Source organism: Bactrocera tryoni, chromosome 1 (genome assembly GCF_016617805.1).
Source record: "Bactrocera tryoni isolate S06 chromosome 1, CSIRO_BtryS06_freeze2, whole genome shotgun sequence".
NCBI lineage: Eukaryota > Metazoa > Arthropoda > Insecta > Diptera > Tephritidae > Bactrocera > Bactrocera tryoni.
Window position 1 is genome coordinate 89,399,680 of NC_052499.1, and position 288,358 is coordinate 89,688,037.

At 36.8% G+C, this 288,358-nt stretch overlaps 22 protein-coding genes and 3 long non-coding RNA genes across 37 annotated transcripts in view; 12 read left to right on the plus strand and 13 right to left on the minus strand.

Annotated features, from left to right (window-relative positions):
* LOC120782565 (meiosis-specific nuclear structural protein 1) overlaps positions 1-1,302 on the minus strand; it is a 1,939-nt gene extending 637 nt beyond the window's left edge. The window contains exons 1-3 of one of the 2 annotated variants that reach the window (XM_040114902.1): positions 1,177-1,302; positions 187-944; positions 1-114 (exon numbers count right to left, since the gene is read on the minus strand). The exon at positions 1-114 is cut by the window's left edge and continues 278 nt beyond it. In XM_040114902.1, the coding sequence (XP_039970836.1) occupies positions 1-114; positions 187-936 (864 nt within the window). In that variant the 5' untranslated portion in view covers positions 937-944; positions 1,177-1,302. The other variant, XM_040114901.1, reaches the window with a different exon arrangement.
* Positions 1,303-2,251: 949 nt separating this feature from the next.
* On the plus strand, positions 2,252-5,712 carry LOC120777781 (autophagy-related protein 13 homolog). Its single transcript, XM_040109305.1, has one exon. The coding sequence runs from the start codon at positions 2,698-2,700 to the stop codon at positions 4,261-4,263; it is 1,566 nt and encodes a 521-aa protein (XP_039965239.1). The 5' UTR covers positions 2,252-2,697; the 3' UTR covers positions 4,264-5,712.
* Positions 5,713-10,640: 4,928 nt separating this feature from the next.
* On the plus strand, positions 10,641-23,302 carry LOC120767750 (choline transporter-like 2). 4 transcript variants are annotated; one of them, XM_040093968.1, is made up of 2 exons: positions 10,641-10,871; positions 19,522-23,302. In XM_040093968.1, exon 2 carries the CDS (start codon positions 19,568-19,570, stop codon positions 21,977-21,979), a length of 2,412 nt encoding a protein of 803 aa, XP_039949902.1. In that variant the 5' UTR covers positions 10,641-10,871; positions 19,522-19,567; the 3' UTR covers positions 21,980-23,302. The 4 variants fall into 4 exon arrangements, with proteins under 4 accessions (XP_039949902.1, XP_039949921.1, XP_039949911.1 ...); XM_040093987.1 differs by lacking the exon at positions 10,641-10,871 and adding an exon at positions 12,139-12,162; XM_040093977.1 differs by lacking the exon at positions 10,641-10,871 and adding an exon at positions 12,176-12,361.
* A 95-nt stretch (positions 23,303-23,397) lies between these two features.
* Positions 23,398-23,900, plus strand: LOC120767775 (DNA-directed RNA polymerases I, II, and III subunit RPABC5). 2 transcript variants are annotated; one of them, XM_040094019.1, is made up of 3 exons: positions 23,398-23,473; positions 23,532-23,649; positions 23,705-23,900. In XM_040094019.1, the coding sequence occupies exons 2-3, from the start codon at positions 23,555-23,557 to the stop codon at positions 23,811-23,813; spliced, it is 204 nt and encodes a 67-aa protein (XP_039949953.1). In that variant the 5' UTR covers positions 23,398-23,473; positions 23,532-23,554; the 3' UTR covers positions 23,814-23,900. The 2 variants fall into 2 exon arrangements, with proteins under 2 accessions (XP_039949953.1, XP_039949961.1); XM_040094027.1 differs by having other exon boundaries at positions 23,433-23,455.
* Positions 23,874-25,480, minus strand: LOC120767765 (methionine aminopeptidase 1). Its single transcript, XM_040094007.1, has 4 exons — positions 25,241-25,480; positions 24,577-25,183; positions 24,380-24,519; positions 23,874-24,313 (listed from the first exon to the last, which is right to left on the minus strand). The coding sequence occupies exons 1-4, from the start codon at positions 25,392-25,394 to the stop codon at positions 24,081-24,083; spliced, it is 1,134 nt and encodes a 377-aa protein (XP_039949941.1). The 5' UTR covers positions 25,395-25,480; the 3' UTR covers positions 23,874-24,080.
* A 1,847-nt stretch (positions 25,481-27,327) lies between these two features.
* On the plus strand, positions 27,328-57,031 carry LOC120772118 (dorsal-ventral patterning protein tolloid). 3 transcript variants are annotated; one of them, XM_040100533.1, is made up of 14 exons: positions 27,328-27,662; positions 35,402-36,518; positions 49,611-49,996; positions 50,804-51,495; positions 51,558-51,971; positions 52,148-52,384; positions 52,455-53,013; positions 53,653-53,851; positions 54,107-54,371; positions 54,649-54,854; positions 55,024-55,667; positions 55,806-55,986; positions 56,087-56,340; positions 56,403-56,672. In XM_040100533.1, exons 2-14 carry the CDS (start codon positions 35,687-35,689, stop codon positions 56,670-56,672), a joined length of 5,139 nt encoding a protein of 1,712 aa, XP_039956467.1. In that variant the 5' UTR covers positions 27,328-27,662; positions 35,402-35,686. The 3 variants fall into 3 exon arrangements, with proteins under 3 accessions (XP_039956467.1, XP_039956475.1, XP_039956483.1); XM_040100541.1 differs by having other exon boundaries at positions 27,328-27,528; XM_040100549.1 differs by having other exon boundaries at positions 27,329-27,805; positions 56,403-57,031.
* A 7,754-nt stretch (positions 57,032-64,785) lies between these two features.
* LOC120780110 (dorsal-ventral patterning protein tolloid) lies at positions 64,786-72,424 on the plus strand. Its single transcript, XM_040112425.1, has 12 exons — positions 64,786-65,034; positions 65,141-65,520; positions 67,689-67,793; positions 67,863-68,784; positions 68,929-69,127; positions 70,033-70,294; positions 70,387-70,592; positions 70,731-71,093; positions 71,169-71,455; positions 71,569-71,749; positions 71,848-72,110; positions 72,212-72,424. Exons 1-12 carry the CDS (start codon positions 64,786-64,788, stop codon positions 72,422-72,424), a joined length of 3,630 nt encoding a protein of 1,209 aa, XP_039968359.1.
* Positions 72,425-75,036: 2,612 nt separating this feature from the next.
* On the plus strand, positions 75,037-82,448 carry LOC120773471 (protein abnormal spindle). Its single transcript, XM_040102390.1, has 6 exons — positions 75,037-75,168; positions 75,237-75,413; positions 75,595-75,807; positions 76,314-81,390; positions 81,539-81,840; positions 81,912-82,448. Exons 1-6 carry the CDS (start codon positions 75,154-75,156, stop codon positions 82,176-82,178), a joined length of 6,051 nt encoding a protein of 2,016 aa, XP_039958324.1. The 5' UTR covers positions 75,037-75,153; the 3' UTR covers positions 82,179-82,448.
* Positions 82,449-86,076: 3,628 nt separating this feature from the next.
* On the minus strand, positions 86,077-86,772 carry LOC120772259. Its single transcript, XR_005705050.1, has 2 exons — positions 86,629-86,772; positions 86,077-86,572 (listed from the first exon to the last, which is right to left on the minus strand). It is a non-coding gene; the product is annotated as an uncharacterized LOC120772259 (long non-coding RNA).
* Positions 86,773-86,965: 193 nt separating this feature from the next.
* On the plus strand, positions 86,966-89,689 carry LOC120772242 (retinol-binding protein pinta). Its single transcript, XM_040100741.1, has 4 exons — positions 86,966-87,442; positions 88,026-88,218; positions 88,271-88,500; positions 88,560-89,689. Exons 1-4 carry the CDS (start codon positions 87,249-87,251, stop codon positions 88,759-88,761), a joined length of 819 nt encoding a protein of 272 aa, XP_039956675.1. The 5' UTR covers positions 86,966-87,248; the 3' UTR covers positions 88,762-89,689.
* Positions 89,690-90,259: 570 nt separating this feature from the next.
* LOC120772249 (MOB kinase activator-like 1) lies at positions 90,260-92,676 on the minus strand. Its single transcript, XM_040100754.1, has 3 exons — positions 92,111-92,676; positions 91,361-91,527; positions 90,260-91,300 (listed from the first exon to the last, which is right to left on the minus strand). The coding sequence occupies exons 1-3, from the start codon at positions 92,122-92,124 to the stop codon at positions 90,822-90,824; spliced, it is 660 nt and encodes a 219-aa protein (XP_039956688.1). The 5' UTR covers positions 92,125-92,676; the 3' UTR covers positions 90,260-90,821.
* A 484-nt stretch (positions 92,677-93,160) lies between these two features.
* LOC120782524 (nucleolar protein 56) lies at positions 93,161-95,164 on the plus strand. The gene is made up of 3 exons (XM_040114833.1): positions 93,161-93,270; positions 93,333-93,735; positions 93,802-95,164. Exons 1-3 carry the CDS (start codon positions 93,268-93,270, stop codon positions 94,917-94,919), a joined length of 1,524 nt encoding a protein of 507 aa, XP_039970767.1. The 5' UTR covers positions 93,161-93,267; the 3' UTR covers positions 94,920-95,164.
* A 2,387-nt stretch (positions 95,165-97,551) lies between these two features.
* On the minus strand, positions 97,552-109,189 carry LOC120766563 (clathrin interactor 1). Of its 2 annotated transcripts, none has more exons than XM_040092166.1 (7): positions 108,846-109,186; positions 106,050-106,251; positions 105,841-105,990; positions 105,589-105,775; positions 105,426-105,519; positions 104,567-105,363; positions 97,552-99,743 (listed from the first exon to the last, which is right to left on the minus strand). In XM_040092166.1, the coding sequence occupies exons 1-7, from the start codon at positions 108,896-108,898 to the stop codon at positions 99,106-99,108; spliced, it is 2,121 nt and encodes a 706-aa protein (XP_039948100.1). In that variant the 5' UTR covers positions 108,899-109,186; the 3' UTR covers positions 97,552-99,105. The 2 variants fall into 2 exon arrangements, with proteins under 2 accessions (XP_039948100.1, XP_039948091.1); XM_040092157.1 differs by lacking the exon at positions 97,552-99,743 and adding an exon at positions 101,360-104,259 and having other exon boundaries at positions 108,846-109,189.
* A 1,133-nt stretch (positions 109,190-110,322) lies between these two features.
* Positions 110,323-112,951, plus strand: LOC120781629 (FAST kinase domain-containing protein 4). Of its 2 annotated transcripts, none has more exons than XM_040113863.1 (7): positions 110,323-110,420; positions 110,604-110,867; positions 110,926-111,648; positions 111,710-111,959; positions 112,043-112,317; positions 112,383-112,452; positions 112,643-112,951. In XM_040113863.1, exons 2-7 carry the CDS (start codon positions 110,654-110,656, stop codon positions 112,854-112,856), a joined length of 1,746 nt encoding a protein of 581 aa, XP_039969797.1. In that variant the 5' UTR covers positions 110,323-110,420; positions 110,604-110,653; the 3' UTR covers positions 112,857-112,951. The 2 variants fall into 2 exon arrangements, with proteins under 2 accessions (XP_039969797.1, XP_039969803.1); XM_040113869.1 differs by lacking the exon at positions 110,323-110,420 and adding an exon at positions 110,458-110,479.
* A 289-nt stretch (positions 112,952-113,240) lies between these two features.
* LOC120781623 (IQ and ubiquitin-like domain-containing protein) lies at positions 113,241-117,196 on the minus strand. Its single transcript, XM_040113857.1, has 10 exons — positions 116,724-117,196; positions 116,532-116,662; positions 116,361-116,473; positions 116,058-116,275; positions 115,611-115,957; positions 114,978-115,141; positions 114,780-114,912; positions 114,481-114,593; positions 113,701-113,885; positions 113,241-113,574 (listed from the first exon to the last, which is right to left on the minus strand). Exons 1-10 carry the CDS (start codon positions 117,194-117,196, stop codon positions 113,244-113,246), a joined length of 2,208 nt encoding a protein of 735 aa, XP_039969791.1. The 3' UTR covers positions 113,241-113,243.
* A 2,732-nt stretch (positions 117,197-119,928) lies between these two features.
* LOC120780722 lies at positions 119,929-125,527 on the minus strand. The gene is made up of 2 exons (XM_040112985.1): positions 125,486-125,527; positions 119,929-120,692 (listed from the first exon to the last, which is right to left on the minus strand). Exon 2 carries the CDS (start codon positions 120,689-120,691, stop codon positions 119,939-119,941), a length of 753 nt encoding a protein of 250 aa, XP_039968919.1. The 5' UTR covers position 120,692; positions 125,486-125,527; the 3' UTR covers positions 119,929-119,938.
* Positions 125,528-133,924: 8,397 nt separating this feature from the next.
* On the plus strand, positions 133,925-134,957 carry LOC120766580. Its single transcript, XM_040092175.1, has 4 exons — positions 133,925-134,156; positions 134,218-134,467; positions 134,528-134,674; positions 134,748-134,957. Exons 1-4 carry the CDS (start codon positions 134,004-134,006, stop codon positions 134,816-134,818), a joined length of 621 nt encoding a protein of 206 aa, XP_039948109.1. The 5' UTR covers positions 133,925-134,003; the 3' UTR covers positions 134,819-134,957.
* On the minus strand, positions 134,935-139,987 carry LOC120766577 (glutamyl-tRNA(Gln) amidotransferase subunit A, mitochondrial). Its single transcript, XM_040092170.1, has 4 exons — positions 139,895-139,987; positions 139,589-139,836; positions 139,294-139,533; positions 134,935-136,099 (listed from the first exon to the last, which is right to left on the minus strand). The coding sequence occupies exons 1-4, from the start codon at positions 139,925-139,927 to the stop codon at positions 135,094-135,096; spliced, it is 1,527 nt and encodes a 508-aa protein (XP_039948104.1). The 5' UTR covers positions 139,928-139,987; the 3' UTR covers positions 134,935-135,093.
* On the plus strand, positions 138,353-139,029 carry LOC120766581 (NADH dehydrogenase [ubiquinone] 1 beta subcomplex subunit 11, mitochondrial). The gene has a single exon (XM_040092177.1). It carries the CDS (start codon positions 138,454-138,456, stop codon positions 138,892-138,894), a length of 441 nt encoding a protein of 146 aa, XP_039948111.1. The 5' UTR covers positions 138,353-138,453; the 3' UTR covers positions 138,895-139,029.
* A 2-nt stretch (positions 139,988-139,989) lies between the features above and the next one.
* Positions 139,990-144,427, plus strand: LOC120766576. The gene is made up of 9 exons (XM_040092169.1): positions 139,990-140,491; positions 140,555-141,157; positions 141,215-141,556; positions 141,685-141,891; positions 141,965-142,103; positions 142,169-142,426; positions 142,498-142,702; positions 142,776-142,851; positions 142,913-144,427. Exons 1-9 carry the CDS (start codon positions 140,243-140,245, stop codon positions 143,888-143,890), a joined length of 3,057 nt encoding a protein of 1,018 aa, XP_039948103.1. The 5' UTR covers positions 139,990-140,242; the 3' UTR covers positions 143,891-144,427.
* A 161-nt stretch (positions 144,428-144,588) lies between these two features.
* LOC120766578 (ras-related protein rab7) lies at positions 144,589-147,664 on the minus strand. 4 transcript variants are annotated; one of them, XM_040092172.1, is made up of 5 exons: positions 147,564-147,664; positions 145,658-145,913; positions 145,368-145,586; positions 145,156-145,293; positions 144,589-145,100 (listed from the first exon to the last, which is right to left on the minus strand). In XM_040092172.1, the coding sequence occupies exons 2-5, from the start codon at positions 145,835-145,837 to the stop codon at positions 145,011-145,013; spliced, it is 627 nt and encodes a 208-aa protein (XP_039948106.1). In that variant the 5' UTR covers positions 145,838-145,913; positions 147,564-147,664; the 3' UTR covers positions 144,589-145,010. The 4 variants fall into 4 exon arrangements, with proteins under 4 accessions (XP_039948106.1, XP_039948107.1, XP_039948105.1 ...); XM_040092173.1 differs by lacking the exon at positions 147,564-147,664 and adding an exon at positions 147,297-147,384; XM_040092171.1 differs by lacking the exon at positions 147,564-147,664 and adding an exon at positions 146,690-146,824.
* A 22,666-nt stretch (positions 147,665-170,330) lies between these two features.
* On the minus strand, positions 170,331-170,771 carry LOC120782273. The gene is made up of 2 exons (XR_005706239.1): positions 170,677-170,771; positions 170,331-170,605 (listed from the first exon to the last, which is right to left on the minus strand). It is a non-coding gene; the product is annotated as an uncharacterized LOC120782273 (long non-coding RNA).
* Positions 170,772-182,836: 12,065 nt separating this feature from the next.
* On the minus strand, positions 182,837-183,181 carry LOC120767006. Its single transcript, XR_005704637.1, has 2 exons — positions 183,130-183,181; positions 182,837-183,046 (listed from the first exon to the last, which is right to left on the minus strand). It is a non-coding gene; the product is annotated as an uncharacterized LOC120767006 (long non-coding RNA).
* An 11,008-nt stretch (positions 183,182-194,189) lies between these two features.
* LOC120780195 lies at positions 194,190-196,003 on the minus strand. Its single transcript, XM_040112477.1, has 2 exons — positions 195,348-196,003; positions 194,190-194,484 (listed from the first exon to the last, which is right to left on the minus strand). The coding sequence occupies exons 1-2, from the start codon at positions 196,001-196,003 to the stop codon at positions 194,190-194,192; spliced, it is 951 nt and encodes a 316-aa protein (XP_039968411.1).
* Positions 196,004-234,258: 38,255 nt separating this feature from the next.
* LOC120782890 (homeotic protein empty spiracles) lies at positions 234,259-249,596 on the minus strand. Its single transcript, XM_040115438.1, has 3 exons — positions 247,328-249,596; positions 236,841-236,998; positions 234,259-235,139 (listed from the first exon to the last, which is right to left on the minus strand). The coding sequence occupies exons 1-3, from the start codon at positions 248,640-248,642 to the stop codon at positions 234,624-234,626; spliced, it is 1,989 nt and encodes a 662-aa protein (XP_039971372.1). The 5' UTR covers positions 248,643-249,596; the 3' UTR covers positions 234,259-234,623.
* Between the last annotated feature and the right edge of the window lie 38,762 nt (positions 249,597-288,358).

The window sequence follows — 288,358 nt, forward strand, 5'->3', positions numbered from 1 at the left end:
TAAGCGATCGTTCCATTGTTTTTCTAGATTTTGTTTATATCTGATGTCTTCGTTTGTATTTCGTTCCTCAACCAATAAATCCAACAAAAGATTTTCGCGTTTTCGTTTTTCGCTCTATAAAATTAAAAAAATTATATCGTATAAAAACAAACAACATTGCAGAAATTTAAATAGTTAAATACATACTTCAACATTATACAATTGTTGTCCAATTCGATCACTTAATTCTGCCCTCCTTTGGGTTTCAGCTTCTCTTTCCAATTTGGTTTGTAAATTCTTCTCCTCCCGTTCTTTCATCATTGCCTGGAATCGTTCCACTTCATCCATCTTTTGAGCCATATTTTCTAATTTAAGAGCGTCTTGCAGTCTTTTGAACTCGTCCATTTCCTTTTTCGCATTTTCCTTTCTTCGCTCAATTTCCATTAACTCAGCTTCGTGCTCTGCTTTGTACTTTTGCAATAATTTTTGCATCTCATCCCTTTCTTTTAGAACTTCAGTATATTCAATTTTTCGTCGTTGTTGGGATTCTTCCATTTGACTTAGGAGGACGTTGCGGAATTCTTGTTTCTTTTTTAATTCTTTTTTTTCTATTTCCACTAGTGCCTCTTTGCAACGCTTTTGCTCCGCATCAAACTCAACGTCCTCTAAACGTTTCTTTTTCATTTGCTCCAGCTTTAATTTGTCGGTTGCGACCTTTTGCTCTGCTAGTTGTTTAGAAATAAATGCAGCTTTCAACTGTTTTTCTAACTGCCGCAGATCCAAGTTATTTTGACGAAGCTGCTGTCGCCGTTTTTTATCTAGGAAATCTTCAACTTTTTGTGCTTTTAGTTCTATTGAAATATCTGTTGTTTCTTGCTGAGTGCGTATACGTGGGTTCTCGGCTGTCATTTGTATTTCCTGAGCTTTTAAATCCTTTACACGCCGCTCCTGCTCCATAACAGTCTCTATAAAAAGGTTATTGGATGTATCTACTTTACGATCGGCATCCGCCGGGACCGTGCATCGAAAACCACCAAACATTTTGCGTTTTTCAATTCAAAATATTCTCCTATCTAATTTAATTCCGAAAATCAATAAAACTCATATTTTTATTAATGCTATGACAACAATCTCATTGGTAAGTTTCTTAAATAATTTTCGTCGATATCTGCAACCATTTTATAAAGAAAAACTTACCTCTTTAAAAATATGTGTATATAGAAACTTAAAAATAACAGAATACAAAATTGCGAAAACCTATGTTAAAACAAATTATTTAACATTGACAGTAATGTGTAAAGATTTCAGTTTCTTTTCTTTCGACAGCCGGCTTACTCTCAATTTCACTGAAAAAATGTATGTGTAATCTTTGACTTTTCTCTGTTGAATATTATTCGTTTTTTAATGTTGGTTCTAGTTTTTAAAACGGCGCTATTGAAATTTGTTAGTTTTTCTTCTTTGCTCTATTTTTATGGCATTCATCTGTTTTTCTTAGATTTTAAAACAATAAACTTGACGTTCTCAGGGTTTCAAGTTCGCGTATTTAGAGTTACCTTTTCCAGTTATAAAAAAAATATCTATTATAACACTAATCCAACGATGATGCAGAGAAGGTTTTTGGAGGGGTCTTCGTGCACATTGATAGGATTTTACCAAAGTTCAAAATCAGGAGACTCGAAAATAGAAGAGTTCAAATTCTTCTCCTACATACATACATGTCGTAACATTTATCTCTAGTGAAGAATTCAAACAAAGTACAGCTAATTGTTGTAATCCCAAATTCCATTATAATCGTTTTTATTAACCTATATACCTACATTCTATTAGTTCATTATTAGAATGTATTTTTTTATGAGTACGTTCTCATCGAAGCCAAACGTAGGAGGGCGAAGATAAATGTTGGGCGAAAATTGCCATTTTTATTAAAGAGGAGCACTGAAAGCAAAGCGTTCATTCTGGCATACCTCGCTTCGTTGTCAAAACGTGAATTGTCAACCAAAGCGTGAAAAGTTGTATGAAAGGGCCATAAGTTTAGGATTAATGGATGTTTAAATATATATCTTTATATATATTGCATGTATAATTTTATTTATTACTATTGTTTTATTGAATTCCATTGAATTTCTTGAATAGGATTCATTCATGCTTTAGATGAAAACAATCGATTCATAAATTTTTGTTTGAGCACAGCAGCGGTAACACTGTTGCCATCTCTCCGTTTTAAAACACTTTAGCCCGAATGTTTCTGCGCTCGTAAATATGGTGTCGTCAATTCACATCGTTTACGTGTTTGATTGAAAATAGATGTTATGAAAATTGTCACATTTAAAATAAAGGAATGTCTTTGTAAAACAAAAAATGTTCTTAAATTGACCCTGAAATAATGTGAAGTGATTTGAAATTCATAAAAATAATATGTAAAATTTTAAAGAGTTTTAAAAGTACAAATGAAATTTTGTGTTTAATAAAGTGAAAACGCAATTGCTACGAATGAACCTCAAAGCAAATGAAAAAAATTCGATAGAAAATATTTTGAACAAACTAAATATCTGATAGCTAAATAATTATAGTGTGCGGTAAATAGAAAACGTTAACAAACAACGTACTTTGAACTGTGTAAATAACAGAGTCCAAATAAAACTAAAATTTGGTTCTGGTGGAAATTGGTAAAAACACGCCCACTATCGAAAACATTTGAAGTGTATATGAAAGAAAAAGATGTCTGGCCAACGTGTCAATTTAAATGCTGCCGAAAAGGATGTGGAGAAGTTTATAAAATTTTTAGCGCTGAAGTCTACTCAAGTTGTAGTGCAGTCGCGCTTGGGTGAGAAGATACAGACCCCATGTAATCCTTTGGCTACTGGTAGTGATTGGTTTAATATAGTTATTCAAGACCATCCTGATATATATGCCGAGACAAAGCGTGCATTATCGTTGGAGCCCGGCCAAAGTATACTAAAGCGACTGCCTTTGTGTGTAGAAATTTCCTTACGCACAGTAGAGGGAGATCAAATGGTATTAGAAGTATGGTCATTGGACATTCAATTACCTGGATGTCACAAAAATTGTAAAGATGATATATGTGAAGTTCTCATAAAAAACGTTGAAAACGGAAAAGGCGTTGTTATGAATGGGACTGGTGCGCCTATGTCAGAGCAGCAGACATTAAAAGCGGCACATGCCATTTATAATCGTATGGGCATTCTACTAAAGTCACTAATCTCTTTGACACGAGCCACTCCTGGTTATAAATTGTCACGACGTCAATGCCCAGAAGCATATGGAATTTACTATCGTATTTACGTCGATCGGCCACAGTTACATACTTTGGGTGAAGGTCATAAAAATGTTAAAATCGGCCAACTAAATACTATTGTTGGTACGTTAAGTATGTCCGTTTCTTATCGAACTAAAATGACCATTACCCCTACCACCTCAGAGGGTCACAATGGAGAATCAAATCAAATTATGCTAAAATCTGACCATTTTCGACGTGGCGATTCTTCTCCTACTCAAAATTTGTCTATCGCAGGACTGAAAAGAGGCACAGGAGTTAATGGCGAAAAGAAAATAATTGATATTGAGAAGCCTCTGCGGCCAGGAGCCTTTACCGATGTTGGTAAATTGCGGCAGTGGACTGAAAAAGACTATATTTTGCCAGAAACTCCTCCATTCGAATGGTTATTGCGACGCCCACGACAGGAAAGCGGAGGTTCTGTTGGTTCGGTAGAGTCCTTAAATAAAAAGAGCGATGGTAGCATTTCTGCACCTACTTCTGGTAATGGGCCAGAACAGACTGTTCAAAATAATAATGCTGTAATTGGAAATAAAACTAACAATAGTTCCCAGGCAAATAATAACAACAACGTTATTGCTTTTAAGAGCTTAGAGAATGGGCAAAATGGCTTACAAGCGAAGTCATCTGCCGCTAATTCAGCACTCTCGCAGTCGCCTATGAAAAGTCTGCTTATACCCGCCCCTACGTCTTCCCGCAATAACGCAATGAAAAATCGGCCCGAAGATGATAACCTTCTCAAAGAATTAAATTTTCCTTTTGCGTTACCAAATTCACATGTCAATGATTTGGCGAAGTTTTACCGTGATTGTTATCACGCACCACCACTTCTTGGACTGAACGAAACTCAAACGGATGTAGCGGTAGAACAATTAGAGGAATTTGAAACATCCTTAGAAGACTACGATGAACTAGTTTTACAGCTTGGACTAAGCACATCAACATCGACGGGTAGCCGGAGTAGTGGGGGTTTGCAAATGAGTAACTAATATCTACGAATATTTACGATTATTCCATGGATACTATTGTAAGCGTATAAGTAGGTAGATAGGTAAAGTTTACAGTCAAGGATATACATATTCAACATGATCAATTGTCTAGGCTTGAATTTCTTTTATTTGCTTAATTTGCTTTTATGTTATTCAACAAAGAGTTTACAGTTATATAACGTATGTAAATATATGATAATATTTATTAAGCATAATAATTTGGTAACTGTAAAAATCTACAAATTTGGAAATAATCATATGCATAAAGCATTATTAGAATGTTTTTAATATTAAAATTTTGATAGTTTTGATAGTTTAATAATTAAATAAATATTAGGTTTCCTAATAAGAATGTCGCATTAAATAAAGTAACTAGAAGTAAGAAACGTTACTAACAATTATCAAACAGGTACCAATATTTATGGTATTATTTGTAAAGAAATTTTAATTTATAACAAAATTTGTAATCTATGCAGTAAAGTAATCTGCAGTATTGTTTAGTGCCTTTTTAACTAGTATTTGTCTTACGAATATTCCATTACTTTGAAATTGGAGTCAAAAATTGTATTCTTAATATAAGTACATTTTATATGTGACAGTTTTAAAATCCTTGTAATCGAAAGCGTCAGAGTGCATCCAATAGACTGGTGTTTGCATAATTATTGGGAGTTTCGTTTAAGTAATGACAGTTCAAAGTTATTTCGGCAAGCATACATATGTACATACACTCATCTATGCATATATATATATATACATACAAATATACAAAATCGAAAAAATGCATTTGACGGCAGACTGTTTTTTTTATTTGTGCTTTGGACGTTTCAATGGGCCACCACCTAAGGCAAGTAGCACAAACTAATATGGGATGCAGCGGAGATTAAGCAGACTACTTGGAAATTATTCAAATCCTTCAACGAATTAATATTATATATAATTATCAATTGAATGGTTCTCTAATAATTGAATGTTATTATCAGTATTTTGAATATTATCAATTTGGAGGAATATGTGGTTTTAAGATTCTTTGAAAATCCGGAGTGCTTCATTTAGATTTCGAAGGTGTAGTAAAAAATATAGGTGTAATTTATTGGTGAATTTAATGGACTATTATCACATTGTTTCAAAACTTAAGAATGTTTTTATTATTTTGTAAGATTTTTCTCTTTTATACTATGAATATTATGATCTATTATAATTTTGTTCACATTTGCATATGCTGTATGCATTTGTATGTGTGGTCACACAAACTATAAAATGTGGTCACAAATACATACATAAGTACATGCATAGGTTGATATGCGCCCCGCTGCAGTCGCCTAGGAATATGTTGGCAGTAAAAAACATTATTTATTTTTATACACAAAGAAGCGTATATTTTGTTCCATAAAATTTGTCAAAAATATCTCATCGTGAAGTGACAATAAAACACTGTAAATATTAATTAAAGAAAGACGTTGTTCGGTATTTCTGCATTCCTTGTTCAGCAACAGGTGAAGTTTCTTTATGTTAGATATTACAAAATATATGTATGTTCAATTATCGTATTTACTACTGGGTATTATATATTTACATGTATACGCATACATACAGGAACTTATACTCATATGCCGTTTAAACGCGACGAACGACACGTAGCAACAAACTCGACGGTTTGGAAATCAAAACAAAACAAAGAATAAAAACATCAACGCACGATACATAAAAACATGTGTATATAAATACATACATATGTATGTATGAACAATGTGGTGTCAGGTAAAAATGAAAAAAATAATGAAACTCTCCGTTTACAGTCGGAATTGAAGGTGAAGATGTCGGAATTGAAGTGTCGTCCTTAGATTGTTTAAGCAGCAGTTTGCAACAGAGTAAGTTTCAGCTAATTTAGGCCCCTATTATAGTTTTCAATCCAACTGTATTTGATTGAAGTTTTGAAATTCGTATTATGGTTATCAATTCAATCCATAAAAAAAAATCGGTTGACATTTTTTTTTTTGGTTACAGTTTTCAACTCTGTGTCAGTGCGATTGGTTGGAGTATCAAAAAATTTTAAATTGCTACCAAACAGTTGTAATTTAACATTATCGAATTTATTTAGGGAAATTGCTTCAACTTCAATTCAACTGACTGAAGTTAATAATTGTAATAAAATTCGTGCATGTGTGTATGTACATACATATGTCAATGATGAAGGTTAGCTTTTACATAACCTCAGTTGTAAAGGATATAATTTAAAAATTTCACTGGATAAATAGAATGAACTCCCATCGGTTTTGCTTTATGATCGAATTAATTCATTTTGTTTTCAGTGGCGATTGAATGGCGTTTTTGTTTGTAATCTCCATGCGTCACAATGCTCTTGACGCGGAAGTAGAATCTAGGAAGCGGTTATGTTTATATTGTATGTGTGCATCAATACTAATTAACGTTTATAGATAGTATTACAATTTTTTACATGTACAAATATGTATAGCATAAGTTATAAAGTGATTTCGCAGCAATATTTTTCTAACGGTTAATTGTAACATTTGAAACGAATCGAGATAGACTGGATAGATTGGACTTCATCCATTTTTGTATATTATAATTTAAATTTCATATTGTAACTTTAAATTATAAACAAATATTAAAATATTTTAGAACAATCTTGCGATGATACTATACCCTTGTACATTAGTTTTGTGTATTAGCATGTTGTACGGATGTATACATGTGTGTTACATATTTACGTACGTATGTAGGTTGCCTTTTATATTTCGGTATTTGGCAACAGTTTGAATTTGTTGATGGTATGCATTAGGGCTCTTAAAATCATTCGAATAACCTAAAAACCTATTTGTAAGCGTTCGTATGATTATTAACCGATTAATACTATTCGAACGGTTGCAATATTACGACTATTTAAATAGTTGATCCGTTGCAAGCGGAAAATTTCTGAAAATGCCCAATTAGCGCTTATATACTGCAAAGTTGCAATAAATTTATGTATATACGTTAATCGAATAGTCGACGACTTACAGGAAACCGGATATTATTATTCAAATAATGCGTTATCTGGTTAGTCGAATACCAGAAGCTATTGTATTCATACTCAGAACGTTTTGATTAACTCATCAAGATTGCTTCAATTCGGTTTTTGACGATGAAGCTCCATCCAGAACCATTGTAGATCACTCCAAGATGAATTTCGGGAAGGTCGTCCAAAATCAATTGTTAGTCCGGAAACTGTTGACATCCGAAAGTAAACAGCAGTTGACTGTATGGGTGTTTCCAAATGCGCCGAAATCAACAAAAGTTGTTGGCGCACGAAGCTCTTGGTTGCCTGTTTCCTTCCATACTACTGGAACAACGCAGAACAATAACTTCTGAGTGGTATACAACCATTTGATTGTCAGTTGTCTTTCCCAAAATCAAGAAACCCAACCACCGAAGTTGGATCACTCTTCACCACGACAATGCAAGCTCTCACACATCGACTAATTAAAAGTATTTAAAGATACTAATCCGAGGGTTAAATGGCTTTGTATACAAATATTTTATTATTAATAAATCTCCTTTGAACACTGGATGATTATAATATAAATATGTATATAATTAATTAAAAATGTGTTGATCTTTTTTCAGAGCAAATCAGAGAAATTTGGGGTCTTGAACTGTCGGCGGTGTGAATTGGTTCGAATTACTTCAATTTCACTGTATTGGAACTGTATGAAAACATAGTAGGGGAATGTTTTCAAAACGGATAGCAGCTGTGTACTTATCAGCGTTATTTTGAAAAGTTTGAACTGTTTATTAAATTTCAGCTAATCGACCGAGATAATAACAGATGCATCTAAAAACATAAGCATGTACATATACATATGTATATAACTAGAATTAGATTAAATTTAAAGTGAAATAATAAGATTTGAATAGCTCTTACATACATACATATGTACATATGTACGTTCACAATTAGAGCGAACATATGCAAAGTAATTGGTAAAGCGACGTCATCAAAACAGCTGTTATTTTTTCAAAAAAACTAAAATGCCTTTCCCGTGGCTCCGACCACTTCTCTTCTGTACAATCAACTGATATTTCAAGGAATTGCTGTCTTGCGGGAAGTTATTTATCAGAAATATAAAACGAATGACCAAATTTGTGAGTTGAAGTGAACTTAATTTTATTAAAATGTCAGATTTCGTTTAGAAACCTGACCAGGTGTAACAAAAAAAAAAACAAAAACAGCATCAGAGCCCATCCATTTAAGACAAAGCTAATTTACGCGCCAAATAAGCAAGAACAGTGATGTGCGATCAAAAATTCAGATTGAAATTATTTATGTAGATCGATACAACGCATGAAAATCCATATTTTTATGATTCCTTTTAAAAAATAAGAAAAAACTTTAAATTTAATGCATACGCTTGAGAAAAAAATAGTTTTCTTTGTTTGGTCTGGTTTGTTTCAACCTAGACCCCCACACTACTGGACACAAGTTCGAAGCTGGTGAAATAAGCGCTCACCAGATCTCCTCTACTTACTTTACTACCCCTAAGCAATTGGTTTTTTATTTCCGTTTTTGTATGAAATGTCCGCAAATAGGGTCAATTGCCACCAGTTCGTTTACTCGGTAACATTATATAACAGTAACAAAATCTTAATTTCCAATTTGATTTGATTTGGATTGATTTTCGAGCGACTTGATTTTATTGCACATCACTGTAGGCTTGTACATATGTATGTACAAGCGCACATAATGTTATTCATTGTTTTGTTGTTGTTTTGAATTGTCAATTCGTTCAGGGACTCACTAGCTAGCTAACTACATACTTGTTTTGCACTTTGGGTGACGATATGTAGATATTTTGTATATTATCATCAAGAGATTTTTATAATTAGGGTTTTCACAAGTCACATAAAGTTATAAGTTATAACGATTCGAATACATAGCATTGAGAATTGTAAGTGTGTAAAATCATTTTTGTATGAAATCCAACAACAATTTTTTTAAACAAGTGTAAAAAATTATAATTTTACGATGCTTTACGACGGGTTGTGAGTACCCCAAATGTATTTGTCTTTATATGCTTACATATGTATGTATGTAAGTGTTTACGTATGCATACATAGATACATATGTACATGTTCATAAATTCAATTGTGAGATTGCGCCAAAAAATGTTCATGGTTCATGACTGTGCATAAGAGGCTTTCCAGTTATTCCACGCACGCATCAGTATATACGATACGCACAACGTGAGCGTCATTCTTGAGCAAACTTTTCATATTGACCAAATTATTCATATTCATATATTCCCCCTCGGAATAATGCGCGTACATATTTTCGAGTATATATTAAGAATTATTTTAATCTTTGAAGTGTTTTAATAAAGTGTTTTTTTAACCATATTTATTACTTAGTCACACGTGGTGTCTTCACTTTCTTTAAGGATAAGTTTTAGTAAATTTATTACTAAAATGACAGTATGGATACTTTTAGCTGCATAGTTATAGGTGCATTTTTTTCAAAGCCTGTCAAACTGTTGAATTATTTGTAAAAAAAAAGCCTAATAAAATAATCAATAAAGTCTTCAATTTATGTGCCTTGCGTGAATAAAATCTCAATGATCAAAGGAAAATAATAAAATAGTGACTAAAGTGCATTTTCGTTCGAATCCCGATACTCACGAAATTGAATTTTTATGTTATGTGTGCGGTCATAGGAGCGTTTTTATGCCCAGTAATAGGAAATGATTTTGTATGAAATTGTTAAGGGAAATGTTGTGTTTATGAAATTTGTCCAGTTATGGGAGATGTCCGGCTATGAGGCCTTTTCGTAACAGGGAATTACACTGTATATAAATGAGAAAAGAATGTATAGATGAAATCCACTTAACTCTCGTAATGGGATAAGGTTAATAACAATCTAATACTATGTTCAGATCGACACTTAATCACAAGATTTCCGTTGTTGAGTAGTTTATCCCACTAATCTTATAAATTTAACAAATTTTCGCCATTTTGGTGGGCGCATAGTATAACAACTCCCATTCACTTTCTGAGGGTTAAATTTACCAAACTGACATCTAGGTGGCGCTTTACAAGAGTGATGCGTATTTTTATAACAATTTAGAAATTTTATTTAATTTGATGTTTGAACATATATATAATTTTCATATTTATTTTAGCTTTTAATTCTTTAATTTAGAGACACAGCCGATCAAAATAAGCCTGTAAGTACCTGTGCGATGTATGTACATATGTACATATATGTAACTTAAACTTTGCATCTGAGCGTAAGCAACACTTTTACTCAGCTGATGGCATTTTTAATATATGTATGAATGTAGGAATGTGTGTTTTCTTTTTACTTAGTTAAAAATATAAAAGACAACACTAATCGAAGTACCTGTAAAGAGTGTTTTGTGTATGTGGTGAGAATGGAAATTAAAATAGTTTTGGGTCTGAGCGTGAAAATTTTATAAAATATACTCAAATTTAAAATTTTTGTAAATTTTAACAATTTTTGGACTTGGCGTGAATTTGTTTCATATGAATCCAATAATTTTCTTCCTGACACGTTGTGTAATTTACTTTTACTTGTTTAACTGCTGAGCTGCCGGGTAAGTTACAGGTTCATGGTTACATATATTTTAAGATATTAAAATTAGTGAGACGAATTTTTGTCATATTGGGGATAAATTCTGTAACCATCCATTTTTCGTCGTCACTATTGGGTACGTACGGTTTCTAAAGCAAGCAATGAAAATGTACACAGTAATCAGTAATTCAATATTTACATACTTACATAAAAGATGGAGCGCACTGATTGTATGCTCTAGACGTTATGCATAGTAATTAGGTATTATGGTATTTCATACTTCATTTATAAAAAAATGATATCATTAATTATGGAAAAACAAACAAAAAATTTAGATTTGTCAAATATTCATATGTATGTATATAGAGAATTCATAATACAGGACGGTTTGAACAGGTTGTGTTTTATTTAAAATAATAAATATGCTTATTTTCCTTATTTGCAAAAATAATGCTTTTAAAATAAGCCTTCTTAAATCTAAAAATTGTCGAAATCAAGGACTAGTTTACTTGGGTACGTCTATGATAAGGAGTTTCGAATTTCCGGTTGACCTTGAGGTTGAATATGATTCTGCATGTAGCTATGCTTATCTTCAGAGCGAGATAATATTTTATACATATGTATATACATATGTATGTATGTATGTATCAAGAAAAAGTAATAAGCAAAAAGACTCTTAAACAAAACATTTCAAAATAAAGTATTGTAAAAGATAAGAGGACACCTGCGCATACAACAACAATTACATTTACTGTTTCCTCAGAACAAAGGAAGTTGTCATTCCCTGTACGGAATGTGTAGCAAAGGACTATATGGTAAGGCGGAACGTAGCGACAATGGCTAATGCAGAAACATATGTAAATATACTTATAAGTATGTAGAAAAATAGCAGGTGTGTGCCCCTTATTTTGCTCTCGCATTTGCGATTTATTTCTTTGTTGTTATTCAAAATTTACAGCTATTGTTGTTCTTATTCGGAAACCAGCATTATAATATACATATGTATGTATGTGGAATTTAATTTTTTATCATTCTTAATAAAACAGAGTAACAAAGACATACACGTGAGCAATTGCTGCTGGTAGTTATTTATACATATATGTATGTAGTAGCTCTGAAATTAGGAGAGAGATATACACATAAACTTCAATTCAACTTAGAGTTTAAGCGTCAATTACAACAATAAAGCCGAACAAAGAGCAGTTGGGATTGGTTTAACAAAAGTGAAACTGGTCAGTTATTCGCGGAGCGCTCAGTTGAGTGTATCATAAAAACTGCTTGTGTGAAAAATAAACGAGGTTTCAGCTATTTACGTGAGCACTAAAAATAAAAAGTGAACAGTGGAAGTTATTACATATATTAGTTTTAAATTTTGGAAATGGAAAGAACAAAATAAATTCCGTTTCTAGGGTATCTGTTTGCCAATCAAGCTATTTGCTATACATACATACAATATTATCTGCTAACTGAAGCTTTGCTTAGGGAATCGTGCATACAACACCGCTTTCATAAGTAAGTTTGACCATGCAAGCTCTTTCTCAGTCATATGTACATACGCTTGATATGGAATACCCCTAATTAAAAGATGCTTTAATATAAGTATATAAGTATGTACATATGTATGTATGTATGAATATGTTTTTTATTATCAATCAGGAAAAGTTGAAGACTTCAATTATTATACTTTTAATTTTCAAAAGATAATATATTCTTTCTTATACATACATATACATATGTATATGTGTGTGCATGTAGTCCATATCTTCCGTTCGCAATCACAATATCCAAAATCAATTTTCGCATGTTTTCTGATGGAACAATGGAGACTACTTGCTGATAATGAACCGCAGACAATCATGCACCAGTTCATTGGAATAGGTTGTCTTGTTTACTAAAAATTTAAATTGACTCACTTCATAAACATATGCATATTGCTACGTAGGTTGCCTTTTACATTTCGGAATTAGAGAACAAAAACAAATTGTAATCATCGAAATCGATTAAGCTCTGTTCTGATTACTTCATTTAACATTCATTCTGAACGCTTAAACCGCATGATTAGCTATCTTTTAGGTACGAAAAGAAAAAGAAGTAATTCGGAGGACTCATCAAATTGAAAGTTCGAGTGTTCAATAATGAAATTGTTTCAGTCGATGTTTGAGAGCTCGTATTATGAGGAAGAATGATTTGTCTTCGGCGATTGGTTTTCCTAATTTCTTGAAAGATAACTGGCAAACAAATGATTGTGTAACATTAAAAATTTACTGTTCTGCGTTGTTCTAGTGGTATGGTTTAGATATGTCTAGTTGTCCCAAAAAACAGGCAACCGTTTGCTTGGAAATGCTTCGAACAACTTTGGTTAGCTTCGGCTCATCTTGAAACACCCATACAGTCGATTTTGGTTTACTTTCGGGCGCATTCACGGAAATCCAAGTTTCATCATCTGTCGCGATTTCATGGACGTGTTTCGAAGCACCGCTATCGTACTTTTTAACACTTCTCCCGACCAGTCGACACGAGCATATTTGTGAGCGATCGACAAATTGCAAATTGCGACAGCGTCAATAGTTTATGGAACAACAGTAGATTTTGAACAACCTTCACGAAGTTCCTCTTGGAATGACCTGCGACCTCCATTGATTTCACTGTACCATCGATAAATACTGGTGTTTAATAAAACTTCTTCGCCAAAAATTGAATTAAGTTCATCGATGCACTGTTACTGAGATAATCCACGTTGAAAGTTGTGAAAAATAGCCGCGCGAAGGAGTTCGCGATTTAATTTCATTTGGCCGATATGAATATTTCAAGTTACTGTAAACAACACAGGTAGCATCTGTAAGTCAAGACATTTTGTATAATATCAAAAATGTCAGACTTTACGATGAAGTTGTCAGTTGCCAGATTGAAACACTATGGTTGCCAAATCCCGAAATATAAAAACCAACCTACTCAAAAAAATGGTAAAGTGTAATATACATACATACATACATACACACTTGTGAGTGTTGGCGTACTTTATTGTACATGAGCGTATTAACGATTAAAATAATTTAATCATTCTCTCAAACCTCTGGAGATAAATGTCACTTCATTAAATAAAAATGCATATGAGCATTTGTTGTAAAGGGTGTTTTTTAAGGTTCAGAGTTTTTATTGAAAACAAAAGACACAGAAAAAATGAGTGAATTGAACAATCCCACACCACAGTCAGTAATGATCTATTGTACGCTGAAATGTGTGCGAAGTGCCCTGCAAGTGCATAAACATTTGCATGGTCACTTGAGAAAGTATTCGGTGTGCTTTCATTAATTTCAAGTACATGTACCTTGTATATCCTTCTAACCAAGCACCCTTTATTCATAGAGAGTTAGTAAATATATCATGTATTTCCAAAATTGATTATACTTTGAAATTAAAAGATTGCTTAACTAGATCCAGCTGGGTGTGTTCAAGCATAAACATACATACATATGTACATACAGTATGTAGTGACATGGTTGGAAATTGTCGTATCAACAGAATGTACTTGCTTGAACCAGAGAACATTTTACATTCTTTACTTGAACTCAGTTGAACACGATCACCGGAAAAGATCAAACGCGCTGAAATACAAAAAATAAAAGTAAATTCATATAAGATTATTTAACTCAATAATGGCATAAAAAGTCTTTAATTAATATTATGTATAAAAATACATTATTTCAATTTTCTTGTGGTGAGCAATTCAAAAATACAGACAAACTTTAAGCTAGCATAAGTGAATCGTGGCTGAAATCGAACCTACATTTTCGAGCACCCACATATTTAATATGAGGCTCTTCGTGATGGTTGATTTTATACAGAAATGTCCTTAAAATAATTTGGGATGATATTATAACCCTGTAAAACTTTTCTAAGCTCTGATTGTTCATGTGCCTGAGTTTAATATACATACATATGTACATATGGTATATTGGTAACAAATGGATGAGATATTTTAATATTGTCTCTTACTAGTAGTGAATTCCATATTTACATGGTTGTATGTACATATGGTTTGTTTGTTTGGCGGTTGTAAGTTCCTTACGGTAATATTTAATGATCCGCTGTTCTAGAAAACACACATCATTAAAAAAATATATATTTTTTAAATGTTAAAATTATTATATTCAGTTTTTATAAAAATTTTTACAACTTCGGATTAATTTTTCCTAAAATCAACTACAGTTTGCATAATAAACTGCTTTCCTTCTTATTTTTTGGAGAATACTTAAATAAGTGGAAGTATTTCAGAAAAATTCAATACCGATATGTTCATATCCACGAATACATATTTATAGTTTTGGAGTCAAGGCACACGGAAATACGAGTATATAATTTATATACAAATACCTAATGTAATACATTAGTAACATTGCGAGCACATTTTCTCATAGATTCCATATCCATATACATATGTGTATGTATAAGTACATATGTATATGGTATACCTGAAAATTTTAAGGTGAACGTGTAGCTAAAAATTTAGTTGATACCTTTATTGTGTGATGCGATTTTGAAATTAGAGGACTACTCGTATTCTAAATTAAGTGAACCGCTATAGTTGCAAGTTCACATGCATCTGAAAAATTGTAATAATTCAGTGTTATTCTTAAAAGAGGTAATATTATCGGTTTTAAATCAATTTATGTTCAAATAAATAGAGTAATTTAAGCATATATAAAATGAATGTACATCGACTGCTTAACTTATCCAATGATATTTATTAAGGCTCACTAAGTTTTATTACTAAATTTTGCGACGTGTCCATATCATTATGGGGTAATTCACTAAATATTGTAAAGATATCAAAATATTGACCGATGTGTGTTATAAAGCCAACCGGAAGTTTGAAACTCTTAACTTTGGTATTTTAGATACAAAAAAACACTGTTGGAAGGAAGATATTCGAATTCGATTAATTTTTAAACATGAGATTTGTATATGTAACGTTTTATTTCGATAACGTCATTGACTCTCGATTTATATACTCTAACCAATTTTAACACTGTAGTAAAACAAAGTGCAATTCGTCAAAATTTCGTTGGCCCAGCAGTTACTGGGATATAGGATTTCACCTAAAGGTAGGCGTTCTTTATCTAATATTTTTATATAATCTTTATATATGGAGTGGGCGGGATATCACTTTTATTTTGGAATTGAAAATAATTTTAAATTTTTAATTACCGAGCTTCTTATGATGCTAAGGAACATGTGTACAACGTTTCATCACAAAATCTTACGTTTTAGCCATATTACGGTTTGGACATACACTCACCCGGAATTCAACTCGTCTCATCATATATATTTATATATGTATGTATGTATATACAGCAGTATATCTATCTCGATTAGCGTTAGGTATTACAAGCAACCATTAGGTCAACAAAACTTTTATATTCTGTAGCAAAATTTTGCGAGAATATAAAAACGCTCTGCTAATATCTATGTATATAAATAAAAATGAATACCAAAAATGTATGTACGCGCATAACTCAATAACGCCTGGACCAATTTGGCCAATTCTTTTTCTTAAATGTTTGTTGAAGTTCAAGGATGGTTTTTACGGCGAGAAAAATTCGAATAGTTTCCGGAAAACCCCTAAAAACAGCCCTTTTCTTTTCCCCATACAAACGTTACAATAAATATGAATGTTTGTTTGTTAGTAACACTAAGAGAACGGTTGAACCAATCTTAATGAAATTTTTAAAGGTTGTTTGTTGTGGATCGGGAAAGGTTTAGAAACAAAATACCTTATACTTTTCATGAGGAGAAGTCGGAAAATTGGACAATTCCAAAAAGTAACATTTTCCATACACATTTTTTTCAATTTTTGTTTGTTTTGTTTTTCAATATTTTGATTTGTAAATTATTTGAATCGTTCAATTGCGATCGCTTACTATTTTATTCCCGCTATCCAAAGGAAAAATTATTGAAAATTATTCAGTGAAAACTTTATGTATGTTTGAGACGATGTGATCAATTACAGATTGAAATTTGTTACGAAGCCACGAAGAGGTGGCGCTAATATTGGTCGGCGTTCTTTTTGCCATCAACGTATGTCAACCCAAAGAAAGGCAAGAAGTACTCCCAAAATGCGATGACATACGTGCGGAATTATGGATCGAGAATTATACGAAGTGGTGAAAACCAATATGATTCATGTACCTTGCGAACCTTACAATCCCACTTTGGTTTGTATGTTTGACAATAAATGCACGAAACACTACTCATGTGCTTTTCTTTCGGAAACGGGAATGGGAAATGATGGATATTAACTGTATCGGCGTCACTCAGCAGACGACAATGGCAGAACATTTAGCATTTAGAGGCGTGAATATCGACGTTAATAACACATCGAAGTTGACAACACATGGGTCGTACCATATTCGCCCCTTTTGTTTAATTCACATTCAAAACTCATGTCAATGTTGAATATTGCAGATTGGTGTAATCGATCAAATACGTTTGCAAGTACGTCACCAAAGAAAGCAACATAGCGGTTATTGGCCTTGAACGATATGAGATCAGCAGTATCAAATGGGTCGATATGTGAACTGCAATAAAGCGCTTTGTAGGATATTTACTTTTGCAATTCATGAAAGTTTTCCGACTGTTTTGCGTCTCGCGGTTCAACTTCATTTAAGTCATCGCGTATTATGAATGGTACAGTGTGTGCAACTTTTTGCGAAGCATGCCAGTAGTAGCATTTGCTGGAACATGATAATCACTGGAAACAGACGAAAGACAATGCGATAGTACTTCGCATGCCACTGAAGTTCGCATACTTTTCGCGAAGATCATTTCGACATATCCGCCTTTAAATTCGCGTTAATTATGGGATACGAAAAAATGACATTGCCGATGACATTTTACATTGTATTCGCTAAGAATTGAAATGGGCAAATTTCGGTTGATACTTCCAGTGGTTTGATATCAATTTCACCTCCCTTTTGTCAATTCACTTCAACGGAAGATGAACTCATCACGAATGTTTATCCGAACATTGGCCAAATTATCGTAACTGCGATAGCTTGAGTGCACGAGCAATTTTAGCTGCCAAAATTACCGATGTTAGTGATTTAAACTGGAAGATTCAAAGTCAAGTTCCGGGAGGTTTGCGCTCATATAAATCGATCGATCGTCTTGACAAGGAAGACGAAACCGTAAATTATCCAGTGGAATTTCCAAATACCATACCAAGCCTGCCCCAGCATCATTTGCGTCTTAAAGTTGGATCTGTCATTATTATGTTTAACAATCTTCATGCGCCGAAACTGTGTAATGGAACCTGAATGATTATGACGTAGTTATCGAATACAAGGGACAGCCATTTCAGTTCAAACGTATTCAATTTCCAGGGAAAATTGCCCTTGCGTTGACAATCAACAGGACACAAGGAAATCGGGAAATGCTATGTTTTTCACACGGCCAGATATATGTGGTGTGTTGACGAGTTGGAAACCCATCTTCTCTATATATTTACGCACCAGAACAGAAATCAAAAAGTTACGCTACATAAAAAAAATGTAGAAAAATCGTAAATAAATCATTTTCGACAGAATATAATTTCAGCTTTTTTTCATTTCAAAACACATAATTTCACGCAGGGCAACGGCTGCGGGGTCAGCTAGTAGATTATATTTTATCGTCTTCAGAAATACTTCCGGAACTTTGATATTGTCTGCCGAGAGGCGAGCACTTTAGAAAAACTTTTTGATGATAACCGTAAAGAAGTTTTATGTAGTGGTGTTCTGTGTAGTGATGTTGTCCACCCCTAATCACTACATGCATGAAATAGTGTAATTATAACTCCTTGGCTAGCAAGTTGAAACAAACCCAAGTGTGAGCAGTCATAGGAAATGATTTTTAGTTTAGAAATAATGCACCCTTTTCCATTGATTTCAGTCATATGTATAATTTGAATATTTGGGGACATATATTGTGACAAAAAAGTGTCCAGAAATTGTACATAAAACGCAAAATAATTAATTAATCATCAATCTTGAAGAATCAATCAAGAAGAAACCACACGGAGCCAAATCTGGTGTTTACGGTGGTTGATCGATAGTATTCATTGTGATTTTCGCTTTAAATGCGGTCAAAATCGTACTCTTTTTGAAAAAAAATTCAGCTTTATCGGGACGATTCGAGCAAGAACGCGTTTAATTTCCAAAATAACCTCCAAAATCTCTCGCGAGAGATGTCAAGCTCTCTTGCCATCTCTTTATGGCTTACCTGACGATTTTCAAGCAGGGGTTTCGTATAGTCTCATAACAAATTTGTAATTGCGAAAACTTGAAGAGGTCGAAACTAATCTAGAACGAGGCATGTATTCAACGATCTGAAAATATCATTTACCCGCGGAATTTAATTACAATTTCCGGGTGCTTTTTGGTCTCAATGTCTACATATAAATATATATATGTATGTTGTATAACTATGAGTAAGTGCGTGTTACTTTTTGCCGGTAAACAAGCAAAGCATCGTGGATTACGTTATCGTTATAATTAAGTTAGTTTTGTATCGCTGCTACTGTCACATAACCCTCAAGTAATTAGTCTATTTGACCAGAATAAATACTTTATTAAATGCAAATAAAAGTCTATGCTTGCAAACTTACAAACAAGTTGAGTTTTTTCTCTTTTCAGTTCTTCCAGGGACAGCTGTACCTTTTTTCTTCTCTCAACTAGTGACATGGCCGAAGATCGTGAATTGATTGCAAAGTATGGTAAGCCGATGCCGTATGATAGGAATTTCCGCGGACCGGAATGGCGAAATCGAAGTTGCACAGATGTACCGTGTCTGCTGATTTTTATCCTATTTTTAGGCGGATGGGGTTTTATTGCACAATATGCAGTGCGCAATGGAGATCTCAATAAATTGGTTGTGCCAACGGATTCATTCAATCGTAAATGCGGAATCGATTCATCGGTATTGGATAAAAAGTATTTATTTTTTTTTGATTTGGGAAAATGCATCGATCCAGTTGTACCTCTTACGGGCTGCCCTACACAACAAGTTTGTGTAGAAAGCTGTCCCACACAGACTTTTATTTGGGATAGAATGAAGAATAATCTGCCACTTGCTGAATTAAGGAAGCGTTTGATATGTCTGAGTGACGTAGACAAAGACAACCTTCGAACCTTAGACAACATGCAAGCAGCCATTGACCAAGAACGATGTGCGCGTGGATATATGAAGAGTGCACCATTTTTGAATCGTTGTATGTGGGAGCTTTCTCCTGAGTTGTGTGAACTAATACCCTCCTTCCTCCTGCCTCGTAATAGACGCGAGGTAAATGGGTCACAAAATGCTAGTTGGGTGGTTGGTGAAACAGGAAAACTTCTCGATACATTGGTGGATGATAACTCAAATTTGATGGAAATGAGATTGGAAGCGCTCGCCTTGACGACAATACCTGAATCTAGTGATAAATCGAAGCAACAGCTCGCTGAAGAACCCATGATACAATGCCGCCGTCGTACCGAGCAAGCCGAAACTATCAAGCAAAAAGTACGTCAAGCTGACACGCGCCTTGCTAAGTTGGTAGGTAATATGGTTGCACACTTCTACAATGGAACACATGATGCACAGCAGCTTGGGGAAGAGATAGTGGAAGATATTATGAACTCTTGGTTAATTGTGCTGATGGCTTTAATGTGCACTTTGGTTGCTTCTTTGATTCTAATCGCCTTGATGCGATGGTTCGCTGCCCCGATTCTGTGGTTATCTGTTCTTGGTGTTTTGGTCGGACTTGGATTGGGAATTTATTACAGCGTTAAGCAGTATCGTTTTTGGCGCGAAACCGCATCTGTACCCAACCATTCGATTAACTTGGAGGCAGCGGTAAAGAATATATTTCAAGACGCTAACACTTGGCTGTATTTAAGCATATTTTTAAGCATCAGTTTTGTAATTATTCTACTCCTGGTAATTATTCTACGTACCCGCATCAATATAGCAATTGCGTTGACAAAGGAAGGTAGTAAAGCGGTGTCAAGCATTATATCAACTGTTTTTTTCCCAATCTTTTCGTGGATTCTTTTTATTTTGGCTGTTAGTTTTGCGGTTGCAGTTGGTCTTTATCTAGGCACAATTGGTAACCCATCTTTCCGTATGATACGTCAATTGGACCCTAACAGCGTGACAGGTGTTTCAAGTGAGATTTGTGAATGTATAGGTCCGGCAAGCGAATATAAAGTAGGGGGACATTGTGACCCTAAAATTTTTGAACAGAATTGCTTCACTAATATCGATCAGCACATCCCTTGTAGACAAACCACTTGTAGCTTCGCTGAAATTGAGCATCCGCCGTTTGTGACATGGTCCATATGCTATAATGTGTTCGGTTTCTTTTGGTTGACATTCTTCATTGCGGCCTTTAGTGATATGGTGTTGGCTCTTACTTTCGCAACTTGGTACTGGACCTTCAGGAAGCGGGAGGTGCCCTTCTTTACACTAGGACGAGCTTTCCGTCAAACCATCTTCTATCATCTCGGCACTTTGGCGTTTGGCTCGTTAATTCTTGCCGTGTGTCGCATGATACGCGTGGCTTTGGAATATATCGATTCTAAACTGAAGAAGTACGACAATTCAGTCACACGAGCCATACTGTGCTGCATGAAATGCTTTTTTTGGTTACTTGAAACTTTCTTACGCTTTCTGAACCGCAACGCGTACATCATGTGTGCTATACACGGCAAGAATTTTTGTGCCAGCGCCAAAGATGCTTTCAATTTGATTATGCGTAACTTTTTGCGAGTAATTGCCGTTGATAAAGTCACTGATTTCTTGTTCTTTTTATCGAAAGTATTATTAACGGCTGCTGCTGGCGTTGGTACCTACTTCTTTGTGGTACGTAGTCCACATTTAATACAACTGCACTATAATGCGGTGCCAGTAACGATTGTTGTGTTAGCGGCTTTTATTATGACAACCGTCTTTTTTGGCGTCTACTCTATGGCGGTGGATACGCTCTTCCTGTGCTTTCTGGAGGACTGTGAACGCAATGACGGCTCGACAGAAAAGCCTTTCTATATGTCGAAACAGTTAAGGCGAATATTAGGCAAAAGAAACCAGTTACCACGTCCAATGAGTAGTAGTTAAGAAACAACCTTTACAATAGGAGTGCACAAAGGAGCTGGAAGTTGACCAACCATATTATTGGTTAGTGGGCAAATCTATAGCGTAGACATTTTATGAAAATTATATACATATATTTTTATAAATGTACCGGCTTTGTTAATATTCGTGTGAGTGAACATTAAAGTTGGAAAGTTTTTGAAAAACTGGAAAAAGGTTGTGTGAATACCAATGGCAATATAATCTAATTACGTAAATATATACATATGTATACATACTCAAAAGAATTTGTTAAGAAAAATGCAATATGAAATATAATGTTGTGCATTAAGTATATACATATATAGACACATACACATACATAAATAGTTTCGATATGTACCATTATTCATACTTCTAATAATAAGCTAAGAAAAAAATGCAATATGAAATGTTAAGTATATACATTAAATATATACCTTATATTTACCGGGTACACCTACATAATAACGTTACAAATAGTTACAAACAAAAATATTTTCGTTTATAATATTATAAGAAAAAAGACAGAATGAAAAAACAGTAATGAGTAAGTTTTTAAATTAACGTGGTAGTCTTACCTACCATCTTTCCTGGGTGCTTGTTTCAAGTGATTTTTTTATGCGATTTTGCTCATAGTGATTTATTGAAAATATGTATATACATTTACAATCCATCAATGTATGCCAAAATATTTATTAAAGCGAACTTATTGTTACATATAAGATTAAACATTTACAAATCACCTTATTTATATTATATTTATTATGAAAGTAAATAAATGATACATTTCTACACATACATACATATGTACTTATGTATATAAAAGGATGTGGTAGAGGCAAAGTTTGATTTATTTTGTTCATATTATTGAATACGTGCCGGAGATTATTAAACGCATTAACCTTGGAAATTATTTAAAAGAAATTAAAACGTTGCATGCAATCGCATTTCTCAAAAATTTTTGCTCAACAATTTCAAATGAATATACTGAAATCACTATTTACATACTTAGTGACTAGACTGAGTAGAGAGTGTAAACTAAAGAAGTCTGAAAATTTTGCTTATTACAGGTTAAATAAGTAATTAACACACGTGTACATGAATAATCATATAATTTTTAACGTATTCACTTTATGTACTAATTTCGCACAAGATATTTAGTATGCTCTGAATTCATAACAAATAAACCAGAAGAAAATGATATTTTTTGTGTACTTAATAAATAAAAATTAAGGAATTGATTTAAGAAAGCTTCTCTGCGAAAAGAGCCATATGAGTAATATATAACATGTATTTGTAATAAATAAATTTACTAATTATAATTAACGATTGAATAATTTTAATAACCGATACTATATGAATACCAAATACTCGTACCATCTGGTGGGTACCGCGTTCTTTAAAATTCTACAAACTATTGTGAATAGGTAAATTTTTATTGTTACTGGTGGAACTGGCATGTTGATTTTGCTAATTTCCGTGAGAATACAAAACATTGTAAAGAGTTGATTGATATAAATTTGGAAAATCCTATATTTTATTTCTTTGTTTTTAGTGTAATTAAAATAAAAGGTAAACATGATTATTCCAATTCGTTGCTTCACATGTGGTAAAGTAATTGGCAACAAGTGGGAGTCTTATTTAGGACTTTTACAAGCCGAATACACGGAAGGGTAAGTGCGGTGAAAGTAATTGGAAATTTGTGATCTCAAAATATATTATTTCTAGTGATGCTTTGGATGCTCTCGGTCTTAAACGATATTGTTGCAGACGTATGTTATTGGGACATGTTGACTTAATTGAAAAATTACTAAATTATGCGCCTTTGGAAAAGTAGTTTTGTTTGGATGGAGCACATTTTTTCACATCTTACCTTTTTGAATTAGAATAAAATATGTATAGCAAGTAGCAACGATTTATTAAATATATATGTCTTATCAATTTGTAAAAACGCTATTTTAAAGTTAAAGACTTTTAACGAACGAGAAAGGCATAGAAGTAATGCTTGACACTTGGACTCAATATCGAAGGAGTGTCTTTCGTGGTAGTGTCTTCGTCAGCATTTGGTATTGGCATCTTCTTTTGATGCTTGATGGTTTCTTATCTATATTTTATCCATGAACCATGGTTGACCATTGTGTTCTCGACGACGCGTTAAAATTTCACAACCATTATCTGTTACTAACAGGGTTTGTTCAAATTGTGCAGAATAGAGCCCATCTCCAGTCACGGCTGTCCAGTTATCGGGCCACTGTTCATTTTTGGATACGCCTTCTGATATCATTGGTTCAATTGTAAAGCAGTGCCCAGCTTTCATAACACCAACCGCGGAGTTCTCTGAAATAATATGTAATCATAAGATAGTTACATCATGGAGGAGAAAAATACGTTTGTTTAACATACTGGCATAGTGAGGTACATTAGGCGCAGTATGGAATAGCCGATGGATACCATGGCCACAGTAGCTCTTCACAACGCTGAAACCATGGGGCGCCACATGTTTTTGTATTACGTTGCCGATTTCCCTATATTTTACGCCAGGCCTGATATAAAAACATAATTTTTAAGCACTGTTAACAAGAATTTTTTTGCATTTGTACCTCACCAATTCGATGGCTTTGCATAGCGATTCATACGTGACTCGTACTAACTTCTTGTGTTTTTCGGAAACATTACCAACAAAGAAGGTTTCGTTAAGATCACCATGAAAACCGTGATGGTAGACGGTAACATCAATGTTACAAATATCACCATCTTGTAATGGACGCAAATCTGGTATTCCATGACATATTACCTCATTAACTGAGGTACAACAAGACTTAGGAAAATTGTAATAGTTCAGTGGTGATGGATAACAATCGCGTTCAATTGCGGCCTCGTGTACGAGTCGGTCTAACTCGTCCGTGGTAACTCCGACTTCTACAGCTTTTCCTGCCTCATCCAAACATTCGCGACCAAGTCTACCAGCTACGCGCATAGCTTCAATTTCATCGTCATCCAGTACTTTAATTGAAGTGTTTCCTCGCATGGCTTCTTCCGATGCAGCCCGACCAGATGGATGATCTGCATAGTCGGGCCGCTCTATATTCTCGGGTACGTTGCGTTTAGTTGTCTGCGGATATGGACGTAACTTACCAGTAAAACGGTAATGTGGCCATGGATTGTAACCAGCTTCAGTGTTATCTACTTTTGGTTTTCCTGCGCCCTCTAAAATTTTATAATTGTCGGTCAAATATTGGTCGTAATGAAATGTTGTATATTTACCGGCCAGAGCATGGATAACTTTATGCTCTTTCCAGAATCCTTTAAAACAAACTTGCGAACAAAAATAGGATCCAGGTATGCCCAACTTTAAGCACGTTGGACATTGCAGGGTAGCTTCTTTGCCACAATGTAATGTTTCACATTTATGAGCCATTGTATAGCGCTATTTAGTTGTGCAAAAACTACCTTGTGAACTTAACCAATATAACTAAGATATTTTTGTTGTAGCAAACCAAATTCCTATTGAGGTTGAGATTTGACATTTGTGCCCACTGTCAAAAGTAAATAGTGCTGGTCTTGGATAGAAAATGCATTATATTGTCGAATCAGCTCTGTGTGGATGCTAACTTTGAGGAAAATGAAATTCACGTTCCAAAACTCAAAAGCTGTCGTACATATAAATTGATGACATCAAAAAAGACTGGTCCATATTAATAGCAAAGTGACATTTTTCCCTTTACCATTAATGATTACCTTTTTGAGATAAGAAAATAATATTTTGGGGGTAATTACTGTGGGTAAATAGGAAAGTTTTTAAAATTAAAAATTATTTGTTAAGATGATTTACTTAATTCCTGGCAAGCTACTTATCGGCTAAATACTCAACAGGGCAGCGCTTAGGAGATTTCTGTTGAAGTTTCTTAAAACGCAACTTACAATTCTAATCGCAACTCTTGTGAACGTGTGATCGTTTATTCCTCGGTTTCTGAGCTAATCCATTGAATGTATTGGAGTTTCGGTAGCTTTGATTTGCTGGGTTGTTATATTGTTATTTAAGTAAAATACATATTTGTATGTATGTACATAATCAAATTTTAATGAAGTAAACCAAATGATAAAAGATAGGGTTAGAAATACTTGATTATATTATTATATATTTATAAAATTTTCTATTGGAAACGAAAATTGTGTTTTCTTTTGTGTCTCACTTTTTGAAATTTGAGAAAATAAATGTATGTATGTTTAGCTAGGACCTATTAATATTTGAATTACTTGCAAAAAATTTCAGTGTGTATTTTCATCTTAAATGAATACAATTTAAATGCGGCAACTAATACAAAAAATTGTATTTATATATAAAAAAGTTTGCATTTTACGTCTTAGAGAGAGTTTGCGGATCACTCTTCACTGCAGAATATCAATCCAATTGTAACCCATGCAGCAAAATACACAATTTTTTCAAAACAAATTTCAAAACTTTGAGCGATTTGCCTTCTGATTAGAAGTCCAATTAAACTGACATTTCAGTCTTTTTATACGTATGTATGTATGTATGTTGAGCATGTATATGTATGTACATATGTACATATGTACCTGTATGTATGTATGTACATACATACATTAATATTATATGAACGAAAATGCAATTTTTTAGATCCCCCTCTCTGTCTGATCAATATTTAGTTTTTCTTGATAAAATGAGATTAGAATATAATTACTACGTATTATATGTAAAACAAGAATTATCAACAAATTTACTTACTCACTCATGCCTCCATACATGTCTGTATATGTAAACGTATATTTACCGGCGAATTCATTGATAATAAACCAGTTACCTGCGAATTCCTGTACACCTCATATATCTTCGTACCCCACCATGGTACATACATGGACATGAATAAATATTTCTATATACCTATATACTTATGTATGTAAGTAGTTACTTCTGTACAAAATCCTTTCAAAGCAAACTTACACTTGCGCTTTCAAGTTTTTATCATTTGCAGCACTCGCCAAAAAACTATGAAACTCCACATCAGCTGGGCTTGACCGACGTCTCACTGCTCCCTCCAAATTGGGCCACTAACGGTATTGTCAATAATCGTGCTTCTTTTTCCTGAAATCAGGGGGCGCTTTATCAGTATTGGCATCGCTGAGAAACAATAAGCGTATTTGAACATCCGTGTATACATATGTATGCATACAAATGCGCCACCTTCGCCAATCGCTTGCCTCGCATGGTGAGCAGAAGTTAAATCGTTGAAATACAAAGACCGATGTCAACAACAAAAGCGCCGACGAGGAGGAAAACGAACCAGTCAACGCTCGCTCGGATTTTGCAGCATCTTCTGAACAAATTTCAGTCGAGTTTCAGCAGCCGAGTGCGACGGATGATAAAACGTAGAAACGGAAACGGAAAACGGGCCAATAATTGAATATAGTAACTATGCTAATACCCATTTAGTGTGGCGAAAATCGTTCAAGTGAGGCTACATACATACATATGTATGTGTTGAAGTGGATATGTAGCACGAGAGTTTTAGTGAAGTATCATTCATACCTAGGTGAGCATTCATGCGGATGCTTTCAAATTGTGAGTGTGTGCAAGCATGTAACGGAAATGCTTATGGCGCCATTTTAATATCTCCTGGTGCATCAGTTGAATTTGAAAAGTGAAAATTTAAAAGTGCCTGATATTGTGAGTGAAATTGGAGACTTATCCAGCATAATTATTTGATTTCTGTAAACAATCGATTGCAGCTACATATATACACTTGTGTACAGCGAATTGTTGCTATTTACTGTGCATACTAATGTATATAACTGTATACATGTAAATAGGTATGTGCATACATGTGTGTTTACAATGTTTTCATTTGAAACATACTATATGTAGTTATGTTATACAATAATATGTATGTATATGCATATAGCTAAATACATATAAACTTATGTACGTAAGTGTGTATTCATTTGTAATTTAATATATTTTAAGTGATAATATTAATTGCGGCGGCATGACATTTGCTGATACGCGAGCATGGCAGGCGAGTGGCCATAGCGACAGTTAGACATTTGGACGGACGGCAGTTCGACCGGTAGAATGTTTATGCGTATATTGTTGAGGTTCCGTTATTTGGTTGTATTACATACATATTAACTCATACGTAGCTTGGGTGAATGTGATGTCTGTTGTCAGCAGCTTATCAGTAGCTCACCGCCATTACCGCTTCTGCCTCTGATATGTTGGATTTTCTACATCTCTCTGTTGTTGTTCTCCTTATTATTGTTTCGTTTTGATTTACTGCGAATGCAGTCGAGAGGTGCATCTAAAAATAGTTTGAAAAGTGACACGCGGCCATTTTATTTCCCCATTTTTTACATTTCTTTTCTAATGTGCGTACATGTTTACATAAACTGCTTCTGTTAAATTGTTCGGATTTTTTTATCTTTAAAGAGAATGCAATTGCAATGTATGATTATGTACATACTTATGTACTACATACATTCTGAGATAGATGTGAATTTATTTTCTTTTGTTTATGATGAAAGTGCAATTCAAAGGCGTGTGGCCAAGCACTTAGCAAAAAGGATTAATTGTAATACAAAAGAGGAACAATAAAAGCACAATAGAGTCAGTAGCAAATTGAATTTAAGTCATAGAACGACACGATACTGAAGATCTCTTCAACTATTATAACTCTAAGTGCAATTGTCCCTGACAGTCTGTTCATTTTCGGCAATATTTATTTGAATACTGCTCAGGGCTGAAATACATACTTAGATCTATATTTATGTATATCGATTGTTTTATATTAGCAAAGAACGATATCCTTGGTCTTATAACAAATTTGTATAAAAAATTGAATTGACATATTTTTTTCAGAGCCTGAGACAAGAATTCGTCTTAATTAATACCTATGTTTAAAATCTGAACTAAAATGCTTTAAATGGCATTAAAATGATGATGCACTGGGTGTCAACAGAGACCACACCGCTTCCATACTTCGCCATGGGTATGAACAACCCTTCTCGAAGCTTCACTTCATTTTGATAGAAATGTGCCGGTGCATATCGCAGATTTGCTCGTATATTCAGATATGGCATGCGTTCAAGTACTTGTATATACTATATATAGAGTTTGTATTATCGCAACATCGTATATCCAATATATCACCCCGTCTTCACATTTCAGTAAATTAACTTAACGCGGCGTCTTTGGTGCACCATAAATGCATCGAGTATGACGAACTGAAGCAATGAAGCATTGAATGCCTTTCAGTTCTTTGTTTCTTGAGTTTTGTTTCACTTTTTCCATTCTATTTGTTGTTTCCTTCCTCTTAGACTTCTTGTTATTGCACATGGACTCCTATAGTAGCGCGCATTCGTCATCATGATCATCATCATATTCATTGTCGTCATCGTTGTCGTAGTCTTATTTGTTGTGCACCACGCTTGCCTTATGAGCCGTGACGGCAGTTCATCGACAAGTGTTTACCGTATTGCAGAGGAGGCCACTTCAGAAAAAACATGAGTATGGAGAGAAGAAATTAAAAAATAGGAAATACACATTATGCAAGTCGTAGTTGCAAAAAGTGTGTACTTGGGTACAAAAATCTTGAAAATCCTTCGAATCAAAATTATTATCAAAAAAAAACAAGAAAAAACGTTAACTTCGGTTGCACCGAAGCTAAATACCCTTCACAGGTGCATTTCTGTTAGTAACTGTGTTCAGTTTGTATGGAAGCTATGTATATGCTATAGTTAACCGATCTGATCAATTTCTCGGAGATTACATTGTTGCCTTAGAAAATAACATATACCAAATTTCGTTAATATATCTTGTCAAATGTGAAAGTTGTCCATACAAGAACTTGATTCCGATCGTTCAGTTTGTATGGCAGCTATATGTTATAGTGGTCCGATATCGGCGGAAAATGACGTTTGCAAAATTTCAAAACGATATCTTAAAAACTGAGGGACTAGTTCGTATATATACAGACAGACAGACGGACAGACAGACGGACATGGCTAAATCGACTCAGCTCGACATACTGATCATTTATATATATACTTTATAGGGTCTCCGACGATTCCTTCTGGGTGTTACAAACTTCGTGACAAACTTAATATACCCTGTTCAGGGTATAAAAATATCAAAATTATTTCTAAAGCTTAACTGCTAAATTCAGAAATTTCAATGTCCATCAGAAAACTGAATAAGCTCACGTGAGTGCGAGAAGTTTTAAAATAAATATTATGTACAATAAAACTAAATCTGATTCAATAGCGATCTGTTCGGAAATCTCATTCCCGTTCCCAACAACTCGTATAAAAAGATATACAGAAAGTTATTATTGCACTTAGATCACTATGGCAAATGCGTTATAAAACTATTCATTGGGATATTGGAGTTTCTTTAGTAAAGAGAGAAGAAGTGGACAGGAGAATGAAATACATATATATGTACATACTCGTACATATGTAAATACTTAAACTCCGTAATCGTTCAAACGCATTTAGATAAACCTCTACTAAAGAGCGTACTAGTAAAAGGGCTCAACAACATAATTAAATAAGTTAGTTGTTTATAGTCTGGTCAAAGTGTCATGATCCTAGGAGATAGGGTTGCACATTTAATAAAGATGCATCAAACTTGATGCCTGAGAATTTTTGGTTTCTTGTATGTATAGTATGTATTGTATATGCAATCATGACAGCGAGTTATTGCTTAGAACTCTTAACTTTAACGCTTCTGCAATTTATGGTATGGGATCGAGGAGTCAATTCAACTGTATCACATGCCCCGTTGTACAAGTTCAACAAACGTGCCTTTAACACAGCATGTCCATTACAATTCATTTCATTTCACTTGTTTCTCTCTGCTTCTGAATGCATAAATTCATACGTCAAGTACCGATTCTATACAACACTCGACTTTAAGGGTATCTTTAAGAGTGTAGATAATTGTGTACATATTTAGTTATGGTATGCATGTACATATATACTCGGGTCGCCATCATTACCAATGGCCTTCACCCTCTTTCGGATATTATTATTTTGTATATTTGGTTTCGCTTTTGCTTCCCATTCATTTCCCATAAAATAATCCAAATTTGGCCGAGTATGCAATTCTGATGACAATTCGTGTTGTTGCGCGGTTTGGCTCTTTGTTTTGCTGGAAATATTTGTGTGGGGCAAAGTAATTTATTGATATACGCACTTAAAACTTTGTTAACTAAAGAAACTACAATTCTAACTAGTGTTTTACGATTTTTCCATATTTTTTAATATAATGGGTGGTCGAAAAAGTCTTTTCGTATTTCTAATCAAACTTCAACTTATTTTTTTTATATATTTAATATATAATATAATAAACAAATATGTACCAATTTGGTCGACCACTCTTTGCAATTTTTCCGCTAAAGACATTATTTCATCAGTGTAACACGAACTGATACAGCATCGTCTCCATAAACTTCACAAATTTCATTGGTGGCTTTCAAAATAAAGCGAATATCTTCATTATTTTCACTCATTTCAACTTCCCCCCATTTAAATTTTTTTGGTGAAATGAAGCTTAAAATCTCACTTTTCCAACACTATATGGTATGACACAATGTGACTGATAGCACTGGAGATATACGACTGCAACGACATCTATCTTTTTCGACTATCCAATATATATTTGAATTTAAGTTAACAAAAAAAAAATATATGTATACATAAAATGGGTCATCAGGTTAGTACATATCAACTTAAGTGCCTTAATAATTTTATTCGAGAGTTATTTTTAAACTTATGTATTAATTGATTTAAACATTTGTATGTCCCTCCTTGCTGAGAATAATCTCTAAGATTCGTTAAATAGCATTTCATACACTTTCCAATAGAATTTAAGGAAATTTATGACCAAATATTTTTAATGCTTTTAACTAGTTTTTAGTGGAGTGAAAAAATCACAAAACTATAAAAGAGCTAAAAGTTAATAACAAAACAAGTAAGACCTAAGTTCGGGTGTAAGCGAACATTTTATATTTTAAGGTGTAATACGTCGACCAGATGATCGAAATCCAAGCAATTTTATATATACACATAACTCATGCCTGTACACTTACATTTTGTGGGCGATTACGCCCATCTACGAACTCGTAAAATTTTTTCTACTAAGGAATCCGCATACCAAGTTTCATCAAGATATCTCAATTTTTACTTCAGTTAGCTTGCATGGATGTACGGACGGACAGACAGACAATCACCCGGATTTCTACTTTTCTCACCATCCAGATCATTTATATATATTCTACCCAAGATCTATCTCGCTAAGTTTTAGGTGATACATACCACCGTTAGGTGAACAAAACTATTATACTATGTTGCGACAGTTTATAAGAACAAAACAAGTATGGAGGGTACAAGTTCGGATGTAACCGAATATCTGCAACAAATGCAAATTACAATAATTAAAGCTTGGGAAATACCTTTAAGCACATAAGGGTTGTTAGTTACAAGGGTTTTAAGGCAAGTTTTCACACGATTTTATCTATTTTAGGCACAAAGATGATCCGTTATTAGAAAAACATACTATCTAGATTTTATTAAGATAATTCCTATATATACCAACATATACATATACGGTATTTATGCCAATATATACGGTATAAAGTCAAAGGAAGTATTGGACCGATTGAAAATATTTTTGACACGCAGACATACTGTTATTAAGAAAGGATTTTTTTTAATTTTTAAAATATATCTCATATATTAACCGACGGATTGCGTAGAGTTTTTGTTTTGGATTAATAGGCTGTATATACGTATTTATGTGTGTACTTAGAATAACAACATTGATGGGAATTACTACAAAAATAATTCGACAGCGAAATGCACATGTTATGCATATTCGTAAAGTGGTTTACAACTATGGCAGAATGAACCACAATCTCAACTAGTGGGCCGACTAGGGGTTTCTATATAAGAGACAGAAGTATATCATTTTCGTACTAGTACTAGTCGGCCAAACTGTCTACAAGGAATATTATTTGATAGCGAACCCTCCGAGGAAACCGTTTTAAGTCAATTGAATATATTAATTGTGAATCGCTATTCGATTTTGAAGAATAAATTAAGAATTTTAAAATTATGAACAAAGTCTTACTATTTTTTGCTCAGCGAGTAGTTCTAAATTAGTTCGTTCAACAAATCTCTACTACCCTTTATACTATGTTATATACAGATGCAGACCGCAAGCGTTTTACCAAGTTTAATTACATTCACATTACAGCTTTGTATGGTCCGAAGAAATTGGGCAAAACCCAGACAAAAGTACCTACAAACTCGCTTTCATATCTGCATATAAATAGTTTGAAGCTGGTGGATTTGTATTTACGAACAATGAGGCTCTGGAGCATAGTTACACATGTTGATCATTGCGCCCGCGATGCGTTACGAGGTAATGTTGTTTTACCCAAATACTGACACATACAAAGTTGGCAATTAACATTCTTGTTATTGTTTATTTTCACAACACGCTATGCAGAAGATAATAATTTTGGTCGCTTAGAGGTTGGTTGTAAAGTTTTCCTTATACCTATACACACTATATGAGTTTAGAATAACGAGCAATGTGTCATATAATTTTTAGGGAGGCCTATATTTAGCATTCGATATAATTTTCTACTATATTTTTAATTTCTCAAGGAAAACCATGATATGTTTCAATGTCTAATGGGATTTCCGAATTAATGCTCACATTTAGCTAAATATACTTGTATATCGACACAAAATATTATTGGGGACCAGGCGACATTATATTAGGTGCAAAAATTTTACTAAATTTGAATTTCTGGAAGTTGTCACCTATGTATGTACATATATTCGTTTCATAGTGCATATGTGAGGTACGCCCACCTTATTATTAGCGGATTTTGAATATTTTGCATCAATTTATGAGGGATTTTTAATGACTTTAATTTGGTTAATTGCATGGGAAAACTGTACATTCCAAAATACCCCTAAGATATCTCGGCTTTGACTCAAATTATCGATGACACTGGCGGATGAAAAGGAAGATCGCAAAAAATTGGGTTTGATATTCTGATCAATTTGAAAAAACTCTACACAATTGATATACTGTAGACAGATTAAAGTGAAGCCGAAATCTTTCGACAAAGCCATTAACGGATTCGGTTATTGTATTGCGAAAGTTTTTATACTCTCGCAACAATGTTGCTAACGAGAGTATTATAGTTTTGTTCACATAACGGTTGTTTGTAAGTCCTAAAACTAAAAGAGTCAGATATAGGGTTATATATACCAAAGTGATCAAGGCGACGAGTAGAGTCGAAATCCGAATGTCTGTCTGTCCGTCCGTCCGTCTGTCCGTCCGTCCGTGCAAGCTGTAACTTGAGTAAAAATTGAGATATCATGATGAAACTTGGTACACGTATTCCTTGGCTCCATAAGAAGGTTAAGTTCGAAGATGGGCAAAATCGGCCCACTGCCACGCCCACAAAATGGCGGAAACCGAAACCTATAAAGTGTCATAACTAAGCCATAAATAAAGATATTAAAGTGAAATTTGGCACAAAGGATCGCATTAGGAGGGGCATATTTGGACGCAATTGTTTTGGAAAAGAGGGCGTGGCCCCGCCCCCTACTAATTTTTTTGTACATATCTCGGAAACTACTATAGCTATGTCAACCAAAGTCTACAGAGTCGTTTTCTTCAGGTATTTCCATATACAGTTCAAAAATGGAAGAAATCGGATAATAACCACGCCCACCTCCCATACAAAGGTTATGTTGAAAATCACTAAAAGTGCGTTAACCGACTAACAAAAAACGTCAGAAACACTAAATTTTATGGAAGAAGTGGCAGGAGGAAGCTGCACCCAGGCTTTTTTTAAAAATTGAAAATGGGCATGGCCTCGCCCACTTATGGACCAAAAACCATATCTCGGGAACTACTAAACCGATTTCAATGAAATTCGGTGTGTAACATTTTCTTAACACCCTGATGACATGTACAAAATATGGGTGAAATCGGTTAAGAACCACGCCTTTTTTCAATATAACGCTATTTTGTATTCCATCTGATGCCTTCTCTGTATAATACGAGTATATACATTAGGAACGAATGATGATAGCGGAATAAAACTTTACACAAATACGGTATTTGAAAAATATGTAAATGACGGATAATGAAATCTCGATTATCATTTTATCGTGCGAGAGTATAAAATGTTCGGTGACACCCGAACTTAGCCCTTCCTTACTTGTTCTACTTTTCCGTTGAGAAATCAAAATATATATACAGATATTTTTGAGACCCACATTTGAAATCTCATCAGTAAGACCTCCTTACTGGTGTTTGTATGTAGATATGTATGTGGTATATGTTTTAATATTTTTTTATTTTCTTCTATTCAATTACAGCAATACCTTTCTATGAGAGTCAACTAGCAATAAATAACGGCAATTAAGCGAATATTGACGCAAGCAACATTTCAAATTGCTGCAATGAAAGATTGAAAGGCGACCAAGATGGCTGATTATGTAAAATAATACAAAATTGTCATTCGTAGTAAAACAAATATTGTAAAAAGTTAAATGCGGTAACTTTAAGCGAATTTGCTCAAACAAATATAAGCCACAAGTGAATAATCAAAATTTGTAAATTCGGTTTCGGAAAGAAGACATTAATTCGGAAGGGTGTGTAAGATGTTAAACATGCCGCGAAAACCGGTGCACACAAATGAAGCCAAAAGTAGATTACCATTGCGAATAAGTGCATTTAATGGCGGAAGCGGATATGGCCGAGGGAGCCTGTTGAGCTGCTCCCACTATACGCTGTTGCTGGCCACCGCAATTTTAGTCTTAATCAGTGCCCATGCCAAGAGCGCTCTACTATATGACAATAATGATAACAATAGCAACGATAATAACAACAACAATGCTAACAGCAATTTCAACAATATTTTTTCAACAAAGGATGCCACCGAGCTGCCGCCACAGAAGGCTGTCCAACCAGTGTCGCCATCTCCAGCATTTTCGCCATTGTCTGGGAATGTGAATGTGGATGGTATAGAAAGACCGTTACAATTGAGGGAAAATGTTATAATTCCTGTGGACACCGTGGTCGGAGTGCAATTTATGGAAGAACATCCGCACAATGCAAATATACAGAATCATAAACAACGAGAGGAACAGCACAAGCATTCCATTCAGGAGGAGCGAAATGGGGCGGAACAACTGTCGCAGATAGAATCACAATCACCGCACCATCAGCACCATAGCCGTACTCATCGCCAACATTATCGTGAGCACCCCCACCGCACCATTCAGCAAAAACGTGGAATGTTCGAGGCACAATCACCATCACAGTTACCAGAGGATATTCTGTACGAACCGGAAGTTGCCCACATACATCATTATGCGCACAACATACTAAACAATCATCATTACCGAAGCAAATACACTATTGAGGAATTGATGAACATGAAAATACAAAATCGACTCTCTGATGATATCGACATGGATCCGTGCAAAGCCGGTAAGTTCCACGTCACTACTGAAAGAAATTAAACAGCGATTGACATTTATCATTTACATATATGTCGAGTAGTGAATTATTTACTAATAACGAGATACATCGAATCCAACTACCGTTTTGTTGTTGCTCTAATATGCGTACATAAAGTTTTCGAAGCTTTTTACTTCCATTTATAGTTTAAAATCATTTGAATTTCTGTTTCAATGTGTATCAAGAATCAAATACCTGTTTGATGGAACAATAATTCTCCCATACATCTTTTTCTCAACCCTTAAGGCAAATGGATTGGAGTCGGGTTTGGTAGATTGCCTGCAACGATTCGTCGAGGTTTTTGTAAATTCTATGTATAAAGATCTATAATTACCAGCGAATGCATATGCGGGCTTATGTAAATGAATGAATACCCTTTATTATGTACATTTATTTGAAAATGTGACACTGTTCCGTCACTTTTTATTCTGCTTTGCTCTTCAACATACAACTACTATGGGTTAGTGAATCACGCGCCATTGAAACTATTGCTGCTACTTGTGGTCTTAAAAGCGCGAGCGCCTGCAAATATGCATTCATCACGATTGTCTTTGCTGTGAGCATTGTATCTACTCCGTTGACTTCCGCTTTCAAATTGAATACCTTTTTGTCAGTCATTTGCACGAGCTGAATTGCTCTTTATATGCAAATGTATGTATGTGGGTATGTGTATTTGCTTGTCTATAAGGCAGCAATTTACATTTCACTTTCACGCTCGTTCGTGGGAAATGCATGAGTGGCCTTGTGTTTGTGTGCGCAAGAGGGCTCTTTGACACCAACAAATTAACATGAAGCAAATGGCAAAAAAAATTCAACTAATTTCCAATAGAGTTCCAGATAACGGTATTAGTACGTATCATGTAAAATGTATTAGTTTGGAGACAAATAAGACCTTAAATATCGGCACTAGTTCGATAAGCCTTTTTCTCAAGCACGCAGTGACGATAACAACGGCGAGTCCGCCTTGTACTGGGAACAGTGCCAGCACCACAATATTGCCATAGGCTACGATAAGTGATCGACATTACGAGTCTGTCCCCCATTATACGTTCCCAAATCACCTGTTGTTCGGATACCTCCTGCTCCATTTTTACATTTTATCCACGTTTGTTGGTTCATCTTCAAAGAACATACCGACAATGCGAAGATGGATGATATCGGATTATAAATCCGCTTCTACTCATATATCGGCGTTGTTAAAAATCACTAAAAGTGCGATAAATCTATAAATAAATGTTTCAGAGACATACAATTTTATGCCCGACATGCTACAGAGGACTTTTTAGGACCGATTTCAACCATATTGATATGTAATATTATCCTAATATTCGCATCATACTGTGCGAAATTAGATAAAAACCAAGCCTAACTTCTCTACAACTCAGATGCCAAATATTTGGACCCCAGTGCTTATGGTTGACTTTTTGTCGAAAATATCGGTCAATCTAAGAGATATTTTATTGAAATTCGGGAACAATTTTTCTTTGATAATAAATAAATAAAAATATATTTCTAAACATTACCTTGTTTTCTAAATACAAAAAAAAAAAAAATAATAATAATAACAATAAAATAAAATATTTAGTAAAATGCCGAATTGAAAATTTGTTACTTTTTTCGTTCACAAATTTTTGTATGAATCCCTTGGACTCTTATACCGGCAATTACGTTTTGCCTTTATTCTTAAATAATATTTTAACTGTATTGAATAGTTCATTACGTAAACAATAATACATATTTTAAGTATATCAAAGCCATAACATCGCATGACCGAATCTACTATATGTACGTATATAGATTAAATATATTGATTTTTGTAATGACCGGTACGACTACGTGTTCAATCCCTAGGATTCTTATACCAGAATGATATTTTTATGCATTAAGGACCTCACGAGGCCTATTATTCTACACAGACCAACTTATTAAATGCATAAGTACATGGGTTGTTATAATACTATTTAACATTTGAAGGGAGTGAGTATAGGGTGCGGCCCTTCTGGTCCATCACTTTACTGATATTATATTTTACTTATATTAAGAAAAACTAATTTAATTTTACCATATGAATATTTTTTGTTGGTGTTGCAAGTGCCCGAGTACACATGCACTTATATGTATGACAACCCAGTTAAAACATTCTGAAGAAACATTGATGCTGATACCAAAAAAAATTTATTTTTCAATTAATGGCGACCGCTGAGAAGCAGTTGCAAAGCACAGGGCACCCCTCTCCTGTACTCTTTAGCATATTTATAAAATTGTTTGAAAATGAGTTCTCAAGTACACCTGAGCGATGTTAAAAATGAATGCAAACAACTCTTTCATTTCTCTGACCACAATGATTTTAGGCATGAATGAATTTATGCATAGTATTATATATTTTGTAGAGCAAAGTAATAAGTTAATAATATTTAACGTATATATTGTAGTCATTTTGGGAGTTATGGTCTACATTGCGTATGAGTGACGTCTGTTATTAAAGTACTAGCTTGTGTCGATATAAATCAATGGAGTCAATTAGAGTTGTTTGAAATTCACAAATTCACTCGTATATAACACGTTTTATTTTAAAGTTTCAAACATTTACATTACTTTCCAATTTACATTAGCAATTACCACAGAGTTGCACTTTAATTTGTGTTACAAAATGACTAGTAACTCCTTTCTAGTGGAGGCACCAGAGCACATAAAACTGCATTTTTAAGTATACCAAAGTGAAAACAAGATATACATATGTATACTCGACTTAATGCAAACTCTTCAGGATGCATAATGTAAATTTGTATGATACACTGATATCCAGAAGTATGTAATTTCTATGATAAAGTGTCCAGAAATCTGTAAGAGTATTAGCAGAGATGCCCAGTCTATACGAATATATAATGGGTGATCCAAAAAGAGGTACTTTTTTCAATAGCATTTTTTGACTGGTCACTTGTGAGTCCTGTCAAGCTAACATGATATTTTTGTTCAGTATTGTTTGGCATTATATTATGGAAAGACTTACACCTGAGCAATGTTTACAAATTGTTCAACTTTATTTCGAAATATCACTCTCTGTAAAGAATGTGTTTCGCGCGCTCCACTCAACTTATATACTATACTATATTCTATTCGCAGCACCAACACCAATCTCGAGACCCACACATCGCATCAATCAATGTATTTATTGAGAGAATACTTCGGTGAGCAGAAAATTTCACGTTTTGGGCCGGTCGATTGGCCATCAAGATCGTCTGATATCACACCGTTAGATTTTTTCCTGTGGGGATACGTCTAAAGTCTATGCGGACAATCCCGCTACGATTCTGGCCTTGTCGAAAATTGGACTCAATGGATGGACCACTGAGACATAGCCGCGGCCAACATTTGATAGATATAATCTTAAAAAAAAGGCCAAAGTATGTTCTTTCGAAAAATCTGAAATTCCTGTGTTTTTCTATAAAAAGGTAGGAAATCTCCAAATGGATCACCCTTTAGTATACTAGGTATACGCGCACGTTCCAATAAAGGCACCGAATGCCAATGGCCGATGACTGACGGCTGCAAGCTACACTCTCAGGCGCTAAAAGTGCGCATCAAGTGTATGTATGTAAGAGACGCGATTACATACTTAAGTGGATGAGAAAGCATATGCCTTGTCTCTTGGTGTGTGGTCCATTTATAAATAAACGCCGCCGGAGGCACAATTTAATTCACACTGGCGCGTGCCACGTGTCGCGTGTCGCATAATGTTTATATTTCTTGATGTTTTTTTTTTTTATTTTAATTTCATTTACATTTTTTTAAGTTTTCTTCCAACCCCTTAAAGACTTGACTACTGCTGCCTGGCTTCTGGACGCCAACATTATTACATATGCACTATATATGTATATGTATATATACATATTTGAGAAGTCAAAGACTTTTGGATTGCTAATGTGCGTGTGTTTCTTCCTGGGTTGTAGTTATGCACTGCCGTTGTTGTTAGCAGCGAAAATCTTGGCACTCATATACCATATATAAGGCATATTGGCGGTATGCATTTGCACATGGCTCTTCAGAAAGATATGCATCTATGAAGTGACAGTAAGAGAGCATTTCCCATCCCACTGCAGCCACATAAAGAGCAATATTCGATGCAAGCGCACTCGAGCTCAATGAATAAAAGTTTATTGAACTCTACTCGGCCATGCAAAAAACGCAGACCTATCCAGATGCGTAGAAAGCAATGTTTAGGCCATTTACCTTTATATGCACATATATATTTATGGATAAAAAAGCTTTTGGCCCATTAATACAAGCAATTTTCTGATAATATAAATCAGCTGTGCTATTCATGCCACCTTTTGTAGAATTCTCAACAAATGTACTACGGGAACGATTTTAATGATAATATTTCTAGGCATGGACCAGCAGGACGGAAAATGTTTCCACATCCGTTTATTTTACAATATTTAGGATTCGTAGAATTCTAGGACATGTATACTATGGTGTACGTATGTATGTATGTACATACATATGCGCGGAATAGTTAGTACGTGTAATCTATGCCACTTGGAACAAACCTTGTGTTGGTTAAGCGATGATTTTAATTTAACTTTGTTCACAAATAGTGATGTACTGAAAGAACTTGCCAGCATTTTGTTGCGGCTACTACATTATATTTGCCATCCAGGATACCGCGCCAACAAACTGCAACTAAATATTTCAAAAGTCCTCCTTAAAACAGGGGAGAGTTTCCACAAACTGTTGTAGTTAACAAAAAAATTGGCTTTAGCAGTTTATGCATACGCATATGTATCTATCCTGTACTCATGCTTTGTTTGCAGAGCTTTCTGTCCACCATAAATTTATTTAACCGCAGCTAACGCAATTTGTTGTCCAACCAGCCCTCTCCTGCCTGTCTGAATCAGGTGATGGTTTTGACACAAGACACAAGACAACAGCAATGGGCGGAAGTGTTGTGCTATGCCTCAAGCAGCAGACATTTCCACTAATGGTGATAGTATGTATTTGTTTGAACTCAAATTCATGGATGTCTTTCCTTTTCCCGTCTCACCACATATTTGCTGTAAGTGTTTCCTAAACAAACAGTACACAACAATAAATTAAGCATAAATCGGATAAAATCATAAGACTTTTGTTGCCGTAGCTCCACTACATCTGAAAGGTTCGTGGATGGCCATTGTTATTTTGGCTGCCTTTTGTTGTTGGCATTTATATGCTAATTTATTAAATTGCCTCTGCAATGCATGTGTGAATTAAACAATTGAACTATAATAACTCGGCATCCAAAAATATCTTTGGGAAAAATAAAGACAATAACCTTAATTATGTTTTCCTTGTCTAAGACATCCTTAATTCAAGATTTTTTTTCTTATTTTTGAGGCATGAATAATTCAAAACTACTCTAAATAGTATACTAGTATCACAACAATTCACATAAAAAATAAGAGGTGTGTAAAACGTATTAAAAAGATCATGAGATTATATATTAGATCTGTATTCTCAAACCCTCATATGAATACAAATTTACAAATGTACATTCCTAAATAAATAAAAAAACTGAGGAAGGGCAATCACATTCGGTTTTTCTATAGGCACTGGGGTCCTCATATTCGGTACCTAGAGGTCGAACAGATTCGGTTCGATTTGGACAAGAATGAATGACATATGAATGACTTTTTATGGAAAGGGGCTAATATACAGGCCGATTTCGTACAGAAAGTGAGAGTTCCGAAATGAAAATCATAAAAAAAATCAGTCGTTCAGCATAGTGCCTTGATCAGTGTCTTGATGAGGTTTCACTTATTGGATATTTGAATACCAAACCGGTGCGGCAGATTACCTTTACTTCACCAATTTCTTACTTTAACAGAACAATAAAAATCTTTGCTTCTCTATAAACGAACGTTTGCATATTAACTTCATTTAAACTTATACAAATTTTAAATCTCAGCATTTTAATTCTGTAAACATGTGGAAAAGGTATATTAAACATATTCGAGAATACTTCGCTAAAACAAATTTGTATTCCTTTATCTCTTCTTTCATAATTTATAGTATTTAATAATTTAAATATTCGTTTTCATATCCTGCCGATTGCAATAAGTATTTTTGTCAAACGAATGGAAAATTATAATCAAACAAAAAAAATGATCGTTTTTTGAATAAAAAGGAAACTTAAATATCAAAGTAAATCTGAGGGAATGTTGCCGATAAGCTTTCTGCATATGAAAGTTTAGATGCATATTGTCTACAATTGTATCAATGTAGCGGAAATTTATTTTTAGGATTTTAACTTTTTCACAATGCATGAAGGGACGTCACGCGCACTCCTTCCTCTGCCTTCCAAAAAGTTTAGCGGAGTATTCGTACAGCACTTTTCTCTCCCATTGCTTGCAATTGCGGTCAAATCATTGCAGTGCATTGCTTCATTTGTTTGCAAGCGGTAGACTAAAAAAAGAGCATGTCAGCTGTTATGAATAGGTTGGAAATTTTATTTCATACTTATTCAAAACACGATATTCAACAAATGCAGTGTGGGCTTTGGCCAGCATAACTTTTTGCGTATATATATATTTCTTCCACTTTTGGGTGCAATGACTGGCCACCCATCGACCAAGAATCAAAGCATTTTTTTACTTTTTTTAATTGTTGACCTATAAGTAGATATAGATAGTTTAGAATAGCCAAAGCCAAAAGCAACATCGTTGCGGAGCAACTTTACAATAATAGGGCGAAATGTTGCCAACCTCCGTTCTGGAATAGACCTGGGGATTGTAGACGGCAATAAAGAAGAGAGCAGTACAGTTTAGTTAACGGTGTTTTAACATCAAAGTGGTCATCGAGTTAATACAAGAAGCACGAACGTGGATGAAGTTGGTTGTTTATAAACATATGTATATATGCCAGAAAATATTCTATTCTTCTATTTAGATGGAATGCTCCTTACCCATTAAAATGCTTTTCACTTATATAGTTAAATACTCTTGTGTGTATGCAAATAGGTAAATTGCTTTCAGATCGTGATAACATTTACTGAACTGAACCATATTGTGGTCTATCGCTTTAAAAAAGTGTTAGAAGACTGTTAATATTATAGATAGTCACGATTTATATTTTCTTAAAATGCTATGAATCGCTATTTTATATTATCAAAAAACACTCTAAATTATATTAAATAATTTCGAAGCATTTCCCATTTATAAAAAAAGGTTGTTTCAAAATATTAGTCTATCGAACGAGGATGTAATGCTCGTTTTCGCTTAATCAAACATGGTTTGTTCGTCCCGCTCATTTAACAGCGCCCAAGTTTCTGTCGATAACCTTATATCCCCGTTTGAATTGTGCGATACTGCTTTACAAGCAGATGTTTGACGAAATACAACACTGGGAAATTTCATTTTATGTATGTATATATGTATACGAGTTGGTAAAGCAAATAAGCTGCAATCAATTGATTAAAACGTTTTAGCCTCACAGTCATTGGCTGAGTAAATGTCCACATTAGTGCTGTAAAGCAGAACGAACGCTCGTGTGCAATATATTAATTAATTAGTAATATCCGCGATAATGAAATGTCAGCACAAATCCTCATATGCACATACATTTATAACACACATTAGTTCACAGTCGGTAAATAACTGAATATAGCGGATGTTGAGTAGATGTTTTGCGAAATATCAGTGGCGGATCCACGGGGGGGGGGGGGGGAGATTTAGGGAAACGCCTGGAAATCAGGCAAGGAAATTTTCCCGGCTCTGTCGGGAAATGTTACCGATTTTTATTCATATTTTGTAAAAAAAAAAATATTCGGCCGAATATGCTGTCATGATTCCGTGTTTCTCGCACAAACTCAATCACATATCACATGCGAGTAGTCGACAAATTCTTCTAGAACTCATTTCCAAAACCTGTGACTGTATTACCAAGGATACTTGGTGAAAAAATTGTCCAGTTGTGTGAAACAAGATGGATCGAGAGGCACGATGCTGTCCTTCAATTTGTTGCTAAGTTACCGTTGATCATCGAAGCTCTGACAAAAATCAGTGAGTGGAAGAACAGAGAAACAGCAGGCAAAGCAACAATTCTCATATCGGCTTTGTGCAAGTTCGAACTTATCGTCGGGCTCTTCTGTCTCAGCGACATTCTATCGCTCACCCATTCGCTCAGCGTAGTTCTTCAAAAGGAAGCAATTGATTTGGCGAAAAATGATTGAAACGTTGCTTGCCACGTTGGATAAAAAGAGGGAAAAAGTTGATGAAATATTCCGATTGATTTATTCAGAAGCCAAGAAAATGGCGGAAAAACTCGATGTTGACGAACCGAAACCGAGAACATGTGGTCGAGAAACGAAACGCGAAAATTACGACGTGAAAACTTGCGAAGATTACTACAGGGTCTCTGTCTACATACCTTTGCTGGATACCATCAAAGAAGATTTGGAAGCTCGTTTTTCACAAGAAGTTTTGGATGGTTACCAATTGAGTGTGTTGCTCCCAGAAAAAGCAAGTCTTTTAAAAGAAAACGAAATCGATGATCTAATCGGATGCTTGATAGAAAGATTCGGGAATTTTCTGGATGATGAAAAAAGCGTACAAAAATTGAAATTCAAAGGTGAATTAAGCTACTGGCAATGTCACTGGTAGCAGCAACAAAAAATTGAAGGCAGCGAAATTCCAACTTCTGCACTGGAAACATTAAGAAAATGTGATGTCGACATATTCCCAATAATCCACACCTATCTCCGAGTATTCTGTACACTTCCCGTAACAAACGCGAGCTCTGAACGTTCCTTCTCTTATCTGCGCCGCATCAAAACATGGCTTAGGACGACCATGCTTCAAGAAAGACTAGTTGGATTAGCGTTGCTTCATACGCATCATGACATCAAAATCACCGCCGAAGAAGTCATCGAAAGATTCGCAAATCTTGGCAGTCATCGTTTTACGTTATGAAACACGCAATGTAAAAGGATTTTTCTGTTTGAATTTTTAATAAAATGAGCCACTATGTAAAGCATGCATGTGGTTGACTTTTCGATTATAACCACTTTGTTTACCAAAAAATTGGAATTGATAATTTTTGTTTCATAATTTGTACTGTATTTCTTTCGCAATAATAAGTTTGAAACCCAAATCGAAGGATAAATTCAATTCCAGCACCCCCGCCCAAACAATCGTCTCTGGATCCGCCACTGGAAATATGTATGTACATTCATTCCCTGCATTAAAATCAATTAGTTATAAACTACTCTATGACTAGTATAAATCAGGCGCATGTCGTTCAGTAAATGTAAAAAAGTTCTAATTTAATTATGTTCAACGTAATTCATTAAAATGTCGCTCTTTAGCTGGTAAGTTTGATGTTTTTATACTCTTGCAACCTGTTGTTCACTTAACGGTTGTACGTATCACCTAAAACTTAGCGAGATAGAAATAGGGTTAAATACAAGGTGTATTCCAAAGTAAACAGGACTACTTTTTGAATCTAGCGCCCCTGGTGGCGCCATCTATGTATATGTCGACTGGTGCGTTAGAATCTGCTATCTTTATCGATTGTCCAGTGAGTTTATGTTATCGGTGTGAAAATGAGCTTCGAACAAAGAGCCAACATTAAATTTTGTTTTAAAGTTGGTAAAACTTTTACCGAAACGTTTCAATTAATGAAACAAGTTTATGGCGATGACTGTCTATCCCGTAGCAGAGTGCAAATTGGTCGTGAGGACATAAATGACGATCAACATGTGATCACCGGAAATTCCATCGAAACTGTGCTTGAATTCATCAAAAATCAGCCGAAATCATCGTTGAAATTCATGGAAATGGAGTTGAACATCATCGATTTATCGCATTTTGATCGAACATTTGGGTTTATGAAAGGGGTGTGCACGGTTTGTTCCGCACAAATTGACTGACGACCGAAAATTGCTCTTATCGATCGATGCTTGTGACCGAATATTTGACCAAAAATCACATTTTAACCATTAACCACTCCCCTTATTCCTTTTCGGAAAAATGCATTTGTCTATGAAAGGAAAGCGTTATGGAGACGTAGAGGTCATTCAAAACGCTTGCACCGGCATACTGGCGGCCATACCGGCCAACGAGCTAAAACACTCGTTCGACATGCTTTTGGACCGTGCAAAAAGCTATATTAAAGCAGAAGGAGACTATTTTGAAAATAAAATGATTTTGCTGAAAAAACCATTTGTTCTGTTTTTATACCCTGAACGGGGTATATTAAGTTTGTCACGAAGTTTGTAACACCCAGAAGGAAGCGTCGGAGACCCTATAATTATATATATAAATGATTAGTATGTTGAGCTGAGTCGATTTAGCCATTTCCGACTTTCTGTCTGTCCGTCCGTCTGTCTGTATATATACGAACTAGTCCCTCAGTTTTTAAGATATCGTTCTGAAATTTTGTAAACGTCATTTTCTCTTCAAGAAGCTGCTCATTTGTCGGAACTGCCGATATCGGACCACTATAAATAAATAAATGCTCCAGAAACTTTAAATTTTACCCCCGAGATGGTATGAGAGGGCTTTGTAGAAGCAGGGGTAAAAAGTGGCACATATCTCGGGACCTGTTTTATGGATTTCAAGCAAATGGTACGTGACATTCCTCTGATATTCTTTAGTCACAGTGTGAAAATGGACAAAATCAGACTACAGCCACGCCTACTTCCTATGTAACACATTTTTAAATTCTATTTATAACTTTAAAATTCCAGCATATTAATCAAGAATGAATTAATATACCAGGATAAAACATTGCAGAATAGTGCATTTGTGATGTGCCATTTTATGATCAAAAATTGCGTAATTCGTAACAAAATTATTCAAGCCCCTAAGTATTCAATATGTGGACCCAGTGCTTATAGTTGACTTTTTACAGAAAATTTCAGCCAATATGTTGGATATATAATTGAAAATTCGAGTTAATCCTTTCCTGATAATAGTAGGTATGTGTGTAACAAATGGGTTGAATCGGGTCAATACATCCCCTATATGCTTAATATAAAATATTCAAACTTTCGTCAAAATAAACTGATCATATAAAATTGGATATATGTATGTATGTATGTGTTATAGTTTAATGCCAATTACATATAATTATTTTCCTTACTCTAACCTTATGTCAAATATGACGGTCAGTGTATGAGTTATACTGTATATACATAGTGTAAGTACAGCCATGGTCACGCAAATGGCACACTTAGTCACAAGAAGCACTAAGCACTCATACAATTTACAAAAATTTTTAGAAGAGGAAAAAGAGCTTAAAATACGATTACTTGTTTATTAATTTATCAATAAAGAAATAATTAGTATTAATTATAAAACTTGAGCTCCCTCTAAAATGCCTTGGTCATCCAAATAGCACAGTTTACCAAACCTGCAAAAATCATGTGAAATCAATGAAATTTAATCAACGATTTGGTGCCATAATATGCTTACGGTTTTAATACCAAGCTACCTTAATACCTTCCCGAAAATCCTCAAAATTTGAGAAATTTTTAGCAGCAATTTTAAGGTTAGCATATGGTGATATTTCGTTCCTTAATATGTCTAAATATTGATACCGATCTATTTTCCCGTTAATGGAAATAATTGGGCCGACGCAACCCATTTCATCATATTTCCGCCTGGGATACAACGATTGATCTTTAGGACGATGAACATTACTTTTCCCATTAAGACCATTATATTAATTTGCGTTTCATCTTCATTACCAATTTTCCCAAATATAAAGTCTGTCCCTATGTGTTTCCGCGAAACGTAGCCTATTTTGAATGGTTTTTTTCGACTCAGGCGTCATTCAAACGTGTTCCAACAGTCTCGATATATTTAATCCATATTCATCAATGATTACCTGCATTATATGAAGACTTAAAAGAGTCGACCTTGCTTTTCCAGACTACGGCTCTACCTTCAGTAATCAATGTCTTTCGCGGTGGATATAGTTTTTTTTTGTTTTTGGTCAAATAGATCTCGTTAGCTTTTATGACCATTATAAACCATTTTCCGGAAACAATTCAATAAATCAGCAATTTCTGCAACAGTTTTCTCGGATTTCTGCATATTGTGCATAATGTATCTTTTTTCAGGACTACAGTGCTTGCCCCATTTTCATTCGAATTAAATCACTTTAATTAATAATTAGTAATAAAAAGTCACTTCTGATAATTTGCGAGAGTATATATTGTAGCAGTGCCCAAAAACAAAATTGTTATGGTCAAACATGAAGATTTTATCAGCGTTATTTGGTATATTATATTCCTGTCTATGTTTACGTATGTACATACATATGAACATATTACAAAGCTAAATTACCACATTATTCGTTTCACATAATTAGCACGAAAGTATTACTACACACTCGTATAAGCAATGAAATACATACTGATTGATAAGAGAAACAAAGTTTAAACTATTTCCCTTATTGCTACGCTGTTCCTACTTACAACCAATTACAAACATACATATATGTGTATAGAGCACGCAAGTAAAATGTAATCAAGTTCGGAGATTAACCCAACCTCAATTCAATGATTGACAGTGAACGTCAAGGACCGGAGATAAGCGCAAAAATGCAAAAATATACAATGTCATCTCCGAATCACGATTTGATTACAAGAAAATTCTAGGATTTTTATTGAATACTAATTAACATTAGGTTTAGTCTTCTAGTTTAAGAATGAATGAAACAAAAATAAACTGAATAAAACTGATAATAGTTCAGATGTAGAGCGAATTTATTCAAATACTTATCACTAACATATTTTCGTAACTGTGAACATCAAATACTTCAGCGCAATGGATAATGAAATTCGATAAACTTAAGAAAAGCATGAATACAATTGCTAAGGCCAGTTTTTAGGCGATTACGAAATACGTGTTTATCATCTTAAATTAATTATTCTTCCAAAGTATGTACATATGTATGTCAAAACTTCAAGGTCGTTTTTGTTGGATTTGAATTCGGTGGTCGATTCTTCTTATTATTTCACCTACAGTTTACAATAAAAATTTAACTAAATGCGAATTGATTGTTATTCTTATCTTCAAGGTGGTTTCATGGGTGATATCGCCTTACCCGACATTAATTATGATGGTGACCCTATTGTTGCACATACATTAGTTATTCCATTGGAAAAAAGACATAATGGCGGCGGCAATGAAAGTTCAGCCAAACAAGATAAATATGAAGACGATGACGTTCACGCCGGACAATGGCAATCAGATTCTGCCGCAAACAAACCAATCACCTCCATTAAATTCAACGCATCTTTTCAGCAAGAATTGGAAATTCTAAAGCAAGAGGTGTACCACGAAGGATTGCAAGTGGAAGAGGAGGGCCTAACTCATATAATCCGGAAGAAAACTAAACTGCCGAGCACGCGATTTGACTTCAAGGACAGTAAAAACGAGCGTAGTAGCAATGATCCGGCTTTGGTAAGTTTAAATACATCTATGTATGTTTATACTTAAAGTATTATGTCGCAAAGAATTCCAAAATATGAGATTTTAAATGGATGTGCTTTTCTTGAAAATCGGAAAAGTGTATACATATTTTTTTTTTATTGAAATAGTTAAATTTCTTCACGTGTGTATTTAATATTTATATCACTTACTCTAGACACAGGTTGACCATATCATACACTAATTAGTGTAGGTTCCTACTTTTTTTTTACAAATACTAACTTATTTTTTTGAATGTAGTACTATTTCAGGCTTCAGTAGCCGTAAATAACGTAGGGGTTTAAAAGAAGGTTTACGAATATCAAAAACGACGTTGCACACTAATGATTAAACTATTCAAAAAATCTGAAGAAAAAATATGCGACGGATGTGCTAAGAGGTCTGTGGGGTGTTTAAGGAGTTATAATTACGAAGTTGAGATCAAATATTTTCCATTAAGTATAGCTATTTGATCATTTTAGTAAATGGTGGTGGATAGACCCCACATCCCTTGACTATAACACGAAACATCCTACGTGTTATGAAGTTTTTACTATCATTTTCGGTTTTAGCAACCCAAAATTAGCAAGAAACAGCCGTTATTTATCTATAGTTAGTCATTTATATTTCTGTTTTATTTTTTCGAATGAATCAGTTAGATTTTATTTTTTCTTTTAAAAGAGGAATTCCTTTGTTTAAACTCACGAATCACATAGTAGATTTTATCACTTTCGAAAACCTAATGTAAGAGTTTTGCTTATTCTTCCATTTCACTGTCTCAATTTTATTGATTTGCGCAAGTCGGCCAATGAACCGGTAAAGCCCAGAAGCTTTTCTTCGAATACAAATTATTTGATGAAGAACTTAAAAAATGAAGTTATCACCAACAACAAGGATAATAGTAATGGAAACGGTAACCATTATAAACATAACCCAGCTTATCAACCGGTGGATGGATCCTTCTTTGATGCGAAGCCAGGAAGTAGTGACAAATCAACAGATACTGACACGAACAAAACACATCCACAAGCTGTAAGCCAGCAACAAAAATTGCGTCAACGGGCTCTCAGCAGCGGGAATGGAGGAACTGGTGGATTATATACGCAACCCGGAAAGGCAACAACTTTCGACGCAAATGGTAAAGTAGAGTCGATTGCGCTTCATCGAAGTGGCGAGTATTTCGGACCATCAGTAAGTAACGAGAGATCGATCGATGCAGAAAAACTGCGCAAAAGTTTATTTGGAATTAGTAATCGTAATGTCGATCAACGCAAAATTCAGTCGAATACAAAAGATATTGATGTGGATGCGGGTAATAATTTTGTCGCTGAACGTCGTATGGTTATACTGCCGACGTCGTTGCCTACGCAGCGTTCGACATTGCCAAATGTTTATAGTAATGCTGGAGGTAATGGCATGAAACTGGACGATGTAGATTTTTTGCATCCTGAAGGCCCCGTGCGACGACGACATAGGCGTGGACGCAAGCATCGGTGAGTTGAAATTCTAATGGCCTTAAAATAGGCAATTACCAACCAACCAATTTTTATTTCAGACGAAGTTCAGACTTTCGGCACACTGACTTCAATATAAAGCTCCAACGCCTAAAGGAGGAACTCAATCGTCCAATTCATATGGCTCACGAATATCAAACACAAGTGCACCGTGAGATGCACTTAATTACCAAACACCACACAAAAAATAACAAAAAAGTTGCTCAAATTAAAGCTGAAAACACAGATGCTGCCAATGCTCGGCTACTGGAACTGGAGTACGAACGACAGAAGCAACAGCTGATGCCAGAATGGCAACAACAACATAACCTGGGCAAAAATTTCAATTATACTTCACATCAAAACGATGGAAAGGGAGATATGGCTCGAAGCGTTGTCGAAGTAAACTCAAATACGGCTGGGAAGAGTGGCAACAAAGTGGAAGCATCATTGGAAATGGAACTGCAAAATGCTGAGTGAGTTTTTTGGAAAAATTATTTTTGTGGGGATATTAATAGTTTGAAGAGTTTTATGAAAGTTTTGGGGAATGCCACTTACATACTTATATAAAACTTAGATATGAATAGCAATGTTTTCGATTTATACATGCATATTTATTTGGAACTAGCTTCTAAGCATATCATGTTCGTAGAAATTCAAGGCTATCAAGAAGTCGGAATCGCATGGTCCGTGCTGTGACAGCCAAGAAGGAGCGCATCTGGGATTATGGCGTCATCCCGTATGAGATCGATGGTAACTTTAGTGGTCTACACAAGGCTCTCTTCAAGCAGGCAATGAGACATTGGGAAAACTCCACTTGCATCAAATTCATCGAACGCGATCCGGAAATACATCCCAATTATATTGTATTCACCGTGCGCAGTTGTGGGTGAGCTATGCAAACAATATTTGCTACTAAATAGCTTTATTTTTATTTATTGTTTAAACATTTTCCACAGGTGCTGTTCATTTGTTGGTAAACGCGGCAATGGAGCACAAGCTATATCCATCGGTCGCAATTGCGACAAATTTGGCATTGTAGTGCACGAACTAGGCCATGTCGTTGGTTTTTGGCACGAGCACACACGGCCGGACCGCGAAAAGCACGTCGTCATTGAGCACAACAACATTATGAAGGGCCAAGACTATAACTTTAACAAACTGACCCCGGAAGAAGTTGACTCGCTGGGGCTACCGTACGACTACGACTCCATTATGCATTATGCGCGGAATACGTTCTCCAAAGGTACCTATCTGGATACGATACTTCCTATTGAAGTAAAGGGTAAGAAGCGTCCCGAAATCGGTCAACGTTTACGCTTAAGTGCCGGTGATATTGCACAAGCAAATTTACTATACAAGTGTCCCAAGTGTGGTCGAACATTTCAAGAAAATACCGGTATATTCGCCAGTCCATCATACTACACAGCTGGCGCATTAACGAACGAGACTGAGCTCTGTGAATGGCGTATCACAGCTACACATGGCGAACGAGTGGTATTGAAACTGGAGAACATGGTAGGTCCACTAACAATTATTACTTAACAAATGGGTTATTTAAAGCTCCCGATTCATTAACATATGTAGCTGCACGTAAATATTAAAAAAATCTGTTTTTATACTCTCGCAACCTGTTGTTACAGAGTATAATAGCTTTGTTCACCTAACGGTTGTTTGTTTACCTAAAATGAATCGATATGGATATAGTATATAAAAATGATCAATGATTTTGATCAGTTTCTCCATTTTTAAGGATACATTTCGTATATTTGATGACGAACATTGATTTTATATTCAATATACCCTGAACACGGTATATTAAGTTTGCCAGGAAGTTTGTAACTAATCCTTGTATGGAAAAACTTTTTTATTAGATCGGACCACAATAGCATGCAGCGGCCACAAATTGACCGACCAAAATCAAGTTTTTGTGTGGAATCTTTTGTATTTGTGAATGGTGTTATAGTTTCGAACCGAAGTTAACTTTATTTCTTGTTTTTATAATAAACATTTTCAGAGATATCGAAATATTTCACTTCTATTCATGAAAACTGCGTCAGCACCTAAAGTTTCTAAATTTGCTTTAACTATCTAGACGATAGCCATTTAATGAAGTACTTTACTATAAAAGTGCCTTTAATTTTTGTGTCTTTTCAGAATATTTTTAAATCAAACAATTGTCAAACCGATTACTTGGAAGTACGTGATGGCTATTACATAAAATCTCCTCTGATTAAACGCTTCTGTGGTAAAGTAAATGGAGAGATTCTAAAAACAGAGTCGAGTCGTATGCTCCTGACATATGTTAATACGCATCGGATGGAGGGCTATCGCGGTTTCAAAGCTGAATTCGATGGTAAGTATCCAGAGACTTAAAGTGATATTACTTATCACTTATCCATAAGAAATATAGGTTAAAAATAAGTTCTCACACATTCAAATAAATGTACGGCCACGCGGTTTAATTAACTGATTTGATTACACTATGACATGTAACATTTTTGTTGTGAGTTCATTTACCGTTCTCTATAAAAAACCACCAAGGGCCATTAACACCTCACATGTATGCCTCTCTCAATATGGTTATGCTTTCATATTCTTGCACTTACAGTAATCTGTGGTGGTGAAATGTCTGTTGACGATTCCGAGGGACGCCTAGAATCGCCCAATTATCCATTGGATTACCTGCCAAGCAAAGAATGTGTGTGGAAAATCACCGTTCCGAGAGGTTATCAAGTGGCACTCAAATTCCAATCGTTCGAAGTGGAGAATCATGACAGTTGTGTATACGATTACGTCGAGGTGCGAGACGGTGCAACGGAGGACGCTCAGCTGATTGGAGTCTTTTGCGGCTACAAACCTCCACCAAATATGAAGTAAGTATACTATACAAGAATGGAGGTAAGTGCATATATGTCTATGAACGTAAAGACGCATCAAAATAACAGAGATTTAAGCGGAACACTTTGGCTAAAAAAAATTCTGCTGCAGTTCGAATCGTTTCGCTAACCTTTACTTAGCGGTCCGTGAATGTAGGACGTACGTATAAATTGTATTTCTGACCGAAATTGAAAGTGAAACTGAAACTGAAAGTTTTTTACTCAACATTATTCTCTATCATCTTGTTTCTTTTTGTTTCTTGTCGCTTTGTAGGTCTAGCGGCAATGCTATGTATGTGAAGTTCCTATCAGATTCATCCGTACAAAAAGCCGGCTTCTCAGCTATTTTCATGAAGGAGGTGGATGAATGCGAGACCCAGAATCATGGCTGCGAACATGACTGCATTAATACCCTAGGCGGTTACGAGTGTAGCTGTCATATTGGCTATGAGCTACACAGTGATAAGAAACATTGTGAAGGTACTACCCATCCACTATATACATACATGTATACTCACGTATATACGATAAATATACACAATACACACGAACATATGCAAATACGGTGCTTTTGAGCTATTGCCATGATGACTAGCACCTTTCTTAATTATTAATACTTCATTCACTACTAGTATTGCATTAATTGTAGATGCATGCGGTGGTGTGATCGAATATCCGAATGGCACAATCAGTTCACCATCGTTTCCAGACACATACCCGGTGTTGAAGGAATGCATTTGGGAAATAATAGCTCCACCGAAACACAAGATATCATTGAACTTCACACATTTCGATCTCGAGGGCAATACTCAACAGCAAACTGATTGTGGATATGACTCGGTGACCGTGTATTCAAAACTGAGCGAGAATCGATTGAAGCGCATAGGTACATATTGTGGCACCGCCATCCCACCCACCGCCACATCCGAGGGCAATGCGCTGCGTATTGAATTCCATTCGGATAAGACTATACAAGGCACCGGATTCGCTGCGGTGTTTTTCACTGATATCGACGAATGTTCTACCAACAATGGCGGCTGTCAGCATGAATGCCGCAATACTATCGGCTCGTACATGTGCTTCTGTCACAATGGCTATTCGCTGCATGAGAATGGACACGACTGCAAGGAGGGTGAATGCAAGCACGAAATATCCGCTCCTTTTGGCACTATTTACAGTCCGAATTTCCCGGACCTCTACCCGCCGAATGCTGATTGCGTATGGCACTTTTCAACGACGCCAGGCCATCGCATCAAGTTAATATTCAATGAATTTAATGTGGAATCCCATCAGGTGAGCGAAGAGTTTGTTTTTCAACAGCATAATTACTTGAACAAACAAAAATGTCTATGGGGACTTCCTCATTGTGCATTTGAACGTTGTATGTGAATGGAGTATTATAGTAAGAAATTCTTTACCAAACATCCACAGGAATGCGCGTACGACAATGTCGCAGTGTACGATGGTGAATCAGAGAGCAGTTCTCTGTTGGGCCACTTTTGTGGCGACAAAATACCTTATCCAATCTCGTCTACAACAAATCAGCTGTATATGGTATTCAAAACGGATAAAAATAAACAAATGGCTGGATTTACGGCAATACACTCAACATGTGAGTCTTAACCAAAGAGAGATTCGAAAAATTGAGTATATCAGTAATTTTTTTTAATTCATCTTCAATTTCTACCGCTTACTACAATGGCATGGTGTAGCTTGTGGCGGTTATTTGCGTGCCACAAATCAAATACAGCAATTCTACTCGCATGCTCTCTTCGGCAACCGCAATTACAACGAGAATATGGATTGCGAGTGGACGATTCAAGCGCCGGCCAGCAGCAATGTACAGTTACTATTCCTTACATTCGATATTGAGGCCAGCGAAAACTGCACTTACGATTATGTGCAGGTGTATTCGGGTATGGAGGACACCAGCGGCCCTATGTACGGACAATATTGTGGCAATACGGTGTGTTAATTTTTATTTAGGCTTCTCTATATAACATTCCATATGACAAATGTATTTTTCAGCTTCCACAAGACATTATTTCACTGACGGATTCGCTACTGGTACGCTTTAAAACAGATGACACAGTCACAATGAAGGGCTTCTCCGCGTCCTATGTAGCCGTTGATCCATTCGAGAATAGTGAAGAGGATTTCAATTCGTACAGCGCAGAACGTGCCACTCCTTTCCCGGGTTCACTGAAGAGTATCTACGAAGATTCGGATGAGTATGGTGACTTCAGCGAGAATCAATTAATTGCACGCCCTCGGGGTCGATATTACAATAATTTCTAAAACGCGGCCGTTCCGGCCAGTCGGTGGCATCCTCCCATATTCTATGTAACTCCTTGAGTTTGGCCAAACCAAATAAGGGGTGTACTGAAGAATAAGAGAAATAAATTGAAACTGGGTGGGATAAAAGGTAGACGCAATAAAACTATTATGTGGAAACCTGCATGATTGAAAATAATGACAATAGCGAAAAATACTCGTATCAAAAAAAATTTAGACTTTTCATCTTCTAAAGCATATCACAGGCAAATCTCATCATCAAGTAAAAAATAGTACGAATAAAGGAGCCAAAAATAATAATATTTTTAGACTTTAGGCAAAAATAAACATTAGGGTGTGCAATTTTCTTAATTAAATTTAAATCAAAAATTTAGAATTAGTGAAACTGATAGTATATTAAAAACATTAAACAATCTAAATTGTGGATTTTCAAAAGAAAATTACAATTGAATTGAACACGTTTGAAATATTTCAAAATTATAAGTGAATTTAAAAGGTGGGAATTGTAGACGGATGTAATTACGTTGCAAAGACTCGCATCGTAACTTTACTTTAAGTATAAACATATTTTTAATAAGTATTTAGAACGCCCGAATATATAGAATGTATTTATGAAAAAAGTATATTTTAGAAATATAAAGTATATCTACAAATTGTCGGCAACTTTTACAAAAATACATGGTATTGTCATATTAACGAGTTATGTAGGATTATCTAAGATAATTGCATTTATAAATAGCGTACAATCGATCCTAAATTATATATATATTTTCCTTGTTCTTTGTAGATGTTATCGTTATATTACATAACCAATCATATCTACTTTATATCGTTCATGTAATGAAATATAATATTTATACAAACAAATACAATTATATCGAAATATTATGTATACATACATACATACATATACATATATGTAGGCATAAAACCTCTTCCGAAAACTTATTTGTGTTAAATAGAATAAATTGCAATCCAATTGATTGCCAAATAAATTCATAGAAACCAGAACAAAACGAATTTTATTTTTAAATTTAAAGATTTGCCATTTTCTAAATAAGGCGGGGTTTGGTGAATATAATGAGTAGGAATAAAAATTTTCAACACGCTCACTCGTCAAAAGGTTTGTAGCTTAATATGGGATTTACTTATGGTTCCCTATCATCTCGATTAAAGTTATTTTAACCGCCTCAGAATCTCATGTAGTACTTTTACCAGATTACGAGGACAGATTTCTATTCGTCTCATCATCGTGACAACACCAATATATCAAACCCTATATCTTTCACAATTAGTTTCAGGCTGTACAAAAAATCCTTAGATGTTGGGAAATTATAAAAATGTACTTCGTTATTAGACGGAAATTTCAACAAAAAAGACTTCGTCCAAACCAATCGATGTGTACGGGTACGGGCATAGACAAATGCATTCATTTTCGGTGATGAATCGCAAAAGGCTTAGCACAATATTGCCTCCAAAGTTAATTGAAATTTTGCAGACGTTTTTTTTCCCAGCAGCTTATTGCTTATTTATCGGAACCGCCGACATCGGACCACTACAGATCTGTTTATACCTTTTTATGTTATAAGCTCTATATTATATCTTCGGTGCAGTCGAATTTAAGGTTTTTTTTTTTGGTTCTAAACGTGTTAATTTTTTTGTTGTGAATTCATACGTTATATACCATCATATACATACATATGTATGATTGTTTCAAATCCAAATTTTAACGATATACATAATTATGATTTTGCTGGTATTTGCACCTTTGATAATAATTGAGCGTAAAAAAGCTTGAGCTTTGTAATTGTGTATGTTATGAGTACTGCGTACAAATTTACAAATTGAAACAGGCAGGTAGACTAAGATTTCATAAGTAGAGATGCCGCAAATCGGCATTTGCCCTTGCTTCTTCGATTGTAACGAGACGCTGCGAATGATCAGATTTATGATACCTTTGTGGCTGTATGCATATACATTTATATACAAATATTCGTAACTGTGCAATCAAAAATTAAATGTAATAAGTAAGAAAGTGTTAAGTTCGGGTGCAACCGAACATTTTAAACACATTAAGGTTGCATAATTTAAAGGAATTATTACTTCACAGTTTTAGCCCGGGAAATCAATTGCTTCCTAATTTGTGTACTGGAAAGTGAAAGAATCAAATGGAATTTTAAATTGTGTTCCTACTTCACATGGTAGGCGTTCGCCCATTTTCACACTGTCTCATAGGAATATGAGAGAAATGACACATACTAAGTTTAGTCGAAATCGATCGGTCGGGTACCGAGATATGTGATTTCGCCTAAAAGTGGGCGGTGTCTCGCCCGGTTCCCATAAAGCTTCTTGTACCATCTTTGAGGTGAAATTTAATGTCTAATTAGTTATTGCTTTATTGCACTTTTAGTAGCTTTGAACAGTACCGTTATGAGGGAAGTGAGAAACCCGCATACCAAGTTTATTAAGATATCTCAATTTGTTCTCAAGTTACAGTTTCGATGGGCGTACGGACCCCGAATTTCAACTTTTCTCGACATCCTGGTTATTTATATATGTATGTATAAACCTATATCTATCTCGCTTAGTTTTAGGAGATACATACAACCGTTAGATAAACAAAACCACAAGCAAAACTACAAGTAAATTTTGTGTCAAAACAGCTGATTCAATTATATTAAATACTTACTTTTGAAAAATTTTTCAGAAACTAATTTGTAATAGACAGCAAATGTATTTTTTTGCCATGAATTAAGTTGACTTTTGAGGCAACAACGCAAACAAAACAGCTGAGTGATGTTACCAAGTAATGAAAAAACTATCATGCTTGCTAGTCTGGTACTTCGTTACTCGGTAAAACGATAATCTGTTAAATTTACAAAAACAAAACCCACGAAAAAACTACCGAGTAACGACTAACGAATTAACAAAGATGTATAAAATGTATAATGTATAAAAAGCCAAGGAAGATCCGGAGATTCGTGAGCTTACGATGGATGAAGCATTCAAAGTCGAACAAAGCATATAAAAGATCTTGGCTGGCTTTTGCAAAAATATGCCACAATTTCCCCAATATTACTAAAGCTGAAAATAAATCATAAACCAATCTGCTTATAACGCTAAATGATGCGATATGTCACTTAAAATGAATGTTTTGGACTCGAGTGTAGATTATTTTGCTGAAAATCTTGAGGAAGTATCAAAACTGCACCCAGTAGCCATGCTAAAACTAAACTTAAAAGTAACTTTAGTCTTACATCATGATGAGATATTTTACTGATAGTTTTAGAACTTGTAACTGTAAATTATAATTTTTCACAGTAAGTCTTGGACCAATGAAGACAATTTATATTTTCTCGTTACTTTAATGCGAGTAATAATGATTTTGAATTAATGGACTTTAAATTAAAAATCCGTGTGCTGTACTTATTTCCATTATACCCAGTAACTTTTCTTTTTGGCAGATCAATGTAATGGAAGTGCTATAACGTTGTGTTAGCAGCTGATTCAATTTGAAATAAAATATTGGATACCTCAAATCTTATTTTTTTCTATTCCTTAAAGTAGTCGTAAGACATCCAACTTTAGTACATACACCCAGTGGCGGATTTGCCCTAAGGCCCAGTAGGCCCGGCCTAGGGCGGCCAGATATTTAGGGCGGCAAATCGTGCCAAAAAAATCACTGATAACAACAAGATTAACAAGAAATAACTCAAATGCAAAGTATCTTAACCGTATGCTTATGTAATCTTCCTAAATCACTATTTTTGCGTATAAAAGTATAAATAATTTCGTCTACAGATATTCAAGATCCTATTATTGACCCAACACTCGACGTTCTAAGTAGTAGTGGCGTTCCGTCAACTGATAATTCTGCAGTGTCTAAAGTGTCTTCAAGTGAAAATACTTTGATCAATGTGGCAAGTATATCAAAAGAACAAGCCGAAGATATCCCACTCGTACCAGGAGTGGCAGGAGTAGGGGTGCAGCCCAATCCTCCGGACCAGAAGCTCTACGAAATCAACGACGATCCAGCTAAATGGAAAATATACGAGTTCACGCGTGATCCCATTTGTAAGAACGGAGCCAATCAAAACATCCAAAATGATTTTCTCAAGAGTGGGCGCATTTACAAAGATAAAGCGCGACAGTTGTCGAGACATTTATACGAACGTCAGCTTCTAAATTTGTGAAAAAGTTCCGCGAAAGTGGTTAATTTATTCCAAAAGTACTGGATGTGTTTTTTGTGGTCCTTGTTTGCTTTTTAATGGCGGGGATAAAAATTTGGATCAATCCACAATGGAAATTATTTAATGTCCTTAGAGCTTATCGCCGAGTTCGATCAGTTCTTAGCTAAACACATTACACGTTATGGAAATACAAGGTCAGGATTTACGAGTTATCTTTCTTCAACAACATGCGAAGAGTTCATTCGACTTATGGGGAACAAAGTTTTGGAAACAATTGTAATGGAAATATTAACAGCAAAATGTTTTTCTCTGTTGGTAATCAGATATGTCCTGCCTAATGGATCACCTGTAGAACGGTTTATCAAGTTTATTCCAAACACAGGCCACAAATCACAACAAATGACAGATGCTGTTACTTCATCTTTAGCTGAATTGGGAGTTGACATTTCAAACTGCCGCGGGCAATCATATGACAACGCAGCTAACATGTCAGGCAATTATAACGGCCTGCAAGCTAAAATAAAGGAAATTTCACTCCTTGCCGACTATGTTCCCTGTTCAGCACACTCGCTGAATTTAGTAGGTGAATGTGCAGCTGAAAACAGCCAAGAGGCTTGTTCGTTCTTTTCTCTACTCCAAGAGTTATACAATTTCTTTGCAGCGACAACTCAGCGTTGGGAACTCCTTCAAACCCATTTCACCGTCAAAAGTCTGTCGCTGTTTTTTGGGGATGTTTACTAGATCGCATTAACGCCGCAAGTAAAAAACTTCAAAGTGTGGAAAATGACATTACCATTGTCATAAAACTGTACGAGGCTTTAATGCATTTTCTTGGCGAAACAAGAGAGAATTTCGATGATTTCGAAAAAAGCGAAAAAACTGTCCTTCGTACAGGAATACGAAAAAGATTTTCGACGCAATCGAAAGCGTAAGCTGCTTCCTGGCGGAAAAAAAAATGGCCGTGAATTTTAGAATAAATACTTTTAGTAGTAATTGATACATTGTCGGAAGAAATGAAAAGACGTCGGGATGCTTATAAATTACTCTACAATAAATTTTACTTTATTACCAACCTGACGAATCTAAACATCTTAGAAGTCGAAGATAAGGCCAAGGCATTGCAAATGATTTATTCTACTGACTTACAAGACGATTTTACAGAAGAATGTCTTCATTTTCGTTCTCACTGCAGCATAAAAAATGAGGAGCGAAAGAGGGCAGTCAGTTTGTTGCAATGGTTACGAACCGAAGGTCTTCAAACCATTTACCCAAACGTGGATATTGCTCTTCGTATGTGTGTGTGTACACCTGCCAGTAACTGTACTGGAGAAAGATCGTTTTCTTGTTTGCGGAGAGTGATAAACTATTTACGAACAACAATGACGGAGCAGAGGTTAAACGATCGTGCTTTGCTTAACATAGAAGCTGATTTTTTTAAGCAAATTAGATTGCGAAGATTTGATTAATGGTTTTGCTGCGCTTAAGTGCAGACGAGTTTTGTAACACATTGTACGAGTAAAACATTTATTTTATTAAAAACAAAACCTAAAACCATTTTTAAATATTTTATTTAAATGTCCAATCATCCCTGAAATCTCGGAAAATATTATAAACTAGCTTTATCCGTTAGCTTTTAGTTAAACAATTTTCTGAATCAATTAAAAGTGGGAATAAAGTAAATTCATGAATTATGTCTTTAGTCTATAATGATGGGTGCTGAGAAAGGGGCGGCACTTGGCCTGGGGCCTAGAGCGGCTTGGACTGCAAATCCGCCACTGCATACACCCAGACGTTTTTAATTGATACAAAAGTAAAACTACCTTGAAATAAAATAATTCAAAACTCTAGAATTTTTTGGTATTCACCTTTTCAATCGATCAATTTTTTTAAACCCTGATCCTGTTAGCAACGAAGTTTCAAGACTTGTAAAATTAATCTCATTTTACATAGTACTAGATATATACGTATGGAAATCTATCTATTCGTACAGTGAGAAGTTACAAAATTCAAACACTGTAGATTTTCATAGTATTATACTAAATATATGTATTACCGTTAAAAGAAACAAATAAAAAAGGTAGTGGTAAAAATAATAATAGGTTTCAACGTATTAAATTCTAAGTTACGTTAATGATTAAACAAAAATCGTTATTAATCACTGTGTCTTATTACCACTTATGTACTTCTTCATACAGCTCACGGTAGCATTCTATTACTACATTCTATTGGTGCTGAAATCTTGCAGATCATTCTATGTTTGGGTCCAAGTTGAGGAAATGATTTTCTTGTTCCGTCGTCATTTTCAAACTCATTTTATGTTAACATGTTCTAAAATTAATCTGTATTTGCATATGGAATTTCTATTTTGTTGCAAAAACAGTACATAATTAAAATGAAAACACGTGCAGAATAACGTAAAACCTTGTAAAAAAAGATAACTAGGTAGTGTACAAAAACCCGTGCAAAAAAATCATGTGAAAAGGAAATCAAGTGTATATATAATTGATCAGCGCGACGAGACTGTAGATATGGGAACTGGTCCTTTTGAGATATCGACCAGAAATTTTGCACATAATTTAACATATAGTATATCTGTCATATAAACTGAATGATCGGAATTAAGTGATTGTATGCTAAACTTTTTTATTTGAAAAGATAAATCCAAAGTAACACTACAGTCTCGAACCACTACAGCATACAGCTGGCATTCCAACTGGCCCCTTAAAATTAAAAAGAGAAAGATCATCATGAACTGTGTTGTTTCCTTATTATGTGACTTTAACTCAAATAAAGAGAGCACAAACAAAATATTTTCCTTTGAATAGGAAACGCTGTCCGATTAGGTTTTCAGATATAGTTATAACCAACAACTGCTATAAAAAACGTACTTGTGAAGTGTGTTATAACTTCGTGGCAGCCGAAGTTGTGCAATCCTACATAACACTCGTAGCTCGTTTCTGGTTATGATAACTGTTGCCAAGCACCACGGCGTCAAATTTCAGGGCAAGCCTCTAACTGCCTCGACGCCTTCTCATCACGTGCTTTCATATTCACAAGATACTATAAGTATTTAAGCGAAAGATAATCTTGGATGTGAGTGATTGCCGTTTAAGAATTATTTATCAGGATATTGATTCTGCGATGTCCCGACCAGTTTTTTTCTTTAAAAAGCTTCACCTAGTTTGCTTTGCATTATTATTGATACAGTCGTTTTATTTCTTGTATTTATGTATAGGGTACAGATTTGTCTGACTTCACCATTAAAAATTTAAATATTTTTAACTAAAATTGCCTTAAAAATAATTCGAAGTTTGTTTCTTAGAGTATTAAGAAAGAATCATATAGTATAAGGATTTTAAGTTTTACTGGACATAAAAAATAAAATATTTGTCACTGTGTAAAATTCTAAACTGATTCAGGCACACGCGAACGTTTGCACATACATATATGCGTGTGTGTGCATTGAATATTGTGTTAGTACGATCGCCTGTGGCATTTGTTACTGACACTACGCGCTGCTGGCAAACAATTCCACTGGCTCTCGTTCCCTTTTAGCTGTTTGATCTTCACTTCGTTTCAGAATATTTGGTACCAATGATGTCCATGGCTACATGCGTGAGTCTGTATGTGCGTGTGTATCTAAGCTGTGAGACAGAGAATACACACACAGTTAAATTTGATCGCGGATCCCTAAAAGTGCTCAGTGAGACATTATTTGCTGTGCAGTACGGTACTCGGTTACTCGACGCGATTGCATTCGAACATTTGCGCATGCGCAAAGGAGCATAAGCACGGATACGTGTTCAATTAATTATACAGTGATCAATTTGTGGACTAAATTATATTTTCAATGTATTGTGAAAAGTGATAAATAAATTTAACGAGGCTTAGTGTGAAAATTTACGTAAAAAAATAAAACCGCCAAAATGGTTTGGTTGCATGTACGACAATATCTATCATTGTTGTTTTTGCTATCGCTAACTGCAGTTCCCAGTAGCGCCAAAAATACACATTTACATCAGCGCAAACGTAATCATCCTCGCTATTTAAGTCGTCAACAAAAAAGCGAGCTAGCCCGCCAATTGCTTCTCGTTGATGGATTGCAGGTGGAATCAGAAGGTTATTTCGACGTAGTAGAACAACCAGAGCAATTTATTGAAATCGATACGCAAATCGTAAGTAAAATACTTATATTACCGACATAATATTACAGCACATATTCGTATATGAAATCGCCCTTTACCTTCCATACGGCATTCCACGACATTTAAATATTTTTAGGCGCCAGAAACCAAAGGCAAACACGGCGCCATTGAACCGACTCATCTAAAACATTTGCTTGATATTGCCGCCGCTGAGTCGGAGATGTCAGCGGCCATTGCAGGCGGCGACGAGGAGGCGAAAAACGTCTGGAGTCGCGCCAACGCAAATCGGCCGGCCTTCCTTTTCGACAGCGGCGCTTTGTCGAAAATACAATCGAATACAAAAAGTATAAACACCGATGATGGAGGAAATTTTTTCTACGAACGCAACATTATTACCGAAGAGCCGGGAGTATCGCTGGCAAAGCTTAAAACAGGCCGCCAACAAAAGAACACAATGAAGGGAGACGACACAAGCGGCATCCCACGCCAGCGGCTACAGAGCTTGGCATTTCGAAGGTAAGTTCAAAAGGAAACCAAAATTGATGCGAACGTACACACAACTATGTGTATGTATGTATATTTTTTGGATTGTAGTCGTTAATGTTATCTTCTCGGCGCATCTGCGTTCTTTAGTAGACTGAATGTGATTTGACCGTTGCGTACTTTAGTAGCAATATGGTCACGTGCCTTCGATACAAATATTCCGATATAAAACTACGCAAAATATTGATTAAAAAGCTGGCAAGACCTTAATAACTTTTCACTTCCGTTATATGCATCTGAATTTAATAGCAATATTTATTATGTTGTTGTTCGAAGAGTGGTACCCGTTTCTGTTAAACGAAACTGGCCCCTGCTTTGCGATGCGCAATCACTTTCATTATTATTAATTCACCTACCTGTCGCACTATGTCAACCTAAACACATGTAATACACCTGCATCCTTTCGGTCTAGTAATCTTACAGTCCAGCGTAGTAGAGCAAACAGGTAGAAAACTAGTAGGCAGTCTAGAAATCCCTTTTGCAACTATACGTGCATTAACTGTCGTTCCCTCTTTTCTCTGTCTTTGTCTCCTCTTCAAACACCTGCGCCCAAGCACATTTGGGAATTTCCAAAGAATTTCCTCAATTGCCGCTGCAGCCACTTGTCTTGGACAAAGCAAGGTGAAATTTTAATATTCCATTGTATTAAAATAGCCGCGGCCACACCTCCAAGTCTATTGCAAATTCTTTCAGCATTGACACGCAAAATAAGAAATTCAGGTAGGCTGTAGAAAACACTCAAGTGGCCGCACGTGTTAAAGGTTGACACTTATAATAACATCCTCTTGTGTTTAAGCGTTTCGGGGAAAAATCGGAGAACTATCGGAGTATTTCAGTACTTCATAGAAGTAGCAGACATTTTTGAAAAATGTAAAATGAGATTTACATATACTTGTATGGTTAAATGCTCCCTTCGGCCGGTCCGATAATATACATATGTATATAATATGTAGCTTACAAAGTGGAAGCGAATATTTTACCGATTTATTTTCCAACATAGCTAGATACACTTGGCTTACCGATGCTGTGGTCTATTGGGAATTTAGTCTGCAAGGACAAGTTTAACTAGATCTTTAGAGAGATTTATTACTCACTTGATTCTTTACAGATTATACTCCCTCAGCAATGGTTTTGTCTGCAATATTCCAGGTCGTGACTGTCAATTCATTGGATATTTTCATTCGCTTGCATTAATCAGAATGATTTTGACCAAAAACACCATCTGGTTCCTTCTCAGCACAGCTAGTTTTACGTTTTCCGTATGACATAATTTTGCTATTTATGGGAGTAACTTCTCAATTTAGGCCTTTCCTTTTATAACTAAACGAAATCAAAGTTAATTTAACAAAGTACCTAATCCTTAATTCTTTTTTTTTTTAAGTAAAACTTTTGGTCGAAGATCTGTTGATTGGAGACGCTGGCTTAGTATACCAACGGGGTGAAGAAGAGTGAAAGAATTTACTCTCAGTAATACATTTTCTAAAAACTATTTTCCTGTATTCAAGTAAAATTTCTTTACGACCAGTAATAGCAATTTGGAAATTAAGAAAACTCAGATATTGACCTATGTATATATGAGGTATGAATTCAAGCAGATGTTTTAAAATCCGAATATTATGTGTGTGAGTATTGCCCCGATTCCATCCGTTTAATGCAAGAACATACGCTGTTATCAGAAAGAGATTATTTCTGAATTTCATACGTATTGACCGCTAGATGTGGTATTGTGAAATCCACCAAAAGCGTGCAAATATTGTATATTTTTATTAGGTGCAGATTTCACTAGGGTCCTAATATTTGGTGTCTGGGCCCTTGAAATGTTATATTCCAATTTTTATTCTTGTTCCTATAAAGCCTTTTCATACCATCGTGGTTATGAAATTTCGCACCTTTAACCGTTATATGGAGAGTGAGCGTAGTTATTAACTGATTTTGCCCAGTTTCACAGCGTTTGAAGAAGCGCTGAATTGACTTCTTCTTTGCAAGTTTGGTTGAGTTGGCTTCTACAGTTTGGAATATATAATATACATTATAATTTATATTGAACCATAAAGGGGGCGGGACCATCGATATACATATATACATATATGTGTAGAATATATATTCCGATTTAATATACTTGTCACTCAAATTTATTATAGGCGATTATTTAAACAGCTAAAAGGCAGAAAGATACCGGTCTATCAAAAGAAGCTTCACAAGCGACGTACTCGTATTTTTCAATCTCCCAATGAAGCGAAAAGCAGGTAAACAAGTTCTGTAAGCCTCTTCAATCGTTGATTGTAACAAATTACTCAATATTACCTTTTTCACAGGCACTACAAGGTCAAATCTAATGTTAAGCATAACACAAATTTATACTCACTCAACCAGATCAGAAACACTCCATTTTTAAATATAGAGTCCCGATCGCGGCGTGCAGTTACCGCTAAAAAGGAACGCATATGGGATTATGGTGTCATACCATATACCATCGATGAGATATTCAACGGGGTGCACAAAGCGCTCTTCATGAGAGCCATGCGCCATTGGGAGAATTCTACATGCATTAAATTTGTAGAGCGCGATCCGAAAATACATCCCAATTACATACATTTTACGGTTAAGAATTGTGGTTGTTGCTCGTTCGTGGGCAAGCGTGGTTCCGGACGACAGGCCATTTCGATCGGTCGCAACTGTGAGAAATTTGGAATTGTCGTGCATGAATTGGGACATGTTATAGGTTTTTGGCATGAACACACGCGTACCGACCGAGATAAGCATATAACTATCAATAAAGAGAATATCATGAAGGGGCAGGAATATAATTTTGATGTACTCTCACCGGAAGATGTTGACTCCCTCGGTCTGCCATATGACTATAATTCAATCATGCATTACGCAAAAAATACTTTTGCCAAGAATGTTTATTTGGAAACAATACAGCCGATAGGCTTATCGAAGACCCAACACATTGAGATCGGTCAAAGATTACGTCTGAGTCCAGGAGATATAACTAAGGCGAATAGATTGTATAAATGCAGCACTTGCGGACGAACATTTCAAGAAAATTCTGGAGAGATAATTTCACCACATTATGAATACTCACAATTTTCGGCCATACAGGTCAGTAATGTGATTGAAGATAGTGGCAGCGGTGATTACGAGGTCAGTGATTTTGAGAAATCTCTTGAGAAATGCGAATGGCGTATTACAGCAACAAATGGGGAGCGAATCATTTTGCAAATTCACCAAGTGGTAAGCAATAGCTTCAGTAATACTGACTTCAGAACTCGGTTAACAGCTAAGGTGTTAATTATGAGCACGTACCTAAATACATACATATACATATGTAGATATGTACACTTTACTTTATATTACAATAAGTTTTATTTTTTGTAGCATCTACTGCAGTCCACTGACTGTTCTGTGGATTACTTAGAAATACGCGATGGCTACTGGTATAAGTCTCCTGTTATTAAGCGACTATGCGGCAATGTAACGGAGGAAACGGTTAAGAGCAGCTCCAGTCGAATGCTCATCAATTATGTCAATCAACATGCGGTTAGAGGATTTCGTGGATTTTCTGCTGATTTTGAGGGTAAGTCCTGAATAAAAATTGTATTATACAATTTTACTATCAATGCAAGCATATGTCACAACAACCATAACCATATTTGATTCACCCTTTTACTATATCTATAAGTACATACATACATATGAATGTTTGTTAATGGGGCTATTGTAATAGTCGAAGCGATTGTTTACACGTGCTGCATTTTCATGTTCCATTTGGCCTTTGAGGCCATAATTATGCTTTTTTCCCATTGCAAAAAGGTCGAAAATGAAAGATATATTTTCCGCTTATTCAGCTAAAGCGTTATGTGCACCGAAATTTACTCTTGTGGTATTCCACAGATGTCGCATAGACCTTGGCCTGCTCTATTGAGTGTGCCCGTGTATGCACCGCATTCCTGTTTACACACCTACAAATACCATTGTGCTGACTATTAGCAATTAATTTTTTTATTGATTTCTACTTTTCACCGATTTAGTCATCTTTAAAGTTAGAAAAATAGTAAATTTCATATTTTGATAAAACATTTTTTCCTTATGGGGAAAAACTCCCTTGCTGCAAAGTAATGACTCGACAAGTTACAGCTAAGCTGTACCAACTTATTCAACGGTCAAATGTTGTACTCGTGCTAGCTCAAATGATACGCCCTATTCAAGACTACAAGTGAAATTACTAAAACGAAATTTAGTGATTTTGGACCCGATCAAAAAACAAACGCTCAAAGGCCGGATACTTACTTATTATTTTCCACATTACACTCTAGTAAATTCATATCTTTTATTAATTAAATTAATGAAAATAATTAATTAATTGAATCTGTGATCAAGCATTTGCGCTTCGATTTTAAAAGGAAAAGTCTCCCTAGACAATATAAAAGAATTTTAGAATGTAGGCATAGAACTAATGAGGGTTTTATTTCGGTTACTCAGTCACATGCGGAGGCGATATTTTTCTCACCGAAAATAGACGTATCGACTCCCCCAACTACCCACTGGAGTATCTCGCGGACCGAGAATGCATTTGGCGTATATCAGTACCGGAGAACCGCCAAGTCGCGCTGAAATTTCAGTCATTCGAATTGGAAAATCATGATAACTGTGCTTACGATTATGTGGAAATACGCGATGGCAAAGACGTTGATTCTCAATTAATTGGCATTTACTGTGGATATATTTTGCCACCAAATATCAAGTGAGTACAATTGTTGGCCAATATGTATGGTAAATATAATCCGCACTGTTAATCATTACCCGCTTTAATACGAGTTTTTATTATTCTCCCAGGTCCAATTCAAACCACATGTACATAAAGTTTGTATCCGATGGTTCGGTACAAAAGGTTGGCTTCTCTGCAGTGTTCCTACAAGAGTTGGATGAATGCAAATTTACCAACCATGGATGTCAACACGAATGCATCAATACTTTGGGGAGCTATCAGTGCGCTTGCTTTGCTGGCTATGAGCTGCAAGCCGATGGACGTACTTGCGAAGGTTTGTTTGCTTTCGGATTATACACAGCATTTAACATAACGAATACTATGTACACATATTGAAAAATTCTTTGCACACCTCATATCTTTACTCCTAATTATTTGTTCTGTATAGCAAAATTAAATTTTATTATTTCAGATGCGTGCGGCGGCATTATCAATGCCTCCACTCCCAATAGCAGAGTTCATTCACCATCGTTTCCGGATGTGTATCCCATATCGAAAGAGTGTGTTTGGGAGGTGGTAGCACCTCCCAACCACGCAGTGTTCATTAATTTTACACACTTCGATTTGGAAGGCACGAAATATCAATACACTGAATGCAACTATGATTACCTATTGGCATACTCTAAGTTACGTGATAGTCGTCTGAAGAAAATCGGTATTTACTGCGGTCAAGAGCTGCCTCCAGTTTTGAAATCCGAACATAACATAATGCGATTAGAATTCTATTCAGACAAAAACATTCAACGGACCGGCTTTTCGGCAAATATATTAATTGGTTTGTAAACTTTAATATTATATATAAACCCAACAATATTGTTCTTGGTAAAAATTAAAGCTTTTCGCTAAACAGATTTTGACGAGTGCAGCATTGACAATGGAGGCTGCCAACATCATTGTCTGAATACATTTGGTTCATACAAGTGCAGCTGCCGCAATGGATACACTGTCCACGAAAACCGACATAATTGTACCGAGACAAAATGCAAATTTGAAATCACCAGCCCCAAGGGGACCATTTACAGCCCCAACTTCCCAGACGAATATCCACGTAACACATACTGCTTTTGGCACTTCCGCACCGTTTTAGGCCACCGTGTGCAGTTGACATTTCACGAATTCGAAATGGAAAATCATCAGGTGAGTAGAGCCAACGAAATACTGAACCAGTTAGTCCATCTACCAACATCTCAAGATCAATTATTCTTATTTTTTCATTTTGTTTTATGCTCTGATTGTATGCTGGTCCGTAGGAATGCTTTTACGATTATGTCGCCTTATATGACGGCAAATCAGAGAACAGCTCGACATTAGGCATATACTGTGGAGGACATGAGCCATATGCAGTGGTGGCATCCACAAATGAAATGTTCATGGTCCTATGGACTGATGCGTCCCTGCAGCGTAAAGGATTTCGAGCGACATATTCAACAGGTGAGAAGTGATGCTCTGTGAAAGTCACCATTTAGTTAACATTACTGTTACAGTTATACTATTTTAGATCATTTTAAAGTTTTTGTTTTCACTTTTAGAATGCGGCGGTTATTTACGAGCAACAAATGAAACGCAAGTCTTTTATTCACATCCGCGCTATGGCAGTCGAGTCTACAATCGTCACATGTATTGTAATTGGCGTATACAAGCTGATTCTGAGAGTAGTGTTCAAATAAAGTTTTTGCACTTTGAAGTTGAATATTCGGATCGTTGCGAATACGATGCGGTGGAAATAAGAGAAGAAATTTTTGAAGAGAAGTATATGCGGAACAGCAATCATGGACGTTATTGTGGCAATAGGGTAAGACTAAATTACGATTAGGATAACTAATACAAACATACAAATGTATATCCTCTTTCAATTACTCTCTCTCCTGCTTTTGCTTTCTCTTTCATTTCCAGAAACCGCCCACAATAACATCTTATACCGATACCTTACTGATGAGATTTCAAACGGATGGCAGCACCTCTTTGCGTGGTTTCGCTGTTTCTTTTGTTGCCGTGGAACCGCCGGATGAGGACCTCATAGACGATTTAGGTGCAGTTACACCCTTTCCTGGTTACATGCGCAGTGTGTACTATGCTTCAGATACAGGCAGCGATTTCGATAATTAACTTCTGGGATTACCGAGTGCCTATGTTTTATGATTTGGTTCTTTGTTACAATTAAAGATTAATTTATACTACATTTATTAAAAATCAATAAATTTGACTTAGTAATTATGTATATTTATTAAGACGTATACATATACTTATAAGTACGTCATATACATACATACACATATAAGAACATATATGTAAATACATATATGTGACCTGGTCTACGGAAAGGGGGCTTAGGTGTCAAAAAAAAAGGAGAACAATTAATGAGATAACGAGAAACTGACGATTATTTTTAACAGCTTTTCCCAGAAAACTAGTTTTCGCACGTTAGCTCCCTTTTCGTAGACCAGGTCACATATATACAATATTGCTATATTGCATGAACCATAATCATATCAGTATACATATGTAATAATAAGATAAGAGAGCCTCAAAAGATCATATTTCCATCTGTAATAACGTAAATTGGATTGTTGGTTAAAGAGGTATACGTTTTTTTATCTGATTAGCTGTCCTCAGTACTTCTACTTAAGTTTTGTCTTTATGATAACTAAGATGAGACGTATACTTGGTTCTCGACGATAATCTACAGAAGACGAACGAATGGCGATTTTTGAAAAAATTTGTTCTAGATTAGCTGATTTCAAGATGTATGAAATTTAAAGTAATGATTGTCAACAATGACATGTGAGCTAAGACGCGAGTTCGATTGTACATTGAGACGGTAGCTAATGTAAAATTAAAATGAGAATATCTCATAACCGATCTTCGTGTATTCATTTAATTGGGTCCACGTAATATTAGGCTCCATTGCTAAATATAATTATTCTGTCCCTTTATGTACATACATACATATGTTTATGTATAATGTCTTACCCGAGCTCACATATACTTGTACTTTAATTTATATTAAATTTATGATTAAGAGTATTTAGCTGTAAATGTATGTATATAACAGTGATTTGAAATAAGAATGGAAGAACAGTGTTCACTTCTTTTCCTAACTCTCGATTCCGAATATATTGATATCGATCAAGTTAATTGTGGTCTAAAAATGGCACAAAGGTCACAGGAGCCACGACTTAACTTTTGACTAGAACAAAATCAATTAGATGCATTAACAAATAAAACTCAAAAGTTGTTTTTTTTTTGCGAAATTATCAAATAGGAAATATGTATCCTAAATTTAGAATTAACATAATTTGGTTTTAAATATTATGAATTGGAATAAGGTCACTTCTTTTCATGTGAAGTTCAGATGTAGCAGATGTGTTTTTTAACCGATCTCCGGGCGATATGAAAGTTAATTTGCATGGAAGTAAATACGTGGAAGTGCAAATGTTGGATTAACCGCAATAAAATCCGATGCCAAAGACATTTTCAACCCGTTGACATCTTACTTTATTTCTTTTTTGCAACTGCACATAGATTTTGCCACAGTGTTTTTCAAGTGTTGATGTGATGTGATTACTAAAACCATTTTCATTTTCTCATTTTTCCGTTCTTTACTTTTTTTAATATTTCGCTCGTTGGGAAATAAGTTGCATTCTTGTTCTACCTGATAGCTAGCAACATTAACAGTAATAAAACAAACCTGTTTATACTAAAATAACACTGTGGAACATTTTTGGGATTATTGTCTGGGGGTGAGAAATTCCAAGTCAGGGTGATGGTACTAGGTCAGTATAGTAAAACTCTCAAAGGGTTTGGCGTTCGTATGTGTCAGATTTTTTTATGACCTTTTAAATTTTTTCCTTATCTTGATGTTTTTTCGCTTAGTTGTAACATTTTGGCAAAAACGTTGTTTAACATAACTAGCGAACCACTATTATCTATTTTTCCAATCCATTAGACGGTTGTAGGAGCTTTTACACACTATATTTGGTACCCAATTTTCGTTCACTATAACATAAGAAAACATTTAAAAGGTCATAAAAAAACTGACACATACGAACGCCAAACCCTTTGAGGGTTTTACTATACTGACCTAGTACCATCACCCTGACTTGGAATTTCTCACCCCCCAGATTAGCTGTTGTACTGTGAAATTTAAAAGGTCATAAAAAAAACTGACACATACGAAAGCCAAACCCTTTTTTTCATTAAAAGAATAGCGAAGAAGAATCAAAATTATAGAGATTATTTAAATTTTTTTTGGCTCGCGATAAAGTGTTTTTGCAGTAGGCAACAGGCTCTGACCAGTCTAGCCGCTCAGTAGTTAGTGAATATGTTACATGTTTGTACAAAGCTCATCAACAATTTTGGAGCCTTCTATTGTACAAAATGCGTTTTTTTAAATAATAATTATCAACCGAGGAAAGAAATTACATTATCCATTCATAAAGTTTGTAATAGCGAAGTTTAGAGTATTTTTACCCTTTTCATGTTTTCTCTCCTTTGATAAGGATGTCATTTTGCCATGTAACGCATTTTACGCTAATAAATTAAAAATTATTGTCCTTGATATTGGCAAGCCACTGGAATTTTATCATTTGTGATTGTACTGTTTTAAAGTGTCACACGAATACAACACTGAAATATGCCAGCTGCGCAACCCTTCAAACATTTTTCAATTTGGCGGTTGTAAATTGAGTTAATTCGTCTAGTATTGGTTTGTGAAATAGTTTTGTAATTGTATATTTTAATGTTTGTCTCTTTTAAATTTGTTAAAATTCAGTGGGAAGTTTATACTAACAAAAATCTCAAAGTTTACGAATATTTGTAAAAGTTAATAAAATAATATGAGTGCATTTGAGGTTCGTCAACATCCTGGCCAAAAGAATCGAAATGATCTATTAAATATTTTTTGATTTCTTTTATAAAGGTTGTAGTTACTCCAACACGATCGAAATGCAAAAAGCGCGTGGAATCTCGTGAGCCGACTGATGTTGTGATGGCTCCATTTTCTGCCAAATCAATTGTGCAATTTGAGGATGTGCCCATTGGGAAAACGGCGCGTCGTATTCTCCGCATTGTTAACCCTTCAACAGAGGATATAGAGGTAAACAATACAATATTATATATGAATATTCTCCTTACCAAACTATCGTACACTATGAAAATAAATACAAATTTATTTAGAGATTTATTTTTTTTATTGGAACGTTTTATTTAAAAAAGTGTTTATTTTAACGAGATTATTCTGCGATTAATTTGAATCAATGTTTTCATTATTGTTTTAGGTAAGAGTCATTAGGGCTATAGATGCTGAATATAACATATCAATAAATTGGACTGAAACAACTGTTCCGCGTTCGAAAACTGTCGAGATGGAGATGGTGTGGAGCCCTTTGGTGGACGTTGCTTGTAAAGAAATAATGCAACTTCTCGATAATAGAAATTTCCGTAAAGATGTAATGGTTATAATGAAAACTCGCATAGCCAATCCTGTTAAGGTACGTTTGAAAAAAATATTTTTGTAATTGTGGCGCTTAAAAAGAAATGAATGCTCATATTTACTCAGGCATATGAATGTGATATGTTCATATAAAAAGGTGGTTGAATATGCACCTAAAAGGGGTTGATTTAATAGTATGCTCTCATGTGAAAGTTGATTCTTAAATGCATCAAGCATTAACCAACGTTTCGTTCGTAAAGTTGCTAAAACAGCCATGTTTAATTGATCTATTAAATTGTATCCCGAAAACAGAACTTATTGGACAGTCAATGTTAGTTGTCATTCGTTAGTAGTCGCTAAGAAAACAGATTTTTTATTTGGATATAAACAATAGTTAAAAAAAAAATAAACAAATTTTTTTAATTTAATATTAACTTATTCTTTAATTTTTTTTTTTTTTTCATATAGTATGATTATCATACAAATGGAATTTGTTTTTCATAAAGCTAAAGCAAATTTAAAAAACTGTTACAAGTAAAATAACTTGTTCATATTTATTTTTAGACTGTGCGTAAATTTCCAACAATCTCCACCAGTAATAACGGCTATGTAAGGACACTGCGGCTTAAATCTCCCACAGGTACTTCAAAATCTCATAAAACAAATTCAACACATACGCAATTACGCAAATCAGTTCCAACGATTATTCAAAAGCCCGTTAAGCCTCAAACAGCTCCATCCACATCACACACACGCGCTCCCGCTCCCAGATCAGCATGGGTGGATTCGAATAGGAAGTTGCGTAAAGAACAGAAACGAGAAGCTTTTGATGAAATAACTATTAACTTTACTCATACATCGCCTCTCACTGAACAAAATATATACGCACGTAGCAAAACTATGAATGCAACTATAACTTCCATTTCGTCAACGAAATCGCCAGTACTCATTACTCACAAAGAGAACGTCAGTCCTTTAACTCCTAATAATGTTATTGAAATGTTCGATAATATTCAATTCACACCAATAAACAGCGATGCTGTTAAAAGTGGTGTTGGAAGAGATCCCGATATGGATAATCTAGCAAATTGGCCTACCCCAGTAAATATAGATACTGTGAAAGTAAATTTATCAACATTGCGGCCTCGGCGTTTAACATCGGTAAGTGACACAACAGATGTGGTTGAAGATTCAAATACTACTCGGATGACAGTTGAGTTTCATGTGGATCCAAACACTCCAGGAAATGCAATTTTAACAAATAAAACTTTTGAAGTTAAACATGAAAATATGAATGTGTCAGCGGATGCTCTTGATGCTTCCGTTAGTTATGGTTTGACACTTAATAAAACAAGTACGATCAGTACAACACCCAAGTCTCGACCATTAGCAATGATAGAAGAAGAAGACGTTATCAATTGCGGTAATGTTGAAGCTGAAAAAACATACGTTAAAAATAGGGAAGAAAAAATTGCAGAATCAAGTCCTGCCCGGGGAGAAGAAGATTTGCTGCGAGATATAAAATTAGTTGGTACGCCACTTAGGAAATACTCGGAATCAATGAAGGATCTTTCTTTACGCTCTCCAAATAAACGATACTCTGCTAGTCAAGGTTCAATGCCGAACCTTAACGAAATGGAGACTATACGTTCCATCGAGCAAAATCGATATTTTTATAATCGTGTTCAATCACAAGATGCTCTAAAAATGTCCGTTATTCAGGAACAAAGCGTTAACAAAGGAACGACACAATATAGGAATGAAGTAACCGTTTCAGAATCCACAGATTTCGGTCTAACATCTCACGTAGATTTAGCCTTCAATCAAAGTGAAATTTTAGCGCAATCAAGTCGTTTTAATTTAAATGAAGTTGGCTTGAAATCGCGAAAGAGCAGTCCAGTCACTGTTTCTGGCAAATGGCGAGATTTACGAGGTGTATCACCAAAATCATCAAGAACTAAACTAATTGAAAATTCTCCCTCAAAATCAAATGGTCAGAAAAGAAATTCTCAGAACTTATCTAGTTCTGATGCACAAAGCAACGAATCGTTGACCACAACAGCAAGCGAAAAGTCAATAGCAAAAACTTGTTTTACTTCTGCCCCGTACGTAAGATGTTCTCCTAATAAAAACATGAGCCTAATTAGGGTTTCTCCTCCAAAGCGTCAACGCGTGGAAAAAGAATTTGCTTTTGAGCGACCATTGGTGCCTTATTTGTCTCGTTCGAAGAATTGGACACACACCCAGGTGAAAAAAGTAAGAATTATGAAATCCACCACACCACAAAAAATAATGCCGCCAAATATTCAATCTACAATCATATCGCGCGAAACTGAAAAATTATATGATCCAGAATTATATCTACAGTTTTGCATCAATCCCGATCCTTTTGCTGCTAGTACAACTTGTGACCCTTTTCTCGCTTGCACAATGTACTTAGACGAAGCGGCTGTTCAGAGGCATCAACATGATTTTAAAAAGTGGTTGAATGCATTGGTTACAATACCGGCCGATATGGATGCCAATAGCGATGCTAAAATCGATGTTGGTAAACTTTTTAATGAGGTGCGTCACAAGGAATTGACGTTAGCACCCACCAAAGAAGAGCAGTCTATGGATTATCTTGTGCAACACAGACTTGAGGTAGTTCGACGTGCTGCTGTCTACTTGTACCTAAGCGATGAAGTTCGTGAACCTTGTTCTAAAGTGGCAGTATATGTAAATAAAAATGCTATACGCATACGGAACGATAGAAATTTACACCTTGATGTAGTGATGCAACGCTACATATTAGAACTGTTGCTATGCTTTAATCCGATGTGGCTGCGTATAGGATTAGAGGTTGTTTATGGTGAAAAAATTCATTTGCGGTCAAATAGCGACATAATTGGACTGAGCACCTTTATATTGAATCGGTTGTTTCGGGACAAACTTTTAGAAGAGAAATATTCACGTGCATATTCACTATCTGAGGAATATGCCCAGTATATAAAAAAGTATACGTTGACTAAAATGCTTTGTTTGCTCCTATTTCTTGATAAAGCGAAGCAAAAGCGCATTATCAAATACAATCCATGTCTCTTTGTCAAAAAATCACCTCATAAGGAAACAAAAGAAATTCTATTAAAGTTCTCATCTGAGCTACTTGCAAATATGGGTGACATAACACGCGATTTGAAGCGTCTGGGTTATGTCTTAGAGCATAAACAATGTTTTTTAGACGAATTTAATTACGCATTTCAAAATCTTGCGGTAGACCTAAGAGATGGTATAAGGCTGACACGTGTAATGGAGATCATATTGCTGCGCGAAGATCTGACTAAGCTATTGCGCGTACCTGCCATATCCCGCTTACAACGTATTTACAATGTAAACTTGGGATTGCGGGCACTGAGTGAAGCTGACTTCAAATTGGGCGGCGATATTACTGCAGCAGATATTGTGGATGGGCACCGAGAAAAGACGCTGTCACTGCTCTGGCAAGTCATCTACAAATTCCGTTCACCGAAGTTCCATGCGGCAGCGCGCGTTCTTCAAAAATGGTGGCGTAGCAAATGGTTGGCTGTTTGGGTAAACCGCCGTATACGTGATAAAGAGGAACACCGTCGACAAACCGCGGCAATGACCATACAAGCATACTACCATGGTTATATAGTTCGCAGGTGGGTAAAGTTATATCGTCAGCAACGGGCAGCAGCAGCTGTGGTGTTACAGAAATATATCAGACGTTACTTGGCGCAAATGAATTTTAAACGTTCAATAGTTGCAGTTCGCAAAATTCAACATTGGTATCGCGGTTGTGTGCTCGGCGTTCGCTACCGTCGATACTACACAATTCTCCGCTGTTGTACGATATTCATTCAACGCTGTTACCGCCGTCGTTTGTTGTCAAAAAAATTATTACTAGTAGCCAACGAATATCAGAGATTTATCGAAGAAAAACATTTCAATGCAGCTACTTGTATACAGAGATTTTGGCGATCTTTCTGTGTTACAAAGCTGCATCGCAACGCATTCCTGAACCTGAAGCGGAGTGCACTCATAATTCAACGGAAATGGCGAGCAATAATTGCTATGCGACAGCAACGTAAGAAATTTTCATTTATACGTGCCGCTGTTTTATATATACAGCGATATTTTCGTGCAAAACACTGTATGTTGCGGCAGCGCGCCGAATTCATACACTTGCGCACTTGTGTTGTACAGCTTCAACGACGGCGCCGTTCCATTTTACATATGCGCGCAGTGCGCGAAGAATATAAACTGAAGCTAAAAGCTGTGCATATCATTCAAACTTACTTGCGCGCCACTTTAACTATGCACCGAGATCGCATGGCTTACCAAGTGTTGCGTAAAACTGTCTGCAAAATGCAAGAGAGATATCGGGCTGCTCAAAGGATGAGATTGGAAAAAAGAAATTATCAGCGCTTACGGAACAGTTGCATTATCATACAGCGCAAATGGCGAGCCACAATTCTGGCGCGTCAGACTCGTGTCCACTTCTTGACGATACAATACTTTGCTACCGTGATGCAACAACGCTTCCGTGCTACACGCCTCATGAAACAACAGCGCACGGAGTTTGCACAACTGAAGGCAGCCGTAGTCAAAGTGCAACACAGATACCGTAGCCTTCAAATTATGCGCCATGTGCGTTCAAAGTACCAAAGTGATCGTAACAAAATTATACAGATACAGCGACGTTTCCGTGCAACAATTGAAATGCGATTGACACGAATATCGTACCAGCAAAAAAGAAACGCCGTTATATGTATTCAGAACTGGTACCGCTCCATTGAGCAGACTCGACAACAACAGCTATCTTATATCCGTTTGCGAAATTGTTGCATTTGTGTGCAGCGCAGATGGCGGGCACTGCAGCAAGGTCGTCGAGTCCGTCAACAATATCAACAACAAATACAATGTATTATTTCCATACAGCGTCGTTGGCGAGCCACTTTAGTGATGCGGAAACAAAACGCTGACTACCGATGTAAACGTGCCGCTGCATGTTACATACAGCGGTTCTACCGATCTTATCGCGAATCCTTAGCAGTACGTGCACAGTATCTACTCCTGCGTCGGTTAGTTGTTTGTATACAGCGAAGATACCGCGCACAGCGCAATATGCGTGTTGCAAAACACGATTTCTTGTTGCTGCGTCGCACAACAATTTATTTACAGCAAAAGTATCGTGGTCTTCGTATAATGCACCAACAGCGATCCGAATTCCTTTTTGTCCGCCGAATAGTCCTACATTTGCAGCAGAAGTTCCGTGGGAAACAAAAAACGCAACAGCAACGCTTAGAATACTTGCAATTACGTAACATTGTTATTGGATTGCAATCCCAAGCGCGTGGACTATTGGCGCGTCGCCGCTTACAAAATATGATGACACCTGAAATGGTAGAGGAACGCCGTCGGAGAAAAGCGGCTAGTTCGATTCAGCGGTTCTGGCGCGGTTATCGTGTACGTAAGTGCTTCCAGAGCATGCAAATGCGTTTGATTCGTCGAAACATGGCACTGTGGAAGAAAACCACTCAAGCAGCCAACACACTCAGTTACAAAATTTCGCATGCAGTATGTGTTCTTCGCGATCATTCAAGCGCATCGGAAATACTACATGTTCTCATATGTTTGGGTAAGTTTGGGTGCACGAAATTCAAAATAGTATTCTTTCTCCACAACATTCTAATTACTATTACATTATATAAAAATAATTCTCTTCGAACAAGAAAACGATATTTTAATAATTACAATAAATGCATACCTACATACTTATATTTTAGATCGTATTTCCCGTACTGTACCGCACATTCTTATGAACCAGTCTGACTTCGTATCGACTTTCTGCTACGGCGTCATGGCACAGACAATTCGAAGTGAGGTCGATAAACAACTAATCCGTTACTGTAGTCGAATTATTTTGAACTTGGCGCGTTATAACAGCACTACAGCTAATACTTTCCAGGAGAGCGGGCTTGTTACCATAGCTCAAATGCTGTTGCGTTGGTGTGACAAGGATAGTGAAATTTTCAACACTTTGTGTACCCTAATTTGGCTTTTTGCTCACTGTCCATATAAGCGCCACGTAAGTTCAGCACAAAATTGTTAAAAAATTTAACTACTTCCCAATTAACCCTTTATATTTACGCCTTTTAGATTATTCGCGAGTACATGACCACTCCAGAAGCTATATATGTGGTACGTGAGACTAAAAAGCTGGTGGCGCGCAAAGAGAGGATGAATCAAAACCTACGTAAACCTGTAGCATCAGCACGTGTACAAAAAACTCAACAATTTCCCAACCGTGCATTACCTAGCCTCGAGCCTGACTACGGGGTCATACACTCCAAACCTTACACATTCGTATCATCCGTATTCGCATTCGACATGCTGCTGGCTGAGCTGGAAATCGAAGTTTCATAATCTTGTCTAATACCTGTATTTATGTAGTCTGGACTTTGCTTATGTTTACTGTGGGCGTAAACCCACATTATTTTTAGGTCTTTGTTTGTATGAATTTGTCACATCAATATTTGTTCTTTGTTTATTATCTGTTTAGATATTCGTACAATCGCCTAGACTATGCTTTCGTATGCATTCGCTAAACTACTGCATTGATATTCGTAATTTATTTATAAAATCTGAATATGTTAATTTAAGGTTTTGTCAATGAATAAATTTACATACTGAAACTATTTTTAGTTTAATATTGTAAAGGATAGCTTTCAAAACTGTTACAACATTTGGAAATGTCTCGCGTTCGAGCAATTAAAATTTTGATATTTTTTTAGCGCATTACTGATAAAAACGTCATAAGCAAAAATTATGATGGAATAAAAAAGTTAAGCGAACTTGGTGTTTATTTTAGTTTATAATTAATTTTTTATATTTAAAATGATTTTTCGATCCAAAATTCCTTATTAGATTACCACTTGTCAAATGATTGCCGCGATATAAATGTGTACTGATTAAATTAAGTATCAACTGAATATCTGCAGAAGAATAGCAGTTATGTACTTTCTGTTACATCCCCGTATTTATAAACAAAATTTAGAATTTCGGAAGAAGTTTTTATACTTAAATGGAACAAGGAACACTAGCTTTGTAGAAGTACGTGAAAACATGCTTATATCTAAACATGCCTATCCCTATCACATTTAAATCTAGTTAAAGTAATTTTTAGAACTAAATTTTTTAAGACCAATCGAATGTACACATGCGTACTAAAGCTTAGCGATTGCTTAAGGAAAAAATTAAATATTATCGATGAACACTTTCTATGTATTTCTACTAAAGTGTAATTGCGAAAAGAGGATTTGCGAACGAACTTAATTGACCACTACATTGCGAAGGTATTAGCTAATTTTCAGTTACCTGTTACTAATTTTTTACTGCAAATGAAATTATGTAATTACCTTTTACCCAATTAGATAAACGTTTTCTCTAAACGCTTGTATTACTAACGAATTGAATAATGTATGCATATGTGTGCAACAAAAGCAGTCACATACGAAAAAGTATATCAATTAAAAGGTTCTTTAAAACAATTTGCTGACTTTACAACGTAATAAATTTCTTACAGGAAAATGAAATAAATACGAATAAGGTTCCACAAATTAGATGGGTATTATGAGATCTCGGAGGATCTCAGATTCATAAAGATTTCAATAAAAGTAACCATTCATATTTTACCTAAACGGGGGTAGCAAACTATTAGGTTTCGGTCTGAATGTCAAACATAAAAAAATTTTTATTACAAATTAAATGAGTGAAAAAATTCAAATTAATAGCTCACAAAATTTAATGTTTTATATGAAGGACACAACTGTTTTCGAAAATCTAATTTAAAGGAACATGCATATGTATGTACATATATATGAAAATCGTATTTTCTTATTTAATGATATAAAACATAATATATATGTACATACATAAAACTTGAAAATATTTTGAATCCTTTTATGCATCTTGATTTATGATCAAGTAATATATATTAATTCTGATACTGAACGTTCTTTACATGACCAACCTTACTTTAATATGCCTAATATGATTCTGACATATATGAGTGAAATTTTTATTAATTTGCAAAAATGCAAAAAAATATATATATATTAGTATATATACATATATAGTATATACTATATGTTTATGCGAACACTATGTGAATACTGAAATTTTGGTGAAGATGCGTATCAACCTTTTCGGCGTTACTTTTAAATAGGTCTGAACTTTGACTCCTTTATACATATAAAAGTTAGAACTAGAATTTAACTGATTTTTAGTCGTTTAAGTAGATATGAAGACGAATAACTGTCATATTATATTGAAAATTGGTCGAAATGAACTCGAAATGAACCATTCAATTTTTATAAAAGATGGTTAAAGAGTAGACAAAAGCGACTTTCTTTGAGGAAAAGCATTCACGGCCGTCAGAAAAATAATCATTAGGTGAAATAAATTTCACAAATAAAAATAAGGTTTTAATCGAACTTTTGTTGCGCACTCTTTGGTAATATCACTGTACAAGGCAAACACGGATAATCCAATTGATTTACTATTTCGGTGTTACAGACATCATATAAGGGCAACACTATAAACATACATTTATAGCACATATCAATTATCGCTGATTACATGCTTACAACTTGTAAATTAGCTAATTCAGTCAATGTTTCTGCCAGCGTACCTTTTTACGAGTATCTGCATGTATGTCGGCAGATTTCAATGCAATCGATAGTACATTGATCCAGGCTGCCATTGACTTTCTGCTCATTGTCAAGTTCGATGTCGATACGAACAATTTAAATATACATACATATATTACCAATGTTGTGTACATATGTATATTCTTATCAATGGGTTAATCAATTTTGATTTGAAATCGGGTACTCTATACATTCTTGGGATTGTTAGTATTTTAATAAATATTACTCTGATCATAATTTAAATATTTATGAAATTTACTATCTGCCAATCATGTCTTCATTGTCTTGTATCCCACCATTTGCAAATAGTAAACAATTCCAAAAAAATTCTGATTTGAATGTTATCACATTCATGCAATATTTGTCTCCGAAAAATTTGAATTTAGAAGTTTTAAGAACTTACAATATCTTTTTCCTAAGCATATACATATCGCTCATTTGCTGCAAGACCGGCATAAATCAAAAAACGTGATTTTTGAGTTAATGATGCAGAATTGTTCGTTATATCATGCTTCATGTTGAGTGAAAAATTCATATGAATACCTCTAATATGCTCCGCTTGAGAAGAGAATATGATTCCTGTTTTCCGTGTAAGGTTGGAGTCAGTTGAAAACTTTTAACGCGTTTTCTGGCAAATCGATTTTTTTGACTTATGCCGGTCTTGCAGCAAATGAGCGATATGTACATATGTATGTACATACATATGTATGTATATAGTCGTTACAAAACATTGCAGTACCGGATCCAGGTTATAAAAATTAAATTCCCTATTGTGGGCGTGCATGTAACTTTGAAGGAACTCTTAAATATAATAATTTTCAACGACAAATTGAGCAAGTAATCAAGTTTTCCGATTTGGGTTTGGTCTTTCCGGTTGCCTGACGAAATTGTATATTAAAAAACAAAACCACGTCCAAATTGGTATATTCATTCGCAGACATACTATGTAATGTATGTATGTACATATGTCCAATTTGAGCGATATGAAAAAAAATCGCCCTATCTTTTTAATTAATTGAATTTTTTTAATGAAATTTATATTTTAAGTAGCAATATTTAAATTGTCTTAACTTTTGACGTAAGGAAAAGTCTACATTTCAAGAAGAGAGACAATTTAAGAAATATTTTAAAGAAACACTAAAGAAAAATCAATTTAAGTGACTTAAACTTTTTAAATTTTAAAGTACTACAGATTTTTATCATTTAAAGGAACAAATAATTTCAGCTTAAAACTTTCAATTTTAAAGTATTATAGTTTTTATTACCTGAACTTATAATAAATAAAGAAAAAATTTAATTGTATTTATTTTGGATGTGGATTAATTGTATAAAAACACCCAGCCTCATTACAGGTCTAATTGGGTGTCAAAAGTGACTAGTTCGTAAAAGGTTGAAAAGGGTTAGTGTCTTTTTGTAGGGATTCGGGTGCAAAAGGCTACAATTAGTCTCTTAATGGGACATGCTCAAACAAAGGAAACAGCTCGTACAAATACATACTTACATATCATTACATATATGTACATATACTTACACAAGTGTATTCGGTTTCCCAATACTGATAAGTGACAATTTGCGCGTTTTAAAAATACTGGCTACTTTAAGTAATAAAACTCTTTCGACCGTTGGATTAGCTGAATCCATAATCTCTATTGCGGTTCAATATATCTACATACTCAGGTATACATATGTATGTAGATACACATACACATGTATGCATTTGCTTATCGCAAAGCGTAGCAACGAAATGTAGAAACAGCAAATGCAGCTTTAAATAAAATTAGCAATAAAAACCTAATCTACTTATTTAACAATGTTGACATAAACATGTATGTACGTATACAGGGTAGTTCACATAGTATTTTCTATTTATGTATATATTTATAAAAACTATTGTGCCGATATCTTCACTGGTGCTTCATGTATATGTATCTGAAGTAAAGTGAAATAATCGGTTGGAATTTAAAATGATGGTATTCCACTTGTGTAGTTGAATTCGAACTTAGACCAGAGTAACAAAAGGATATCAGGTGAATGGTATATACCATTTGGTTAATATTGGCTCAGTAGTTTCTGAGATATTCACTTCACCTACCACTGATTCAAGAATTGCTAAAAGGAAAATTGGGTTTAAGTTGAATTTGAATAACTTTATTTGCAGTACCAACCTTCTCGGAGTGCCAAGGAATACTTTCGTTAACGTTATTTCTTTGCATTCAAGTTATTTTGAGCTTTCTAGGGGAAAGGAGCTGCTCTTTTAAAAATAATACGCGATTAAAAATCCATTTATTGCCCACCTTTTACACTGTCAAGGTAAGAATATGATATATGTACATAAGTACATGTATGTACGCCGTCGAGTACGCCACCTATCCAACGTTGGCGTTTCGATGTTTGTGCGCCAGCGATTACTGCTCTGCCCTGCCATTAGTATTGTATCTGCTGCCAATTTCATGCATTAGTTCTAAGAATCGCAGCGACTACGTAAACAACATCGACACCGGCATGCGAGGCGTAAACAGAGCTGCGTGCACTGCAATTGCAATTCGACTGGCACAGTTTCACGCGATCGTTTGTGTCGTGAAGAGCGTTTGTTTCTACCGCCACTTTTTCCACATTTGGGTGTGCCGATTCCACAGCTCTCCCCGTCTTTGTGCGTTGCTTGTGTGTATTTGACTTCGTATATGTGTTAGAAAAAGAGAAAAAGCAAAGTTCACAGCACAAAATTTAAACGAAAAACTGCAAAACTGCTTCGGTTATTGTTTACAATCAAAAAGTCGCAACAAAGATGTTGCTACACGATTCAAGGAAAGTGGGCACCTATGACACGGAACTTGAAAGGACACGCCTACAAATACAACATATTTCGCAATGGTTGAAGGAGAACCCTAATGTAAATGCCAATAGCGACTTTGGGAATTTGCTGTTCTTTTTACGAAGTTGCAAATATGATTTGGAACGAACAAAGAAAAAAATAAAACAGTGAGTCCGGAGCTAATATTAATAATAGAGGGGAAGGGTTTGCATGCCATTGTCTTATTTATATTTTTATTATATTGATTAAGTCATTAGAATCATCAGTATTACTATCATGATGATTGCTAGATTTTGAAAAAATTAGCCGTTATACTCGTACATATGTACATATACTTACATCTGTATGTACATAAGTAAAGTGTTTTCACGCCGAACTGTTGTGAAGTTTCTGAAATTCAGAATTTTATTGTGATATAATAAACCACAAATATGTTTAAGAGGAAATATTTAATATTCAACCAAAGATCAGAGTCTTGTAATATATTAGCAAGAAATCAAGTCGTTTTACATTTACTCATACGAAATTTCATTATTTATGTACTTATGTATGATCTGCTTGCATACTGTATCATTAGTCGAAAATTAATTTGTTTCATCAAGAAATCGAAATGAGTTTTTTTGTATATAATATATATAATTTGTACAATATTTAAGCTTTTTACGAATTTGAAACTAAAATTCAAATTTGAATGAATGTTTTTATGACTGTTATTTAATGCGATTTTGCGATACTCTTTTGTTTTTATAGCTTCTATCAAATGCGTGCGGAGCGTGTAGAGTGGTTCGCCAACAGAGATCCCTTTTTACCAGAAATACAAGAACTTTTGAACCTGGGTGTATTTCTACCAGTCGATGGTGTTGATTCAAAAAATCGGAAGGTGGTTATAATACGTGCTGCTGCGCACGATCCAAAACTGCATTCTCAAAATAACGTTTTCAAGGTGAAATAAAGTAAAACTTTATGAACAAATTTAATATAAATTTATTTTCTAGGTCAGTAAAATGGTCTTAGACTTACTACTAAAATTCGAGCCAGATAATTGTGGGCAAGGAATTGTGGGAATTTTTGATATGACGGGCGTTCAGTTGGGTCATGCTCTGCAATTGAATCCGAGATTAATAAAGCGTTCTGTTGAAAGTTGGCAAGCTTATCCATGCCAACCAAAGCTTTTGGAGTTTATAAATGCGCCTACTCACGTGAATATCTTTCTGAATACTTTCAGGTAACTATTATACATTTATAATTGGTAAACCAGTTGTTATACTATATTCTCCTCCATAGATTATTTATGACACAGAAAATGCGTTCTCGCGTTGTTGTACAAAAACGTTCAACTACAGTTGTGTGTGCTAAATTACCGAGAGATATCGGAGGAAACGGACCCAGTTACAAGGAACTTGCTGCTAAATGGAAACAACTAGTGGAGGAAAACGTCAACTTCTATCAGGAGTATGAAAAATACAAAAGTATGTTGCCAACTTGAACCAATTTCGTAAACCATCGAGAGAAGTAATTACAAATATCACTCGTTCGCATTCATTCCTCTTAAAACAAATACTTTTTGTTTTGTTTAGTGTTTAGCAGTTAGCAAAATAATATTGATTAAGGTTAAGAGTACTAAAAATGGTAATGAAATATAAAATGGTAGTGTATATATGCTTTCACACAAAAAGTAAGATATGATTAAGTTTAGATTGTTTAATTTATTGTAGCTGTAATTTACATATCCGCATACATATGTAGGTATATGGGTAGTATTTAATACTTTTAATTCATATAAATATGGTATATATATTATTTCTAAGCTGTACGATTACATTGTTAATATAGGTATTTTTAGATAAATGCTGTATATACTTGTATGTGTATAAATTAAGTATGAAAATATATATATGATATTTCTTAATTTTTATTAGTATTAGCTTATGTGATAATATTTCCAAAATATATGTTTCTAATTTACATACTTATGTATGTGTACCCCTTTAAAATACACATCTTTGTATATACTATATTGTGATATACTAAATTAAGTATGAAAATAAATGTAACCTTGCTGGTTCTGAACTTTTCGCACATTAATATTCGAAAATAAAAGTATGTTTTCACGAATCTACAGGGGAGTTTTAGACAAAAATTAAACTACCAAAATATCCTGCACTCATGCTTTAGCTAAACTCTTGACCGAGTTTACCCTCTTACTAGTTTTCTCTTCAATAATATTGGAAATCGTAAATATACTTATATATAGTATATATGTATATATATAAGTACATTTAAATGTATCTGTTTAACCGTCATTAGTTAAATTAAATGTAAGTTTCCTGTCAATAAATGTTTCTAATTTACAGAAAGGACTTTATAGATAACGCAGATTTGCAATACAAAATTTAATCGCTTATATTTAGCGTTAGAGGTTATATTTATTTATATTCTAAAGTTTTATACATTTAGCATTATGATATTTATAATTATACCTTACTAAAATATATTGAGATGGGGTTTATGCATATTCATATTGATTATTTTACTTTACACTCATGCATGTAAGTACACAACAGTATTACGGGTCTAAGACTTTATTCATGCAACTATTGTTTTTTTTTCACTTGTAGTTGCTGAAAATAAAATTGGGAGTCATGTCTTAAAGGTCTCTTTTATTCTTTATTATTTCAATATCAATGTTTTCGTTCCTCTTGTATAAGACAAATGCTTACATATAATTTTAAATAGAAAAAGTTATATCTACATGTATATGTATACGAATGGCCATTAAACCTTACTATTTTTTATATATATAGTCAGTTTTTGATTTGTTGAAATTTTTCGCTCTTTTTCATAATTCAACTTTTTTAACTCATTTAACCATAAATTGATAAATATTCGATAATATGGCGCTAGTGAGTAGTTTTAATTTCGGCATGTACACCACATACACCTATGATAAATTCTTTCTCCTCCAATGAATTAACAAGTAATTATTCATGCTTGTTTGCATCTTTTATATGCGAAATGTTGGCATTAGCTCTAAATGAGTACATTTCTAAGTGTTCTTTTAAGAGGACCTTGAAATTAGCATTTTCAAAAAAACCTTAAAACAGCAACTAACATTAATTACAAATAAAATAGAATTGTTTATTGCATTTGTCGCTGTAAAGCTACTTCAAAAAAAATTATTATAATATAAATATTTATATTTAGAGAATAAATTAAAAATTCTAGCTTTCAATTTTAGTAGTAGTAACAATGTAGGCTGCAATATACATATACTTGTTGCACACTTGCGCTTACATTATTCTAATTGTAAAAATTAAATTTTAAATCGTACGAGGATATTAATAGTTTTGAGGTTATTGAAATATAATATTCAACGAAAAAATGTACGAAACCTTCAACATATGTTTCTATTTTCAAGGTCTTCCAACTATTTCTTAATGTATGTGTACGTATGTATGTATGTTAGTGTTGATTTTCGAAGAGTGTGTTCCTTAATAAGATCGTTCACACTCAAAACTCCAATTGCATCCCGACTTGCAATGAATCCTATATTTGCCGCTCATCTTTAGCTGTCAACTTATCAATAAGTTCCTGCAGTGGAGCTAGTTCGCGCCGATCAATTAAGTTAAACTCTTGAACGAAGAATATAAAGTGCTTAAAGGATGTATTCAAATGTGCCTCTTCACCTAGAGTAACGACTTCCGAGAAATGTTGATGGTATATATGTGCGTAAACTCGAAATAAACGTTTCAGAATAGTTTTCGCTATGCTGAGAAAATTCTTTGGAAACGGTATGCCTATTTTCGATGGGAACAGCGTCTCATCGTCTAGTTGGTCTTGCACCCACGTCATTAGGTAATCAATATACTTAGGTGCACTGCATTTAATAGGCTTCTTCACAGTAAGTCCATCCGCCCAATGATATTCATACTTCGGTCCTGCAGACATAATAACACAACTCTCTTCGGTACAAAACTCAGTAATAGTACCATATAACATATTTATTTGGTTGAAGAAATCGACAGCTAAAATAGTAATAGATCCGTAAATGCATGATAAGCTATAGCAATTTAAAGTCAACTTACTATTAACAGCGACCCATTCATTAAGGTCTTCTCCATCCGGCAATGCGACAGCATTACGTAAATTACCAGAACCCAAAGTAGCAGCCGCATGTTTCATTAAATCATATTGGTGAGTACCTTCTGGTATATTTTTTTTTGGCTTAAAAGTTTTGCTTGAACGTGACCCACTAAATAAAATTAAAAATATTATTATTATAATGATTACCATAATATATAAGTAACACGTATTGAAATGATTGGTTGATTTCTTATTGAAAGGTTTAACTCATTGCAATGTTACAACATAGAAGATATTTGTTCCATTCGTTGATTCCCAGTTTAAGTGGACAAAGTTTCGGTTCGGTTTCATTCGAACAAACCTCGAAGCGAATATTGAAAGTTTGAACTTAATTATGGCTTAGTATTAATTCCTCAATTTAAGAGATTACTAGCTTAGCTTGGCAAGGCTATTGGAGCTCTACGATTGCAACGCTGGGCGCTGGTTCAGAACGGTCTGTGTGTTTTGTAGAGTTAAGAAGTCCAGAATGTCAATGTTAATACTGAGTATACCTTTGTCATTTACTACAGTCCATTGATATTATTTTCGCCCTTGACTACAGAATTAAATTTATGGACAAGAATGAAAAAGTAGTTGGGTACTTATTTCTATTTACTACATATGATTAATAGATTGTAGAGATTAGTATAAGGCTGCACAATTTATATAAAGGGAAATAATATAAAAAGGTTTATCATAGGAGCAATACTTACAATAGAAATTCCATGACTTTATCGTTTTCGTTTAAGCGATTTGTGTGTTAATTAATATTGAATACAAATACCGTTATGTCGTGTATAGAGATCGATCGATGTTGGTTTTTGAATTTTTAAACTTTCTTGCCTTATATGCCTGCTATTTTTATTCACCGATTTTAGATTATATTAAGCAATTTCACACGAGTATTAGAAAATATTAAAGTGGCTTTCAGGTAATACACTTGAGGTGTTGCTGTTACTTGAACAGAAGACAGTGGGCCCGACCACAAAGATTTACATTTATGTATATTTGTGTGATTTACGTAAAGTGAGTCTAACATATATATATGGCTTAAAAACGTATCGTCTGCCAATCGGCTCTGCTGTTCCGTCGCAGCTGATGTCGTCTTCTACAACTTTATTCAGCGAAATCTATAAAATTAGTTATACTCGAAATTCAATCAAATATTGTATATAACTTGCAACAATTTAAATTCATTTGAATATTGCTATATTATTAGACTGTAGATGATTTATTTGCAAAATATTTGTAACACGAAGTCAAAATACACCTCACTATTCACTCAAAATCACAGTTGCCACACTTTTTGTATATACTCAAAACAATAAACTATTAAAAAATTAGTCAAATTTGCCACACTTACAAAATTTAACCTCACATTTATACTTAAATCGAAAAGAAGAAAAATTTATTTTCGTAGATACGGTTTTTGTAGTTTTCCGCTTTAGATATTATAAAATAATATACACAACAAGTTATTCAGGTTCTCCTTCATCGAATCTATGATACATGTTGTTTCTTCTTCAACAACATACAAAAATTCACCTCATATACCGTCATTTCAAAATAATCTAATATCAAATACAAAAATCTTTTATGTTGAATTAAACACTTTTATAAAATCTATGCCTTAGGAATTTCTTAAAGTTTCAAACATATAGAAAAACTGTTCGGAAACTTCGAAAATTTCGCGTGCCCTTAAATGTCTCAATTAAAATCTTCACAAATTTTTATAGGTGACGTTTTGGATTACAAATGTCAAATCCTCAAACTATTGTGCAAATGCAAAACACGTGGAAAATTGTATAGCGTGCTATTTGTGGTCTAAAATACTTTGTAATTGTAAATTGTGACATATTTTGCTGTAAATATGGTTTGTAGCAGTTTTTTTTTTATTTTTGTAATACTTTATTAATATAACATTTGTATGTTTAGTCGCAACTATACGTCCTCTACGAACATGCTGCGGGATACTCCCTATTTTCAGTCAAGGAATTTGAAGAAGTATCTATGTTTCTTCCTCAAGTTGAGGCATCCGTAACTGATATAGCAAAATTCCATTCGATTGTAAAATTAGTTGGATTTTCTCCTTTCAAAACAGCAATAGCGGCATTGGAAAACATTAACGCTATATCTGAAGGTATTGCACCTCAAGATTTGTTGGTATTTTTAGATGATTTCTTCTCAAAGTTAAAGAAGAAGAAATGTACCTTAGGCATTGCGGATGCTAAGTTGGGAGCAGCTATTACTGAATCGATTGGTGTGCAATGTAGCCATTTTGGAGCTGTACCAGAAATATTACGTGGTATACGTTTTCATTTCCATCGGCTAGTTAAAGGTAAGCTTTTTTAATTGATATCTAATATAAATTTAGCATAAATTGACATAAGCAATATATTTTAAGGATTTACCGACAAGTCTGCGGGAATAGCGCAACTGGGTTTGGGTCACAGTTATTCTCGTGCCAAAGTAAAGTTTAACGTTCACCGTTCGGACAATATGATAATACAATCCATTGCGCTCTTAGATCAATTGGATAAGGACGTAAATACTTTTTCAATGCGTATACGGGAATGGTATTCGTACCATTTCCCAGAGTTGGTCAAAATTGTTCCTGATAATTACTTGTTTGCCAAAACTGCTAAATATATTAAAGACCGTAAAAGTCTTTCCCAAGACAAATTAGAAGAATTGGAGGAAATTGTAATGGATTCGGCAAAGGCGCAAGCTATTATAGACGCCGCAAAAATGTCTATGGGAATGGATATTTCAATAGTAGATTTAATAAATATCGAACTATTTGCAGAACGAGTGGTTCGTTTGTCTGAATATCGAAAGAAAATGGCAACGTATTTGCACAATAAAATGGAGGCAGTGGCACCAAATTTGCAATCTCTGATTGGTGATCAAGTTGGGGCACGTTTGATTTCGCACGCAGGTAGTTTGACTAATTTAGCTAAATACCCAGCCTCAACAGTACAAATATTGGGAGCGGAAAAAGCACTTTTCCGTGCATTGAAAACACGTTCAAACACACCAAAATATGGATTGCTTTACCATTCATCGTTCATTGGACGTGCTGGATTAAAGAACAAAGGCCGCATATCTCGTTTTTTGGCTAACAAGTGTTCGATTGCATCCCGTATTGACTGCTTTTTGGAGAAACCGACGAGCGTTTTTGGTGAAACACTAAAGCAACAGGTGGAAGATCGTCTGAAATTCTACGAATCTGGTGAAGTACCACGTAAAAATATAGAAGTTATGAAAGAAGCCATTGAAGCAGCAGAAAAAGAAGACAAAAAGAGTGTTACCGAGACACAAGCACTAAAAAAGAAAAATAAGAAAAAGAAACGCAAAGCCGGGGATGTGGAAAACGGCGAAGTTACTGAAAGCAAAAGCAATGGAAAGGCTGAAGAAGCAAATAACACAGTCGTAGAAGAGAATGGCGGTGAAGCTGGTGAAGGAGAACCTAAGAAGAAGAAGAAGAAAAAGAAGAACAAGAATAAGGACGCTGAGGCTTAATTGTAAACAAGTAACCCCTCGTTAGGTAATACAAAGTACATAGTTAAGGGAAGATTACATTTATTTGCCTCATAAATGTATAATATAAACTTTATAACATTTAGGTTATTATTATCTGCTATTGTCTTTACATTACGTGGTTGGGAAACTACTTTTGAGGGACTAAATTTTTTTGCAAACCTAAACAAGTTTTGATATAATAGCTGAACATTTTGAATAAAGTACGGAAATATTATTAATCACAATTCCTTTTCCTTTTAATTTTGTAGAGAAAAATTAGTAACCGGATATATTAAGTTTGTTACGAAATTTGTAACACCCAGAAGGAAGCGTCGCAGACCCTATAAAGTATATACACTCAGTCCTTTTTTTACGCGATTTTTGGTTCTGCCACTAATCGCGTAAAAAAAAATCGCGTAAAAATGGTTAGTTTTCCAATATTAACTGACGAATTGGTTCCGAATATAAAAAATATCGCGTATAACAAAATATACGCGAAAAAAAATATTCAAAAACAATACAATAAGTTTCAAATTTCAGACTTATGACTTATTCATTCATATCAAAATAAAAAATACAAAACAAAAACCATATATAAAAGAGAAGAAAATAGAAAATAGGTACATTTATTGAAAAAAAAAACCGTTGAATGCTGTTTAATCACTGTCATTATCCGTAGTGGAAATTATTCTTAGCCGCTTATTTTGATGGCCGGCACTGATATCACTAGAATTTGTATCAGAATCAATAGTAAGAACTATGGATTGATGTTCTGATTGACTTAGCATCTCCGATTGAGTTTGCACCATAAATTCAGTTAATTTTGTTTGAATGCTTCTTTTTGGACCCAATAAATTCCGATGTAGTACTTTATATCTTAACATGCAGAGACTCAATTCTTTTTGAAAAATTCGTTCACGTTCGGCATCAGTATCATTTGCTACAAAATAATTTTCCAATTCTGCTGCAAGTTTAAGACCAAGCAAAAAACGAAAAAGAAAAAGCAATCGCGTTAAAGTGAGAAATTCGCGTAAAAAAAGGACTGAGTGTACATATATAAATGATCAGTATGTTGAGCTGAGTCGATTTAGCCATGTCCGTTTGTCTGTCTGACCATCCCTCCGTCTGTCTGTATATATACGAACTAGTCCCTCAGTTTTTAAGATATCGTTTTGAAATTTTGGAAACGTCATTTTCTCTTCAAGAGGCTGCTCATTTGTCGGAACTGCCGATATGGACCACTGTAACATACAAACTGAGCGATCGGAATCAAGTTCTTTTATGGAAAACTTTCACATTTTACAATGTATCTTCACAAAAGTTGGCACAGGTTATTTTCTAAGATAATAATGTAATATACGGAAGAAATTGCTCAAATCGGCTTACTGTAGCATATAGCTGCTATACAAACTGAATGATCGGAATCTAGTTCTTGTATGGTACACTTTCACATTTGACAATGTATTTTCACAAAGTTAGCACAGGTTATTTTCTAAGGCAGAAATGTAATCTCCGAAAAAATTGTTCAGATCGGTTAACTATAGCATATAGCTGCCATACAAAATGAATAATCGGAATCAAAGGCTTGTATGGAAAACTTTCGCATTTGAAGTGGCATCTTCACGTGGACTACTGCTTAAGGTAACAATATAAACTACGAAAAAATTGTTCAGATCGGATTCCTATAGCTTATAGCTTCCATACAAACTGAACACATAGTTAACGTTTTTTCTTGTTTTTTATATAAACTTGCGATAAAATAGTTCCTATATTTCCTCTTATAATGACTGAGTATTTTGAAATTCATTCATTCAATGAAAATTCATTTGAAATGAAATCATACTTAGGCAGAGATATAAATATAAAGAATATAATTTTGGAGAGCAATGTATCTAATCGAATTTCGAAGATGCCATCTCAGCGATAGTTTAGATCTACGTATGTATATATTTTTTTTGTTTCTCAAAATATAATAAAGTAGTTTCTGTAGCGTATGAATAAAAAAAAATATATTAAAAATAGAAATATTCTAAAAATAAGTGAATTAGTAATTAGTTCTACCACATAAATAAATTTCAAAACTTTAATATCTTGATGAACCTTGGTACCTAAGTTACTTGGCTTGGGTTTAGCGAAATCGGACCAATGGTCGGTTACAGACGAACTTAGCCGTTTCATTCTGGTTACACACTACCATTGATTTTGATGTTTCCTCAGACCAAGTTCACAAAAAAAAATATTAAAACTTTAGCTCAAAAGAGTAACAAATAAATATTACCTATTTCTGAATATCTTTAGCTTATAATAACGAACTAAAGATATGTAGTTTCTTAGAGCAACTAAGTTGTCCTACGATATTAAATTTAAAAAAACGCAAGCTCAAAACGAATTTTAAGCAGCAGCCTTTGAATCTATTTTGCCTAGTGTCAGTGTACATATGTACTTATATTTAACTTATTTCTTAATTTTCCCAAATACAAATACTACGTAAAGGTAGAGCAATGCCACCTACAGTATCAAGGCTTCCACGACAGGCGGATCTAGAATTATTATCTAGCCAAGGACTGTCAACCCGGCAGCAATCCCCTAAATTACTTCAGAACGGTTTTCTGCCGCTATAAAAACAACAATATCATCATCATTAAGGTCTTATATTTTCACATACAGTATCTAGCTGCACCAACAATGAACGTTTTCATTCAAAATCGTTGTGAGGCATGAGTTTCGGTGGTGGTTTCGCTCTGGAAATTTCTACGAATAGGTAATGCGTATACCACTGACAAACAAAATTTGCACATGATTTGATTTATTTGTTACATGCATACATATGTATATGTACGTTGTTTATATAACAACGCAAAATTTTATTTTAATATTCCACCACCATATAATGTTTGCGATGGTTTATTGCAATTATTTTACTTTTGGAAAATTACGAACAGTTTTTATACGTATACATATTACATAACGAAATTATATATTTATTCTAATTAAACTGTTTCTAATTTATGTTCATATCTAATTAATATACATACGTACATACAAATTTATGTTAATTAAAGTGATGTACACATTGATTGACCCAGAAAATCATAAAATAATACTACGGATTTACAAAAATATTAATTCATATACATATTTTTACACAACCTTGTTCCATTATTAATTTAACTTCTAATTGTTGCTTGTTAATGAAGTGACGATATGCACAGACTTAATCCAAACGGGAATAAGGACGGAGTGGATACCTAATATAACGGTACGTATTTTTTTGTGAAATAATATTTAAAATATGTATTTGAAAAGAGAATTATTAACACAACACAAATAATAACAATCAGTAAGATGAATAACTGTCGTCGGTTATTCTTTTGCATGTAAGAACGGAAGTCAATATGTTCAAGCAATAATGTAGTATAAGTGGAAGTGATATTTTGAAAATAAAAATGGTGGCATATATTTTTCGTTGGGGGAACAATATTTTCAATGGGAGTTTAAAATACTTCTGCGGAACGATTCGTTAATCTGTTAATCATTACCTTCATTTACATATGTAAATATATATGTAAGTATATTATGATCGTCTTGGAACATACCCGACGCAGTAAGTATACGCTTTGATTAACTCTCTTTTGTATATTCAATTAACTCATTTTATTCACTAATACAAATGTAATGTTTAATAATATTTAACGTTTTCAATGTATTACATTTCATTGCAAATCTGTATAAGTATTGTATACTTTTCTATTGTATGTAACACGCATATTCACTGTAATAATTACACAACATATAAAACTCAAAAATGGAGGCAGCAACGCACTCCTTGAATACAGTATATTTTACTTACATATGTATATAAATGTAAAGGTATGTATGTACATATATCGAATGCACTCATTTATATTACAGACATTATTGTAATATTTGTGCATATCGATTTAAGCACATATTTAATTTTAATTGCTTACGAATTTCTTGAGTCAAAAATTGCAATACTTTTTCTCATTCAAATAATCAGCGCACACGGATATTCTTAATAATTAACATTGCAGTTAGATTGTAGGACTGAATCAAAACAAAGAATAAAAAAAAAAATCAAGAACAAGAAAGTAATTGTTTTCAGAACTAGGTATACAGTACATAATAGGTATGTCGGTGTGTGATTTATTTATGCTATTAAATATCATTGGAATATATCAAAACCATGCGCTTGTACTTGATTATTGTTGCTATTGCCTCCGCTTTTTTGATGTTGTGGTTGTTCCAAATTCATTGCACTAAAATTAGCAAACATTTGTGATGTTACTGCTGGTGTTGATGTTGTTTGCTGTGATTGAGGTGGAATGTTTTGTGATGTTGGGGCAAAGAAAGTGCCTGGAATGCCGATTGTGGCAGATGGGAGTACTGCGGAATTCTGTACAACGTTCGGCGTACCAAAGCCGGAGCCGGTCAAAGGAGAAATGCCGCCGCCGCCAAACGCATTGAAACTAGTAGTTTGCATTGTCGATGGCACGTTGTTATTACCAACACTACCACCACTGCCTATGTGTTTCGTGGGACTCTGTGTTTTTAACGCATTCATCGATGGTGCTGGCACATTGGACTTGTTTGATTTGCTGTTCAACAAGTTGTCTAGATCAATTTTCAGATCACCTGTGTTTAAGTTTTCGGACCAAGTGGCACCAACATTTTGCGCGCCAACTTGTCTAGATCTATTTATTGATTCGCCCAAAGCCTGTTGTTGCTGTTGTATGTTGCTAGCACTAATGGGTTGGAGTAGGTCGCTGTTATTGTTGCTTGAAATGGGCGGTAAGATATTGTCTGAAAAATTAGAAATTCGTTGGTGAAATTAATACTTCACAATAACGCTGCAGAAAAAGAAGTAAGAGTTTCTCAAAATGAGGTGATATACTCATTATCATACATACATATACATTTGTGGATTTCAAGTACATATAAACAAAAAATAGGAATGATTGAAATGCTGTTTTCTAATGTAATGAAGCACAATATTAAAGAAAAAACATTACATTAAACATTAATTCAAGTCTGAAGAAAAGTTCTACTAAATGGGGTGTGGATTCCGTGTATTTATACTTAAACATACACATTGTTTCAATACACGTTTTTGTGTATTTTATTTAAGCAATGTGAAAAGCAAATAAGTTGGCTGCAATTAAATAAGGCACTGAAAATTTTATTTATAAAGAAATATATGCTAATTTTTTCAAAACAATAATAATTCAACAAAAATGAAAAGATGTCGCATTTCTGCAAAACCGAAACATTGCAAAATTAGTTAATAAAGTTTTGAGAAAATAATTACATATTTTATCTTAGGGTACATTATGCTTTTTGTGCAGTTGCGTATAAATGTAGTGTATGTATGTAAGCATACATATGTAAAAAATGGTTGAAAGAAGTGATTTAGTCCTAAGTACTGTGTTTGTTGTAAATATTTTAGGGAACACAAGCTAAGCGTTTAACATCCAAAATAATTTTGTTTACTCTTCTTTTGCTTTACCTAATGCGTCCGTGGTGGTACGATGCCGGGTATGTTGAGAAACGCTTTCATTTATACATACATGCAAAATATTTTAATTTTTTTTGTTAAAACAAAGAATTTTCAATTATAAGGTGTTGTTAGGAAATCCCAAAATATTATCGTTAAGCGCAAAAGAATGACAAAAACAAATAAGAAATACAATCAAAACGAATTTACAAAATACTTTAAAATGTATGCGTATAAGTAAAATGGAATTTGAAAAGTTTTCTGTTTCTAATAAATATAAAGATCTAAAGGAAACTATCTGCATGAATCCCATTATATAAGTGAACATTTACATACATATAGTTAATTATTAAATTATATAAAATACATATTTTCACATGATTTATTCAAAATATTTAATATTTTTTTAACTGCGATAAACACTTGAAATTATATTAATGCTCACATAGTTGATTCCTAATACGTTTTATAATAGCGAACTGTCAGGGTCACACCGTTATTGTTAATAATGACCTTTTTCTTTCTTTTTTCCTTTTACTACGATTTTTGGGATTATCCAGGTAAGCAAGATTTGAAAGTTCGTGACTATTTCAGGTAATATTACTTAAAAATCAAGATTTCTGGTGTAGTGACGCCTAAACACATTTAAATATAAGGTTCCCAGTATTTGATATCGGTATCGAACATCTATAATATGAGTGTGTAAGCAATATCACAAAGCTGCCTATGAAAGTCAGTGATAAGCCTTTATCATACATATTGGAATATGCAATCAAGATGTTACCTGTTTAATGCTGGATGGCACCATTGTGCAATAACAAAAATTTTTGATATAATTTGGAAATTGTCTGATTGCGAAAAGCGGGATTTCGGCGATTAATCTTAAAATTTATATTTTACGAAATATTACATGTGCTCATTTAAATTCCTGTTAGTATATAAAATCCCTTTTATTGATGAAGAAAAATACAATTATTTACATAGAGTTTCACGAAATTTATTCGTGCCATGTATGCTATTTTGATTTCGACAGTTAAAATGGTTTTTACTCAGTTTGTGCTGTGGAGTATAATTTATAGCAAGTACTCAGAATTTGATTAGCGATATCACGACATTCTTCTGAAGTTTCGCCTCCAAATAGTGGTGATTTAACTAAACCTTCCAGCCATTGTTGTATTTCCGCAACGCGCTCCCCAAACTGTGTCATAAGAACATATACCGGTGTGGTCACCAAAGTGGCACCGATAAGTTCCAACGTGGCCAGTCGAATGCGTGTCTCTACGCTGAACCGCACAAATGTACATAAATCAAAAACTTCTCGAGTGATGACGGGGAGAAGGGGGCAATTCGTGGCACTTAACACAAATACAGTTAGTGTATGTAGAAAATTAACCAGCAATAATGTATCAATGTCATGCGCTATATGATCGGGCTTCACGTACAACATCTGTCGAGTGCGTGGACCACGAACAAGTGAAAAGAAAAATGTGCCTGCTACAGTGTGGAAACGATTTGGTTTTACGGGCTTTGTGTCCAACGCTTTGTGACGGCCGTGAAATCGCTTAGTTTTCTCTTTTAGGCGTTGTCGTATTATTCGTTGAGCTGTCAGTAAACGAGATTCGTGTTCATTTTCGAAGTGAAATTTGCGCGGGTGTTTCGCTGGAGTTGGTAGCAATGCTGCTTCGGTGGAAATTTCCGTTTCTCCTGTTATACCGGAAAGTTCTTTGGCAGCGGCAGCCAAAATTTGTAGCATTAGAATTCGCAAATTGGCATTATAGCATGTATTCTCGGTGTGAAATTCCCGGCATAGATACTTTGCAGAGGGCCCTGGTGCAGAAGCACAAACTGCCACGCCACATTTGAATTTCGTCCGTTCGAAGTCCTCATAATAATAATGCATTTCAAGTGATACCAAGATACGTAAAATGTCAATGGCAAGACTGGAGTCTTGTTGCGATAACTGTGAACGTATCAACGGTTCTGCTGCAGATATGGCAGCCTCAAAGACTTCATAGTTATCTGGTTTTGTGCTCAAAGTGTGTATCAAGTCCAGTAGAAACTTGGGGCGTTTTTCTGCTACGATTGACGTGTCGTTAGACATATCGTAAGGTTTATGTTCTTCCTCGTCATCATCAGAATCTAGTTCCATTAGTTTCGTTGATTTTTCAACACTATTCAAAGAAACATAATGAGGGTTTGAATGAGAGTTCGGTGTAACAAATTTCGATATTTCAATCGTTTCGCTTGTGAAACTTTCTAATAAATTTGTTAATCTATTTAAATTAATTTCTGCGCCCATTACATCGTCTTTCGTAGGTATTTTGTAGTTATTTGCTATACTATCAAGTTCCGTTATCAATCTGCCACGTGACAACTTTAATACATCTTCATAATCAAAATGCAAACGATCCTCCTTTTTTGTGTGTGGATCTTCCATGTAATTGAATATTACCTCCACCACCTTCATGCCAATATGCCTTTGAATCACGTCCGCGCATTCCAAATGAAAACGTAAAATATCATGGAGATAACGTTTGTAGTCGTTGTCATTTAACAGATGTAACTTTCTGTCTTTCTGTTCGGCAAATAATTGTTTAGCAGTAGCTATAAGTAATTTGCCAAACGTTAAATGCTCCTTATCTGTTAGTCTCTGTAGGGTAGAACGTTTCGACCAAACACTAAGCAGTTGTTTAAAGACTACCTGTACCAGCTTCGGATCGCTCAATGCTAAATAGCGGACTAAGGCGCAAAGAGCATGCTCGGAACTCGGCGTGCGTTGTATCGTCAATGTATGTGTGAAACAAAATTGCCAGTTGTCTGAATTGGCTACAGCATTACCAAGCAAGCGATACGCATCAACGTCTGGCGCTGTAAGCAGTACAGCCAAGCCCGCTTTATATATAGCATTCGAGTCCAATGAATTAAAAATTTTCTGTATTACAACACGCGGTCCTGGTAACTTAGCGAACTCGTCGACAATTTTCAAAAACTCATTTAGCTTGCTGTCAGCTTCTTCGGCATTACATAAATTCGTTATTACACGACTTAGTAGCCGGCTGCAAAATGCCAAGTTAAAATACGAAATGTCTTCGCACTTGAAGATGAAATTCAAAGCACAAAGTAAATGTCTGAGCAGTTTATAAGCATACTTTTTGGGTATAAATGCATCTGGCAGGTTTTGACCCAATTTATTGCCTACTCTATTCGGTAGGGAAATAATAATTTGCAAAAATTCTGTGACATTCGCATTAATTTCTTCAAATTTCAGCGTAGGCAATGCCTTTAATTCCGATTTGAACTCTTGTGTCATTGATTGAGCCCGGCAGATATGCAGAAAAGCTAAAGGTAATAGCTGAGTATCATTCACGAGCTCCGTCAATACAGATACTAGGGTTGTGGAGCCATCTACGTCCAGGATAGTCAGATATTTGTTGAGCGAATAAAAAGTTTCATAAATATAAGCAAAGTTGCAATCAACTCTAAAAAGATTAAATATCTGCACATCACTATCTGATGATCGAATATCCGGCCATTCGCGGGTAAATAGTTTTATAAGGCTATTCAGGATTTCCGCATACTCATACGCGGCTATTTCTGACCAGTCCAAGGCATCCTTGTCGAGACCGATAATTTTCTCTGCAGTGCAATATCCAGGAAGAGCGCCACCACTGAACAAATGCTGGATTGTTTTTGAAATTTTCGTTGCATCTGCTGCGCAGGTGACTTTCGGTACAGACTTGAATGTACTAATTGCATGTTTAAGTGTATTTTTAATGCTGACAGGTATTGGCTTAATTCTGAGACTCTCTTCTATGCCATCATCGACTGAAAATGGAGAAGAACGTGTGCATCCAATTGGAATATGTAACCGCAAAAATTACAAATGTATGTACGTGTAGATACAAAATGTATGCGATTATCTTTACTTTACATTTCTACTTTTTAACTTCAATTTTGGTTGGTTAATAGTTAATTACTCTAAAGTATATAACATATTTAATTTCTGAATTATACACATTAAAGAATGTCAATCATCATGCGCATTCGATATAAATAACTTGGAAAAATATTTTCGACCCTACGCAATGGTGTTTACTTACTGTATAGATTATATAAAAGAAAATAAACTTACCCATTGGCATACTTTGATGAATAGATAAGTCTCCTAAACCAGCTAAAAGATCAGTAGTTGTTGAAGCGCCAGTCGTCGCTGATTCTGCAGAAGTGGCCGAGGTGCCACTAAATAAATCAAATGAATCGTTAGCTGGAGTTGCCGTCGTCAACGAACTATTGTCCAACACTCTGTGTGTGTTGGAAGCCGAACTTCCTTGAAATGAGGAGAAGTCTGCAAATTCATCGGAAGCTCCCACAATGTTCGTCGTAGGCAATTCAGGCAATGCTCCACTATCAAAGGCTGAGGTGAAATCACCAAATTCTTGTGACTGCTTCGACTCGATTGCACGAGGATTAAAATCGTCCAAATCATCGGTTGTAATGGCAGCACTAGTCAAAGTTTTGTCGTTCGGCGCTGGGCAGGTTTTAAATATATCATCAAGTAAGTTATTATTATTATTGCCGCTAATAACTTTTTGCTGTACACCTAAAATATTATTGTTGTCTATTGATCCAACGCCACCCTCCTCATTACCATTGCTACCAATTAAATCATCCCCACCACTGATGGGCGTATCTCGATGAGTAGGCGAATGTATACCCGCCGCACTTGGTGACATTTTACCAAAGTTTGCTGCAGCTCCCATGTCAATTTTTTTACTTCCAACAACTGGCTTTGCAGCTGGCTGCCTTGCATTACTAGATGGAGTGTTGTTGAGAGCGGATTTGGGACGTATATTCATGTTAATAGAATTCGGCTTGGCCTCTATGCCAAAATCAGCGGGACTCGAACGATCATTGTAGCGATTTGCTCTCCTGCATGGTGTACAAAAACTGTTAAGCAAAAAAATTATACTACCATTCCTTTCACCACGTACCTAGGGCTCGGCGAATCACTATCGGAATACTCCCGCTCGCCTTCATACTGTGCATCCTCATCTTCGTATCGGTCACCACCGCGTGCATCGGAATCTAAGAATAACACAACAATTTTATTAAGCATACATTTGCTTATAAAAGTAGATAATCTCATTCACTTACACCAATTGTCACCAAAATCACTGCGCTGTGCACGCCAATCGTTATAACCACCACTTTGTGCACTCATACTTCGCATGCCCATTGCATCGCTACTCATACCTATGTATTTATCCTTATTCTTTTTTGCTTTTTTTCGCTCTTCGCGCAAACGTTCGTCGTCCTGTATAAAGTCTATTAATTCTCTAACCTGTAATAGAGACAAACACAACATTTAGCTTGAATAAATAAAAGCATCTCAAATTAACACTTTACCTTATGTCTAACGTTAATACCCTGATCCTTGCCACCTTCATCGGTGAATGTGTAGTTTTCCAACGATCGTAAGTCGTAAATATGTTCGCGAGATGATGTCACCACACGCTCTGAACCATTACGTACCAAATAATTCAACAGTAGTAAGCTCTGTTTTTGTAGGACAGTTGAGAAGTTGCCGAATTATAGTTAAAGGAAAATGTGCCTACCTTATAAGTTCGTCGCCAGTTAGATTTATTGTCTTGTAGCATGCGTTTCCATAGCATGGACATGACTTCCGGAAAACTTTCATATGAAAAAGTTGCATGAGCCAATTCCTGCATTAAAGGTCCTGTGGGTCCCCAGGGATCATCATTTGTTGCTTCACGCACCTTTCCTTCGATTTCCGTATAATTCATAACGACATTGGTTCTGTGATTGGTAGGAGGAAAATCCGTTTAGACATAAATATATAGCTTAGTACATACCTATTTACATAACTTTATATATACATAAATATTATATATTATATAGCCTATATTTAATTTTGCAACTTGCACCTACATACATACATATGTATTATCAAACAAGTGAATATTCGTTGTAACCAAAAGTATTTTATAGGTTAAGTAGACCATGTTACACACCATTGTGTTTCTGAACTCCAGCATTTCATTCACCAATTAAATCGATCTTCGCGCAAACCGCCCCATTCGCTCCTATTCATCCCACCCATTCCCCTCCTATTTTCTTTTACAATGAAACATGACTACATTATAACAGGAACCAAATGTTGTTATTTGCAACAGGAGGTTTCCCGGAATTCTAAGCTCGAAATTGTTAATTTTTAATTTTGGTCATTAGATCTACTCTAATCTACATTCTTTGCCACATGCATTTTTATACTCTCGCAACAATGTTGCTAAGGAGAGTATTATAGTTTTGATCACATAACGGTTGTTTGTAAGTCCTAAAACTAAAAGAGTCAGATATAGGGTTATATATACCAAAGTGATCAGGGTGAGGAGTAGAGTCGAAATCCGGATGTCTGTCTGTCCGTCCGTCCGTCTGTCCGTCCGTCCGTGCAAGCTGTAACTTGAGTAAAAATTGAGATATCATGATGAAACTTGGTACACGTATTCCTTGGCTCCATAAGAAGGTTAAGTTCGAAGATGGGCAAAATTGGCCTACTGCCACGCCCACAAAATGGCGGAAACCGAAAACCTATAAAGTGTCATAACTAAGCCATAAATAAAGATATTAAAGTGAAATTTAGCACAAAGGATCGCATTAGGGAGGGGCATATTTGGACGCAATTTTTTTGGAAAAGTGGGCGTGGCCCCGCCCCCTACTAAGTTTTTTGTACATATCTCGAAAACTACTATAGCTATGTCAACCAAACTCTACACAGTCGTTTTCTTCAGGTATTTCCATATACAGTTCAAAAATGGAAGAAATCGGATAATAACCACGCCCACCTCCCATACAAAGGTTATGTTGAAAATCACTAAAAGTGCGTTAACCGACTAACAAAAAATGTCAGAAACACTAAATTTTACGGAAGAAATTGCAGAAGGAAGCTGCACCCAGGCTTTTTTTAAAAATTGAAAATGGGCGTGGCCTCGCCCACTTATGGACCAAAAACCATATCTCAGGAACTACTAGACCGATTTCAATGAAATTCGGTAAATAATATTTTCTTAACACCCTGATGACATGTACGAAATATGGGTGAAATCGGTTCACAAGCACGCCTTCTTCCAATATAACGCTATTTTGAATTCCATCTGATGCCTTCTCTGTATAATATATGTATACATTAGGAACCAATGATGATAGCGGAATAAAACTTTACACAATTATCATGCGAGAGTATAAAATGTTCGGTGACACCCGAACTTAGCTCTTCCTTACTTGTTCTAAAATCTATTTAATATTTTCTTTTCCTATGACCTAATAAAATCCAACCAAAACAGTGCTTCTCCTCCATTGGTAAAGAATGCCACTAAGCAGTATACGCATGCTGCTTTAATAGATGTGTTGCTAAGTTAATGAGTATGTTAAGCGCATTCATACACTGCTTTTCTTTAATAATGTAATATTTTTACAACTCAATTGTCTTGAAATTTCAAAAAATAGTTTTTTGATTTCTATGCTATGTCTAGAATATTTTCCCAGATTTTTGAGGTAATCGCAATAAAGGATCTTATTGAAATTTTTCACACTTCTTCTAAATAGGAAGATCTCATAATTGATTTAAGGACTTTCGATTGCAACTAATTTTTTTTAACATAAAAACAGATAAGATAAAAACATTTTCAACAAGTCATGTTGTTAATTCAGTGGTCTTATAGCCAACTTATGTTATAAGCTGAGGGTTTTGTAACTTTTTTAGAAAAATATAATTTATAATTCGAAATTAAAAATTGAAATAAGCGAAAAACTCTACATATATAGTATGGCCATCCAAAAACATTACTAAATTATATGCACATTTATACTTGTTTGTACCAATACTGAACAGGTGGTAGTTGCGTGTTTGAAGTAAAAAAATATAATTAAATACGGATGTGGTATATAGAAATACAGAAATGGAAATTAAAACCTAAACTTAAATTTGAAAGCATTTTTGATTGTTAGCTGGCACACATGAACATAGCAGTGCTGTGTCGAATACCTACTTTATAAATTTATCTTTATACAAAAATAATTGCTCAAGAATTATAAATTTTATCCAATCAAAAACCACCTGCCTTATACAAAGCGAAAGTAGTTATATACAGAAATACATATGTACATATGAGCGCAATTGAAAATATGACTTAAATATAATATGAGAGTAAATGAGGCTGTTCGTCAATTGTCTTTAGATCTTGCTAACCAATATAGAGTTTAGTTTAATTACGAAATTTCAATATAGAATTGGTAAGAGTTATAAAGTGCCTTTAGCAATATGCGTGCACACAAGGTCTTTTGGTCACTAGTATATTATCTTTAAGCATTTTTCTGATTGATTCCATACTTACACTTTATCAGCCAATTCGCGTACCTTCCACATGCTAATGAATTTATCAACCATTTTGCTGCAGTTCAAATATTTTCACTATCTTTACACAATATCGAGTTCGGGTTCACACAACTGCAAATTCCAAACCTTGTCTATGCCTACCCTTTCAAGTTTCGCTCTTCCTAAAGTGTTTATTAAATTTTACTTTATACACCGCAAAATTGATGTTCATGAACTCTACAATTTTGCACCAAATTAAAGGAAAAATTGAAAACCAAATGAAATCCGTGGAATTTAAGAAATTAATTTGTGGCAAAATTTGTTGAAAAGAACACAAAAAGTTTTGGTGATTTGTCACCAGAGTTTACGGGTTTCAATAAATTAGAAAAGGGTTGTACCTTTGCATAAAATTTGGGGATGTGTTGAAAAAGTAAGTATTTACTAAAATTTTTGATTTGGGAAATACTATCAATTTATTAAATACTTCTAAGATTGTAAATATTAGTATAAATTGAATACAGACCTTTGTTTTGACAGGAAAGTACGTACGTTTTCTATGATCACGTTTACAAAAAAAAGGAAAGCAAAGCCTTAATTGTGGCATACCAATTGTTTTCCGCGCTTTGTTGTTCAGTATGAACTGTCAAGCAAACCGAGGAAAGTTGTATGTGAACAAGGCTTTAGAGAGCAATCAGCGAATTCCGCAAAACCGCAGCCCGAATCAGCTGATACGACTTATCTTATGAGAGCGCAATGTAAATGATCAGCCAACACCGCTTTTCCGCTTGCTTTACCGTAGGATACCGTAGATTTCCACGGTATTTGAAATTTTCCCCGTAGAAACGTGTCAGCTGATTGCTCTCTCACAACGCAGGGTTGCCAGTCTCGATATACTATAGTAATTATAAAAATTGTTTTCAATATGTTTGAAATTTTCATAAGCTAACTCAAAATCAGAGTCGAATGCTATTATTTATAAATATATAAACTATTTTTAATAGTTTGTTTTCAGTTTTTGTATATTATATTATGAAAAATTGTAATTGAAAATTAAATGTGTACAAAACTATATATGCGTATTGAGCAATGGCAACATTGTTCAAATGAAAACAACCAAAGGGCTGATTTCTACGGGCTCAACTTTTGACACATTCCCCAACATAATCCGATTGAACGCACATGCATGTCGTATATGGGTACTTTTACTCTTTAGCATACGCATTTGTGAGTTATGTAGTTACAGCTTTAGTAGGCTGTACATACACTCAACTCGGCTATAATCGCGTAAGCAGTGTCTGCACTGATAAAGAAGAAGATATAACATACAAAACACCTAAAGCTAAATTGTTACATATATTCACATTGATATTATTTTGGAAAATAAATTATCATCCATGGTTACTGTATTTTTAGATAACGCAAAGTCAACAAGGAATTCTGAACAAAGATTTGTTCGGTACAATTTATTCGTAAATTTACGATTTATCGTTTGACAATCAAATTAGAGATATATGCTTCCATTCCTAGGAACATATTTTTACTTTTGACGTTTGTCTTGCGGTGTTCGTTGATTTTCATACACATTTTGGAAAATGTAAATTTTGTAAAATAAAAGTATAATGTCAACGATTTAATATTCGAATATTCATTTAAGTATACACTTATAATTTAAAAAAATTGCAACACTCATTAATTTTTTGTAAAATTTTATATTTTTCATATTGCAATTGATCATCAGTATTCAAAAGGTTATATAAAAGATTTGATCTATATACAGCAGGTTCTATCGGGTAATTACACCACAATTATTAATAAGAAGTGTGAACAATGTTGGTGTTACAACGCTTTACAGGCGGTGGTTCCGCCCAGCTTTTCCGGCGTATACAATATGCAACATATAGTACATCTGTAAGGAGTGCTGGCTTAACCGCAACTTCGGCAACACAAAAACCGGGTGATATTTCCACCCAAAATCCAGTAGAAAAGGAGACGAGTACGTCCGGTGATGACCACACCGACTTGAATGCAAAAAGACCAAAAAGTATATTAATTGAATAAGCAGTATCAAAACTATAAAATATAAATACCGATTTTGACAGGTTCTTTGGTTGCTGCAGCGTTTGAGTCCCTCAAAGAAGATAGCTACACTAAGGAAAAATCGAAAACTACTGACAGTAAAGGGAGGAACAGCCTTGACGAGCGCATCCTTAACGCGAAAACTGTAAACGGCCTTTTATCTGTGTCAGAATCCAGCGGACCGCTCTCGCGTAAACATGCTCTGAAAATCGTCTCGACGCTAGCTGAATGGAGCTCTATAAATCGTGCTAAGATTGCGGAATTTGAAAATGATGCTCGCTTTTTGCGTGTCTGTCGCGTGCTAGGGCGCACCATGGGTAAAGACGGCAATGCGAGTGGTGGCTCCGGAAACGAAAACAACGGTCCCAAACGTATATCCGGGTTTCGAACTGACGACCTTAACACTGTTTTAGGAGTTGCTGGTGATGACGAGGCTGCCAAACTAATTGCCAGCATAAGTTTACCACAAATGGTGAAGGTGATGAGCACATTGGCTCAACGTAAACGACGAAGTACGCCTCTATTGCGATCCCTTGCCTTCAATATAAGTAGCACAACTGAACAACTAGATCTTAAACAGTCTGCTGATGTGTTGTATGCTATGGCAACCCTAAACTTTCAAGATTCAGTGCTAGCGGCGAAAATTTGCTCCGATATACAGACTGCGTTGCCAAAAAATACCGAAAAATCAGCAGTTGTTGGGTCCATTTTAACGAGCTTGGGAATATTAAAGTACCGCGATTTAGGTAGGAATCCATATATTCAAACTAAATTCACAAAAATTTCAAATGAAAAATTTATTTGCAGACATTATGGAGGCTCTAACACTATGGACACTGAAAAATTCCGAAATTTGTCGGCCGCAAGATATAAGTGCCTTGTTCATTACATCGGCAATATTAAATTTCAAAAGTTCCTTTATTGATGATGTTAGTAAAAAGTTATCTACATCTATTGTATGTGCTGATTTTCAGAAATGCAATGATTGGCTGAATCACGTGTGGTCGCTTGCAATGTTAGGACTTGTGAGCCACGAACAGCTGACCTCTGTTTTGAGGTGGGTATCCCTTTGCTTAAGCTCCTAAATTTATACTATATATTAAACTTCTAACATCTCGTGTTTCATTTCATATTTCATAGTGCAAATTTCGTTGAGAAACTGGAAGCGGATCGAAATGGTCTCTCACCTACCTCTAAAATGAAGTTATTAAATTTGAATGCATATGCGCAGCATTTGGCATGCGACTACAAAGGAACACTTCTGCCAGAAGATAGTGCAGTTTTCCGAGTGCCACTTGCGCATTCAAAATCTAAACAAATTTTAATTAACGGGATGTTGGATGCATTGAAGAGTTTGCTGCCTACCAGCAATCATCTGAAAAGTTTGCATGACAGCAAAATGGGATTTTTAATTGGTTAGTTGTTGTTTTCGAATTGTACACAAATTACCATATTATCTTTTGTACATATAACCATTCAGACGCACTTTGCTTATTCGACCATAAAAGGAATCCATTACCCGTAGATAAAGAGAACCCAAATGCAATAAAGTACGTATTCAACTTATTATTACGATTTTAAAATACAATTAACAAATAAATACTCGGTCAAAAAGTAATCTAGGCATAACAGTAATTTTTTACCAATACTTATCTTCAAATATTTGACTTACTTAATTACGTATGTGCATAGATATTTTTAGTGCTGTTACATGTTCAAAACTGACGATTTTTCTTTAAGAATTGCGTTGATGGTGGTCGATTTCCACGATGTCTGCCATGGAACTCATCGCTCGGCTAGCGGCATAACGAACCTAAGCTTTGATTTGTTGGAAAAAAGTGGATACAAAGTCATACCTGTGCCCTACAACGAGTTCAACACCAGTGACAAGCTGCTGAAACGGGTGCAGTATTTGGAAGCGAAATTTAAAGCGATAATCAGTAGTAATGTTTAAGCTTTATACTTGTTAGCCTTATTTAACGCAATAAGAAAGATTATTGTTAATTTTGTCAATGACTTGTCATTAATTAAAGAGTTAGACAATTTTTATTTGAGCGCTGTATCATTTCATTTAAGTTTGTAATTTATTATGTAAAAATATGGAGATAACAATTTCATTGTTTAATTATTTATCTTTCCCAATTTAAGGCGACAAATTGTAATATAGAATATGCTGCGTCGCCCGACCATGGGAATACAATTAAACATTAGTGAATGTTGGATAAATTAAAAACATTAGGAATGCTAATAAAAAACAAATTTGTCAACATACTCTTCAATTTGCGCAAAAGTGATATTTTATTTACTCTTCTACATACATACATACATATGTACTTATATTTCAATCGCATTTTTTCTTTTCCTTGAATATCGGGTTGGCTGATTTGTTGGGAAAACCGGAGCGTGGATATTCGTTTGGTGGATAGACAGTGCGTTGCTTATTTAATCCAACATGAAACCATTGTCCCGTCTCAACGAATTCGGTGGCGATTTCAGTCATCTTGTGGAATGCAGCGCGAGCTAACATATGTCTATTGCCTACCTCCAACACCATTTTAGGGTCGTACACTTTTGTCGGATCGTCAAGTCTATAATGGTTGCGTGCCTCTGACTCAGTAAGGCAAATACAATTCCATGGTGACCAATCCTCACCTTTCAACCATCGTGGCAAACTATTTAGAAGGTAAATACAAATGCGTAAAGTTATAGAAAAGGCAAATGAAATGTATGCGAAATGTAGCAATTTTTTTTCGTTTTTTGTTTAAATATTTCGTTCTTATTGTAGCACTCATAATTACCGCAAATTGCTCAATACCGCATTCTTGCTAAGTATTGAGTGACTGTGCCAAATTTGGTCAATTATGTAACGAATGTCGTCCATTTGAAGCACAAATGCGAATGACGCGTTGCAGCGGCGCTTGCGCTCATCTCGCTGTATAGCGCGTAATATTGCAGCGTACGTTTTGTTGTCCGTAGAAGCGATCTAAAAAAAGGCAAGAAGACGGACGGAAGTTACTTCGTTTGTTTTAAGCACTTCTTTGCAATGCCACAGGCACTTTAAATATATGTATGTATGTACATGCAGATATACATACATAAGTATGTATGTGTGTATATACACCGCATAGGTGTAGAGTGTGTGCAGTTCACAGTCCATGAGCTATAATGGACAAGACTATAGGATGAGTGAAGACACCTCTGAACTAATGGAAAATTATATGTAATTTGAAAATTGGAGGAATTTCCTTTGCAGATTTGATTGTTTGTCGAAAAATTGGAGAAACTGCCAAACCCAAAAAGGTAAATTCGATTTTTTGTTATTTTCATCATATTACAAATGTAAATTTGTTTGTTGCTCATCTACTCCTAATTTCATTGAAAGGACATAAAATATCAATCAGTCTTCGTTACATTTATATAAATTGGGCAAAATCGGGTTACATCAACATGAAGATGATCCGCGTGGTATAGTATAGTACATACAATGCATTTGGTTATTTATTTTTGCTAACGATATTTGGTATTTATTATTTTAATGCAAGCGGGTAACGTTTGTAAATTAATAAAGCTGGATTTACCTTGATGTAATAGCAACGCTTGCAAGTGTCTACATTATTCTGACGCGTTCTAAGCGCAAACTGGCTGTACGGCTTCACCTTCTTACACACCTCGCACATACGTTTTTCTCCATCTGAAATAGGAAAGCGGTGCAGATTTCAAAAAAATCTATCGAATGTGGGCATTGTGGCCTTAAAGTAAGAATCAAACAATTTAACATTTGACATGAATGCAACAATAATTTGTTTATTTTTGTTTGGTTTTGATGCATATTTTTGGTTTTTACTTTAAGCCTCCGAGGAAAGTTAACAATTCGTACGATCGGGAGGCTTATCCTTGGAGAATTTGATCATTTCCATCCAGAGTATATTCTGACGTTTACGTAAGATCTCGACGTCACAATATTTTGTGTGTATGAGCAAATTAATTTCCCTTTGAATTAGATCAAATATCTGCAATTCAGATTATTCGCCATAGTTACTATTATTTACAAAGACAATTTTGCAAACGAACAAACCTCGACAAAATCCGGAAACTCACGTTCGTCCAATAATATGCGTTTCACTTTCGATAACAGCTCAAGGCGTTCCTCTCGGCTCGTCTTCTTTTGCATATCCTTATAGACTTCAGTTAGGAAACGGACCCTTTGAGTGCGTAATAAATCCAAGTGAATTATGTTATCTTAAAGAAATGACAAATATTCAAGTTTAATGCATGGCTAAAAGCAATAAATAAAACGCATTGCAAAAATTCATTTTCTATACTCTTACTCTTCACTTCAGTCTAATTCTACATATTTTCCTGGATTTAAGATAACATACGTACATATGTACATACATTCATATGTATGTTCGACATGTTTAAGAGAGTTTTTTCCAATGTCTGCTAAGATATGCGTGATAAACTAGTATCGTTCTAAAATGTTTACATAAAATAAAATTCAAAAATTTATAAACCTATTCTCTAGACTTTGGGTTCGATAAAGTCTAAAATTTAGCAGTTATTAGTCTATAGTAATAAATTACATACCCACATACTTATATGTAAAAGTAAAAAGTACTTACTTACTTTTCTTTATACTTTTCCTCTGCCATAACTTTTCAAATTTACTGTAGGAAAAGGCAGAAAAGAACTGTAGATATAAGCTTACCTTTATAGCCAACCCATTTGATTGGTTCACCCAATTTGGTGAGCATTTTCTCATTGCGAAAATCCTCCATTGCTTTCTTGACTATACAGCGTTGCTTTTCGATGCCATTTCGGAGCTGAATCTCCTTGTCGAGCAGCACATTGACCTCGGCAATTCGTGCAGGTCCTTCATACAATCGTGCTATTCGTTTCAGCTCGGCGATCTTCCATTTCTGTACTTCGCCATACAACATTTCAAAGTCGTCCTTTGTTTGTGGAAATTGTTTCGCCAACTCAATACGTTTGATGCGCTTCTCTGCTTCCACCTGCAGCCGCTCCTCCTCGGCTTTGCGGTTAGCCACCAGCCGACTACCACACGCAAAGTGTAAAGAGCAGTAAAAAAGAAATCGAACGAAACAATTTTATTTGCAGCCCACCGAAACGGTGCTCATTGTTTCTTCCAGCTTACCGATACTTTGCAGCTGCATTCCGCATGAAACGCACAATCAAGAACCGACGAAAATTACGTTGTATCAAAATGATTTTGGCCAGTTTATTCTCGCGGCGCATTTTTTGGGCATAAGTTTGGTATTTGCCGGGAGTTATGGTGTAATCTGTGGCTGCGGAAACATACAACACATTGTTGCCGTCCTGAAAGCACTGCGTAGACTGTTCATGCGCAGTGTCCTGGAAAGTGAGTAAGAGCACTTCTTGTAAAAATTCGAATCCAAAAAATTATATTATTGTCATGTTATTATTAGTTAATACTCACAATTTCCTTTCCTTTGAACTCATAAGTTTGTGTATCTCTGCTGATATAACGATTGAATTTCATTTTATCAAAGTATGGTCCAGTTTGAGTGAATGCATCTAAATACTCAATACCTAGAGAGAGAGTGGTCAACTTCAGAATCGATTTGAAAAAATCGTATATAGAACTTACCTGTTGCTTTATCCCGGTAACCACACAAAAATGGCTTTACAATTGCTTTATTCAATATCTCCACAATAACCGTTCTAAATCCGTTCTCATCTTCAATGTTAACAGTTATAAAATCGGGCATGTGATATTTGCTGCAGCAGTAAAAGTTCTTATCATTCTCTACTATACTTTATTTCGTTGAAATGTACTCACTTATAATATATGTTCAGATCTAACTTTGGTGGATCCATACCATCGCCAAGATTCATTTCTGAAATATGCAGCAAATCTAAATCGAATTCAAATATTCCAAATTGGTTTGAATCCGTTTGTGCCAACAAACAACGATTTGATATTTCCCGTTCGTTTTGCGTAAGTCTTATATACTTTGGATCGACTTCAAACTTGCTACCGATATCAGTTTTAATATCGGCAATGCTCGATCGATTCGAATATACTTGAGCCACAATGCGAGAGCCATTTACGCGAAATTTAACGGTTACATTTTCCACTGCCAATACTTCATCGATGAACTCTGATGGAATCTCTTTGAGCTCTTCCGAACAATCATCCTTCTTATTGGTCTCTGGTTTTTCAATGAGTAATGGATCTCCACGCGAAGGCGGAGGCGGTATAAATTGCATATATTTCATATTCGGAAGTTCTCGCAACTCTTCACAATTCATTTTGATAATTGCACAACAGTTAGAACATTAGCAAAATAATAATTACGTACACATATTTGAATGTGTAAAAAGTTTTTAAGATTTTGTGACACTCTAGTAGAACATTGCTTTAATTCAAATCACTTTTGGAAGTCTTCCAAAGTGTCAAGCCTAGTTTCTGACAGCCTTTTCAAATGCTCACTAAACTTTGGAGTAAAGTTGGTTCAATAACTGCATAGAGGCTTCTCCCACAAATTCTTAAATAACAACCGTTGCCATATACATACACTCTCATGTATAACCGAAACACATTCAAACAAAAAATCAATATTAGTCGTAACATATTTCAGTAGCGCCACTTACCCGTTTCTATTCAAGAATATCGTATTTGCACCGCTATTATGGAATAAATTACTTCATCCACACAGGTAATATCGGAATCACCATCGCAATGTCTTGTATTTGTTGTTTAAAGCTGTGACTCTTGCGTTAAAATCGCTCTAGTTCGTCCATCTTTCTCCAATAGTGAACTCTGGAGGTGCAATGCCCCGAGCGTATCACCAGCTTGATGGATTCATAAAATCCATTAGAAGGTCAAATGTGAGAAGAAACTAGTCGAAAATTACATATAAAAGGAAATGCTACGTTGATGCCGAAAAAACATTAGATTCAAAGAAATTCACTCCGCGGAGACTTCTCTGTAACAAAGTTAAGGCGAACTCTGCTATAACGGTCGAATCTATTTTAATTCGCACATATTTTTCAAAAATAATAATTGTTCTATGCAGCATATTTTCAAAGACATCGGAATTCTATAAATAATAAACTTTTTTTTAATGTTTGCTCCCAGAACTTCGAGTATTGCAACAATAAATCGAGACCAAAAGTGGCCGGTTAGTGGCCAGTGTCTTAAAAATTTAATATACTGATTGAGGACTGCAAGTTGCGGAATCACGTTCCGATGTTATTATGAACTGGATGAAAGTGTTCGTTCATGAGGAACAAGTATCACCGCACTTACAAACAATTTAACGTTTTCTTCAAACAAATTATTTAGATTTATCCTTATGTACACTGACATTATATTTATACCCTTGCAACATGTTGATATAGAGATAATGGTTTTGTTCACCAAACGGTTTGCTTTAGGTGATACAGTATGCCAGTACGTACAATGAGACGAGTTGCCTGTTCGTGCAGGTTGTAATTTGAGTAAATATTAAGATATCTAGAAGAAAGTAGATAGGCGTATTCAGATCACGACCAAGTGTACGAAACGCCATAACTAAACCGGAAATAAAGATATAAAATTCCAACGGAGCAGGTTTGATGTATTATTATCTTCCTAACCATTCAAGCTATATCACCCAGATTTGCACAGAATTCAAATCAAATAATAAATGCGTCAGAAAAATTAAACTTTACGTCCATCCATTCATTTTTACCTTAAGGTGAAATCACACATCTCCGGTTCTACTTCACCTTCAACCTAGTTCGGTCTGTAATATAGGAATGTAAAGATAATGTTGCAATCTTGACATTCCTATATTACAGTGCGAATGCGCGAAAACAGACTACAACCACGCCTCCTATCCATGCAACACTATTTTAAATTCTATCTATCCTTCACTGTTCAGTAAACAAATTAAGCACCAATTAATATATCGGGATAAAACTTTGCATAAGTAGTGCCCTTAAGGTATTTAATCGTATGCTCAAAAATTGTCTAAATTGGCCTATAACTTTTCAAGGACCCATACATCAAATATGCGGATCCCAGTGTATTTTGTATAAATATAGTATAAATGAAATTGGAGAGAATCCTTTTCTGATAATAGTATATCTATATGCCAAAAAGGCGTTCAATCAGGTCCATACTTACTTTGCCACCACATATCTAATAGAAAGATTTTCGAGCTGCCGGCGGACTTTACACCACATACATATTTTGGCCAATATGTTATATGAGTTGTCTTAATAAAATTGAGTGAGCGTGAGGATAAGTTTTCTTAAAAGTTAAAATATTTTATCAATGGTTTAGCGCTTAAATAGAATGGAGTTGGTCTAGACCTTGGTCTAAACCTCATAGCCCCAATAATAATTTCGTCGAATAATATACACCTGAAGGTATTTCCTTGTAAGTTGCAAGAGTATATAGCAAAATATTAGATTACACCCGAACTTAGCCCTTCCCTACTTGTTAAATATATTTTTATTACTAAAACTACATTCAACAAACACACACCTAAAACATAAAATTGAAAAGCTAATCACAATTTCACATTTATTTTTACGCTCATTAAATAAATCATTGATGAGCAAATCTAGCAAACCGCCTTTCGATTAACTGATAAATTGCCACTTATGCAACAGTATTTTTCATCATTGATTAAGACATAACACTTGCTTACTGCTTGGTTGTTGTTATATATCTGCGATAACTTCAACGTTCACGAACGCTTTCTCAGTCCATAATTGTATCTTATGTTGCTGTATTTTAGCGTCTACCTATATTATTAATTTGTTAAGAAAAGAAAAATCATCGGCGTTGACTTTCACAAATTTTATGTCTAAGGCAAAGGAAAAGGAAGCGAGCGCGTTGGTTAGGTTAGTAAGTATATTTGCTATATGTATGTTTGTATGGACTCACAAGCTCGATGGATTTAAAAATGCTTTACTGTAAACAACGAAATTGTTTGAAGAGAAAATTTTCTTCTCCGACATAAGAAATTAAAACAGATCTATTGGTCGTATCTAATATCTTTAATAAATAATTTTTTTATTAAAAAATAGTTTTGATTTAAGATTAAGTGACGTTAGTTGATTCTTTGGTTGCGCATGCGCCACCTGCAGTCTAAATGGCCGCCCACTGAAGTAATAATTTCCGCGATCCATGAGATAGAGTTTACTGTCGGCGCCTGTAAAGTCTAGCGGTCTATTTGCCACTATGTCAATTTCCTTTTTATTCGAAATTTTGTAGTTTGTGCTCCCATTATCTACTGGCCTATACCAGTTATTTTTGGTCTTCTGGTTCGTTGCGGTATGCTGATCTACGTTGGTGGTTACTTTTCCTGCATTCGAAGAACTCGTTTGAGCTGCGCCATTTAAAGGTTTCATTCCACTTGACGGCTCCTTTACTATAGGTTTAATTTTCATGGGCTGGTAATCGAAGCCCACTCCCGGAATAAAGCGGTATGGCATTGGAGGTATTGGTATGTAATAGATTTTAGAATCCTTTTTTGTTTTTTTCACCTTGGAACCATTGCCGTATTTGCGAAGGCTTAGTGGTTTCGACGATACAATCATTTCTTTGTAAATATTTGCCAACGACGGGCTGTGAAATAGTACTTTGGAGGCCATCGCTGAGGTGGGCTTTGAGAGCCTATCTGAATTGATTTTATACCCACCGGCGAGGGTGCTTGGCAGTGTGAAGAGCAGAGCATAGATTATGGCGGGCATCGCGATGATGACAGCATAGCGATTATTTGGTGTAACTTGTTGATGCGTGGATAGCATGCTGAAATTAATAAAAATATGTAAGGATGTTTATCATGTCATATACTTGTGGCATCACATGTGTTACACGGGAGATCAAGGCAATTTTGAGGGTTAATTTCACTAAATAAAGTATGATTATTTGGCAAAAAAGATACTTTATTCGCGTTGGTTAAGAGATAAGCTGATATTATGAACGAGAAAAGTACTTAGAAATCATTTCGGTATATGTGGAACATTTGAAGAATAGAATATAAAGAAATAATGAATTTTATGCAGTTTTAATGTATAGAACCATAGCTTTAAAGCAAGGGAATTTTAAGTGCAATTGAAATATAATGTTTGGCATAAAATTGTGGTAAACGTGGCTATGGAAAATGTACAAAAATATATATGTTTTCTAATCCGATATTTTTAGCCGATTTCATTCTCCCTGTCCTTTGTAGAGTATATCTCATTTGAATTTAAAACTAGAAGTGTATGTACTTGTATGTATGTCTTTACAATAAAACTTATTCAAAGCTTGAGTTATATAAGCTCGCACCAAAACTATTTACTACCGGCTTTTACTTTTTGATCCTTCTTATTTAGCCATATTTGATTAATTTTTGGAGATTCAATTGAACGACGTGATTTTGGAAAGCTTTGAATTCTCCTAAACTCAGAATAACTGTTAGCTCTGCCGCATTTATAGCTCCACAGTCTCTTATATTATTTATGAGCTGCATTCCGAACAGCATTTTTGACACGATCAACTTAAAATATGTGGAAATAATAATAAAATATCCAATTTATCAAAAGGTATTTTTTCCATTGGCAATATAGTTGCTGCGAATTAGGTTTTTGCAATTGTTATTTATTTAATTTATCCGATGAGCTTACAAATGCAGATCGCCAGAGCCTGAGCAATTCTTCTTACTTTTATCATCTTATTTTATAATCTGCAGAGATTAGATCATTAATTCAGAGTAAAAGACGTTTACGAAAAAAGTGACAAATCAGTAGAAATCCAATTGACAAAGCTACTCTCAATAAAGCCACAAAAGAGCTAAAAGAAAAATTAAACAAATTCAAAAATAAATCGATTTCTGATTATATTCAGAGTTTAAATTATAGAAATAATGAAGATCATAAGATTTGGAATGCTACAAAATATCTAAAAAGACCTAAAAACAGAAATGTACCTATCAAAGACGGTAATAACGTTTGGTGTAGATCAGACAAAAGCAAAGCAAATGGGTACAGTAAATACCTTGAAGCAACGTTCACTGCTTTTGGTTGTAGTGGTAGCAACAATGATGCTGCAATATTAAAATTTCTTGATATACCCTGTCAACTATCCCTACCAATGAAACATATTACGCCCGCCGAAATACGTTCTGAAACCGACAAACTGAACAATAAGAAATATCCAGGATATGACAAAATTGATGCCAGAGTAGCTAAGTGCTTACCTAAAAAGGAATTATGTTTCTTACACTTATCTATAATTTAATATTAAGGCTGAACCAATTCCCTACTCAGTGGAAGTGTGCAGAAATTGTGAAGGTGCTCAAACCAGGTAAAGGCGAGAACGAAACACTTCATATAGATCAATCAGTTTGTTGTCTTTATTCTCCAAAATATTTGAAAAAATATTTTTGCGTAGAGTATTGCCACTACTAAAGGAGAATAAGGTGATACCTGAACATCAATTTGGGTTTCGCCGTTGTCACGGTACACCCGAACAATGTCACCGTGTAGTTAACTACATTACTGACACTTTGGAACGTAAGGAATACTGTTCAGCAGCATTTTTGGATATTCTGCAAGCATTTGATAAAGTTTGTCATCATGGTGTACTATGTAAATTAAAAAACATATTCTCTTCTCAGGCATATCTAATTCTTAAGTCTTATTTAACTGGTAGATAATTTTATGTAAAAATAAATGACGAAACGTCTGACATAAGATTTATAAATGCTGGAGTACCACAGGGTAGTGTGCTTGGTCCTGTACTTTACACCATTTTTACCTCTGACATACCCGAAACTGAAAATGTATTAATTGCTACATATGCTGACGACACTGCTCTATTGTCGTCAAGCCAGTCTCCTGTTGAAGCAACTAATTTGGTGCAAGAAGAATTGAATAAGATACAATCTTGGTTAGATTGCTGGAGAATGAAATTAACGTGCATAAATCAGTGCATGTTTTATTTACATTAAGACGAAGTGATAGCCCTTCCTTGCTTCTAAATGGCAATGCTATACCTAAAAGTGATAGCGTTAAATACCTCGGCATGCACTTGGACAAACGGTTAACATGGAAACAGCACATACAAGCTAAAAATAAGCAATTAAAAATAAAAACCAAACAACTGTTTTGGCTACTCGGATATAAATCGCCGTTACAACTTGAAAATAAATTGCTATTATATAAAGCCATACTAAAACCTAGCACTAGCACTGCTAGGAATTCAAAAATTGAAATTTTACAAAGATTTCAGTCAAAAACCCTAAGACTAATTACAAACGTTCCTTGGCTTATAACAAATAAAGCCATTCATACAGATCTTAATATGCCTTTTGTTAAAGCTAAGATTAAAAGATTTAGTACAGCATATTTACACATAATCAGTTATCATGACAATCCTTTGGCAATCATGTTATTAGATGACAGCAATGAAATTACTAGACTCAAAAGACAACATATTCTAGATCTCCCATTTAGGGACATATGTATATTACTACGGTATTAAATATTTGTATTAAGTTTGTTAATATAACCTCTAGACATAAGAACATTTGATATTGAAAAAAAAAAATCTTATATTTCATTTAACGACATACATGCATATGTACATCGATCCCAGATCTAGTTGGCTATAAAACCTTGTTGTTATTAGTTGTGCCGGGGTATAATAAAAAGTAACATATATGGACATATATTTATACATTTCGCCTGTCAGAGTACAATGCTGAATGATCACTCAAAGCAATTAACCGAATTTGGTAACGATGATGAAGTGTCAACCAAAGTGTAATCGCCGAAAGAGTGCAGACCGTCGGCAGCAGAGTTGCTGATCTTTCGTTGATTCGACCTGACCCGTAGCCCACAAATGGTGGAATAGAGTAGACAAGGGTTTGAGCACACACATGCATACAAATATATAATAATCAAATGAAATGACTAATGATTTGCAAAAAACACAGAAAAACTTTCAATTATTTACATGTGCTCACGTGTAAATACCCTCATTATACATATACATACATATGTAAGTTCATGAATGGGTGTATACGTTTCGTTTGTGAACTTACGAGTTTATTATATGGAAATAATAGAAAACCAATGTCTTAAGTACTTCGGGTGATTACAATAATTGCGTTGTGAGAATTAAATGTTAATTGTCCGCAAATTTGGAAGAAATTCACGAGAAAAGAAAATGAAAGAGATTTTATAATTTCTTTCAAATACTTTTGCACTAAATCTCATGATTACATAATTACACGTTTAAAGAAGTAATAGATTTTGAATGAGTTTAATTTGTCTAATTAATGCGCGCGTTGAGGCGTAGCGACAGTTCGTCACGCAGAAATCACCACCAACCGTCATTTCTTCTGCCCAGAGGCTAATCACTCGGCTAACAGTCAACGCTCGAACATCTTCTCATGTATTTGCTCAAAGCAAAATAACAGTAATGTCAGCTTGCATGCTCCCCACCCATTTAATGGCTAAAGAAACTGTCGGAGTTTCTCACTCGGATCCCCAGTGATCTAAGGCCATCAGTATTGGTATCAGTGTAGGTATCGAATTTCATCGCTTACGGCTGTACTCATATTTTGTGATTAATGAACAGCACCTGAACGATTGATCACAAGCTGCTTTATTTGGCTACCATATTCGCTGCTAAAATTACATTTGCATATACCTACATACTATATGTGAGTACTTATGCGTATTTGTTCTTTTATTTTTGGTGGTGGTTATAATATTAACCTGCTTTTTTAATTAAATCTTATTTTGGTTAAAAAAAGCAATCGTTATGGTCACTTGTGTTTGCTGGTTCGGCCTTTTTGGACTATGGACCACACACCTGACTCTGTGTGGAGTCTTTACTTAAATTTTTATTCAAATTAAATCATTGGTAGATATACATATGTCCAATGTGTGCACATAGTCCACTTTGTCGCAATTCGTGCTCTGCTTTCACGTGCGTGTGTTTCAAATGATATTTACACGTGTGCATAAATGTTTTTGAGATTTGGTTGTATGCAATATTCTTCATCTAACTGTTGGTAGTTAAAACGCGGTCGAATACCCGACCTTATTTTAGAACCCATTGAGCTATGTGAACCAGGAAAATACTGAAATATTTTCAAAACACACCTAACTGTAAAAGATACATCTGTACTTAGAGTAAGCTGAAGAACACAAAAGACTTAAGAGACAAACTTGGATGTACAACCAATATATGTACATATTTTGAAAGCATTTTACAGCAACTTGTCAATTAGAGCCAGTTTCTATTTACTCAGTCCGCATTAATTTTTTTCAATATCATTACATAAAATTTTGCAATTAGTTAAAAATCGATTTCCTTAAAATCCACAAAAATATTGTTTTTTTGATCTATTTAATGAATGATTTTTTAATTTAGAAACTGTAGAACTCGTTATTTGCACTTCTCCGCGGTTGACCAGATCACACAAATTTTAAAATATTTTACTCGGCGACAGGCCAAAGTAAGCTCTAAACGTCTCGAGAAATCTTTTTCGAAATATTCACATCTTATAGATCATCCGTGAATAAATTTTGGTTATTTTCACTCACTTTTTGATTATTTTTGAATCGAACTCTTTTGGTACAATATCTAATGGGTAACTTTATTTATTTTATTTTTATTCTTGTAAATCCGTGTAGAGGAAACTCGTGATGATCGCGTCAATATCGATATGAGTGCAACTACCCGGGCTGATCAATTTAAATACTGTTTTTGTTTTGTATTTTTAATAGTTAAGCAATGTGAGGACACAAGACAGACAGCTTAAAACTCGAGAATGAACCGCAGTTTGCCTTCCGAAGAGTCTCAATAACGCAGATCGCTTAAGGTTAAATATTTGGTGCGAACGCCTCGAGTTGCGGCAAATAAATGAGATTTGCGTTGTAATTTGTTTTTCTTAAAAGTAGAAATTCATGGCAAACGCAAGAAGGCTTGCCTAGCCATGCCACAAGCGGCCGACATCTTCACACCGCACACGGATCAGCTGTAAACAGACAAGCAGTGGCAGGTGACGGTCGGTAGGAGACATTCGGCGTTCGGTCTGTGACGACAATAGTCGAACAGAGTATGAAAAACATTTCAAATATTTACTGGTGGTGTTGGAGGTGGCTTCGGCAATTCATGAACGCTTACATACATACTCATATGCGTACTTATGACCACGACACTCCGAAATAATGTAGTAGCAACGTCAGAGACATCAACAGTAGCAACAAAATGCCGAATGCCGTGCTTCAATTGTAGCCAGCGGCTGATATTTATACACGCGTACATACTGTTTAACTAGACGCATTAGGGCTAACGTCTTAGTGCTGAACATTTTTGGTGGTCAAAATTTTACTGAATATATTTTGGTTTGGCTGACGATGCATAATAGAATTTTCTGAGTACTGGACGCAATAAAAAATATTACCAGATTAAGCTTTCAATTATTATAAAAGGCTAGATAAATTAAAACCTTCAAGATCTGAAGATTACAAGTGCGATTAACATCCACAAAAGTCGGTAGTGGGAGTTACTAGAGTTATTTGCAGTTTGGTCCACACGGCTAGGGTGGCTACTCCAGGGTTGGTCGGGGATTGTAGTCGAGACAAACCTAAAATTTTCGGTAACATCTAAGTATGGTTATCATCTTATCATCTAATGTTGACAGTGCAATCGAATTCTATAACTTGAGCCACGTTCCCCAAACTCATAAGCAAACATGTGTAAATGTATTTTGGTATTTTATCCCTCATTTGTCGCCATCTGCACCGTTGCCACCCTCTCACGCTTTTTAATGCTATTCGTTTGCAAGGTTGAATTATGGCTGAATAAAACGGTTCCACTAAAAAAATATCGTTCAGACACTTGAGTTTCATGCTGCTTATTAAGGTAAGACAGTTAGAAAACTATTGGATGCGAGCAACAGAGTCATCTAAAGCCAAAACTCGAGCCTTACCCGATTTCACTGCACGACAAGAGCTGGAAGGAAGCAGCGGTCAACACTTCCTGTTACTCCTTCACATTCCTAAGAAGCAAAGAAGCACATACGTATGTACGAGTGCATATCCGAGTATTAATTTAAATATTGCGATCGCAGGCTCTGCAATAAATATTCATGACTCAGTTGGAATATCCGATCATCGGTTAATGGTCCACCAGTGGACATCTCGCATATGCGCTCATAAATACATGCGAGCGGAATGAAGTCTCAATTATTCTTATGTGTCATTCCACGTGTGCAGCGGAGCGCCAAGTCATCTTCTAAATATGTATGCACATATGCATCTCTGCAAACATACACTCATTGTGGATGTGGGGTGTGCGGCGTGTGCGGCGTGTCGTCGCCAACTTTGAGATGGCAAAACTGCAACTGCTAATGCCAGAAGTTGTCCTTAGTTTTTGTGTATATTGTGTGCACATATATTAGCTCACAAGTAGGCATTTCTCGATTAGAGTGTCTTTTACATTGGTGTTTCGACGCTTATGCGGTCTCCATTCGCTGTGAGCTGCGCCACTCGTGCTGACAGCTTTTGCGGCTTCAACTACTGAAGTTATCAGGCATCAGATTTCATGCTGCAACGCTTGGACTGCTGCATTAAAAGGTGGAAATCTGCACTTGATGAGTTCGTATTTTTATTTTTGTTTGCCATCTTCTCCTTTGCTTTGATGTAACAAGTGCAATTGCACATTTGTACAAACATGGAGCCTGGGATATTGTACGTAACTAGTTCAGTCCAGCGAATATTCAGCATTGAGTTTTGTTTGCAAATTGTATGGCAAGCTAGCGTTTACTAATTTCCGTTGTTCGTAAATGATCGTTTGTATATTTGTGACCTTAGCGACACTTCTAGGCATCCAAGGCGAATCAATTAAGGTGTTACGAGTATGACAATTCATCAGTACCCTGCCGTTATATTTGCATAATAAGATATATCTACAGTGTATATCTGTATACATAATATTAAGATCGACGAGGATGGTCAAGCTGTGAAACTCGCCGTTGATGCTGTATACTCAAGTTCGGAGAGATGGTACTTAAGATCCTGCTCGAATTTTGCTCCATTTACGTTTTGATATAGGTATGGAGAAATACGTAAAGTATTATTAGTAGGGGTACTTCTGAATTGTTCAATTATATATAAATTCTGTATTCATTCCAAATTGGCAATTAAAAATATCATATGTTGCATATACTTGTATTATCAGTGCTACACCTTTGACGTTATGATTGTCAGTGATTGAAGTGGCGTGGGAGGTAAGAAAAAATCGGTTAATTGCTTGAGATTGCCCACAAAGTAGTCCCTCATTAGTACGTACTGAACAGTGAGGAGTATACTTCAGTAAAACCAAGAAGTGATGAAGCAAATTTTTGGTTTCATTGAAATAGTCACATAACTAATTATCTCAATTCAAAGTGTCAAGAGCAGCCATTCTATTCCATTTTATTTCGCCTGGAATAAACCAAAAAGGTCCGCAAAATCCTTGAAATGATTTAACTGTGTCTTATTCGACCAAATGAGGCTAACTTAAAATAAGCGGCACTTCCTTCGCATTTTCCCATCTTTGTGTGCATATCTGAACGTAAGTGCACGATCCTAATGAACCGTAACGGATTGTGTCTAAGTGGAATGCCTTCAACATGATTTCAACATTTCCAAGCCGTTAAACCAGAATATTTGCACTGCACGTTAGTGATATAACCGTTACAATTCGCAAATCATTTGTTAATCTGCAGTGCGCAGACGCTCTTACCAGCAAGATTAAAGCATTCCTAATGATCGGCTCAGAAAGCCCATTGCTGCAGCGCAACTACATAATGTTAATAATAATTAAATTGATCAAAAACTTGTACGACGTTGTAGACTTTATTTTAAGCGAATTTGCAATTATACAAGAGAAGAATTAGAGAATGCAGCAGACGAACTACCTGCTGGACACCGGAGCTGCAACCGCGGCATTTGAATGGGGGTGTTTAAATTGGGATGGGCGATGTTTTCAACATGTGGATTTGTGGATGGCATTGTTCGATCAACCTTAGTTGTTGCAAGGACCCGAGAAGTTACATCAAGTTACCCGATTAGACAAATATCTAACGAAGCGGTTTCTTAAATCACTGGGATGCATCAATTAGTTAATTCAATTTCAAACCGAGTTGCCCTGATTGGAAACACCTTTATATAAATATACTAATTGAAATAAGAAAACATTTGGACGCGTGGCTTTGTGTGTGTGCATGCTTGTAGATAACCCACAGTTGCCGGTTTTCGGTTCACTCACGGCTGTAAGTCCATTGTTTTCGTTGCTGCTGGAGTTCGTGTCACTCTTGCAAACACCAATTTGCGTTATTAGGAGCAAATCTAAATAAGATAAGCATTTTCTGCTGTAATAATTGCGGATTCTCTGCTAATTGCCAGCAATTCAAAAGATGTGCCTTTGCACAAACATACACACATTCATACATACGAATTCACTATTTTATCGCTGTAAAACGAACAAAACAAAAGAGCAAACTAAGCTTGTGTTGGGTAAATGGGGCTTCAACTGATTAAGAATGCCGCCAAATAAGCTGCCGCATGATATTCTGCTGCATATAACGCAACTTACAACAGCGTGTGGCGAGAAGGTGATTTTGTGAATCCAACCACCGCGCAGACACTGCAGTTCAATCACCTCGTACGGCTTTTCAGGTGATATCTGCAATTAACAACAATAAATCATACAAATATGTACATACACATGTATCTAATATATAAAATTCTCGTGTCACGGTGTACGTTATTGAACTCCTCTGAAACCGCTCGACCGATTTTCGTGAATCTTAGCGTGCATATCGGCTGGGGTGGAGAATCGGACAACATCTATTTTTCATTCTCCTAAATGTTAAGGGAAATTGGAAAATTACCAAAAAGTAACATTTTTCCATACAAATTTTTTTTTTCAATTTTTGTTTGTTTTGTTTTTCAATATTTTTATTTGTCAAATATTTGAATCATTCAATTTCTGTCGCATGCTTTTTTTATTCCGGCTATATACATACATATATATAAGAAAGTTGTGTTAGTTACACCATTTATAACTCAAGAACGGCTGAATAGATTTAACTGAAAATTGGTGGGAAGGTGGCTTAGAACCAGGGTAAGGACATAGGATAAATTTTATCAATTTTTGTAAAAATTTAATTCAACTCATAAATACAAAGATTATATTTCAAATCATTATCCTTTCCTTGAATATATGCGTACAATTTTAAACAGATTCTTCCTCAAAACTAATACAATTGCTAAGTATTTGGAATAGTAGAAAAGAACTGCAACCAAATACGCAGTGAAATAGATTATAACTGGCTCAGTAATCCAGCCGATTTTTTCGTCTTTCCACGCCTGAAAACCGGTTCACCATGTGCAGTCCACTAGAATGACTGTCGGTTGAACTCCAGTGAGAAATGATGGAGCTATGTTTCTATTGTCACACACCGACGCAAAAATTCGGTTTTATTTCAAACACTTCTCAGAATCAGTTATTATTTATTTATTATATTTTGTTGGATTATGAACTTGCACAGACAGACAAATCAGGGCCAACAATTTTATGAAGTGATGGTGTCTCCAACAATTTCTACATTCTAAATCTCGCAGAGCTCTTACTATATAAGGGGTATACAAGATGGAAGGACCACATTTATTATTAGTATGTAGAGAGTTTTTACGTACATGGGCTATAAATTAAATTTAATAGCGTCATATCAATTCAAATGAAATGTGTAATCCAATTAGCACTATGATGCCAAAGGACACGACCATATATTCCAGTTTTACATAACGTCAGAGTATTCAGCGAATTTTATAAAGAAATTATTTTCGGTTGCTGATGTTGGTCCTCTCCTGCATTACAAAGGAGTATTTTAGAGAGTACTCCTAAAAGGTCCTGTGTTAAAGTGTTCACTAATACTTGCCCTCAATTATAAGTGAAATTGCCGGTGTTATGCAATTATTGATAAATCTTTTATCAGACAACCGACAACGGTACTCCATTTTATATGCGAGGTCTGACTCATGGGCTATCGTTTGTATACACTTTTACCAAAAAAACTGAAACATATTCGTACAAACAGATACCCACACAGGCAACGTTGTATGGATGTAGATACATCCATAGGTAGATATTTATTATTTTAATTGTATATGAGGATTGTACTTTATATTGAAATATGGTTTTGCTTTTTATCTTATTTTTCACATTCGCAATTTGTTGAAACGACATAATTGTGAAATCGAGTAAAAGAAGTCAAATAAAGGTATTCGGGTGCATAATCCGATATAATCAGCATGTCTGATTGCGAGACCCGATTGACTTATATGGTATGTAAATATGTCGTAGAAAGTGAAATTCCGTAAATAATGAGTGGAATGACAGTTATTACCGACAATTACGCAAATAAAGCTATGGTGTTATACATATGTACATTCACATTGGTTCAGCGTAGAAAAAGTATATCAATAAAGTAGGCGTTAAGTGGCAATCACTTTCTGTATAAACGAGAGCGAGAAAAGGAGTTTCTTTCAAGAAAAGTCTGATTTCTTTGAGTTTGACGAGTGCATCGGATTCAAAATGTCTATAACAGTTGTTAAATTATTTATGTCATTGAAAGCGCGGTGTGGTCAGCTTGATCAACCATTTAGTTCAAAAACATTTAGCCGATTTGTCACTACTGCTGATATGTCATTTCACGCATCATGTACATGTACATACATATGTATATACCGCCGAGAATTCCGAAAGTTTAGCTACAAAGTTAGCCTGTAGACACTTTGCACTGACCTTAACCAATAGCTTCCATCCCCGACATATGTAAATGATACGGTAAATACAGAGAACGATAGCGCACTCAACTAACCGGCAATACGTTTCTTTTCATTTTCAAAGTTCCAATCTAATTCAGCCGAAATAGTTTGCGTAACTACATTAAATGTTTTTTCTGTTGAAAGATTTCAATCAATTGACTAGCAAATGTCGAGAGGCAGCACATATCACACGATAAAGTGATGGCTATAAACTGGGAGCAATTCTGAGGAAAGAAATGTGAACTGCCGGCCATTAATCATGTTGCACAATACGCGTACTTACATATGTACATATGTGTACTTGTATGTATGTATATATTTACGAGCGTTTTGAAAGCTCGTAAACCTCTAAGCCGTTTGTGATTGCGCTAAAGGCTTGCAAGCATTCAACTTTAAGGTGAATAACTTTTAGTTTTCATGAGGTTTTACTTTCCTCTCTTTGGTACTTCATACGCTCTCCAATGTTTTTTTTTGTATTAACCTTGTAAATGAGTTAACGACCCAATGCATAGTGGCGTCTTCAGCGCATTGTCATTTAAATGCATCCGCATCCGCATACTGGCTATTCTACGAAAGGACATACATACATCTATATTCTATATAAAAGAAAGTCAAGTTAGTTGCACTATTTATAACTCAAGAACAGCTGAACCGATTTGGCTGAAAATTGATAGGTAGCTCAGCACCTGAAGATGTACACAGGATATATCTCTATATTAAAAGTCAATACAATTCAAAAATACAGGAATTAAAGCATATGTTCAAAATTCATTTTTCTGTACAGAACAATGCAATATTTACGGTAACGATGAAGTTTCAGTGGTGCCTTCTTACCACGGTCTGATGATTGCCGTCAGTCCGGCCATTCTTCGGTTTTCTTAAGCCAATGAGACTATCGAACGTACAACCCGGAAGAATGATGGTGAAGTGTTGAAACATTCCAATTTATCATAAATATGTGCGAACAATTGCAACTGATCCACCCTCAGAAATAATACAATTGCTAGATATTGGGAATGGTAGAATAGAACTGCAACGAAATACATGCATTATACTGCCAGATATCAAAAATGGATTAATTGAGAGTATATTCCTACAAGTAAAAATTAATTGGTTGGATCATAACTGGCTCAGCAATCAGCCTGTATTTGAAATCATATTTATACGTGAACTAAAAACTATAAATATTGTTGTTTAAAATTAAGAATGATCTACCCACTTTTATTATCTTAAAAGTTATCAACTAACAACTTTAAAAATTACTCAGCAATCATTTCTAGATTTGGAAGTCATTTTCAGATTTTAGCCCCGTGTATCATTACACCGGAAGTACGGCTTTAGTTTTTATTCACAAATATAATTTTTCTGCAATGAATTGTTTATTATATCCTAGCTACAGCAACGCGTGGACGCGGTCCTCTAAACGGTCCTAAACACGGACCTACACAAGAGCACATTATTATCAGAAAAGGTTCTCGCAGAAATTCAATAATACATCTCAGAACTTCAGTAATACATCTGACCGATACTTTTTTTTAGACGTAACATGCATATATATGTACATATATTAAATGCACTATTTGTGCAAATATATAGTACATATGTATATGGGGAGATGCAGAAGGACTTGTCCTCAGTAAGTTTGGTCGATTTAGTGGTTTGTGATATACTTGTACTATATGCACATTAAACTTATTCGGGAGCAGGACCAAATATTAGTGTTGTACCTTATTTTGTGGCTTAGTAATAGTATTTAAAGTGTTTTGTCTTATGCAGCAGTGGCAATGATCCACATCTGGCCATCAGAAATACATATATCATTCTAACCATTTATATACATACATATATAATAATAATAATATAATAAATAAATATATATGGCAGTATATACACATATATATCGTTTAGTTTTAGGTGTTATAAATAAACGTTAAGCGAATAAAACTATTATACTCTACAGCAACATGCTGCGATGGTATAAAATAAAATCTCAATACAATTTATTATTATTTATATACTTGCACATTTATGTATATTTACTTATATATATAAGCATAAACCTGTATAGTTGGTAGGTAGATAACGGAATAATATGTCAATAATAAATAGTTATAGCTGCTAAATTTTCACTTTCATTTGATGTGGTTTATTAATACATATTTTCTTATGGTTTTGGAAAGCACACTTTTCATGTTTAAGTATTAAATTGTGATTATGTAATTTGGATGAAACAACGTACAAAATGGTGCATAAACTACGCAATCGTGATATCTGTCAGTCTTCACCTCGCTCAAATCAAATGCAGAGTAGATTAGCTAAAACATTCATGGGAAATATTGGTCATTCTACTCCTAAACATAATGAAATACTTCGGCAGAGAAATGTTCTCAGTAAAGTAAATTTAGGTTCTTATTGTTACTACTAACATATGCAGACAATTGTTACCAAAATTTCAGCGTTCAGTTTTGGTCAATATGAGTAATGTGGGGCAGGATTCCACGATACGACTTAATCAGAGAGAAGGAGGAAGATCGGATAACATCTGCGCTACATTTAATAATTTAAACAATTCGAAATCTCAAATAAAGCTGCATAATATAATCGACGGATATATATTTTCGCACACCTTTGGAAAAAAGAGCGGCGTCTCATTGTACGCCGTAAAAAAGTCGTTGAGAGAAGAACAACCTTATAACTCTTACAGAAGTGCGTCTTGAGCACATTGTTTTATAAGTCGATTCTTTAAAGATTTCAAAATAATTTCAGCTTCAAAACAAGTATCACGCTACATTGCTTTTAGCATCAAAACTGGCAAGTTTCAGCAAATAACTGGCCAGGGCGCGGCTGGTACGTTCCGATTGAATCGCAGTATACATAATGGGCATTTGGAGACATTGAGAAGACTTCGAAAAGGTTGGTAGTTAAAGATGAACAAGTAACAAAGATTTTATCTTCTTTTAACTATAAAAGCTGTATTCCTTTTTAGTTTCGTTACAGTCCCATACAATACTACGGCAAAAGTCCAACAGGCAAGCTAAACATAATACAGTACTATGATTAGACTTCCAAAATAATAGCTCATATATACCAATGCAGGGTTTAGCAAAACAACTAATAATAACTTTGTTCAACAAAATAATTAATTATGTTGTTTTACAAGTAAAACGCAACGGTTAGTTAAAATCTCAATATTAAAGCACTTACAGATTTTATTACATTTATTTCTTGCCTAACGGAGCTATTTATGAAACAAATAAATATTTCGGAGCTAATTAAACTGAAAAACTAATTAAATAAAAATAAAATCCATTTCAAAATGATCAGCAGCCGGTTTAACTGCGAGCCGCATAAATTTGTTCATTAGCCAAACAGTCGAATTCTACTTGTTGCTCTATCCAACCAGCAACCCGTAGTAGCATTTCTTCGTTTAGTGACTTACTCATCAATTGCAGGCCAATTGGGAGGCCACGTTTCGAAAGACGTATTGGTATGGAAATAGCTGGTATTCCTGCCATATTGGCAGGTTGTGTGCAAAAGTCCTGCACTGCACATTGATCGCGGTTGCTTTGCGATACAAAGTCATTATATAAGGGTGCATCCGTCAATGTGGTGGGAGTGAGCAAAACATCTACTATGTTTTCATTATTTTTGGGAGTTTCAAACACCCGCTTAAAGTCTTCGGAAATTAATCTGCGGACTCGCAGTGCCTTTTCAAAGTACTTATGATAGTTTTTGCGCAGCAAAAAATAATTTCCTGTCAGAATACGTGTTTTTACTACCGTATTAAAACCTTCGGCTCTCGTATTCGCATATAACTCTTCCGTACTGCTCTCAATTTTGGCACGATGTCCATACTCGATGCCATCGTATCGCGCCATGTTACTCGCAACTTCACATTGGTTCAATATGGAGTATACGAATATGCTTGCTGAAGTGTTCGGTAGTGAAACTTGGTACACATGGGCTCCGCCATCTTCCAACAAATCCGCCACTTTCATCCATGTTTCTAATACTTCACTGGAGAGCCCTTCGCAATGATATTCTTTCGGTATACCAATACGTACATTTCGAAGATCAAGCTCCTCATTAAATGACATATCAATTTTTAGAAATGGTTTTCTAATTGTTGTGGAGTCCCTGTCATCTGGACCAGCAATTGCGTTTAGTACGTCAAGGCAATCACCTACGCTGCGTGCGAAAATACCGGGTACGTCCATGGAGTTTACCAACGGGATGAGACCATGACGTGAAATAAGACCATATGTGGGCTTCAAACCAACAACGCCACAGTATGCCGCAGGGTTGCGTGTGGACCCACCCGTGTCTGATCCAATAGCACTAAAAATATAAGGGTTTTTATTTCATGATTTTTATGTTGAGTGCAGTAAGAATACTGATGGCTAAAGTATGATTAATTGCTATCAAACTTATCATTAAAGTGACAGGTTGTTCAGTGAGGATATGGTAGTTTGAGAGGGGTTTTTAGTCGAGATAGTTTCCCAATGGGACTCTTAAAGGCCTAGATGCGTTGCCAAACATGAGTACTTTTATGCTTTGATAAACAACATTCGTCTTTTATATCACCTTTTTCATTATTACTTATCTTATTACTTACCGGTCAAAACAGGGTTTCGAAATAACAACCATTGGCCGAATAAAGTTCGTGTTAATTCCACATCGTAGATCCGACTGTTGTGGGAATTGGAATTAAGATTGTGGCTATACCACTTTAAAGAGGTATCCGCATACTCTCTTGTACGAATTCAACTCGCTAACTTTGTTATTAAAAATAAGCGAACTCCCACCGAACTCTTACATAGTGTAATTCGGTACTATAAATCAAAATACATTTTGTAGAGCAGGTTAACTTATGGGGGGAGCTTGCTTAAGAGGCTTCAAAAAATCGCTTTTTTGAGAATTTTTTTGAAACCGAAAGAAATAATTGATTAAAGCGAAATTTCTAGGGTTTATAGTTATATATTTAAACATCATTCACAAATTTTTTGGAAAATCTTTGATATTCTGCCTTTGGGAAGCAATTGCCCGAAGCATCTCGAATGTGAATTTGTCGGAATGCGGGCAGGATGCTGATTACAAAAAATTTAAAGAGATTCATATTTTTTAATAATTTATTTTCTAGTTAAACTAAAAAAATTCCAAAAAAAAGTGTAAAGCTTTACAATTTTTTTTTAAATTGAAAAAAAGTGGTTTTTGACCACAAAAATTTTACTTTATGTTGTTTAAAAATATGTTCTAACTCGACTTTTCAAAGTTTTCGCTTTCTGCCCCAGGTGCTAATATATTATATCTGCTAAACGCTCGGTAACTATTTTCCTTCTAGCTTCGAAAATACTTCGAATTCCCATCCATAACTTTGGGGACATATTCTTAGATTATTTTTAAAGAGATTTAAGCAAAAAAAAATATCGATTTTTTGAAGCTTCTAAAGCAGGCTCCCCCTTAGCAGCTGGTAGCTTAACTAGATGATAACTTTATCTGACATGGTTTTCACAAAGTTGTGGTTAGCTTACTACAGATAGTTGGATTATTGTGAATGTGTGGAAAAGCAGTTGAAAAAACTTGTGCATGTGCAGGTTCAAAACCAAACCGGTTTTCGTTTGCGAGGGAACGACGAGAAAAAGCGAAGAGACTGTGGCGTTTGTGCTGTTGTTAGCGCAGTGGCAGGAAACACTCCTGAAGTAATGTCGATGAACGGTGCCGAGTTGACAATCCCTGGCCGAATAAAAATAAGGGGTCCGTTCCGATTACTTAGACGTAACTGTTGTGGGAAACGAGCTCGGTTGGCTCGCTACTATGCAATTCGGCAATCCATTCTTTAAATTCCTTTCATGGTTGCAAAAGCGCCCAGTTTCAAAGGAATATTTAAATAATATTCAGAAATTTAACTGTTATTACTCCTTTTTGTATGTAATATGTATGTATGTATATATGAATACGGATATGCATAATATAAGTATAATGATAATGAGCGACAAAGGAGTTCCCGTCTGAACGCTGTCTGTGCAGCTGATTTTTCTTACAGATTTTCAGCTAAGCCTATATTGAGAAAATCATTCTGCAAAATGTTGCCGATAAAATTCTGGCTAAGCTCTTAACTCATTTAGACCTGAAACTATTTTTTTTAATTGAAGTGTTTTTTGTATATTTTTATTAGACCTAGGGTATCACAGAACATAGAAAAAATGTTTAAAAAAAATTACATTTCCACAGGTTAGGTAGAAAAGGCCGTATCGTATGTGATACAGTAGGCTCATATATATATGTATGTATGCAATTATAGAACGAAAAAGAGTTTCTTATCAGGGGTACTTCAAAATAATTTATTACATCTGGTGTATCGTATATGAGACGGTAGGTCTAAATGGGTTAATCATATATTAAGAAAACGGATCATTTAATCATCTAAGTTACATAAAAAGTTAATTATTTTGTGCATATTTGCCAATAAATTTGTCGAGCGATTTTAAAGCACATATTTAACCTACTATGTATATTATATGTGTACAATTTCGATATTTTGGCAACACTAGTTGAATTTGACATTCGTAACTTTACTTTGCCTAACATATGCTCTGTCGCGTATGTCATGTACTGAAAGGCGAAAAATATAACTAAACACACTGATTATTGAATAAAATTTGTGTCAGTTTTCACGTAATTTTCAATAAAAAATGTCGGTGTTAATTCGATTGGCTAATCGCAGCATGCTGCAACGTAGCATGGCGTTAAGCTTATCGCGATCCATTAAAACTTCCCAGAAAAAAGATGACACTGCAGCGGTTATTACACCAAGCAGTAAAGAGGATTTTGCCAACCCCAACCCCAAAAACTGGGTGAGCTATGGATTCGACTACAAGGATAAAACAAATGATCGCAATACAACAAAGCTGAGTTTTTTCACAGCAGTGACACTTTGTTTGGTATGGGGTACTTTTCTATGGTCTTATTCGCCTGATCCACAGCTGCGCGATTGGGCGCAACGTGAAGCTTATCTAGAATTGCGTCGTCGAGAACAGGCAGGAGTCGATCTAGTAAATCCCAACTACGTAGACCCAGCATCATTTAATTTGCCATCGGACGAAGAATTAGGCGATGTGGAAATTATTATTTAATTGTGTATATATTATAAAAATTTGTAACAAAACTAATTCAATTGTGTTGGCAATAAAACATTTTGCTGTTATGTAATTTGGATAGTGTTGCTGCTAGAGCATTGCTAAAAAAATAAACTCAAATAATACTTTCAAGCAAATTGTATCCTTAATTAAAATATAGTGGAAACAATTTTACCGAATACAAACGTTAGTATGAAATCTAATGATAATTAAATTAATATTTGTGGCTGTGTTTACTGGCAGTAAAGTACATAAGTATATAAAGAAAAATATAAATACACTACGACTTACAGCTTGTCTGATATTAAGAAGTCAGCAAACTATATAATAAAATTTAATGTATAAATTGAATAAATATTTATATAGACCTAAGAGAAAATATTATATCTTACTTACGCATAACATATTCCTGCGGCAACGGCAGTTGCCGAACCTCCAGAGCTTCCACCAGCAATGTGCCATTTATCAACTAAATCATTACTCCAAATATTTTTCGACGGCCCGAAAATGGAATCTACTGTACCGGAACCCATTGCGAATTGATCCATATTTGTTTTCCCGATTAATACAGCACCGGCATTTGCCAGACGCTCACTAACCGTTGCATTAAAAGGTGGTACAAAATTTGAAAGCATTCTGGTAAAGAGAAAATGGAAAAATATATTTTCTAATAAAAAACATTAAAATTTACCTTGAAGCACAAGTAGTGGTTACTTCTTTAGTACAAAAATTATCTTTTATGGCAATGGGAACTCCGTCGAGTATGCCCAATTGCTCTTTATTTTCGTATCGATGATCGGACTCCTTAGCTTGATGAAGGGCCTTTTCAGGTGATAATCTTATAAATGCATTTAAACGCTTCAATTTGACAGCATCATCCAGAGAGTGATCTACGACAATGCGAGGCGAAATACTCCCATCTGCATAGTGACTCGAAAGCTTCCAAGTAATATTTCTATTAAAAAATTATTATAACCGTTTAATATAACACATTTACTTGTTTAATGCTTAATTGCAGATGTCTCTTCATTGTTTCTAGTACTACTGGTGGGAAGTTCCAAAGCAATCATCAAAGATGACGGTATTCTACAACTCTGGCAATCAACTCTACAAAAAAGGCAAAATAAAAAAAAATGAAAAGTATTCTACAAAAACAGCTGATGGTCATTTTATGATCCCCTTTTGTTCCGCGTTCTGTTTTTAGTTTATCTCTATTTTCGTGTTTGATGATTTTTTTCTGCTCAACTTTACAATATGTGAATTTTCGTTTTTAATAAATACACGCAACATTGTGAATTATTATCATTAAAAGTATACTCGAGAAATAAGTGCTATTAAAATATAAATGAATCGAGAACTCGTTGAAAACATTTTGACCGTGCTTAAAACTTCCACGGACAAAAATGTAGTTATCAAGGGTCTGGTAAAATTACGCACAGACGTAGTAAAGGACCATGACGGCATTGTACTGTTCCGAGTAGCTGGCGGTGTACCACCTATGGTACGATTTTTAAATAAGCCGCATGAGAAAATTCTAGAAGTAGCCTTAAGTATACTTGGAAACTGTTGTACTGATGAAGAAAGTTGTAGAGAAGTAAAGTTTATTTACAAACAAACCATAAATATATCATCCTAACGTAATGAATGTGCTTTTTAGGCTCTTAACTGCAAGGTTTCTTTTCCGCTCACCACTATCTTGAAATCAATTCCGAATCCAGTTATACAATGTCGTGCTTGCCGCTTACTGGGTAATCTCGCTAAAGGATTTGCGAGTCAATTGCTTACCGCTCATTGTCCCGCCATTGCTCAGGCCGTTTGTCAAATAATTACAGAAACAAGCGATGTAAATACGCGTCTTATGGCTTTTCGGGCTTGTCGGTTCTTGTTGCCAAGTCAGCAATTTGTACAGCACTTTCTTACTGCGAATGGTTTTGTAACAACATTGCGTATTTTAACAGCTATCATGAAAACAGATACTCCTCCTACACCACAGGATGAATTGTTAAATTTAAAAAAAGCCGACAGTGTTATTGTCGGTTTAAAGAATAGCCAACATCGCGAAAAGTATTTTGAAGAGGTAGCGCGTAATTTAGAAGGTGTACGCAGTGACATATTCGATCATGAAATGTTGAAAAACCAACCACGCGCTCTAGGTGATTACTCAATGCCTGAGGAAAAAGCCGCTTTGGATTTAGCTGGCGAAATATTTAAGTGCTTGCTAGTTTTGGCAGAGCTATCCATTGGTCCTTCTGCGTGGAAAGTAAGAAACTCCCTCAAATCACAGTAAATTTTATTATCTAATCATTTGCATTTTTAGACTTTAAATAGCAGTGGATGTACTTTTGCACCTATTACATTTTTTATTACCGAAGAAAATCCGCAACGGGGAATGGCTTTGAAAATAATTTCAAATTTCTCAAAGCAATGGGACGCATTTCATATGCTAAGTTCAGCAGATTCGGTTGTAGCCGCTTGTGAGCTGCTTGTTGCACAAAATATGTCCAGACCTTTAACTGAGAGTGAGAAGAGACATTGTATTCATATCATCTGTATGCTCTCTCCAGATGCTTGCAATCGCTCCAAAATACGTCGGTCTGGTGCTTTGCGAAAACTCATCGCAATGGTGCGCGACTCCCAGTCGAATACGGAAAAGTCACAGGTTATTTTCTCAATTAAAAATGATTAGCATTTATTCTCAAAAAGGCATGAAACATTTGTGTTTCTAACTCGATGCGACGAATTTATTTAATAATGTTTGTTTTTTACATGTGCCTTATTAACTTTCAGATTTTGTATTTACTAAACAATTTCCAATATGATAATATGAGCATGGACCTAATGCTCAGAGAAGGCCTGGTGCCGGTCATTATAGAGGAATTGAACACTTTCCTAACCAGTGACGATGAATATCACAAGAAAAAACGTGAGGAAAAGCAACAAAGTTCTAAGAAACGTAAACTACCTAAGGAAGAAATTAGAGAAACAAGGAACAAGGTAAGAGTTCACTCATTTGAAACTTTCCTTTGCGAAATATATGTTATTAAGTTACGAACTTTATTGGTTATAGGTAACTAAGGTCCAGGACAAAACATTCCTGATTGATTGTGAGTCTCCCAGTAGTTCACCACGCTCGTATAATGCACCTTCCAGCCCGTGTAGCTCTCGCGGCATGTCACCGGTTGGTAACAATTTATTTAAAACTGAAGGTAAATACGAACATAATTTTCTTAACGAAACTGTATGATATGTATGTATATGTTTCCTAATTTAGAAGATGCATCCGACGATGAAACTTATTCACCTGTTTGTAGCGATGAGGAAGATGACGAAGAGACGATACCAGCTGAAATAAATGAGACAATGCCATTGAATGTTAGAACTCTAGATAACCCTAATTTCCCTATAAATCCCAATAGCAATCATGCAGATAATTCAGAAATAATGAGGCTGCTAGATATTGCCAGTCAAATAAATGAGACAATTGAAGACAGCATGCTTGATAAAGAAGAAGACGATGAACAGAGTCAAGGTATGTTTTATGAACACTGTTATGCATTTCCACCTGTGAATTCATAAATATTTTATCATTTATATATGTAGATGTACCATATCAGAAGCTCCCACAATTAGGAAACATGCCACGAAGTACATTGGACCATTTGGAAAATCTACTCTTTCGCGTCACACTGCTAGTCAACAAGCGGGGCGAGTTAGGAAAATCAGAAACCATGAACACGCTCATCAAAGCCATCAATATCTTTGGTGCAAACAATAATTTTGCCAGCTCCTTAACAAATATTTTGCAGTAAGTTCAAATTTACATATGTATACTCAAGATTGCAATATTCTCATTACTTTTGACTGTTTTTGCTTTTTAGGGAAAGCCAGTTCTTTGCTCAGGTTATACGAAGTGGTATAGCGCACCAACTTTACCAATTGACGAAGAGTGAAGAGGTTTGATTTTTTTAACAAAAATATAATTGTCCACATACTGATCGTATATATTATTTCGTAGGTTAACAAGGATGGATTTGGGTTTTTGGTGACTCTAACATGTGTTGGCGAATCTAATTATGGGAAAGAGGAGCTGGCGCGCTTTTTACGCAGTGATGATGAGTATGCTCAGAAACGTGCTGCCATCACCGTTGCTTACATAATTAGAAGTCAACGCCTATTGTATCAGTTTCTTAATGATGGCAATGCACTTAGTCTTTTGTTACAAATTATTTTAAATGGCAAAAGTGATGAGTTTACTGCCGAAGCAGTCGATGCATTAACCGCGATGGCAAAATATACCCTTGGCATTTCAGTGCCTCGCAGTAATGAGGCTGCACGTGCCAATGAAAGATATGAAGAGTTCGCTGATGACGAAACTGAGCCCTTGCACGGTAATTGTGATATGCGTTTTGTGGTGCACAAGCATAACCCAAAATCGGAGGCCAACAAGGAGCAACTTATTTCAACTGTTGGTGATATAGAGCAGATAGTCGAATTTAATAAAGAGCTACTATGCAATACCAGCGAGGTATTTAACACTATGTTGAATAGTGATTTCCGAGAACGAAATGAAGGTGAAATTCATTTACGCACTTGTTCTGTGAGTGGTTTGCGCTACTTCCTCAACTTGATTGTGCGACGTTCTAAAAAATTAAGATACAATGTACCGAATAGAGGTAATTATAATGCCATACTTGAAGCTTTCGAAATGGCGCGTGTCTACATAATAAACGAAATGGAAACATTTTTACAACAAATGCTGGTCGGCTTACTGGACGACACGAATTGCTTAAACGTGTTGGAGTGGTCACTTCGCAACTACCATGCAGAACTAACCGAAACTGTTATTAACTATTATTTGTGCTCAACTCTGACCACAGAAGCCAAAGTTAAGTTATTTCACACCGCCGATTACTCGGAATTTTCCACTGAGTGGTTTGAAATGATTATCGAAACCATTTTAACACGCTGTCGAAATGGATTTGAATGGAAATAATATTTTTGTTCTACAATTTAGTTTAATTCAATTAATATATGTATTTCTAATACACAAATCTTCACTGTAATAAGATAATAACAACGGAAATCGCTATGGACCTTTCAATTTTTTACACAAGTACTTGTGTCAGGAAAGTAAGAACTGAATTATCCAATAAGAAACAAATGCAGTGATCAATCCTATGTTAATTCAAATATTGTTTTTTGCAAAACTTACTTTAATTAAAATTAATTATATCTGATTTATATAATTAAGAAACGGGATGGCGAAACTGAAGATGAAACATCCGAAATGCAAATCAGTTTGTTCAAAGATTCGTCTTATTTGATAACAAAATGGGTGAAAGTCGCATCTAAACTAGTTCTAAACCATATCAGCATACACGGGAAACAAAAAAGTCCTAAGGTAAATGTTTAGGTAATTCTCTTTAATAAAAAAATGTACTATATTTTATAAAGAAAACTAAATAATCGATTACATTAAACAAGTCACTATAATACTCAATAAAACATACACATTGAATGTGTTGAAAAATGGCTTGCTTTTACTACTTTTGGAAGTCAATGTTTTCTTACTATGTGGCGGTAACATCAAAAAATTAATTTACCTAACTTTATTATAAAAATAAGTTTCTCATATATTGCAATTTACAACTTTAGAACGATTGAGTGTAATTTAATTGAAACAGCGATAAGTCCATACAAATAGTTCAAGTTAACTTCACTTTTATTTGGCGAAACTTGTAGCTGAAAAAATGTTTTTTCTCTTTAGTACGGCGTGAGTTTTTTCGATTTTAATTTATTTCTCTTGAAAATTGTTTTACTTAATGTATAACCCCTTTGAATTATAGATCGTAATCTTTTTCATATATGTATAATTGTGTGTAGTATTATAGTAATAATATTCATATTTTAATGTATATTTAAATTATGTTTAGTTGCAGCTTTATGCAAATATATTTACTTTTTTTTTAATATTTTCGTTCTTTTAATATTATACCAATTGCATCTTTGTTTACGTCTATTTTCTGATGAATTCTATTATAGCCGCGAACGCGTTATGAATATTCATCAATTTCAATACAATCCATTATTCTGCTAAATTCAGCATAGTTATATTAGCACTGACAGTTATCAGAGTTTCCACTGCGATTGTTACGATCTGTGTTAAGGCGGATTTGATCAGGAAATTCATTGTATAGTTCAACCTGTAAAAAATATTAGTATAAACATATAGAAATGGCTTGGGATTTTCATCTTTACCTCGGCTTCTTGAGCAAGCGCATTTCTGGCAATAGTTTGGAATGCCAATTCTACATTAGTGCCGTCTTTCGCTGAAGTTTCAAAGTATGGCATATCATTTTTAGATTGACACCACTGTTGAGCTCGCCGAGTAGATACCTAAGGGATACACATGATAATAATTTTACTCTAATTATTTTATGTTATTAATATTGATTGAATTGAGTATTTACCTGCCGATTATCCATGTCAACTTTATTTCCGAGCACCACAAAAGGAAAGTGATCCGGATCTCTTGGGCTCGCCTGTATCAAAAACTCATCACGCCATGAATCCAGATTTTTAAATGAATTTGGTGAAGTGACGTCGTATACAAGTACACAACAATCAGCGCCACGATAGAAGGCCACACCCAGAGATTGAAAGCGTTCCTGTCCAGCAGTATCCCAAATCTAAGTAGTCAGTTATTAAAAATTATTACGTGCAATAATGAGCTAAAGATTTTGTTATTAAGTGCACATACTTGCATTGTGACTACTCTGTCGTCAGCAATGACTTCTTTTGTACAGAAATCTGCTCCGATCGTTGCCTTGTATTGATTTGAGAATCGTTTATTTATATATTGATTCATGAGTGATGTCTTTCCAACGCTACTATCTCCTAGAATGATCACTTTCAGCAAAGACTTCTTGCGCGTTGCCATATCTGCTTATTTCGATGTGGTTGTTGTCGAACTTTGCTCTTTAAGAAGTTACGGAAGTTCTGTGTAAATGATAAGCCTGAAAGAAGAATCATATTGCTTTACTTAAACACTTCTTTGTTTAATATTGTAACCGATATTACGTCCCGTCCTTACTGCAATTTGTTACGAACCTCTAAATTATGAGTTATTGTAATGTAATTCCTATTCTTAATGAGTGGGGATGATAAAATTCAATTAACCAATCAAAATAATGACAATATATAAATCTAATCAACATTGTTGCTGAAAATCGTCGTAAATGTACATACATACATAATAGTATATAAAATGAAATGAAAGTTTCAAAAAAAAAAAAACTAAATATTGTTTTATATATGTTAATTATTAAGGAATGATTCGTCATATTCTATTGTATGCGCATATATACTTATGTATATGCGAACATACTATTTTACCAATTACGCATATGTATATACATATTTTAAAATTTCTAAACCATATCGAGCCTTAATATTTTAATTAAATTATTGAATTTAATTTTGCACGAATTATGCTAGTTGGGTCAAAGTGGAGAAAATTTTTTTTAATATCGCTATCTAAAGCAATATGCCCTAGGGTTATAAATCCAAAATGAACTCTTTCTTGAAGAAAAATCTCTTTTCAATCATGTTGAGTAATCACCTCTATAGACTTCCTCTCCTTCAACCAGTTTTCTAACCCGTTTATTTTTTAACGCGTACTTCGTTTTCCATCTACAATTGCACCATTTACGCCTCTAATTGAATTTTAACATTGTTTACAAAATATTGAAAGCTTTACGTCTTAAACTCCACGACAAGACACAGAACTTACCTTTTACTGAAGTACGCAATATAATTTCATAAACAATGGATAAATGCTAATATTCAGCAACAGTAAAAATTTACACCAAATTAAATTTAGTTGTGACGATTTTATAAATACACTGACAATGACTGACGAAATGACAAACATAAAAAATCCAATAAAAATGGTCAATGGGGAATAAGGAGTGTAAAAGGAATGACGTAGACATAAAATTGGTGAACTTTCAACAATAGTGTTGCTCAAAGATGTTCTAAATTCCACAACAGCAATGTACAAATGTATCATTGCATGCACGAGAATATTAAAAATTGGTTACCAAAAACATTGCTTAAACTTGAAATAAAAAAACAGTATGGGAAGTAAAGATTTTTAAATTTAATGATCACAATTTATCCAACAATAATAATTATCAATATAAATACTTTTGTGTTTCTCAACACTGGAATTTCGTGGTGAACTGTAACTAGATGCGAAGCGTAATTAAAGGAAATCTAAAAAATAGTCTTCAATGAAACATAAATAAAAATGCGATTAGGATTCACGAATTTTCTCAAAGACATTGCACATGCAATGGCAAATTAATTTCAATAATATAAATGATATTTAATATTACCTAGTACAAGAAACTGAATATTTTTCTTGATGAGGATATATTTTCAAATAATATAAATTCTGAAAATTCACTCGTTTGAATACACCATAATTTTCTATTATTCACTTCGCATATATCTACATACATACTGTATATCGTCACTATTTAAACGCTTGAACAAAGGATTGTGTAGCTATTGTAGATTATTCGATTGATATTAATATTGCAAAATGCAGTCACTAATTACAGTTTATGACATATGATTCTGTAGGTATTTGATTAACATACTTTTTCAAATGATATGAAAGTTATTTATTACATAAATTCCAGGACACAAATTAAAACAAGTACTTAGCAAATTTCACTTTTTATAACTAGAACGGTCATATCATCAGTAAATATTTGAGACAAGTTGCCAGGTTTTATTTTTGGTTCCTCGTGCAAAATAAATGCGGTAGAGGGCGCGATTTGATTCGCATGGTTGCATTAATTACTATTTGTTAATTCTTCAAATAGATGGATTTAAGGAGTTCGGGTCAAACTATTTTTAAAGGAATTTTACAATTCATAGTTTAATTTGTTTTAGACATTGTGTGGTCCAATTATTTTGCTCAATTAAGTTTCTATTCAAGGAAGGCGAGAGTGATTAAAATTTACTTCCAAACCGGAAACAAAAAAAAAAAAGTAATGAAATTACAAGTATATTAGCAGTCGCAAACAATTGCGCTTATTGTCAAGTAGCGACGAATAATTATGTAGCCAAGTCAATATTTTTTCTTTATTTCTATTATAACTTTTCTGTTCTTAATTCTGGATTAACAGATTTATTTTGTTTTTTGATTGCTCTACTAGGTGAAATCCTGTATGAATTATGTATTTTAAGTTTTAATGTTCAATAAAATGCCATATGAACATACAATACATATCTGAAGTTTTATAGTTTTCAACATTTTTTACACGGTTTTCGAAGTAAATATAGTTCTTAATTTCATCTTGCACAGTTTTCAGATGACATGGAACGTATCCCCCATTTTACTATAGGAAACGCCTTTTTTTTACACGGATTTCTGAGGAACGTTTGTATCTACTGTGTAAAAAAAGAGTTGGGTGTATATATATATATGTCCGTCCATATGTAAATATATATACTAGCTAGTGAACTAATCTGTTAAAAACAACAACAAAAGCGTACCCCATCAATTCTTTGAACAACCTCTTTTGAAATGTTTCTCTCAATTCATACTAATCAATTAACTACGATCAATAAGCTGGATCCACCAAGAATAAACCAAATTCGCAATATAGAAACAATGGAAAACGGCATAGTGTCTCACTATTCTGCCTACGACTATTCCAGGCGTTGGCTAAGCATCATCATCAACGCCAACACTATTATCGCATGGCCGCCTCTCCGCCGCATACCCGCTCGAAACATCTTTTATTATGCCTACATATTCATTCGCGCCGCCTGTTGCGTCTGCATCTTCGTCAGCATTTGAGCCAATAATTATGGTTATTAATCGGCGGTGGAATTGGCTGCTAATTTGCAGTTTAGTTACAAATTCTGCCCGCTGGCGTGCAATTATGGTCTAAATTATAGCTTAAAAATAAACAAAACACCGCATCGTATGTCAGGCCGTGTGCTTTGAGTGCAATGCGAAGGTAACAGGCGTTGCATCATCAGTATCAACAAGCAGCCAATGAAACATCAGATCTCAGCGCATCGCGGCAGCATCAAATCTCAGGTATGACTCTGGTCGATAAGTATTTTGAAATAAATGCAGCAACTTGCGCAAGAGTACGGGACACACAGCTATAAAACTGCATATGTTTACGAGTCATAACATTTAGTGAGCTAACGAAATGAATGGAATAAGAGCTTTTTATCTTGGTCTTCGCTAAAAGAAATTACAAGAATCTATCCTAAGTAGTGAGAACTAAATTTCCATTTTTCCAAATTGTTCCATTTTTCCAACAGAAATCTAACTGAGACTGGCCCAAAGCTATCATGACCGGCTCTTGGCTTTTAACGTGCCACGTTCGGCCATTTGGCACTTATTCGCAGATACGTGTACGAAGCTTGTTCTCCACTGTATGGGTAGTAATAGACACTTACGTATGTATCTTCAACAAAGTTGCATAAATACAGTGTTGTTGTTGGTTTTGCTGGGGCGCTGCCGTTTGTTTGGAGCTGTTGCATTGGCCATTATCGATTTATGATTACCAGCCTCAAACAAACATGATTGCTTCGCAGTTGATTATCACAAATTCACAGGTTCTCTTGCACTACCACCAGAGGTATGTCCGGTTTGCTGGACGGCTGGATTCCAGGACTGCTAGTTTGCTGTATTACCAACTTAAGAAAAATGAGCTTGTTAACGCTTGATGATGATCGTAGTTAGTGTCTGCAATGTATATCTAAACCATATAACCTGGAGGCAATCGAAGTCATCATCGCCATCGTGTTGCACCTCTTGCCGCCCATCTCGTAGCTGATGCTGCTCATGATATTTTGTTGTTATTGGTTAGCTGGTTAGATTTCTTGGCTGGCTTGTTGGGTAGTGGGTTGCTTAATTTTTTGGCTGGATTTCAGTTGTATTATCCAGGGTATTGCAGTAACATGCTCTTTTGGTTGCTGCCGTATCGTTAGAGATTCTTCGCTCAGAGTTATGTACACTGCATAATGATAACACATAATCACATTTATAGGAATATGTATCGGATAACTTTTCCTGTTATTTGCGGAGTGGGTCTTGATGTTACTTTCCAAACCAGTGGCGTAGCTACAACTTCGGGCGCCCGGGGCCAAGGATGTTTTGCCGGCCCCTTTATCTACCGGAAATTCTCGAATCTTTTGACAAAGTTCAAAGAAAGTTACAAGAAAAAGGAATCACTCTCACTCAAGTATTGGGACAACTGCAAATTTTGGTGGATAAACTGAATGACTGGAGGACCAGTTTGTGTCACCATACAATAGTCAAAGCCAAAAATAAGTGCCACCCGTTTCACAAATTTGGAAAATCTTAATTACCGTTTTGGTTTTCTTTGTGATTTTGAACAAATTATAGAACTAACCAGAGACTCATACAATGACAAACTCGTCGAAATTAAAGAAAAATGCCAGCAACTTGCCGAATCCTATTCAGATGACTTGGATAACGAAAATTTATACAGTGAAATCCAAGACGTCCTACTTTTATTAATGAGAACGAAGAACAACGAAGAACAAATTGGATTTTCGCCAGAAAATGTTTTATTATACATTTCTTCAATGGGACTGGAAGCTTACAAGACGTTAGCGATAGCTTTAAGAATACTACTCACTATACCTGTATCAGTTGCATCTTGTGAAAGATCTTTTAGCAAACTTAAATTGAACAAATCTTACTTGAGGTCGACCATGAGTCAGAGTAGACTGTCCAATCTTGAGATTCTCTCAATAGAATGTGAAACTGCTTCAACTTTAAATTACAATGATATGATATGTGATTTTTTCTAGCGATCAAAGCTAGAAAAGTCCATCTTTAAGTTCTATCCCTATTTTTAAGAAAGATATAAGCCAAAAGATATAAGACAAATTCAAAGACTGTTATAATGAATTTTGTAAAAAAATGTGTTGAAGTATTTTTCTGAATATTAAAAAACAGCGAAGATCGTTTTGCCGCCCCCAAGCCGTTGCGCCCGGGGCGAAAGCACCCTTTGTCCCCCCCTAGTTACAACACTGTTCCAAACTGAGCGTCTTGAAAGTTGCAGATTAGCTCTATTGATGTACGGTATTTGATAAGGGGTTTCTTAATGTCAGACTTGTAGTACACACAAGAACTTGAATTTGCCTGCTTGTTGACCAGCATTGCTATTTCAACCGCCACCCACTCATATGTTAGAAGGTTAAGAAATTCGTACACCGAGGATGCCAACATAGTTGTTTATAGCAAAAATACACTCAATTGCCGAATTGTTGAGATTTTTATTTGAATAACGTTTAAACACAAGGATCACAGGGGCTGCTTATAGATATTATTCGCACTTGCAACATACAGTATTACTTTGGTGTCGCTACATTGATGAAAAGCCCCCCAAGGATCTTCCATATTCCTTGTGACTTTAGCTTACGAACCTTTGACCTTTCATTGCGAGGTTTATAAAGAACTAAAGTTCGAAGCAGGTGATCGATCACGTATTAATCGAGGTTATTTACTTCACCATCTCCATTTACTGTTAGACGCCACGACTATAACAGCTCAAACTATAGTGGTCTCATTGCGCCTCCCCATTGCTTATGCGTAGTTGCGATCATGTCGCTGTATGAGTGTGTCATGTCTCCTATGAATCGGTGAGTTGTGTTAAGGAGCCGCTTATGGCGTGAGTGGGCTTGGATGGCATTGCGCCTTAGCGAAGTGGCAGTTATGGGCTGAGTATTCACCGAATTTGGGAGTTTTGTCGCAATTAGTTATTAGAATTCGCTGTGACTCAGACATTTAGCAGTACAGTCGAGTAGGTAGGTATATGGTAAATCAAATCGCAAGCAATTGCATATGGTTGCTATTACTATTATTATTGGGCTGTTATGTGGTCAATTGTTACATAATTAATTTAAAAATTGCGGTCACGTTGCGGCAATTTGTGACCACCCACGCACGACTTTCCATAGTTCTGCGGCATTAGCGAAATCAATGAAGTTCCTGGCGTTGGTAATTGCTTAGCACATTGCACAGTTCTCAAACGAGTAGTTTGCTTACGTGCGCGCCGGCAATGTGTATGCAACTCTACACTTATGTACATACATACATATGTAGCTTGGAGCAGCTAGTTTGATTCCTATTTGACTTTCAAGTTCAGTCAGTCGTCGGTTTTGAATTCTGTGCAAACACCGCTCGCTTTCCATATAATTGGAGTCATTTGTTTGCAAAGTCAGCCTTCTGGGCTTGGTGCTATATAAACTAGTTAGAGAATTATACTAAATTTGACTCTGACTGACAAAATGAAAACTATATATTCACGTATTTTAATACAAAAATGTTTATCTCCCTCAAAAGTATGTCTTGTTTCAAGCCTTGATTGGAATGTCCTTTCTTTTAACTTCGGCTCAGTTTTGAGCGCTATTCACTAGATCTACTAAAAACATTAACCAAAATGTGTGGGGTTGAGCCATAAATTTCCAAGCTCGGTTTCTTTAACTCTTTGATGCTTGTTAAAAACGAAACGAATGTCGTCGTTTCCATTGGAAACATAAAATTTGAAGCAAACTCATTGTTAAATATTATTTTCTCTTTCAATAACATAACGGTATTCAGAAAACTACCTCATTTTTAGAGTTTTTAACTAGAAGTCTAGTAGCTGTGTATCCTCGAATAGTCGATTGAGGTGGTACTGGTTGAGGTTCGAGACATAGTTTAAAACTGAGGTAAAACGATCTCCTTTTTATACAATGAACAGCTACGTAGACATGACATTTACGAGTTGAATTTCTGTAGAAACTCACTGCGAAATAATAAATACCGCAGATGCGAAGACGAAAGAAGTGAGGTATACTGCCAGGAAACAGCAGCTTAAAAAATGGGCAAAATCGTTATGGAGTGTACCATTTCAAAAGGATGTGGGCAGATTAACTATTTTAATTGGTATTCCACGGACTAAATGAGCATAAGACAACTTTTCAAGGTGTGTGAGAATTTAATGTGGAATTTGATGAAATATGTTTACAGATTAGTACGGATGATGCGTTATTGCAACAACTGAAACTTCAAGAAGCTGAACAAGAATCCCAAAACAATGTACTGATACTATACGGCTATATACTTTGTTTGCACAAGTACCACATAGTCAAATCACCCTACAGATGGGAATTGATAGGTTTCGTTCAGGAATTTAAAAAATGAGGCAAGAATATCTTGTTGTTACAAAGAATCAGCGTGAAAACTAACACAAACACGCAGTTCAAATCATAAACCTTTGCATAAGAAAAGGTGAACGATAATATTTACAAACAAGTAAGGTAGGGCAAAGCTCGGATGTAACCGATAATTTTATACTCATACAACTAGCCAAGATCAAAGCCAAAATACCTTCAGGTGGAGAAGGTTTGTTATTTACAAGTATAAGGGGTCTCGGGCCACAACAACCCCTATCAATTTTATTATGATAATGCACTTACGATATAAAGTCAAGCGGAAGTTCGAAAATCTTTCTATTAGGAATATCGGTTCTAAAAGAATTATTGATCCAATTCAACCCATTGACATACAAGCATACTATTATTAGAAAAGGACTCTATCAGAATTTATATTCTATATCTCAAGGATTGAGCGATATTTTCGATGAAAAGCGCATTGTAGGAACTTTGATCCACAAATTCGGTATCCTGTACAATTCTAATTCTCATTTGGAAAGAATATTTTTAACGTCATTCTCTATCGCGCGTTGAAAGCTTTTTATACCCTGAACAGGATATATTACGAAGTTTGTAACACCCAGAAGAAAGCGTCGGAGACCATATAAAGTATATATATAAATGATCAGTATGTTGAGCTGAGGCGATTAAGCCATGTCCGTTTGTCTGTCTGTCCGTCTGTCTGTATATATACGAACTAGTCCCTCAGTTTTTAAGATATCGTTTTGAAATTTTGCTAACGTCATTTTCTCTTCAAGAAGCTGCTCATTTGTCGAAACCACGATAACATATAGCTGCCATAAAACTGAACGATCGGAATCAAGTTCTTGTATGGAAAACTTTCACATTTGACAAGATATATTCACGAAATTTGACATGGAGTACTGCTTAAGGTAAAAATATAATATCCGAAAAAATTGTTCAGATCGGATTACTATAGCATTAGCTTCCATACAAACTGAACATGTAGTTACTAAAAGAAATGCACCTGTGAAGGGTATATTAGTTTCGGTGCAACCGAAGTTAACGTTTTTTCTCGTTTTATTTTGAAATTTGACAAAATGGCGTCATTTTGAACAATAAGTATCGAATTTGGCCATTTTTCGACAGATTTTCGTAGAAAAATATAAGAAGATTTAAAAAAAAGCGTCCATAGCGCGATAATGAATAACGTAAAAAATGGTTTCTCCAAATTCTGAGAAAAACACGTTTAAAAATTGGAGTCGTAAAGTTCCTTACTCTGTTCCCTTTCTACAAGAAACGCTGTAGCAACCGTAATAATTTGAATTTCGATTTGAAAATTTGAGAGAATGGTTACAGTATACGTATATGTATATCCGATAATGCAACAAAAAAATGGATTTTTTTTCGAAAATGTCACACTGAGACGATCCCTTAATTTGATTGATATCGGTCGAGCAGTTCCTGAGATTTAGGATTTCGCCTTTATGTAGGCGATGCAACGCCCATCGTCTAATTTTGATACAATCTCGGGGTAAAATTTAATGTCTCCAGTTCTTGATTTATTTATTATACTGTGTAGCAACGAATTGCTAGGAAATAAAAACATTTCAGTTATAATTGTCAATCGTCGATCTTATCAATAAAATCTAAAAAAATCAGAAAGTGATTACTTAGCTAATAAACAGTTCTTTTGGGTCGAATATAAATTGTATATCGGTGGGCCAAACTTCCAACCACCTTGCCATTTTTATCGGAATTAACTTGGAATTTTGAAGATAAAGTGGTAATGCACTTATTTCACAGTATAAAGCACACGCTTGTTCCACAAACGATCGTATTGTCTATCGTTTATGCACACGTGTAAACCCATGTCTGTCCTCTTGCTGGTCAGTTGAATCGCTGCATATCGGCGCTTTAGACGACATCGCTTGCCGTCGCATGAAGGCGCAAGCAGCCGGTTCCTTTGGATTTGCGGTGAATTGCGTTGAGTATGCTGGTCTTTTGTTTGTTAATTTGTCATGAAATTTGTTAGCCAGTGCATTTTTTACACTTACGGCGCAGGCGACCAGCAGATATCCCACTTCGTATTACCATATTTTGCGGTACTGAAGGCAAACAAATTTCCGAAATGTGCACGACGACTGTTAACCACCATTTAAATGTGTGTTAACACGTCTTTGTTGCGTCAGGAATGAGAAATCGCGCATAAATATTTGTGTACACGATGGCACTCATATATATTTACTTGTAGAAGCGTACATCCCTATTGTCAGGTATATGCATGAGAAGGTGAAATCGTCTAAAAATTTCTTTTGGCAATGTTCGAGCAGGTCTTCCCGAGTTAAACCAAAAGCTTTTAAATTATATTCCCGGGAGTGAAAACAAGGAAATTACGATACAAAACGGTCTGAACCCTAAAATATTTATTTTCGGAAAAAGTCTAAGGTTCTCGCATTTGGATGCTGGGCAGAGTTCTCGAATAACTGAACGTCTTATGCACTCTTTACTAAAGTAAACATTTCCTCCTACGTCTATGTTGCCGGAATTTTGGAGTAAAATAGTTAAAATGGATTTACCTTATAATAGTAACTGGTGATATTAAGGAACCTGAATAGGTAAGCGTATCTCTCGCTTAAACTGTTTATCATGGAGAGCTTGACCGTGTTCATTAAGTCAGACGTAATACTGTCGAGTCTTAAGAAGAAATTCCTAACTGATCATTGGGACATTTACTTCAATAAATCGTTTGTTTCGTGGGATGTAAAATAAATTGCAACGGAAGGCATGCTTTCGTACACACATGCAATACACACGAGCCTGGAGTCAATTATGCGAACAAAGGTGAACAAATTAAACGTCAAGGCAACAATAAAACGTGGAGAGCTTCCATAAATTCACTCACTGAGTCAACGCATGGCATTGCTGGCGGTGGATAAGTAGTAGCACTTATTGGTAACTGGGATCCGCTCGATCGCTCAAATCGAGTGCGAAACGCTTGGCTCTTTAATGCCAACTTCAGTGGTTTTGTTTAGAGCCTCAGTGATTGGCTGCATGGCGCATTGCATGTATGTACGTATGTTGCATATATAAATACATACATATATATGGAAGAATCCGATCGCGCCTTGGTGGCGTTGCAGCCGCCACTTTGCATGTCAAGCGTCTGCCATGTTAATAATAAGCGACCGCGCACGTTGTCAAATGACTTGCACACAAATTTATCGCAGTTGCCATCAAGTTAGCAGCCGAGCTGACTGGATTGGGGTAGATGGGGCCGGGCTAAGCCAAATCAGCAAGCTACGAGTTGGTTAGCGCGACAAAGGCGCAAAGTGACGTGCAACATGCGTTTTTGGCAACCTCTCAGCGTTGCACTGTTTATAAGTGGAGACTGTCGGTTAAGTGGATGCTGTTCGGTGCGCTCAAAATTTACATACACTGATCTGCAAAAGTGTTCGTCACTCTTTTTATCAGACTCAATGGAGACATTTCAAATTTACAGAATTGTTTAAAAAGCATAAACAAAACTCTGATATGGGTATAGTTTAAGGCAGTAATTGAGTTTAAAACTCTAAAAACTATGGGACTATGGACATTTCGGAAACAGACCAATAAATGTCATATTGCCAAACAATATTTCATCTTGATCTCTGCTGAAAGGTCGGTCGAACAAATAAATGGCCTTCGTCATTCTAACTGCGTGAACGGATATATAATAACAAATACTTTTGTGCAGCAGTGTATCTGAACACTAGCATAGTCAGCTTTATGTGGGGAGAGGGTGATTCATAGTGGGGCATGCCACTCATTGTTTTGCGTTTAACCCAAGTAAATCCTTGTTTGATTCTCGGTATTTTTGTGGCTTTGAACCTGGCATTACATGACACAAGTGACATGATGGCAGCCACCTTTGTTGTTCAACCAGCTACGATATGCAAGAGCAAAGCGCTTTAGTCAGATACATATCTAATTTATATGTAGAAATATCCGTTGTTATGCTTTTGCTAGCGCCTACGAATGGCGATTTATTTCTTTATAACGTCAATGCATAAGGTTCAAGCTTAAATGCAAATAGGACTTAGCTTTGAAGACGGTGCCAGTGAAACACAACAAATTACACATTCGATTTACAAACTAGGCGCTCGATTCTCATAATGGATCTTCTTGGCCCGCATATCAGACCCAATAAGCCAGCACAGTTCAGCTAGTTCCCGAATTGGTAAAGCGATGTGTGACCAAGTTCATTTCTGAAATGCGGAGAAACGCCTGAACTTAGAATAATATAAAAATTTTGAAGCAATTTCATATCTCTGAAGCAAGAATGTGCTTAAAGTATAGTATATCTTCATTAATGCAGCTAGAGTTCTGCTTACTGAGCTGGATATTCATATGATCGGCTCGTGTACCAGTGCGTATGTTCCAGAAAGTAATTATAGTTATCGACATTTGCTTGTCGTTTGTTTTGAGTTAGGCCATAATTATGTGATTTAGGAGGGGTTCCAAGTGTTTTGCCTTTGAAATTCTCTCCTCTCACCCCAAATGAGCCAAGAGAATATAAGTATAAACATATACATATATACGTTTATATATATGGCAGTAAATGCCCCATAAACAGTGCTGCGCGCGAGTTAATTATGTTGTTAACAATGTGTCCACCTTCTCGGGAGACTGTGCCTCCGTGCACACCGGTGAGTGTTTGCTTTTGTAATACTTTGCAAATTTGCAACGCAATCTTTTCTAGCTTTTGAGCGTCGGATAATAATGTATGACACGTTTGTACACACACCACGCCCCACATAACTCACGGGAAATAATTAAAGTATTCACAAGCGTTTGCAAGTGGACGGCGTGCAGTCGGTTGCATGTCAGAGAGCGTGGTGGCATCCTGCCTGGCTTGCGCTGCTCGATATAAGCCTACGCCTATGTGTATACACATACGCACGAACTGCATAATTGGACAAGCGAAATATTATTCCACCTTTGGAGCTTCGGAGTTGGCGCTGGTGGTTGTCAACGTCGGTCGCTTGCTTCGGAAGTTGGTGCTGTTAGTCGATGTTCAATTAATAATGCAACGCAAACAACTGGCAGCTTACGTGATTTCTTTGACTAATTGCAGGGAATTGTGTCACAGATAAATATAAACATATGTATGTATATATGTATGTAAGTAGTGTCTGGGTTCTAATACTACAATATACTGGTTCTGCGATTATCTAAAAAAAATAAAAATCTGCTGAGGAATGATGATACGAATCCACTTCTCCCGATCTTATAATGAATGGTATGGCAACCCTGCCACTTACACCTCGCGGCACGACGTTGGAGTCACGCACACACCACTGACAGCGCTTTTGCCAAGTTTGTACTCACTGCGGAACTTCGTTAAAAACGTCTTAAATCATAAACATCTCTAACTTCCAGCAACACTATGCAGTGCTAAGTGGCGTGTTGCAAGAATGCAGAAAATTAAAAATTTCGCCTAATGCCAACGTAGCCTGTTTCCTTCTGTCATCTGGTTTTGCTAATTCTGTCGCACTTATATCTTAAACATGCGCAGACGCGGTGGTAGTAATAATTTCCACACCAGTGCCGAAGCACTTGCAACTGCAACATTGTGCGCACGAGGTGGTAATTTATGTCTTGCAGGCACGAGTAACTTCCATGCTTAAAATTCTACCGTCCTGCTTTTTGTGTCCTGCTGCAAAAGCACGTGCGCCATGATGTCTTCCGTTTGGGCCGGGCCGGTTCGCTTTTCAGTGCTTTGCTTCACAGCTATGCGACGACTGGTGGCCTACATTTCACTTTGCTTTTGGAAGTGATTGAATGAAGCTCGATCAACTCGACTGAACTCATCTACACTTTTCGGTTGAAAGTTGATAAGCAGAGATTAATCCGGCATTTAGTTGAAACTTTAGTCGCATGTTTTAGCCTTGATCGAAACTAAAATGACGACCCTAAGCCCGTAAACCTATAAACGTTAAGAATGTTGCAAGTAGCATATAGTAGTTTCGCAAATAAAGACTTAATCCCTTCATTAGCACTCATTTCTCGATTTTACGGTTTTCTATGATAGTTTTCTCTTTGTAAAGAGCCAGTTTTTTTTAAAATAATAATAAACTGTCTTCCACGTAAAAGGAGAATCCAGAGTGTTATTTTTTGTTCGAACTTTAACCTCCAACTCTAAGGTAAGAAGCCCAATTGTGTCTGTTGCTCGCGTTAAGCCCATTCAGCCGTTACCTCTAACTCTCTGCGTCTCACATTTTAGTTGAGTGTGAATTTGTTGTGATGCATGGTGTCGACTGGGTACCCAGTAGTACATCCACTCTACGAAGGTACGCAGTCAGTGGCGCATATAGTCAGCACGCGAATGGGCAGAGTAACCAGCTAACCATTCAGGGAAGCCCGCTATTCTCATTGCGCATCATATGTGTCCACTGTGTTCATCGCTCAAGCGCGCGAGTGCTTAACGTTCCACTTGCTGCTCGACCGCGCACGCACCAGCCCAGCCAGTCAGCCGTTGAAGTCGGACCCCGTCGCCCGCACAGCAGCGTTCAATATCGATTCGATATGATTGCATGCTAAATGATTCCTGCTGAGTTATTACGAGACAAAATCCTTATTTATCGCCTTCTGATTTATTTGCAAACGCTTTTCCATTATGCCAACGCTCTGCCCTTCATCCCCGCCGGTCCACACGCAATCAACCTGGCCACAAGTATATGCAGCATAGGTATGCTTGGAGCATCCTTGCCCTCCCATTTAATCCAAGTTCATTTATTTCTTCATTCCCTTTAATGTAAGTGTGTACAAATGTACAAGTACACGGGTATTTGGCCTGCCCGCTGCGAGCATTCGCACCGATCAGTGCCCTTATATTCGGGCCTTTAACATTTATTGCGGTCCGAATATTTGTATTATTTGGCCATACCTGATGCCAATTCAGGTGTCCGTCCGCTCGCCATGTGTTCTACAGCACGAGAAGTTGTACGCGCGAGGTAAGTGCACGAGTGCGTGTGCGCTTCTGAATTGTTTGTTCGATGTTCGTGCGAGGGATTTCGTGTTTTCGATTTTCTTATCGCAAGTTTGAAATTGTCTGTGTATTAATGTTGACATATTTATTTTTGGATTGTGTTTTTATATACACTGAAACTTGGTGGTTGTGTCAGGGATTACAGGAGTAGAAGTGTTCAAATCAAAGATACTGGCTCTCGAGTTCTCCAACATTTGTTTGGAACGATTAAATTCTCCTTTTGGTCAATGAAAGCCCCATTCAAACTGAAATTCCACAATCAATTTCCAAAAAAAGACTTCCATCAATCCTTGTGAAATTTTCGAAACTTTCAATATTTGTGCACAATCAAACGATCAGCCGTTGCCTTCAGTCATCAAACGCTGCTTTCTTCTCAATTTTATGTAGCAAGGTATTGCCAATATACTTATGTATAGTGTGGACCAAGGGCAAAGTGTTTTACTCACCAAGCCCCACAAAATATTTCACACATTAACTAATATACTCCATACAACAAATTCCAGTCTAAAGCGTTTTGTCCTCAGACGGAGTATATTTTCAGTGTCAAAAAACACGTCCACACAAACTGTGCACACATACCCACACACGCTTATGTTCTCACTTGTTGAAATGAATTGCAGTCAAGGGAGCCGTAAGCTCGCCACCATAAGCCAATCGATTCGAGATGCACATCTTAAGCTCACAGCCGTCCGGACAATAGTGTCGAGGCATCCCAACAACCACAGCAGCATTATGGAGCACCGCTACAACGATTAATTTGTTCGTCTTTATCACATCGTCAAGTGATCGGCGAGGCGATTCGAAGCGACTGAGTTAAAAGCGTATTTTGCACACCTTATTATCCAGCCGGAGACCACATACACACATATGCGTGTGGACAGCTGAAGATTGCAAGCCTTCCACGGAAGTGTATACACACTGGCCGCTAGCAACGCCGCACCACGCCACACTTGATTATTAAACATAACCAGAAACAGCAATGCATAACTAAAAAACAATAAAACAAAGAACCAAAAACACATCACAAATTGTTTATGTACCCACACATGAACACTAAAAAATACGCATGTGTATGTATGTGTGTATCATACAAGCTGGCTGGCAGGAGCACTGCGTTGCCATGCCTCACCATAATACATTTATGGGCTTATATTAATAAAATAAGCTTTGTCAGGCAATTTACAATGCATTTCCACGGCCAGATTAACAGCTCAAAACAGCAACAATAACAAAACATGCAACAATTTCAACTAAATGAATGCTTGCTGTGCGATGTTAATGCCAAGAAGGTGAGAAGAACAAATCAACAGCCAAGCAAGACGTGCGATAAGAAGTGCACTTCGTGGGAAGGGGTGGTGGGGTGGAAGACGGGGAACGGCATGTGCGCACGGCGTGGTTTTAACGATTAAGTCAGCCAGGCAGAAGATGTGGCTTGAGCGATCCGAGTGGAGGGCGTCGGAAACGGGTGCTGCCGCTGGATAGTCGGCTCGAAATGGTGTTTGTTCGTTAATTAGTGAACATATTTCGTATAATCGGTGTCATATTAGTTATAAATTCGATAAAAGCGCAAAACGACAATTTAATTAATTTTATTTCTCGATTTGTATTCAAATGTAATACGCTAAATACCGTTATATATTACCCATGTCTGAAGGTAAATGTCTATGTTACTTACTTTTAATAAAGCATTCAGTGCCGAGATGTTTGGCCTTATTTTTCAGATACGATTTCCTTGTCAGGACCACTGAAGTTTTGTAAGAAACTTTGCATAATATTTACAAATTGGTACCAAAGGATCGTCACATCTAAATTTAGCAAGTTAGTGATTCAGATACGTCTCTGGTATTGAAGTTGAGCATCCCGTCGAATCTAAGAATATTTTACTAATCTTTTACTAAAGTGGTTTTGAATTCTTCGCACTATCAATATAATTAGGTGAAGCTAGGGAAACTATGTTAATCGATCAACTCAGATTCCTTAAAACAGAGGACGAACCCTTCGAATTCAGCACTTTAACATATCAATAATGAAGCCCAGTAAAAACGCTTAGCTAACGAATTAAGCCATGCTTATTTGCATTTTATTATATAAGCGATTGGCATGGAAGGGTTCTACACTTTGTCCTTTTAATTACTTAGTGTTAACGATGATAAGGCTGATAGGTTTTGAAAAATATATAATGAAACATTCTTAGCATACTATCTTTGTTTGTTGCAGCGCAACTGGTCGTCAATTTAACGTCAAAAAAGCAAGATCACTGCCCCATCTCTCGCGAGTTCAACGACGGATTCACCTTTTCGTGGGATACATTGCAATTGGTTTCACGATTCCACGAATTCCAAACAATCATACAAACCACCTATCAACGTAAGATAAACCAGCGAAACACACTTTCGTATCGATGCCACCGCCCAGCTTGATATATTGCCTCGATCACTGTTGATCATCATTCCCTTTTGCCCTTGTTGTTGTATCATATTTTTTATTCTCATCTTCCGCTATGCACTGTTTGTATGTATGCTTTTTGTAAGTGTGAGTGTATGCGGAGCCTTTTCCATCGATAACTATCCCTACAGAGATAATATACACTTTTGTTGAAAATATAAGTAAGTATCCACAAGTTGAATGTCAAAGTAAGAAGTTTATACCGATTTTAATAGGGCTTGAGTGCAAAAGTGCAAAGTGCAAACGTCTCCTGATATACCGTCTATGTTCAAGAGCTGCATTTCGGAGTCTATCTGCCTAGTTTTAGAAAAGATCTATATAAAATTTCGGTAAAGGTTATACTTATTGAATGAGGTTCACACTCAATCGTTTCTTTAATAATAGTTCTTCCAACACCTTTCACCAAACTCTTGGGATATTTTTATTTTTTTCAAATTTACGGCATTACTGTAAAACTAAACAATTCTTCCCATTTAATATATTTATGTCATTAGGGCCAAAGATAGTTTTAAAGCGAGGAAGTTTCCAGCTATGTATATGATTTCCGCCTGGGCTCCTTCAGCCTACAATTCAAAGTGGTTCTAAAATATGCCATAAGTTGCCCTTGCATGCGTTTCCCTATACATACATACATATGTATGTATGTATGTATATGGACACACGTACAAATTTACATCTGCGTGTGCCACTTTGTCTCTCTCTTTCGTTTGCCTTCTGCTGGAACTTCGAGCTTCCTAAATTATCTTATAACTTAATTCATTAATAAATTTATGAATTGCCTGTTATAAATTGTTGAAATTTATTATCGTCTCCTCACTGAATCATGTCGACCTGATCGTGTCCTCTGCCACTGAAGGCTGTGGCCAATTATTTTGCTCTGCTTGCTTAACAGTTAACACTTTTGTTGTTGTTTATGCTCGTTATCGCCTCTTTCGTTACCAAATTTGTATGGGAACCATACCCTGCACACACACACTTACACACACACGCTCACAGAAGACCTACTTATGCATTGTTGTAGTTATTGCTGGCAATGCCACATGTTGACACCGAATTTACTGCTGATATAAATCGTCTGATCACACCAAAAGGGGAGAAATCTGTTTGGTGTTAAAGTTTTCATTTCGGTGCTTCGCTAAATGAGTTATCAAGGATTAGTGTAGATATTCCGATTGCTTTGGCGTTATGTGTGTGATTTCTTTTCTGGTCTCGGTGCTATTGTGTTTATTTGTGGCAGCGTGCGGCTCTCGTCGTGGCACCTATTTTGTGGCATTGTCTCATAACGTTGATTAATTCACCTTTTGGGCGACGTCTTCATTCACTAACTAAGATTTTCTTGAACTAGTCGCTGTCAGTGTTTATGTTGGTGTGATTTGGGTAGCGTTTATTAATTGCGATCAATAAATTGTGTCTTTTGAAAGAGTTTAATACTTTATTAAATGGTCATAATTAATTGTACCTTCGCTATTCAGCGGCAAACCCGATTAGGGCTCGATGATTACCATAAAAGGTGCGAGTGGTGTGAGTGAGAACAAAATTGATTAGTTAAGAATTATTGATAACTGGGATCGCCGTAAGTAAGGCTTGCCTTGATTGTATGTATGTATGCAGTGTTATTGACTCTAAAGGAAGCTCTGGCTATGATGGTGCGACTTGTCGCTCAGTGACTACCACATTTGAAGAAACTATCGAATTAAATAACTTTGAACGCTGGTATTCAGCGAGAAGGTCTCTGCGAATTATTAGAACTGGGAATTGTGATATAATCTTTTTGTATTAACCTTAAAAAAACGGAAACTGATAGAGTAGATCAAAGTTTCATTCAATCATTTGCTAATAAATACCTATCTACCTGTCTATTTTATTTGTCAACTTTGACAACAAACTCTGACATTTTTCACGGAAAATATTTTTGTGAACTGTGTACGAAAAGTTTAGCTTTCAATTATGAAAAAAGGAAAAAGACTGCCGACTGCGTAATTGGTTCATCTGCACAACTTTTAATACAGTGTTGGTATGTTCATGCAACAATATCAGTTGGCATTTACGATCTTCGGTGAGGGTTATTGCCGGTTCGGTCGTAAAATAAAATGAGAGGAACTTCAACGATTTAAACTCTAATTAAGCGCTAAAAATGCGCAATAAAATTTAAACTACTTGCATTAGCAACTAAAAATCAACAACTTAATATGGTGTCTACTGGCACTTGTACTTATATATGTATCTACATATGCCGTATATGTATATACATATGTATGTAGATGTAAAGGTTAGTGGTTTGTGGCTTGTACTTCTCGCATGCGTGCCGCCAACTTTGCAAATCCGGCGTTCAACCCAAGCCTCGTTGTTGATCCGTCTCAGCCCCTAAAATGATGATATTTAAGCACTTTTGGTACAAACGAGTGATGTATATTTGTATGTATGTAGTATGTATGAGCAAGCTTTTCGCTTGAGTCGATCTGGCGGCGGTAGATAAGCTTGTGTGTATGTACATATGTACATATGTATATGGGTGATCTTCCAACACGAGTACTTAAGGCGCTGAAAATTTGCCAGCACATAAATAACATTTTATTGGCAATTTGCAGTGCGGAGAAATTAATGAGCATGCAGTTTGCAACACTGGTAATTTATGCAAATAAAACGATCGTAAATTTGTCATTAAAGCGTTTATTAAATGATCGTTTATTAGTCTCGCCATACAAGAAATAAGCCCCTAAAATGAATGTGAACACAAAGCAAATGAAAACAAACGAATTAATGAGAATACAGAGAAAGATACACGCAGACAGTTGAGGTGGGTAAAATGGTCAAATTATCGGTGAAGATTCTGAATTCTGCTTTTTGTGGTTAAGCTGGAAATAAACTTAAATCTGACGGTTATTTTAAAGGGTGTCGCCTTTGATGTGAAGAATTGAAAACACGCCGCCTACTGGAGAAGCGATCTGGCATGTTTCTCTTTCTGTGATTGGGCTTTAAGAAGGACTGATTTTGATCGAAAATGCAAGAGAGATTATTAAGGGCCGATCCATTTTACCTCTCGTTCTCTGCAAAGGCCTGCCACACGTTCTATGGGTCGTACCAGCTGGTCAAAAGCTTGCTTGTAGGTGTTATTGGTAGAGGGTCTACCTCTTGGTTGTCATGTCGAAGAATGCCGACACCATAGAATGAATCATGTATAATTTTTCTTCCGTTAGTCAAATCATTCCAAGGCACATGGCCGTCGTCAAACTTCTTATTTGTGTGTACGCACATATTGACGTATTTGCATTCGATTAAATTCGGTGGAATTGGTTGCAACTTCTTCGCTAATTAATTGCTCTTGAGTCCAGTGGGAAAAGCGAGTTGATTAAAGTGCACCTTTATATTTGTGTCATGGAATTTGCTTTGTGCGCTTCATAAATTAAGTGACTAACAGTATAAGTTAAGTTAGGGGCAATATATGTACAAACATACATATGCGTGTTTAAGCTTATTTACTGCTTTCTTTGTGTTTAACGGTTGTATTTCAAATCAAAACGAAACAAAGAAGGAATGGCTAACTTTGGGTGTAACTGAACATTTTATACTCTCACAATTTCCAAGAATAAGGGCCGTCCAGAAAAAACTTGCGTGGTATGTAAGGGCTTCGGGAAGTATTGACCCGATTTTATCCGGAATACATTATTACACACATAGAGCGGTTTAAAGTCATTCGGAAGTTTGACAATTCCTTTGTTAGGTACATATATGCGGACTAGGAGAAGTTTTAATTTTTGACACAAGTGCAACTTATCATTAGGAAAAGATGATCTTTTAATTTCATTAAAAAAGGAAATGCAAAACTGTAGAAAGTAGTTTGTTTACGTTCACTTCAGTTATGATTTATTATATAATACATACATTTGTAAGGAAAAATAAAATTAATAGATAATTTTTCGAGGTTAATTCCGACCTGTTATCGCTTGAGTCTTAAGTAAAAAATTAGTTTTTCAGTTTTTCGAAGCGAATCGAATGATATGTTTTTAGAAATCCAACTGGGCGAACAGAGATGCCGTGAATAAGATTCTTATTGGAAAAGAATTGCAACACTTCCAGAGAAATATTTGCGGGTTTTTCGAAATATTTGCTGATGGCTGAGAAATTTATTGTAAAGACGAATGTGAGATATGAAATTCGACCAAAAGTGAACTATTTTTCTCTGACTAACGGATTACGCAAGTATCGAAGTAATAATAAAGTATAAAGTATAATTTAGGAAGACCCTAACATCGCTCATAAATATTAAAAAGTTTATTTTTTGAAATGCATTTCATCCAAACGCCGGTGAAGGAAATGTGCAAAGATATTTTGCTAATGTGTTTGCTTAAAATACTTTATGCGTAAGCGCAAACATAAATCAATCCACTCATTCGAGCCTGAAGAGAGGATACTACGCTATGAGAGCATTTAGAATCTTCGTGTGTAAATATGTGAGATAGTTCGAAGCGGAACGATGCCTGCAGATGACTCGACTCGACTCTTCTATGATCGGCGATCGGTGACAACAAAGTCGACATTTGAAATCCAACAACACTGACGTGCAGGCTTGCTTTGATTCACAACAAAGCTCATGAATTTTTTTGCTTGTCAAACGGCAAGGCTGGCCGCTACCCCAGTGCACTTTTTGTCGATTCATTTGACTTTTTGCCTTTGTTGCCGAGTTCTTCGCGCACAAATTATGAGCGAACAGAGGCAGTTATAGTTGATTTTGATCGCATCAGTGCTGATAAGCACTCGTTTGATGGTGCCGATTTTTCGATAAAAAGCAAAAGTAAAGGCGGACAACAGACAAGGCGCGTGAGAGCAAGCCTCAGACGAGTTGAAAACGTTTAAAGCTGCTTAAATGCAGAATTAATTTTTAATCCTGTTCAATTTTTGTTTGCTTACTAACATCGCCTTTCGCTGGCATTTTTAGCAATCGCTTGACAGCTAGCAACGCCAATTCCTGCCGCTGATGACACCTTTTTGTCCGCGTTGTCCATTTTGACAGTGTACATTGTCGTTTACACGCGCCACTCCAACGAAGACTCATGTATCGCCCCGATTTGGGCAGCTGATTGAAAATTCCTTAAATCAACTCTGACTGTTGGGGATCTTCGGCAGTCGCAAGCGCCTCGACTTCGTTTTTACTTTCATGTTGTTTGTGATGTTGGTGTGGCGTCGAGTTTAAATTGGCCGCAGACTTGAGCGACTCATTGAGTGAGCTTGATTTGAGACCGCGTGTGTTGATATCCTCCGGCTATTTATGCAGGCTTTAATGCTAATTTTAATCATTATAATGGTAATGCGGAAGCTGATTTGCAATGTGTTGGCACCATTTGGTCGAAGTATGTATTTGCCTTTTCAGTACTTCATTTGCACACAATCAACCCTACAAAAGAGAAGTTTTGTGAGATATTTTATTGCGGCGCCCATCTACTCCTATTTGTGAAACATGCAAACATATACGAGGGTTGCCTTTTGTATTTCGGGATTAGAAAATAAAAACAAATATTTATATTTTTGAATGCGTGTGAAGCACTCTGATTAAGGTATCTCCAAACCTAGCGTTCTGAACGCAGCAACCGTCTCTTCAGGTTTGAAAAATTATGACCTCTTAGTTAATGTTTCTCGTACAGCAATAAAAAGAAGTCATTTAGTGCCAATTCAGTCAGGTTTCTTAGACTCATACGCGTAAATCCACTATTCATCGCTTGCCACGATTTCATAGATGTGTTTTGAAACACCGTTGAGAAATTGTGTGGGACTCAACGTGAACAAATGTTCATGCAATATTGAATGTGTGCTGGTCTCACTAATGACGATATGTTTCATGGCGATCTTGCAATATCAGTTTGCATACAGCATCAACATTTTTGGGAACAACAACTAATTTTGGACGACCTTCACAAAATTCGTCTTACGATAAAGACAACGAGTTGCCATATTGCAACATTAGGTCTGCCAAATTCGGTAATATAAAAGGCAACCTTTGTATGTAAGTATATGCATGCATACATACATATAGGGATATGTATATACATATGTACATATAGTACAAACGTTGCGAATCACTTTTAATATTTAAATATTTAAATACCGTTTATTTGTTCTAGAAGAGATTATTGAAGTTGGTTGAATGGAATCAATAAATATGATTTTGACAGTTTCTTGGACTATTGTGTTGTATTTAAAAACCAAATATAAAACGTGGAAAAATCGTATCAAATAGTCGTGCATTCTCAACGCGGACACTTTCGGTTTGAACAGTAGAGTGATGTGGGAGTAGTAGAACGTTTTGTATACCGGTTCGGTAACACAGTTCAATACACATCCTTTTCTCGTTATTATCTTTGATGAATTATAACTGTTTTAAAGAAACTTACGCCTCATTCCGTAGATCTGCTAAGCACGTGATACAAACTTCCAATTTTCGACAGATGGCGCTACTGCCATTCCAATGCATATTGTGAAATTATTGTTCGGCTTACATGTAAAGACAATGGCTTGCTTCTTCTGCGTCCAGTGTACATCGAGTGTAAATTGAGTCTAAAAGAATATCAGCTGACTCAATTCAAAAAACATCCATGAAATATTGCGTATCCCACAATACCTCAACAAAAATTGAGTTGAAACACAATCCATTCTGAATCTTTGTCCGAGTAGCAACGTGCTCAGGGTACAGCTAGGTTAATTGATATTCCAAAATAATGATACTACTTTACACATCAGTTTTAATGCTATCCGAAAAATGAGGGGGGTTACTCTAAGCCAGTTCCAAAACGCTGACGTATTTTTCGAGGCTTTCTAGTTATGGATGTACACAATTATAACTAATCGAGTATTCGGGGCACCTATAAAATTATATATGTACTATATATGTATGTACGTACATATGTATTAAATTCATTAAATGCCAGTCAACACGCATAAATCATTCGCTGGACTGTTGTGTTCCAATTCTCAGGAATGATTAATTAACGCTTAATAACCGTTGTACGGTAGTGAATGAAATGCCACGAACGCATCCGCTTAACCGCCAGCACACATACACACACTGTCGTAAGTGAACACACTTATTAAACATTTTTGTGAAGGCATGTGCTCAGTATCCGTAACGGGCATTTGTGGCCTGTTGTACGTCAAGAGGCACGCGAGAGCTCAAAACCGTCTACAAGGCTTAGGTTGTAATTAGTTGAAAAACTAAAATAAATACGAAATGTTATCCTTTTGACTCTCAAGTGTACTGAAGACTATGGTGAGACCAGTGTCTTTATATAATTATGTTTGCATGTTGCAGCAACAACATAAAGTGTCACAAACAGAAAAAAGTTTCACATAAATACATTCCTCCATATTAAAACTAAAAAAAATTTTGCTACTGGGCCTCTTGGTGACTTTAGTGGCAACCAAAGATGGTGAACAGGAATTATTATTTCATATTTCTTTTAGTTGGGAGCACAGCTTTCGATTCTCTAAGCTCCTGGGACAACGACGTAATACTCTGTGGCTATTCATTCATTCATTGCATAACGAAATCGAGTCGGCGACACTTGTTGCTTTGTTGCACTTTTAATGACTTTATGATGAGTTAACATTAGCAACGATGTGGTTTCAATTAAGAGATCATTAAATTACAATTCCGAAAAGGGCCGAAAAGTTGTGCTGGTGCGAGCTTACAACTGCAATTCGAAATTTAACTTTGTAAAAAAATTTACACATACATATCTCTTAAGTTTGTCAATGCATTTCACTTTTTATTTCAAGGAACTTTGTTTCAATTCATCGATTAATTTTTCGGAAATTATTAAGTGGAGCTTTTTAATTCGGAAATATTGGTTCTGTACGCTTTATTCAACCTACTATTGGAGATAAGATCCCCAAAAGTGTTCTCAATACCGGTACCAGTCGAACTACAAGCTGTATGGTTGGTTGGGAAAGTTGTGAACGCTTCACTAGAGCCACATCTCGAGCTTCAGCTCCGGGCAACAACATGCTCAATGCCTTTATGAGGATGAAAATAAATAAAATATACATATACCTCATAATATATTATATGGTAAGATAGTATTCACCCCTATTATAAGCGGTAACGCGACACAAATTATGAAAACTTTCTTCCGGGTGGCCATTCTTACTGGAGATAGAAGTGTGAAAATAAAACCCTGAATGCATTTAAAACGGCGAAATCCGATATTTATATCGCCTCTATTGACTTGGGGAAACCTATTCTAATTTTACTTGCACACGTTTTTCATGTCTAATAAAACTGCTTCGTGACACCCCTTCCATTCGTGCTTTCAAGTGGTAAATTCTTGTGTATATGTATATGTATATATATTTTCGTACATATAGATCGTGGGAAGAACCAAGTGTTTGACTATGAAATCTATTAACATGACTCCTGGTAGCGTAATGAGATCGTTGATCGATTATTGTCAAAAGTAAATGCTGTAAATAAACAGTTTCCTTGTTTCAGCGTCTGCTTTTTTGTGGATCGAGATATGTATTTCAAATGAGAGGCTTTCAACCTTTTATAGGCGCCACATATACTGAAGAGCCTAAAATGGTTACAATGTTGTATTGACCACTTGGATACACAGAAAACAGGAATCAAGGAATACATATATACTCAACTGATATTTTGATTTCATAATTTTCAATTTAATGTAAACCTGACATTAGGTTTTAGTAGATAGCATACACATAAACTCGTTTGGGGAACAGCGGATAGTTTCAAGAGTAGGAATAATTTGATGTTGTGGTTTTGACTTATCCTACTACTGGGGATAAGATACCTAAAAGAGTTCTCAACACTGGTTCCAATCGTACAATAAGATCTACGGTGGGCTGAGGCACGGAATACAGTGGGGAGCGTTTCATTAAAGCGACATTTCTTGCTTCTGCGAGAGGCAGTAACATCCCCAACACCTGTAATAGAGAAATGTTAACACAAATAAGAAATATTGAAATGTGTATCAGTTTTAGTTACCGCTATTAGGAGAGACATCGTATTGCAGATCAAAAGTATTTTCTTTGTAGCGGCCATTGTTGCTGAAATTCGATATGAAACAAATATCTTCTGTCCTCAAGTGTTAAAAGCTCGGTATTTATTAAAAACCGAAACACAACGCTAAACACACACATACACATACATGTGTATATGCGTCCCTTAATTGAAATATTTCCGGCGCATATTTACAAGCTTAACGCAATTGATTCGTGCGATTTTCTAAATACTTTGCTACCGTTTTAATAATTTATTATCAGTAACTATGGAGGAGTAAGTTAGTTTTCGCTTCATTTGCCCCAGGAATGTTATTATAACGGTCGTTAATACAAGGTCTGTCGCAAAAGAAACAGAACTTTTTAAATATAACTGTTTCTGGTGGCGCCACCTATTGGTGGGTATATGAAATAAAAAGTTTGATCTCTTGTTGACATTTCGTAAAAATTTTAAGACAATTGGATAACTACAATCGATGTTATCGATCAAAAAGGGACAGCAGCTTTTGGTCATCGGTCGTAAAATGCATTTGGAACAAAGAGCAAATATGAAATTTTGTTTTAAACTTGGGAAAACGTTTACTGAAACATTTTAAATGATGAAAAAAGTCTATGGTGATCAGTGCCTATCCCGTAGTAATGTGCATGAGTGGTTTAAGCGATTCTAAGAAGGTCGTGAGGACCTCTGTGACGATCAGAAGTCGGGTCGGCCAAAATCGTCTTCAGAAGTCAAAAATAAAGACAATGCTAATTTGTTTTTACGATTCCGAGGGTATTGTACACCGAGAGTTCGTTCCACATGGCCAAACGATTGATGCTGTGTTTTACCTTGGTGTTATGAAGCGTCTTTTGTCACGCATTCGCCGTGCTCGACCACAATACCGTGAGGCAGGAAAAGTGTACTTGAGTGTACCTGTTGCACGTCATCGGTCGACGCTTGTCACTGATTTTTTGACAAAAAACTCCATATTAACCATTAATCACTCACCCTACTCACCTGATCTGGTACCCTGTGATTTTTACCTATTTGGAAAACGTTCATTTGCCCATGAAAGGACACTGGTTTCAGGACATTTCAGCTATCCAAAAGGTGACGACCGATATTCTCAAGAGCATTCCGAAAAATGACCTTAAACACTCATTTGAAATGCTAATTGACCGGGCTAAACGCTGTATCGAAGCACAAGGAAACTACTTTGAATAAAAAAATATAACTTTTAAAAAATATTAATTTTTTGTTGTTTTTTTAACTGTCCTGTTTCTTTTGCGACAGACCTTGTATATTGTAATTTCGACTGAACACTCATTTTAAGGTAAGGAGACATTCAGACTAAATGTATGAGAGAAGTACAGGGATTGCTAAATTGCCAATCTTCCGATTAATATTTAAGCTTGCCCTTTATATACGGAACTTAGCTAAGGTAACTACATAGTTGTTCTATTTTAATTTGAATGGTCATTGCCATTCTTCCTTACATTAACCGCTTTACCTATTTCGGCGCTTCAATTTATTAGTATGCGTTTGTTAATTTTGTTTAATAAAATGCTCAAAATGGTCTACGAGTATGTTATAAAAATTGTTATTGGACTGTTGTTACACTCCAAAATAATCAATTTATATCAAATGATAAGGAGACAAATTGATTTCTTTCATTTGCTCCCCATCCTTAATTTACATCACAATTATCTGTGTGAATGTTTGAGTCCTAAATAAAATAAAAATTTCATTAAAATTTAATGGTCCTTAATTTAATTTTTTTTCCTTTCTCAGTCTGTAATATGCTGAAGATACTTCTTCGAAATGAATGTTTAGTACGAGAAAATTTAAATGGGCTTACCTTATGATCTGAAAAATTGAAATTTCCAATATCTCTAGTGGAACGTTTTTCGTTAGACCAGTTGTGAACCCTTCACCCAACAAATTAATATAAAAACATGATTGATTCTTGATTTTTCAAATATGGCCATATATTCGATCATCTTCCCATAACTTTATTTTCTTATTTTCTTTACTACTTGATATTGTGCTTTTCTACCCTGAACATTGTATATGTAGATATACTATACATATGTATGTAGTTTCCATTTTAGAACTATATTTTTCAAAGTAACCATATCAAATCTGTATATGATAATGGGGCAAATATTTCAGTATTGATATAAATGTACAAGCATACACATATACATACATATGTGGGTCTTAACAAAAGTTCGCTAACTGATTCATAATACACGGTCTGAATAAATTCATATTTGAAGTGAAAGTTTTGAAGTGTCCTCATAGAGAGTTTTCCTTTTTAAATAATTTTCAGACGTGGTGAGCAAGGAGGGAGTTTTATAAATGTTTATGTAGATAATTTAACAGGCGTCTAGTTCTTTGAAGATTTATAGTTCTCCCATATCTAAACTTTTTCCCGTTATCATAAATCTTCTTTAGATATTCTATACATATGTACTTAAATTAGCAGTGGGCTTAGATTTTCTTTAGTAGCGGTACAAGCATCTTAAGGGGGGCACTGGCAACGGCAATACCAATGCCAATTGCACCTTGTTTGATCACAATACGTTCTTCACTGGGCGCTGCTGTAGCACTTGGTGTGTAGAGGACCTGGAAAGTCAGAATAATTATAACAAATGAAAATGATTTCCATTTCTTTTATATTTACCGTAAGTAAAAATGGTATCAAAATACAAATGATGAGAGTACCTTTCATGGCTGCTATTCTGATTTGAAACTAACTCTACAATTTGAAAGTTCCGTATTTATTCAAAATTCGATCGATAGTGCAACATGTTACTGTTATCACCAAGGAAAAGTTATATTGAATATCAGCCACGGTGAGTGAAGCCTTATTTTACGGGGTGCTCCATCTTTTATATTGACATGTGAACATTGAGAAACTTTGTCATTAACCAATCGATTGAGTAGGATGGATGATAAACATTATCATTTCATACCGATATAAAGCGCCGACATAACAACCATTTTAATCGCAAATGTCTTAAATTTGTGAGCATTCAAGGTAAATGTGAATTAAGATAATTCATTGTAAAGCAAAAGGGACGCAGATAATCCTCGGAACATTGAAGCAATGATACACCGTTCTAAAATTATCGTTGAATTGCACCAATTGAATTGTCTTCGCAATTAATTTCAATTCGAGCTAAATCCATACCATACCATATAAATCCTTGCATACCCTGTCGGGTATTAACAAATAATTTAGAGATTTGTTTTTTTTATGCTCGTAAAATTTAATGAAGGAACTTGACAAAGGTAATTTTAATATAATAAAGATTCCGCTTCCGGATCGGTTTTACAGTAGAGTAGTAAGTAGTGCTTTTGCTATTGGTTTGATTACTTTCACAACTTTTCCAAGATTAACACGCCTCTTCACCAAAACTGAATGTTCCGCTGAATCTTCCGCTGTAACTGCTGGTAGGACGATCGCCTTAAAAATGAGGATCATCAAATATAGTTCAAAATGCTCAATATTTTTTAATATTTACCATCAGTAAGGCGGGCACCAACACGCAAACGAAGAAAATCTTGTTGAAGGTCGCCATTTTAACAGTTAATGTTGAATTGAATTGTGAATAGACTTGAACGGCGTGTAGTATTTATACAAGATTTCTACACGACTAAAGTCTATAATTCTTAAGCAAAAAAATGAATTCATATATGTATACAAAAGTAAAAGTTTTATTGCTAGTTCACGACTTCTAATTTTTCTATAGTTATCGTGCTCGAATTACAAAACGGCATACGGACTTAGGTTTCTAAATAAAGCTTTTGGTAAATATCGTTTGGAGACATAAAATTAAACTAAACATGTAATTTAACATTTTATTTCCTCGTGATTTGATGAAATATTTTTTATTCGCCGAAATAGTTACTGGGTGACAATCTTATTGTCTTATTTTATAGATAGTAAACTCACTTAGCTTCATTACTTCATTTGCTTCGTTTCCGAGATATTTATTTGCATTAAAATCATGTGATATAAACTCAACCAATGGGTTAAATTTTATATTCAAACACTCGTGGCCACGCAAACCTTACCATTATACCTTCTCAAATTCTTTTTTGGTCTTTTTCGTTCGTTCGGGATTTTTTTAAATTTGTTTTTTTTTTTTAATGTTTTTGGTAAGCACAAGTAAACTGAATTATATTATCTAATTATAATTATAGTTTTTAATGTATTACCGTTAATGAGTAAAACACAAACTAGCTTTTCTGTGCTTAAACAAAAGCGGCCGATTTAATTGTTTTTAAAGTGATAGACTTACTAAACTTGTGTTTCAATTAAAAAAAATAAAACATTAATTTCAAATATAGCGTAAATAAAATTAACTCAAAAAAATAAAAATTTTCATGTTTTCATCGCATATCAATCTCTTACATTTCGAGCTCATTTTGTAAAGCACACCAACTTACAATTGATTTTGTCTATAGTTGAATGTGTTTTGTTTTTAGTTTTTAATATTTTTGATAAATAACATGTCATTAACTTATTTATAAATAAAAAATTTATATACCGCAAAAATTGCCGCTATAAAGTGTTGTCCACTGTGTCAAACTTAGCAGTTTTTAGCGATTATTGTATGTCTGCATTCTCCGCTGGATTTCAGGTAGATTGTGTCTACACAGATTTCTCTACAGCCTTTGATAAAATTAAAAAACTATCATCTCTAGGGTTTCACTCGGTCTTCTTGAAGTGGATTAAATCATATCTGCAAAACAGACGATGCGTTGTCACTGTCGATGGAGTGTCATATGATTCATTCATTGCGTCTTGGGTGTCCCACAAGGGAGCGTCTTGGGTCCACTTCTCTTTGTGCTGTTTATCAATGACATCTCCTGTTGCTTCTCTTTCGCCAACTTTCTGTTATATGCAGATGACTTAAAAATTTTTGCATTAATCAAAAACACACAAGATGTACTCAAACTTCAATGTGATATTGATACTTTTCAAAATTGGTGCCTGAAATCAAAGCTTTTTCTGAATCTAGATAAATGCTCACAGATCTCTTATGGTTGGGGACGCTACATCTTATCTTCTAGCTACAGTATTTATAATTGCGTCCTAAAATGCGTTACTGAAATCAAAGATCTTGGTGTAATCTTTGACAACAGATTTTCTTTCAGTAATCACATCAACTATATCACTTCAAAATCTTTTTCTGTACTTGGCTTTGTCCGTCGAAATTCTACAAATTTTGCCGACCCCTACACGTTAAAATTACTGTACACATGTTTTGTGCGGTCCATTTTGGAGTATGCAGTGTTTATTTGGAGACCATATTGCATATCGTCAATTAACAGGATCGAGCGTGTTCAAGAGATCTTTCTTAAATATGCTCTCCGCTCCTTAAAGTTTGTAGACCCAACACCATCGTATACATCGCGTTTATTGCTATTACGTCCGTTCTCTCCCTTTCATTTGTCTACAATCTCATTAACGGTGATATTGACTGTCCCTACTCATTAGGGAAACTTAACTTCAATACTCCCCAGCTTTGTCTCAGATCCATTTCCCCATTTTATTACAAAAAGGAAAGTACTAATTTTGCTGAATATGCTCCCCTCAAGAGGGCTATGCGGGAGTTTAACTCGATTTCCGAGAAAGTTCTTCTTGATTTTTCTCACTCTAGGTTATCCTTTATTAATACCCTCAATTCTGTTTTTTAGTTTAAGTTGTCTACTCATGTTATTGTAATTTAATTATTTTAGAATTCTAATATGCATCCTAGTTTTTCATTAGTCTGTAAGAATCAATGTTCATAGACTTTACTAAATAAATAAATAAATATGCACACATTCGAAAATATTTAGTGGTAAGGTTTGTGTGGCGCACCTCAGTAGTGCCTTGCGATTTTTAAAATGGATAAAAATATCGAGCAAAGAATTTGTCTAAAATTTTGTATTTCTGACCAAATTTCGAGTGCGCAATCATTTCATGTTGGAAAAGGCTTACGGAAATCTTTTTTTGCAGAAACACAAGCCGACGAGGGGTACAAAGCATTCAAAGATGGTCGAGAGATCGTTGAAAACATGCCTCGTTCGACGACCTTCGCCCTCTTCAATTGATGAAAATATTAAAAAAGTGAAGAATATGGTGCTTGAGAACCGTCAGTCAAGTGTTAGAGTGATGGTAAGAGAGAATATTTTCGGTACGCGTTCTTGCTCAACTCGTCCCGATAAAGCTGCTTGATCGTGCGAATTCCGAACCCACATTCATGAAGAGCATTGCTTGTATAACCTCCGATGAGACATGGGTTTATTAGTTTGACATGCAAACAAGTCAACAATCATCGGAATGGCGGGGAAAAACGAGCCGAAACCAAAAAATTAACGCCAAAGCCACTCAAAATTAAAGGTGATGATCATCGTGATTCGATATTCGTGGTACAGACGGTGAATAAGGAGTTTTATTTGGTCGTATTGAGGCGTTTGCATGTAAATGCAAATGCATGAGAATGCACCATCGCATCGAGCCACGGTTGTGACTGAATTTAAAGCCAAAAACGCAATGAATAACATCGATCAACCACCGTGTGATTTTTTCTTGTTCCCAAAGCGGAAATTAGCGCTCCGAGGAAGCCGTTTTCAGTCGATCGAAGATATAAAATAAAATGTGTGACATTTCTTGAAAACTTAGGTGAATGCGAACAATCCTCTGACCATTTACTTATTCCATTCAAACATTTGTCACTATATCTATCGTAAGAAATATGCGAATGATGGCGCTTCAAAATCGCCGAAATCGTGACTCGGGTCATCTCTATTATTCAATTCCTGCGAAATCTTAAATTTATCCAAAAAATCCTTGCATCGCTTGCAGGTTATTAATAATTAATTTGCAGACATTTTGTATACGCTCGCAACATTTATTGTAGAAATCTAACAAAGTTTAATTTAAAGATACCGTAGGCTCCGGATGTTCTGGGTTAGATGTTTGCCAATAAAGGTGCCAGTGCTTTTACTACTGGTTTGACTACTTTCACAACTTTAGCAAGATTGATACCCCTCTTCACCAAAACTGAATGTTCCGCTGAATCTTCCGCTGTAGCTGCTGGTAGGACGATCGCCTTAAAAATGAGGATCATCAAATATAGTTCAAAATGCTCAATATTTTTTAATATTTACCATCAGTAAGGCGGGTACCAACACGCAAACGAAGAAAATCTTGTTCCAGGTCGCCATTTTAACTGTGAATTTCAATGGAATTGTGAATAGACTTAGACGGCGAGTAGTATTTATACAAGATTTCTACACGACTAATAAGATATATGCTCACATTTCTTAAGCAAGAATATTAAATTGTATATGTGCACAAAATTAAAATCGTGAAATAAAAGTTTTATTGCCAGTACGCGACTTTATTTTTTCTCATATTTATCGTGCTCGAATCGTAAAAGGGCATACGGACAAAGCATGTGGTCAAAATCATGTGGAGACGTAAAACAAAACTAAGTAGGTAAGGACAGGAAAAGTGCGGGTTTAATTTAAAATTTTATATCCCCGCAATTTAAAGTTGGCATATTTTGTATTCTTCAAAATAGTTACTGGATGACAATCTTATTGTGTTCTCACTTACCTTCATTACTTCATTTGCCTCGATTCCGTATATTCAGGGTTAGTTCACTTAATAAATAAAAAGTCCGATCAATAAAATATCATATATTTTGATTTGTGTTGATGTTTTAGGACGGAATCTTGTGAACGTTCAATTCAAGAAGTTGTATTTCCAGACTATTGTCGACGCATTCACTGCGCCAAAGTTCGAAAAGCTCACTTCTAAGTTCAAAATAATTGATTGATTGGAGGATTCTAAATTGCGTGTTCAAAAACTTAATCATAATAGTCAACAGAATAAAAAAAAACGTGTTTTCCTTTTTTAGATCGATAAATAAATGTTTCAATGTTTCTGTCAACTTATGAACTGTCATTCTTGTTATCCCCATATTCATCTTATATATAAAAATGAATTGCAAAATGTGTTGCAATTTGACCAATTCTTTTTTCTAAATGTTCGTTGAGATTCAAGGATGGTTTTTATGGCAAGAAAAATTCGAATAATTGCCGGAAAACTCCTAAAAACAGCACTTTTATTTTTCCCATACAACCGAATGAATGTTTGTTTGTTAGTAACGCTAAGCTCGAGAACGGCTGAACCAATCTTGATGAAATTTTCAGAGATTGTTCGCTGTGGATCGGGGAAGGTTAAGAATTTAGAAAACTGTATGCTTTTCGTGAGAAAAAGTCAGAAAATTGAACAATTCCAAAAAGTTACTTTTTTTCAAACAAAATTTTTTTTTTTAATTTTTTTTCTTTATTTTCCAATTATTTGAATAGTTCAAATTTGTCGTTTGCTTTCTTTATTCCGGCTATTCAAAAAAAAATTATTGAAATTTGTTCAGTGAAAACGTTATGTGTGTTTCACACAAAGTGCTCAATTACAGATTGAAATTTGTTATGATGCCACGAAGGGGTCGCGTTCGTTTTGGCAACATCATATGTGACCTGGTCTACGAAAAGGGAGCTAACGTGCGAAAACTAGTTTTCTGGGAAACACCGTTATCTCGTTATTTCTCCGTTCACCGTTATTTCTCGTTATCTCATTAATTTTGACACCTAAGCCCCCTTTCCGTAGACCAGTTCACATATATTCTCAGCCCATGGCACATGACCGTATGGTGGTTACACCAGATCAAATTGATGAAATCATTTCTGCGGAAATTCCTGATCCAGAGATAAGTAGATCCAGAATTATACGAAATGGTGAAAACCAATATGGTTCATGTATCTTGCCACTACCACTGCCAATACCACTTCGGTTTGTATGTCTGACAATAAATGCTCGAAACACTATCCAGGTGATTTCTTTTGGCAACACAAACTGAAAATGATGGATATCCACTTTATCGGCATCGCTCACCAGATAACAATGGCAGAACATTCAGCATTCAATTTAGAACCGTGAATATCGAAGTTGAAAAGACATTTATCGTACTATATTCACCACTATTGTCTAATTCACATTCAAAACTCATATCAGTGTTGAGTATTGCAGTCCCCAAAGGAAGCAACATGGCGGTTATCGGCCTTGAACGAAATGAGATCAGCAAATATCAAATCTGTCGATACGTGTACTGAAATGAAGCGTTATGTAAGATATTTACTTTTGCAATTTATGAACGTTTTCCGACTGTTGTGCGTCTCGCAGTTAATTTGGAGAATGGCCAAAGAGTGTATTTCAACCCAGAGAATACAGTGGAAAACTGCCAGCAACAAAATTAACATTGACAAGTTTTTTCTCAACTTTCGTCAGTGATGCGTTTGCGAGAACATTGCTCTATTCGGAAATACCTTGATTCCAGGTATAATGGAATTGTCAAAGAAATAGTTGCGCAGAAAGCAAGGCCAAGCAGTAGGTGGACATCCAGGTGTGTTATCAACTAATGCATTAGGACGAATTTACACAATCTACCCGAAAAACGACGATTGCTTCTACCTTCGGTTGCTATTGATTAATGTACGGGGTTCAACTTTATTTGAGTCATTGCGTACTGTGAATGGTACGGTGTGTGCAAGTTTTGGAGAAGTAAGCCAGCAATTACAATTGCTGGAACATGTTAATCACTGGAATGCAAATTCGCACACTTTTCACGATAATCATTTCGACATATCAATCTTCAAATACGCGTCTATTATGGGATACGAACAAAAATGACGTTGTAGAAGACATTTTACATCGTCTTCGCTAAAAATTGGCAATGGGTCAATTCCGGTTGATACTTCCGGTGGTTTGATATCAATTCCATCTGCCGTTTATCAACTCACGAATGATGAACTCATCACGAATGTTCGGACATTGGCCAAATTATCGTAACTACGATTCCTTAAGTGCACGCGCAATGTTAGCTGCCAAAAATACCGATGTTGTTGACTTAAACTGGAAGATTCAAGGTCGAATTCCGGGAAACTTGCGCTCATACAAATCGATCGTTCGTCTTGACAATGAAGACGACTCCGTGAATTATCCAGTGGAAAGTCTAAACTGAAACTGTGTAATGGAACGCGACTGATTGTGACGCACCTATCGAATACAAGGAGGCAGAATGCTTGATTCTACGAATTCCTTTGAGTTCCACTGATTTGCCATTTCAGTTCAAACGTATTCCGTTTCCAGTGAAAATTGCATTTGAGATGGCAATCAACAGGACACAAGGATAGTCGCATAGTGTGTGGCATAAATTTGGAAAAGACATGTTTCTGTAGATTTACGCACCGGAACAGAAACCAAAAATTGTTGTTTATCAAGCTGCGTTACATTGAAAAAAAAAAATAATAAAATGATAAATTTAACTTTCTTTTCATTTCAAAACACATAATTTCACGCAGGACAACGGCTGCGGGGTCAGCTAGTATTATACATTGCGATATAATCTGAAAAAATATTTTTGACTGAAAGCCTATGTACGAACTGATTTATGCATATGTAAGTCATTGTTTCACTTCATAAAACACGGTTATCTGATAGCTTGAAAAGTTATGGTCCGATTTCGACAGTTTTTGTCGGAAGTTATATTCCGATAACTGTATGGGTGATATATTATATACCTTAAAGTGAAAGAATCAACTTGAATTTCACTCATTTTGGCAGTGTAAGATAAGAACCTCAGGATAATGTTATTGACCACATTTGGTTGATTGCGGTTGAGTAGCTTTTGAGATCCATTGCCCACTTTTTATACCGATTCATATGATTCCTATCTTGGTTATGATATTTCATTCTTAGTAGTTTTTAACATGACTATGATGTGTGGACGTCCAAATTCACATGCCGATGTTTCTCTCCTGCAATGCCTTCTACCAAAATTAAAATTTGTAAAATAGCTATGTATTTATATTTTATCGATTAACGGCAATTTGTGGGCGTATGGATCCTCAGGCGGCGTTAAGCAAAATCGTGGTATATATAGGAGAATAAAATCAATTTGAAATCTATTATATATGTAGACCTAGCCAGAATCAACAAGCCAGAATTTCATATTTTCATTTTTCATTTTTCATTTTTGGTCTTCATTGGGCATCCACATCACATTAATAATTCTTGAAGCCGTGACTCGGGTTCGAAACAATCAAACCTAAATCTAAATCCACAAGTTAACCAAAAAATCCTTGTTTACTTTGTAGGTTATTAATAAAAAATTTACAACAAATTTTGTTATGTGCGAGGATTTATTTAAAAAATCTGACAAAGGTTAAATTTAAGACCAAATTGGTTGCGGTCTTATACGTTTTGCAATTAAGGTACTAATGCCTTTTCCAATGGTTACGGTTTTCAGAAGTTTCCCATTGTTGATATCCCTCTTCAAGAAAACTAAACTATCCGCTGAATCTTCCGCAGTAACTTCTGATAGGACGAGCGCCTTAAAAATGAGAATCATCAAATAAATATATATAGAATTATATAATATAATAAAAAATATATATATGTATATGTAATATTTACCATCAGTAAGGCGGGTACCAAAACGAAAACAAAGAAAATATTTATCAAGTTCGCCATTTTAATTGTGAATGTTCAATTGAATAGTGAATAGACTTGAAGCAGTATTTATACAAGATTTCTATCACTGAGTCTTTATTTCTTAAGTGAACAAATGAAATAATATACGTATACAAAATGAAAATCATGAAATAAAAGTTTCATTGCCAGTACACGACTGTTATTTTTTCTATATTTATCATGCTTATTTTTACCGTATTCTCAAAAAGGCCACAGTAGTTGAATTTACTTATAATACCACACATTTAGTCATTAGTTTAAAGTACTTGGTATACATATATCGTACAGCTCATCGTTTCGTATCCAAAGCGATATTCGCCGTTGCCAATGCGCAAAGGACCATAAATCTTAAGCAGAACCTTTCTTTCGAAAACCCGTAACGTCGACTCATCAGATGTTGTCATCGTCCATGCCTCTGCATCATACAGCAGAACGGGAATAATGAGTGACTTATAGAGTTTGGTCTTTGTTTGTCGAGAGAGGACTTTACTTATCTTCGATTTAGGAATCGGGTTCGGCATCTCCTGCTGTTATACTTTCACTGCCATTCAGCAGGCTGGAGAACTGTTCCCTGAATAATTTTAGTATGCTCTCGGCATCAGTCACTAGATCACCTATGGGGGTTCTACAAAAGTATACTCCGATTTCAATTCTGTTGGTCGTCGTATCTTTACGTAGAATTTTCGAACATTAACCCAGGCCAGCCTGCCGTCGTACTCAAGCATTTCGTTCTCTTTCTTTTTTTGTTTGCAAATGCATCTCGCTTCCCTTTTTAACTCTCGGTATCCCACACGTGTTGTGGTAGATTCTAACGTTGAGAGGTGAGAAGAGCTGTTCTTTTGTATTTTCCGAAAACCAATGCTTTCGCTTGCAGCTGTACGTAAGGAGCTTGAAATGCCGTCTCACAGTTCCCTTATACCGAGTTGATGATGAGTGCTCTCTGATAGCTGGAGTGAAAGTCGAGTAGAAAATCGTTCGGCTGTTTTTTTGTGATTGCAGCTTCTGGACGTCGAACCTTCCCGAGTATATGTTAGGTTCTCGGATCGTACGCACGTCTAAAACACTATAGACGTGTCTTTTGTCTATCACAACATAATCGATCTGGTTTTTCCTGTTACATTAATTTCTTCTTGATTTGCATACCTGAAAGTGAAAGAATCAAATGAAATTTAAATATAGGCTCATGGGTTTTCCTTTAATTGAATTTTCTAAATATGACAGTGGCCCGACCACGCCCATCTACGAACTCGTTATTTCTTTTGTGCCAAGGAACATGTTTACCAAGTTTCATCAGATACCTTAGTTTTTACTGAAGTTACAGCTTGCTCGGACGGACGGACAGACAGACCTGGATTTAATGCTTTCTCGTCATTTTGATCACTTACATATATATGCATAGTATAAGCCTATATCTATCTAGCTTGGTTTTAGGTGACACTTACAACCTTTAGGTGAATAAAACTAAAATTAAGTTAAATAAATTATGAATATCTCATTCCTGATAATTTGCGCACACAAATACATAAACGCACAGCATGAATGGTTTGTGAAATATCTACATATTCTCTTTGCTGCGATGCGATCACTTAATCGATCGATTAACGGCAATTTGTGGGCGTAGTAGTGGTCTATGATATATAGTTCCAACAAGACGACATTTCATATCACAAAGTGATTTAAATTAACTTCGCAATCAACCACTCGTAAAGTCGAGATTCAGATCATCTCCATTAAGGGTATCGAAACTATAAATTTTTGCTAAATCTGTAAGTTAACCAAAGAAAACCTTGCATATCTTGCAGGTTATAAGTAAATAATTTGGAGAATTTTTTAATATACTATACATTTATTGTAGAAATCTGACAAAGATTAATTTAAATATAATAAAGACTCCGGTTTCTTTGGTTTTAGATTATAGTACTTAAGGTAGTACTGTTTTTACTATTGGTTTGACTACTTTCAGAACTTTCCCAAGATTGATACCCCTCTTCACCAAAACTGAATGTTCCGCTGAATCTTTCGCTGTAACTGCAGGTAGGACGATCGCCTTAAAATACTTACTATCATTAGGGCGGGTTGATATTCATTGAGCAAAACTGGACATTTTGTGGACTTCATGTCAGATTTTTGTTAAACTTTAAAACTTTTCGCATGGTTTTTCTCATATTTTCGGTAAGGAGCCTGAGAGTAAGGATCATGTGATGTTTGTATGCACGAAAAAGGGGTGTAGAACCATAACTGACCAACTGGAAAAAATTAATTTTCATACTAAATTATTCGTTTAAATTAAGTGAAATTCGTTTTTTTTTTGAAGTGAAACTTCTTAGGCAGAGGATATGAAGAGACATAAATACATATAAGTACATAAGTATGCATGCCCATGATTACACTCCCAACGCATGTAAAAAATTTCGTTTTGCTAGTTTAAGTTGTTGCTTTCAACCAGGGAATCGCTTGTATGTGCAATGTATGCATATACATATGTATGTATGTATGTATGCTTTTGCGTTTTGCCCTCAGCAATTCAATATTGACATGTAAACATAATTATGATATGAGTATAATTTCGTATGAATGCATGCATAGTAATATTTATAGTCAATTTGGACTTGCATATTTAATCATTTTATTTGATTTTTACATAATATACTATACTAGTACATATTTTTGTATTATATTTCTTACTAATAGAAATTATATTTATCACAACGATACATATATACCTATGTATGTATGTACATCTTCTATCATATTAATCTTATGTCCGACCAAATAATGCACAAGCATACAAACATACATACTCATGTGAATATGTCACCAACAAAAAATTGAAACATTGTTCTACAAAAACAACAATTGTCTCAAATATCAGAAGCATCACAAGTCAATGTGGCAGCCAAATTGGCGAAGCCCAAATGTAGCAAATTGTACACCAAAAACGATTTCATTCATAAACGCAGGCGCAAATTCCACAAGCGACCTCGCTTCATTCATAAAAACAGATGCCGTAACATCTCCCCGAGCATGCCTTTGCCAACAAGCGTCTTTTCGCGACGATGGCAAAAGCTAAAAATCATAAATTGAACAACTTTCTGGTGTTTGTTCTAAGAAAGATTCAATGTGAATTCTAAAATATTATTTTAAGTTCTCTGCTTAAAGCATAGAAAAGGTGCAAATTGAATTCTGTATGATTTTGTATGTGAATTTAAGAAAGTGTCGGTCACTCCACCATATTTTTATCCTTTCCCTCTCGCTAGTTTTCTTTCACACAAAATGATATGCATTTCTTGGAATATCACTAAGAAGTTTCACCTATTCCGCGCGTAGAGACTCCACGCACCAGTTTTTTTGTTAATTAGAAGAAGGAGCATTACTTCACTGATAAGCTGCGTTCCAAAGTAAACAGGACTACTTTTTGAATCTAGCGCCCCTCGTGGGGCCATCTATATGTCGACTGGTGCGCTAGAATCTTCTATCTTTATCGATTGTCCAGTGAGTTTGTGTTATCGGTGTGAGCTTCGAACAAAGAGCCAACATTTAATTTTGTTTTAAAATTGGTAAAACTTTTACCGAAATTTTCAGTTGATGAAACAAGTTTATGGCGATGATTGTCTATCCCGTAGCAGAGTGCACGAGTGGTTTCAACGTTTTCAAAGTGGCCGCGAGGACATAAATGACGATCAACATGTGGGACAATCAAAATCCGTGAACCGGAACTTCCATCTGAACTGTGCGCGAATTCATCAAAAATCAGCCGAAATCATCATTGAAATTCATGGAAATGGAGTTGAACATCTCCAAGATGTCGATTTATCGCATTTTGACCGAACATTTGGGCTTACGAAAGGTATGTGTACGGTTTTGTTCCGCACAAATTGACTGATGACCAAAAATTGCTTAGAATCCAACATTCGAAGGACATCATTAAAGAGGTCAAAAAGGACAAAAACTTCCTTTACATTATTATGGCTGGTGACGAAACATGGTGTTTCCAATATGATCCCGAAACGAAACGGTACCGGAACTCGGCCGAAACTCAAAAAATCGCGCATGAAGAAGTCAAAAGTGAAGACAATGCTGATTTGTTTTTATGGTTCCAAGGATATTGTCCACAAAGAATTTGTTTCACCGGCCAAAACGTTAATGGGGTATTCTACCTTGGAGTTTTGAAGTGTATGGTGCACCGTGTTCGACGTGTTCGGCGCCATCTCATCGATCGATGCTTGCGACCGATTATTTGACCAAAAATCACATTTTAACCATTAACCACTCCCCGTATTCACCTGTTATGGCACCGTGCGTCTTCTTTCTTTTTGAAAAAATGCATTTGCTCATGAAAGGAAAGCGTTATGCAGACGTAGAGGCCATTCAAAAGGCTTGTACCGGCATACTGGCGGCCATATCGGCCAACGAGCTAAAACACTCGTTCGACATGCTTTTGGACCGTGCAACAAGCTGCATTGAAGCAGAAGGAGACTATTTTGAATCAAATAAATTGATTTTGAGTAAAAAACCATTTGTTCTGTTTTTCTTTTGTAAAGTTCTGTTTACTTTGGAACGCACCTTGTATTACTACTTTTATACTCTCGCAACAATGTTGCTAAGGAGAGTATTATAGTTTTGTTCACATAACGGTTGTTTGTAAGTCCTAAAACTAAAAGAGTCAGATATAGGGTTATATATACCAAAGTGATCAGGGTGACGAGTAGAGTCGAAATCCGGATGTCTGTCTGTCCGTCCGTCCGTCTGTCCGTCTGTCCGTGCAAGCTGTAACTTGAGTAAAAATTGAGATATCATGATGAAACTTGGTACACGTATTCCTTGGCTCCATAAGAAGGTTAAGTTCGAAGATGGGCAAAATCGGCCCACTGCCACGCCCACAAAATGGCGAAAACCGAAAACCTGTAAAGTGTCATAACTAAGCCATAAATAAAGATATTAAAGTGAAATTTGGCACAAAGGGTCGCATTTGGGAGGGGCATATTCGGACGTAATTTTCTTGGAAAAGTGGTCGTGGCCCCGCCTCCTACTAAGTTTTTTGTACATATCTCCGAAACTACTATAGCTATGTCAACCAAACTCTACACAGTCGTTTCCTTCAGGCATTTCCATAAACAGTTCAAAAATGGAAGAAATCGGATAATAACCACGCCCACCTCCCATACAAAGGTTATGTTTAAAATCACTAAAAGTGCGTTAACCGACTAACAAAAAACGTCAGAAATACCAAATTTTACGGAAGAAATGGCAAAAAGAAGCTGCACCCAGGTTTTTTTGTAAAAATTGAAAATTAGGGTGGCGTCGCCCACTTATGGACGAAAAACCATATCTCAGGAACTACAATACCGATTTCAATGAAATTCGGTATATAATATTTTCTTAACACCCTGATGACATGTACAAAATATGGGTGAAATCGGTTGACAACCACGCCTTATTCCAATATAACGCTATTTTGAATTCCTGATTCCTGATGCCTTCTCTGTATAATATCGGGTGATTTTTTTGAGGTTAGGATTTTCATGCATTAGTATTTGACAGATCACGTGGGATTTCAGACATGGTGTCAAAGAGAAAGATGCTCAGTATGCTTTGACATTTCATCATGAATAGACTTACTAACGAGCAACGCTTGCAAATCATTGAATTTTATTACCAAAATCAGTGTTCGGTTCGAAGTTCGAGTTGGCAGAAAATCCGCTTTTTTATCGACAAATGTTGTTCAGCGATGAGGCTCATTTCTGGTTGAATGGCTACGTAAATAAGTAAAATTGCCGCATTTGGGGTGAAGAGCAACCAGAAGCCGTTCAAGAACTGCCCATGCATCCCGAAAAATGCACTGTTTGGTGTGGTTTGTACGCTGGTGGAATCATTGGACCGTATTTTTTCAAAGATGCTGTTGGACGCAACGTTACGGTGAATGGCGATCGCTATCGTTCGATGCTAACAAACTTTTCGTTGCCAAAAATGGAAGAACTGAACTTGGTTGACATGTGGTTTCAACAAGATGGCGCTACATGCCACACAGCTCGCGATTCTATGGCCATTTTGAGGGAAAACTTCGGAGAACAATTCATCTCAAGAAATGGACCCGTAAGTTGGCCACCAAGATCATGCGATTTAACGCCTTTAGACTATTTTTTTGTGGGGCTACGTCAAGTCTAAAGTCTACAGAAATAAGCCAGCAACTATTCCAGCTTTGGAAGACAACATTTCCGAAGAAATTCGGGCTATTCCGGCCGAAATGCTCGAAAAAGTTGCCCAAAATTGGACTTTCCGAATGGACCACCTAAGACGCAGCCGCGGTCAACATTTAAATGAAATTATCTTCAATTCAAAAGTAAATGTCATGAACCAATCTAACGTTTCAAATAAAGAACCGATGAGATTTTGCAAATTTTATGCGTTTTTTTTTTAAAAAAAGTTATCAAGCTCTTAAAAAATCACCCGATATATACATATGTACATTAGGAACCAATGATGATAGCGGAATAAAACTTTACACAAATACGGTATTTGAAAAATATGTAAATGACGGATAATGAAATTTCGATTATAACTTAGCCCTTTCTTACTTGTTTTATCATAGGAAAGTAATAAAAATATTAGAATAAACAGTTTAAAGAATAAAATGTACAGGCATATATTAACAAAAGCTCGCTAACCTCATTCAGAATAAAAGGTATGGATAAATTCAGATTTGAAATAAAAGTTTTGAAGGATCCTTAGATCCTTAATGAGTTTTACAAGTGTTATTAATATAGATAATATAATAGACAATATAAAATAAATACTATATAAAATATAATTTAAAGCATCATTCGTCCTCAGTATGTATGAGAGGAGTATCTTTCAATTGGCATTAAAGTGATAGAAATGCCCTAATTATGGATTTCAGATAGCCCTTTATGGCACAGAACTTAGCTGCTGAAATCCAACTCGGGAAAAGCGAAAGTAACTTTTGCAAACAAAAAACATAGAATGTATGAACATTTAATTATTAATAGAGGTAACTAGTTATTTTATTTAAAATTGTATGGTCATTGCCATTCCTCCTCACATCAAGGGCTATACTTACTTCGGAGCTTCAATTTATTAGTATGTGTTTATTAACCGTGTCTAATTAAAGGCTCAAAATGGTCTATGTTATAAAAATTTTTATAAACCTCTCGCAGTGTGTAGGACTGTTGTTACACTCCAAAATAATCAATTTATATCAAACTAGCTGACCCCGCAGCCGTTGTCCTGCGTGAAATTATGTGTTTTGAAATGAAAAAAAAGTTGAAATTGTGTTGTGTCGAAAATGATTTATTTTCTATTTTTCTACATTTTTTTAATGTAACGCAACTTAATAAACATAATTTTTTGATTTTTGTTCTGGTGCGTAAATATACAGAGAAGATGGGTTTCCAACTCGTCAACACGCCACATATATCTGGCCGTGTGAAAAACATAGCATTTCCCGATTTCCTTGTGTCCTGTTGATTGTCAACGCAAAGGCAATTTTCCCTGGTAATTGAATACATTTGAACTGAAATGGCTGTCCCTTGTATTCGATAACTGCGTCATAATCAGTCGGGTTCCATTACACAGTTTCGGCGCATGAAGATTGTGAAACATAATAATGACAGATCCAACTTTTAGACGCAAAAGATGCACTCAAGCAATTGCAGTTACGATACTTTGACCAATGCTCGGATAAACATTCGTGATGAATTCATCTTCCGTTGAAGTAAATTGACAAAAGGGAGGTGAAATTGATATCAAACCACTGGAAGTATCAACCGAAATTTGCCCATTTCCAATTCTAAGCGAATATCCGTACAATGTAAAATGTCGTCGGCAATGGCATTTTTTCGTATCCCATAATTAACGCGAATTTGAAGGCTGATATGTCGAAATGATCTTCGCGAAAAGTATGCGAACTTCAGTGGCAGGCGAAGTAACTATCGCATTGTCCTGCACAACAGTCTACAAACTTTCATGAATTGCAAAAGTAAATATCCTACAAAGCGCTTTATTGCAGTTCACACCCATTCGATACTGCTGATCTCATATCGTTCAAGGCCAATAACCGCTATGTTGCTTTCTTTGGAGACGTACTTGCAATCGTATTTGATCGATTTCACCAATCTATAATATTCAACATTGACATGAGTTTTGAATGTGAATTAGACAAAAGTGGCGAATATGGTACGATCCATATGTTTTCAACATCGATGTGTTGTTAACGTCGATATTCACGCCTCTAAATGCTAAATGTTCTGCCATTGTCGTCTGGTGACCGACGCCGATACAGTGAATATCCATCATTTCCCATTTCAGTTTCCGAAAGAAAAGCACATGAGTAGTGTTTCGTGCATTTATTGTCAGACATACAAACCAAAGTGGGATTGTAAGGTTCGCAAGGTCCATGAACCATATTGGTTTCCACCACTTCGTATAATTCTGGATCTATCTCTGAATCAGGAAATTCCGCTGAAATGATTTCATCAATTTGATCTGGTGTAATCACCATCCGCATCCAAAGAAGAATGTGTGCGTGCGTCAACACGCAACAGAATACATTCAGCATCTAACGGCACCATATATACCATAGGTTGCTTCAAGATAAAGACCATCAAACATCGCAGCTATTGTTTGAAAAGTCGTGCTGTGATATCGTTACGATCGCTAGCTGATTGACCGCGATCAATAATTCCGCACGTATGTTATCGCATTTTAGGAGTACTTCTTGGCTTTTCTTGGGCTGCCATACGTTGATGGCAAAAAGAACGCCGACCAATATTAGCGCGACCTCTTCGTGGCTTCGAAACAAATTTCAATCAGTAATTGATCACTTCGTCTGAAACACACATAAAGTTTTCACTGAATAATTTTCAATAATTTTTCCTTTGGATAGCCGGAATAAAAAAGCAAGCGACCGCAATTGAACAATTCAAATAATTTACAAATCAAAAATTGAAAAACAAAACAAACAAAAATTGAAAAAAATGTGTATGAAAAATGTTACTTTTTAGAATTGTCCAATTTTCCGGCTTCTGCTCATGAAAAGTATAAGGTATGTATTTGTTTCTAAACCTTTCCCGATCCACAACAAATAACCTTTAAAAATTTCATCAAGATTGGTTCAACCGGTTTCTTGATTGATTGATTAATACATGAGGAATGCACCGCGACCTTTGGTCTATTGTGCCCTCTCCTGGCTTACATAGACTCACCTAGCCCCAGCGCATTGATGAAGTTCAATAGACTACTGGGCGCTAGTGAGGCTATGCGATCCCTATCCGGAAACATTGATCCTAGGGCCTTAGCCCTGCGTCTGCAGACTGCTGTGCAGTCAATCAGCAGGTGCTCCGGGGTTTCAGGCTCCATGTCGCAGAACCGGCAGTTAACGCAAGAGGATAGGCCCATGTTGTACATGTGCCTATTCAATTTACAGTGGCCGGTGTACCATGCGACCAGTAGCCTGAGTTTGTTCCTCGGGAGGTTTATTATAACCTTGAACCTGTTCAGATTGTATCTTCCTATTAGCAACTTTGCATGTCTCATACCATGCGTTTGCCGCCAATGCTCCTCTCTGCCCACTCCTTCCTCCTTGCGAAGTAGCTCCTTTATGGTATGTGGACCTACCCCAATAAAGGTTCTGGTCCCACCATCTTGGTGGAGGCTGCGGAGCGGGCTAGCTCATCCGCCAGTTCATTACCGGCTATACCTCTGTGACCAGGCACCCAGATTAGGTGTACCTGGTTACGTTCTGCAAGGCTGTTCAGCCTTTCCTGCACTCCTGCACTAATAGCGACTTGATTTCGTAAGAAGAGATCGCTTTTAGCGCCGCTTGACTATCGCTGAGAATGGCTATTCTCTCATTGCGATAGTTGCGATGGAGGTTTATTTCTATACACCGACTTATGGCAAAGACTTCTGCCTGGAAAATGCTTGGGAACCCTCCCATGGGTATCGAGAGCCTAGTGCGTGGACCCGCAATTCCCGCACCGATTCCCTCTGACATTTTCGAGCCGTCGGTGTACCACCTCAGCGTACTATTCCCCAGCAACAGTTCGAGATTGGAATCATTCCACTCGTCTTTGCTGCCGAGGGTGACCTTGAACTTCTTCTTGAAGTTAACTGTTTTCGTAGTGCCGTCCTCGGGAGGAGGGCTGATGGTACATCGCCGCTTATCTTTTTCCATCCTCTGGGACGAGATTACCTTACCTTTGCCCCACCCCTCTGCCGTTATTTGCAGAATTGTGTGCTTGGCTACCTGACCAATAACCAAATGAAGCGGAGTAAGCTCCATCAGAACCTCCAGTGCTGCCGTTGGACAAGTGCGCATTGCGCCCGTCATGCAGACACAGGCTAGCCGCTGCAGCTTCGATAGCTTGATCATAACCGAAGTTTGCGACGCTATTGAGGCCCAGGCCACCGCCCCGTAAGTGATTATTGGTCGCACTATCATGGTGTACAACCATCTTAGGATCCTTGGCTTGCAGCCCCAGGACTTTCCGCCAGCCGGTTGCACACCATTAAAGCTTTTGTTGCCTTGACCAGGGTCAGTTCACATGCTGCTTCCACCGCAAGGTAGAGTCTAGCATCAAACCTAGGTATTTGACACTGCTGGTCATTCCTATCTCCATGCCCCCAAGTGTGAGATTCCTGAGACCGGGTAAGGACCTACGTCTCGTAAACGGGACTACGGTCGTCTTGGAGGGATTGATGTTTAATTCAACCTCCTTACACCACATCTTCGCCAGGTTTAAACCTCTTTGTATTAGGTCACAGAGAGTGTCCTCGTATGTTGCCTCTTGCTATAATTACAATGTCGTCCGCATACCCTTGGCAGCGGATCCCCATTGTTAGTTAGCAGTACTAATAGGTCGTCTACGACCAGACTCCATAGCAGGGGTGATAACACACCTCCCTGTGGGCAGCCTCTTGTTGTGCCAAGACGAATCCTCTTATCACCTACTGTGGTCTCAGCAACTCTGGTACGCAATACAGCTTCAATCCATCTGCGCACCGGTGCTGCCACATTCCTTTTTCTCCAGTGCCTTGGCTACACTTTTATGAGACGTGTTGTCAAAGGCACCTTCGATATCCAAGAACGCGCAAAGCATCACCTCACCATGCTCCAGTGAACTCTCTATTTCAGAGGTCATCTGGTACAGAGCAGTGGTGGATCTACGCTCAGGCATGCTGAGCCCATGCAGTGGTGCTCTCTTTAGCACTGTCGACCTTATTTCATGGTCCATGATCTTCTCCATGGTTTTTAGTAGGAAGGACGTTAGACTGATTGGCCTGAAGGATTTCGCCAATGAGTAGTCCTTCCCATCACCTAGTGCCGAAGATCACCTGATGTCCTCCATACTTCAGGGATGCGACATTGCGAGGCTTCCCTGGCAGCCGAATCAGTTGGGGCTAGTAAATACTGCTCCCCCTGTTGCAACAGGCGCTGGAAAAATACCATCCACTCCCGGAGACTTGAATCTCTCAAAGAGGCCATTGCCCACCGGATCGAGTCCGCCGTAAAAAGCTGTTTTGCGATACTCCAATCTCGCGGGATGGCCTGTGTTCGATCAGCTTAGGTAGACACTGGTCCACCTGAACCGTCTCCGGGAAGTGCGCCCGCAGAAGCTCCGTTCGCTTCTGTCCTCTGCGCTTGTCGTGAATGTCCCATCTCCTCTTTTTTATTGCAACTACTGGCGTCGTTTGTGCCTCTGGCCAGAGCTTTGTGCAGCCGGGCGCCTCCGGCGTTGAGCTAACGTTCTCGCAGAAACTCCTGAAGCTAGCCTGCTTTGCAGACCTAATCTCCTTATTGTATAATGTGAGATGGCTCCTATATTCTTCCCTGAACCCCGTACGTTTCGCTTTGTTGAATAGGCTGCGTACTTTTTTCCGGAGGTCTGATGGTTCCCTTGACCCACCAGGGACTATTTCGCCTGTCAGTGGTCACTTTAAGGGGGCAGCTGCCATGATAAGCGTTAATGACAGACTCGTTTAGCTTAGATAGCCTAATCTCTAAGCCTGGGCCTGACACGCTGCTATCAGTCTGCCCCCCCCTGCTCAATTCCACACTTAGTATATCCCTGAAGGCATCCCAGTTCGCCTTCCGAGGGTTGCGTCTGGGGGGAAGTTTTCTGACCTCTACCCTTAGCGTGAACCTTAAAATTCTGTGGTCTGACATGGAGGGCTCCGTAGAGACCCTCCATTGCGAGACCAACCCATTTGCAGGCTCATTGCTCAAGGTGAGGTCCAGTACCTCCCTCCTGTTTATAGTAATGAAAGTGGGTTCACACCCCACATTCTCTATAACTAAGTTGCTTCCTATTATAAATTCTAAAAGGGACTCACCTCTTGAGTTGCAGTTCGTACTGCCCCATTCCACATGGTGGGCGTTTGCATCGCACCCAATTATTAGGGGAAGCCTGTGTCTTCTGCAATGCTCCACCAGCCTTTCCACCATCTCCGGGGGTGCCGTGGGTACCTCCCCTGGGAAGTAGGCTGAAGCCAGGACGAAGTCCTTGCCTTCGAAGTCCCTGGCTTGCACCGCCACCAGATCCTGCGTCAGGAACTCTGAAATACAAAAGACTTCAATGTTATTCCTGACAACTATGCATGTTCTGGGTCTATCGCTAGAGAGATCCCAGATTACCTTATTTGACTCCGTTTTGAGGCCTTTAACCTCTCCTCTATGGACCCAAGGCTCTTGGATCAGCAGTATGCCCAGCTTCTCCACTGTGAACCTGTTCGCTATGACAGCCGAGGCTGCCGCCGCGTGGTGCAGGTTCACCTGGGCAATTTCCGTGTTGACGGCCATTATAATATTGGTTCGAGGAAGGGTATAACCTCTTCCCCGCCGTCAATCACGCTGCCGTCCGGTGGGTCTCCTAACCCTTCAAGGAGTTCCTGCGTGGAGGGTAGCTCTGCTCCCTGACCGCAGGAACTAGCATCCGGGACGTCGATGGACGCCGCTGGCATTGCCTGTCCAGTCCGGCTTTCACTATGCTGGGACGCCACCTCGTCGACCTGCATTGCTGCTGCATCCGGGGGTTCCACAGTCTTCTTAGTGTTACTAACAAACATTCATTTTTATATATGTACATATGTATGTATGTATGTAACGTTTGTATGGGGGAAAAGAAAAGGGCTGTTTTTAAGGGTTTTCCGGAAATTATTCGAATTTTTCGCGCCGTAAAAACCGTCTTTGAACTTCAACGAACATTTAAGAAAAAGAATTAGCAAAATTGGTCCAGGCGTTATTGAGTTATGCGCGTACATACATTTTTAATATTCATTTTTATTTACATATATACATAGATGATGACGAGAAAAATTGATTTCTTTCATTTGCTCCTCCATCATTAACTTACAACACAATTATCTGTGTGAATTCTTGAGTCCTAAACAAAATAAATATTTCATTAAAATTTAATGATCCTTAATTTAATTGTCTTTTCCTTTCTCAATCTGTAAAATGCTGAAATGAATAGTTAGTACGAGAAACTTTAAACTGGAATTATCTGGAAAAGTGAAATCTCCAATTTCTCAGAACTGTTAGAGGAGTTTTGCAAACAAATTAATACAAGAAAAATGATTAATTCTTGATTCCCCAAATATAGCCACATAGTCGATCATCTTCCGATAATTTTATTTTACCCTGAACAGAGTATATATAGATATACATATATAGATTTCCATTTTAGATGGTAATATAAGATGCTCTCAATCCCCTTAGAGATTTATCGAACTTGCTGATAACATAAACATTCTTTAAATATTCCATGCGTATATATTTTTTGTTTTTCAGCTTAATTTGCAATTATTATAAATTGTTTAGATTAGTAGTTGTCCTAGACTTTCTTTAGTAGTGGCACAAGCATCTTAAGAAGGGGTCTGGCAACGGCGATGCCGATACCAATTGCACCACGTTTGACCACAATACGCTCTTCACTGGGCGCTGCTGTGGCACTTGGTGTGTAGAGGACCTAGAAAGTCACAGGATAATTATAACAGTTTAAAATGCTTTACATTTCTTTTATTTACCGTAAGTAAAAGTGGTATCAAAATACATATGATGAGAGTACCTTTCATGGCTGCCATTCTGATTAGAACTTAGCGCTACAATATGAAAACTCCGTATTTATTCAAAATTCTATCGATAGTGTAACACGTTACTGTTGCCAGCACGATTTTTTCCTCTTTTGTCGTGAACGTTTAATTAAGTACTTTTTTAAAAATGAAGGCAACTTAAACTAATAAAAATATATAAATACATACATATACATACTTATTTAAAATGATTTGGAAAAACTTTTGCTCCAAAGGGATCGGTTTGAATGAAAATAAATAACATTTATTCAAATAAGTTAAAAAGGCAAAGCAATATCAATCGGATGATTAAGTTTGAGATAATTATTTACATGTTGGGTCGTTCTCAAAGAATTTCCGTTTGATGCCAACAGCTGATCTAATTGCATTTTTTCGCAGCCAACTCACATTTAACCGCTTTACCCTTATATAGGAATAGTGTTTGTTTGGTGCACCATCGAAGATGGAATATCGTCAACAGCATTTTCGATGTATTTTAGTGTTTCATCACAAAAGTGAAAATTAAAATGCAATTCAAGCAAGGCGAACATTATGCCATGTGTACGCATAAGATGTCTTGGCCAAATGCCCCGATGTCGAAATTGGTTTGTAAAATTTCGTTCCGTCAATTTCTATCTTAATGATGTCTCCCGTCCTGGAAGGACTCTTGAAGACTGTGTGGAGAAAATAAAGTCGTTTGTCTATGCAAATCGCCGAATAACAACTGTAGAGATTGCTGAAAGATTAAATTTGTCTACCAAAAAAGTTGTTCGCCTAAACAAATTAAGTGATGCACTTATACAGAAGAGACCAGAATTCATCAATAGAAAAGAAGCTGTGTTAGTTTGATGACTCGTCTTTTGTTCCGGTCTCTGAAATTTTTTTTGGATGGGAGAACCTTCAACTCAAATCAGGACAAAAACGGTTTCATCGGAGCTTTCTTGATATTTTTTCGAATAAAAAGAAACATTCCAATGAAATCGATGGAAATTGATAATTACGCCTGGCCTCAAATTTTGAAAGAAGCAATTGACAGTTATTTCTTTCAATGTGAATTAAAATTATTAATTTTCGAAACAAATACTCCTTGAACGTCGTGACTGCAGACAGCCTATCAAGCAGTACGAAACTATCAATTCCACCTAAATCTTCAAGTTAACCAAACAAATCCTTGCATGCCCTGTCGGTTATTAATAAATAATTACAGACATTTTTTCATGCTCGCAACATTTATTGTAGAAATCTAACAAAGTTTAATTTAAAGATACCGTAGGCTCCGGATGTTCCGGGTTAGATGTTTGCCAATAAAGGTGCCAGTGCTTTTACTACTGGTTTGACTACTTTCACAACTTTAGCAAGATTGATACCCCTCTTCACCAAAACTGAATGTTCCGCTGAATCTTCCGCTGTAACTGCTGGTAGGACGATCGCCTTAAAAATGAGGATCATCAAATATAGTTCAAAATGCTCAATATATTTTAATATTTACCATCAGTAAGGCGGGTACCAACACGCAAACGAAGAAAATCTTGTTCCAGGTCGCCATTTTAACAGTTAATGTTGAATTGAATTGTGAATAGACTTGAACGGCGTGTAGTATTTATACAAGATTTCTGCACGAATACTTGTATACAAAAGTAAAAGTTTTATTGCTAGTTCACGACTTCTAATTTTTCTATATTTATCGTGCTCGAATTACAAAACGGCATACGGACTAAGTTTCCTAAATAAAGCTTTTAGTAAATATCGTTTGGAGACATAAAATTAAACTAAACATGTAATTTAAAATTTTATTTCCTCGTGATTTGATGACATATTTTTTATTCGCCGAAATATTTACTGGGTGACAATCTTATTGTGTTATTTTATAGATAGTAGACTCACTTAGCTTCATTACTTCATTTGCTTCGTTTCCGAGATATTTATTTGCATTAAAATCATGTGATTTAAACTAAGCTGGCCGACAGGGGTAATGCTCGAAAATTCTACGAAAAAATGCGGCGGCTTACAGAAGGTTTCAAGACCGGAGCATACTCTTGTAGAACCCCCAAAGGTGATCTAGTCACCGATGCCCTGAGCATACTTAAATTGTGGAGGGAACACTTCTCCAGCCTGCTGAATGGCAGTGAACGCACAATGCCAGGAGAAGGCGAACCCGATTCCCCAATCGACGACGATGGAGCCGACGTTCCATTGCCCCACCATGAAGAAGTTCGAATAACATTTACCCGCCTGAAGAACAACAAAGCGGCAGGGGCCGATGGATTGCCGGCCGAGCTATTCAAACATGGCGGCGAAGAACTGATAGGGAGCATGCATCAGCTTCTTTGTGAAATATGGTCGGACGAAAGAATGCCCAACGAGTGGAATTTAAGTGTGCTATGCCCAATCCATACAAAAGGAGACTCCACAATCTGTGCCAATTACCGTAGGATTAGCCTCCTCAACATCGCATATAAGGTTCTATCGAGCGTATTGTGTGAAAGATTAAAGCCCACCGTCAACAAACTGATTGGACCTTATCAGTATGGCTTTAGACCTGGAAAATCAACAACCGACCAGATATTCACCGTGCGCCAAATCTTGGAAAAGACCCGTGAAAGGAGAATCGAGACACCATCTCTTCGTCGATTTCAAAGCTGCTTTCGACAGCACGAAAAGGAGCTGCCTTTATGCCGCGATGTCTGAATTTGGTATCCCCGCAAAACTGATACGTGTAAACTGACGTTGAGCAACACGAAAAGCTCCGTCAGGATCGGGGAGGACCTCTCCGAGCCGTTCGATACCAAACGAGGATTCAGACAAGGCGACTCCCTATCGTGCGACTTCTTCAACCTGCTTCTGGAGAAAATAGTTCGAGCTGCAGAACTAAATAAAGAAGGTACCATCTTCTATAAAAGTGTACAGCTGCTGGTGTATGCCGATGATATTGATATCATCGGCCTCAACACCTGCGCCGTTAGTTCTGCTTTCTCCAGCCTGGACAAGGAAGCACAGAAAATGGGTCTGGCAGTGAACGAGGGCAAGGCGAAATATCTCCTGTCATCAAACAAACAGTCGTCGCACTCGCGACTTGGCTCTCACGTCACTGTTGACAGTCATAACTTTGAAGTTGTAGATAATTTCGTCTATTTAGGAACCGGTATTGACACCACCAACAATGTCAGCCTGGAAATCCAACGCAGGATTGCTATTGCCAACAGGTGCTACTTCGGACTGAGTAGGCAATTGAAAAGTAAAGTCCTCTCGCGACGAACAAAAGCCAAACTCTATAAGGCACTCATAATTCCCGTCCTGCTATATGGTGCAGAGGCTTGGACGATGACACCAACCGATGAGTCGACGTTACGAGTTTTCGAGAGAAAAGTTCTGCGAAAGATTTATGGTCCTTTGTGCATTGGCAACGGCGAATATCGCATTCGATGGAACGATGAGCTGTACGAGATATATATACGACGACATTGACATAGTTCAGCGAACTAAGAGGCTACGCTGGCTAGGTCATGTTGTCCGGATGGATGAAAACACTCCAGTTCTGTAAGTATTCGACGCAGTACCCGCCGGGGGAAGCAGAGGAAGAGGAAGACCTCCACTTCGTTGGAAGGACCAAGTGGAGAAGGACATGGCTTCGCTTGGAATATCCAATTGGCGCCACGTTGCGAAAAGAAGAAACTACTGGTGATGCAAATGCATGAGAATGCGCCATCGCATCGAGCCACGGTTGTGACTGAATTTAAAGCCAAAAGCCGTTTTCAGTCGATCGAAGATATAAAATAAAATGTGTGACATTTCTTGAAAACTTAGGTGAATGCGAACAATCCTCTGACCATTTACTTATTCCATTCAAACATTTGTCACTATATCTATCGTAAGGAATATGCGAATGATGGCGCTTCAAAATAGGCATAATGGTTTTCGAAATTAATAATTCGTGAAATCGTGACTCGGGTCGTCTCTATTATTCAATTCCTGCGAAATCTTAAATTTATCCAAAAAATCCTTGCATCGCTTGCAGGTTATTAATAAATAATTACAGACATTTTTTCATGCTCGCAACATTTATTGTAGAAATCTAACAAAGTTTAATTTAAAGATACCGTAGGCTCCGGATGTTCCGGGTTAGATGTTTGCCAATAAAGGTGCCAGTGCTTTTACTACTGGTTTGACTACTTTCACAACTTTAGCAAGATTGATACCCCTCTTCACCATAACTGAATGTTCGGCTGAATCTTCCGCTGTAACTGCTGGTAGGACGATCGCCTTAAAAATGAGGATCATCAAATATAGTTCAAAATGCTCAATATTTTTTAAAATTTACCATCAGTAAGGCGGGTACCAACACGCAAACGAAGAAAATCTTGTTCCAGGTCGCCATTTTAACTGTGAATTTCAATGGAATTGTGAATAGACTTAGACGGCGAGTAGTATTTATACAAGATTTCTACACGACTAATAAGATATATGCTCACATTTCTTAAGCAAGAATATTAAATTGTATATGTGCACAAAATTAAAATCGTGAAATAAAAGTTTTATTGCCAGTACGCGACTTTATTTTTTCTCATATTTATCGTGCTCGAATCGTAAAAGGGCATACGGACAAAGCATGTGGTCAAAATCATGTGGAGACGTAAAACAAAACTAAGTAGGTAAGGACAGGAAAAGTTCGGGTTTAATTTAAAATTTTATATCCCCGCAATTTAAAGTTGGCATATTTTGTATTCTTCAAAATAGTTACTGGATGACAATCTTATTGTGTTCTCACTTACCTTCATTACTTCATTTGCCTCGCTTCCGTATATTCAGGGTTAGTTCACTTAATAAATAAAAAGTCCGATCAATAAAATATCATATATTTTGATTTGTGTTGATGTTTTAGGACGGAATCTTGTGAACGCTCAATTCAAGAAGTTGTATTTCCAGACTATTGTCGACGCATTCACTGCGCCAAAGTTCGAAAAGCTCACTTCTAAGTTCAAAATAATTGATTTAGTGGAGGATTCTAAATTGCGTGTTCAAAAACTTAATCATAATAGTCAACAGAATAAAAAAAAACGTGTTTTCCTTTTTTAGATCGATAAATAAATGTTTCAATGTTTCTGCCAACTTATGAACTTTCATTCTTGTTATCCCCATATTCATCTTATATATAAAAATGAATTGCAAAATGTGTTGCAATTTGACCAATTCTTTTTTCTAAATGTTCGTTGAGATTCAAGGATGGTTTTTATGGCAAGAAAAATTCGAATAATTGCCGGAAAACTCCTAAAAACATCCCTTTTATTTTTCCCATAGAACCGAATGAATGTTTGTTTGTTAGTAACGCTAAGCTCGAGAACGGCTGAACCAATCTTGATGAAATTTTCAGAGATTGTTCGCTGTGGATCGGGGAAGGTTAAGAATTTAGAAAACTGTATGCTTTTCGTGAGAAAAAGTCAGAAAATTGAACAATTCCAAAAAGTTACTTTTTTTCAAACAAAATTTTTTTTTTTAATTTTTTTTGCTTTATTTTCCAATTATTTGAATAGTTCAAATTTGTCGTTTGCTTTCTTTATTCCGGCTATTCAAAAAAAAATTATTGAAATTTGTTCAGTGAAAACGTTATGTGTGTTTCACGCAAAGTGCTCAATTACAGATTGAAATTTGTTATGATGCCACGAAGGGGTCGTGTTCGTTTTGGCAACATCATATGTGACCTGGTCTACGAAAAGGGAGCTAACGTGCGAAAACTAGTTTTTTGGGAAACACCGTTATCTCGTTATTTCTCCGTTCACCGTTATTTCTCGTTATCTCATTAATTTTGACACCTAAGCCCCCTTTCCGTAGACCAGTTCACATATATTCTCAGCCCATGGCACATGACCGTATGGTGGTTACAAATTGATGAAATCATTTCTGCGGAAATTCCTGATCCAGAGATAAGTAGATCCAGAATTATACGAAATGGTGAAAACCAATATGGTTCATGTATCTTGCCACTACCACTGCCAATACCACTTCGGTTTGTATGTCTGACAATAAATGCACGAAACACTATCCAGGTGATTTCTTTTGGCAACACAAACTGAAAATGATGGATATCCACTTTATCGGCATCGCTCACCAGATAACAATGGCAGAACATTCAGCATTCAATTTAGAACCGTGAATATCGAAGTTGAAAAGACATTTATCGTACTATATTCACCACTATTGTCTAATTCACATTCAAAACTCATATCAGTGTTGAGTATTGCAGTCCCCAAAGGAAGCAACATGGCGGTTATCGGCCTTGAACGAAATGAGATCAGCAAATATCAAATCTGTCGATACGTGTACTGCAATGAAGCGTTATGTAAGATATTTACTTTTGCAATTTATGAACGTTTTCCGACTGTTGTGCATCTCGCAGTTAATTTGGAGAATGGCCAAAGAGTGTATTTCAACCCAGAGAATACAGTGGAAAACTGCCAGCAACAAAATTAACATTGACAAGTTTTTTCTCAACTTTCGTCAGTGATGCGTTTGCGAGAACATTGCTCTATTCGGAAATACCTTGATTCCAGGTATAATGGAATCGTCAAAGAAATAGTTGCGCAGAAAGCAAGGCCAAGCAGTAGGTGGACATCCAGGTGTGTTATCAACTAATGCATTGGGACGAATTTACACAATCTACCCGAAAAACGACGATTGCTTCTACCTTCGGTTGCTATTGATTAATGTACGGGGTTCAACTTTATTTGAGTCATTGCGTACTGTGAATGGTACGGTGTGTACAAGTTTTGGAGAAGTAAGCCAGCAATTACAATTGCTGGAACATGTTAATCACTGGAATGCAAATTCGCACACTTTTCACGATAATCATTTCGACATATCAATCTTCAAATACGCGTCTATTATGGGATACGAACAAAAATGACATTGTAGAAGACATTTTACATCGTCTTCGCTAAAAATTGGCAATGGGTCAATTCCGGTTGATACTTCCGGTGGTTTGATATCAATTCCATCCGCCGTTTATCAACTCACGAAAGATGAACTCATCACGAATGTTCGGACATTGGCCAAATTATCGTAACTACGATTCCTTAAGTGCACGCGCAATGTTAGCTGCCAAAAATACCGATGTTGTTGACTTAAACTGGAAGATTCAAAGTCGAATTCCGGGAAACTTGCGCTCATACAAATTGATCGATCGTCTTGACAATGAATACGACTCCGTGAATTATCCAGTGGAAAGTCTAAACTGAAACTGTGTAATGGAACGCGACTGATTGTGACGCACCTATCGAATACAAGGAGGCAGAATGCTTGATTCTACGAATTCCTTTGAGTTCCACTGATTTGCCATTTCAGTTCAAACGTATTCCGTTTCCAGTGAAAATTGCATTTGAGATGGCAATCAACAGGACACAAGGATAGTCGCATAGTGAGTGGCATAAATTTGGAAATGACATGTTTCTGTAGATTTACGCACCGGAACAGAAACCAAAAAATGTTGTTTATCAAGCAGCGTTACATTGGAAAAAAAAAAATAATAATAAAATGATAAATTTAACTTTCTTTTCATTTCAAAACACATAATTTCACGCAGGACAACGGCTGCGGGGTCAGCTAGTATTATACATTGCGATATAATCTGAAAAAATATTTTTGACTGAAAGCCTATGTACGAACTGATTTATGCATATGTAAGTCATTGTTTCACTTCATAAAACACGGTTATCTGCTTGAAAAGTTATGGTCCGATTTCGACAGTTTTTGTCGGAAGTTATATTCCGATAACTGTATGGGTGATATATTATATACCTTAAAGTGAAAGAATCAACTTGAATTTCACTCATTTTGGCAGTGTAAGATAAGAACCTCAGGATAATGTTATTGACCACATTTGGTTGATTGCGGTTGAGTAGCTTTTGAGATCCATTGCCCACTTTTTATACCGACTCATATGATTCCTATCTTGGTTATGATATTTCATTCATAGTAGTTTTTAACATGACTATGATGTGTGGACGTCCAAATTCACATGCCGATGTTTCTCTCCTGCAATGCCTTCTACCAAAATTAAAATTTGTAAAATAGCTATGTATTTATATTTTATCGATTAACGGCAATTTGTGGGCGTATGGATCCTCAGGCGGCGTTAAGCAAAATCGTGGTATATATAGGAGAATAAAATCAATTTGAAATCTATTATATATGTAGACCTAGCTTCAACAAGCCAGAATTTCATATTTTCATTTTTCATTTTTCATTTTTGGTCTTCATTGGGCCTCCACATCACATTAATAATTCTTGAAGCCGTGACTCGGGTTCGAAACAATCAAACGTAAATCTAAATCTACAAGTTAACCAAAAAATCCTTGTTTACTTTGTAGGTTATTAATAAAAAATTTACAACAAATTTTGTTATGTGATGTGGGGATTTATTTAAAAAATCTGACAAAGGTTAATTTTAAGACCAAATAGGTTGCGGTCTTATACGTTTTGCAATTAAGGTACTAATGCCTTTTCCAATGGTTACGGTTTTCAGAAGTTTCCCATTGTTGATATCCCTCTTCAAGAAAACTAAACTATCCGCTGAATCTGCCGCAGTAACTTCTGGTAGTATTTTTTTCTTAAGTGAAAAAATGAAATAACATACTTATCCAAAATGAAAATCATGAAATAAAAGTTTTATTGCCAACATACGACTGCTATCTATATATGTACATATATGAAAAGCAATGCTACTTTTTGTACTTATCCAAATCAAATCATTAGGCTTTGTTCTCACTATTTAGTAGATGTTATTTAAAGTTTGCAAAAAATCAGTCAAACGGCACAAAATAAATCTGTTGACCCTCTACTTGTACTGAAATTGCACGGTGATCACGAATACCTCGTGCTATTTTGGCTGAAGTGATGTATGATTATAGTATGTACGCATACATTGGATTGATGTCAGCCATTTGTTCACGTAGCGATCCGGCTAACTTCCAAGGTGATACGCCCAGGATGTGCTGTGCTAATGGCAAAGTCAGATTTCCAGCATTAAGAACTGCACCCGAACCATTGTCTTCATTAATTCTTGCCACATCTCAAACGTCGAAGCTTTGTTTGAGTTATGTTCAGTAATACGATTCGACATTTCAAATGACATTTTTTAGTGCTACACAAATTATTATACTCTTGCAACATGTTTCTGTTGGCAATGAAGCGTTGTTGCCAAATGTTTTTTTTGATACGGACGACATGACCTAGCCAGCGTAGCCGCTGTCTCTTAATTCGTCAATGTCAATGTCGTCGTATAACTCATACAGGTGCAAAATACCATAAATCTTCCGCAGAACCTTTCTCTCGAAAACTCATAACCTCGACGGCTTTCCTCTTCAACTCTTGGTGTCTATCCCATCTCGGGCGTGTTGTGGTCGATTGTAACGTTGCAAGGCAAGCAGTTTTTTCTCTCTCCACTGCGACACGGTATCCCTCATCGTACCAGCTTTTCTTCTTCATTATCCGAAAACCAATATTTTCGTTTGCACCTGTACGTAAGGAGCTTGAAATATCGTCCTAGATGTTTTTTCTTGATTTGCATACCTGGAAGTGAAAGAATCAAATCAAATATAAAAATGTGTTATATGAAAAGTAGGCATGGTTGAAGTATGATATCCACCATTTTCGCACAGTGAAATAAAAATATTAGAAAAATGTTATATACCGAATTTAGCGAAAGTGTTCGGTGCCACGCCTCATTTTTACATGGGCTTCTTTAAAGCTCTCTCATGTAATCTCTGCGGTAAAATTTAATGTCTCTGGTGCATTTAGTTATTGATTTATTTCGGTTTATATAGCTTTGAACAGTACCGTTATAGCGGTATGGTCAGTGAACGGAGTTATCTTCCAATTTCATTTAATTTCACACTGTTGGTAAAAGTTCTTATGGCAATTGTCTTAAGCAAATTTGGCTATTGTAGCTCTAGTGGTCTAGAAGTAGTGTACATTCAACATATTAAGGGGTGAGAGGTAGTCAGAATTTTCAAAAAAATTAATTTTTTTTGCATTTTCGTTAAGTGTAATATCTTTAAAATATTCTCTGATCCGATAATTAGTTTCTGAGTTATTCGAAAAATAACAAAGAGAGCTCGCGCACCTCAAAGCGCACGGGTGAAATTTTAAACGCGTTTTTTGAACTGGTGACAACTGTAACTCGAAAACCGCTAGGTAGATTTTAATGAAATTTATACAGCCTTTAGAATACATAATAAACTCGCGCCTGATTGAAGGATTTTTTTTTCAAAAAGTTCGATTTTTTAAGACCAATTAACTGTTGATTTTTTCGCAAAAATTTAGAAAAAAATTTCCTGACGCCCCATTTTGTTAATTTTTGAAAACAAAAAAATCCTTCGATCAGGCCCGAGTTTATCTATTTGTAAAAATAATTTTTTTGTCCGGTTGATTTTAGATGAATCTCCAAGGATTTATGGTTGTCACCGCAAGTAACTTTTTTTGGACCAGGGTCCACACAAACAACCATAACTTTGGAAATTAAATTTTTTTTTTTGAAGTTTTCGTGACTTCAAGTCAACACATTCTATAATAATGCCATATTACTACTTTTGTAAAATAACACGACTTAATTTAATTTTAAGCACAAAAAAAAAATACTGAAAATTATCATTTTTTCGTGCCTCTGACTACCCCTAACCCCTTAAAGCGCGGGGCGACGCTTACCTTTCCAAAATTTTCCGAAGGCACGTGGTCCTTGTTACTGCAATCATCTGTGCCAAATCACGGCTCTATATCTTATTTTAGTATATATGTATTTATGACAATTTATAGGTTTTGCTTTAATGGAGTTTTGTGAGTGTGGCAGGGGCGCGATCAGTTTCATCTACGAATTCTTAATTTCTTTTGTGCCTAGGAACATGTTTACCAAATTTTATCAGATATCTTAGTTTTTACTCAAATTACACTTTGCACGGACGGACAAGCAGACAGACCCGGATATAATGCTTTCTCGTCATCCTGATCACTTAAATATACATATATAATCCTATATCTATTTCGCTTAGTTTTAGTTAATACATACAACCGTTAGGTGAAAAATAAATTGTGAATATCTCTTACGTTTTCATTTTAAAGTTTGAGTGCTATGAGAACGGTGCGCACTTGCTCATAAACTGGGTACATAAATAAACCCACAGTGGCTTGTGAAATATGTACATACTATAAGATCGCTATGATTTTTACACGATTAAAGTCTTTAATTCTATACAAAATTAAAATCATGAAATGAAAGTTTTATTGCCAGTACACGACTACTATTTTTCTTAATATTTTATTAGAAACAAGAATAAAATACTTCAAATTACCCCGATAATTCTCTCAATAACTTTATTTTCATTACCATTTTGTTGTGTATCGTGGAACAGGGTATATTAACTTTGGCACGAAGTTTGTAACATCCATATCCTCTCTCTCTGTACCTCTCTGTATGTATACACACGAATTATCCCTCTGTCTTAGTTTCTGAATTTTGAGACACGTCCTTTCTATTTAAGAAGCTGTTGATATTCATTGAACAAAACTGAACATTTTGTAGACTGTAATTCAAGCAGCTCTCATTTCGGTTTTTATAGAATATGATACCAAAACAATTATTTCAGAGTTCGTTACATATTCCGATATTTATACCCTGAACAGGGTATATTAAGTTTGTCACGAAGTTTGTAACACCCAGAAGGAATCGTCGGAGACCCTATAAAGTATATATATAAATGATCATATGATGATATGTCGAGCTGAGTCGATTTAGCCATGTCCGTCGGTCTGTCCGTCTGTCTGTCTGTATATATACGAACTAGTTCCTCAGTTTTTAAGACATCGTTTTGAAATTTTGCAAACGTCATTTTCTCTTCCAGAAGCTGCTCATTTGTCGGAACGGCCGATATCGGACCACTATAACATATAGCTGCCATACAAACTGAACGATCGGAATCAAGTTCTTGTATGGACAACTTTCACATTTGACAAGATATATTCACAAAATTTGGTACATATTATTTTCTAAAGCAACAATGTAATCTCCGAAGAAATTGATCAGATCGGTTAACTATAGCGTATAGCTTCCATACAAACTGAACACATAGTTATCATAGTATTAGAATAAACAGTTTAAAGAATAAAATGTACAGGCATATATTAACAAAAGTTCGCTAACATCATTCAGAATAAAAGGTCTGGATAAATTCAGATTCGAAATAAAAGTTTTGAAGGATCCTTCGATCCTAAATGAGTTTTACAAGTGTTATTAATATAGATAATATAATCTATATAAATAAAAATGAATCGCCAAAATGTATGTACGCTCATAACTCAAACACGCCTGGACCAATTTGGCCAATTCTTTTTCTTAAATGTTCGTTGAAGTTCAAAAATGGTTTTTACGGCTAGAAAAATTCGAATAATTTCCGGAAAACCCCTAAAAACAGCCTTTTTTTCCCCCCATACAAACGTTACATACATACATACATACATACATACATACATACATACATACATACAAACGTACGTGCATACATACAAACGTACGTACATACATATATAAAAATGAATGTTTGTTTGTTAGTAACACTAAGAGAACTGTTGATGAAATTTTTAAAGATTGTTTGTTGTGGATCGGGAAAGGTTTAGAAACAAATACCTTATACTTTTCATGAGGAGAAGTCGGAAAATTGGACAATTCCAAAAATTAACATTTTTCATACACATTTTTTTCAATTTTTGTTTGTTTTGTTTTTCAATATTTTGATTTGTAAATTATTTGAATCGTTCAATTGCGGTCGCTTGCTTTTTTATTCCGGCTATCCAAAGGAAAAATTATTGAAAATTATTCAGTGAAAACTTTATGTGTGTTTCAGACGAAGTGATCAATTACTGATTGAAATTTGTTTCGAAGCCGCGAAGAGGTCGCGCTAATACTGGTCGGCGTTCTTTTTGCCATCAACGTATGGAAGAAAGGCAATGACATACATATGTACGTGCGGAATTATGGATCGCGGTCAATCAGCTAGCGATCGTAACGATATCACAGTACGACTTTTTAAACAATAGCTGCGATGTTTGACGGTCTTTATCTTGAAGCAACCTCTGGTATATATGGTGCTGTTAGATGCTGAATGTATTCTGTTGCGTGTTGACGCACGCACACATTCTTCTTTGGATGCGGATGGTGATTACACCAGATCAAATTGATGAAATCATTTCAGCGGAAATTCCTGATTCAGAGATAGATCCAGAATTATACGAAGTGGTGGAAACCAATATGGTTCATGCATTCCAAAGTAAGCAACATAGCGGTTATTGGCCTTGAACGATATGAGATCAGCAGTATCAAATGGGTCGATATGTGAACTGCAATAAAGCGCTTTGTAGGATATTTACTTTTGCAATTCATGAATGTTTTCCGACTGTTGTGCGTCTCGCGGTTCAACTTCATTTAAGTCATTGCGTATTGTGAATGGTTGCATTTGCTGGAACATGATGATCCCTGGAAACAGACGAAGGACAATGCGATAGTTACTTCGCATGCCATTGAAGTTCGCATACTTTTCGCGAAGATCATTTCGAAATATCAGCCTTCAAATTCGCGTTAATTATGGGATACGAAAAAAATGACATTTTACATTCGCTATGAAGTATTCGCTAAGAAATGGAAATGGGCAAATTTCGGTTGATACTTCCAGTGGTTTGATATCAATTTCACCTCCCTTTTGTCAATTCACTTCAACCGAAGATGAACTCATCACGAATGTTTATCCGACCTTTATTATTTATCGTAACTGCAATTGTTTGAGTGTACGCGCAATTTTAGTTGCCAAAAATACCGATGTTAATGCCTTAAACTGGAAGATTCAAAGTCAAATTTCGGGAGGATTGCGCTCATATAAATCGATCGATCGTCTTGACAAGAAAGACGAAACCGTAAATTATCCAGTGGAATTTCCAAATTCTTTGGAGAGCCTTGGTATGCCCCACCATCATTCGCGTCTCAAAGTTGGATCTGTCATTATTATGTTTCACAATCTTCATGCGCCGAAACTGTGTAATGGAACCCAACTGATTATGATGCAGTTATCGAATACAAAGGACATCCATTTAATTTCAAACGTATTCAATTTCCAGGGAAAATTGGCCAGATATATGTGGCGTGTTGACGAGTTGGAAACCCATCTTCTTTGTATATTTACACATCAGAACAGAAATCAAAAAACTTATGTTTATTAAGCTGCGCTACATTAAAAAAATGTAGAAAAATCGAAAATAAATCATTTTCGACACAATATAATTTCAACTTTTTTCATTTCAAAGCATACAATTTCACGCAGGATAACGGTTGCGGGGTCAGCTAGTAGACAATATAAAATAAATACTATATAAAATATAGTTTAGAGCATCATTCGTCCTCAGTATGTATGAGAGGAGTATCTTTCAATTGGCATTTAAGTGATAGAAATGCCCTAATTATGGATTTCATATTGCCCTTTATGGCACAGAACTTAGCTGTTGAAATCCAACTCGGGAAAAGCGAAAGTAACTTTTGCAAACAGAAAACATAGAATGTATGAACATTTAATTATTAATAGAGGTAACTAGTTATTTTATTTAAAATTGTATGGTCATTGCCATTCCTCTTCACATCAAGGGCTATACTTACTTCGGAGCTTCAATTTATTAGTATGTGTTTATTAACCGTGTCTAATTAAAGGCTCAAAATGGTCTATATTATAAACACTTTTATAAACCTCTCGCAGTGTGTAGGACTGTTGTTACACTCCAAAATAATCAATTTATATCAAATGATAAGGAGAAAAACTGATTTCTTTCATTTGCTCCTCCATCATTAACTTACAACACAATTATCTGTGTGAATTCTTGAGTCCTAAACAAAATAAATATTTCATTAAAATTTAATGGTCCTTAATTTAATTGTCTTTTCCTTTCTCAATCTGTAAAATGCTGAAATGAATAGTTAGTACGAGAAACTTTAAACTGGAATTATCTGGAAAAGTGAAATCTCCAATTGAAATCTCAGAACTGTTAGAGGAGTTTTGCAAACAAATTAATACAAGAAAAATGATTGATTCTTGATTCCCCAAATATAGCCATATATTCGATCATCTTCCCATAATTTTATTTTACCCTGAACAGAGTATATATAGATATACATATTAGATTTCCATTTTAGATGGTAATATAAGATGCTCTCAATCCCCTTAGAGATTTATCGAACTTGCTGATAACATAAACATTCTTTAAATATTCCATGCGTATATATTTTTTGTTTTTCAGCTTAATTTGCAATTATTATAAATTGTTTAGATTAGTAGTTGTCCTAGACTTTCTTTAGTAGTGGCACAAGCATCTTAAGAAGGGGTCTGGCAACGGCGATGCCGATACCAATTGCACCACGTTTGACCACGATACGCTCTTCACTGGGCGCTGCTGTGGCACTTGGTGTGTAGAGGACCTAGAAAGTCACAGGATAATTATAACAGTTTAAAATGCTTTACATTTCTTTTATTTACCGTAAGTAAAAGTGGTATCAAAATACATATGATGAGAGTACCTTTCATGGCTGCCATTCTGATTAGAACTTAGCGCTACAATATGAAAACTCCGTATTTATTCAAAAATCTATCGATAGTGTAACACGTTACTGTTGCCAGCACGATTTTTTCCTCTTTTGTCGTGAACGTTTAATTAAGTACTTTTTTAAAAATGAAGGCAACTTAAACTAATAAAAAATATATAAATACATACATATACATACTTATTTAAAATGATTTGGAAAAACTTTTGCTCCAAAGGGATCGGTTTGAATGAAAATAAATAACATTTATTCAAATAAGTTAAAAAGGCAAAGCAATATCAATCGGATGATTAAGTTTGAGATAATTATTTACATGTTGGGTCGTTCTCAAAGAATTTCCGTTTGATGCCAACAGCTGATCTAATTGCATTTTTTCGCAGCCAACTCACATTTAACCGCTTTACCCTTATATAGGAATAGTGTTTGTTTGGTGCACCATCGAAGATGGAATATCGTCAACAGCATTTTCGATGTATTTTGGTGTTTCATCACAAAAGTGAAAATTAAAATGCAATTCAAGCAAGGCGAACATTATGCCATGTGTACGCATAAGATGTCTTGGCCAAATGCCCCGATGTCGAAATTGGTTTGTAAAATTTCGTTCCGTCAATTTCTATCTTAATGATGTCTCCCGTCCTGGAAGGACTCTTGAAGACTGTGTGGAGAAAATAAAGTCGTTTGTCTATGCAAATCGCCGAATAACAACTGGAGAGATTGCTGAAAGATTAAATTTGTCTACCAAAAAAGTTGTTCGCTTGAACAAATTAAGTGATGCACTTATACAGAAGAGACCAGAATTCATCTATAGAAAAGAAGCAGTATTAGTTTGATGACTTGTCTTTTGTTCCGGTCTCTGAAATTTTTTTTCGATGGGAGAACCTTCAACTCAAATCAGGACGTCAAAAACCTCTTGCACCCGTTGCGTGCAAGGATCAAAATTTATTGAATCAATTTCGTTGGATCAAATTGGAGAATATATATTTCCTAAAAATTTTTACGCAATGAGAAAGTCGCAATATAAATAAACAAATTACTTAGTGAGCGATCTTAATTTAACGTTAGTTAGTAATAACGATAGCTTTATGGTCTATCGTTTTGAGGAATATCTAACCTATTCTTCATATCGAAGAAAAGCCATTATGAAACTTCACACCGATATAAAGCGCCGAAATACTAACAGTTTTTATCGAAAATACTTTTAAATTAGTGTGGTTTCAAGGTCGGATCCCTGTTCGGTGGAGTTAACAAAGTTTTCGTCGGAGCTTTCTTGATATTTCTTCGAATAAAAAGAAACATTCCAATGGAATCGATGGAAATTGATAATTACGCCTGGACTCAAATTTTGAAAGAAGCAATTGACGGTTATTACTTTCAATGTGAATTAAAATAATTAATTTTCGAAGCAAATACTCCTTGAACGTGTGATGTCAGAATGACAATGCCCTTCCCAATTAATAATTCGTGACTGCAGATAACCTATCATGCAGTACGAAACTATCAATTCCACCTAAATCTTCAAGTTAACCAAACAAATCCTTGCATACCCTGTCGGTTATTAATAAATAATTACAGACATTTTTTATATGCTCTCAACATTTATTGTAGAAATCTAACAAAGTTTAATTTAAAGATACCGTAGGCTCGGGATATTTCGGGTTTAGATGTTTTCCAATATAGGTACTAGGGCTTTTGCTATTGGTTTGATTACTTTCACAACTTTTCCAAGATTAACACGCCTCTTCACCAAAACTGAATGTTCCGCTGAATCTTCCGCTGTAACTGCTGGTAGGACGATCGCCTTAAAAATGAGGATCATCAAATATAGTTCAAAATGCTCAATATTTTTTAATATTTACCATCAGTAAGGCGGGTACCAACACGCAAACGAAGAAAATCTTGTTCCAGGTCGCCATTTTAACAGTTAATGTTGAATTGAATTGTGAATAAACTTGGAGTGCGAGCAGTATTTATACGAAATTTTTACACGGCTAATAATATCAACGATATAAAATGAAAACCATGAAATAATAATTTTATTACTAAAACACGACTTCTATTTTCTCTATCTTTATCGTGCTTATTATAGCTGGCAACATGTTGCTACATAGTTATAGTGTCATAGTTTTGTTCACCTATGCATTGTTTGAAAGTCTAAACCTTATCGAAATAGGTATGGATTTATATATAAATATTTATAAATATATGATCAGGATGACGATTGAGTTGAAATCCAGGTGCTTGTCCATCCGTCCATCTTGATGAAACTTGCTACGTGTGTTCTAAGCCCACAAATGTCATTAAAAGAAAATCTATAAAGTGCCTTAACGACCCACTCAATTAAGATACAAAACTCTATTTTGGTACAGGGGATTGCAGTAACGAGGACCGAAGCCTAGCTCATTCAAACTTGCTGAGAAGAAGTCTTTTCCGCATCGACGCGAGCGACATGAGCATCATACTGGTTTCGAACTCGTAGCTTGTTAGTGCTCTGTGCATAATTCTCTATAATTAAGTATTTATTCGAAGGAGTGAACACTGCCGCTTCGCGACAAAACGGCACAAATGACTTTTGATCAAGTGAAGGTTTTCATGTCTTCCTTTTTGTGTGAAGTTTCCTTTGAGATTCCTCGTATGATAGATAAGCGGGAAGTCGATCCATAATTGCGCGATTAATTGCTGTAAGGTTTTTTTGGAAAATATTGGATCCTCTGGGTTACAACCTTGCTAATAACATTAGTAATACTTACTGATAATAATGATGTATGGAATTGTTCTCTATAATTTTTAATTTTAAGTTTATTCAAATGTAGGAGTAAAGCAGAAATTTTGTTCATGTTAGATTGAAGTATTTGTTCGACCAGAGCATGCCGGTTTTTTACGGTTGCCTTACATAAATTATCGTGAAAGTTTGCCCTGTTTTACAACTTTTTCAGGATATGTCGATAATTGTAGCCCTTTACAAACAGCTATTTAATATTCTCATCTTGGGGTTTGTGTTACACAAACGAATACTTTAAGGTTGAGCAGCCGGTTATTAAAGTTTTTATATTAAATACAAGTAAGTATTATCAGGATCACTCATCTATAGTGTGTCCGAAAACAAATAATACTTCTGTAAAAAAGTATGTATGAAATATGCCTTGGACTAAGCCTGACTGAGTGGCAGACCGCGTGCTCAACACAGAAGTCATAAAGATAAGAAAACACTATCAATTTTATGTCTTTTGTTATCAAGCAAATGTTGCAGCATACACACTGTTTGGACGCATGCACTCGTACACTTCGTATATGATTTAATTTTTTACGTATTTATCCAAGTCTTTCATCACTTTCACCGCAGGGTAACAAATACATTTACATTGAAATGAAATGTCACGGTTTGCACGGCCTTGGCGAGATTAGAGGCGCTACCCTTGCGATATAAAGAGATAATCTTGTTTTACGGGGAAATGAAATAAGATTTATGAAAACGAACAGCATCACTGAAAACGCTACTGATTGCACCGATTTTCGGATTTTTCGGAAGTTCAAATACAGAGTACCAGGAACCAGGCTCCCGTGAGGTAATTAAAAAATACCAGAGTCAATGACTGCGCCAATAGCCCGACGTATACACACGTACATGTTCACATGAACTCTTGTAGAAAACAAGAAGCTGGTGCAAGTGCCATTGCTGGGCGCGTGAAATTTAGTTTAGAAAATGTCACGCTCACCATTTCATAGAATATCCACTACCAAAGAAAATTATAAAAAGGAATAAAACAATTTATGAGCTGACTTTTGGTTTATTATGAAAACTAACCATTTTAAGAGTAAGAGTCTAACTAAGTTAAGAAGACGAATTACTCATTACACACGCACTTTTTTATAGCTCTATTAAATTAAGCAATATAATAATATCTATACCAGGTTCATGCCATGAAACAGATCATACTGCTTAATTGTAAGCTTTGTTATTAACAACATCTTTTAAAGTGTCTCATTATTTCTTAACTTCTGAAAAAACATCTGGTGGATTCAACTATATGTAGAAAATTTAAAAGATCAGACATGAAGATTGAAACGATGCATTTATAGGTGCAAATATTTAAAAAACTGTAAACTGTTCTGATAAAACTTCGCTTCAAAATCGGCGTAACTCCTATTCTATGATAGTAAGTAGGAGAGGATATACGGCGATCAGACACCTTGTACCCCGATACGCACATATACATATACAGCGTATAAATATAATGTTGGTTTAGAAAAGGAATACTCTCGACATAGCTTTAGTTGAGGTAGAGAATCTGTTGTATGGACATGAATATGAAGTTCATACGAAAAGTACAGCAACGAACTTGGTCGCCAATCATTTCTCGGAACAATTTCGCGCAACACTTTACGGAAAGCCGCTCTTTAGTTGCCGTAAAAAGCTTTGGTTGCCCACCACTCGCCAGCACAATAATTCTTCCCGATTAGCAACAAACGACCGAAACCCTAAACCGACATTGTCTGTACGAGTATATGTCGTGAATGTGCGTGTATTTGTGTATTATTTGGGACAATTGGGTATGCTAAAACACATTGTTGCATGTTTTTTAACCGAAACAACAACTAATTAGAGTTGTTAAAACCTTTTTTCTAAAAAATGAAAGCATAAGCGTTTGGCTTAATTAATTGCACACAAGTCGCGTATTTCTTGGTATCAAAAGTTGAATGGCGAGGCACTTTGGGTCTCTCAGCAGGAAGAATTACGGCTTCTTAATATCTTGATAGTAGCCCGTTAGTTAGTGGCTTGTTTCGTCGCTCGGCGGCCGGCGGCCGGCGTTCGGCAGGAGGGTTGTGAGGGATCAACTGTCTTTGCATATGAACGCGCCGCCATGTCTGGTGCGAGGCTACACTTTTATTGCTCTTGCCTTTTTTACTGGCTGTGTGAACGCGGGCTGCCGTAAGCTGATGTTGAGCGCGAGATTAGCGTACGCGCCGCGGCCCAGCGGCGGTGCATCTACGCACTACGAAAAGTCAAGTCCATCCAGTGAATGGTGCGATTTGGCGGCCAATGGTTTTGGCGACAAAGGGTCTAGGTGCGCAATTGGGCTGCTGTACTGTGCGCAGTCGCGACGGCGAGCAGATGCTGAGCAGCGATTGCACCATTGACGAACAGACGTAATGAGGTGGCAGACAGCTAAACCCCGTTCTATTCGGCTCACACACAAAAGGGCTAACAACTCAATATGCAAGATATACAGTACATGCCATATGTAAATGTGTATGTGTGCGCAAGCGGTGTGCTTGCCAGCCTCTCATGCGCCGGCATGCAAACGGCATACAATTAAGTGTCAGTGCGCTGCTATGGCCCACGCCTTAATACGCCAACATAAGCGGGCCGACGGACGGACACAGGTGTCGCATTACCGGCCCTTTTTATTGCCATCAATTCCATTTTTACGCTGAAATGCGTACCACGTATTTGATTTGATTCTGGTTTTCTCTGCTATAATCGCCGTGTCCGTGTGCGTGTGCTGTTGATTATTTAGCTAAAGTTTAGTATTTCAGCCAATTAATTTTTAACGCGCTCGCGCCCAGTTTGGTATCTGAGACCGCTCGTTTTTGCTGGCTTTGTGGCATTCACAGTTAATCGACTTCCATTTCCGGTGGAACTCATAAATATTTTTTAAATATTTGGTAGTTTTTATGCGACGGTGTCTTCGGCAGATGTTAATCTTGATAGGTGTTAAAAGTTTCGGGCAATTAATTAAGTGGTAGAAATCAAATATTTTCGAGTCTCCAACTTGTATGCTGAGTTGAAAGTCATAAAAACTTATTTTGAAAAGGCTTTCTTCCAGCTTTAGCCTTATTACAGTTATTAGATATTAAGTTCTTTTTTAACTAGAAAAAGTTGTTCGTTAATTCGTTTTCTTTTGCTCTTGCTTTTCAGAACTTGTAATTGTTATGGCTTGGGTCAATGTGTCTTTTTATTATGGTCACATTCTGTAAGTCGCTCTACATGAACTCTTATAAAATATGTTATATGATAACAAGTAAATCCACATATTTGAACCATTTTCGAGTGCTGCCTAATTCAATTTTAATTTTTTGTGCACCTACTTATACTGAGACGTGCATACTAGAAGAAAGAATTCAAACAGGCAATGCGTGAATTGCGATGAAACAATACAAGTATATATGGAGAATCAAATAGAAATAAAATGAGGTTTGCACCGCGCCCAGGAACTTACTGAGCGCTATTGAAGTGATGTGATCCCTACCTAAATCCAATGGCCTTGATCCGTCTAGAAATAGCTGTGTAATTTTGAATGAGGTGTTTTGGAAATTCCTATTCTATGTCGCAAAGCCGGCAGTTTGTACAAGAAGCCATGCCCATGTTTAACAGGTGTTTCTTGAGCCTCCCACTATCACTTCAGCCTGGCGCATACCTATTGCTTGCTTCGAGTATCTCTCTCTACCCACTCTCTTCTCCGTGCGGATCAGTTCCTTTATGGTGTGGGATCCTACCAAAATACGTGGATCTGGCCTCATCATCCTAGAATGATGTTCAGGTTCACTTCTCCTATACACTCTTTCACTAATAGCAATTTAATCTTATAAGCTAAGATCGCCTTTAGCGCCGATTGGCTATTGCTGAGTATACGATAGTTTCGTTGGAGATTAATTTCTGCACCCTAACTTATAGCAAAGTCTTCGGCTTCAAAAATGCTCAGAAAATATCCCAAGAGTATGGAAATTATATAAATGTATCTGCATCCAAATTAGCTGTGCCGAGGAGGGCGTGATGGAATCAACTGTTTTTCTCAACTGTTCAGCTTTTGACGGACTGAGGTTGAAACATCACGGTTGGCATAACCTGGCGAAGTGGCTGGAATATATAATGTTAGTCGGCGTAAAAAAGATGTGGTGAACTCAAAGAGCTTCTTGGAAGTTGTTGAGAAGTTTTCGAAGTCACAAAGGACCAGCTGTCCTAGTGGCTTCCTTCGTTACATTTGGGGTTAGTATCGATGCTATAACCCAATCTAACCTAACTTACATCCAAACTGGACTAGATTTTTATATTATACAACTTACAAGAGCATATTCTAACAATAGTAGAAATCATGCCGTACCCAATAAAGGCAAGGCTCCCTCCGAATTTCAATTATATACCTTACACATTGACCGATATTTTCGGTAAAAAGTCAGTAAAGGCACTGGGGTCCTCATATTCGGTACCTAGGGGCTGAACAGCTTCTTTTCGGTAGATGCAGTGACAATATGCAAGCTTGATTTTCCAAAGTAACTCTCGAAAAAGGGGTTTTGTGTACAATCCGCGGGTCTCCAAGCAGAAAGTGAGTGCTTTGTCTGCCAAATTAGGAATAAGTTGTGCCTGATGTCAGGAAGTGCATACATATAGAAAAACCATCCGGTTTGGATCGTACCGCGATTTGCAATGAGTCATGAAAGGCGAACTAAAATGTGAGTCATGCGAGCTTTATTATTTCCTAGTTATATGCTAATTGGGCCGACATTAATGGCCTGCTACAAATATTATTAGTTCTAAAGCGCAAATTGTTTGAATCTTTGACATATCAAACTCAGGCAAATATACCTTTGTATATATGTATATGTGTGTGTGTGTGATTGCACAATGGTTTATGTACATATGTATGTGCTTGTGGCCGTATATCGGCGTACATCTGCAGCTATAAGTGTGGAGATGAACAGTTTTTTAATTAAATTACCATAATCATCATAATAATCAGCAAAGCAAACAGACGAATGTTCCGCAAATTGAGGCTAATTACTTCATAAGCTGTCGCTGACATGTTTACACGTACGCTTCTGCACGTCCCGCGTACATACATATGCTGCCGGACGCAAGTTGTTTGCATACAAGCTCACACATACATACATACGCGGTGTGGTTAGTGGTAATATCAAGGCAGTGGAACTTGATTGACATGTTTCTAACGCGTCGCTAATTGCAACACTCTGCCGAGGCAATTACAACAATAGCCATCAAAAGGTTCATAACATTTTTAATCACTTTTCAGAGCAAATTCATGGTAAATGCCATTTATGAGACCACGCTGCGCTATTTCGGAGCCGGCACCGAGTTGGGCATGTGCGCGCAGACGCGTGTTTAATGGTACGCATGCGCTACATCAAGTTTATCTGCGAAAATGTATACAAGTATGTGCACATTGTGTTGACGCGGGAAGGCCTGCCGCCGGCTGTTTGCCACACAAAGCGGCTTATCGCATGCTAGCGTGCGGCATTTACGGCTGAAAGCTGCCGGCTGACTAGTTGCTGCCACTCGAACATTGTAAGCGTCCTGTTTTCCATTTCCACTGTCTGTAATATAACAGTTAATTTTTATGATGTGATCAAAGCCGTTGGTTGCTGGCTGGCGCGCGTTGCAAGCAGCCACTTCCAAGTACTCGTACTGATGTGTGTGTAATTTACGAATAATCAGAAATAATTACGGTCACTCCGGCTTCAGGTTTTCCATTACGTCGCCACGGCTTTTTGGTTTCTATTCGTTTCGTGGTCTAGTTGGTCTTTTCGCCTTTCATTCGGTTAATAATTTCTATTTACGTGCACATTCGCACATTAATGTTTGTAAAACGCTCGCAATGAGTTTAAATCGCGCCATTAATTGCTGCTCACGAAGTAATCATGTTGCTGTCATACTGCTGCCGTTGCCGCTGTTGCTGCCACAACTGAGTAGCAGCGCTTAGTGCAGGAAAATTGTCTAAAAGGCAAGCACAAAAAAGAAAAGACTTCATTTACTAAATTGGTTGATTCGAAAGTGCGAAGAGCTTATGATAAGCTCGGCACAACCAGTTCGCCAATTGGACAGCGAACGGCTAACGGCTTATGTCACGAACTTGTCATAATAAATTTCTGTTTTGAGCAATCAATCGCCGCTAATAAAGTATAATGAAATTAGTGGCGGAATGTGAGACAAGTGCTAATATCCATTAGAAACGAAGCATTTTTGCAGGTAAAAGAAGATAACACACTCAGGACAAAGAAACAAATAATCACTAAGAGTTGATCAAGAAAAGCGCTTTTGGCACGAGGCACGATTGTACTGAAAAGTAACTAAACTTCTCTACAAGGCATTTGGCTCGAGTACCCATAATTACTTTTACTAAATTGCTAATAAAAAGTTGTTGTTAATTAATATAATTACACAATTGCAAATTACTTATGAGATCAAAGCCGAAATACGTTTCGTTCTCTTACCACTTCAAAGTAATAAAACTTAGGGAAATGGCTTTAGCCGAATTCCAGCACTAAAACGTCGGATAAGTGCATACACGAAATGAAATAATATAGCTCATATTCATCGACTGGTAAAATAACTTACTTAATACTAACTTAGTTTTGAGTTTGATCCGGATCCAGAATGGCTGACCTTAAAGGTTTTGACATACGAACGATGAAAGCGTATCGAGCTTTCGTTTCTATTGATTTGGTAATGAAATCTCCTGTCATCATTACTATCGTTGCATAAATGTATGACTGGATTATTTTAAGATACAAGTTAGTTTTCTTAAAATCTGGTGAAAATATTGTGCGTCGCCTACAATCAGATTCAGTCTATTTTAATGTTCCAGCACGTGCCGAAATCGTCAGACAAGTATTGAAAAAACTTGGGTAAATTTAATTCGCAAAATGGTGTTTGTTTTCAGGCGGTTCTCGTCTTATTGCATTTCATTCATACACATAACCTCGTAATATATTAAAAAAAACGGTTCATCGCTGTGCAGCTAACTCTCTGCTCTGTTTTAAAGACAGTTATCAAGAATTTAACAGTCGGATTGAACCGAACCGCGCCGAGCCGAGCCGATCCAATAAGCTGAGTCCAGCACCTGACGTGCTGTTACAACAAAAGCCTAATTAAGACACGATAAATGGCTTCAATAATGAAAGCAATTAAATACACACGCCAACAACAGGGGACGGCGCTAAGCAGCGCCAACGGAGGAAGACGATTTCTGTACGTGAAAAGCAAGATTCAACATCATAACTACATGGAATCGATTGTTTGGGCATAAAAGAGCTGTACTGTAATGTAATGCTAATTCATGGCGCTGGGGATTCTATGCCACAATCAGTTTCATGCCACAGACGAACAATAAGGAGGACGAAGACAGCTGTTGGGCTTGTTAGAGGCGTTGATGCGTTTTACCGCTCGTTACAGTGCACTACATCACGACACAACGCCGTCGAAAAACGGTGTGCACAAACACCATTCAAATTACAGCAACACAACAGCAAGAATTACAAAGGAAAACAACGCAAACACACAAAATTATGCCAGCGGTGCTTGCTTAAAAGTAGCAGTGAACCAATCAATTCGCCCCGCGCCTCAGCCCGGGCAAGATCGTCTGACTGACACACAGACAACTCATCAATTTCCCAAAAATAGCTCATCAATACTCATCAACTTGTTACCTAGAAAATGACCTGCGGTTACTGCGCACAACAACAACAACATTAGTATGGGAGCATGTATTGTGGCTCGGAGTACAGCAAGCAGCGTACATCTTCATTTCACTTCTTGCGCGCATCCCGGCCCAGCACAGCGCTCCGATACTCTGACTTATTTGCTTATTTAAATGCGGTGAGGGGCGCGAAGTGGGAATGTTGAAATATTTGTCCTCACCGCAGCGAACAGAAAGTCATCTGGCTGGCGCTGTCGGAATGTTTGTTTGCTTGGGTCTTTAACAACTTGATTAGTTTTTGAGTTTTAGGCTAATGTGCGTCGGGGCGCGATCGGCGCAGCGTGGACGTGTAGGCAGCGCGCACTGCCAGAAAATGGGAAAGGTTGCAGGCTAACATTGGGGAGCGGAGGAATTTTCGCGCACATACCCTGCGGAGGCTGCGTCTTTGTTCTTATTTAAATATAAGCGGTGGATTCACTCAACTCGTTAACTTTCTACATGTTTCGATAACAAATGTTGATGAATTTGTCAAAAGTGTTCAGGTTGAGGTTGCCAGCCTTTGTAGTTGAGTTGTTAGCTAAATTCCTTGGCAATCGAAAGACTTAAGATGCAAACTTCGAGAAGCCTCGTGTGGAAAGCACACATTTCGATTGTTTCGCAGTTGATGTGTCTACCCAAGCCGGACGGGAATTAGATACCGGCTAGTGGATCATCCATATGTCCGGGTAAAAGATGAGGACAAAATAGAAACAAAGAATACCCCAATTATGTAGTGAACAATAAATTATATAGTTTTGATCTTAAAACTGTTAATTCAAGTGCAAGATATTTAGTAATTGAAGTAATTGTGATGTAGTCTACCATTGCTTGCAATCGAACCATACAATTATGCTGTGGACCAGCAATTGAAATAAGTGCGGCACTATTAACTTATTACTTATGGATTACACCAGTTTGCACACCTTGAATAATTGCGGTGCAGAAAATGAACAGCCATCAGTGTGGCCAGCAAAGTAGTGCGGAAGAGCAACCGAAACGTTGAGGGGCTAGGTTCAAGGGTGCATACGACCAGGTGAGACGTCGCTTACACAGGTAGACCACAGCTGGGGAACACACGAAAAACGAGGCTTGAATTGCACTCATGTGGAGAGTTCGCAGAAGTTTTCGGTATGAAGGACCCTGAACTGAAATGAGCTACGTTTTCCTGCTGGAAACGTAGGGGAAGCGTGTGTTTTACAATTGGAGTCTTTGGGCGAGTGGTGTTTAATATAGCATGTAATTTTTCATTTTTGTAAACACTCACACGCTTCTCGTCTGCGACTAGCGCCACAACTCACAAGTCCATATTTTACCGACACACATAGTACGCTGCGGACGTATCCATGTGTTTGTCAGCGGTCAGCGCCACCACTAAGCGCCTACTTGCGAATGGCCGACTGGATGGCGCTTACTGGTGCACGTTCGTTACAAATACCAAATACCGAATAGTGAACGCAATGCGCCGAAGATTCATGCAAGTATGGCTGAGTGTAGAGAGAGGAGAATGCATGTGTCTCCCATGTTACTACGTGTAGTCGTAGATGTAGATGAATGCGTTGTGTTATGTGTTAATGGATTGGCTCGGAGTTGAGTCTATAATTAAATTCAAATTAGCACAACATTCATCTTGAACTGCCTATATGTTTTACTCCATGTTCTGGTAGTCACGTCAAAGCAAACAAGAAAACACAAAAGGCAACGTAAATTGTTTACATCGTCTTGCTATCCACCCCATTCGGGAAAATGTCGGCAACGGCATCGAACAGTGGGCTCATAGAGAACGTGGGCTTCAAATATTGGAATACTTAATAGCGAGAGCAGAGTTGTTTACCCTCAAGAATGGCACCCTCAAATTGATGTAAAATACAAGGCAGTTACAGACTGGCACATAATCCTCAATCCCTCAAAGGAAAAATCTTGGTTCAAATTATTCTGAGAATTCCCAAGGGATCCTGTGTTTGTGTTTTTATTTTGAAGCCGTAATCTGTAAGAGGTTAAGTTCTATTTAATAGGATAATACCTAAGAGCTAATTTACACACAGTGCCCTGTTGACTAGATATTCGTTCGATAAGTTGTGTTGCCTCAGCAAGACGAGTCATAACTTTTCCAGACACTCGCAAGCAGAGTCAAACATAACGACAGCAGTTTCATCACATATGCATTTGTGTGTGTGTAGGCTAACATTTGTGCATGGTCCAAGGGGTACTTATTTGTAGACTGTTCCACTGTTGTCTCTACAAGTCCGGCCGGCCAATATTCGTGCAATGCGAGAGGTTGTGAAGCCTACTATTAAGGTGTTGCTGCATCTGCATTTTGAAGTTTAAATGTGGCTTTAAGTCATTTTTCAGTTTCAATTTCAGTCAGCACCATGACAGGACAACAAACAGACAGACCACAAATAAACTGGAGGCGATGAAGTAATGGAGTTGCATTGGCTTGTGTGTGTGTACGAGAATGTGTCTGTGGCATTGCAGTGTGGAAAAAAATTAAAAAAAGTAATCAACTATTTTTTATTTGCAGTTATTTGGATACTGAGTGCCGGGAGAGAAGATAACCGTAATAGGGGTACATAATTAAATCAAAAGCATTAGTTCCTGTCTGTCCATTAGTGCATTATTCACTTTTATAACAAGAAAACATTTCAAAAATTGGCTCAATAATCACAGCATCTCTATTTATGCCTCATCCAGTGGTGTAGAGCTGCCTACTTTCCTTATAATGCAAATGCTAGCTCATCCGATGAAGAATTCCCGCGAAATCTCCAAGCCAGCTTTATGACCGAAAACACTTTGCGATTTATTAATTATAAATTAAATAATATAATTCAAATTCGAATATTAACTAACTGCCCCTGAAGAGATCTTTGAAACACTCGCAAATTGAGCTTACTCATTGTTGGTCCCATGCAGGCTCTTGTGGTTAGTGTAAACACCCAGCAGGTGGCCCCAACAACGGCAATCACACAAAATAAGTGCCACGTCTCCGTACACCCGCTGTGACCAAAGCAACGGCTCAATCACACAATTGCCCTCCTCTTTTTGTCTTTGCAATAGCCACGGGCTTTTATATGATAATTTAAATGGAAATCTTTCAGAGAACATCAGACGATGTCACGCAGAGTGCGTTAAATTTCTAGTGACTTGTAATAAATTCTAACATTCTCCGCCAAAACTCAGTTTTGCTATTCGCTAGCTAGCATTACCTTCATTTTAAGCTCTCCATTTGAAGAAAAAAGGATATTCCAGGTCATACCGAGTTTTATTTGGAAACCCTACAAACATTTATCCAATTCTTTTTAAATAAGTTGGCAATTTTTAATAGATCAATGTAATTTTTTTAACAAAATTTATAGAATTTCGTCAAAAAAATGTTTTACTTTTCCGTTTAAGGTGACTGCAAGCGGTCCAAATCCTAGGAGAAGTGCACTCTAACATTGGCCACAATCGTTTCCACGCAATGCACAACAGATCGTAGACTGGGCTACACTTGCCCGCGTCGATAGGGTAATTTGCGTACCCGCTCCTCCCGCATCGTTGAATATGGGGTGCCGCACCCACCGCCACGAGCACGTCATCTAACAGTTGCTTCATTGAAAAAATCCGGACTCATTGGTCGAGCGGTCGTTTATTGGCATTCAATCTTCCCCATTATTGCTGTAATTGCTTTTGTTGTAGTTGCTGACGCGTGTAACGCTTACGGCTTATTTACAATTAATTGACTAACAATTCGCCCGTTTTGCTTAGCTCGCAAATGCCACTACAAATTGTGTGCTGCCATAAACAACAAATTTAAATGCGATTCCAATCGCTTCGGCAATCGAGCGTGGCCGGCCGAGCAACAATTTGCGACCAGAAAACGGCAATTTGCTATATTTTAGTGATCATAATTTTCCTACCTCTTACGTTTCGCACTAATAGCGGTATTTTATTTGCTTTTTGTTGTTGTTTTTTCTATTTGCTCTTTTGTACACTAAGCAACAATTAATTGAAGTTCATGTGGAAATATATATGTGTGTGTATGTGCTAATTTGCGGTCAAAAAGAGTTATTAGGAAATATAGTGATTTGCAATTTTCACTGGGAATACAACAACGATTATGAGCAACGAAGCGGCTAGTACCTTAAGTCTGGGGGTTCCCTAATAATGGCGATACAAGAAACACGTTGAATGTTTATTTGCCAAAATTTAAAATTTTATTTCTGTTTTATAATTTTTATACCCTGAACAGGGTATATTAAGTTTGCCACGAAGTTTGTAACACCCAGAAGGAAGCGTCGGAGACCCTATAAAGTATATATATAAATTATTAGTATATTTAGCTGAATCGATTTAGCCATGTCCGTCTGTCCGTCTGTATATATGCGAACTAGTCCCTCAGTTTTTAAGATATCGTTTTGAAATTTTGCAAGCGTCATTTTCTCTTCAAGAAGCTGCTCAATTTTCGGAACTGCCGATATCGGACCACTAAACATATAGCTGCCATACAAACTGAACGATCGGAATCAAGTTCTTGTAGGGAAACTTTCACATTTGACAATTTGTTTTCACAAAAGTTTCCACAGAATATTTTCTAAGATAATAATGTAATATACGAAGAAATGGTTCAAATTGGATTACTATAGCATATAGCTTCCATACAAACTGAACACATAGTTACTAAAGGTAATGTACCTGTGAAGGGTATATCAGCTTCGGTGCAGCCGAAGTTAACGTTTTTTCTTGTTTTTAACGAAATTATATCCGGAAGTTCAACTTTAGAATATGTTACACTAATATCGATCACCCAAACCGAAAATACAAAATGAGAAATATTTATGACAGTTTCTTTTACATAAAACGAGATCAGTTATGCCCGCAAGTGTGTTCGAAAAATAACCTAACTTTTTCTTTAAATCATACAACGCGAAGGTTCGGGAAAAGTAATGGTCTGTGCGCGTTATGATCCACGCGAAGACGAATTTTTGATGGATGAACAGATTTCTCTTATCAACCACCCGCTAAATTCGCATGATCTTTCACATGTTCCCAAAACTGAAAACCAACATGTAAAAAGCATTACAAAATGATATTTCCTAATCTAATATCCTTAGGCCTTACTCGAGGTGCTGAAGAACATTTCTATAAGTGACATAAGAATGCGGTTGATCGTTCCAAAAGTTATATTGGATCTAATGGAATCTATTATGAGTAAATAATAACTTTCTTAAGTCACATAATGTTTATTTATTCTCTATTTGAACAGCTCGGTTAGGCTTAGGACACACTTTATTTATTGGCGTCTTTGAGTGTGCATAAGAGGACACATCAAATGAATAATGTTTCTTTCATAGTCAATCAGTCATAGATAAAATGATTTTAAAGAGTTTCGATTGCATTGAAATTAACAGGCAATCGAGTGGAACCATATTTAAAGCCAAGAGACATATGTAGGTAAGTTATAACCGAGCTCATTTTGATTATTCAGAACTCAGATGGAGTGCAACATCGTTGGCTTACACATTGCAAGTGGACTCAAATTGCGCTGATGGAGCTCGGTTTTTGTAGAGGTTTTGCTTCATTTATTATCATTTCGAACTGTATGCTTACATATGTACGTATGTATATCAACATAGATATTAGTACAAGCTACTTAACAACTAGATATTCTTTCCTACAAGATGCGAATAAAAAGTTTAGTTCAATTGTAGAGTAATAGCACTAATCTAATAAAACCCATTAGAAAAGTGTTTTGTGATTGGTAGAATTGTTATGAGTCGAAAGAAGTCTAATTAGATTTCAGGTAGGATTTTTCAGTTGGACTCTGGTGAATTTCCAAAGTAGTTGATGCCTCGCTTACGGTAGTACCTGTGAATAAACATGTATATGTATGTATAAAAGCATATGTGTGAGTGTGCTTTATTATCAGCAGATTAATTACTTGCTGCCGTCAATGTGCGCTACCACATGATTTGTTGTTGTTGCTGCGGCAGTGGCTGGCAGTGGCTGGCATTGTCTCGCAAACTCATGTCTTTTCAAGCGGTTTTGTAATTTTGTATGAACTGCTTTTGCTCAATTTATTCTTGATATTTCTCCGTTGGGCAAATTGAACCGAATTAACATTAATTTAGCCGAAGCAACAAATCACGCAACAGCCGCGATTCACCGCCATCGTTATATATTGTTGCCCTCCATTCACATCAACACACGCTCGTATTCGCGAGATGTGTGCCTAAAAATAAAGAAAATTATGTGAATTTTATTTTTGCCTTTTGATCCACTTTATTTTTCTCGAAATGTGAACGTTCAACTTACTCGGTATAATTAATGGACACTCATTTGCCACGCCTACAAGTTTTAATTTGTATCGCTTTGAGTGACGCCCACACCAAGGCGTTCAGTTAGTTAAGAAAAACTTTGATTGAGGGGCTCTGTGAAAATAGCCTCAGACACGCAACTGCTCGCTCATTTGTTACGCTCGGAGGCTGTGGGTCCATTTTTGTGTGAGCAAATACACCAGCCCTCGCCCATGACACAAAGCAAAAATCATTGTGGCGAGTGAATAAGTGGATACTAATGAGAACTTTCGGTTTTGACTAATTTTTGGAGCGCCATCACTGGACTCGGCGCCGTTATTGCAACAGATTCTCGTCTTCATACCGAAAACATTAACCAAATGTGTTGAGACGATCCATATGAGATGTTGAGATTCTCTACTGACTCACTCAGTCGAACAAGACGATTTCTGATCGCTGTTTCCTTTAAATTTTCGATGTTTTATCGTCATTAGCAGAGGTGGCTGGACAACTCGCAAGTTTTCGATCACTTTACGATCTTCACTGAATCAACCGCTACTTCAGATTGGAAAACTTTTGACCTCTTAGTTTTTTTTTTTGGATGGGGGAATAATTTTGTTGGAGCCTCGACATCTTGAAACATCCTGCTGTTTACTTTTGGGCTCCACGATTCATCACCTGTCACGATTTGATAGTAGATGTGTTTTGAAGCAACGTTATCGTATTTTTTTGCCAATTCTCACGACTTATCGACTCGAGCCGTTTTTTAGCGATTGTCAAAATGAAGAAATTTTCATGCAATATTGAATGTGTGCTGGTCCCAATAATACCTATATTTGTCTCAATCTCTCCATAGATTACATAACGATCGTGCAATATTAGTTTGCGAAAATAATCAATAGTTTCTGAAACAACTACTAATTTTGGACGACCTTCACGAAATTCCTGAATTCACCATACCATCAATAACCACGGGTGGTGGATAGAGTTTCATCGCCAAAAGTTAAATTAAGTTCATCGATGCACTGGGCTCGAGTTAATTCAGGAAAATGTAAAAAATAGTTGCTCCAAAATGTTCGCGATGCCATTTTTTGACCAAGAATAACATAGTAAGGCATAGTAAACAACGTATTCTGTTCGTGATGGACTCCCCAAAACATTCTGCAAAATTTTCATCTACGGAAATAATATTGGATTCTGTTCTTCTCTTAAATAACCAGTTTCCAAACACAGACTAATTGACCCATAAAGATTAAATTCACGCACATAAAAGGGGTTTCAGAACTGAAATTGCCAGAGGTCCAGCCAATACCAATGCCAATATGACGACGCTTCCGAGTCGTCCCTGGGGAAACTGCCTCGTTCATGGAGGCAAACTTCAAGAGGAATACCTTCGGATGGGCTTGCCAACAAATACAAAAAGGAGGAGTGGTGATGGAGACTGCATATATGTATATACATATATACGTATTTATGTATGTATATAACATTGGATTCAATTCGGTTTTCAATCGCATCATGTGCTGTGGGACATACTGACTATCATTTACTTTTGCATATTTGTCGTACGTGCAATTATTGGGCGAAGCGGCGTCGCATCTATCATTAAATAGCGATTAGCCTTTAATTGCGAAAGAATTGTGGCACGGCGCACACAGTTTTCGCTGCATCACGGCTCGCATGTCTGCCGCTATTTGCACAGCGCAGAGGCGTTCACAACTGACTCCTTATTTAATTCAATTAAAACCACATTACCGAGCACTGCGGCTCCATCGCCAAACGTCAAGCCACCTGTCCACCTGCGGGGAACGCGGTCGCCTTCGCCTTCACTGGCCGTAAGAGTTAATTGCATGTTGTTGTACGACACAGTTTAGATGGCAGTTAGTCGGCGCGCTAAGCTGTGATTAAAGCACACAATTTGATTGAAATCGAATTGAGTATGAGTGCTCACTTAAATCCGAGTCAATTCGATTTGCAATCAATGCAAATCATTTTCTGTAGAATTTATGGTGTGGCATTGGACCTGTTGTCGCACGAAATAACCCATTTGCGGATTGGGCGTTGGTGCCTGTTTGGGGCGCGGCTGAATAGGCTGAGGTAGTGCGAGTATATGACTAAATTGACTCGACACATTTGGAATTAGATTTATGTGCCTCAGGAAAAGCGCTGCTATTGCATGTTGCATACAAGTGAGTACATATGTATGTGCAATGGCAAGCAACTGAGAGATGAACGAGGCAAAATGGTACTTTTAAAGGCATTGCCAACTGTTTAGTTTGCTAGTGTTCTCCTAGCTCTGAGCAGCGGCGCCACGAACGGCGTGGTGTGGACAACCCGCCAAATACAAATACACGCCAAATTGATTTATAATGGCCAACCAACCTGCTACAGGAGTAAATTGCATTTTGCTCAATTGCAAATTGAAGCAGTCTCAGGTGGAGCCAGATGCAGAACTTTGCGGAAACGCAGTTAATTTCTTTAAATTCCGTCTTGAACTAGGATCAACAGAATAGACGTTTTATTGGAATGACTCGAGGATTCAAATCGAAATATTATCATACTGTTGTTTTATTTTGGTCTTGTGGCTAAGATGAAGCATCAATTAAATAATGTTCCTTTATAACCCATCTTCGGAATCTTTGAAACCTTGAGCTAATCCTAGTCTACAATGGAAGTTCTCAAAAGTGCTATTAACTTGCTTAGTTACAGTATATGCGGTGGCATGTGTGTTCGAGGGGTGGGCGTTGCGGCTCGGAGTAATAAGCTATTAACCTCGCTGACTGGATTTAAGAAGTAAGCGATGATAAAGTGATCAAAATTGCAATTATGAAAACATAATTAAATTATTAGCAAAGCCAATTAAAGTGAACATATGCGACGCGTGTAAACGGGTTCTCTGCTGAGATGCCAAATTAAAATGTGTAAAAATCGCGCAGCCACATATTTCATAATTCAATTAAGGCAAAGGCCACCACTAGGCACGGAGGCAATAAAGCAACAATAGCAGCCATAAACCATGTGTGGCATTAGGCCCTGGTGTGCGCATATATGTTCGCAAGCGCTGATTTGTGTGTATGTGTATGCATGTGTCGAGGTAGGTGTGTGGCGGCGAGACTCTTGAAGCCCTACCGCATGCGATGAATGAATTTGCTCAAATAATACCAGTGCACATGGTCGTAGCTGAACGTTATTGGCATGCGCGGGGCGTATGAGGGACCATATTGCTCACATTTCCGCCCGACCAACTCAACGGCTCAGTGACAGACAATATATTGGTGTTTTCTTCTACAGCTGAAAGCACCTGACTTGGCACGTTATTGCGGGTTCCATCAACGAAGCCCGTCGCCGATTGGCATGTGTGCTGACGTCTATCAATTTATTGCCGCGCTAATGACACCCTTAATATGCCTAAATATGAAAGTTTGTAAACTATTATATTGACTGACAAATTGAAACGAGCGCGAGGAGGCCAGGTTGAGGACTGGCTTTCCGCTGTCCGTCGTTGTTCGATGTTGAAATTGTTTCCTGAACACTTACTATTCACAGGCAGTGTGAACGTGCATGTGTAAGTGTGTGAATCTAGTTGTTATTTACTCTCCATTTCCGCCGATTCTCGACTGGCATTGTCAGCGCCTATGCGGTGTCAGCGCCGTCGTTGGTAGTCCAGACACGGCCCAGCACTCGAAGCATACAATATTGCTTAAGTTTTGCACTCTTCTGTGAATGGCAGTTGGCTTGTGATACGAGTATCACAGCGGTATGGGATCTTGCCCCTCAGCTCTACGCCGAACGCCGTTATTTTATTTAAATATCTATTTCGGTTCTGTACTTAGTTAGCATCGCTTTGTGTGGGGCACACATACTTCTAACATAACTACTAACGCTCGGAGATATTACATTTGCCACAGTCGATTCTCGGCACCCAAATACATATAAATATATAAGCTGCGAGGCTTTCATATATATCTTCAAAGAGTTATTTTTTCTACTTCTGGGCAATCCGTACGGAGTTATTTGTATATTTAGGTCCATGGATATCGAAAAGCTTGGAGAGAGGTGTCATTATAACAAGAAGGTCTTCGATTATTTTATATGTTTGTTATTGATAACCAAATGCAGTTGACTTATACCTATGTATGTACAACACAAAATTACCGATTATGGAGTGCTGAAGTGCTAAACCAAAGGAAATTCGCTCATATCGGGCAGGTGTAATTTTGGCGGGTAGTGGGCGCTAAGCAATGGTGGATACGATGGCGTTTTATTTCATTTATCGCGTTTTATATGGCTGACGCGACGGGAATGGCGTGTAAGGGTGGCGAAGTGGCAGACACAGCAGACGTTGCATGCCTCCGCGACTAAGGCAGCCAAGCGCTGTACTGCACTGCATTATGCATGAATGCAATGGACGTGCGAATTGCCTAATTGCAGTGAGACGGTAGATTTATGGCGCTTTTATTTAAATGACTTTGCTAAGGCTTAACATCTGTTGCAAGAACTGCATTGCCACAGCGGCGATTTGTAGCTCAGTGGGAGGGACAGAGACATCTTGGAAGCTCGGGCTTCCTTTGCTACACCATTAATTTTTATAATTTAATTGTTTGCATTTATTAATTATCGTAATTATTATTTATAACATTTGCTTTGCGATTTAATTATTATTACATCGTAATTGCTAATCGTAAATATATTATTACATGGCTAAGCGTCTAATTTACAAAGTAATAAATACAATTCGGTTTTGATGAATAATTTACATAAACGATGGTGTTGTTGGCATTGGAGGTTGAATATCTGCACAGGTAAGGGAGGGGACGGGGAATGCACCTGAAGGAAAGTGTATGGGCCAACGCAAAAGCGAGACAGATGGAGTGAACGGAACAACGACTACCACCACGCCCAGTGGCCACAATTAGCTGTGGGTAAGTGAACCAGCTCTTCGGCGGCCTGAGCTTCACACTTGAGTTACTGCAATCATGGCTCTCCCGGCTGCTATTGCTGCTGTTGCTGCTGCTGCTGCTGCTGCCGCTGTTGTTGTTGTTGTAAATGAAGTTGCTTTTGCTGTTGTACTTGTTGATGCAAAAACTGTTGATGTTGTATAAATTGTTGGTGTTGTTGTTGTTGTTGCTGCTGTTGCACCCTGAAATCTCGTTGTTCACGATGTAGTTGTTGCATTGGGCCTTGTGGCTGTTGTTGCTGCTGCTGGATATGCTGCAATTGCTCATGATGCTGCTGCAGCTGTTGCTGAAACTGTTCTCGCAATCGCTGGTGCTCTTCCGCATCCATTTCGCTGCCATAATCATCCATATCGATGACTTCATCCTCATCCTCCTCGATTAGGTCCTCCTCATCATCCTCCTCTTGATCTTCGAAACTATTCTGTGAACTGTCATTCTTGTTCGCATCATTGTCTCCAGCTTGACTGCCTTTCTGACTCTTTGAATCACTGTCGCCCTCCTGCTGCATGCGCTTGTGTTTGGTGCGACGATTTTGAAACCAAACCTTGACCTGAAAAAACAGACAATATTTAAGTATAACAGTTAATCCGATTCGAAATTCAAATAACTGCTATTATATAATCCAGGATATTTCTTCTAACAACCTAGCTCACATTCTCGGACTACACACTCCGGCTTTACTTCTAGGCTACCACTCAGAAAATAAAAACTGATTAGTTTTTCGTGGAACTGGAAGAGTAGTGGCTCAAGGGCATGTTTACTGATGTGCTGGTGCTATCTACGACACTATCCCTTAATTCAATATTCTGAAAAGTTATTCAAAGCGTTGGCAACTTGATTTCAAGCACTTTCCGCCTCGCCTGCCTGTTGGAAGAAAGAGGCTATTAACCACTTTATTACTGCGACCGTTATTTGCCCGCCAGGCATAAAACACCAAAGGGTGTCAGAGAGTCAATTGGCTTGTGCGCAACTTTCCCACCCCTTCCTGATAATTTCCAACCCTTGCCTTTATCGCTTAAGGCCAAAGCTGGCGAACGACTTGAGTACCTGGTATTTACGCTTTATCCGCCGCAATTGCAACACTCGCACCAAATCCATAGCAAGGGGGTTGTTTTTACGGCTAATAACTCAAGTAGTTAGGCTGTTAACGATCAGTTGACATGCAATCACTTAAACTTAGGCCGCCGTTCAAGTTCCCATCCATCGCAATTGAACCCACAATTACCCTCAAGGACACCCTCGGCCATGGGAAAGACCGTGTGTATGTATGTGTAAATTTATGTACATAAACATGTTGTTATTGCTGTAATGCGCCCACGCCGAGGAAATTGTTGCCGTTGAACATTGGCTCAGGATTGCCGTGAATTGCCGGTTAGATGCACCCCAAAAGGAGTCATGAATTTTCATGATTTTTGGGGGTGCGGGCGTGATTAATATATGAAAGCACTTATTGAATTTGATGCCCTCAACTTAACCCTATACATATTTAACGATAAGTATCATATGTATCTCATGGTTTGTGGAGTGGGGCGAGAAATAGTTCAGGTTTGAGCAAAATTTACAGTTGGAGTCACGTGGCGGTTTTTGTTGATAGCAAATTACATAATTGTTGGATATATCCACTTAACCTGTGCAAGCTATGTTTGCAACGTCAGTTAAATACCTCGGGCCGCGCGTTAAATATAGGCAAGTTCGTTAAAAGTTCTTCGGGACTCGGCGGAAGCTAAAAATGCATGACAAAAACCACGTTGACTGCTCTGTAATTTTTTCGTCAGTTAAACTCGTTCAAGTCTTAAGTTAGTAGGGCTTCAGGGAATAAACTTTTTGAAATTATATGATTACAACACCCGGAAAAATTCCATTGTCCTTAGAAGAACCACCGCAGCTGCAAAATTGGACATAAAATGTTCCCTTTTTATTTTTAATAATTTCTTGTGACATTTTTTGACGGATATCTTTGTCCGAAGTTATTCATCGGCAGTCTCACTGTTCAGTGTTTCCTAGGTTTTAGACCCATTTCGTGTAAGTTAAATAACATAGACTGCATTGCGTTGAGCTAATACGTGTAGTTGGGCCGGTTCTGAAATAGCCATCTTTAATTCGTTAAACAAGACTATTAACATGTCGACTCCCTGTTGCGCCTGCGGCATCCAGCATGATCCATAACTATGCATCGGTATTTGGTTACCCCGTTGAATCTACACCACCCCACACTGATGTTTTGCCACATAATATTCTCATATTTGTTTACCTGCGTCTCCGTGAGACTCAGTCCTTGCGCCAACTGCTTCCGTTCGGCTCCGACCACATAGTGATTACTCTCGAAGGCGTGCTCCAGCTTCAGAAGTTGGGTAGGTGAAAATGCAGTTCGCACACGTTTTGGTTTACGAAAGGGCTGCAGTAAGAAATCTGAAATTATAATACAGATAACATTAAGTCAGATGCGAAGATCGAGGACTTTAAATTCTTCTATAAAAATATATCGTAGTTGTGGATATATAGTATATCACTTCATATCCCTTACGTACCGCACTCACCACCTTCTACTATAGAATTAACATGTGTGGAGAAGGCGAAATTTTATTGGTTCATGCATTGGTTCACCCACTATTCCCAGATCAAACTTGCAAAGCGTGAATATTCGGCGCCAGTAGCCGTGCACCAGCAGACCAGGCTAATGTCAATGCGGCACATTGACAGTTGAGCGATGGTTGATGCGACATCCTCATCTAAGGCCACTTCGCTATCGTCACTTAAATTATATACACATAAGTGCCCAAGAGATATTCACTTGGGTATGCAAATAAACAATTTTCCCTCGCCAACAAAAAAAAGATGTATGTGTGTGCAGCGAGTTAATCACATATTTTCCCAGCCACAATGTATCGTAATAACCAAAAAAGTACGTGAAAAGCTTTGAATTCCTCTGCTTGAAAAGTGGAAAATTGGGAAAAGTGAGCTTTGATGATTTCGCGGCCGTACTTACATATATGGCGACACACACTTTGTCATTAGCAAAAGTTTTATAAACAAATATGGCGAGGCGGCGGAGAAATGTTATGGCGCAGTAAGTATGGGAAAGTCTGTTGATGTCAGCATTTCTATTTGATTGTGCTAACGAGCTACCATCTGGTAATTTTAGGGAATTGACATCAACAATTGCAGTACGCAAATCTTCCGCTGACGCGCCATTGAATGAAAACTTATAAGCACTAAATTAAAATGCAAAACTGCAAGTTGGTATAGAGGTTGGCGGTAGTAAGGGACACAAAAGGTTTGATGTGTATATTTTCCAAACCGCTGAAGCTAACTCAATCAAACTTGCACTTTTTAGCACTGCTTCATATACGTGAAAGTGGGCAAAATCAAATAATAACCACACCTACTTACCATATAACGGTTATGTTGAAAAATACTAAAAGTGTGATAACTCAATGCATAAACGCGCCAGAGACATTAAATTTTACGGCCCAGTTGGTAGGGAAGCATTTGTGAAGATTAGACAAAAGGCGGGGCCGTGACCATCTTTAGATGAAATCCTATATCTTAGGAACTACTTCATTAATTTCTACCCAATTTGGTGTGTGAGGTTACCCAAACACTGCTATCATACACTGCGAAAATTAATCACATGGATGAAATTGAGTAGGCGTGGTTGTCTACTTGCCATAAAAAAAATCTTGTAAATTCCATTTAAGTCTTTCGCTTTACAGTTCACAAATCAAAAAGCAATAAAGTTTTCAGAATAAAATTTTGCAAGAATGGTCGAAGGCGTACTTTAACTTTTTAAGGACCCAGGCACCAAATACGTGGATCCCTTTCAATAACTTCCTCTGTTAGATTATACCGATTTCTGGGAACTTGACGACTTATTGTTTCTGTCTAACGGTCAATATGCATGAAATCTTAATGAAATCATGGCAATACTTCCACTAGTTTTCACATACCTAATGTACTGGATGGAGTCATGTGTAGAAGTTCACGCAAGTGAGGAAAGTTCTCTGATCGCCATTCACTTGGGAGTGGCCAGAAATGATTCTTTTACATATGGGTCAAGCAGCTCACCACTTCCGGTCTTTGATGATATCGATATCATCGGCCTCAACACCCGCGCCGTTAGTTCTGCTTTCTCCAGGCTGTACAAGGAAGCACAGAAAATGGGTCTGGCAGTGAACGAGGGCAAAACGAAATATCTCCTGTCATCAAACAAACAGTTGTCGCACTCGTGACTAGGCTCTCACGTCACTGTTGACAGTCATAACTTTGAAGTCGTAGATGATTTCGTCTATCTTGGAACCAGCGTAAACACTACCAACAATGTCAGCCTAGAAATCCAACGCAGGATTGCTCTTGCCAACAGGTGCTACTTCGGACTGATTAGGCAATTGAGAAGCAAAATCCTCTCTCGACGAACAAAAACCAAACTCTATAAGTCGCTCATAATTCCCGTCCTGCTATATGGTGCAGAGGCATGGACGATGACAACAACCGATGAGTCGACGTTACGAGTTTTCGAGAGAAAAATTCTGCGAAAGATTTATGGTCCTTTGTGTGTTGGCCACGGCGAATATCGCATTCGATGGAACGATGAGCTGTACGAGATATACGACGACATTGACATAGTTCAGCGAATTAAAAGACAGCGGCTACGCTGGCTAGGGCATGTTGTCCGGATGGATGAAAACACTCCAGCTCTGAAAGTATTCGACGCAGTACCTGCCGGGGGAAGAAGAGGAAGAGGAAGACCTCCACTCCGTTGGAAGGACCAAGTGGAGAAGGACCTGACTTCGCTTGGAATATCCAATTGGCGCCACGTAGCGAAAAGAAGAAACGACTGGCGCGCTGTTGTTAACTCGGCTATAATCGCGTAAGCGGTGCCTACGCCAATTAAGAAGAAGAAGAAGAATATACTGACTTTCTAGCATCCATTTGACATTATACCCTATATATTGGTTAACCTATGAGATTTCTCAAATCAATTAGAGATATCTTTCTGGTAATATATCGCAATACCAAATGTAGATAAAATTTAGTCAAAATGTACCCTAGCCCCTTATACCTTATATAAGAAAATTGATAAGAATTATAATCTTTATCTATTTATCTTTAAATTTCTGGTTGGCTTTATACTGTACATATTGGTCAATATATCTGTTATATTAAAAAAATATAGTTGTATGCCGAACATGTGTTAAATTGCTCTAGGAGTTCCTCAGCTCTCATGCCCTACAAATAATCATTTTCATTGTAACAGAATGAATTTGCGATTTTCATTTATTAAATTTAGCTTAGATTTAGTTTATATCACTTACATATATGTATGTACATAAATCATATGACTTAATTCGGTGGTTCTTAACATTAATATTTTTTACTTGCAAAGTGTAGTATGGATACTATGTGAGACTACGACTTATAATAAACGTTAATATGATACCAAACATGATTGTAAGATATAGGGCGAAAATGGGTTTTTTCTATGGCTTTTAATAAGATGTCTTGTAAATTTATTATCAATTTCGTAAAAAACCGTATTGTGAGAATTTTGGAACTTCAGAATTTGCGTGGCTTCTAGTTCCTAAATGTTATATACTTAATATCGAAGATATTTTGTAAAAATTCACTTTTGTTCGAACCACCTCATGAAACTTGTAGGTAGGTAGATATAGAACATTCTTGGCCCCGGGCGCCCGAAGTTGTAGCTACGCCACTGATTGTAATCTTTTCATCTATTCATCGAATATTCTCGGCTTAGATAAAAAAAGGTTTAAAGTACTCTGAATATTTTAGTGAGCTGATATATAATGAAGGCTAGGGTATCCCTTGTCCTTTTACAGTAGTTTTTGTTTTCCACAAAGCGTTCTCATATAGGGATCTTTCATCTTCTTTTATCTAATTCGAAGTAAGGCGATTTGTCACAAGCACTTGTCTACTCATCGTTGTTTTAGCAATAGGTTTTTGCCAAATCAACGAACTTAGATCTCTGGGACTTCTCAAAATAATATAGACAATTTCTATTTCGCTTGAAAAATACTATAGCAGAAAGAGCTTACTAGCGGTGCTACAGACTTAAGCCAATTGTTTTGAATGTCAGCTGAAGTATATCCAAGTCGGCACCGCTATTTATAAAGAAAGAGTTTAGACTAAAATGGTATTAAGAAAAGCTCACTCACTGGCGAAAAATAAATGAAGAATTCCACTTTTCCGGTTTCGGCAGTTTGAAGTGCAGATGAATGCTGCAAATCATTTAAAACGTTACTAATGACTGAACAATAATTTATTTTAAAATTTATTTCAAATCGCCAATATTTCCCTTTCAGGGGGTCCTCAAGTTTCTTCTTTTTTGGTCGCTATAATCTATTCAAAACAATTACTCGCACATGTTGCACAAAGTATAACTGCTCCTTTCCGATATTGTGCTATGACATTTTGATGATCAACTCCGTTTTAATGGGGTTTGCAAAAGATGAACTGAGAGTATGGAACAATCACGTGTAATTGCTGTCCAAAATCGAATTATATATGCGAGTGCAACAACAACAATCAGGAGGTTCGCAGTGACGATTTTTTCGCATTCTTTAGAGCATCTCTGTTACGAGCTCCTTACAACAATAACAAAGCCGTAAAAGATGCATAACATTTCAGGTGTTACTTTGATGAATTACGTCTATCAGTGTAAATCGTCGTATTTCATCGTGTTTTTACGGTCAATCGACATTGTACTCCGTTGATTTTGTAGCGATATACCGCGACGGCATGATAAAGAATAATCATCTCTTATATATGGCTGTGTGTATGTGTTCATATATTTGGCTGTATGACAAAAGAAGGCGTGCCGGCGGTAACAGCCCTGAGGAGGCTATTAGAAAGTTACCGCTGTGCGTGCGCGCGTTGCATCGGCTCTTCGAAGAAATGCGGTAAAAAGGGTTTCCCTATTCAGTTCTGGGGCTCGTAGTGTTGTGCACACATATATTTGCTTTGTGTTAATCAAGCATCAGCCTCAAGGGACACCAAATATACATACTCTGGAAATTTTAATTAGATTTTTTCGTTTCACAATAAATGCGTATATAAAGCGATTGTTGGACCTGCTAATATGATTTTAATAATTTTTCGAATGGTTATGCATTTCTTGGAATTCAAGAAGGCTTGCATGTGTTCATTTGATGTGCACATTTGTGTTTGTGTTCGGATCACAATACGAGTATCCTATTGTGTTAGGGCTAGACTCGCAGGGGAAAACATCGACCTAATTGCTATTCACACATGTAGATTTTTAATTAACTTTTAAGTTGCTTGAGCGTAAAGTTCATGCTTAGCAAGTTTCTGGAAAAGTCAACATTTTGACATTTGTACATGCAACCACTTCGATTGGCAAGCTAAACTGGATCTTGTGCACCACTCCAAATATATGTATGTATGTATGTATGTACATAGCACTTCTGTTGTTACTCAGCAATAAAAGGGAATGACGAATGGTTGCAAGCGAGAAATCGCTTTATTGTAGCGCTCGTTTACACCACCGCGCATTTGCATAACACAGCCGCCATTTCGAAATCGTCCTCATCATCGTCATTAAAACTAACAACCTGCCATGAGGCGAGCTAAACGCTGTCGACCACTGTTTTCCTGTACACGTCGAACTAATGTGTATTTGTAATATCAGCGTTGCATCGCATTTACAGTGGCGGGTTTTCTGCACGCTCGGCGGTTCCACAAGTTCGTACTAGCCGTCTCCATCATGCAAAAGTGTGCGAATAGTAGCAGACTTTTTCCTTATTCGAATTCAACACTTCAATATTAAGATGGTGTTCGCACGATTGCTCCTGGTTAGCGCCGAAAAAGAGACTAAAGACTTCAATGAGAGAGAAACTCGAAACACGAGTGTTTTGATTTGGGAACGCACTTATTAAATTCAGTTGAACTTTTCGAATTAAAGCTTCTCCGACATTTATTTCTTAATAGAATAACTATGAATTTTAGTGCTGCACAAGTACCTCTCTCGGGCCGGCCAAAGACTGAGAGTTGCGCTTGACCGTTCGCAGACTGTCAACTGAAACGCACCTGGCAGCTGTTTACTTTACTGACAAGCGCTTATATACATATGTACATATGTATGTATGTGTAACCGAGCGTCTCCCGAGTTCATCACATTAAAATATACACATGTTCAACATTCTGTTGCAAATGGGAACAAAAACACTGGTCCAATGTTGTTGTACGCCATTTAAAGTGTCAAGTCGAGCTCTAAGCGAAACAATTGCCGCCAGACGTCAAATAGTTAACTGTTTTGTACGGTCGTGTGTATGTATGTATTTGAAAAACGTTTCATCCCTCAGACCATTTTTTATTGACGACGGATCGCTATTAATATATTTGTCCTATTTTACTCCCCCTCTCTTATTGTTTTTTAATAGATTTTTTTTTTGAACACGCGTTGCAATTACTTCCGAACAACAGTTATGTTTGCAATCACAACTTCATTCGACACTTTTCACGAACACACAACTACTTTAACATACGCGCATCTCACATCGCGCAAAATGAGGACTTTTGTGTAATATCTTTAGATAAAGGTTTATTTTCATCGCTCATATTTAGCTCATAGGTCACCTCGGATTAAAGTTTAATAAAGTGTACTGAAAAGCCAAAGATCAACAAATAGAAAGAAAACTTGATAGAAAAATGTTTTGAAATTTATAGAAACGAAATAATTTGTACAACTTGCGATAAAAATTTGAAATTTAAATATTTAGGCTTACACAAACCAATTTAAACTTTTGTTTACAAGTTTCAAAAGGGTTACTTTTGTTTGCAGTAAGCTCGAGTGTTATATTAAAAGTGCGTTTTAATTTTTCTATTATTTGAGATTCTTTGTATGGGAAAAGTCAATTGCAGCACTTCCCAGAAGCTCGAAAGCATCCAAAAGCTCAACGACGAAAATACGTAAGCATCTTGATTTACTTCCAGCAGCTTTCCTGACAATTCCAAAAAGGAATTTAGCCGAGCGATTCTGTACTGTGATACAGGCACAAGTCTCCAAAGTTGAGATTTTCAATTAGATACAATTTTGGTGACTTGAGACGATTTTGCAATTCAGTACGTGACAGTCACAACCATCTCATCTCTCAAAAACGAACAGGTCTAATCAGCTCTTACATTTCATTATTTAGAGATATATTTACATTTGAATAAATAATAAATATGTCGATAACAAATATTAAATTTTCTATAACATAGTCAAAAAGCATAATCTTTATATATAAAAAGTACGTGTCACATTGTTCGTCCGCGATGGACTCCAAAACTACTGAACCGATTTGTTTTTTTAACTAACCTAGAAGGAACGTTCCAAAGTAAACAGGACTTATTGAATCTAGCGCCCCTGGTGGCGTCATCTATATGTCGACTGGTGCGTTAGAATCTGCTATCTTTATCGATTGTCTAGTGAGAATTTCATGACATTTCATTGATTGGAAGTGAAGTTATTGCGTTTTAAGTGTCAGTATGTTTGTGTTATCGGTGTGAAAATGTGCTTCGAACAAAAAGACCAACAGTAAATTTTGTTTTATTTTTTATTTGATGAAACAAGTTTATGGCGATGATTGCCTATCCCGTAGCAGAGTGCACGAGTGGTCTCAACTTTTTCAAAGTGGTCTTGAGGACATAAATGACGATCAACGTGTGGTCCAAACAAAATCCGTGATCACCGGAAATTCCATCGAAACTGTGGGTGAATTCATCAAAAATCTGCCGAAATTATCAGTAAAATTCATGGAAATGGAATTGAACATCTCCAAAACATCGATTTATTTCATTTTGACCAAACATTTGAACGTGTTCGCGAAGATGAAAGTTGGCGTGCAATAAACGCGCCATCTCATCGATCGACGTTATGCAGACGTAGCGGCCATTCAAAAGGCTTGTTCCGGCATACTGGCGGCCATATCGGCCAACGAGCTAAAACACTCGTTCGACATGCTTTTGAACCGTGCAACAAGCTGCATTGAAGCAGAAGGAGACTATTTTCAATCAAATAAATAGATTTTGCCGAAAAATACCATTTGTTCTGTTTTTCTTTTGTAAAGTTCTGTTTACTTTGGAACGCACTTTATAGAAGATAGGATACAATCTATAAATACAATACAGTGAAAGCTCTATTAAGCGGACAACTATTAACTCGACAGAACCTCAAGTACAGTCCCTTGTTTCTTATACCGACAAAAACGTTTTCGCCTTATTCGTAAATAAAATTTTCACTGTATTGAAGAGTTAATTATATGAATAATAGTATAAATGTATACCACAGCAACCTGTGGCCGGATCCACTAGTTACCAATAAATGTAAAAATATATGTTGACTTTGTTTCATAATAATTACGAAATTTATGTAAAATTGATTATTTTTAACTATTTCGTGTTTGAGTTACTTACAAAATTTAAAAAACGACAATCGGTTAATATCTAGCTAGCTATCAGGTCACAAATTTGAGACAATATTTTGAGACTTACGCTAGAGACTGTTTCGTGAATAGTAACTAGTCACAAATTGAGACTTTTCCTCAAAATGCCTCTCACTAGTGACAAGTGACTGGAGACTGCTTACAGAATCGCGGTATAAAACTGATTTATGCACAGCGAAGGTTGGGGAAGTGTGCTTAACAATGCTACATTCAAAAATTAAAAATAAAAAAATAAATGCAACTAATTTCAGAAGAAAATACTTTCAGAAAGAGCTAATCTGTGTGTAAACAAATTCATAAAACTCCGCTCAGAGTACAACGCTAAAAAAAGTACTAAATAAGTGCTCATAAAACCTTTCAGTGTTTCCATTAAACAGTTTCTGACACATTTTCACAAATGGCCAATTATTATAGCCATTGGTTGGTTGGTCGAAATAGCGCTACCCAACATTTTAAAGTACAGTTAGTGCTTTGGAAAATCGTCTAGCCAGTCACCGTTTCTTTGAGTTTTCACTTTGGCTTGGTATGTAAAATGAGAAAATGTGCTTAAAGTATGAAGAGGACGGTACCTCCGGTGAGCAATAAAACTCGGCCTAAGTAAACCTTAAGATACAACCGAAGCTGATGAACTGATTTAATGAATAATTCTTATATACCTTATCTGATTCAGCGATCGTTATATAAGCACTTAATAGCCCATTTAATGGGAATCATCTGAACAAGTTGAGACAGACTTGGAGGATAATTGCAAAAGTGTCTGTCGTTTTTTACTTAGTTCGTGTGTTGTGTCCTGCAATGGACTTATTGCGACATGGATTGCACCAAGTTTAATTGTTGTATCCCCCTAATATTCGGCACTCAAATAGAGCAGAGAACTCTAACTTTTGTTATCATTTGATGACAATTACTCATTTGTTATCAACAGTTAAGGCATGAGTTCCGTTAGAAAAAATATACAACAACATTAAGTCAGTTATCGATGTGTATGTGTGCTTACGTGTGTGTATGTAATTTGGAGGCATGCCTTTTCGTGCGTAGCGAAAGGTGCGTCAAATAAAGTAATTGGATGATGATAAATGGAGCATTTTGAGGGAGTTCAGATGACAGCGGAATTAATGCGGAGGAGATGGACATGTGGAAATTCACCCAAAACTCTTTAAACGGCAACGCTTGTCATTTTTTCTTACTCGATTTGCCTCTTTACTCTGCTAATTTTAAGTAAAAGTCGAAGAAGCCTCAATTAAAAACGCATTAGCTTCGGTGCTGCCGATACACACCGAAGTAGGCGCGCGCAAATGTGTATATGAAAACATACGTATGTATGTGTGTGTGCATATGTGTCATTGCGTGGAAAGTTAAAAGTTGAACAAAGCCATGTAGAGCGGGCGCCTGCCTTGCCCAGCCACAAGCACCGCTCTTTGAGCCCATGCCTTATGTGCATGTGGATGTGTGCGTGTGTCGGCTTGCGTCCAAATGTAGCATAATCGCTTTTTATTTTCCTTTCACATTTTTATTCTATATTACAGTTTTGTTTTGTGCTGTTCGGTTGCATGACACTAACTTGCATCCATTCATGTTAACGATGTGTGCCATGTTGTTCAAACAATTTAATTAAAATGTAATTTATTTCAAATTGCTATACCTACGCGTACACTTCGGAGGTTTGACCGCTACTTAGCTTGTTAAAGCAGTCTGTGCCTCTTTGCCATTTGGTCACAGTCCCAATTCTCAGGTGAAGTGCTTGCACCACTGTGAGCCAAGTCCTAACTGTGGCTAAGTGTGCACTAATTTACTTGTAATAAATGGATGTTTCGTCGCTGGACGAGTGGAAGGGGAGGCGTTCCCAAACATTTCGTATAATTATGATGTTTCTAATGAAATTAATGAATATTCTGGGAGAGATGTTATTACGTTTGGATTCCTGGGTATTATGATAAGCAACTTGTTTCGGATCAATTGGAGAATCACTATGTTTGATCACTAGAAAATGATATTTGGTACGCTCTTCGTACATTTCTTCAGTGTCGAAGCAAAAAAGCTTGGAGTAAATAGTATTTATACTATCTAAGACTCTAGATCAACCACTTTAATAAAGAGCTCCAAATTGTATCAGTGGAAAGGTGTACAATATAATTGAGATTTTTTATTTGTGGCCGTTGAAAAGTCTAAGAAGGTTCCGGGTAAAAGTTATAACTAACATAACGTCATGGCTCAAATTGATACGAGTAAGAATTACTTATGTTATGAATTGTTATGATGAAAGGTGAAGACTTACTACCGGGAAATCGATGTGGGAATATCCGTCCATGTCTACTAAGCAGCCAGGGGTAGAGAGGGTAACTATCGCGGATCATGTGTGGGCCGCCGAAGTGAGGATGATGAGGGCCGGGTGGGAACAGGGCCATCGGATGCCCGCTTGGCAGATGAGCACCTGGATGATGTTGTTGTTGTTGCTGCTGATGGTGATGGTGCGCCAAGGCAGCAGCCATTTGGAACTGAGCGGCCAAAAAGTGTGGATTGGAAGGTGGGGGTGGTGGTGCAACCACACCGGACGTCGAGGGTTGTGGCGGCATACCAAGGGGTTGTGATAGAGGTGGAGGTCCAGGGGCTTGTATCGTTGGCGTGTTACTACCTTCTAAAGACACGGGAGCTCCGCCGCCAGCATTGCCAGACTGAAGTAAAGCTAAACTTTGTGGAGCTTGTAGAGGTAATGGACGAATCAGACCTGCTGGTATACCAGGCACATGAATTGGTCGCTTGTTAAGCTCGCCAATTGTGACGCCACCGCTACTTGGCGTTTGTGGTGATCGTGGTGTAGTGCGGCTATGTGGCGGTGTTGGTGAAGGCGATGGACTTCGACTTCGGTTAACGGTGGCATTGTGCTCTTGAGAAGATACTACTGACTGGCGGGAAGGAGAGCGGGACCTAGTGCGTGATCGGCACCTGCCGGTCATGGACGGACTACTGCATTCTCGTTCTGGTGAATAATCCAATATGGAACGCCGGCGGCAATAAATAAGTCCCAATGGTGGCCGTGATAAAGCAGTTGAATGCTGATCCGCCGCTGAGTTGATGGGACGATAGTTAACAGAAAAGCTATTCCTTAATTCTATTGGCTGTTGGCAATGATGAGAGTCTTCGCTGTGGCTGAGGCTTATGCGGCTTGGAGGTCGCTCATAGGCGAGCAATAGACGACTCCGATCGCGCTCACCATTTGTGCGTTCATCGGGACTGTCACTGCGTTGTGAGGAAGAGAGTGGTGGAGAAATAGCAGATGGTCGCATAGGCCGTAAGTCCGTTGGATGCGCAGAACCGCTAATATCGCGTTTGTTGGTGCTACTGTTGACATTACTGCCAACAATAGAATCGATACTGAACGCCAACTTTGGTTTAATCGACGCAGTAGTAACGGTAGCTGTTCCCATGGTTGTGGTGGTGGTTGCAATGTCTTCAGACTGCGCCGTGGACACGGCGACTGCGGCTGCTGCCGCTGCAGCTGCTGCCATAGATGATGGGGTTAGACCCACGACAAATGGATTAATAGGCGCCATTGGCAGCATGTTGAACGGTTGACGACTGCACGTGACCATTTGCGAAACAGCGATCAACACAATCTATCACGAACGAGTGTTAGTACGCGCGCGCGAATTGAAAGCGAAATTCGTGCGACCGATCCAAACTGGAAATGCAACTATCACTTGATAACGGTTAGACCGAATGCTGGCCAGCGCCACTTTTAAATTAATACACAATGGTTGAGAGGCCCAGCTTGTGGCAAGAAAACACTTCGCGGTTTGTTGGTTAATTGAAATCCCGACAACTCGTCAACACAAATAAATGCTTGATTTACTAGCTGCGGTGATAACAATGCAAACACAATTGACATGTGGCAACGCTTCACTAACTTCACAATGTATGAGACACTAAACCCGCACCATTCGATCGGCTGACAGTTCCCACTGAGGAAGAGTGCATCCGCAGTTTCAGATGAGTAGTGACACCGACAAACGAGACCGCAATTGTGAATCGGTTATAAGCAACAGCAGCGCTGGCGATGCCGCAACTGTGTTGGTGTAGCGTAACGGTTGCGCTTGAATTGACAAGCTGTCAACGCCATAATGTGCCTCAAAGCGTTTAATTGCGCACACACGCACGCACAGCAGCCGCGCTCAATACATATATCTACATATGTACACTCCGCTTAAAATCACAATGCCCACGCGCCTTTCTGCGAGACTTCACGCGGGATTCTGCATCTCCTTTAAATGGGGACTTCAACCGAATTAGTTGTTATTTAGTTGTTCATTAACGGCGACAACTACCTATTTTAGCACTCAAAGGTGCTTCACAAGCGAAATTATTGTTTCTTTTAGTTTAGGAAATCTTGCGACGGTAAATCGCGCTGCTCCCGCTTTGCTTGTAAAATATCAACGTTGCGATTCAGCGAAATGTAAACGCCCGCTTTCGCTCGTGTCGCGTCGTACTTTAATGACGCAGCGGTGCGAGAGCTTATCGCCGCTATGCATAGCCAGGCACCAGCCACCAGGCGCGACCACTGTTGCTGCATGCAAGAACGGAATAAAGTGGAAAAGGTGCTGCATCGGCCGCTGAGTGGCCGTCTAATCGCGCCAAATAGTTGTCTCACTCTCTTGCCTACGTCAAGGGAACGATAACGGCGACGGCAACGCCGAAACCTGTCCGTACGCTTTTCGAGTGGACGGGGACGAGCGCAGCTTTTTGGTGGAGTGTGATTTTGAGAGTGATAATATGTTCTCAATTACGCGGCAGCCAGCGTAGGCGTTCTCTGCATTGCTGCTCTCACTATATATGTATAATACTGACGAGAAGCCACACATATTAGTGCATAGTATGTATATGTAAATATGTAATATGTATATGTTATGCTCGCCCTGTATGTATTTACATGTGCACGGAGTTATTAAGTCAACAGTTAGATATTGTACTGGTTATTTATATGGTAATGGTTATTTTGATTGACATTAAATACATGTTCTAATTACAATAATTAATGAAGTAGTTGAAGTGTCCAACAGCGTGTCGCTTGAGGTTTGTAATTATGAGCTTGCAGTGAATAATTCATAGAAGAGCACTTATGTATGTATGTATGTATATTGGAAAGGGAGCACAGACTGCCATTTTTCCCCCTATTTATAATCCTTGCGAATCCCTGAATTCACAATTTTTACATTATGATTGAACACATGTATTATGTATATATACATACATATGTATGTATGTATGTGTGTATCATATAATTCTGTAGATATTTCTGTTGAAAATTCGGAATTTCGTTGATGTTTGTAGGCGGGTGAGATATACTCTTTCTTTGAATTTCATTCGCTGCAATTGTTTCTGAATACGGAACATTTCCCAGTCAATCCCGTTTTCCAACTTGGCAATTCTACCGTTGAAATGAGAGTATGACCAAACAACTTCATCTTCTTCGCAGTACCTAAACCTCTGCTATCAAATTTCCCTATTTTGGGATGCTTTCGATTCTACGGGCTGAGGACCTTTCTCAATAACTTCTTTGCCTGCTTGTTAGGAACCCGTTTCATAATTATGAAACATATATTGTTTTATAAATTTCAAATAACTTTAATATTAGACAAACTGCAGACAGAAGGGACAAAACGTCGACAACGCGTATATACATACATATGTATAGAATGTATGTAGAGTATATTTCAATTTTTCCTTTTTCTAAAATCAATGAACTGGAGTAAAATGAAGAGCGTTGTGATCGTTAGAGAGAGAGGCAGTTCGCCAATCAGCATTGCACGGTAACTTTGGGCGATGTTTTGCGGCAAAAACAATTTACTTCACGGCTGGGGAAGAGTGTTAAACTTCATTGCAACAAAAAAGCTTGAGCATAGCTGCTGGTGGTGGAGTTTTCGTGGAACAAATACAGAGGCAACGTCGCCGTGGTCATTGAAGAGCGAGCAGCATCATTAAACGTGTTTGTGGTTTTTTCCTCATTCATCGCCCCAAAGCGTCCGCTTCACACACTGCATCTCCATCACCATCTCTGTTGAGTCCGCTCCTGCAGCATCACTGAATTGGTGGCGTGTTGAAATGGGCGGTAACCGTATGCTGTTTACTTTGTTATTTGTATTTTTATTTGTGCTCCCGGATTGTTTATGTGTTCATATGTTTGTATTTGTGCCCAGGGAGATTGCAAATACTTTACGCTTAGAGTGGCGCGTCAGCTATTGCTGCTCAAGATTTCTGATAAACACTTTTCTTCATACATGCATACTTATATATGTATGTACATATATTTGTATCCTTGCATGAGTGTTGCAATAAGACGAACATCATGCATGTATTTTGCACGTTATTGTTGTAGGCAATGCGATTTGTGCAATGATGTTTTCTTTGCTGCAACACCAGCATCCCTAAAGTAAGCGGTTTCAGTCATGATTTTGTTCTCAATTGCAGCCAATTTGAACTTCGAGTGCTGTATCTATGTAATTTTGTTTCTCTCGTTTTCCTTTAAGCTTTACCATGCACATACATGCATACATATGTATGTATACATGCACTGTAGGCGCAGTGGTGCATGAGTTGTGAAAATAAACACCTCGTTAAGCGCGCATCACAGCGGCCGCGATGGTGGCTCCCATGGTCGGATGGCTGGCCAGTGGCGAATATATCTACACATACACATAATCATATACCTACATATGTATGTATCGAGATGTAAGAGTATATATGTATGAGAAAAATAAACTGTTTGCTACTCCTCCATACGATTGGGCGCATTAACATTGGCGCTCCTTAGTGCGGATTTCTATAGACGTTTGTTTTGAATTAAAATATTTTGAGAATAAAATCAGCCCACCGCACTACTCAATTACCGATTTAAATTCTGTTAATATCTAAAATGATGTAAATGTTATTAAAATCTGGAAAAAGCAGATGGCTCAACGCATTAAACATTTACTTGAAACATGGAGATTATTATATTAAATAAAATTGTCTTTAAACAGTTTAATACCATGGTAGAAAATTTTCAAATCGACCTTTTCATATCAAATACTACTAAATTGAAAAACACATTATAAATCGTAGACGTGCGGATGACATACATACTTTATTGCAATGTATAATATTGCAGTCAGTTCGGGTATTGAATTGAAAAAATTCACAAAAGAAAACGATGTGGGCCAAGTTTTGAGAATCTTTCGATAACTTCTTCTTCAATGACTTCAATGTAATGATGCATGTGCCGCATGTTCGTCCTTAGTCACGTTTCGATGGTGTCGAAAAAGAGCGTGAAGAGCTCGCATTCGTCGCAGAAAGTGTGCAGAATATGCGAAGAAAACTATGAGTTATGAGGTTTAGGTCGACATCATAGTTCTTCAACGTTTCCAATGTCTTTTGATTTTCGCTTCTGCCAGTGATCAAGTTCATCTTTGAGCTTCAAACGTCGCACGACGTTTTCATTATCCAAAAGCCCTTTGAACCTATCTATCAAGGAGTCAGTAAGATTTTCCATTTCTTTCGAATTTCAAAGCCCATACCCTTCCAATACTCTCTAGAAAAGTGCATTTTCAAATCTTCGCCGATCGTCTCAGTGTAACCCACCGAAAAATCACTGATTTTCGCAATTTTTTTTTAATGTTGAAATCAACTGTGTTTTATCTGTTTTTTATAAATAATACTTTCATAACGAATACAAAATTATATTTATTTATTGGGTGTATAATAGTTAAATAAATTGTTGAAATTACACATAAAAAAGGGTCCTGTAAGATGTCCATGATTGCGGCCGCAATTTTGATCTAAAACAAAAATTTCTAAAAGATTATCTATTAATCTGTAGGAAAGTCGCTAAAGTGCTATAGGGAGTTCTCCTCTATTACCCCCTCTGAATCCGCCACTGACTTTCATATGTACATATGTATGTATGTATATGCATGCAATATGAAGTACTGAATCGTTATCAATAAAATACTCCATTTCGAACTTTTTCATACTTTGTTTTGTATTTTAGGAGAGTTTGTATGTATATGTGTTATATTCATAAACGTGTACTAGTATTCTTAAGCTGAATAAATATCTACGAAACGATTTCCCAAAATAGAAAAAAAGTTAAATGCTTTTAATAGAGATGACCAAAACTTTCAGACCTGTAGCCAAAGGACATCAATAAAAATTATTAAAACTCCATAAATTAAAAAAAGCGGGAATTATACATACAAATTATACACCATTTTCTTTAACTATTTTATGAAATCTTAACATTGCTTAACATTGATAATTTGAATGAAATACTATCAAAATAGTGTCCGTGTCCGCTCATTGGAGCTTGCATATGTTCGGTTATAGGAATTGGTTTGGTATGAAAATATCAACGAAAATATTGTGTTTATGAAATTTGTCCGGTTATGGGAGGTGTCCAGTTATAAGCACTGTCCGTAAAGGGGAATTTCAGTGTACATATATTAAAAATTATTCCCACCACCAGTAAAATAGACCAGAGGACACAAAACATGTTTTATGTTCTCTGAATAGACAAAAAAGCCGAATTCACCTAAATGTTCGTGGCTGAGTAAATCACTGCTTAAGAAATTTTTTGAGAACCTAATTCAGGATATTCAACGCATTAACACGAAGTATTTTTTTTTCTGAATAATATTAAATAGGTGAGCACCGCCGGAAGCTTAGCGCTTGAATATCCTTTTCCCCTCCCAAATATGTAATGGCAATAAAACAATTTCATTAACAACAATACATCCTACAGACATACATACACACATGCATTGGTGTCTATGTAGCTGTCATCTTGACGAAAGGGTGGTCCTAACGATACTCTACAACTTCACACCATACGTTTGCTCATACATCTTACAGAGCCAACTGAGGAATTTTCCACGATCCACAAAAGATAACGTTCACCGCCATCTAAACACGATAGATACCCATTGGCTGCAGACGTTAGCGAGTAAAGGCAGCGCTGTACGAGTGAGAGAGCGTTACTTCGTTAGGAAGGAAGATACAGTCATTCTCGCAGACCAGCGTTCAACTATACAGCAAGAGCGAAACGTGCCGTTGTGTATTCACTGAGAGAAAGAGAAAGCGCGAGATTATTACCCAGCGGTGTTTATAGTTGAAGGAGCACAGAGTGTACCGTACTAAATGGTGCCTTGTGAATATGAAACAAAAGCAAGAATTAACGGTGGTTGGGTGGGAGACAACATAACAACACAATTAAACGGCGAAATGCTCGGAGCGGCATATAAATCCAATTCATTTAATAATTGCCAACGAGATGGAGGCTCATTAGAGCTGATGGAAACGTTGCTGTTATTGTTCATTTCAGTGAGGGTTGGTTGGGAAAGGGAGAGGGTGTGTTCTGTGCAAACATGTCTCACTGTCTAATACGTATATGTATGTATGCATATGTATTTACATGCTATATATGAGGAGGCGTTAGTTTGAGTTACGTATGCGATACATTGTTTAAAACTTTCATATATGCACATATGTATGTATGTATGTATGTACAAACTCAAGAGCAAATGCTATCTTTGGTTTATACATACACGCATACATATGCATGTACATATGTAGGTATGAACATAGATTCAGAATATTTTAGGAAACTTATTTGTTTATTAAACTGATTGCAACCGACCCAAAGTTTACATATATCAAATGCATAAATAAAAAATAAATAAGTACATAGTTGGCGTTGTCTACTCTATATTAAGTTATGAGATTTCTATGAGGACTCTGCTATGGAAATTTATAGCTTAATGCAATAAATTGCTGAATAAATAACATTGTTGATGAAATTCTTTTTATTGCACATTAATTTACTGAATTTAGACTTATTGATTCATTTGGATGTATTTGTGTTCAAAAATCATGAAACTATCTGAATGACTGAAGGATTTACCCCCGCTTATAAATAAATACATATACAGCTGTTGGCAGCTAATTAGAAACGCTCTCTTTTTGTAAGGTGCGGATGAGAATAATGATTAAATGTTTTGGTATACCGTTATTTATATTCCTAAAAGCCTTGCATTGTTTGGGTTACTCTATGTACTACTAAAATCGCCCAGTTTTGTAGTTGCGCAGTTGTAGTTCTGTTAAGTTTTTCCCAAATCGTAAACGCGTTACGATATAGAAGGTGAATTAAGTGCGACAGCTAATTAGAAACAGTTGTTCAAAGAAAGAAAATTTCTTCTGGTACAAATTTTTATTAATAATACTATTGATTTCTGGTAAGGGTGTGTTTCAAAGTTGTGGTTTAAAATATATTAAAACGTATTATTCAAGTTTTTTAATTTTTACAGCTGCAGCTGTACACCTGCCATACTTGGCTACATTTTTGACTTTCGTCAGTCTGGAAAGGCGTACAAAGAAATTTTGCATCAGGTCAAAAAAAAAGTTTTCAATGCCCTTAAGCATATACAGAATTTTAAAAATATTTCCTATGTTTCACGCAAAGAAAATACCTTACAAACTTCAACAGAAATATACCGTTGAATTACTACCATCGCCAGAAGAGACCCAAAAAAAAGAGTTCCACTGACATTCCACATAAAACTCAAGACAAATATAGCGTCCAAATATTCAAGAGAACAATTTCCCGGCTTTGGACTTCGGAGTAGGACAGCACGCAGGAAACCACTTCTGACTAAAATTCAAAGTAAACAACTCGTAGCTTTTCCAACCCTTATTGATCTTGGACAACGAATTAATCCCGTAGGTCCTGATGGTCGAAGGTATGTTCGCCGACCATTCTATCATGAATTTGATCCTCGCTATGTTTCACGCGTAGTGAATCTTGGCTGAGGTTCAATCATGGTGTGGGAATGTTTTTCCTGGAATGGTGTAGGTCCGCTGCATACGATTGATGTAATTTTAAAAAAGGAGATATACGTCGACATTCCAAAAAATGTCATTCTGCCATGGACTAAGGATAAATTATTTGTTATATGGAATATTTGGCCGACTAACAATCGAAAACATACGGGAAAGTTGCCACAAAAGTTTTTTGTTCAAACTTCCATAAATGTTTTGGAGTGGCCTGAAGAGAACACATCTGGGTTGATGCCAAAAAAGATGTAGGTACCAAAAATATCAAAAATATGGATTTCCTTTTTGATGAAATTAGAATGGCATGACAAGCAACACTAGTGGTGCGCTGTGAGAGTCTTATAACGTCAATTCGCAATCGATGTGAAGCAGTATTAAAGTAAAAGGGTTAAGCAACAAAATACTAACTGAAAGTAAGAAATTTTTTTAATAACAGTATTTTTTGCTTATAAAATATTTTCGTTTATAATTAGCTGTCGCACTCAAATCGTTGATTCTACACATTTTTGTTAAGATCTTCAAAAAAATGATTTTTAATTAAAATTTTTCTTATCAGAGTTTAAGTCCAACGTAAGTTCCAATAAAACGAGTGAAAAAACAGTAAAAATAAGTGATTTATTGGAAAATAACATCATTTACTTCAAAATAGGTGTCGTCTCTAATTAGTTGTCAACAGCTGTATATACATAAATGTATGTACATATGTATGTATAACATAAGGACACAGCGAAGTGAACAGAGAGACAAATCTCTAAAACGTATTTTATATTTTAATAAAATGCCGTTTATGAGCTTTTCTTCTATAATTTTGCATTTGACAAGATTTGTTTAAGAGCCAGCAATAATCTGCCATAATATGTTGATCCCGTTAATCATGATATCTTTCTTCCATCATTTACAGACACTGGGTAAACGGCTCTACCAAGTCATCACCATAACATCCTTAGTTATACGAAAACATGTTCAGGTGATTGCGACATTACATGTATTTGCTCCTAGAGTCTGAAGAGAGATACTGACTAACTGCATATTTTTCACAATTTTTTTTCATAATCTGGTGCTTTGTGGCTACTCAGATATATTTTCGACTAGCAGTCAAAATCTCTATTTTTCTAAATGCCGTATTTGAGAACTATACTAACCTTTGACAATTTTCTGCAACCGTAAGGCAATCTCCCTCTGCGTGCAAAGCTTTATCAAACTGCTATCATTCCCAACTTGATCACATATTAAACTGAGTTCATATCCTGAAAATAGCTGTGGTAGATGTTTCACCTTTTTAATAACTTCCTCAGTCAATTACACCGATTTCTGGAAATTTGGCGACGTTATTGTTTCTGGTTACATGAGCTTTTCTTTTGGACCCCAGAGAGAGATTTCCATTGAGTAAAACCGAACATTTTGTAAACTGTAAGTGTAGATGTCTTCAAGTTTGATCATTATTAAGAACTTCATATAATTTTCGGAATGTTTTCGATAAGCTTGAGAGTGAGAGTGGGGATCACACGTGATGTTTGCATTCGCGAAAACAGTGTGCATAACCCTAATAAATCATAACTAGAAATCTAAATTGTATTCCTAGGAAACTGATAATTGCAATAATCATAAAAATAAGAACTCATTAAATACTTTCATAAATAAATTCGTAATGTGAAGACTTGAAAACAACAAAATTTGGTACTAAATTCAAGGAAACAAATTTTCAGCGACCGCTGGTTCATCGCTAACGATGTTTCTCTTAAATAGAAAATAGTTTTGTGTTGCGTTCTCCAAAAGGTAGAAATTTATTTTTTCCAAAGGTATAATATGTCTAAATAAAAGATTATTTTTAAAATAAAACACACAATTGCCGAATTGTTAAAACCTTTATTTAGTATGAGTATTGGTACTTCCGTTTGTGAAAGTCGTGATAATGCTTATGAATACACCCTTAATTGTAGACGCATTGGAAGTGAGAAGTGAGGGCTCTTGGGTGCCAACCGCAGCTTAAACTTGTCAACAATTTTCAAAAGTTGTCATTATCCCTAACACAAAGCGCTGCTATGTATTCGTACAAGTATCCTCTGCGTTTAGCAAAACAGCAACAATGTCGATTCATAATAGCAATTGACACTGCCATCACCATTACTGGAAAATACTCCCGATATTCGGTCGGCTTCGTTCTTTTTCTCGTTAAAGCATAAGTTTAATGAGCTGAGTGTGTTGGCGTCAATTTAAAATTGAAAGCAACAACAATTGCAAACATCCTACAACCAATAGTGATTGCTGCTTTGATTGGTGGTGTTGTTGATGCGTGCCGCCAGACGACGCGCGCTGGCAGTGGTGGGCAGACACCAGTGCTGAAAAACACTTCTATGTACTTGTGAACATATTTATGTACACACATATATACAATATGTACATATGTACGTGTATGTAGTGATGGGCGACACTGTCGATGGTTTTGATGGTGATTTTGCCGGCTGGTGTTGATGTTGATGGCGGCTGATGTTGGCAGCGAGAATGATGATGATGACAGCGACGACAGCAACTTTCATTGGCGCTGCTGATGGCCGACAAGGCATCGCCAGTCGGTCAAAGAGCCCAGCGGCGGCCACGAGGTGGTGCGTCTCATCCCGCTAGAAGTTGCAAAAATAATAATTGGATGTTGGATGTGTAACAATGTAAATAATGTGTGTTGAAGCAGGAGAGGCGAGGCAGAAATCGGAAGATGAGACCCACAGTTGCAGCGATGTATGTAGATGGTTAAAATGCCGACCAATGCTCGCTGTTGACCCAACTAATTGCCATTATTTGTTTTATCAAATTGAGCGTTTTGCAGGGTAGACGCGTCGATTTAATTAAAATATATTTGCGCTCATCTCCGATGATGAACGACATTTTTGCACGAAAGCGGTTGGGAGTGAAAGGGCGACTTGCGCCTTGTTTACTTTGCGACTGTGTACGAAAATGTAGCGGGTTACCGCTGCTCATGATAAATTAATAAGAAAAAAAGAAAAAACATTACATAATTTTTGGATTTCAACTTAAAATTGTAACGGTGTTTGCTTAAATACTACTGCCGCCACTCCTGCTTGCGCCGCTAAGCTTCTGTTTGTTGTTATCACGGGAAGGTTTTACTTTAGGCATCTTTTACAATCCAACAGGATTTAGACGATTCCTGATAAACAAACAAAAACAGAAAATATAATATTGGCCGAGGTATATGAAGAAAGCAGGGGATAAAGAAATGACTGAACGCACAGCTAACGAAAGGGTTCGTTTTCAGGCGAATCGTTTGAGGTGCGCGTTTTCGGGCAAATGACGACCAAAACAGTTTGGATTTTCACGACGTAATCCAATCGTCAACGCCGCTTAACTCGACGATCACGCTAAGTACAAGCTAATCCTTTCGCTGCTCTGGTCACCGCACAAAGCATAATGAATGCGACGACTTCCCGCAACAAATGACAAAGTGTAGGCGTGTAAATGGATTCGTATTCATTTGTTTTTGTGGGCGGTGGGTCAACTGCTGCTACTGAATAGCTGCAGGATCGCACGCGCATGAGGGCGTGCCCACGCACCATCACAATGACCTTAGAACCAACCAGATATATTCAGAAACTGGTAGGATATCTCTCGCATAATTGCCGCCACCGCAATTATCATTGAACTTCTGTCCGACCCGAACAGCGTGAAATGCTCCAATGTGGTTTTTCGCATAATTGACACACGGCTTTGTTCAAGACCGTCGTGAGTTACGCTCGTGGTTTCCATTATTGGAATCTAACTGCCGATGGCCGTGACTAATTTGAAAGCGATTGTCAGAGAGAACAAATGACTCACGTACACACATATGTACGTATATATCTACACATAGATTATATGTGTAAAATGTACATATTTGCATATGTTTTTGTATATTAGCTATATACCAATATGTACGTATATAAAATTCTGAACTATTCGTAAGAAATTTTCTTATATGTATACACGTCCTCAGTGAAAAGCACATACATATGTACATATATTTTTTTCCACACAGAGATATGAATGATGTATAGTCTTTTCCATATATCATATATGACAATGTGTATGGAAAGGGACAATACACCATAGTATTCCATTTCAAAGTTCTATTTGAAATGTTAGTAAACGAGCAAATTGTTGTCAGCACATATGTACATACATATGTACATATATATGTACTTGCACATATCCACTTTTAATACACACGTATTATTTCATTAGCACAGCACATCGATCATTTAGTCCAATAGAATCGGCTAAGTGACGGATTTCAGGAATATTAATCGCATGTAATGTTGAGTTAAGAGCTAATGATTTCTAAACGATTGCTGCACCTTGCTATTTTGCATAATGAGGCAATAAAAAACTTCCCACACATAGCGGTCGCGCTGCATACAGGGTGTTCGGGACTGGTTCCCCTGGCGGTTGTTTGTCAAAGTTGTTTGTCAGTTTGCAAACAAAAGAGCTGTAAGTTGTGGAAATGCTGTTGCACAGCGAACTTGTGGGTCCGACACCGGTCGTAGGTTTCTGCGGGGTATATTCTAAAAAATTCATTTCAAGAAATTCGCAAAATATTCGAAATATTTTGTGCTTCATCTCTGATACGGTTTCACTAGCGCAAAGCCCTTCCTTACGTCTGCGCCCACGTGTTAGGCCAACCGCGGGTGCGGCAGCGAACTTCAATTACTTAATGCCGTTGCTACTCAATTTGCATCACTGTCGTTTTAACAACAAATTAAAGAAACACGAAAACAGCAAACGGATTGCGCTGAATGAATGAAGTACTCTCTCGCATATTCATAAATACCAAGTATGCGTGTGTATGTGTGTGGTTAATTGAATGTTGTGCTGTGCCACACCTCAAATAAATAAAGGTGAACACAATTAACAACATTCATGGCATAGTGTCTCGAGTAATTGAACAGCTTAACGCACACGAATGACTCTATACATACATATGTGAATGTGTAGATATGTATATACGTGCCAACTAATAAAGACTCATTAAATAATAGTGTCGCTGAGTGCTGGCATTTAGTTTGCTCAATTTCAGTTAAGTGCGAGTAACCGAGTGAAATTTCAATTAAGCTTGGAATAAAATGAACGCAAACACAACCAATTTTGCACGGTAATGTTAAACCAACAAAAATATTTGGCCTACGTAGTTAAAAGAAAAGTAAGTCTATGGCGTCAGCTTAAGCCTAACTCATGTCTTTCCCAATGAATAACTGATTACCGAATTAATTGCACATCGTATGAATTGCTCAATGTTAAGGTTAAATCATTTCTCCAACTTACATATATATCACATTCTCAATTAACTTATGTGTGTATGTATGTACTCATTTCTCGTATATGTGAGCTTATAGATACATATCATTATTGTTCTTAACATTAATGTTTTCTTTTTACATACGCACATTTATGTACATATATGTATATAGTTCGCGTGCATGTGTTTGTGTGCGAGCATATTCTTGTAAGTAGACCAAGAGCTCACTTAGTTCGACAATTTGGCGCATTGTTTATTCCGAGAACGGCAATCTCATCAATTTCGCTTTTACCTGCTCAAGATTAAGACCATAAATTCAATTTAGTTGGCTATTCTTGGTCGGTTTGAGGATTTTCCCTAGCGACTTCATTTGTCTGCAAATATTTTGTAGCAATTGCTGAACAGTTTAAAACATTTGCATCGCTAAGCCGTTAAAACGCCCACAACAAACACCAACACGGCAAATATAAGCGCGGGTCCCTAATACATGTGTGTTTCTGATGTTTGGATTAAAGGGTGGGCTTGCCGAGAAGCGTCTTTCGAAAGGAAAGGGTTCAGTTACCTGCAATCGGTAGCCTAGTAAGTGTAAGTAGCGTGAAGGATCGGCTTACAATGGCCGTCGTCGTACACTGGAGAAACGACAATGTCCAGCTTAACTTCGTTGATAACCTGATAACTCTTTGCGACACGCCCCGTGTGTTTGCTCTATTCCGCAATTCCACGAAGTTGATCTTAGTTGATCCTTTGAGTATAAATATTTTACAACTATACACATGCGTTTGTAAATAATTAGAAGACACAGGAAAACCAATTAATACCGATGGTTGAGAATATTGAGATGCACGACTTCGGCAATCGTGGACGAGTGCGGGATAGTGGCTTCGGACTTGCAGTAAAACAGCAAAAGTAGCACTGCGAAATAACGCCGTACGGAAATACAAAGTTTTTGGATCCCAAGTGACTGGACAGTAGCTTCTTGGCCAAAGAATATACAAAATGCCTCTGCTATAAGAAAGAATGAGTATCTAGCATAACGGATAACTATGTGGCACTGTGTAACATAAATGTTGGAAAAGGCGCTGCGCTGCTGGGTGAGTTCGAGAGTCCTCATTATGGAAATGACAGTTGGTAACTAAGAATACTTATCAACGGCACAGAAAACCATTCCTCAGAAAGGTGTGAAATTAAGTTCGTTTTAAGCGTGGGCACTTCAGTGAGCTCGGGCGATTAATTAACAGGACAGCAATGCGCGCATGCGCACGCACTACTCTCCACATGCGCGAGACCACTCCTTCCAACTCGCACGCCAATACGTCGCTCCAGCGCTGTAGTGGCCATTTCAGCCGAAATCGGTGACACAACACAGCCGCTTGCATCCAAATGTGCTAAATCCCAAGGCCCGCGTTGACCGGCCGATATACTTTGGGACCGCTGACACCTCGCTTGATGCTTATCGCAAAGATGAAATATGTCCGCAATAAATGGCAAAACCACAGCAGCCTCAGCGCATGCTTGACATAAACCACAAAGCGCATGTGTATTTGTAGAAATGTCAGCAGGTTGCAGCTGACAAGCGTTAATGTGTTGCAGCATAAAATTAAATGCTCGCCGCAAACGGTGAATGAGGTGAATGAGGCGGCTTAAACGGTTGTAGAGGCCACAACGCGCGTTGTCGCTGCGAAATGAGTGCCGGAGAAAACTGTGGCGAAAAGTAATTAATTAGTAAGATATGGAAAAATAGGATTCCAGCTTTTATTTGGCTAACGAGATCGGATAGAGGTTCCATTCGCTTGCGTAAAATTGTGCGGCAGAATTTTAATTATATTTTCCATTGGCGGCTTCTACGTGATTTCCTTGCCGCAGCAATTCACCAGAAAGCGCAACACTTAAGATGCGAGGTGTCAGATGCGGCAGCCGGCTGCTGAGGAATGGCTTCCGCTGCAGCTACTGCACGGTGCCGCTTCCACGCCACAGCCGAGCCTGCAATGTGTACTCGCAAGTAGTGGCAATTATCTGACATTTGTCGTTTCATATGTAAAACATACTGGTGCAACGGTTATTTAGGCCACTTCTTGCTACAATAGCAACAACTTGAGCGGCGTTCATGTTGCAATATTGTGTTAACAATTTAAAAAGCTGAACGCCGCCAATTGAGCGTACCTTTGTTATCTGGACGACCACTTTCTCAGGTGTCTTTCGTATGGTCATATGACGTAGCCGCTTTGCAGACGGGAAGTCTTTAGTGTTTGGCTGACTTAATTAAGCAAATTGTCATAATGCAACTCTGGGTCACGCTTTAAATGAGACTGACACTTTCCGCCTTGTGGTTGCTATAGAAGCATTGGAAAAGTAAGACATTCGTCCCGATATATATTCTCAGTCATTAAAAAGCATAACACAACAACAAATTATGCAGTTCTTCAGCTGCGAATTGAAGATAAAAGGAATAGTTGGATTTCTGCCGGATATATCCATACATATATCCAAAGTCTACAACTTCTCTTCCGACGTTTTTTTGCAAATTTAAGGCTTTATTGTATAAAAACGGTTACAAAAATGTTATTCAAAATATTGGCCGTCGCTAGCTACTACTTTTGACCATCTTTCTGGCAGCATGCGTATTCCGTGACGAAAGTATTCCTCATCTTTCGAGTCGGTCCAAGTATCAATCCAATTTTTGACTTCTTCATAAGAACTGAAGTACTCGTTAGCTAGACTGTGTGCCATCGATCGGAACAAGTGGTAGTCAGATGGAGCAACGTCTGGAGAATACGGCGGGTGGGGTAAGACCTCCCATTTCAGCGGCTCCAAATATTTTTTGACCAACTTTGCGACGTGAGGCCGAGCATTGTCATGCTGGAGAATGACTTTATCGTGTCTTTCCTCCTACTGTGGCCGTTTTCTTTTAGTGTTCGGCTCAAACGCATCAATTGCGTTCGGTATCGACCTCCTGTGATGGTTTCACTTGGCTTTAGCAGCTCATAATATATCACCCCCAGGTGGTTCCACCAAATGCAGAGCATGACCTTGGCGCCGTGAATGTTCGGTTTTGCTGTCGACGTCGAGGCATGTCCAGACTTTCCCCATGACTTTCTTCGCTTAGGATTATCGTAGTGGACCCATTTTTCGTCGCCAGTTACAATGCGATGTAAAAATCCCTTTCGGTTGTGCCTTTGAAGCAGCTGTTCACATGCAAAGAAGCGCCGTTCGACATCTCTTGGTTTCAAGTTGTAAGGAACCCAGTTTCCTTGTTTCTGAACCATCCCAATGGCTTTGAGGCGTTTTGATACGGCTTGCTGTGTCACTTGCAACGATTCGGCCAATTCCTCTTGGGTTTGAAACGCATCTTGGTCGAGTAATGCTTCCAATTCAGCATATTCGAAAATCTTCTCCCTTCCACCACCATGTCGGTCTTCGACTTCATAATCACCATTCTTAAACGTTGAAACCGTTCGCGACATAAACTTTCACTCAAGAAAGCCTCATCGTACGTATCCGAAAGCATTCGATGAGCCTCGGCCGCATCTTTCTTGAAATTAAAAAAGAAAAGCAAAATTTCCCGCAAATGTCGAGAATTCGGCTCAAACAGTGACATTTTCAGTTGAGAATAAATTTTGGATGCAAAAAGATCTCTACAAATATTTTGTTGGGTTAGTGTTGACACAAATGTCCAAGATCGATATAAAACGATTTAATCGATTCAATCGACCAGTGCTTGACCCTAGAGACATGTATGGGAAAACGGTGAAAGCAAAGTTGTAAACCTAATATATACAACAATCAGGAAATCTTTCAGTGGGATTCAAGCCAGAATGCAAAATTTCTAGTACTTTCCCTATTGGATTTTGCTGTATTGATCCGATATCGGAGGTTTCGATAAATGAGCAGCTTCTTGGCGAAAAAATATCGAGTGCAAAATTTCACATCGATATCTCAAAATCTGAAGGACTAGTTCGCGTATATACAAACAGACGAACATTGTTATATATTTTTTATAAGATTTCCGACGTTTTGACTCAAATTGGTCCGATAGTAAGACCCCATGTCAAATAATATTTATTGCACAGGAAGTACATGTGTTGTGGAAGTCTTGAAACTTTTGGCCGCAACTGACCGCCTTCTAAGATTTACTTCTTAAAGTTATTTCAATATTGACCGAAATAGAGATTAGTTGTGTTTGAAAATTTCATAAGGCTATGACGTCACGAAAACAATCTGGCTGAGTCTATTACTGTCTCATATTGACTAACATCAGCAGTTCCACAAAGTTGTGTCTGCCGTGCCAGCGCTCATGATGTTGTGTCTGAGTGCAAATAAATGGAGTTGAGTTGCCATAAAATGTGGGTTGGGACCATCCATGAAGGCAAGGCAGTTGTTGAAGTTTATGTAATTAAATTCAGAATTATAATGGCGTAGATATCGTTTACACGGTTATAGCCGCGTTTACAACAGCGCGCAAGTCGTTGTTCCTTTTCGCTATTTTTGGCGCCAATTGGAAATTTCAAGTGTAGCCAGGTTCTTCTCCACATTGTCTTTCCAACGCAGTGGAGGTCTTCCCCTTCCTTTGTTTCCACCGGCGGGTTCTGTGTCGAATACTTTCGTGGCTGGAGTGTTTTGATCCATTCCGACGACATACTAGATAGCAGAATAGCTCTGTCCCTAATATCTGAGACTTCTCATACTGCTCGCATTTCATTAGCAGAACAATTACCACAAACGATTTCAGGAACCGATTCTCATATTTATGTTTCAAATACTCGCTAAACGTAATCTTACCTGACAGTTCACCAAGCTTTAATGAACACAAATTCCAATATTCCAATTCCAATTTAACTAAGTGAAAGAATTGTAACTGCGAAAAAAACCAACATTGCCTCATAATGGGAGAGCGTGTTTATGCCGAGACATTTGCTAATGCCAAAGTCAATATTTTTACAATCGTGTCCCTGTCAATAACTGCATTTATCTGTTTGTCTTGTGTATCATTTGCAACGCATTGTTTCATTGTTCAACCATTGCTACTCCGATGTAGCACCCTTGTTCCGAAACGCCGTTAAATTAGTTTCTTGTTATTTTTGCATTATGTTTTTTATTGGGTAAAACACTCGCTCGAAAGCCATTTGTCACCAGCGCGTTTGTGATCCCTCCTGATCGTGTTGAATAAATAGATTCTTGTTATTGTAATACAAGGAAGTCAAACTGGCAAAAACACATACATATGACTGTACGTCCTCCGATGATCCTTTGTCAATTGATAAACACTGTTGTCACAGGGTCGTTACACATTTTGAAGCGTAAGCACTTTACAGCAGACCGATTCTATTTGGCTTCCATTCACGCGCTCTCCTATGTGTGTGTGTGTGGATGTTTCACATTGGGATTCCAGGCCAACTGAAAAAACTGCATTCTTGAACAATTTTTGCAAAAGTTTTTGCAACTGTCCTGCGGAACAAAGGGAACAAGGGCAACAAAGGCAATGTGAGCCAGTGACGAACTAATCATATTGACATAATTCTGCTTGTAATAATTTTTGGTAGAGACGAAGCGCTGCTACGTGAAACGATAAGAGAACATAATTATTTTGCGAGGCTTCAGATTCAAAACAGCATTAGTCTAACGTATTCGCAGACAATTCAATATTCCAACTTTCAGATTCCCGACAAGCTATCGAAAAACGGTTCACAAGTATGGTGAAAAAGTATGGTGAAACATATGGCAGCTGTTGCTGCACTCTTTGGGAATTTATTTTCGTATTCTTAACGGCGAGGAAAAGGCCTAAGGAAATTAGTACCAGATTACAAGCGATTGCCGTGCTTATTATCACGTTCTATTAATAAAACTGCTCGCTGCGCTATATTTCAAATTAATGACAAACGCCGGCCAATCGCTCGGTGAGCTCGTGTATAATTGTTCCCACAATAAAATTGAATGTGCTCGTATTGTATCAGCGAAATGTGCTCTGTAATATCTCATTTTCAACGGCGCATAAATCAACAAGACCAAACACACAAACTGACACCCAAAGCCATCCCGAGCGACAGAACCGGCGCAACCGCAACCGCCAATTGCCACTGCATCGCCAAGAAGCGGGCGCTGTTGCCATCAGTGAGCAGGCGTGCAACAATATACGAGCTGTGAACCTGGTGCCACATGTGTGTGTATGTGTGTGCCTTCTGTGAGCGGTCATTGAGGTATTGGGTGGACTCGGTTGGCGGGAAGAATTAAAAGCCAAGCGAAGTTTTACCTTCGAATATACCGTACCATTTGCAGACGTCAAACGTCATCGTGGCTGCTTCAGAAACCATACACACATACATAGATACCCATTATAGATACTCGCTCCTGGCGCGCCGCTGCCCATTTAACAAATTCATATTTCACTGCGCTTTTCGTGGCCAATTAAACAAATCAAATAAAGTTCGTAATGAATCTTGGATTTTACCTATTTTCCCAAGTCATTTTCGTGATTTGTTCTCGCACCAACCAACGTATGACTATGGTAAGTGCTTTTTGATTTGTGGTGCATTGTTTACCGTTGCCTGCGAATGTACTTACTGTCTGTGGTTGCGCTATAAATTGCGCTTCGAAAGCGTTGTGTGTCTGGGTATGTGTGTGTGTGTGTAAATTGGAAGAGTAATGAGCGGCAAACACGTTGCATTGTGGGAATTAATTTGATACGCAACAACAACAACAAATCAGTGCTACAGTTCTGGGAGTGGATTAAATTAAAAACAGTCAGGGAAGACAAACTCATATTCAAATGATTAATTAGGCATTGGCCATGAGCGCGTTGGGCATGAGTTTTGGGGAGCGCGTTGACGTGCGTCTTTCCACACATTTTTTAGATAGACTCGTAAGTGCATGGGTCTCCACCATATAGCCACCTAGACGTGTACAGATGAACTTGTAAATTCTTATGGGCAACAAAGAGCCGATTAAAATTAATTACCTTTGAAGTTTAGTGGTTTTGGGCATCCGTAAGTTTTTATAAGTGGAGCACAAAAAGAGTAATTTTGATTATGAGCTTTTAAATCCTTACCCTCAACTTTCTCCCTTGTCACCGTTATTCTTTATAAATAAAGTGCTACTTTTTAACTTTGTCGAAATTTCCGTATTTTCTTTTCTGTTCTCGTCGGAATTATTGCATGAGTAGCTGACAAAGATTCATCACTTCTGAATCCCAGAAAACATATTAAGTATGTGATAAGTATGATACGTGCTGCGCATGTGGTCCCTCGCTTAAGAGGAAGGGGTCTCTTCTGACGTGTAACTTCTGTATGCACTCACAATAAATTTGGTGAAGTTGGTAAGGCTAGAAGCCTTACAAGTAAAAGGTGCATTTAATTATTTGTGATCTCGAGCTGCAGAACTAAATAGGGAGGCTTCTATAAGAGTGTACAACTGCTGGCATATGCCGATGATATTGGATCCAGCATCAACACCAACAACAACGTCAGCCTCGAAATCCAACGGATATCTCTTCCCAACAGGTGCTACTTCGGACTAAGTAGGCAATTGAGAAGTAAAGTTCTCTCTGGACGAACAAAAACAAAACTCTATAAGTCACTCATTATTCCCGTCCTGCTATAGCAGAGGAAGAGAAAGACCAGGGCTGGCTTCGCTTGGAATCTCCAATTGGCGCCAAGTTGCGAAAAGAAAAAACCACTGGCGCGCTGTTGTTAACTCGGTTATAATGGCGTAAGCAGTATGTCCGCCAGTAAAGAAGTATATAGACTCCGAGAAATATTTCATACACCTTCCGTTCAGCAGAATTTCGGGACGATCTTATATTCGGCTGCACCGAAATTTAGCGCTCTTGATTGCTCTAAATTTCAAACAGAAAGTTATATTTCCTAAACTTTCCTAACTTTTCTTAAACAAATTTTGGTGAATATGTGTTTTTGCTCTGGGGCTCTATTCCGTATCTCGATTCGAAAATATATTATATTCGAAATTCGGATATTTCTTATAATTGTGATGTGTAAGTGTGTACCACCCTGCATCAGAATAAATAATCTTGAGCATTTTTTCATCGTTTTTGCTTGCTCTAACTCAAAAGCTAATTAAATATTTATTCAAAAATTTACTGAAAATAAAAAATCCGAATTCGGGTAAATTTGTTTTGAATCCAGTTACAGAATAGGATCCCCGATGTGCAAAATATTATATTTTTGTTTTCGTCGAAAAAATATTTCTATAATTCGCTTATTCTTTGATTTCTGTCAAATAGATGAAAAGAATACTCCAAAATTAGCCACAGTTAAAGTAAATGGCCCTATTAATATTGTGATGACCAGGGATACAACCGTATACATGCTGTCCAAGGCGTCCCAGTAATCAATGGAGTATTCGGGGAGTACTTCATTATCCAACAAATGGGCCTGGGTCTAATATCCTATGTCCCTATGCTTCGGAACAATCGTACTCAATGCAATAACCACTTGAAGCAGACAAATCGTTGCTCATTAATTTATTCACTCATCAGCTCACCATCGCCAGCCGGCAATTATGACGGCCAATAATTTCTACGAAACGCAAGAGAATAGTGAAAATGTAATTGCGGTGTGCGCGTCGTTGGCGCTGATGGATGCGACGGCAGAGAGCGCGGCTATATGCTTCGGAGACACACATGTTAACGTGTGCTTACATATTTACATATGTACATACATACATAAATGCGTACAGCAAAGCGAAGGAAGGTGCAGGAGGGGGGTGAAAGAGGTGGCGCACTGCATTAGTCGTGGCAGCGAACATGCCGTGAAGGGAATCAAAGGCAGCTGCAACTCACACCGCACATACATACATACAAGTACATATGTACGAGTACTAGCTGGTGGCGCCGCAGTGGCTTAGCCTTAGACATGTGGCATGTAAGGAACGTAACACTTTTTAGTTTATTAATATTTCACATTATTTTTCCTTAGTCATAGCGTTAATTTTTTATGCTTAGTTTTACAAATCTCCTCGCCACATAGAGACACCAATCGCACACTTACTCAGCCGTACGCAAATGCTTTTGGTTGTGTGCATTCAAGCAGCGCTGTGGCAGGCATTTGTCAACACCCCCACTTTGCAGTCAACAGCACACACCACCAACACACACACACACACTAAGCATGCAGTACATATGTATGCTTGTACACAATCAATTGCGGTGCGCATATTTTACAAGCCACTTAATCCACGGGTGCGGTATGTGCATTGTGGCACGTTGCATGTTAAATATTTTGACTTGTAAGTCAATTAATATTTTTCATGTTTTCTGCTTGATGAATATTTTCATGTGCCTCAGTCACAATTTCCTCCAATCTGCCCCAATCCATTCCTTAGCATCGGGCTGCAATTGGCCGCCGTAATTGTGGCAAGTGTTGAAAGTTGCACTTAGTCAAATGCCATGCGCTGTCGACTAAATACGAAAATGCATGGTTCATCCTTTCGAATAAAATAATTAGGTGCGAATTGTGCAGTAATGTGAGGAAAAAGTGAGTTTTCTATAATCGTGGCCCATTATTTGACCATAAATTGAGAGTCTGCGTTTAATGGCACCACGGCTCTTGTGGCAAAAGCCATACACATTCTGTTTTATTGATGTGCATTTTAAGTGCCGATAGTGAAGTGCGATTTTTCTTTATGGGAGAAATTCTGTATTGTTGTTGCCTCAAAGCGACTGCACGTTGTCTGTCAAAATTCTAGGGCACGAGCGTATGGTGATTAAGCTTTAAATTAAATCGGAAAACGGAAAACTACATGCACTTTGCTTTACATGTTCACAGTGAAGCTCGAAGGAGGAAGTGTGATAATGCTGATCGACAATCGGAGAGATTTATTTGTTAATGCAGAATTTGAACTGTCTTTATATAATTATACTATTGCAACATGTTGCTACAGACTATAATGGTTTTGCTCACCTACCGGTTGTTTGTGGCACCTAAAACTAATCGAGACAGATATAGGGTCATATATATATACATAAATGATCAGGATGACGAGACGAGTTATGCGCATTCCTTAGTAACAAAAAATAACGAGTTCGTAGATGGGCGTAATCGGATCACTGCAACACCCACGAAACGTCATTAACCGAAAACCTATAAAGTGCCATAGCAAAGCACTATATTAAGATACAGAACTATAATTTGGCGCAGGGAATTGCGGTGTCAAGAGGCAGCTGTACGCAAACAATTTGAAAAAGGGGCGTGGCCCCTCCCTTTATTAATCGTTCAGTTTCCTGTACACAAATCAAAAATCAACTTATATAACGGGATAAAATTTTGCTCAATAATTCCTTTAAACTATGCCACCTTATGATCAAAAAGTGCTCAAATCCAACCAAAAATTTTTCTAGGGGCTGAAATACATGTATGGACCCCAGTAACTATAGTTGTCTTTTGATCGAAAATATCCGTCAATGTATGGGATATACAATTGAAATTCGTAGAGAATCTTTTCCTGACAATAGTAACCTTATTCCGAAAATGTGGCTTAGTATATGAATTATATACTATATAGTATATGTACTTACATATAAAATTGCTTACATTCCGCTCCCCTGCTTTACATCTGAAGTTATTTCCCTGGATTTAATTCTTTCAAGTTGCACGAATATAAAATATTCGGTTGCAGAGGAACGTAGCCCTTCCTTAACTGTTTTGTATACAATTTAGTCAAATATGCAATTTCACTTTAAATGGATTTGTCCCGTAGAGAAGCTACTAGAAATCGACTCGTTGATTCGCAGAATATGGAAGTGTGGAAATCACCTGGAGAATAGGGGTCCTTTCAAAACAATCAAAACAATCCAATTTATCAATATGTATTTAGTATAAGATCTTCACAATATTATTTGAAAACTCGAATTTTTAAAATACATTCGTGGTTCGAAATCTATATTGCGAAAAGAATTCATTCGAGAATGTTTGCGGATTTTTGAATAATTTGATTCCTGTTTTTGAAAGAGAAATCGTGGAGTGAAATCAAAAAGTAGTTTGTGCAAAGTAAATGCAAGCGTGAGACCACTTCATAGGGATGTTTGTTGTCGTTTAAGCGCCATCTCAAGGAGTTTCGGCACCAGTTCAAAACATCCGACGAAACTTGGGTCCACTGGTACGCAGCACAGACACAGAAGACATACACAGAGGATCGTTGCCACGAAGACCTACTTTGCAGACATGGAGTAAATGTATTTTCCATACTGGTATTAAAAGTCGGTGCATCGCTTCTTCTGTACCCTAAGAACTTATCGGACCCCTACGACCCCCTTTCTTTTCCCCGGCCATTGAACAGCCAGAGAAATGAATTGCTTAAAAATACACATTGAGTTGCTTTCTTAGAAAATTAATTCATGTGTATACTTAAGAGTAAACCAGATACAGTTGGTTAGTACTCAGAGTACTCAGGAAGCGATAAGTCAAACGAAACTTAATATGGCAATAGCCTGAAAGGCACTTTAGCATAAATGGCTCACTAATCAGGCTTCTTAGAGCACTCCAACGACTAAAAAGAGGCTTTGGCAGTTCTCCATCGCGTCACACCAAAAATGGCACTAATAAAATAAATGATAATTATATCTTAGTCATTCTACATTGGTGAATACTTTCAACGACAAAAAACTGCTTAATCAAGCACGGCGTGGCCCACACGCATCATCTTCAAAGAAATACTTTTATCGCGACAAAACTTTAAAACCGAATAAATAATAAAAACTTTCATAACATTATATTATTCATTCTACATGAACCGAAGTTCTTTTATCCACGGAATATGTTGTTACTTCGATACCCAAAAATGGTGGGCCAGGCTAATGACGGACATGCACGCCGCGCAGCGCTGCATATCCACCTAGGCGACACCCCTTTGAGGCACCGCCATTTTCAAACACATACGCACTCATACATACACATACATATGTAAGTACCAATATGCAAGTACGTTTGCATGTGTGTACAGACGCGCACAATTACAACAGTAATTCTAAATTCTGAATACGCCAATGCACTTTTAATTGCGCGTCGTAAATCAAACAGTCGAAATTGTCGCATGAAACCGAAAAACTGTGATAAATGCATTGTTGCTATGAAAAGCGGTAGCACTTTTAATAATGATTCAAAAACGCGTTTACCATTCTTCATTTACAAGAATTTAATTGCGCTGCAATTTGTGCAGTAAAGTTCGGTGATCGGTGAATGGTGAATGGTGAATGGTGTATTGAAAGTCATGGGTGTGTTGCCTTTTATTGCGGATGCATAAATCATGTGACAGGTTCTGGGGCCACTCTGCGTAGCGCTTTGCAATGGTAGCCACCTGAGGTGACAGCTACCAGGTCGTAAAAGCGCCGCAAGAGCGTTTTAGGTTTGCCCGTGCCATTAGAACCCGATGAAGAGTATATACATACTGTTTTTGGTTGCCAGCTCGGTCCAAAACATGGGGATATTACTCGGAAATGTCTTGACCAGAAGGACACCAGAAAATGTTTAGATGCTGGTCTGGTTCCATTTATTTCCTATTTTTGGTATACGGACTTAGGTGATTCACTAGTTTAAAGCTGCGGGATTCCATGAGAAGGTTTTTATGGTAAGAACACGTCCAGATGTACATATACCACTGGCCGATGTGAGGCGACCGCTATGAACAGTAAGCTCCTCTCTAAATTTTCTAACCAACAACGTTCTTAATAAATGTCAATGTAAGTATGGATATTGCTTCACACACAAACATATTTCATGGACAATCAAGTGACATTTTCTAATGCAATCATAATCGTTCGGATTTTTATTGCTTTTATCGTTTTAAATGACCATAAATCGTATATTAAAAGATTCTTAGAATTATGCAACGCACATCAACTCTCCGAAAGCCCTAAGTCAACGTAGAGCCCATATTGGGCACCTCAAAGTGTCGCTGCAGACATTGCGTTGACAGCAGCGGCGAGCAGCGTGAATGGGTTAATTAAAATTTTGTAGGCGGTAAGCAAATGGAACGCATTAACAGCGTAGACGTGCCACAACAATAACAACAACGGCAATAATAAAAAATAAAGAAACAAACTTTAAATATGCTGCCACTTGCATGCAGCCGACTCCAAGGAGAACACCAGAGACAACGTCCAAACTCAATTACAAATAAATAAATTGCTCTGCCTGCAAGTACATATGTACATGCATACATATGTATGTACCAAGCGTAGTACGCACGTTAGGCAAATGTAGTCATCCAGCGCGGGATTGTTATACTGGATAATGAAAAGGTTTCATGGAGCCGGAGAGATTTGTGGAAGTTGGTATATTTAGGTTATTTCAAACATTTTGATAAATAATATTACTCTCAAAAAACTCCTTGCGGGAGTACCAAGGAATGCTACCTCAAGTTAAGTCAAAGCCGAAATTCCATTGACACCTTACTTACCTAACCGCTTTCACTAAGCGACGAACTCCCTACAGGGACGCTCGTATGATTATGTATGTCATTTGAGTTATGCTCGAAAATTTACACCAAATGTCAATCGTGTGGTATCCGCGTCCAAGTATAAGAGCGCAAGTCTTGGAAATATAAACACCAATTGATTCTCCATATGCCATTTGGGATTCAAAGCGTTTGCCTAGGTACACACACACAGCTTCGACACGCCTCTTCATGCACCCCACTCACTTGACAGTTAAGCGATCGATACAGCAAATGCATGGCCGCCCGCTCGTCTGATCGCTTGGCTGTTTCGCCGTTTGGACAGTTAACAGCTCACAATCATTTGGGTACACAGTACGGTGCTCCTTGTTGTTGCAGTACGCGTACTACTACACTGGTGCTGGGCATGCGCGACTCCCAATTCCGAGAGCCATTTCAAATTAAATGTTAATATATGCAGTTAATAAGTTATTTTTGGTATTATGGTAGCCAACAGGCTGTCAAAAATCACACAGCCAACTGTCAAGTCGTAATTGCTTTGTGTTCACGGGCGTGGTGTGGAATTTTAATGGAGGCATCGCGCCAACACTTCCACCAAACAGAAGCAGTTAGAATATACAACACGCACCAAAGGTGTGTGCGAGTTAGAATATTACCTATCTGCCCCAAACCCACTTCGGGCCGCAATAGAACTAGTCCCACAAGTCCCCAGTACCGGCTTTATACAATTAAGTGCTCGGAATAGGGAGTCGGATTGTTTTTGAGTTTGCTCCATAGTTGAAAAACAATTTTGATTTTTCGATTTGCTTTAAGTCTGCTCTTGCAAGAAACCCGTCGATAACTCTCTCAGCCAGAGGTGCAGGCGAGGTGGTACGTAGTCCGCTACTAGTCGATTTCCCTTCAGCGAAGTAATCGCATTTGGAAATTGCATTGGCGTACGTGCACACGCACATGCTCAAAATTCTGTCTTCAAATTAGTCCATTCGGCGTCGGGTCGGGATTCATTCTCGTCTACGAACGGTTGATTAAGTTCTTTGCTAAGCACGCGCTCCTCTTTAAGCTGTTTCATTGCCATTCAATAGAAATCGCATTATAATGCCAGGCAGTGAGCCCACGTGAGTGCTTTCACATGTGCCTGTAAAAGTTCCTTTGGACGGAGTGCTTGCGGAATTCGTCGAATTCTGTATTTTCGTGGAATATTGCGCGAAAGCGTCTTCAATGAAGCGTCAAGTGGCACTTCTAATCCAAATACGAATGCAATTCAATTATACATGTTCATAGAAACTTTCATTACTTCATGATGCCTGTCTGTATGGAGTTGGCAAGACAATGTTCTTATATTACTTTCCCTTATATCTTAGTACAGCGTGTAATTATATGCACGAACACAAGTACTAATTGGCGATAACATAAATATAATGAAGATCCAACCCCACTCATCATAATTTCTCTTATTTGATTGGTCAGGTCCCTCTGAACAATTATATTCTTCTCGAATAAAAAAAATCCTTTCTAAAAGTTTGCGACGATTGTTGATTCAAGTGATTCGCTGAGCTCAAAAACATATACATAGATATAATAACTACCATTTAGCACTGGAAGTTTTGCGCGCAAATCATAGCAGGCGGCCATATAAATCCCGTATGTATGTATGTGTTCACTATTATACTCATTTTATGTAAGCCATTACTTGGAAATCATTTCAGATTTTTTTTAAGGCTGCCTTCGAATTGGGCGGAAGCTCGTTCAAATTTGTGTGTATGTAACAAACATAAATACATTTACAAATACAAACATATGTACGTACACAGGTGTAATAATTATTTATATTTCCCAGTTTAGCAACACAAATGATATTAAGCAAAAGTCTTTAAGAATGCGAATCATGGATACTCTCTGTTTCGAAAGAAGCCGAAAATGCGAGTACACGGATATACCTTTGCAAATGATCCATCAGATCGTCTAGGGTACCAGACGAGCTTTGGCCGAAGAATGGCTAGCCAACTGCTGAATAAATGCCAACAAAAGTGTAAGAATGTTGCATTTCCACTATAACCAAAAATATGTCAGACGTTTAAAATGAATAACATATCAGTACCATAAGCAAATTATGTATCTTATCTTGGCATTCACTTGCATAATAGGTTCACATGGAGAAAACATATATAACAGCAAATTTCAACTGACTTTTACATATATATTCTAAACTTATCCCTGACAACATAGTTTGGTTACACCACGCGGTAATATAGTGGATGTGGATGGACGGTATTCAACTGTGGAGGTACGACCTGTGCAACTGACATTGACATAATAGAGTCAGTAATCCTTAGAGCTGTAACGGATCACATACATTCGTAACAAACACGTTGGTATTAAGTAATATGGTAAGGAAAGAGGTAGGGTACAACAGAAAGAACAATGAACTTAAACTCCGTAATCATCCAATTTCATAAGCTAAGGCCTTGCTACAGTTCTGTATCAAAGTGGCTTAAAAAGATCTACCAGCATTCTAAAGAGCAACGTTTTATATAGATTTAAGATTTTATTACTTATTGTTATTCTTTAAAGAAGCTCATTCTATAAATTAAGATATATTTACAAAACAGAAAACTGTAAAGCGATCTCCCGAAATTTCCCTTGTAGTCGCTTGGAGATCGTCGGTTGAGTATCTTGTACGTATATCATTGTCTTCTGTTCAACTACAGCAAATATCTCATATGAAGTTGACGCCAAAGCTAGAGGCTACTAGACTTTCGCGTATTCTTCAAGGCTTTGTTGGAAAATCAGGGGTAATTGGATGAAGAGAATCGATCGACAACCTACATATGTGAACTCTATTCAAGCTTAGCATTTTTTGAGGTTAGAACTTATTATGGAATATACGAGTACGTATGTACTCCGAAGTTTTATGACAAAGAGAAAATATAACAGTAAGTGTTTTCATTCGGGACATTGGAACTCGTTCGCATTTTGAAGTGACAACATTTCCTGTTTTATAGAATCGGCATTGGAAACACTTGAATTAAGTGGGGTCTGTTGATGAATTTTGAACAGCTATTGGTATGCGATACACTGAGGGAAATGGGTTGTAAATTAAGCTGAATATAATTAGCCTTCTTAAGAAGAAAAGTCTAAGTGATTTGAAGTATGTTTAAAGACAAACCTTTGAGTACATATTGAATGTAGACGGTTTGTTGTTATATAATGGAGAAATTGGGAAACTCGCAGAATGGTCCTGCGCTTCTGTATTGTATTTCAGTGGCGATAAGGAATGCGGTTAGTTGAATCGAGTCACAGTGGTCAAATCCAATATTGCTGACTCTTGCTGATATGGTGAGGCATGTATGACAACGTAACTAAGAGCGGGCAATGTTTTTTCCCAGTGTGGAAATCATTTTTACAGAGAGGTTCCATTATATAATAAATAATAAATAGAATTTTTACAGTAGAAGAAAAATGGTAAAAACACAAATCCATGGATGACGTCCATTAGTTGAAACTTGATAAATATTCTTACTATACTAATAAACTTTATTGAAAATTATGAACAGTGGAAAATCGCTTACACTAATTGCAGGAAGTAACTTAAAATAAAGCGCGAAGTGATAAGCTGAGCACGAGATTGGCTCCCGGTCGAGAGGAAGGCGGGCGAATGCCAGATTCGTGTAGACGCGACAGCGCAATATTGAAGCGGCGACACGTGGGCGAACGCTGAATTAATAATAGTAGAATGAATGCACATAAATGAAGCCTTAAAGAGCTGGTGGCTCTGGGTCTCTTGGTTGAAGCCACTTCGCGCACATATTTGTGCTAGTTTTCTCTTTTCATCACTTCCAGAGCGTCGTAATTGCATACTCACCTTGCCGCTTTGCGGCAACAACCATTTCCAACGGATATGAGTGATTAGTTGCTGGCTTTTGTCAGCGATGATGTACTGATTGAGCAAACTGACGCCCGGCGCTTCGTGCGTTCGCCTGCCGTAACGCCGCTGCTTGGGCTGCGTTGGCAAATGTCTTAATTAACTGGGAATTGTGACGTTTGGGCGCAAGCCAATTGAGATTCGTAGATTTGCCGCTCGAGTAAAAACTCCACTTACAGTACAGTATGAAGGCTGTGGTGCCGCCACCAAAAGACATTGGGTTGGGCTCGGCTTCGGCTGCTCCCGCCATCTTTATCGGTGAGTTGTGATCAGCAATTAAGATGCGGAATCGGCGCAGTGAGCGCGTATGCGTTTAATCTGCTCTGAGTGTTTAGAAAATTAAGTCATTATTAGTTGTAAGTAAGTATGTGTTGGTAAGCTTGAATGGATGTAGCCAGACATGCAGCCGCTGTGCTGTGCTTCTATTTCGTTGTAATTGGGGGCGTAAGTGTGGATTTAATAAGTTGATACTTATGTGCTTGGAGCCTCTGATTTTAATCGCTAACAGCAGCTAAGCTTGATTGCCTAATGAATTTTACGGTTGAATTTTCCGGAAAATATCCGTTTAAATCTAAATCCTAATTCCGAAAAATTCGGTTATGCCATATTTTTTCAGTTTTGCCCTTACTAATTATTATATAATCGGTTTTCAAATTTGAATGTCGTGAGTGCAGCGCTTTAAATTTAGTATCTTATTTATGGTAAATATACTTCGAACCAGTTAATTAACTCTAGGACTGAGCTTATGCCACTCTGACTTTAATAATTGCGAACGTTTACTTGGATTGGCATATAAATTTCGGGGCAAAAACAAATATTTAACCCTTGCATTAAGCGGCTCAGCCGATTCGCTGCAAAATTTACACAGAGCCGCAAACAAATTGTATGTAAACTGCAGCGTGCGGTAATTATTCTGCCACCGCGGCGGAAGGCGACTGCAAATACTGCCAGAGTGACCGAATAATCGCCGAGCGGCTGGTCTTCGAGTGACTGACATGCAACCGTCAAGGGGCAATCGGCGTTGGTAACAGTCACCGGCCGACAGCAACCGACAAAAACAACCAAGAGCCAAGAGGCGTCAGACATCCAAGCGGTTGTCAGCCAAGGGGCCAGCAGCGGCAGCAATAACAGCAGATTTACAGGCAAAATGCAAATAAAGCCGAACTAATAAAAGCAATTTGCGAAATTAACCTCGAAAGTTGCAGAGCCAAGACCAAAGAATTTATCTAAGCTTTGGAGCGTTTTGTCTTGTAATTTGTGGTTTTATTTTCTCCTCCATGGAAATTTGAATAAAATTGCGCTCGGTACTTTCGTGTACTTAAATAAACGATTGGTAGGAGTGAAGCCGCGAATTATGTTATGCGAACTGTAGAAGTCGCTATATGACGCCTATCCACATAGTTTGGCGAGTATGAGTTAGAGAGCAGTATGAGCGTTTAGACATTTGTTGGAATGTGAAACCGTAATATTTAAGAAGAAGCATCAAACCACCAGTAACAAATCCCTCTTTGCGCTACTTCGGGCATCAGGTATCTGGAGTTGTGAACCTCTCCTCTCTATGTAGGGTGCAAGTCGACTCCAGTAGAGCACCAGTAGTTTCGCGGTAGCTGCCCTTATCGGCGCCATTATTCAGCCAAGGTAAACACTAACCGTTAACGTTGCAACTAAACACACACTTTTGTATATAAGACAACAAAAACTACAAAAAATACAGTAATTTGACTTCAAATACCGGACAAAGAAAACAAAAGCAAATTCTCTTTGATGAAATGAGCCAGAAAAGCGATTTTTCCAAGTCGCAAAAAACTTGCAATGGAAAACGCTTTGAAATGTGCAAATCGTGCATAGCGTAATTTACAAATCCCCAAAGTGTTGTCAGAGCAAATGCCAGAGATGCCAGATGTATACAAAAAAAAACCAGGATATAGGCACCAACAGTTGTAATTGTAATGGAATGCAAATCAGTAATGTAATTACATGCAAGAAAACAGCACCAATATCAGCAGCGGTAACAACAACAAGAAAAGGAATGAAAAGCAACGGCAGAAAGAGAGCCGCCTATTACATTTGGGGATTAAGAATGAAAACTACACTCACCGAGGCACATTACATAAGTTGATGGCAGCAACCCTGCGAGGCAGAATTACATATTTTTCTCATATACTTCCACCCTCATAGTTTCCGTTATTTTCTAATAATCTTTTTAAAGACACCTCTATAATTCTTAAGAGCAATCTCTTTAAATATAATCGCGGCACTGATTTAATGTCGCAAACTTGTGCCATTTGTTGCAAACGGCGCAAAATGGCAACACCGCAAAACAGCTGCTCACTTTTACATGCAAATCATAGTCAGCTGTTTACTATTTTCTCGCCTTTTGATTTCTTTGCTGTTTCTATATAAAATGTAAGTACATTTAAACATAAGATTGTGTTATTTGGTTATTTCGAAAGGAATGGATTAAATATTTATGGGAAAAACGATCATGGATAATTGAAGAGGAGTTGACTTATTGTAATATCGCACGGAGCGCTCATTTAACCCAAGTTCACATTTTGCCACTATTGCATACATGCCACATTAAAAGAAGAACGGAAAAACTGAACTGTTGCATATACGATAAGATAGAAAAAAGAAATCCGAAAAAAAAACTAAATATTGCAGGCTGAAATACTGTTGCAACTTTTAGTATTATTCATGAAGTATTTTAGGCAACAATATAAACTATTTCTTAGTTCCACATTCTCCAAGGAGCTCCTATGCATTCCACCTTAAATTATGAGGCGACCGAGGTGTATTCTGATTGCAAGCGTTGGTTATGTTTCCAATATCGATTATATAATTTCGATTGGCGATTATCTCCGACACACTCTGAGCTTTGGCTTATTTTCCTACGACCGTCTCCGTTAGCCACTTCGGTAATTGCAGCGAGTTCGCAGAGCAGTTGCATTTAAATAAGCGCTCAGACTGATTATTTGCTTAAATTGCTGCTAATAACATGACGTGGCATCAGCCGTTGTTGCATTGAGTGATGCCATGAGATGTGGCACATCGATTGCTGCAGGCTGCGTCTCAGTTCTCACACATACATACATACATGTGTGTGAATAATAGACAATCACTCACACATTCGCACTTGATAGGCATTTCGCAGCGCTATCCGGGCTTAGCAGACGTTTGTCCATCATTTGTTAATTTCAGTTGTAGCCACAATGCAACACTGCGGCTGCGGCTGCTGCAATTGACGTTTGGTTGCATCCTCAATTGTTTCTGCAGATATTGCTGTTGCAGCTTCCCTTCTCTATGTGGTGTTGCGGTGTTTGCCATGTGAGGAATCTGCCTCCACCTCGTCAAATGCATTTGCATACACAGTTGGCGAGACTTAAGTGCTTGAGGTACTTTGCCACACAGCTACTGTTGATTGTTGGCTTTGATGTTGCGTTTCGTTGCTGCTGCCACTGCAAATTATTGTTTGCTGTGCGCTGTTTGATTTGCCACCGTGTTGGCCAATTCGCCCCATTTCGATCGATCCGTGTTCACTATAAGTGGGCATGAAGGCATGAAGGCATACAACAGCTACAACCACACGAAGAAGATGAGAGGCATTGTAAACACCAGCAACTGCTACACCGACAATCGCAACTGTTGGCTCAATTAATTCCATAAGCAGCGAAGAGTGTAATCTCCATGGCTTCGAGTCTTCTCAGGCTTGCTGTCTGCAGGGTGCTCATTTCCATGTTGCAATTACTGCCTGCTGCACAATTACCACATCAATTACTCGCTAAGCCTAAATACCAACGTTGCAAATTGTGAACATATAAATATTCAATTGCCTTCGCAACACCCTGCAGGAAGCGCGCTACATTACCGTTATGCCACTATTCGGCTGATCTATACACAATGCAATCTTTGTCCACTTCAGCGATTCTAGCTTCCTTTCCTGCTAAGTTTAGGGGAGCATGCAACTGAACACATATTTCTGCTGGTATCTGACGAAAAACTTCTGAAGCAAGAACTTTTTATAGACCCCACAACATTTTTGGCAATATCGAGGGGTGGGTTTTATTTGAAGATGAAGGTTAAAGAAATTTAAAACAAATGACTGCACACAAATCAATGGCCAGATACTGTAGGTAACAATCAATTACAAGAGACAATCACTAGTCCCTGGTGCAGAACTAGTTCGGTCCAGTTCGGCACTTATGCTATAACTAATTCATAGCTTTGGGGTTTCACTTACGTCACAGAATGTCGGATATTCCGCGCTGGGTGCGTCAAACGCTCATTGATATTGCTGCGTGTGTGTAAATATCCAATTGTCAGTATATGTACATGTATGAGTTTATGCCTTGTTACCGTTAACAAGTGCGGCATTTGATCATCGGAAAGCATTAATAATTGATTGCGAATTTGTTGAAGATGAATGATATGAAAGCCGAGTGCCAGCAATTGAGAATCCTACCCAGTTATCGCCTTGTCGTTGATTGATGCATCCATCCATCAATCTCTCGGCTATTAAACTGTAGAAATGAATATGTGATTTAGGTCAATTTGCGGAAACACGGAGTAATAAATGCAGCAGGAGATACCGTTTAAAGTGTTGCGGGAATACCCATTTAGAAAGTTGAGTTCGTGCATATATCACTCATCATTCCAAAGACCCCCATTCCTCGGGCATTCCAAGGTTTCGATGATCAACTTTGTTGTTTTAAAGGAAATCTATGAAAGTATTTCATACACCCTTATGACTGTTTGTCCTACCGCATTTAGTGCACTCTCTCATGGCTGAAAGTGGCAATACCCACTTAAATTGTAGTTCTAGGTTTTGAGAATTTTGTTTTAAAATGTCTGAAGTTTTGTGTCAGAGTGTATTTTAACAAGTTCTAGTTTCTCTCTATTTTGGGCTGATCACTAAACGATTTGATTACTCTATTTCATAAATGAGAGCAAATTTCTGAGTTTCTGTCAGGCGCATCCTTCCGGCGTATGGAATACTCATTTGTAATAGTTTACAAACATACCCATCGGTTTCGCTTGTTGTTGTTGTAATTGTTTGTGTATAATTGAGCTGATATTCAAAGTTTAGGTGTCTGGAGAGCAATAGTATTTTTTATACTCTGAACGAGGTTCCTCAGTCTTCGATCGATTATAATATTATTGCTTTTGTATGGAATTTGGAAATTTGGCACAATCTCTGTACAAATTGTTTAGATTGGAAAACTAAAGCCTATAGGTGCCATACCAAATTTCTTTCCTTTGCGCAAGTTATTTTTGAAATATGGTTACTGAAGATTAAATTACATTTGGAAGCTAAGCACGAAGCCATGACGTGCAATACATTTGCACATACCCGCATGATATATGTACATATACTATAATCGTTTGTTGTAGTGAAACCCGTATGAATAAGTTCTTTCCTCAGTAATTAGCCAGTCTATTCATTATGTTGCCTATGCATATAATACTTAATTTTTTGATTCTTTATAGTTCACCAACACTGCCGCGCGTTAAGTTCTCACGTATTAGGTTGTGCGAGGAACATGCGTGAAAAATCAAAAAGTCAATCAAAACTCATAAATTTAGAAACAAAGCGGGCAGCAATGAAGCTTGTTGGTTCTGAAGTTAGGGCCAGGGTTTTAATCCTATAATTACGCATCGTTGCCTAAAAACTATTCAACCCCTGAATATTACTATTCGCTTGGCTCTACTCTCCCTGCGCATAGCAGTTACAATGTGCGCATTTGCTAGATGAGCTGTCAAAATGACATTGGCTCTGTTATTTGATAAGGGTATTGCGTTCGAAAACCTCCCATATTGTTGCCACCACAAAACCGTGCACTTCAAATAACAAGTTTTGAGTCACATTTACTCACTTATGACGCTTTGACTCACCTAAATAATCAGCGATGACTTATCACGGTCTTCACTACTCAATCAAAGATTTCCAGTTAATAAAAACCAATTTAATTAGGTTTATTGCGAACACAAGTGCAGCCACGCCATCCGCATCACTTGTTTTTACCATGAACTCACTAATCCACTACACACAATGGCTATGCGTGAGACACACACACATCAACACTCACTCGCACTCAAAACTGAAGTAAATACGAACGTCCATTGCTGAAAATATAAAAATTGAAATTTAAACGAATAATCATATTTGAAAATTGTGCAGAAATGGCGGAATGCCGATTTTGGAAATACCTGAAATATGAGTAAGTGGCCCGGTGAATCGGTGGACGTGATAATATGGCAGTTGGCGGCGAATGGAAGAGATGTTGGACATTAATCATTGCGCCGTGTGGCTTAGTTGGCGACAAGTGATGGCACTTGTGGACAAAATACTCGCACAAAAGCGCAAATTCGGTCGCTGCCCAAAGGTCAATGAATAGTTGGGCAGGTCCATGCTACTTGCCGTATCCACTTTGTAAAATTAGATAACATCAGCACATTGGCGAGTCCGATGTTGTTGTGGCACGCTGGTTCACATCATTTTTGTTAGGGTAATTATTCGTTATTCTTTAATTGCGGCACTCGGCGTTCATGTGCCTGTGAGTAGGCGCGTTGTGTGGTCAGCGGTCAATGGTCAGCGTTGATGGCACAGTGTTTTCAACCAAATGCCTACGTAACAAATTTATAGATGTCTTGCCTTGTACTATCAGTATGGATTTGCTTTGCCAACAAATATTTGTGGCGCAATGTTGAGCTCGTAGAGGTGAATGTTAGAAATCATTCATTTTGAATGCCAAATTTACTTAAAGTTATTTGGCAAACATAAAACACAGTGCGCTCATAAACGACCGGCGATCATGCGCACTGCCTCTTATCATTAAATGCGTATTTCACGCACGTTTCATCCACTGGACAGCTATGTGCCTATGCTCATTATTCGACAGTAAAAATCGCTCTGGCTCATCTGTCATTTCAATTAAGAAGCAAGAGACTGCGGTGGGTCCGCACAACTTACAGCAGCCGCAAAATGTGACAAGCACACCGCTTTCTTCATAGCAGCAGTTATTATTATGGTGGGTGTGACCCAACATGACACCGCACTTTGGAGAAAGTCCGAGCAGTGTTGACAAATTCCCTATGTTGAGAGGAATGCATTGTGAAACAACTGCTGCTGACCCAAATTCCAACGGTGAATCACTTGGCACATGACAGTTGCTGCCTGTCCTCGCTGGAAATATGACGCCAGATCACTGCTGTCACCAATAAGGCCACCAACAGTGCCCGTTAGGTGGTCCAAGCGCGGCCGCAAGAAAATTGTTACCTTGAACTCTCCTCTAAGCAGGATCCTGTTAGACAAACGCAAATGAGTAAACAACTTAAATTAGAAATTAATATTTTATAAATACGCACACACACACACATACATATGTGCATGTATGGAAGTGCAAGTATGCCAATAATGAACTGAACCCTCGCCGAGTACAAGTTAGTGGCGATCACAAGCGACATAAGGATTTCATTACGCCATGCACACAACTTAAATGATTAATTTATGTCGTCATGATTATTTGTCCGAATAAAGAAACTCATGAATAATTTGCGTGCTAATTAAATGCGAAGCCATTTGTCGCAGACTTGCTATTTTGCAGCGCGCGATGATACGAACGTTATGTGTGTTTGTATGTAAGCAATAGCATAAATGAGCAGCAGCCATTTCGATGGCGGCTCGTCACAAAGGCTTCGTTGATCATTGACCGCCAACGCCACAATCACCTCCACCGACCGCCAACCTCCGACGAGCGACCAGCTAACATCTAATGGCCGCGCAGCCGCTTTCTGCGAAATCTTCGTCCGAGATAAGCGTCAAACGCTTTGTATTTTGCATAATTGACTTTACGGTGGATTCGTCTATTATCGCCTATGAGCGTACATATGTACATACATATGCACACACATGGGACTGTGTGTATGTAAGACGGGCATAATTAAAACAATGAGCTTCGGCGGCGTTTATTAAATATTCTTTCATCTTCCCGAAAGCAAGCGAGTTTTGATGGAAGTGGATTAACACAGCCTCTCCGCGCTTAACACTTGCGAATGCTTATAATGTATTTCACTAATTAATCAAGAGCTAATGGGCTCCTTCGTGCGAACAGTTGGCGTCTACTCTTCAAATCTAATTAGCAAGCACATTTCAAGCGTAAAATATTTCGTTTGTTGAGGTTTCTATTGTTTGCATTGTAAAATCAAATTAGCGTAATTTTGATAGTATGATTCCCGATAATGTTCGTTATAGGTAAATGCTTCGTTATATGCTGGGCTTCCCACGACTCCACGGTCAAAGAATTCAGAAAGTGTTGATCACTCATTTGTGGGTGCCCTAAAACTTGGATTTGTATTAAGGTAAACACTTTTGCTTCATATGCACATCTCTTCCGCCGCACCTAATACAATATAAGCGGCAGTGACTCGTACAATGACACCACATTTAATAACAAAACCACCCTCTCTTACCCACGAGGCATAAAGTGGCGCCTTCGCCTGGCGGTGGCGCGGAGAATTCTCGCTTTCAGTCCGTTATGCTGTGTTTTCTAAATTCGTGAATTTTAAAATTCAAAACTAAAGTGCGAGAGCAAGTACTTTCTTTCATAATTGCAAAAGCTTGTGTATTGTAGAGGCAGGAGAGGGAGCTTATGAATCAGCGGCACCTGGAAATTTTAACTATAATAACCACTTGAGGCGCCACATATTGTACTTATTCCAAATCGGCTCTCATTCCGTCAGTACCGAGCGACATCAAAGCTGCCGCCTCCAATTCCATACAAGCAGTTGCCGGCAATTAATCAAAACGGTCTTATCTTTATATCTGTGAGTGAAGTGTCTATTGCCACCCATCGAATTGTGGTGCACCTTTGTGTCCAGTTATGTCGGCGTGGTGTTTATGTGGTATTTGTACGCATTCACCAAAACCGCTACCAGGCATACATGGCTGTGCATACATGCGTATGTATGTACATATTTGTATGAGCATGTCCAAGCTATCGATTACGCTAATTGTTGTCTGCATTTGACATTTATGCGTAATTGCCTAGAATTATCCAAACGCTTTTCGGTTGACCGACAATTTACATATTCAAAGTGGCTCACCCACTTTCCAGCCGGCGCAATTCGAAGCGACGTGGCGGGCGCGCGGCAGCCTTTGATCGATGGCGTCCAGGTGTGGGGGGGGAGTGCGGGAAAGCGGCTGTTGGGCACAATTAAAATGCTTCGGCGTAAATGTTGGTAATTGATTTGATTTCCATTGTTGCCTTATTGTTTTCCACCACTTGCTTTCCAATTGTATCGAATCGCTGCCGTGTTACCCCCGGACGTGTCGTCGGCGGCAAGTGTGGCAGTTACGGTGGCGGCGCGCGTCAAAGCGCTTGTCTCTGGTCTGCTGACGGTCAACCAAGCGAATGTCTGAAGTGTTTCTTGTTGTTTCTTGGCTGTTCGCCTGCAGCCATGATTCATTAATTGGTGTCAACAAACGTGGAATTGGCTTCTGGATTACTTTAGTCGCCGCAGCGCAGAGAACAGCGACGCACTGTCCGCTTTGTTCGTGCTCGGCTGGGTAAATATCTGCTAAATGACAAAAATGACAAAAAACACAAGTAATTGTGAGCTCGCAAAGCTTCATGCAAAGAAAATAATTCACAAATTTAATTAACCGTTGTCGGAGTATTTCATGACAATGGCGAATCAATGTCGCCATTTTATTGTGACTGATGGGCGCTTCGATCGCAATAGCTTTGGCACTGTGGCAGTGATTGTTTTGTGTATGTTTGTGTGTGCGCTCCGTAGTAGGTTTGATATCGAGTGACGGCGTTGAAGACTCCAATTGATTTAGCAATGTC

Bases quoted from the DNA above. Each gene is read 5' to 3' on its own strand.
- LOC120772242 (XM_040100741.1), top strand. From the start codon at position 87,249: ATGTTGCTACACGATTCAAGGAAAGTGGGCACCTATGACACGGAACTT. The intron at 87,443-88,025 runs GTGAGTCCGGAG...TTGTTTTTATAG, and splicing joins ACAAAGAAAAAAATAAAACA to CTTCTATCAAATGCGTGCGG. The intron at 88,501-88,559 runs GTAACTATTATA...TCTCCTCCATAG, and splicing joins ATCTTTCTGAATACTTTCAG to ATTATTTATGACACAGAAAA.
- LOC120766578 (XM_040092172.1), bottom strand. From the start codon at position 145,837: ATGGCAACGCGCAAGAAGTCTTTGCTGAAAGTGATCATTCTAGGAGAT. The intron at 145,587-145,657 runs GTATGTGCACTT...CTGACTACTTAG, and splicing joins ACAGAGTAGTCACAATGCAA to ATTTGGGATACTGCTGGACA. The intron at 145,294-145,367 runs GTAAATACTCAA...TGTATCCCTTAG, and splicing joins TTGACATGGATAATCGGCAG to GTATCTACTCGGCGAGCTCA.
- LOC120773471 (XM_040102390.1), top strand. The intron at 75,414-75,594 runs GTAAACAATACA...TTATTGTTTTAG, and splicing joins CTTCAACAGAGGATATAGAG to GTAAGAGTCATTAGGGCTAT. The intron at 81,841-81,911 runs GTAAGTTCAGCA...TACGCCTTTTAG, and splicing joins ACTGTCCATATAAGCGCCAC to ATTATTCGCGAGTACATGAC.
- LOC120781623 (XM_040113857.1), bottom strand. From the start codon at position 117,196: ATGAATTGTGAAGAGTTGCGAGAACTTCCGAATATGAAATATATGCAA. The intron at 116,474-116,531 runs GTAAGTTCTATA...CTCTCTCTCTAG, and splicing joins TTACCGGGATAAAGCAACAG to GTATTGAGTATTTAGATGCA. The intron at 114,913-114,977 runs GTTTGTTCGTTT...TCTGAATTGCAG, and splicing joins AGTTTCCGGATTTTGTCGAG to ATATTTGATCTAATTCAAAG.
- LOC120777781 (XM_040109305.1), top strand. From the start codon at position 2,698: ATGTCTGGCCAACGTGTCAATTTAAATGCTGCCGAAAAGGATGTGGAG.
- LOC120780110 (XM_040112425.1), top strand. From the start codon at position 64,786: ATGGTTTGGTTGCATGTACGACAATATCTATCATTGTTGTTTTTGCTA. The intron at 65,521-67,688 runs GTAAGTTCAAAA...AATTTATTATAG, and splicing joins CAGAGCTTGGCATTTCGAAG to GCGATTATTTAAACAGCTAA. The intron at 70,295-70,386 runs GTGAGTACAATT...TTATTCTCCCAG, and splicing joins ATTTTGCCACCAAATATCAA to GTCCAATTCAAACCACATGT.
- LOC120766563 (XM_040092157.1), bottom strand. From the start codon at position 108,898: ATGGTTGATAAATTCATTAGCATGTGGAAGGTACGCGAATTGGCTGAT. The intron at 105,991-106,049 runs GTAGGCACATTT...CTACAAAAACAG, and splicing joins ACTGGCGACGAACTTATAAG to AGCTTACTACTGTTGAATTA. The intron at 104,260-104,566 runs GTAAGTTTATTT...CTCCATTTTCAG, and splicing joins TCATCAAAGTATGCCAATGG to TCGATGATGGCATAGAAGAG.
- LOC120766580 (XM_040092175.1), top strand. From the start codon at position 134,004: ATGGTGCATAAACTACGCAATCGTGATATCTGTCAGTCTTCACCTCGC. The intron at 134,468-134,527 runs GTGCGTCTTGAG...AAATAATTTCAG, and splicing joins ACCTTATAACTCTTACAGAA to CTTCAAAACAAGTATCACGC. The intron at 134,675-134,747 runs GTTGGTAGTTAA...ATTCCTTTTTAG, and splicing joins ATTGAGAAGACTTCGAAAAG to TTTCGTTACAGTCCCATACA.
- LOC120766576 (XM_040092169.1), top strand. From the start codon at position 140,243: ATGAATCGAGAACTCGTTGAAAACATTTTGACCGTGCTTAAAACTTCC. The intron at 140,492-140,554 runs GTAAAGTTTATT...TGTGCTTTTTAG, and splicing joins ATGAAGAAAGTTGTAGAGAA to GCTCTTAACTGCAAGGTTTC. The intron at 142,427-142,497 runs GTATGTTTTATG...TTATATATGTAG, and splicing joins AGACGATGAACAGAGTCAAG to ATGTACCATATCAGAAGCTC.
- LOC120780722 (XM_040112985.1), bottom strand. From the start codon at position 120,691: ATGCTATCCACGCATCAACAAGTTACACCAAATAATCGCTATGCTGTC.
- LOC120782890 (XM_040115438.1), bottom strand. From the start codon at position 248,642: ATGGTCACGTGCAGTCGTCAACCGTTCAACATGCTGCCAATGGCGCCT. The intron at 236,999-247,327 runs GTAAGTCTTCAC...TTATAATTTCAG, and splicing joins CCCACATCGATTTCCCGGTA to ATTTCTTACTGCAGCCCTTT. The intron at 235,140-236,840 runs GTAAACAAATAT...CTGTTTTTTCAG, and splicing joins TGAGTCTCACGGAGACGCAG to GTCAAGGTTTGGTTTCAAAA.
- LOC120766577 (XM_040092170.1), bottom strand. From the start codon at position 139,927: ATGAAGAGACATCTGCAATTAAGCATTAAACAA. The intron at 139,534-139,588 runs GTAAATTTTAAT...TCTCTTTACCAG, and splicing joins ACCACTACTTGTGCTTCAAG to AATGCTTTCAAATTTTGTAC. The intron at 136,100-139,293 runs GTAAGTAAGATA...TTATATTTTTAG, and splicing joins GCCGCAGGAATATGTTATGC to TGCTATTGGATCAGACACGG.
- LOC120767750 (XM_040093968.1), top strand. From the start codon at position 19,568: ATGGCCGAAGATCGTGAATTGATTGCAAAGTATGGTAAGCCGATGCCG.
- LOC120767775 (XM_040094019.1), top strand. From the start codon at position 23,555: ATGATTATTCCAATTCGTTGCTTCACATGTGGTAAAGTAATTGGCAAC. The intron at 23,650-23,704 runs GTAAGTGCGGTG...TATTATTTCTAG, and splicing joins CAAGCCGAATACACGGAAGG to TGATGCTTTGGATGCTCTCG.
- LOC120781629 (XM_040113863.1), top strand. From the start codon at position 110,654: ATGTTGGTGTTACAACGCTTTACAGGCGGTGGTTCCGCCCAGCTTTTC. The intron at 111,960-112,042 runs GTGGGTATCCCT...CATATTTCATAG, and splicing joins CAGCTGACCTCTGTTTTGAG to TGCAAATTTCGTTGAGAAAC. The intron at 112,453-112,642 runs GTACGTATTCAA...TTTTTCTTTAAG, and splicing joins GAGAACCCAAATGCAATAAA to AATTGCGTTGATGGTGGTCG.
- LOC120782524 (XM_040114833.1), top strand. The intron at 93,736-93,801 runs GTAAGCTTTTTT...ATATATTTTAAG, and splicing joins TTTCCATCGGCTAGTTAAAG to GATTTACCGACAAGTCTGCG.
- LOC120772249 (XM_040100754.1), bottom strand. The intron at 91,301-91,360 runs GTAAGTTGACTT...TTACTATTTTAG, and splicing joins TGAATGGGTCGCTGTTAATA to CTGTCGATTTCTTCAACCAA.
- LOC120780195 (XM_040112477.1), bottom strand. From the start codon at position 196,003: ATGGCCGTCAACACGGAAATTGCCCAGGTGAACCTGCACCACGCGGCG. The intron at 194,485-195,347 runs GTTCACGCTAAG...GAAATCCTTCAG, and splicing joins TCAGACCACAGAATTTTAAG to GCCAATCAGTCTAACGTCCT.
- LOC120766581 (XM_040092177.1), top strand. From the start codon at position 138,454: ATGTCGGTGTTAATTCGATTGGCTAATCGCAGCATGCTGCAACGTAGC.
- LOC120772118 (XM_040100533.1), top strand. From the start codon at position 35,687: ATGTTAAACATGCCGCGAAAACCGGTGCACACAAATGAAGCCAAAAGT. The intron at 51,496-51,557 runs GTGAGTTGAAAT...TTTTTATTTCAG, and splicing joins AGGCGTGGACGCAAGCATCG to ACGAAGTTCAGACTTTCGGC. The intron at 56,341-56,402 runs GTGTGTTAATTT...TGTATTTTTCAG, and splicing joins GACAATATTGTGGCAATACG to CTTCCACAAGACATTATTTC.
- LOC120767765 (XM_040094007.1), bottom strand. From the start codon at position 25,394: ATGGCTCATAAATGTGAAACATTACATTGTGGCAAAGAAGCTACCCTG. The intron at 25,184-25,240 runs GTAAATATACAA...ATAAAATTTTAG, and splicing joins AGTTATCCATGCTCTGGCCG to AGGGCGCAGGAAAACCAAAA. The intron at 24,314-24,379 runs GTATGTTAAACA...ATATTATTTCAG, and splicing joins TAATGTACCTCACTATGCCA to AGAACTCCGCGGTTGGTGTT.